This window comes from Gasterosteus aculeatus, chromosome 12, assembly GCF_964276395.1.
Source record: "Gasterosteus aculeatus chromosome 12, fGasAcu3.hap1.1, whole genome shotgun sequence".
NCBI classification, from domain to species: Eukaryota; Metazoa; Chordata; class Actinopteri; order Perciformes; family Gasterosteidae; genus Gasterosteus; species Gasterosteus aculeatus.
The window spans coordinates 16,462,683-16,751,040 of NC_135700.1; the positions used below are offsets into that span (position 1 = coordinate 16,462,683).

Genomic DNA, 288,358 nt, shown 5'->3' on the forward strand with positions numbered 1-288,358 from the left:
GTCGAAACCAGACGAAACAGTAGACTGTGATAATTTGTCCAAAATTGATGGGAGCGGACGTAAACAAGTGACGGCTAAAGACATTTAAATCTAAGGCCACATTCACACTGACAATCATCGTAAAACAAAACAACCTCCGTCCACACGGGCGTTTCCACGTCGTTTGAAACAATATGCGTCCACGTTTGCCAGTATGAAAACACATATCACGTCGAGTGAGGAACTGGTATAAGACTTTCAAGAGTCTAAATCATCTCTTAAGCAGAGGAGAACATGGTGGAAAGACAAAAGAGGTGGGATTTGTAATGCTGAATGACTTAATGAATGGCTACAGATCGGATCGTGCAGGGATAATGCTTGAGGCCGATCCTAACAGAGATGCACTCACATCTCCCACCCAACAACACCAAAGTGAAAGTGATCACAACTCTGGGAAATTTGGTAACAGCTGTAAAACAGCAGAACAGAACAGAAGCAGCGTGTTATAGTTCATAAATGAACACGCCAACCGTCGCTGACAACCAGAGAAAGCTGATTCAGTTTTACAGTTATTATGAAAAAATAGACTTTTGTAATAAATCTACCCACATTTTAAAGAGCATGTGAATAAGCTACTGCTCAAGTATTAGTAATCACAATATGTACGTAATAGAAACTCAAGAAACATTCAATGATTCAGCCCATTTATTTCCCTGTGCATTCTCATGATACACATATCACCCCATATCCTCCCGGTGAACGTTTGTCTCCCATTCCAGCTGAGAACGTTACTAAATCACTCCTAAGCAAGGACTGCGTGGTATACGTTTCTTGGCAAAATTAGGAACCCTCCTGAGAGTATTATTATAACGGGGCCCCTACCCTCTTTACACTGACTACTTAGTAAATGTGTGACTGATGAGAAGGACATCAACAGAGGAGCAACAACGATGATGTGGCTGAGATCACAGAATGTGCACAGTGTCCAGATGTGTCTTGGTCTCACTGTGGACCATTGAGCCCTTAAATGAGGTGAGAGGCCTCCCCCTGTATATATTCCATGTGGGATTTCTAGCTTTCTCTCGCCGTGGGAACACATAAGACGAGCAGCTTTCACCGTACTGTGGTTCTGGAATTTACTTATAAGCTCAACATTTACTGCCACTTATCTCTTAATGTATTCTCTTATCCACATGAACTCTCATCTGACATTTTAGCATTTTTTCCTACATGGGTGGTTTTGATGATAAATGATAAATGAAACAGCATGCGGTTATATTTATGTAGTCGACTCCTGACGAGGCAGCAGTAGGTGGTGTAAAACGATTTGATGATGAACAAACATACTGAGTGCAGTCCAAGAGCAGGAAGGCAACCGGAACGAATCCAAAACTGGGAGCCATTTGAGGACAAGCCGGACCACTTCATACAAAATACGATGACGAACTTGGGAAGCACAGAGAGTAAATACACAAAGAGGGCAGGTAGAACAAATCAGGGAGAAGCAGACAATAAAAATGTCAGGAAACATGTAAAGGTAAGGGAGTAAAATCAGACGTGAGAGTAAACTTCCAAAATGAAAAGGAAAAAGACTAAACCATCACAGGTGACACAACTAATACAACGCAGTACAACAGTATAAAATTAAGTGCTTTTTTTTTACTCATGCACTAGAAAAGAGATTGCAAAAATGAAAAACATTTAACATTTATTTAACATAATATTTCAGCTGAATTAAAAAACAAGCACCATCCATTTTTCAGTCCCAGGGCAGCTTTTAAAGAAGAAGAAAAATAATGGGGTCAGGCCACCTGAAGACCTTCCTTTAAAGTGAACAGTAATTGGACTTGTTTCATGCACGTATAAAACCCAAACCTACGGGGACCGAAAAGAGCAGAAGAGGAAGAAGACAGCCAACTGTAGTTTCTAATGCAGGCAGTCTCTTGTCATAATACGTCCCCCAGATGGACTGGAAAGACACTTGACTGAGACTGAAAGAAAATAACTGATTCCCAGAGAGAGGCAAAGGACAGTCTTAGCATGAAGCACTTGTAAGACACTTGAGCAATGATGTAAGACAAGCTAGCCTGATAAGGCGTTGTTTCATGCATGTTTTTGTGCACACATTCAATGGATATGTTTGTGCATTTGCATGCGTAGGAATGAGCACATTTAAGTGTAAGCGTGTGCATCTGTGTCAGTGTGTTGGAATGTGTGAATATGCAGTATTTACAAGTGTGGATGCGATAACTGTTTGAAACCCAGGCGCACTTTAAAGGCAGAAACCGCACTATTCCCTTGTCCAATCTGCAGAGAGACCAGAATCGGGCCAAACCCAGGATGAGCTGATGGCTTATTAAATGTATTATGTACCCGCCACATTCAGATTGTGCATTTAGCTTTTTGCCCCATTACAGGCAATATTAAGCCGAAGGGTGCAGGGCCCATTTACAAAGAGCCGGCCTGTAATGAGAGATCAGAGGCGAGGTTTTATCATAGGCAATAAAACATGAGAAACTGTGTGTCTGTTAATAAGACCCCGAGAGGATTGGAGAGGGGGGTAAAAGGTATGGGCTCATAGGATCAAAGACATGTGTGCCTGGAGAGGAGAGGAGAGGAAATGTAAAGGAGGAGAGGAGAGGAAAGGAAATGTAAAGGAGAGGAGAGAAGGGTGGAATGAAAAAGGCAGTGGAGTGATGCGTTTGAAAAATGATGGGTTTTATTCTTTCTATCAGCTTCTCGCCTCTGTTATGGCAGCACAGTGGTATTTCTTAAGCTTAATAAATGTGGTGCCTCTATTTCCCTTATTTTCTGATCTTCTTGTGCATACTACATTCATGTTTCTTTCTCATATTGAAGGGCCCAAGAATATGAATTTTTCTGTGTCATACTAAGGCTACACCTCTACACCTTGATTTTGAGTGTGGCTTATGCCTGGACTGTTTCTATCACTGTATGTAAATTGGATTACATTCACATATTCCATTAAAATAGATGTATCTGCATTGAAAAGTAGATCTCTCCTACGAAACGAATCCTGCATGTGTCTTTCAACATGATTATGTACCCTCATTTGTAGCAAAAGATACAAAACAATTTTATAATGCAATTCAGTACAACACTCCAGCTACATGAATGGACAAAGATCCCAAATTAAATGAATTTTAATGAATATTAAAAGACAAAATGTAGATGTTATGCACAAAAAAGGTATCTTGTCAGTGTTATTATTTACGTATTATATTCATGTAACACATTGCAGTTGGTCTAGCCGAAGCTCAATATATGTGATGTATTGTTTAGAAATTAGCAATGCATATTTTATTAAATCATCATATATTTTGTAAATCAAAAAAGAAAGAACTATGGCTGCTACTTGAATAATAATGAGTAAAAAGTTCCCTTCCTGAAATGTAGTATCATAATATGTCGTCAAGTGCAAATATTTAAGTACATAAAAGTTACTTACCGGAAGGTACAGTTGAGTAGTAAATTAGAATATATCAAATACTAATTATGTCATGCTGAATATTGTTTGATTTCCACTGAGACCAGCGTCTATTTTTATCAAACAGACTCAGGGCTCAGGGCCATATTTTTCCATATCAAATATTACATGGACACATAGATCCCCAAAAAGTGGAAGTCCTTTTTCATCTCTCTACAGGGAGGTCAGAAATGAAATCACGACTTTGGAGCAGCTGCACGTGATGTGACAGCAGCCCTACCAATTTATTTTGATTGGCCTTGCTTTGTGCAAGCTTAGGGAAGATTTCCCATGGGCAACTAGGCCTTCTCGCTGTGTGAAAATGCAAAATGTGCAATGCCCACAAGCGGAAACTATAAATGAATGCAGAAGTATCAGCAGAGAAGATGCGTCTATTTGTTGTTGTTTTTAGGCCCAACTTGGATCTCTATTTGCTGATGTGATTATAATCGTCACATTGGAACAACAATAATGCCTCTGAGTGCAGTTTGGAATAACTTTTACAAATCATAACTACTGTTTAACTATGAATACTGTGCATATATGCTGAACAGGGTGTTGTGAGGGAATCTCCATGGCAACTAGATAAATCAAGTGCAGTCTAACCAGAGTGTCAATTAATACTTTTCTCAACTGCTGACAAATTCTGCCGTGCTTGCTGACTGCTGTGCCCAGGTGGAGCTGGAAGGCAAACTCTATGCTCTGCTCACTCCCCATCTCGTTTGTCCTTAATGAAGCAGGATTGATGGCCCAGCAGCGGAAACACAGCTCACCTCATCAGCGACCAGCCGGGGGAGGGACGCTCTCCAATAAATAGTGCAGTAAACACACAATTAAGGGCCTGCATGTCAGCGCTCCGTTATTACATTCTACCAATTAAGCATCACGGGCAACCTCCTCATTTGTACCGCTTTGCACATGTAATCAGTAATCTAGTAATAATGTGCTGAGTCTCAGCTGCAGGCTCAATAACCGGTGAGAGGGTGAAAGTGGGTGGTGATGATGGTGCTCCGTCTGTCTGCTCCTTGTGCGTTTTGGACGTTTTTTGGATGAGCAACTCCTCTGGCCTTCAGGGAAGACAAAAAGCTGGAAGAATGTGGAAATTAATTTTGCAGGATAAAATGTATAAGTTTTATCCAAAGCCTCTCTGTTTATTTGAAACGACCGTGAGCTAACAATGCTTTCAACTGATGTTCTGCTGTGTAGGCCAACAGAAGTAAGGAGAGCCAGCGTGCTAATCTGCTGTAATATTGATGATGTTTAGCGCCCTAGGCCTTTTATCATCAAGCCAAACTCAACAACCCTTGGGCTGAAAAATAAATGTGAGGACGGGCCGGAGCGAGTGAGCGTGCTTCTGTGATCGGTCTTAAACATCATTTCTCGAACAAAGTGCATATTCACCAAAAATAAGCCTCTCCAGTTTCCTGAAGTTCCCATCAATAGAGTGAGTGTGCGAGAGCGGGTTCATATGTACGCTTAATGAATATTTATGTTTGAGTGCCATCTAGTGTGAAATATTTGAAAGTGCATGACTGAAGCTTAGACTTGTATCAAATCATGCAACATATATTAAAAGGACTTGATGCACTTGTTTGGCATTGAATATGTTTTATTAGCACATTGGCATTATGATACTTTTGAAAGATCTCGTTTTTAGTTTTGTTAAAAACGTGTTACTAAAGCATGAAAAAGATCAGCTTCATCCACAAAGCTCTAAAGTACGACGATGTTATTTGGAGATATTACTGTTATGACTGTTTGTTTGAGAAACGCAAATACGTATGAGGAACCTGTGGAGAAACTAGAGTGAAACAGAGTCTATCCTCTGTTTTTCCGGAATATCACATCAGACAAAGTTAATACCATTGTGCTATAATCACCCAGGAAGGACTTGAATAACATTTATTCGGGGATTTCGATGTTTCTATATGAACATACAATGTGACTTATGGAAAATAATGTCGCTCTCAGGCCCCTTTGGGCCCAGTGTGCAATGCCGTCGTCGAGCTCAGTCTTACTAAACGCTTCCACTGCCTCTGCTGGCCCCATTCATCAAGTTCAGTAGCACTGTCAACGTTTTATTGATTGTATAAGATTCAGTAGATTTACCTTTGTAGGTATGGGCCAATAAGATAGCTGTGCTATTGCTCTACTGATTGTGTTAAAGTATTAAACACAGCTGTTTTTCATCACAAAGCTCTTTAAAAAAAACTTTTTAAGTGCGTTTTAAACATTGAGAGAATTTGAAAAAGTGGATGCCTTAATACCACAAATAAATCAGGAATAACTATTTTCATCTACATTAGTGACCATCTGTTTCTCAATGTGTTGGGATCTCCCTCCTGCGACAGACCCTGGGGTATGTTCACAATATGCCTCCTGAAAAGTGTTTTGCCACAATAAAAGCATAATTGAGTAGTTTAATTTAATCTACATCCCTCCAATTTCTAGCAAACAGGGCTCACAGAATACAACTCAATATAGAATATAACTCAACAGGCACATGGCTGTATAATCAGACAAGCACAGAAGAAAATCTGAATAACAAATATGTTAAAATATATATATAAGTTAAGTACTAAAATAAGAACCCAATTTAACAATTAGCTAGGTAGATAAAAAACACTTGGATGTCTATGAATTCGAGAATAATAATAATTCAGGGCCATTGCTGGCAAATAACACGTCTTGAATCTTGCTTATTACAAGTCCGTAATGGAAGAAAAGCTACCTTGTGATATATTTCATTATTTTAAATTCACTAAAAATAGTACCTATTGATATACAAATAAGAATGTGAAAAATCTCACCAGTTTCTATTTTACTTCAGACTTCAGATAATGATGATGGCTCATATTTATACATATGACTGCAGTCCAAAGCAAAATAGTTCTGTTTTAACAGTTTTGACTCTCACAAGGGTGTCAGTTCCTTTGGCGGTTTGACAAGTAGAGAGAAAAACATAACGGTGCATAATGACACTGAGTTTGGTTTCACACACAACACGTTTCTGCTGCATTCAGATTTTATGATTCAGAGATTGGGGGGTTTCTTAATCTAAGAATTATTATAAATAATCTTAACAAACATCAAACTCAGCAGCACATTGAATAGTGGTACTCTTACAGGGCACTACGTTTCTTATTCAGTGTCCAAAGGAATCTTGATTGATTGTGTTTGTAAATGAATCCCCCAAAATCTCATGTTGTATGGTTAACTAGTTGTTCATTGTACACTACTTTTCTGTAACACTGTATTCATTCTTCACTTATGTACATGGAGTGTTTTGAATCACGCAGTCACCATTGGCAGATTTTGTTTGGGTGCTAACGTAGCTTTTTTAATGCACTTAATCCACAACACGATGGCTTCTTTGGTATAATTAGTTGGGACACATTCACTTTAGCGACGATGTACATATAAATATACAATTCTATTATCAAGTAAGAAGAAATTATAATATATGTCATTGTGACTGTTTGGACCTGAGTGCGCTCTTTCCCTTTCCAAGTGGGAGTTACCGCATTGTCTCCAACACTTGTTTTAGCTTCACTTTGACTTAGATACAACTGGACCAAATGTATGAAGGACTTTAAAGTGGATTTTAAAGTTTGTCTTAGTTGGTCAATGTATTGTGGCACTAATGGGTTTTATAATGTATTAAGTGGTTTAGAGTGTTATTTATAGATTATTAATGTGTCAATTTTACCCCAAGTCTATTAAACGACCCAACTGATTACCTTAGATTACTCACTTTACACATTAAAGGCAAATTAATGTAATTAAATGTAATCAATTCCATTTTTTTTTCTCAAGTTATGATCAAGCAAAGACCATAAGCCATTAAACAATTCGGTTGTTCCTGTTGCTAATCAACATCAAGAGTAGACAAAGCTCAACAATGAATAGTCCTACTAGCAAGTGTTTACCGGGTAGACAAAGCCGGGTACATCGTATTCACCGGGCGTTTCAGGGCTGCTCTGTTGTCCAGACGCTATCAAAAAGACTGCGGGACATTTCCTTCACAGGAGTAACTGTTATGGAATACAGTTCAGCCTAACTGAGAGTATCTTCCCTTCTGTTTTTTAAACAAGTTACAAAAAAATATTTTGCCTAATATAGAAACAAGAAAATTACAATGAAAAAAACATAAAGCAGAATACTATGAAATTCTTTTTTTTTGCTTAGCTTCTGCCTCCAACAGTTTTGTTTACTCTCTCTGTGATCCCCTCACAACATTTCTGCCAAAGGATCTGCCATGGCTGCTCATTTGTAATTCGGCCGGGAACAACCAGAAATCAAAGAGCTATCTCGTATCTCCCCCTTTTGCGATACTTCCTTTCAACGTCAAGATAAAGATTCGAGGAGTAAAAAAGTTGAGGGAAGATAGATGTGAGTAGATATATAGATATAGATGTGAGTAGATATATAGATATATCTATAGATATATATATTTATATATATATATATATATTTATATTTATATATATATATAGATATCTATCTATCTACAGAAGAACCTCGGTCTGGGTAGCGAGTGGATCACTTTGAGGAGGTGGATTCAAGACCTGTGATCTGTCTTGCTGTTGTGCTTGTCCCAGTCCAGAGGAACTGAGCAAAGCAACTGTACAGGGCGTGATGCTCCGACACACACTCACGGAAGAACCCGCCTCATGCAGTGAAACAAGTCCAGCTTGATATTAATGTTTGCATTAAAATGTGATCTTGAAGCACATGTGTTTCGGAGGTTACCAGAAGTGACATTGGCAACATTTGCATCTGTTGTTCTCCAAGAATCCCATTTCAGATGCTCTCCTGCAAACAACTCTGCCACCTTGAATGCAACAAAGCAATCCCTGAAAGAAAAAATAAAAGGAAAGCCATCAATGTGACCGCAGTCATATAGACCACCATGTGTGCTCCACTGTATATGGCCATCACAATGAAATTGAATGCAAGGGCTTTTCTTTAATTAAACTGAATAAAAAGTAATGACTATGAGCGGTTTGTGTCACCAATGATATAGATATAATTTACCTGTCTACTCACTGGTATTGTGCCTTTTCTATGCCTGCAGCGCTGTAGCACTGTGCCAGTCCCTCGTACATGGGCTTCAGGGACCTAGCATCAAAATGAACTTTAATGAAAGATTAAAACTAGTCATGATGCCAACTATATCATATATTACCCTAATCATTGAGGCCTTCATGTGTTTACATTTGACTGACTTTAAACAATTCTGGTGGTTTAATCTATTACAAGATTATCATTTATTAGTTGAGTAACATCTGTAATATGCAACTAGTAATTAATGCAGTCAAACACACATGAACACAACTATAAACTAACATGTGGCGTAATATGCAACTAGTAATTAATGCAGTCAAACACACATGAACACAACTATAAACTAACATGTGGCGTGACACCAACATAAATGCATTTATAGACATGACACTTGTACTAAAGTACAGTATTTATGGCTAACGAGGTTTATAGTTTACTATTCTATCAGTATGTGCATAATATGTATACAGAATATAATGTAATATACAATATATTATTAGCATAATACATATACAGGGTATAGTGTAACATATACTATATTGTTAGTATTTACAGCTAAAGACATTTATAGCTGGCTGTTCTCTAAGTATGTTACAGTATATAATGTTTTAACAGTATAAGATGAACAGTTAGTGAGAATCTGTGTTAAATGACGTACAGCAGCAAACGCTGCATATTTCTCTAAATAATTATTACACATTACTGTTTAGTGACTTCCTCACAGCGCGAGGTCCGACGAAGATGCACCGTCGCTTCGGTGCTCTTTCCCGGGTAGACTGACTGGAGAAACAGCGCCACCGGTGGTCAAATATATGTTACATCCGTAGTGGTTTAGCACTACCATAGAGAATGAATGGATTTTTGGTTCAGGGATTTTAGCTAAAGATTTCACGGGTGCCGCGCGCACACATTTCTCCCGTATTTTCCTCCACAACTTTGTGCACCTCTCGACCGGAAAACCGATTTTTGTTGAGATCTCCCTCAATGAATCCGGAGGCTATCCGCGCGTCTTTATAGTCCGCCAATAACGGCTTGTTGAAGCGGTCATATTTACGCATTTCTTCCGACAAATGCTCTTCAATCTGATCCGTACTATGAAAACGGAAATGTGAGACGCCGTAAAGGATGTAGTTAGCGGACCAATCGCAGCCAGGTGCGCTGCGGGAGGCTTGCGTCTCTTGAAAAATGGGTCGACACACGCAAGGACGCAAGGCACGCAGGGGGGTCTTGCGTCTGCGTCGCTCTGAAAACGCAGAAGCATAAACTAGGCTTTAGACACAAAATCGCAAAATGCCACACTGTCACACAACAACAAACAGATGACCCAAGAGACCAAATAAACATCTAGTAATTAGTCATGCACTCGGGCTTAGATCGGGGATGTGTTTTATCTGAATATTAATCGAGAATGGATGCTGGAGCAGAAGAATAAGAGATTTGAGGAAGGAGAAAGAGAGGCTGAATCATATTTATGCCTGTGTGCTCAATTAAATTCCAAAGAAAATGATATCACGTAAACAACAGATTGAGTTTAAACACACATTTCAACCTTAATCAAAAAATAAATGTCAGCATTTCTATTTCCATAGAAAATAAGTAGGACACAATAACTCAAACATCTGTAAATGCGGAAGAGGATGTGCATTCCTCTCTCTGGTAACACCTGTTGTGTCCACCTTTTCATTGCGTTTCTACAATCAGTTCATTAAGTCATGCCAATGTAACGTGAGTTTAACCACAAAATACTAATTAGTTTTGGGGGGGGTTTCGACCTGTGCATCATAACCTTCCACACAGCGTCGCCGTTTTTTGACCCAAATCCCGAAACCCGAGTGAGGCCGCGCGTGCGCTTCGCTCATCGGCCGCGAGACGTCGCCGTCTCCTCCTCGCTTCCCACCAGAGCGCTTTGCCGTCCGCGGTCACGTGACTCGTCATCTGTCAGGGGACAGCATGGCGGACATGCGTGCGGAGCCTCAAAACAAGTTGCGCCGAGTGTCCAGCTAACCCCTGCCGCGAGAAGCAATCGATACCGCCGCGAGAAGCCGGGTCCCCTCCTCCTCTTCCTCCCACCACCTCGGCGCGGTGCCCGAACAGACCGCAGAATGGAGGAGGAGAACAAACTTCAGTTCCCGTCTCTGCCCGCCATCTCGGAGGATCTTCTGGTGAGTGCACGCGCGAGCCGCAGCTAGCACCGAGAGGCCGGCGGGCTAACCCGAGCTAGCCTCCGCTCCGGGGCTATCGGCTACTAGCTAAAACCACACCACACACACGCGGCGGGAAGTATCGCTCACGTCCCGTGCTATGGTCGTCTTGTCCTTCCTCGGACACGCCCGCGTTGGAGCGTCTTTTCTTCGGCCACGTTAGCGGGTCGCTGCTAGTCGCCGAACAGCAGCACAAAGTGAGCTGGTGGTCATTTCTCATCGCGTCTCTCCCCCTCTTCGCAGGACTGGGCTTATCCGATGAGACGAGACATGCAGGTACGTGGCATGACTTTTATTAATAGTGTAATCGAATGAACCCCGTCGTTCTGTCATGTCCCCCATCTCAACCAATGAGTACAAGTCGATTCCATGAAAATGTTTAACAAAGTGTGTTGGTGTAAACAAACACGATGGTGTGGCCATTTCTTTGAACACAAGCATGATTATTTCTCACAAAGATCATCACACAGCAGAAGGTCTGACCCTTATTTAGAGGCTCACATCACATATGGGTGACCTTTGATCCGGGTCCACTTTGGCTGGTCAATGTAATTGTGAGACATCCACATGTAGTGGTACCACATGTTGGTCAGTGTCCCACGCAGCTGTAATAGGTTTGTCTGTTTGTTTGATGTCCCGCTCTGTCTTTATTTTCAGGAGATATTACCGGGAGTGTTTTTGGGTCCCTACTCTGCTGCAATGAAAAGCAAGGTACGTTTTGCACGAGACAACCACAAGTACCCAGAGACAGACAGAGAGACACTAAGACATTCGAGGCTCATATTGCATCTCTTCTTTGTCTAGCTGCCAATCCTTGAGGCACAGGGCATAACACATGTTGTGTGTGTCCGCCAAGACATCGAAGCCAATTTTATCAAACCTAATTTTGCTCATACATTTAGGTAAGTAAGAAGTCACATGACTATTCTACCAGATGTGAGGTGTTGCTAACCAATAAACTAATGTTGCATCTTTGCAGATATCTTGTGTTAGATATTGCTGACAATCCAGTGGAAAATATAATACGATTTTTCCCTTCAGTGAGTTACAACGTGTTCTTTTTACTTTCTTTCTTTGCAAGTGATTGAAAGGCAGGGCCTTTTTGTTTTGCCTGACCTGTTCGTTATCCTCCTAACAGACTAAAGAATTTATTGACGGTTGCTTAGCAACAGGAGGTAAGGATGCACGCACGTTTGTGAAGTGTCGAGTCGGAGAACAAAATGTATGTTTTTTAATCAACATCATCTTTTGTCTTGTTCCTGCAGGAAAGGTCCTGGTTCATGGTAATGCAGGAATATCAAGAAGGTGAGGTTTGATTTCACATCTAATTTCACAGTTATTGTATGATCATTCACAAAATTTCCATTACATGTAACTGCCTTTTTAATATGTCCTTGGTCATCTTTATTTATCTGTTCCAGTGCTGCCTTAGTGATTGCATACCTTATGGAAACATTTGGGATGAAATACAGGTTAGTGTTTCTTTTGTTTGTTTCTTCACATAAAGTCATATACATGGTAGGTGACTTCTTTAAGCATAAATAAAGAGAATTGTATCAAGTTATCTTTGCTTACAGTGTGCACGTATAATATTGGAACGTTGAAGGCAGCACAGCGACTACAAGTAGCGCCTGTCAAATAAACCCCCAGAATCCGAATAACTTTTATAATAAAAAATAGTAATAGAAGCAGACCTTTTTCACATACAACTGGATGCTTTTTGCTGTTACTGCTTGCAGTGGAAGATGTCATAAACTTCTGCTTCATTTCCTCCACAGGGATGCATTCAGCCACGTCCAGGAGAGGAGGTTCTGCATCAACCCCAATGTGGGCTTTGTGCATCAGCTACAGGTTAGTCTACCTGCAAGAGAAAATGATTCAAATTCCGAGGAATCAACTCGACACGCTCAACAATTGAATGTTTCCAAGCCACTCCTCACTAACTGGTTTGTCGGCTGAATGTGCCGTTTCCGGCTCCTGTACTTGAAAGGTTGGCATCTGTTACACGGTTATTTGCGGTACTCAGTGTTAATCTGAGTGGTCTGCCCCTGGTGTGTCTCAGCAGAGAAGTATCCATGTACCATCTAGTCATGTTTATCATGTTGTACGTCTGGCTCGCAAGCCACGTTGGAATCCGTTGTCTCTGCTTTAGTGTAAATGATGACAGACACTCGTTTGTGCAAACGGGAAGACAAGTTACCCGTCTTGGATGTTCTATGAATGTGTCCTTTTTAAAGCACGAATGCTGTATTGTGTTCACACAGGTTATTCTTTCATTCTCTTGACTGGACATACTGTACCAAAGCGTCTTATTACAACAATAAGAGTACTGTAATTTGTTTGTTTCCCAGGAATATGAAGCGATCTATCTGGCCAAACTGACCATTAAGATGATGTCACCGATGCAGTTGGGCAGGTCGTTCTCTTTACAAGCTGGAATGCAAGGTTTGTACATGGGTCAGCACCTGTCTGCTCAATGTCTGTCTCTGTGTCAGCCAGACTTGTTCCAGATAAGCAGTCAATATAGTGTGGGCATAATGTTATTCACGGGCTAGCATTTGTTGTATTATTGGCACAACGTCATGGCTGATCGACCAGGGTTCAGGGACGATGCTCTAGAGGAGGTTACACAGCAGCGCTTATTGGTAGTGGTCTTTTTTTGAATCCCCCAAAGAGCTGATTCATCGTGTGGGGATTTCAAACAGTTTGCAGTCTGAAGTTAGATTCCATTCATTCTTTTTCATCTTCCCATTTCTGGAACAGGAAGCCGTAAACGCAGCCTGGAGGAAGACGATGACTTTGGAGCAATGCAGGTCACAGCATCACAGAATGGATGAGCTTTGCGGATATTTAGCTGTGATGCAGTGCACTCGATTAATTTTTCCACATTTTTAATGGGATTAAAAATGTAAATATTTGAACTTTTTCTAAGGGAAAGGGGTGGGGGGGGGGGCGGATGATTGCTCGTGTCTGAGACATTGAGTGATGGAGGAGATCGGGCCAATTTGATAACTTTTTTTTCTCGAGCTGTATGCACTGATTTTTTGCAGTTTTATAGTATTTAAAGCATTTTGCATTTGCAGCGGGACAGTATTGCAATAATGCACTTTCGATACTTGAATTTGTGTAATAACCAGAATGGGGCACTTGGCAAAAAAGGGAAAGTAGCCAAGACGGCGCCCGATGGAGGACATGAGAGGAATAGCTAATGCCTTTATTTTGGGAGTAATGGGGCTATGGACTAGTATCATGCTTAACGTTGGAGAGTAAGGAATGGGAAAAATAACAACTCACTGCTTAATTAAACAAGTCTGAGTTCTGTTTGGTTGTTTTTTCTCCACTTATTTCAAGTGTATACCGTCTTTATTATTTCAGACATTGCGTTGAATTTCAGTAAGTGTTTTTCTTTAAGCCACTGACGTGTTTGTGCAGAGTGCGTCCCTCCAAAAAGCTGAAATCTGAGAATTTACTTTAAGTTACATTTTAATTAACGTTTGATTGTCGGATCTTCAAACATCCTTTACAGAGCAGAGGCTCACTCACGTTCTAGTGATTCTACATACAACTATTTCCTGTTATGATTAGTAGACATGTCCGGTCCAGAGCTTGTTTTTTGTATAATAAAACTTCCACAAAAGTTGTGTGTATGCTAGTAGTGTATGATCAATGCAATGGATTTGTTATACAACTGGGAATTGAGGAGTGAAACACGGTAGATTGTAGAACATTTTATGTTGCTTACATAGTTAAGTAAATAAATTACAATAAATATGAACCATTTTGCCAGAGTATTATAACTTAATTTACAAAATAATTTCTATCCATTTCCCCATAAAAATGTTTCCCTCGCTCTCACAGCAGATCACATTTTGAATACAGGCCCAATAAAAAAAGAAAAAACTTGGCTAATGGCCCACCTCTCCCTCAAAGAAAAAGAATTGTTTGCTAAAAATATACATAACAGTCTTGATGGTAATTCTTCATATTGTAGTATTTAAACCGTTAAAGTTATCCGGCAACGCTGGTGTCAAACAGAACAGCTTTCCCAGATGTAGAGCACAATATACCAAATAGGACATGTTAGAAAAATGAAACCCCAGTAAAACCCAAAGGAATAATAAACTAATCACCCCTAAAGAAACAAAATTTCTTTGGTGGTTGCCCATGATGATCAATGAAACAGCTGAGACAGTGTGAGAAGAACTATGAATCACGATCAAAACGTATTCCCTACAGGATTCTAGGATTTGTAGTGAACTTGAGATGCTGTAGTCAGTTATTTAGCTATATCATAAATATGTATATTATTAAGCAATTGTTTTTACTGACAGATGTTTGTAGGTAATATCATTTAGTACACAGATATTTACTTAGAAATAATGTCACATAATTAAGATCTTGCAGTTACACTTAATCATTTCTTTCCTCGCACGGATGGGGAAACATGTTTGTTGCGGTAGCCATGGTAACCAAATGGGCAGAGGAGGTTCAGTTTCTACTGAGCTAAAGGCTTCAACATACATTGAGGTTTACTCAAGTGTGTTGAAATTCAGGAACGACTCACAACCACAACCTTGTCCATGGGCAGCTCGTCAGTGAGTGTATAACGGTCGGGTCCATGCCCCCCAAAAAAGGTTTAAGGCCGCTATTGTCCTCAGTCGGAAAATCGACACTGCATGTACGTCTCCTGTGAGGGGGTGTATCCAAACTTTTGGTAGAAAGCCACATTGTTGGGTGCACATTCCAGTGTGATTTTGTAGCAATTGAGTTTTTTGCTGAGAAGAGTGAGCGCTGAAACCAACCTTAAAGGGACAGAGAAAGAGAAACAGAATGAGGAAAATAAATCAACAACATCTCTCATGCAAATCATTTTCACTGCATCTCATTCAAAGACAGACATACAAGGACAAAAGTATCAAACCAATACACAATGCATTTGTGCTCACGCAGGTCTACTCACAGTTTGCCCAGCTGCTTTCCTCTGCACACGTCACTAACTACTACCTCCTCCACTCGACCTCTCTGCAGGATCAAATAGAGAGGAGGTTTGTACGGAATTATTCATTTAACTTCATTTGGCTTATCACAGGGAACCATGTTGATAATTACCACCGTTCTAATATTCACTGCATTAATAAGTAACTTTTTTTCAGGAGATTTGTCTTCAGGAAACTGTAGTTGTATCCTGAAGCAAATCCTATTTCAACACTGTTTAAGAACAGCTGAAAAATAGTCAAGTGTTGGTGATTTGAAGCGTGTTGTTGTTTCCTGGTGATAACCTTTGACAGCTTATTCGCAGACCAATTAATTAAAAAAGGGTATCTAGTGTACATTGAAATGAAAATTTGATCAACCAGTTAATGCAAACATCACAATGTGATAAATATAGCGTAACACAAATGTGATGTTGAATAGTTTGTTTATCAAGACTATGAAATACTCGATTTCAAACAACAGAGAACCAACTGATACCACAGGTGACAGCTAATGGGGACCCTTATTATAAACACACATCCATTGTTAAATACATGCAAATAACTTGCCAGGATGTTATTTACCTTAGCACAGGAGTGGATGAATTTGTGTTCCGTGATCAACGTGGCCGTGGCAACAATCTGTCCCAGGTTTGTGTCCTCCACTACAACTACATAGTAGTCGCCGGTCTTCTTCATATGTTCAAACTTCTCTGGAAGCCAACAGACAACATTTAATAACATACCTACATATTATATAAATACATATAGTATCATCTTCCTTGAGGTTTCATTAGACAGTTTTGTATTTATAGTTATTTTTTCCTCAAATGGGACGGCTGTTTAACACATTATGTTCTGAACTAAATAACTCCATAGTAACTGGTGTTTTTTTAGAAAAGTGGCGTTAACCATGACTTACTTGTGAACTGCTCTGGTGTGACATCGCCCGTCTGCGTAAGTTGAGATAAAACCTTGAAGAATCCTGGAACAAAAAAAAAAAAAAGCTGGTGAAAATATCAAAAGGTAATTATTTATCTGTCCGATAGATCTACACCGAAATTCCAAAGACATGCTTTTCATGTTCTTCGAGTTCTCTTGAAAATACCAGTACAGGACTAGTTTCATTCCTCTCACCCCTGTTGAAGTCAGCCAAACAAAGCGGCCTGAGCACCAGGTCTTGCCCCGGACTGGAGGGGGAGATGGGGGGGGAGAAGGAGAGAGGGTTGCTGCTCCAGTCCAGCTCCTGAAGAAGTGAGGGCTCGAACAGCGGAGTCTCGTTTAGCAGCATTTCACAACCTGATGAGAAAACACGCAAAAGGCACATTCGCACACCCAATAAACGTGTGTACACAGAGTAAAGAAAAGAATGCCACACTGAATAGAAAGGCTTTTCTAATCCCTCAAGAGATTCTGCATCAGCTCAGTGAGTTGTGCGGTCAGCCTGGATTGGAGGCATGTTTGCTCACACGGAACTTTGACCTGACGCACACCGCGCAAGTGTCATTACTTTACTGCCATGATTCACTTGTGAGCCAGTTAACAAATATTAATTACAACACACATCCGGCTACGGATTCCAGCGCATCCCCATTCAATCCTCCTGAGTTGGTGGTCGTGGGAAGTAAACACACGTCACAATTGTCGTTTCCATGGCAGCAAAACACAATTATTCCTTAGCGGCGTTACCGCTCCCTGATCACCAAGCGACACAAATAATACGTCTAATAGTTGCCGAGACGGCAGAAGCTTGACACGTATCACATTTCACCAAACTGTCCATGTTGCCAAAGTTCATCAAAGTTAAAATAATCCGTGTTACTACCGTCATGTCTAAGCTACGCGTAACCAAAGAAGGTTAAGTTAGCAACAGTTAGCTGTAAAGCGTCATGTAACGTTATAAGTTATAGGACTTATCGTGTGTCCTGTCAGATGAGTGACGTAACTGAGGCCACCTTCATTCAAGCTAACGATCGAGTTTATGACGAGGCCAGCTATCGTCATCGTAGGAGCTGTAACTTAAAAAATATCACATTAACTTAACGTTAGCGAGCAGCTAACAGCTAGCCGTCGTTAGCAAGCGTAACCACTTACCGGTAAAAAGAAAACCGACGGAGGAGATTCCTGGACTCGGGGCACGAACAGTGACAACTGGGCAGTTGTACAAGTTTTGTAGGTTGGGCTACATCACCGAGCCGACCAGCGTGGGTGTTTTCAGCTGCCGTTTCCGCATGCGAAGCCCTGGGTGTGACGTGGCAAAGATGGTGGAGGAGTGGTGCGCCGGCCGATGACGTAACGTCAGGTGGATCCGGGTTTGACGTCTAAACACGTCTACATCATGGACACACTTATTGGACCAATACAGTCAATGGTCCGCTTCGCAAGGCTTTACTTTGCATTAGCATGTTAAACCATATCATAAGCAAACCTGCAGAAGTCTTTAAATAAAATGCGTTTTACAATGACAAAAGAATAACTATTCCCGTTATATCTTGTTAAAAAGCCGTAGCAGCTCCTTTTATTGAGTCTTTTGTATTAACAATTTACAAAAACTAGATTTACAGAACGTTTTCCATAACTGAACCATTTTTGATTTAGGCACAAAAATACAGCAAAGCCCAGGCCAAAAAAAGATTTCAGTTTTGATTTAATAAAGAATTGGCTTTAAAGGAATATATCTAATGGAAATTAAAAGTTGTTAAGTAACTGAATGAAATTTTCATGACATTTTTTCCATTTCAACATAAAAATTAGAAATTAAAATCCTATATTGTCTCTTCTTATGACAACACCAAAACAGAGCTTGAGCAATACAACACAATATAAATATCACAACACTTCAGCGTTGAGTGGTTTGTGGGCTGCTCTTTGGGATAAAGTGGAAAGAAATGAAAGCACTCGTCTAGATTCATGCATACGTCGCCTCAAACTGCCTTTGCACAGAAATAACAAGAAATCAAACACTTATGATACAGTTTCCATCTTTGCGTCCACTAATATGTCTCAACCAGATAGACTTAAAATTTGAAAATACTGAAAGTGTTTCCAGGGACGAGTTGGAACATAACTGAAATAAGACCTTTGAGCTGCGGATGATTATGTTCCTTGATAATATGAATTTTTAATAAGTCTGTCCAAACAAGATCCCCAGATCATGTATTCATAACTATCTTCAATCATTCAAGTATGGTGTTATTTGGCAACTGGATTGGTTACAAAGTCTCAAGAAGGTTTTGCTGCTGCTGCTCATTTTTACTGTCAAAGCCTTTTGAATGAGTGACAAAAACGTTTTCAAAAGACAGTCCAGCGGTTACAGACTTAATGTGCATAACAAATTCTATATGATGGACACATGGCCAAGTACCCCATCAATATATATTTAGTAGAAAATAAAATGTTCTTACTCAGAGAGAACTGCGTATCATCAGAGGGTGATTTTAGAAAGACAGAGGATGACAACGATTGTACAAAATGTAATACATCCTCTATGCATCTGTAAGGAACATCATTAGATAAACTAAGCTGTACATGTCCACCTTCCCCTGCTAAATTAACTAAACCAATGGGTCATATTACACACTAAATACAGATCAACCCATGTGGGTCCAACACTTGGTATGCAGCATAGGTTGATAGAAACATTCATATTTTGAAAGGCTGAAAAATACTAAAGTGACATTCTCATACTCCAAAGGTAAGAAGAAAAAACATGTTATTTTGCCAACACTTAATTCACAGTTGACTCATAAATTAAACAAATACATCAGATGAGTTTTCTGAAGTTTGAGGACACGTAGCTTTCTGCGATTACCTAAATAAGTGAAACCAACGTTTGATAAAAGAAAATAAAAAAAAACATTTTTATCTAGTAATGACACCTTCACACCGCTCTCATAAAAGACTCTTCTGAATGCAAAGCACGCTGATTTTTGACAGCCAGTCGCAGTCACGGTAGTAACTGTCTGCCTACTGAAGCTGGTGGTTGCAATGTGTGGCACGTGAATAAAGGGCAATGCACCCTTGCATTTCTCGACTTGCAACCATCAATATTTATAATATTCCAAATACTTTGGAATCAATGACAGAGGCCATTCCAAATGGTCCTACCTTACTAAGGCAGGCCAAACCAGTCCAAAGGCGATGCTCTCAATACTTTTGAACTATGGTTTTGAATAAGCGATAACCACTGACTGTAAACCAAATAGGGCATGGTGGGAATAGCTTTGTCTGTGCCTCTTCAGCTGAAGCCAATCGGTGTTTTCAAGGTGCCGGGTCTTGTTGAGTTTGTATGCGTCTCTCTGCCGCTGCCGCCATGGTTCTACGCCGCAGCGCAGTCAAGATCAATTCTGGAACAATGTCCTCCTCTAGTCCAGGCAAATCCTCATCCGGGTCCTCTGGACTATGGTTCAGAAATCTCCTACAGTGACAAAATAAAAAAATAAATATTACTTTTGTCTTTTGAATGGAGCTTATTTTTGGAAACACAGCATAGTTGGCAGTACTTTTTGTGAGGTAGAAAACCAGCAGTGTCCAAACCTGCGCGCCTGCAGAAGCATCTCTTCTTTCCTCTGCTTCAACATATTCTGCCTCTCCTCAGCAGACTTAGAGAAGCGACCTCCTCGCACCTCCACGTTTTCCGTCTCACTGAGGCCCTGCTCGGCTGCTCCGCTCGCCCCCCCCTGCTCACCTGTTGCAGCGCTCCCCTGTGTAGGGGCACGCTCTATGGCCTGAGTAAGCAGTACAAGCAAAACATGTGACGGCATAATAGTGTTTATTTTCGGAGGCATCGGTGTGAAAGTGACCCTGCTTTTAACATTAAACCCAAAGTTGACCGACCTGTGTTGGGAAAGGCACCTGGATGCGTCCCTCCAGGATATTGTCAGTGGTGACCTCTACAGAGCGCGTCAATTGCAGATCTTGCATGACCAGGTACGAGGGCACCTGAGGGAACATCTCCTGGATCTGATGGGCCTGATAACCACATGGTACATCCAAAACAAAGAGCATAATAGAGGAATGATTAAGAAAAAGTTTAAGTTGGCCGTAAAACGCACAATATCACGCATTTAAAATGTAGAAAATCTTTCAAAATGGATGAACTCACCATGGCCATGAGCTGGGAGTTGTTGGCCTGAGCAATGCCCAAGATGTTGGTGGTGTGCATTACTTCCACTGAGAAACTGGGCAGCCAGCTGGCAATGCGAGATCCTGCAAAGGAACGTATGGATTGTATAGTTGGTTACCATGCACGGCATCTCAAGTAAAGTAAATCCAGGTTCAGCTCAGATATGTGTCCGACAGATTTACCATCAAAGTGGAAGAAGTGATTGTGTTGGTTGACGTGTGGTACAGCATCTGGAGCAGCCCCAACTGGGCCAATGTTGTCTTCTAAGCCAGCGCCCTGCTGCTGGCCTCTCGCCGGGGCCCCGTCTCCACTAATGTTAAGGGATGTGCGACACGTTGGACAAGAAGTGTCCTGCTCAAGCCAGGAGCGCAAACACGAGCTGGAAACACACACACACACACACACACACACACACACACGTTATTATGGCATTTTATGAGCAGAAAACTTGACATTAAACATTTCCAGTCTCCGGGTAACATCAGGATCAGAGAGAAACATCTTACTGAAACTGTAAACCTTCAAATTTCTACAACTCAAGGGTAAATGATATTCAAACGTTATTTTGTGTAGGCCATATATAAAGTAACGGGTCAGTGGTGCCGGCAAAGTTGTGTAGAGCAACCTTTTCTACCTCACGGACCGGTTTCATGTCAGACAATATTTCGCAGACCGGCCCGGTGGTTGGGGACCACTGGTGTAGAGTATTGGTATCTGCTCGCCAGTGCACTTTATTTTTAACTTTTCATTTTTATCTTCTATTTTGAAGATTAAAAAAACAAACAAAAAAACAAAACACTTTACTTGTGGAAGAGATGGCCACAGGGTAGTCTGCGTGCGGTCAACATGGCATCCCAGCAGATGGCGCAATCATCATCATTAGCTGCCAGCTCCTCAGCGGTAGCAATTGCAAATCTATTCAGAGCATATACAAATAATGCCGAAACAAGAAATGATCAACCAACACAGATCAAGAAAACCCATCAGGTAAAAAAGGGGAAAACAATTCAATCAAAATGTATTTTCACCTGGCCTCCATGTTGTTGATGACACGAAGGTAGTTCTTGTGTCGGCGGACGCGGCGCTGAACCTCGTGGAAGAGATACCGCAGCTGCATGAAGATAACCAAGCTGGCCATGGACAGCCAGATGTTCCCGAAAAGCTAAAGCAGGAATTTTGTACAAAAAGATTAAAGATCTTGTTCTTTCCCTCCCAGTTAAAATGTTCTCTCTGGGGGAGTTTTTGCCTCCTTCGATTCAAGGAGCCGAGCAAGAGGCAGCCATATGTTGTACGAGGCAAATTCCTGATGTGTAATACTGCACTATACTAATAGAATGTAATGGAACAATTCCATATGCGTCTTACCAGCATATGGATGTGGTGCATGAGGTCCAGGAAGAGCATAGCCAGCTCCATGACGAAGTCTGTGTAATAGACATATGTTCCCTTACTCTCCCAGGTCCCCGGATGGTTTAGATCCCAAAGATGAATGGAATAACTGAGGGGACATGCAGAACTATCAGGCCATGAAACTTGATATTAAGACAGCATGGTGAGGCACTTCACTCATATGGTGAATAAAAGTTACCAATGCATGAAACAAAGATGGTGTAGAAGTATTGTGGTAGAATTTAACAAGTAGCATTGGAATCAGAAGCAACAATTCCAGATAACAAGGTGAGAGTACCAGTGTAATGACAGAATCAAAGTACACAATTTGCACATAATATCCCAATGTCTAAAGGCTCTAAGTTTAGGTCAATGTGCTGGGTTAAAAAACTAGAAATCAACTCATTTTTGGAGTTAAAGTAATACGCAGCCACAGAATCTAACAGTTTTATTGTTGGACTAATATTTAAAAAGTATCTCTGAGCGCCTTGACTGATCAGAGTTGTTCATACTGCTTGTATAATCCGAGCCACTCTCTTTGGGACAGAGAAACCTTTCACAGTGGTGTTACAGAACCAGAGAAAATAATTCTAAATCTGCAGTTACACGGTTAGTGTTTTAATGTGGACACACATGCAAAGAGAAACGTACCGCATGATGACGTGCCCAGTGCGCACAGTAACCAGCAGACACTGAGGAGAAAAAAATAAACAGGCTGAAGCAAAGTAACTCTCATGCACCACTTTCATAGAAACACTACACATTATACAGACGTTACCGTTACGATGTATTTATGGTCCATTATATTTATAAATGGTGTAAAGACAATCTGTGTTTTCATCAGACCAAACCCCAATTTAGAATATCCGCTTATGCAAATATAGTTTCTGTATCAAACAATCAAGCCTTTCTTTCCCCGAGTTCCCATTTAGACTTTGTAGCAGAATCAGCACAGCTGTAACTGAAACATCAGAGAGGATTACAGAGCCCCACAAGGCCGTACTCATGAGCCAGTTTCTACAATACCGGTGACCTGGAACACATAAATGGAATGCGATCACTATTTATTACAACTTTAAATTTTCTTACTTCATTGTCCAATTGTCTGCCATTAAAGACGTTGGCCATGTTTATAATACGACACATGAGACACATTTATACATAAGCATGCCAAACAGACGGGGAAAGAAAACAAAATATATGCGCTAGATCAAAAGCTTTAGTGATATTAAAAGTCCACAATCACCCCGACCACCCATTGTGGCTCCGGGTTCCTACCTCGGCTGCCATGAAGGAGAAGGTGTGCATGCCATGGGAAGCTCCCAGCAGACCACCACAGCCCACAGCCAGACCGCAGCAGTCCAACAGCAACGAGACCAGTAGGCAAAGCACTCGTACATGACTGTTCATGGGAGTGGAGGGTGAGAAGGACAGCTGTCGGGAAGAAAACGGGAATAATAAACAGATTGCTCCTCTCTAAAAGTATTACCTATCTGTTTTGGGGAGGTTAAAAAAAAATAAGTTGAATTTTAGAACTATTAGAACTATTTGGGAAAACTGACACATGTCTAGTGAATAGAACCAAATTTAGGACATCATTATACAACTTAAATTGGTTCTATAAAGCTTTGGAAGCATCAAGTGTCCCTAGTACATTGACCACACCGCATACAATGGATCTTATTTAGCAGTTTGACAATCATGCGTCTTGTTGCTCCAAAAGACAGCACCAAGACAACCGACAGACTCAATCCAAAGAAAGAACATAAATAAATGATTATCTATAGCCAAAGATGGGAGTAAGGAACAAAGACTTGCAGTCAGCAAACAAACAGGTCCATTTCCACAGCTAATTTACACTCTGGTACAGTGTGACGGTCAGCATTACATCACACACAACATACCAAATCAATACCCGCTTTAAATGTCAGCGCTTTTGAGAGCTATTGGGGTTGAATACATTTGATATTTTGTTTTCCACAACATGCAGACCCCAATCTAATACGGGGATGTGTCGATCAGCAGACCAACACGCCAGCTCAGGGAACTATTAATAGATCCCGAGAGTACAGTTACTCTCAGGCTTTATTTTGGACACCGCAACTAATAAGAACATATTGCTATATAGTTAAGCGCAAGCTATCTGAAGAAATAAGAGCTCAGTAGGTGCAGATGACAAAAGTACCCTTTACCATGATACATCTAATTAAGAGATGGTGGTTTTCAAAGGAAAAACACAAGACTTTTTTTTTTTAGACAATTTGACTTTGTATTGCAGACTGGCTGGTCGTCTGAACGTTTAGCACAATATATTCAGTTGTTGTATTTTCAGTAGAACTTGATTGGAAAATTGTTAACTATCGATAAAGAACACAAGGTATTCATAAACTACGATTAGGGTTAAACAAAAAAAAATGGTGTAGCTTATAATCAGGCATGAAAACGGGTCAAGGGTGAAAAAGGTAAGAAGGATATTACCCCTCTAGGGGTTTTCAACTGGTTTTGTCCCAGGGATCATTTTTTACGTACTGACGAGGGGGGGGGGGGGATTGACAACAAATAATAGGGGACAAGTCATTAAATACTCGTCATGCATTATATTGCATTGCATATAATGTGTGCTGGTCAACTAGTCTAAAATTAATTTTAGACACATTTTTGCATAGTGACAAATTGTACCAGCGTACTTAGAAGTCAAAATGCGTATCAAGTTGGCAGGTCTGCTTATTGATAGAACGGTGGACCACTTTCCCTCCTGCCTCGTCAGTCCCCTCACCTCAAAATCTACCTCCTCAAAAACCGTCGCGTTAGCTAATCATTTCCCACCGGAGCTTTAGCTAGCTGGCCAACGTCGCTGTGTTAAATGACTCAATTCATCAAGCTGTAGCTAACGTTAGCTAAGTCGATGTTAACAAAGCTCCTGGGTAACTTAACTTAGATTAACCAGAAAATATTAAAATTATTGAAACCATCACTCAACCGGCTCGCAATTCACTGAATCTTGCGCTCCCTTCTGACACGCGCACCTCACTGTATATGAATACCCCCCCCCCCCCCCCCCAAAAAAACTCATTGAATCTACACGATTCACGTAGGTCACCTATTTTGGTTTCAAAACGGCGAATTTCGCCGAAAGGTGAGGGATTTTCATGCCTGTATAATACTTACATATTCAAATCGGTCTTTGCAGAGCTGCACCATGAGGTGGAGAAAGACCAGGGCAGAGAACCACAAACACCACATGACCACCTCCTCCACTGTCTGCACGTTCAACACCCCAAAGATGAAAATGAACTTGTAGAAGATGAAATTCCAGAATTTATCTTTCAGGTGCTGAGGAACACACAGAGCAAACCGGATGCATTTGTTTCCAAAAGATTGACCCTTACAAAGAGCAGCGATATACAGTCTTGAGAAGGGTTGAATTCATTGTTCAAGACGCACACTCACCTGCTTCTCACTAACTCTGAGCGGGCCAAACACTACATACTGAATCATTTTCGCAATTAACATCAACAAGCAGCAGAATGTGTTGACCAATACCTAAAGGAAAACAGGGAATAAAGAGACGATGAGCTCTCAGCAGAACATACAATCATCAGGCAATGCAAATTTCAAACCGGCTGACACTCACCCATACGAAGAGACTGTCAGTGGCAATATACCACAGGATAGTGGTAGTCAATTCCGTGTTAATAATATCATTGTTTAGTTCGAGATCCCCTTCAGTTGGCGCTGGCGTTTCATCAGATTCCAAGACCCCAAAGCCAGGATCAGTCACAGTGTTGTAGGCACTAAAAAGGGTGCCTGCGAGCAAAGCCACGCTAAGTGCGGTGTAGGTCTGCAAGCTGGGCCAAGGAAACCTCTCCAAAAAAAGCAGAGGCATTGCAGTGGCGATGGTCCGATTCTCAACGTGTGATTATGGGGTCTGTCCCGAGCCAAAGACACGACCTGTGAGGGCGGAAGTGGGTTAGCTAACGCTGGGCCTTGGTAGTGGAAACATATTCAAGTGTTAGCCTATGCTAGCTAGCTTACAGCAATACGGTTAGATGATTGAAATAATCGCCTGGTTGTTTGAAAGGTGGCAATTGTGACAGCAATGTTTTTTTTATTATAAAGTATTAGCTGAACGTAATACATATGACGTCATCATCCATCAGATGGCGTGGCAGTAGGTACAAACGGTGGACATTGATTTATTGGTAACGTTGCGCGAGTTAAGTTAATCTGACAGGGCTGTGGAGGAAGCATAGCGCCTTCAAACCGAAGAGGTTTGGAACCACCGTGCTGGTTAACGTACTCTCACTTCTAAAGCAAGGCTAGCACGTTAGCTCGCTACAGTTAGCTAGAAAGGGGGCAAATTACTCCTCATTTGGACCATTATGAAAATGTAAGTGGTCAAAAAAGCTAACCTGAAACACGCGACCAGGGGTCCAACCGGTTGTGCAACATTACTTGAAGATATATAACGTTACGTTACCCGACAGAATAATACGCGTTCACGCCCCTAATGTTAGCTAACGTTATTTACACGGCAAACGTTAGCTCATACTAGCTTATTCGCTAGCTCATCCTAACAACGCTGCTAGCCACAAAATAGCTATAAACAATAAGCTTGTATTACGTTAAATCGTCACTCACAGTTTGTCACAAATGTAGATTTACACAATATCCAACGACCCTCGTTGTAGGTAAGTGGTTTACGTTTAGTGCCAATGCACCAAAGACACCGTCGCTGTCAACATCGTCATGTTTATTTAATCTAGTTGGCTGAGGAGCGTTGTTCTTCTTCTGCTGCTCCTTCTTTTTCTTCTTCTTCTTCGTACTTTATGGCAACTGGCTAAACCCGTCATGGCGCATTATCGCCACTAACTGGTTCGGGGTGTGTATTGGGATTTGAATTATTCATTCATTCATACTAATGGAATTCCTTCTTCCATCTCTAATGCTGGTGTTGTGCTTGTTCTGCTAATCTTTTAATGGCAGCTGCTTGAGAGGAAACATCTTCTCCTATGAAGTTTATCAGTTTCAACAGTTTTACTGCCGTCTTCAAGACTTTCATGAATTCCAGTTTGTCAGATTAGACGCTCTTGGGTAAAGTTCCTGTTACACCTAATCTTTCACCATCTTCCATAATTTCTGTTTCCTTCTGACGCACATAAAACACAGACGTTTTACACTTTGTGGTATCTTAAAGTGATAGCGAAAGTAGTTGGATGATTACCTAAAATTTGAAGTGTCCCATTATTTATCTAGTTCCTGTTTTTTTTCAAAGTCTTTTAAGTAAATGACTTCCCCTTATTCCCTGATTTTATGGATATTGCCACAACTCCACAGTATGGCATTTTAGATCAGTTTGTATATCTCAACTCTTTGGCTAGAAACGCTAGAAACGTATAGGAACCTGTTCATTCAATCCATTTGTAAAATCATAATAATGCATAATGCAATTCATTATATTAATGATATACTGATACTGAAACTGATTGGCTGGCCCTACCAAAAAAAATAATCCACCAGCCACCACTGCTCAAGCATCAAATAAATGTCCTGTTCAATGATTTCACACCGGTGCCGACGGAACTACTGCGGTGATCTTCAAATTAGAAATACGTTAATTGAAAGAACCTTTTACCAAATTAGACCTACTTGAGCATCATATACAATACAAGGTATAAGTGAAAGTTAAAAACAATAGAGCAGGCCGTTGTGTTTAGATGCTTTATTCCACACAGAATTAAATCTGACTATCTGTGAAAATGCACGGTAATGATACAAATGGTTGCCATTCGTGCAATATGGAGTTCAAAGTTAATGTGTGGAAATTATATTAGCCGTAAAGGAAGGTTTAGTCAGTGATTGGACAAAAGAAATATACAAAAGAGTTGGGTTTTGACTGCAAGACAGCAATTAAAGTTAATGATTCTGTGGCAATTAAAACTTTCTGATAACAGAAACCAAAGGTCCTGGAGCACAGATCATCTGTGTACTCAGGGGCGGAAAAGGTGCACTAAATACACGGCGCGTTGCCCACTTAACGCATTGCACCTATCGACCGGTCAGTGGCCTACTTGGAGAAATACCCATGGACTTAATTTTGCATGATTACAAATAAATGATATTGTATATGTTTTCATAACATTTGGATCCAGCAATCTGCCCGAGTGGACACATGGAATATAATTATACTGGCTATTGTAACACTCCAAGGTTGGTAAATTTTATTATATTATATGAATATGCTTCACTCTGGTTATATTTATAACCACAGAGGCTTGAGGAATGAATGCCAGCAGAGAAAGACCACACAATAAAGAGCAGAGTAGAATTAGTGTGAGCTATGTTGTAGAAATGAACAGAACATACGATGGGACGAGAACATTAGTGGTATCCGCAGTGTTGCATGCTGGGTTTGTGTGTGTGTGTCTGGGGTTGTTGAAGGTGCGTAACAAAACAAAAAGTTGTGTCACTAGTCGGTGGTTTCGCAAATAAATCAGAGATGTTTAAATCATTTTACAAAATATGACTGATACAATACCTGCAATAAATTTCAAGATACTATTTCTGCGCTGCCTCGCCCCTGTGAGCCCGCCCATGTGTGCACTGTGAAACAATAGCTGGTAAACTGACTTTACTTCCAGATCACTCAAAGCAAAACTGACACCTCTGGGTGCTTATCTGTCCCGTGACTCTCAAATGGCCCTGTTCAAATAATCCAGTAAGGAAAGTGAACACTTGCTTGTACAGCACTTTGTTATTTTCTTTTTTATGCAGACGCCACCTTCAGCACGTCCAACTAGCGGCATGAACGACTCCACTGAGCTGTCTTCTGCGGAGGAAATGTCCTCTGAGGAGTTTGACGGCGGGACAGCAGTGGCTTGTGTGATCCTGGCCCTGTCCTTCCTGGTGGGAGCTCCGGGGAACCTCCTGGTGATCTGGACTATCCTGAAGCACGTCAAGCAGCGTTCCCACACGGTGGTGCTCATCCTGCACCTGGCCGTGGCCGACCTGCTGGTCCTCATCACCCTGCCTCTGTGGATCTACTCCCTGGTACACACCTGGGCGCTTGGGAAATACCTTTGCATGGCTTTGGTGTACACGGTCAGTGTGTGCATGTTCAGCAGCATTTTCTTCATCACCCTCATGAGCGTGGAGCGCTATGTAGGCATCTGCCGTCCGTTTGTGATGAGGCGGTGGAAGACGACGTTCATGAACAGATGCCTGGCGCTGTTGTGGCTGCTTGCGTCGCTGCTGGCAGTGCTGTGTGTCCTGCTGCAGCCTGGAAGCGATGGAACTGAGCAGTGTTTTGCGTATGAATTGACCTCTGTGACTCAAGCAATCCTTTTGCTATGTCTGCAGACCGTGTGGGGCTTTTTAATCCCCTTCATCATTCTCAGCATCTGTTACTTTCTAGTCGCCGCTGAGCTCAGGAAAAGGAGTTTCGACTCCAAACAGAAATCGGTGGGTCTTGTTTACGCCGTGGTCGTGGCTTTCGCACTCTGCTGGCTGCCTTATCACATCATTAACATCATTGATCTGGTTTGCAGTCTAAGATCAGGCACAGAACGCGAATGTGTGTCTCAGAGTTTGGTCTTCAGCGCCGGTGCCCTGGTTTTCATCAGCAGTTCAGTGAACCCTGTGCTGTACGCCCTCTTTGCCAGAAACTTCCAGGGGAGTCTGGAGCAGTCCCGACTGGTCCGGTTGTTCCAGGAAATGGTCTCGCACACCAACAAACTCAGGGATCTGGTAGCGCAACAGGAACTGGACAGAGGGCAGCAAACAGTAGAGCTGATGTCTGATATGAAATGTGAAATTAGTCTTCTGTAGTTAAGGGGGGGACTTTATTACGAGGATCTGTATTGAACCAAAGGCTTTGACAGCCGGTATGTCACGTGCACGATTCATGCCGTTAACACTCAATGCTATCAATGCAAACCAACACACGGTTGGAATTTTCTTGTTTCTGAGTTTTACTGATAGCTCAATGCTGTATAGTTTTTAAAAATGAGAACTTAAAATATGTGCATGCTCACATACGTGCTGTGTTATGTGTTTGGTTGTTTATAATTCATTGCCTGACCTTTTCTGACTTTTTAAAATCTAATTAATCTAAATGAACCTGAAAACTGCTATGACATTTACTTTTTGTTCATTATTAAATTTAAATTAGTTTATCATACAATCATGTTGGAATTTAACCTCGAATAACTTGACTATCTCTCTTTGGGGAAAACAGGCCCCAGTAAGCACTCAAGGTAAATAAAAACTCTATATGCTAATCAAAAAAATCATGCAGTTTACTCATTAATCATACCCTGGTTATCAGGCAGTGGTCACCAACCTCTTTAAGCCCTATTGAACTATTAGAATCCATCACTGTCTTTTCTCTGGGGGGGCCGGGCCGGACCCCCCAGAGGGCAATCATTTGATACTCTTTTATCCAACCTCCCTTTAATCCATGACATAAGGTGACAAATGGACTTATGACGCGTCCATGAATCATCTCTCTGGGTATCAAAAAGCACCAGTCAGGAAACCCTTTCCTGTCTATTTTTAAAGGGAAGTGAACACTTGCTTGTACAGCACTTTGTTATTTTCTTTTTCATGCAGACGCCACCGTCAGCACATACACTCGCGGCATGAACGACTCCACTGAGCTGTCTTCTGCGGGGGAAATGGCCCCTGAGGAGTTTGACGGCGGGACAGCAGTGGCTTGTGTGATCCTGGCCCTGTCCTTCCTGGTGGGAGCTCCGGGGAACCTCCTGGTGATCTGGACTATCCTGAAGCACGTCAAGCAGCGTTCCCACACGGTGGTGCTCATCCTGCACCTGGCCGTGGCCGACCTGCTGGTCCTCATCACCCTGCCTCTGTGGATCTACTCCCTGGCCCACTTCTGGGTGTTCGGAGAGGCCGCCTGCAAAGCCATGGTCTTCATGATCAACACCTGCATGTACAGCAGCGTCTTCCTCATTACCCTCATGAGCGTGGAGCGCTTCGTTGCCGTGCGGTACCCCTTCGTATCGGCCGGCTGGAAGAGGAAAAGAGCTCTGAATAAGGTTCTGCTGGCTCTGTGGACGGCAGCCTTCTTGTTCAGCATACCCGTCATCCCAACGCAGGTGGTAGGGGCGGATTCCGGCGAGGAGCACTGCCTGTACCGCCAGTACAGTTCTCCGACCCAGGAGCTGGTGTGCGTGCTGCTGGAGACCCTGGTGGGCTACGTATTACCCTTCTTCATCCTGGTGGTCTGCTACAGTTGCCTGTGCAGCCGGATCACGAAGATGACCTTCAAGTCGAAGCGCAAGTCCACAGTCCTCATCGCCAGCGTGGTGGTCGTGTTCGCCGTCTGTTGGACGCCTCATCACATAGTAAACGTCCTCTCGCTCATCATCCTGGCCTGTGAAGACCACCTCCCTGCCGCAGCGGAGAACCTGGAGAGCGCCAGGGACACCGTGACCTTCATCGCCGGGGCCATGGTCTTCATCAGCAGCACCATCAACCCCATCCTGTACATGTTCGCGGCTCGCTCCTTCAGGAGCTCCCTGCAGGACACCGGCATCCAAAAGCTCTTCCGCCACATCTCCAGCACCTCCCCAGGTGAGGGCAATAAAGAGTTGTCCTTCGTGTCCAAGAGACAGAGCAATCAGACCAACAGTTCTCAGTGTGTGTCGGAGTCAAAGGTTCAAATGGACATATTAATAAAAATGTGCGAAAATAATCCATCCTGATATTGAAATGCTACGACATGCCTGTGCTGTGTGTAGATATTCATGTGTACAGTGTTAAGGTTTTTTAAAAGAATTTTGTCTGAAATTACAACACAGAAAAACAAGAATTAAGAGATAATCTGTGTAATACATGCCAACTCTGTAAATTACCCAATTGAAATGTTCTTTTTAAAAAGAGATGTTTGTTTTTTAATGGTTACCATATATTTATAAATGTGACATATATTATGTACTTCTATGTGATATAAGTGCCATATGGAAAAATAAATGTTTGATATGCCAACATACTAAATGGGTATTTCTCAATCACAAAATGCGTGCCCACATCGACAAAAAACCTTTTCACTCATGACGAAATTGTCCCCATTACGCTAAAAACAAAGTTCATGCTTTCGACTTCCTCTGGGTGTAAAGATTGCAAAATAAAAAGCTGCATGTTGCCGTTGTTAGGAAGTAAAAAGCGGAATCATGTCTCAAGTTGGTCACAAGCTTATAGAACTGAGAAACCTTTGCTGTTAAAAAAGGACACTCTTATCATTGTATATTAAGTTTATTTGTTGATCTGTGCTGTCATTAAGTGCAGTGACGCACAGTGCTTTTAATTATAGTTTATGACACCATTTCAGCGTGGTGTCAAAAGTATAGCTTACTTTAATTCCCACTGTGTCTGTTAATATGTTAAATAGTAAAGACCAGATAGTGATTTTCAGTGCTGCCGGGCCTCATACGCCTCAAGCAGGATGTCTAACCTGTTTGCCGACTACCAGCCGCAGCAGTTACACTGGAAGGAACAACATTTATTTTACACAATAGTACAATTGACTTTGTACCCGACGTCCAACATTTATTTTACCCAGGCTCACCAGGATGTACATGTTGAAATAAACGACAAATGCCACGTGTTGGTAGAAACAGTTCTAAGAATTAAGATGCTTTACTAAAGATTCTCCCACTGGGTGTGAATTGTGTGTCACATTCTGTGAGATGATTCATTAAGATACATGAACTGAGGGTTGAAAAAACCTGCTGTGACAGTGGAGCTTTTGGGTATTAGTGAATCTTTTGAATACCAGTGAGTCAACTGAGGCAGTGGAAAAATGCTGAAGGCAATGGGTGGGACAAAAAAAAAAACCTTTAAGACAGAAACACGAGAAAACATCGCTGACTGTTGAGACATGCTAGACGTTTTCAAGCAGAATGAGGAAGCAGCAAGTTGATGGGCACATAACGCACCACATTTGCGGTGTGATGTGTGCCCAATGTTGCCTTTCATTATGAGGATATACACAAATTGCACGAAAGCTTTCTCATAAAATCACACTTTTTTTTATAACCCAAATGTCTTTTGATTTTGTTAAAATATTGACACGTAATTAATATAACATGGTCACGGATGTCCCCTTGGTATTTAATAGATTTCCTGGGATATCCTACTAAAGGGACAGTATCTTTTCAATGTGTTAACACTGCTTGAAGCTCGGCGCTTTGTACCAGTTTTTACAGGACAGCCAAAGCAATCATGATCAAACTTGAATCAACTGCGGTTTCCTTGCAATGAACACAATAGGTGTGGTACATGCATCAACATAAAAACAATACATAAAAGTAATGAGAAGATTGTGTCTAAATGAAAGAATCTAAATATCTACTTGAGTAACATTCCTAAAGTATGTGCATTAAAATGAAAAGTACAAAATCAGTATAGATGTGTTTTCAGTTCCTTTTCTATTTTCTCTAATAGCATTGTCTAGCAACCAGTTTGCTATTAAATTAATGTTCTAAAATTTTAATTGAGCACATATCATTCAATTTAATGTTTTGTACATTTGTTTACTTCCACGGTCATATTCTGCATTCATTTTTCTAAATGGGCAACGTTTACGATCTTATATTTTTTAAATGAGAACAAATGAAACATGGACCATAGTCAACATTATTTATTGTTTGGTCTTAACACACACATCTAAATTCATACAAGTGTCAAACTTGCAACAAAAGAAACAAATATCTCCTCTGCCACCAGAGGTTGACCGAGCCGTGTCTGGGCCAGTATTGCACTCTGGGTAATGTAGGCACAGCAAAGGATGGAACAAACTAAGACAGCTGTCAGCAGCCCTGTCACAAGAAAAACTCATGCAGCTTTTACACAGTATTCTGGTCATAAGCGGGAATTAAAGCAGCTATAGACTGATCGTAGCCTGGACACCAAAACAGAAAAGATCTAATGGCTGCAGCAATCATTAGAAAAGGCTTGAAGATATGACTTTGTCCTTAAGTTTCATAACATCATCTCCGAAAACATTGTACAGAAATGGGATTAATAAAAATAGAATCTTGTCCTACTACTCTGTTTAAGACACTCGGTCGCGCTTTTGAACAAATAAATTTGTAGTGCTTGGAAAATATCTAAATAGGATCACATGCAGTATGTCACACATAAATGCTTTTTACACACCAAAAATAGTTTGTACACATCTGAGGGTTGCTGTAGTTTTAAATAAACACTGAGGCTCAAAGTTAGTTCAAATGAATGCATGACAGTTGAGTACGGTCGGTCTTTATATGGCTTCTTTCTCTCTTTAACTGAACCTTTGGTGACCCTCAACTTAAATCATTGCGCATGCACATACACGCATCTGTGTTTGCATAGAGGTAACACAAAAAGATCATGAACTCAGAAAAGTCAAAATCTAGTGGTTAAGAGTGAAGATTCAGGAAAAAAAAAAAAAAAAGATTGTGTGCAGAAGTAGTTTGTACAGCCTCAAGCATTTCAGGATAAACATCTGTACAGGGGGATAGGGGGACACATAAAGCATTTAAATATACATGTCCAGGCCCTACACCGTCTAACCAACTATTACAGCAGGCACAAACACACAGAAGTGCTGCGCGTCACATCCACAGGGTCATGAACCCAATGTTAAGCTTAAAAGCTTAAACAACTTCAGCTGCTTCACCAGTGGATGTCCAAACTCAAAGAGCAGCTTCAGGAACGTTGCAGCCAGCAGTGTCAGTTTTCTGTTAATAATCGCACAGGTTCAACAGATGTTTTAAGTGGTACAGGAATCAAGTGGAAAAGCAGTTGGAGGCACTTTCGAGGAGAGCGCACCTCAAAGTGAGCTTAAATTACGTGGAGGAGGAAAGAGAGGAAGAGCTTTCGGTCAGTTACATAGGACCATGTGGACCTGCTGGCCGTAGAAGGGTTGGGTGGAGCGCTCGGCTACGGCCCGCCTGGCGATTTCCTCACTATGGAAGGTGATCAAGGCCTCGCCGCTGCACTGGCCGCTGAAGTTGTACAAGATGAGGACAGCGTCTGGCTGGAGCTGCAGAAATAAATAAATAAATAAATAAGTGTAACTTGCGTTGATGCAGCTGCGTTGTGAAAACACCAGGGGGAGCCCACAAAGCAGAGGAGGAACAATGCCCTTTAAAAAGATCATTTCAACAAACCGGTTCAGTTAGAGAAGAAAGGAAAAAAAAAAAAACTGATTAATGGGTAGAGTTTAAAGAGCAAAAGCAGAGTACATGCCGTTCCCAGAGGACCTAAAACCCACACGGCAGTAATCATCGGTTAGTCAGCATGCGGCCTTGCACCCAAATCAAGTTTGTTGTTTGCAAAATAAAAAACAAAAGTTTGATGCCCCCCCCAAAAAAGGTAAATCAAGTTTCCTTTTGACATGCAGATATGACCAGTTCACTGATCACATTAGCAATGACGGCAGTGAGACCCATTTAGTCCAAAAGGACATAAAAGCAGGAGCGAGGGAGACGATGTCAGCGGGACGACGCAGTCACTGAAAAAGAGTCGAGGTAGTGAGGTGGGACCTGCTCCAGAATCCACTTTGATGGGGTGCAGGACGAGTGCCGAGTCAAGACTGACTAACAATTTATACATTACCAGTGACCTTAAATAAATCCTTTTGTTAAACGATTCAGAGCAAGACAGAATCTCAACCGTCTCTGTCCAGTTGGGTGAGCTTGCTCTATATATTAGTTAAAAGTGAGGAGTAGTTATATTTCATCTTAACACAAAGAGACGTAAAATAACAGATTATCAGTATTGAGAAGCCTAATAGGGAGAATTAATACACTTACAAACTGGGAAAGAAGAATTCTAGTTTCACATTCCTGCAGGACTTTGATCCAAAACGTGAAACCAGAGTGATTTAATGGTTTAATTCCTCCTTTCGGGTCATGTGAAATCACATATGGTAAAGTTCCCGATTACATTTCCCTAATATTTCATACATTCTCAGGACTCGGCACTCCAACGGAGCGACAGGAGAGACCTCCGTCACGAGGCAGATTGGTTTGGGAAGCAGCGGGTCGACATGCCGGGTCAGGAGCTCAGAACCTGGTGGATAGATTGGGCATTCCTGTTCACACTGGTACAAATGTATAACCTGGCTCACGTATAGCGATTGGTTTTCAAGGTAAAAACTCACATCAGAGTTCATGTCGCACAAAGCATATAGCATATTTTAACCAATTAATCATAAAACGCCACCTCTGAGTTTTCTGATGTTTTCAAACTCACAGAAAGTACTGGTTTGGTAATATGCAGAGTATACCCTGTATATTTTAACCAAGCCTAGATAGTTAAAATATATTATACCGTAACCCTTATTGGGTAGTTTGGTGCTCGTCCATTGCTGCATAAGTGTAAACAAATGGATGTTCTTGAACAGGAAATGCCCCCTCTTTCCACGCTGGTTCTCTGGTCTGGAGGCTCCTCTTACCTTGGGGTGAGTCCCTACAGACAGAGCCATTCTTTGGGCTGAATCAGACTCCTGGCCTGTTCGCTCATCTGAACCATGCCGCTGTACTCGTCAGGGGCGTACTACAGATAGCATAATAATGAACGGACAGTCAGGGTGGGAGGCCTCCATTGTGTCACACAGTACACAGCTTAATAGACACATGAGATGAAAAGGGTATTACACTATACACACACTTAAAATACTTTAAAAGGAAACACCGATCAAATTCTGGCTCGACGGGTTACATTTGAACCAAACTGTGATTAAGCACATGTGTGGGAACCGTTTTCTCACCCAGGGCCAGTTTGAGAGACGCTACTGCAGCCAGAAAGCAACACATTCTCTCGGTTAAGGGTACAACAGTTCAGCCAACAGTCAGGAGTCAGCTTCACACGTTACACGCACATCCAGGGGGAGGACATTTTTTATCAGCTAATAAACTCTGGTGTTACCCATTACACGTTTTTTTTTTTTCATACAGAAAGCTCAATGTCAGTACAGCACCTACTCTACTCTTTTTTAAACCACCTGTTGCCTCCCAGCTGTACAGAGTTGATGCTTATAATTGGAGCATTGCTTGTTTGACGAAGAACTCCTTCCAGCCAAATGCAACACACCCACAAGTCTTTACCATGGAGAGAAGTTCTAATTTGGTGTGGATTAAATGCTTGTTACTCTTAAAAGTAAGGTTTTTAGACACACAACCCCCCCTTCCTCCCTTCCTCCCCAACGTACCAAACAATCTGAAGCCACACCCGTCAGGGTTCATACCTGCTTCAGAGGACTCCACCTTATTTTTTTGGCCGCCAGAGAGAAATATGGGCGGCACAGTGAAGGGAGGAAAGCACAAGTGCACTCATGTCTCATTGACATGTGTTGAGTAAAAAGCAATTAAAAGCACCAATGGCAGCGGGTTCATCTTTCTAACAGCTCGAGGCTTTAACATTTGGGGTTGCAGGCTGAGGGAAGAGTTCCCAAAATCGACAAGATAAAGCTAAAACAAACACTTATTGTGTAGGAACACTTCAACACCACACTACATTGGGCCTTACAGCCAAACAAAGACCTAATTCAGTGCAAGGTGTGCTGACCTGGTATCCCTGGAAGAAGCTTAGAATGTCCTTGACTCCGGTGTTGTAGGGCAGGCCCTGCATCCTGACCAGCGCGCCATGTTGAGGCAGCCCAGAGGACGCGGCGCCCGCAGCGGGATGGGATTGGGCTGCTACCGCTGCTGCCACCGACCCCGGCGGGGCGGCAAAGTACCCAACGGTGGAAGGAGAGACTGGAGGGCTGGAAGGAGAGAGAGAGAAAGTTTAAGGAGATTTAAAAGAAGAGCAGAAGGTAAAAATCACTTAGTAGTCGACGTACTAACCTGGGATAGTAGGCGGTGTAGTTCATGTTCATATTCATGTACATGTGTGGCTGAGGGGGGTAGTAGGCCAGAGCGTGAGCTGGGCTGTGTGCGACGGTCTGATGGGGTCTGGGGGCAGCCAGCAGGGGGGGCTGGTAGAGGGCAGCCTCAGAGAGCATGGAAGGCGGGGTGGGGAAGGCGGCGTAGGCTGTGGGGGGAGATAGACCTACAGAAACAAAGAAACACAGTGCGGTCATTTACATGCTGCGACCGCTGCACGCACACAGCCGGCCGGTCACAAGGTGCAACACGAGGAAGTAAACGCTCGGTTACGACCCGCCGCATGGGGATTTCAACAGGCTTCAAACAAACCGCGTTCTCTTCCTCGACAGTCAACTGTGTCCTTCAGGCTGTCAAACCTACAAAGTAAACACACTGAAATGCCGGTACGGGCGTGTTTACATACCAACAGTCACTATCAAGTGCGAGGCTGTGGGCAGCTGTGGTCAACCTCAACACAGTGACAAAACACAACGCCATGGGGGCTCAGGGGCCTCCAGGTTAGTCCGGTTGAAACGATATTCAAAAACTGTGAAACGCAAAATCCAGTATTCATCTGAGGTAAAGAACCGAGGAACGAAACACACGGAAAATACTCACTTGTGACTGACAATGCCAATCTAATCTCAAACACCAGGGACCGTTTCATGCAGTCCAGCCTCAAATGGAATCATTGTTTCAAAAGGAAGACGTAGTATGACTACAGATATCGAGGATTTGAAAGGAGAATTAAGTTTGCTTGAACTGTGTTGATTGGAGGTCAGTGGCGGTATGAAGGTATAAAATAGGTCCGCTGCCAGGTTATGGAGCATTTCTAAATTCATGTGTCCAAAGAAATATGTATTACATGAAAACAATATTCCTAACATTGTCACAAATACTTCAAAAATTGATGGCTCGATGAACCATTTGCTGTGCACTCACAGGGCAGCTTGCAGGGTGGAGGAGAGAGGCCGCTGCGGTTCAGGGTTCCTCCCATCAGCACAATGCTCATCTCTTCTGTGGAGCACTGGAACACCTCGACGTAGCGGTCCTTCATGGTCTTTTTATGGCACTTCTGGGCCACCATAAACGACTTGTCAGGGGACTTCATCTGGATGAAAGCGTCGCCAGAGGGCCGACCCTGGTGCAGAATAAATTAAACATTTACACACCTGCCAATGGTTTTGAGACATGCGGCTTCACAGCCTACGAGTCCCCACCAGTCTGACCTGTTGGTTGAGGACCATGTGGACCCCGTGGGGTTTGATGTCCACGGTGTGCTCTCCCATGAACTCGAGGATGTCCTCGATGCCGGCCGTGTAGGGCAGGCCGCGCAGGCGGACGCAGTCTCGGCTGCTGCTGGCCGCTGGAAGGTAGGGGGGCGATGCGAGGACCGGCACAGGCATGATGGGCGAAGGGGGCAGGGTGGAGATGAGCGGTGCGGACATATAGCGGTTCAGCACCTGGCAAATCGTGGAAGAAAAGGTTGGTGAATCGAAAGTCATTGTGGCTTGTTTTCTGCAAATTATGAAAATATGTCAATAGGAAGCTTTAATCTGCACATTATATATAATATATGACTAAATTATCATTTAGAAAGTACCTAATTTACTGTGAAAGGAACATGTTCATGACTGAAACCGAAAGCCAAAGCCACGTTTTAAGAAATATTATTTTGAAACAGAAATTTCCAGAATTACACAACAAACCTACATGCAAAGCTTCTTACAAAGGGGATAAACTAAACCATTCCCTGACAGGTTCACAGGTTACATAAACACCACCGATGGTACTTCTTAATTAACATCTAGTTTAGTTTTCCCTAGCAGAAAACTTAAATCTCAAAGATTTCTCCCACCCAAACAAGAGAATTTACCTGTTGCACCTCAGCTGCGGTGCTGCGAAACAGCTCGATGTACCGTTTGCCCAGGATCTGCTTGTGCCTCTTCAGGGCGTTCTGTGCGTACTCCTCACAGGAGAAGAGCACGAAGGCGTCGCCGGTGGGCCGTCCGTCAGGGTACTTGACAAAGAGCAGACCCTCGGCATCATCTGTAACTGGGCTCTCGGGTCCGAGGAAGGACAGCACATCCTGGGGCGTGGCGGTGAACGGCAGCCCCCTCATACGGATGATAACCTGGTTCTCTTTGGATAAGAACTGGGCCACCTCGTTAGATGTACCTAGAGTCAAGAGGACAATGATTAACCTCCTGGCCATCTTGGGACCATCCCAGAGAAACTTTGAAGATAATACATCCCTCGCCAGAAGTGGACGACATGGCTAAGATCAACAATCAGGATCTTATTTTATAGTGCGAAACAAAGCTCAATCTGCTGCTTGGCGAGACTTCAACATCAACAGGCTAGCATAGACGGTCCAAATGGTCAATGCATCCAGTAGTTGTTGAGAAATCCCAGTTAGAATCAAAGAGGAAAGAATCAAAGACATTGTTCTATATCGCAGACAACCCGTCGATATTTCAACTATTTCCATCTGGCGTAGTGTCGTTAAACCAGCTGACCTCAGGTCACAAGTATACACAAACATTATGTTTGCCAACAGTTCCAGGATCAGTTCAGTGTTGTTTCGGCTAAATGGCTTTGTTTGCATTGTAACTATTGTAAAAAAACAAAAAACAATTTTAAACTAAATGTCAGGACAAATTAACAGCATTGCGGTGATGAAAACATATCAGTGATCAGGGGAGATAATGTCCAGTGGCTACTGGACATTATCTCCCTGGAAACAAAGTTTTAATGACTAGCCAGAATTATTTTTACATTTTACGTGGATTGGGTTGTTCTTTCTATTATAGGCGAGGAGACTACAGCCCATATTTAATGTTGGCATTATGTTGTAAAAAAGGTCAAATGAAAAAACAGCCAACATTAACTTAATTTTCCACAACAGCGTTGATGTTGCCTGACACACTTAATGTTTTGAATTACACGTTCATCCACAAATGTACCGTGAACCGCTTTCATTTCTTTTGATAAACGCAGACGTCTTGTCTGCTTGAACTATTTACCTAAAGTCCAACCTGCTATCAATCTTTTGTGATCTTCACTCGACTGAATAAAGTCCACTGCGAGTTATCAGCTCTGTGTGACGGTGTGTTTTGTCTGCTATCTCTGTTACTGGAGGTACAGAGACCTCGGGCCCAGCTTTTGTGTCTTCACACCCCTTTTGTATAAACACTGAACAAGTCCTTTCACCGAGCGGCAGCCGTATCTCCCTCGGGGTCTGGAGAGGGGGGCAGTTTGAGGGCTGAACTGAACAGGTGAGCTGCTGTTAGCCAAGAGTGAAGTTCCTCTCCCACGGGCCACTGAGAAGTTGGCCAGGGGATGAGGAGGTTAGGAAGCGAGGGGAGCTGCTTACAAAGACGCTTTCATTATTCTAAGATAAGCTGTTGGAGAGTCACTGGGATGAGTTAAAAGACACAGGTAGAGCTGCTCTTTTACAGATGTGGTCTTGTTTTTCTCCAAAGATGCGGGAAAGCCATGAAATAGAAGTCCGCCGCACACTAACAGAAAGCCTTTCAGCACGAGTCATCGTACAAACACTGGGAAGAGAGAAAAAGAAGAAAAAAGGTTGGGAAATCTGACCTCCAGCAATCTTGAGGAATTCCTCTCCTGTGGCCTTGTACACCTGGAAAGGAAATAAAAATGAGTTTAGCCACCAAGGGCGTTATTTAAATCAGCATTTAGTTTAGAAGACATTTTACTGACTCGCATCAACCAATTAAAAGATCTGAGAGATTGCAGACTAAAAAAAAAAAAGTAAATGCTGAATCTGACCTCGATGTAGCGGCTGCCCATGTGGTGCTTGTGGCGCTCTAAGGCCAAGTCCCGGTGCTCTGAGTTGATGAAACGAACTAAGGCCTCGCCGTTCCTCCTGCCTTGAGCGTTAAGACACAAGGCCACGCCACCCCTGACACAGGTGCAGATACACAGGTGTGTTACAACAGCTTTCAATATGCAATCTCCAAAGCACAGGTACACAATTCATTTATTTCCTATTCAAGTAAAATAATGTTTTACTATTGTACATTTAATGTAGTATCACATTCGAGCCAATTATCCTTAAAGCAGCTCTCATACTAAAGTGTCAGTTTTGTGGATGTTTTCTAGTAAGAAAAGTATTAGCGCCCTTAAGTGAAATACATGGCATTTTATACTAATCTTGCAGGATTCAATTTGACATTTAAAATGGTTCTTTATAAAAGGCCACTGACAAACATGTTGAAAGCTCAGAAGAAGTTTGAATGAAATGATATAAATAATTGGGCTATTTGTCGATTAAGCGTGACATACTTTGCAATACTGAGGCCTTTAAAGAAGCGAGCAATGTCTTGATCTGAAGACTGCCATGGGAGGCCTCGCGCTCGGATCACTGTCTCACTATCAACCGGCTCCATCTTGTTGCTGGGAAAAGATACAAGGAAAACATTAATGACATCCTTGTCGTGTTTTGAAAGGGAAGCATGACAAAGATCGTTTGTAAAGATCCCTGCAGGTGACTACAGCTTTTAGGGAAAGTCCTATCGCTTTGGTTTCATTTGAACAGCGTGTCCACTGACTCCAGACACAGAGGCCACTCACAGTAAGTGCTTAGCACAGAAACACACTCCTATGATTAAATGTCAGGGGGGGGTTGTCAAGGTGACCGGCTTTTGACTGCCTGAGAGCAGAAGGATTTTGTGTTCTGCTACCAGATATCCAGGTAAGCACTTGATGGCAAAGTTGGACAGCTTTTAAGACACACTTGTGGTTTCTTAGTTGCTGTAATCAATGTGAAGGGCCCGAGGTCTGAGAGCTGGAGGAGGGTTTGCAGTCAGTAAGCAACAGGCAGGTGTGGTGGGAACAAAAGCGGAGTGAGACACGTCGTACGTACCAGGTGCCAGAATCAAACTTGTACTTCACTGTTTCAACACAGGTGAACTTGTGGTCTGGGGAAGAAAAGAAAGAAATCGATGATGTCAAAAACAACATTCTCTCTTGAGTACAGTGAACAGCTTCACCCTGAAAAGCTGCGCGTGTTTTAAGCCGTGTGCATTCCGGATCACACCCAAAGACAAGCGGTTATTAAAGGGCTCGCGCCGGAGGCCGCTGCAACACCCAAGATAGAGGAATCCTCACGGCACACAAATGTCTTTTGGATTTCTCCAGCTCACGTCATTTCAGTTTGAGTGCAGCAGTTCGCTTACTGTGGGGCTCAGCCAGGAGGTGGAGCGTCAGCTGCACCATGCTGCTCACCTCCATCTCCCCCATGGACTCCTCCGACACAGCAGGGAGACCCACATCTACACACACACAGTTAAGGTCACGGCGCTACATAAGTGGCCTGTCATTTTGACATCGGTAGATCTAAATGTGCAACAAACGGCCTATTAGCTCTGAATACAATTCTGCTTCATAAACATGAACACTGTTATTTAATTTCCCCTGACATATACAATTTAAAGAGTATTTACAACATTGAGTATCGATCAAATGTGACTAATAGTTAAGGATACGTTCCAACATGGAGGCGAGTGTGCGCTTCGGCACAGAGCTGGCATCGGGGCAGCATTTGTGAAACTCCTTCTTCACGTCCACAAAGGAGAAGAAACATTCAGGAAGGACAAGATTCTACAAAAGAGGAAACAAAAAGTATTCAGTTTGACACATTAGACAAAGAGATTAGAGAGATATCATTTTACAAGAAAAAAAAAAAAAAAACTGGTGTTAGAGTTACAACCAGGAACACAAACTAAATTCTTTTAGTTTCTAATGCAACTTGGTGCCCAAACTCATGATGGAAAGAAATCCCATCTTTGAAGCTTATTGCATTTAACTAATTTCTGGAAATTAACTCATATACATGTTTAATGTTTCCACTTGGGACACTCTAATCTAACTTGAACTGATTCATTTTTTATGGGTTTATTTGGAGTAATTACTGATATTCTAGCTAGTGGCCTGTATTTGTTTGGCAGTTACCTTTTTGGAAGCTTCTGGGTGGAGGGCCTGTCGGATGACGTGGGGACTGTCGACACAAAGAGTGAAAGAGCTCCTGCCGAGGCATTTCACTTCTGATGACACTGACTGCTGGAACTGCACAAACAAACACAAAGGGAGGAGAAAACAAATAATTTAACATATCTAATAATTGTACCCAACGCAGTGAGGCAGGACAATCAATATTAACTTCCAAAACCTAATACATCTAAAAGTTAATTTATTTTGGTTATTCTTTTTCCAAACACTGAGACCTCCCAACAAAACGGGTAAAATATGCCCCCCTCTGTTGTGCAACCTCCGCCCACCGTGTAAAAGTGAGAATTACACTTCAATCCAAAAGTCAAACAAGTGGAGGTGATGTTGTGTTTGTTTCACATTAGGAACGGGGCTCGTCTAACAGGTTCCAGTGTTTGCCTAGCGAGGGAGGAGGCCACACAAAAAGGACTGATCACGCCACTGATCACCAGGATCAGGTCGTCTCCAGAAATAACCTGCAGTCACAGCCAGACGAGAGGCACGAACAACCCAGACAGGTTCAACCATTCTGCCTCCATTTTTATCCAACGCAAATGTCAATAGCTACCACGTTCAATGCGGGCCGATCCTTGTGTTGTGTAAACCTGTTGCTCGCTCTCAACAGAACACCTCATTATCAACACCCACCGGTGAGGTCAGAGGCCGCCCACTTTGCTTTTGTTTTCCTTTCAAATGACTCATCTTCAAGGAAAGTTGAGTAAAAAACAAACAAGAATCGTTATAGGTTATTTGGTGAGGATACGCTGACACTGAAAGGGGAATATGGAAACGTTCCCAAGACTCTTGGGCCGCCAGAAGGTCGTCTTAGTTTTGCCATTGTTCATCCCGGAATCCTCAAATTTACCTGTCAGACAAAATCAGACGACTGTCTGGCTTTGAGGCCAGCGAGAACCCAATGACTGCCTCACATGGCCACTGGCTATGTGGGACGGATCTCAAGACAGTGAAGAAGCATTAGAGGTGCGTGTTGAAGCATGCGCCCACCAGTCAGTCCACTGGGTGTTTATGGGCTGATGGCGATGATTCTTGAGTATCTGTAATGTCACCCAGATAAAATAGATTTCTAGAAAAAAAAAAAAAAAAAAAATCTATAGTGACCAGTGCTGAACATCAATGATCGAATGGAGGGTTTTAAACCATTCATTTCCTGACCTGAACTTTAAAGAGCTTGAAGATGAAGTTTCTTGACCGAGTGTGGAACCTATTTTGTCCTCACATCAGGTATAAAAAGTTATTCTTAACACTATGCATTTTGATTACTTCTGTTCACACTTGTGCAATAGTGAGTAAACGAAAGTGATGGACAGTCATTACACTTTCAACTATGCGCCTCATCTTAATTCTCCTCACGCTGTAAAAGTTTTCCAGGTCAAGGTCATGTGAAAGCAAGAGAAAAGAAAAAAAAAGAAACTCTCAATGCACTGGATAACTTTCCTGCAGCAACACATCCAGATAAAGTACCTGAAGGTTCCTTACTACGATGGGGTTTTACGTCCAGCAGGTGAAAAGCTGCCAGAGACATTAGATCGCTGCACTATGTTTGAAAATGACAAATGTCCTTTGTAGAAGGAATGAAACTACCAGCAGCAACACACATTTCAGTTTTTTTATGCAGATCTAAGATTTTTGACATGGCACGGGTTTGTCTAATTATCATAATCACGATAATCATAGAATTAAACGTTCAGAAGTCTTTGCACCATGAAACAAAGCAACAATAGCCACTGATGGACCTTCAAGAGTCACAACAAGTAGCAAACAAGAAGGGGGATGAGGCTATAATTGAGGAAGTTTGTAGTTAATAAAAAAAAAAAACGATATGGGATTGTCTTTAATCCAAATGTGCACAGAGCTCCACCTTAGCCAATTACTAAACCCAGATTACGGAGTGAGGCAAATGCTGTAGAAGACATAGCGTCACACCCATTCCTTCCCTCCACTGTGTCAAAGAGTGTTTAAATTGAGCAAACAAACTGAACAGAGGAAAAAGCTCAGTGAAAACAAAAAAGGTGAAGACAACTGGCCCTTAAGACAAACTCAACAGACCAGACAATCGGATTTCCGATTAGCATGATTTACTGGTTAGTAGCAGATAGTAGTCATTTGCATAAAAGGGTTAATACTATGCCACTAAACACTACACAAAGAAGCAATCATCATCATCATCCTCCTGACTGACTGGCACGCTTAAGTTCTAAACCCTTCACACAGTCTCTATGATAAAGTAATCTTAGCAAAAGAAAAGTAATGTATTAGTCATATCCAAAATTAGCAGGTTTCATTATTCTAGGACCCATAAATACTTTACTACTGTCGGACTCTTTGCAGCCTCTGAAAAGCTTTTCCACACATGAGGGGGAGGAAATGGCCTTTGAACATGGTCCCATCACAGTTTGCTCTCCAGTGGAGCCGGACTGTTTGCATGCAGAGGGAAGGTGGAGGTGGCTGAAGAAAAGTCCGATAAGAGCAGGGAGTGTCAGGTCCGTCCCTGTGGAAACGCTTTGAGGCACCGAAAGTCAAAACACACACACACCGAGCCGGTAGAGCAAACTGACACGTCGCCTGACACTGAATGCCTCCACTAAAGCGTTGTACGTTGCTTGTGTTCAGAACAAGTTGGTCAATCTCAAATCAAGAAGAAAAAACTGAAAACAATTAGTCTAAAACAGAGTGATATGTTGCAGTTTTTTAAACCAGCTCGGTGGGAACGCATAACTCGCATTTCGGCTCTATGCACATAATGGGGCCCACTATTTGCAATAAACGCATACTAATTATATAAACATATTTTAAAGGCTCTTCGTATTACGTTTTTAATATTTTGAGAGAACTCAAACTATTTTTCAGGAAGTAAAGTCTTTATTCTGGTGGCTAGGTGAGAAAATGTGAAGAGCGGTTCTTTGGAACAGACGTAATCATAGCAAGCTGACGTTTTCAAGGAAGTTCTCCATAAATATATAGCGCAACACTATCCACTGTTGAGAGAGACATCATCATAGCTTCCGCTTCATTCAAGTCAGTCAATGGTGCGGTTTGTGTCGTCTTTAAGCAGCTTTTTGCCGTAGTGTTGGAATCCAGCTCATGTGAATGTCTCCGATGCGATTAATCCGGCTTCCAGTGTCACGACACAGTTCCCTTTGGCAAGCACCGAATACGTAACTCAACTCGAGGCCAAACCCAGCAGTCAGTATTTCTGACGGTGGTCGAGAACGAATGAAAACCGGTTGCAAAACAACAACATGATCATCATCTCACGCAGCTCCCGACAGGCTGTGACATGGCGTCAGTGTCTACGACTGAAGCAAAGGCCGCCCAGTCAGCAGCAGCACGACGAGATAAACCATCAGTCGCCGACACTGGCACACCATAATGTGATAGTAGTGGCATATATGGTCAGTAGGCCAATTGACAAAAGCAGTTAAAGATGCAGTAATAGAACTCACTAAACAAATATTTTACTTTCACATTTGCAACGTTTAGCTAAAGATTTGTACTAAAGCAATCTGCAAAACGCATTTTTTTATAGGCTACTCTCTCCAACCTTATTTCACCAAAACTAATCTTAGAATGACCAACAGCAAGAGAAGTAACTGATGACACAATAGCAGGACCAGTACAAACTGATTGCTCGGGTTAATATTTGAAGCTTCAGCACACAAACTAACCTACAGCAGCGCTGAAGAGTTAGCCACCAGCCACAAACGGCCTCCGCGTTTGAATCAAACTGCAATGTCATTTAAAGTGCATCGGGCAACGAATTGAGTGCCTCTACGGCAGCTGCATCATTAGTGCAAAATAGCCCCCGAAATGAGAAAACAATTGATTACGCTAACCAACCCCACCAGGACACACGTGGTACTTAGACCCAGGCGCGCCAGTCTAACTCGACAATGACATATTAGAGGGAATGGGAAAGGTGTAACCAAAGCAAACAAACACTCATGACAGGAGGGTGGGGGGGGGGGGGGGGGTTGAAAAACATGTTTGGCAACACTTGTGTTGAAACACACCTCTTAACAGGGAGGAAGCAAAAAGCAGATTATCGTCTTGGTCATAAGGAAGTTTAAGGAGGACATGGCCTCCCCTCCAGTCTGTCCTGCAGCCTAAAACAGAGGTGCGGTACCAGGTAAACATTCCGCCTTCCAGATGTGTGCACCAGGCCCGAGACAAGACCGGGCCTGCGACTCCTTAGCTGCGGGTGCCCCAGGCTCTGCCCGTCCCCCCACTTTAGCTTCTACTAACTGTCAGCAGAGTTTACCTGTCAGGCCCGAGCCAGTGGCATGTCTCGACCAGGAGGAAGACAGTCATTTTAAAAAGGGCATCAGGGAGATTTAACACACCACACATTTACTTACAGCGAGAAAAAAAACAACAAAAAAAACACAGCAAGTCAGACTTGCCACGTCTCATCTCGCTTTGGGCATAAACAGTCAAGAGGAAAGTTGCCAGGGTTCAATTAACTTATGAATTTCTCACCCTGTTGCTGAGGGAGAAGACATTTATTAGCTTTTTTTTTTATTCGATAGAAATACAACAGGCGATTTGATTGATTGATTGATTTACAGCCTGTCCTATAAGATTCATGGGCCGGCAGCAGCTCTGTCTTTGAGCACCAGGCTGGGGGGGGAGCTGGTTTAACGGCAGGTATGAAGGGAGGCCTGGTGGGTGGAGAAATGGCAGCTCACCTCCTCGGTAGGTCTCCTTGAACCCGAAGTACGTAATTTCATTTCCCGATAAGTATACACATCATAGTACGGCAAATATTTTGAAAAATGGTCTAATAATTAAATAAAATTCTAATAAAATTACATTAATTAAATAACAACATGGTTGTTTTTGGTATGAATAAATGAACATACATATTTTTCAATTTAATCCAGAACTTTAGTGCAAAAAAACAACATTTCATTTGAAAAAATGAGTTGTGCGTGTGAGAGAGATAATTGTTATCAAACTGACTTTTTAATATACTATTCGAATTGACTCAACATGACAAACCATCGAAACCAAATCACTTCCCGGTCTTACACCTGGGAGCCATCTGAGGGCCCCCCCTTAATTCAGCAAGGTGCCCGACCACCGTTCATTCCGCTCTTCATCTCTTTTCCACAACAGTAACACAGGTCCATCCGTCCTGTGTCCGTTTATGAATGTCCCCCAGAGAGGTGAGATGAAGCAAAAGTCCTTCTCCCCATAAAAGAAGAAACACACCTGACCCCCCCCAGCAAGACTCACCTGCTGCAGCACTTTGTCCAGCGGCTCTGCTTCGGCGAGGTCGTCCACAGTCAGGCCGGTGTCCTCCGAGCACTGATCCGTCAGCTCCAAGGCGTCCGGCTTGACAACACATCTGTGAAGCTTACCGACCTGTGAGAAAGGGATTCGAGCGGTTCACGGCGGAGGATACGTCAAAAAGTGGTTTTTAATTTAATTATGGCACTAAAATGTTTTTTTTAAAGATTTTAAAAAACTCCATACACCCACATTCAGAAAATAAATACCGCTTACAAAAAAACAAAAACAAAAAGCACTTAATTTGTCAATAAATATATCAAGAAACTGACATGCCAAACCAAAACGGTGTGTTTTTCTCCATGAAAGGGGAGAATTTGGGGTCGCACACCTGTAAAAAGGTGCGCTAACGAGGCGCAGAGAAGGCAGCGCGAGCCAGCGTCGCAGGAAAAGGGGGCTTGGGGGAGCACGCCGTGTTGGTTTGAAATGTCAAACAAACGGTTTCCACTACAGGTTCACGCTACGCCACAAACACTCTGGGTACACAAAGAAACCGTACAACGAACGAACGGGTCACAGAAGGTCCGTACCTTTTTTTCATGTAGATCCACAATTTGCCACACCAAGAGAATTATTTCCCTCTCATCCGAACCCAGTTTACCCCCATTTGCACCAGCTGTTGCCCCAAAGAACACCACCAGAGTATCACTGTGCGAAGCCATCAGGGACCACAAGGGTAAAAACTACAATTAAAGCAAAGATTAAAATAAAAATAACACGAGGGTTCACCTTTTTCCAAGTGATAAGAAGAGCGAACAAAAGGGCTGGAAACTCAATTGAGGTTAAACGGAGAGAACCAAACAAAACAAAAAAAGGTGGGAGATTATTTTCAGAGGAGCACCGAAAGAGTTTGCGGTCAGAGACTCTACCTGTTGAAGTACTTGAGTGTGCTCTATCCAGAGATACTGGTTTAACTGGTAAAGAAGGGTGGAAATCCGTGTTTCTTTCACACGAACTCCATAACAAGCCCTAGAGTTTTTTTTTTTCTTCCTCGCCTTTCTATTTTTTTCCCCCTTGAGTTACCTGTGTGGCTCGTCCTCTGCGCGAGAGCAGCACAGCGGGCCTCTTCTATTGGCTGGCGAGGAAAGGTGAGGGTGGGAGGCTGCGGCCAGTGCTTCAATGTCATTGGTCGGATCTGATGAATCCGGAAATGGTCAAACAGGACTCAGCTGAATTGCAGTACCTCCATGAGGCGTGTAGTGCTTATGACTCACGCTGATAGTGGAAGGCAAATGAAAGGACATCCTCAATCGAAACACCTGCGATCATAGTGCTACACTTCTATTGCTGGGTGTTCAAATAATGAGCTCCACCTTTTTTTTTTTGCTAAAGCAAATATTTTTCAAAGAAGTGGTTTGATATTGTAGTTTAAATTTTGGGTGGACAAAATCATGTATATTATATATATAAAATATACAAGTAATGGATAGTCATTAAAGACAAGGCCTTACTTACCTTTTGGGAGAGCCGGTAGCAATGTTTTATTGGAACTGAGTTAAAATAGCAAACTCTGATTCTATAAGCTCTGGCTTATTCAATGTAAGGTTCAGCAACACGCCAAAGTCTAAAGCAATTGTAAACAATCCATTTCTTTTGTTTTCCACTGATGTTGTGTGGATCCAACGCTGTGCAACTTGCATCACATCAGGCCTATATTCTGACATGTGCTTGAAGTTGAGGTTCCCGGAGTGGCATCATTGAGAAGATTTTCCCCGATCAACATTTCCTTGGTGGGTTAGTTTTAAGCGAAGGTAAATAAGAACGCAGGAAGGACAGAAGGAAAGTAAAAAAAATGAAAAAAGGAGAAACAAACACATAAATAATCCCCCTGTACATGATGGTAAGTAGCATCTAATTTATTGTTTCTTAAATGTTTTTAACCATCTTCAACCCCCCCCCAAAAATGCATGGATTACTGTCACTGTGCCTTACTTCTGTGATCCTTATGCAGGGGTATATTTACATCTATGAACAGCTTCGATATTGAGGTTGAATCCGGCCCTGGAAACACTATACAATCCAGAGTTTTGATTAACTTAACAAGTTCTTACTGGCCTGGTCTTTGGCCTGGTTCCCAGAATGCAATGTTTTGTCTCTCCTGACACTCCCATCTCTGCTCGCTATGGGCCAGTAGACTGCAGTGAGGGCAAGTCATCTTGTCTCATTGCCTCCTTTCACTCGTTTAAATCCCCCAAATCTGAAGAGTAAATTGTCTCCATTCTCAAGTGAAACCGTTCTTTCCAGCTGAAACCATCTAAATTAATAAAGAGATTAACCGGGAGATATTTCAGCTGCCAAAGTAACAGGAAAGAACATTTACCTAAGCAAGGCCAAAGCAAGCATGCTAATGCACGTATGTATGCACGTATTTCAGCAGGTGTAACTGCTAAAGAGGTTCTACGATAAGAGAAGGACATCTGTGAAAGCACCAGCTGTAGCTGGACCCGGTTTGTGTCAACTTTAGGATCATGAAGTGTTTTCAGCAGGCCAGTGAGGGACAACTTAACAGATATTCCCCCAGGTCCTGCCCTGTGCTGCAACTTTTTACCAAGTTTTGGTAATTTGTTTGCAAAAAAAAGACAACACAGGTTTTGAAGAAATAATCATGCAATTTTCTGTTTGTCGAGAGAGGCAAAACAGAATAGAATTTAAAGAAATTGATTTTGCCGTTTGTGTTGAAAGGCACCACTGGAGGGCGCCAAATAAGACTGGTCATAATCTATGCAAATGTGCGTTATATCTATTTCATGCAAACCCACTGTCGAAGTTAATCCAAATTAGAAATGGCCTTATGCTTTGCATCAAGCCGGTGGCCTCTACACACGGTGTAGTGAAGCAACACTTCATGTTTTCACCACAGAAAATACTCACTTCGTATGAAAGAAATGGACACGAGGCCATAGCTGAGTTTCCTGTTTTATTGATATACACTACTTTAGAGCCTACAATATGATGCAAGGTATTCCCTTTGAATAATTTCAAAAAGCACTGCAGTCTTAAAAATTACAAAAATTTTAACATACAAAATATACAAGAAATGACAATACAAGGCTCGGTAAACATCAGCTAAACCTGTATTTCCCTTTTATTTTACAAAACATATATTTATATATGTGTGTATATTTATATATACACAAACACATATATATACGTATACGTAATATATATATATATATATATTTCTCAACACTCATACGTGTCCCCAACCTTTTAGGAATGACATCTATTTCAATGTATCAAAAATAGAGTTGTACAGTCTCTGTTTGCTTTACCATAATGTAAGATGGGAACATGCGGTTCGCTCTTTGGTTGTGACCCCCGAGGACGGCAGCCAGTTTACTGTCAATGCTGGTTTTGTTTTAGTTTTTTGTTGACTGTGGTCTTTCAAGCTGCAGCACCAGCTTTATATGAAAAAATGTAATTTCCACTTGTGCCCCCCCCAATACAAATGGGACAATAAGAATAATAGTTACCGACTCATGTCTTTAGTCAATGAAAAGAAGAAAATCAACCCAGAACAGCATATGGACACACTGACAAACTGGTTTTCAAACAAGAGTTAAGGCATCCTAATAGTTTACATAGTGACATGATACTCCCTTCCGAATGTTGTTTTTTTCATTCCCGCCACGTGAAGTTCATACAGTTTATAATCTCCTCTTTTATTTTCAAACGTCGTCTCACATTTGCTGCGGTTATCGTTTGCATAGCCTCAACGTGTGTGTGTGCTTCTGTTGTTGAAAACAGGACTCCCTGTCTTCTGTACAGCATATTTGGTACAAACACTAACCACACACTCGAACACACACACCCACACAAGCACACACACCATAGCCTATTAAGATGCTCGCACTGCGCCCTCAACAAGGCAGATTGGCTGATGGGAAAACTCTGGGATGCAAACAGAACTAATCAAGAAGCTACAAGTCTACATTCTACTTCTATAGGCATCAAGGGTTGTTTTTTTTGTCTTTTTTTTCTCCTCATTTTTAAAAGGCATTCGGCAGAATTATAATGCATAGCAGAATCATTTTCACCTGGAAACTGACTTCAAAGTCGGCTCTGACATGCAGGAGCATCATAGTCTTCAGCTGAAGGCAAACAAAATGAAAAAAAGCCAACGGAAATCTGTCCACTCGCATCCACGTCTGAAACCGGCCTCCTTCCTCGGGACGGAGTTGTTGCTGCCGTGCAGGCGCAGCACATCTGGATACATCACGGGAGGGATACATCACTGGGAATAGTCACCACTCGACACAGTGAAGGAGTAGTCTTTGATTGTGGACCGCAAACATTGATTGTTGAGGACAGGAAAATGCATCCAGCTTTTTTTTTTTTTTTTAAGAATCTTGTTGATGAAAGCAGGGGGAACAATACATATATGCTCTATATAAACATCTTTTGGATATAAAATACTTTAAAACTTTCTTTTTCCATTAACTGAATACCACGCTGCTATGGCGGCTGTCAGGAATTCGAAAGGCACACTAGGGCCCCTGGGAGGATTAGGGAGTTATTGCGTGAAAATACATTTCAGAGGCAGGGACGTGGATTATTAAAAACACTTCTTTGTAACTCGGTATTAACAGGCATCTTCAAATATCTTTGAATACAAATTAGAGGGCTGTCTCAGTCCTGAAACCCACCTATCCCTCATAAAGATTCATAAAACCTCATCACACTCAAAGCCAGCTGTGCAAAAAACAACAGAGAAAAGTTTTAGCTACCAAAAGCTGCTAAGTGTTAATAAGGCATTTGTTCAACTTGAAGATGCAGAGATACAGGAGGAGGAGACAACTGATGAGACAAAATAGACAGAAGAAAGAAAATAGATACAGGAGTGGATTTGTGTGCTAATATCTACACAGCTGCAAGGTTACTATAAGTTGTGGAATGTTGCGAGTTGCAGATCCCAGACCAGCGCGGCGACCAGGAGCACGCGCCCTCCCTGCCGGGTCGTTGCACTCCGGACCCGAATGATTTAATCATCTAAAAAGCGAGAGGATCAACGAGTGGGCAATGCCGTCATCAATGAGCCACATGTTCCAATTCAAATGTGTTACAAAAGGTTTTTGAGAAATTCTGATCATTCAATGTTTTTTGATCTTAATGTGATGCTACAATTGTACAAATTACTCATTTTCTATCACCAAGTGATCCAATTTCTATTTGCCTGACCACCGTTTTGTTGATGTTTTGTAGAGTTTTAGTATCCTGATGTTCAGTAAGCTCTGGCTTACTGTGCGCTCCCGCCTTTTTTCTCATTCCTACGTCTCTTACGACGTCTTCATTCAGAGACAGGGACGACATGGACCCCGTTGCATTGCCTCCACCACAGAGGGAGCCATTTGAAAAGCGAGGGCTCCATTGTCACGGAGAGCCGATTGGTCAGGAAGACAGGGCAGGCACAAGCCTGATGACAAGGGACGGGTCACTTCGTATTCTCCAAACATTTCAACATCATTCTCCTGCACACCTTCCTATTTAATCTGCGTGCCTTTTTTCTATAACTCTAAATGAGAGAAATCGTTTAAAACAAACTCAGAGGAGACAAATGGGATTGTCTTCTGGCCGGGCTGCTGGTGTAGGACGTCCATGAGGCTTTAACAGATTCTGCAACCGTATTCTGTCTTTGCCTTTTGTCCCATCACAAACTGGACCGGAGCGTGAGGAGGTGGTTCTGGATCCTAAATGCTGCGTCCGGACCGGAGCGAGAGCTGGGCTATGACTGGCTGTGTGCTGGTGGAGGACCATGCGTGCCGGGGGACTGGGACATGTCTCTGCCGATGATTTCATTCACTGCGAAGAGAAGAAAGACAGTGTGATCCAAGACGTACTTGGGAAACCTCTTCAGCTTGACAGTTACGAAGGTGAATTAACAAGTGACACACACATTGGTGGGAGAATGATAGATGAGGATTTGTTTTCAATGATCAGATATTTATATTTATGTTTTGATTACGGAGATTGTGAAGGTGTTGACTTGAAGGCCTGCAATGTATTTTAAGAACCAGCAGGTGTCCCGGTGCATCTGCAGTTTGAAGCCTCGAAGCTTCTCATCTTCTCTCGGCCCTGGAACCCCGGGTGGAAATAAAGTCCAGGTGAAGTATACAGTCCTGGCCAGCAGAGGGCAGTGTTGTGCCACGCGAGATTGAAACGTTTTTACTAAACGCAGCAAAGCGCTCAAAGTGGAAAGAAACTCACAGAGATACGATCACTCAACACGTATCAAAAGAACTATTCAATTCACTAAATGGGCCTTTTTTGCGTCGCCACAGTCCCGCATGGGACAGGGGCGGTTATTTCATTAGAGCTCAAAAGGTTCTGTACATTTCCCCAAGCCAGTTCATGGGGTTAGTGGCCATGTGGCGGCACTGGGGAGGCCCACACTGGCTGTAAAAGAGTTACAAATCACCCCTCCTCTTGCGCTGCTGCTCTGTTTTTCGGGCGGCAGCGTGAGATTGTTTTACATCTGCTGCCTCCATCCAGTGTTCACACAGCGGGGAGCCAGTAAAAAAAAAGTGCGGCCGTGAAATAAAATCAACTTCAAATGCTCGGTGGTGAGGAAGACACAAGGACAGACCGAGAAGTTGTCTGGTGAAATCCATGGAAAATGTGAAGCCAGCGTTCTTTCCACTGTAATAAAACGGTTCGCCTTTGTCTCTGGGTGTTTTACAAGGGGACGTTGTCGGGTCAGAAACAGGCAGGGTAAACTGGTTTTGGGAGGGTGCAGCAGAGACCTTTGGCCCAGTCTGATGCTGGCAAGAGTTACAGGTCGACCTGTCTGCACACGACAGCTCTTCCCTCCTCCGCCTACCTCTGGAGGCTACAAAAATGTACTTTAAAAACACATACAATGCCCAGACCATAATAAAATAAATTAAAAAAAAACAGGGCGCACGAGGACGACACGTTACCTTGGCAACTGTTTCACAATTTCATAATCTCCTTAAACTACAGAGAGCGTTCTAAATCAGTTGAAACTTCAACTTGTATTTGTATTGTAAAGAAACGCCTGGTTTATTTTAAGGACCAACAGGTTTAACTTGTGCTGTGGCGTACATTCTGTTATATTTGTGTTTTCTGCTGCTTGCTTTTGTGTCTGGCCACCATCACTCACATCATCCTGTTAGCGTGGGAGGCTCTTCCTTTCCCATGTCAACCATGTACACACACAAACGCACGCACGCACAAAATCACACTCACAACACCACCACGCACTTATGTCACTAGACTGTGTATATCAAAACAAACATTTCATCTTGTATATATATAACACCAAAGGTACAATATTCAACACAGTGGGACAGTTTTAACAATCCAACTGTGATGCTTAAGGAGAGACTACAGATTTCCTTTAAAGGCCGTGACCTTTTAACAGACAAGTGGTGAAACTGAGCTCGAAATAAAGAGCGTCTCACTGCTGTCAAAGGACCCTCAGAGCAGCTGTATACATTAAGACGCCAGCACAGCAACTGTTCCTCTGTCAAATGCCCACACCAATTTAGGGAAATGTATTTCTATATTTTACCACGGGACAAATGTGCAGAATATCATGAAGACATCTACACTTCAGTCTGCATCATAACTGACCATATATATATATATATATATATGTATATATATATCAGTATACAGTTCTAATTTCAACCCTAATTAGCGAGCCAATCACATCGCGATGTTTGGGGCCTTTGTTAGACTGTAATGTGGTAAACTGTGCAGCTCAGTTGATTGACGGGAGTCAATCTGCTCAAGCACCACAGGAATATGAACAGCATCGTGCGAAGTGCGACAAACCGACATCAAGTGGGCGTCTGCAGAGCACATATCACTTTCCGCTCAGCTGGTAAGATTGTTGCAGAGGCGAACATTAATCTACGGTCTGATAAATCAGGAGACAGACAGCGCGAAGAAAAGCCGCGGGAACCCACGGCTTCATTATTTATCAAGGGCATCGTAACCCTCATTTCCTCTTTGTGAGATTTGCTCTGTTTCTCTTTTTTTTTAAAAGGTGCTGGAAGAGGTTCTCCCACACAATCTGTCAAAACCGTTTTTGCTAGGCTTCACTCTCGATATTACAGCTGCGCTCGACTTTGGACGACTTGATTGAGGGCGGTTTGAGGAAAATATTGGACATACGGTACCAGTCCAAAATTTGGACACATTTTTTATTTATTTAATTCAACGTGAAAGTGCTTCCAAACTGGTACTGTATGTCGTCTCACAACAGTCACTGGAAAGTAGGAAGAGCTTATTTTCACTGCATAGAGTTAAATAATCTACAACCGATATACAAGTATTTTACATAAAACAGGCCTTAATTTTCACACATATCAATAAGCAGTCATCTCTGTTCCACACATTGATAAAACAGAAGTGAAGTAAAGAGAGTTTTGAGTCGAGTCTGGCCTGCGACAGGTTTCATTTCCAGATTGAGTTTTTCTCAGATTTACTGGTATTGGTCGTGATTCAGCGCTGCCTGCCGTCGACAGCGTGACTGATGGCTCAGCCGGGAGGGAGATCCTCTCCGTATGACTGGGAGGGGGGGGCTCCCTAATTAAAGTACACATCAGCAAGTCAGCCAACCTTCACCACCACAACTACTACTTCTACTACAGTCCCTTCGCTCTGTGCTGATGGCTTCTGCTGATGCTCCATGTGTTTAGTCTCAGCCCGCAGCCGGGTGTCGTCGCTGCTCGTTTTACGCTGCATGGAATGGTTCATCATTAATGTCCATACTGATATTCAGGACCGGGCTTCTTCAGGTTTTATAGGAAATGAAAGGAAAATGAGGGACGGCTTACTGGAGGTATACACATCTGTAAAAGTCAACAACACACAAACTGTCTCCAAGAAAAATGTGGCTTGAATACGTCCCACAGTTTAAAAAAGAGAAAGCATTGCTGCAGAAACTAATGTACTTTCAAATCTACATAGGCTGAATGAATTGTTGTCCGGATTTCCTTTAATCTTCCCGAGATAAAGTTCACCGTCTCCCAGGAGACGACTATGATTGGGTGATCTCACGCTTTCATTCAAAGGAGGTAGATTGAAACAATTTGCATAATGCAAAACAGAAGTGAAATGAGCAGATGGGCCTTCGGTATGATAATCATGACTACAAGTCGAAATGGAAAAACGATGATTATCATCACCCTCGATGACACATTGAAAAAAGTTCCCTGACATGGCTTTAGAAAACATTACTCTGGCAGAGCAGATTAAGCAAACAACTCATAGATTGACTAAGTCCGGCGAGATGAAGACAACATGCCACAATGGAAAACATTTGTTCAAAAAAAAGAATAAGAAGCAAGAGAGAATATCGAAGCGCAGAGTTTCCACTCGCAGGTCGCCTGTAATGACATGCACAGTGCACGTGTGCACAGAGCCCCAGGTAGGAGAAGTGAAAACCCACTGAGCGATCACGCGCTCACACACATGGTGGAAAGAAACGCTCATTTGGTGGAACTTTGTGTTGAAGTCTCCGGGCTCGGCTCAGTAAAGCTCACTCTGGTTAACTCGTTTAACTGCTGCTCCGAGATCGGTTCCTTTGGCAATTCAGCAAATTCGGTGATGGCACATAGATCTTTTTTTTTTTTTTAAGTCAAGTTCTTTGAATCTGTGAATTGATTCAAAAGACTCCACTCGGCAGACGACCACAGGACTGGGCTTCGGGACAGAGGAACCGCTGGGGCCCAAAGGGGGCCGCCCGGGGACTCCGGCAAAGCTCGTTACGGCGGTTAATAACGGGCCGACATCGTGGGTGATATCGGCCGAGGGCGAGAAGCCGAGGAGTCTCTGGTACCTAAAACCATTGGATGTGTTTCGCTAACCCATTAGAACTACAACCAACAATTACATTCATTATCTAAATAGTGTCTGGAAATAGTGAAAGATACCGAAGCAACAGATCCTCACATCTGAAGAGACCACATTTCATCATGTTTTTCATTTTTGTTGATGAATTATCTGTTGATTGGGTTCCACACACGCATTTGAGGCCCTGTGCATTCAGCCAGAGCCAAATCTACCTCACTGCTGTTACACTCAGCAGGAACTGAAGACGGTTCATTTTCAGCAAGCGCATTTTCGGAACCTAAAAGTGGAGGCGTTGCTCTCGTCCTTGCTGAGGGATTTCCGGGCCTCCGCTCCTTCTGCCCACAAACAAAGGCAGCGTCTCTCTGGCCTCTGCCAAGACCTCGCCGCTTCACTCGCTGAGGCCTCAATTGTATGGAAAGATGACACGGAAAGTCTGTTTCCATCTGTTTCAGGGGCAAAGTCAAGCAAATGTTTGCCATTGCCTTTAACGAGCGGCGGCAGCATTTGATTGAAACATATTTTCCTCCTGCTGTTGTTTTTTTTCGTTGTTGAAGCCAATCGAATCCAGAGCTGTGTGTTATTACTGTGGCTGGTTAATGGCAGCATGAAACCTCAGAATGAGGTGCTCCCATGTACATAAACAACAACAGTATGATTTATATTTGGTTGTTTCATCAAAAGAATGAGTTAAATGAACTACAGACATGTTTACAATCTGTCCTGTCCAAAGACAAGTACGTTATCATAATGGAAAAAGCAGTTTGTCGACATTTGTCAATATCTTTGGTTTTTACTTTAAACGATTTTGCTTCAAACTGTTGATGGTTCCATAATGGCAGCTGTTATGAGGCAGTTACAACCTGACAGTAAAAGAAAATTGTGAAAGTTCAAATAAACTTTTCAGGCCTTTTCCAAAGAAAAATGTAGAGCCAGGATCATTTACAAAGGTTGTCAAAAACGAAAGGTCAATCCCAAGTTTCATGTCATGTATAATTTAATTTGGGATACAACTGGAGTCGTATTTCCTAACACCTGTCAGAGGGGAATCCAACGTTCCGAGGCCTTTTCTCCCGGTCTCACCAGCCAACTCCTGAGGAATATATCATCTCTTTGTCCTTCGTCTTTTTTGTCTGGATTGTTAGATGTTGGCTTCTTTAGCACTCAGTTTTCCTCATTTACGCTTTCTGCCATTTGGCTTCATTCGGGGAGCGTGCAGTCGGCCTGTGGGCGGAAAGCAGCTGCTCGTGAGACGACTGTTGATTCTCAGTGGGGATCAACCAGCCTTTGTCTTTACAGGACAGCTACCTGTTTGTCATAATATTATACTTTATAGTCAGACATAATGGCGTTATGGTGGAGAATGACATGGGCATCACCACTCTCTGCCTTTCTGATAAATATCAGGTGGCAGCGAAGAGCCTGACCAACGGCGAGCGTCTCTGTCCCCCGAGGGGACAAAATCCACTGGCACCTCCAACCCTCACTGCTTAACATTCAGTGAACGCATTCACCCATTCTTGTAGCTACAACCACAATATTTTAACATGTTTTTACGAATAATTTAAACAAACAAGATGCACCATATTGATGGGTGAGCTTTCCACATGCTAGTAGGTCTACTTTGTTACCTTTAGTTGGAGGCAGACTGGCGTTTTTTTTAAATGTCTTCTAAACCCTTTTACACATGACCCTGAGAAGAGAAGTCTTGATTTTCTCATCAAAATCTGGGCAATAAAGCAGATAACCAAAAAATAACAAAAAATGGATAGAAAAATGTTGCTTGATTGATGTTGGGTTTAAGAAACAACAAGAGAGTAAGAGTAAAAACCTGGATTGGGACAGTTCACTGCGCGTGAACTAACCGCGCCTGATATATTCAATTACATCTTCAATATAGGATGGTGTCGCTCCCCGTGTGTGTCTGTGTGTATTCGTTTGTGTCATTGCCGTGTGTGTGTCTCTCACAAGGAATACAGGCGGACTATTATTAACCGCTCCATGCCGTGCTCGCTGTTTGAGGCAGCTGTGGATTTGGGGAGGGCGGAGCCAACAAAGGACCAGCTTTTTGTTGTGAACACACGTACACAACAACCACACACGTGCTATCCCTTCCCATCAACGATCTGCAAACATTGAGATGGTTAATTGCTTGAATGCACACTTCGGGAGCACAGGGGGCTTCGTATTCTGTCGCCATGACGGCGGCAATTATCGTGACGGGTGTAACGTTTGATACAAATGAATACAAAAAAATTATAATATCCTATAATAAGTCCATCAATCATCTCTACATGTTGAGCCGTGTAAAAAAATAAATAAAGAGAAAATAATGTTTTTAATTTGATTAAGGTGATGACACGCCATCTCTTTGCTGAATGTGTCAAACAGTCACCGTGAAGAAATGGCCTTTATAATGTCAAATAAAGCCGCACCCGACGCTTACACTTCCGTTTTGATTCACACATCATAGCAGTAGAAATACACAGAGCTCAACAACATTTGGTTACAGTACCAAAAGTCAAGTCAAAAGTTTGGACAGATTTTCTCATTCAATTGTCCAAACCTTTACATGTCAGATGCACGTTTCAGATTGAATGTCTCGGCTGAGTGACCCAACAGTGGGGTTGGATTTAGACCTCGTCTGTCCATCTGTCTGTCGGTCTGTCTTCTCACCTCCTGTGTCTTGCTTTGCTCCCGCACATACACATAAAACACACACACACACGCCATACTCACACCGTCACAACATCAAACAAACAGATACACACAATACCCCATCTAACACACACACACACACACACACACACATCTCAAGCATGCTCTGGTGTGCGTCACACGGGCCATCTGCTTGCTAACCGGGGCAGTTTTCTACTCGCTAGCATTTGTTTTCCCTCTCGTGCCACTGACAGACGTCTGCGGTTCTACTGCAGTAGCTCACTTCATGGATAATGACGACATGATGGAATAACGATCAATCTCAGCTTTCTACAGGTCACAAAACAGTTCAACGTCACATCTTCCTAAACTCATCCAATGTTTTAATAAGAGGAGTGGGGGGGGGGGGGGGGGGGTAGTAGAAATAATAGTGAGTGAGTGAACATCATGGGTTCAAGGAAGTTGATGCAACGTCATTCTCAAATGTCCACATTTTAAAGGGCAACATGTCGATGGCAGTTAATTATGCATAATGGCTCTGGATTGAATTTGAGTTGGATTTATGTTGTATGAATCTATTGCTATTTATGCTTTATTGCCCCTGCTGATCTGTCTGTCCGTCCAACTGGGGCTAGCATGGTCTACTTAAAAGAGTGTGACCTGCTAAAACTGAGCTGAGCTGTGTATAAGCTTGACATTTCTACGTAGAAACGTGGCCTACAGAGCTGGTCCGGCACAGAAAGCTATTTTTAGCCACAGGCCCAAGGGAGAGCTTATGTTCCCAGTTGAACCTTGTCATTTACAAACTTTTCTCACACTTTTTCTACGTTGGTGAGAGCACAGCCAGCTACTTTACAGAGAGTGCCGGCCTCTGCATGTGAGATGGGGAGAGGGTGACTAAATCTGAGCTTTAGTTTCCAGTAAATAATGTCTAAGTAACCCCCCTTTTTATGAGTTCACATGCAAGCTTTTAATAAGGGAAGACAGAAAAGGGACAGAGGCGGTTTTCTCTTCTTTTACATAAGTCTAAATGTGTGTCTGCACAAGTACTACGTACTGATAAACTTCAGTGGTGGTTGCCTTTTCCCACATGACTTATTGACAATGTCCCCGTGGTAATTAGGCCGACCCTTGCTAGCACACAATATCGCACCTCCCTCACGGCCGCGCCGGGCTATTCATTAACCCTAAACCTTTAAGACCCCCATCTGAATATGGCACTGGGGTTAACACAACCAAGCGAGGCAGATAAGTAAGTAGACTATTGGGAACAACTTGGACACACATCTTTTAAGAAAATAGGTGGAGTTAATTTAAGAGAGCCGAGAGCTGTTAAATGCATGTGCTGACTTCACTGCCAATTGTTAAAAGTCAACAAGTTCTCCTGAGCGTGCTAATTAGAGTTGTTAATGTACACACACGCTCACATTCACACAAGTAGGATGCAGCAGCACACAAATGTAGTCTCTGTGCTACAAGTCTTTGCAGGTAGCACATAATGATGCAGACCACTCCCCTTCCTGTGTAGCCCCAGAGATTAATATGAAAAAAACATCTTACCATCGTCCAGCGTGATGTCCTGTAGGCCGATGGAGCGGAAGGTGGGCTCCCTCTCCTCGGGCTCCTGTTTGATGTTCGGCCTCTCTCCGTCCGGTGAGAACGGCCCGAGAGGGCTCGGAGGGTGAACCAGAGGCCCTGCTGCCACCGGGGACAGGCTGGCCTGGGGCGAGGGCTGTCCTGAACGCTGCTGTTGCATGGGCCCCAAGGGACTGCCACCTGAGGTGGGGGAGGACGAGGTGGAAGACTGGTAGGGCAGCGAGTGGAGCTGAGGGGAGGACGGCCCGGAGTGGGGGGAGGGGATCATCCTTGGAGCAGGGGCACTGGACGGCGTGGGGCACGAGGCAGACCTTTGACTTACAGGGTGGTAGCCCAAAGCTCTCTGCAGCTGGGAGGGGTGCTGCCCCACGAGGGGGTGGCCCCCGGGGGACGGCACCCGGGTGGGACTTGGGGAGCAGTGATAGGTGTGCAGGTGCGGGGATGAGTGCAGGAGCGGAGATGAGGGGGCGAGCAGGGGCTGCTGGCTCTGGGGGGACCCGGCAACGGGGTTGGTGGTTGAAGAGGACGGAGCGGATGGTGAGGAGCAAGGGGGGGACGGGTACACCATTCCCATGCTTATTGGGTGTGAGACTGCACTGGGGCTGTGCTGAAAGGGCATCCTCTCGTAGCCCTGAGGAGGAAAGCTGCCCTGGCCGTTGAAGGGGAGGCCGTGGCTGTGACTGTGCTGCATAGACGGGTAGGAGGGCCGGGGAGGAGCAGGGAGAGGATCAGGGGCCGGGCTCGGGTGGAACGTCATGTGGCAGTCTGCAGGGGGGTGGTGCAAGCTGTGACCCTGGAGGTGAGGCAGGTGCTGGAAAGATGGAGAGCCCAGGGAGGAGCAGGGGGCCTGCAAGGGTAGCAGGCCAGGTCCGGTGGCGGTGGCCAGGCCGCGAGGGGAGCTGGACAGAAGGTTGTCCGATGGGTGGCACTGCTCGGGAGAAGGCAGCTGGGGACGCACCAGGCTGGCAGTGTGTGCCAGGGGCATGGACATAGGGGGCACTGCAGAAAGGTCCAGCTCTTCTCTATGTTCCTGCTTCACCATGACTACAAAGAGAGAGGTTTGCACATAGAGAAGGGGGAAGAGAGACGGCACGGAAGAGGAAAGACAGGAAGGATGAAAGAGAAGAAAAAAAAAACATCAATAATCAATAAAATACTGAGGAGAGAAGGAAAAAAACAAAACATAAAGTGACACGGCTGTATATGATTCAGGTACAGAAGTTCAGTGATTTCAATCAGCTTTCAAAAAAAGGTTGTTTTTTCAAGCTTTTCATCATTCCCTCAACTCCCCAGTACATCCCTGAATCTGTGGTTTTGAAGTTTAAATATGTTTCTGTAAAACCTGAAGATCACAAGAATCTAGAAGCCCTGACCGTAGTGTCTGAAATGTGTGATTTGTGAGATGGCTCTCCTTCCAGATGACAAACAAAACAAAAAAATAGAGACATCTCGATGGTAAATGAGGCCATTCCCTTTCACTTTGAAAGCTCGGAGCACTGCTACGCCAATCGGTAACCCATTTCCCAATCTGGTGCCTTGTGACGGAGAGTTTTATTTTTATCCAGCTCTGAATTAGAGGGACAGCATATGTTGTCAGTCCGGGTGCCATCATGTGAAAATGTTGTGTGGGAAGAGAAGCCGAATGCCCCGAGGCCCAGATCAGACTGACAGCAAAACGAGTTCAGTGCCCCTGCCCTCCACTCACCCCACCATGCCTCTGGGACTCAGAGGGAAGGGGGCACCCAAAGGCCAAACAGTATTTAAGTAAAGTCAATTCTGTTGAAAGAAATGGAGCCAGAGGTATATCAAGGATACGAGAAGGGTATCATAACGAATATTAAAACATGTCCGGGTTGTTTTCATGTTTACCCAATGTTAATTCCATAGCTGAATTGAGCACACATACCATGTGTGAAGTTCAACAAAGAACTACTTATTCTAAGACATTTTGTTCTCCAATTTTCTCAGAAGGCATCCACAAAAGGGGCCAGGGGTTCTGCAGCCCAGCCCACGGCGACGCTTTTTTCTGTTTGCCACAATAAAGCAGGTGGTGTCCGTGGTGACTCTAGTGGTTTCAGCATCCCAGCTTGACTGACGGAGCAGAGTTACTCTGCCGCGCTCCGATTGGCTGTCAACGCCGAAAACAGGAACTGCCAGTGCCGAGTGGGCGTGCTTGCAAACAGAAAGGCTGGGTGTGTGGAGGGGCAAGGTCGCTTATATACGTGCACACACACGCACACGTAAGCTACACACTGTTGTGGTAAGACTCGGGTTCGGATATGTTGTACAAAATGCTCACATTTCATTATATTCCGCCAACGCTGTTTTCGGTTTGACTGGCGTCAAGAGGAAAATAACACAATAACAAACAAATATCAAATAGCCGGAATGTGACTTTAATTAAAAACACTAAGGAAACTTTCCAGATACCATGAGTGCCGAGTTTCCTAATTGATAAAATACTTATATCAAAATAACAACAAAAAATCTATATCTAGTAAACGTTTCTTGGAGAGCAAAATACTTGCATCATAAAACCCTATAAAAGTACAGAAAGTACGAAAAAAAAAGGTTGGCTCGGGAGTCGGAGTAGGCTGCACAAAATAAGCAAGTTTGCAGGTGTTAATGTTATAGTTAGTGGAAGAGCCCCCTGCAAACCACGGCGAGGCTTTCTTTGGAGAGAGAAAGAGAGAAAAGGGGTTGGTGAAACCCCCGTGTAGAAGTGTGCAACATGAGGAAGACGCTACAACTGTCGCTGCTGTCAGTCAAAATCTTTTTGTTACCATGGAGATTAACTACAGCAGGAAGCATCGCACCCAAAGGAATGCAAAGTAAAGCTAGAGAGTATCTCTTTGTGTAAATGTCTGTAAAATGAGTTGCAAGTTATTATTGATCTCGAATACTTAAAATAACACTAACACCTAAAAACAGCATGTTATTGATGGCCAAAGATTCTTTCGAAAAGTCATGACAACCTCTCATCTCACCTGAAAGGTAAGTGAAGCGTTGGGATTGGCTCCTTTTCCGCTTGCCATTGCAGACATAGAACTGCACCTGCACCGCCGAGCCCACGGACTTACTGTGGTAGGGAGGGACCTCCACCACGATGCACGACTACAAAAACACATTTAACATTATTAACACCCAGTCATTGGCAACAAAATACAAATACCATTTGCAGAATAATGTCTGAGATGTCCAACAGACATGTCTTTTGTACTGAATACTAATCAGTGACAACTTACTCCTTGAGTTTTCTCGTGCATTATTTTTGCTTCAACTTCCCATTGTGGTCGTCCATCTAGGAGGAATAGTAAAGAATAAAAATGTAAATGCATAAGCCAATGATAATCCCCCTGCCATAAAGAGGGCAGAAACATATATAGCAGAAAATAGTACTACGTTGAAACGTTTACTCTAAGTGCTTCAGGAAATACTTTTATCCTTCCTGTCACTCTCAACTCTGTTCCTTTAGATTGAACATTAAACATCAAAATCACAAGAAAAGCACCACAATTGACGCAGGAATGACGTCACAGTTCTTGAGTGCAGGTCTGGTTAAAAACAGGCAGCTGATTTCGGGCTTTTCAACGTAGAAAGAGTTTGAGGACTGAGTGGGCGGAATACAAACGCAGCATACATCACCATTGTATCCTCAACAGCTTTTGGACAAACACAAGACCTTCTGTCATCCTAAAAGCCACTTCAAATGACACTGTTAATAGGCACAAACACAACAAATTGAGTGAAAATGAAAGGGAATGACTGAGACAAAGGCAGTTTTAAACAGAGGCCACACAGGGTCCCAGATGGCCACAGTTTTATAATTTACACTACGTGTCATTCATAGTGTGCTATTTTTCAAATTCCCTTATTCAGAGTAGCTCCCTTTCTCTATTTTCTTGTCAAACAAACGGGGCTTAAGAACCAAGCGAGGCTTCGGTAAAGCACACAATTCCAATTAGTTCTTTTGGTTGTCTCTCCAACCGAGAGACAACCAAATGATGTTGTTTTTAAACAACTAGAAGCCGAACGGAGAAAATCCTTGCAGCTATTAAATAGTAATTAAATGTCCAAATATCCAGCGGTTTGTCTTGTCTGGTAAAATTATGGAGAGAGCAGTGGAATAATGGCATCTATTTAAAAAGGCCTCCACACACTTCCAGGTTTCTGGCTAGAAAACATCCTTTCCATTTTTTCCCCAGTTTTTTCCTATGAGGGATCTAATTATTTGGCCAGTCATCTTAGGGGCAGCCGCTTGGATGGAAGCAGTTGGGGTTAAAAACACTGAGAGGATTGCCGTGTGGTTGGAAGAAATCACAGTCCTCTCAGCGTTGAGTAGAATAAAACCCGACTCAGTACTCTCCACAGTATCCTCTGCCGAGGAAGTGCAGAGGATACTTGCAGCTCAAAAGACAAAGGATTCAGGCATCTTTACATGTCTGTAGAGGGGCCTGGTCGATGTGAGTAGATTATAAAAAGCACTCAACTGTAAGCCTGGTAACATTTAAGCTATTAGGCGTCCTACCCAAACCCACACTCTGCTGTAGTTAAAGCCGGTGACACACCCGTGCTAATCTCACCCCAACAGCAACCTGTAGTCGCAGAAATCCACTCGCACACCAGCCATTCATCACCGCTAAGACGCACTCTCTATTGTGATGATGACAGGTTTCTTTCTCTTTTTCGTTTGGCAACGAGCAGAGGACCTTGAATTTCTTTGTGACTGACAGCAGTGCATTATTGCAGTGCGGCTTGTTGACATTCAAAAGGCAGGGAAAAAAGGGCCCCACATGCTCCGTCAGACAGCAGGCACCAACAGGAGCCTCATACCTCAGTGAGACAATGACTCGGATCAGCGAGACAACTCTTCGCGCCCCATTCAGAGGGTAAAAGAACGGTGATTACTGTTTAAGTAGTGGCCAACAGCGGTACACATGCACATACTGGTGACTGTACTAGTCACTATTCATGAGAGGCGGTCCATTGCCTTTAAAGTCTTCATCCTTGTGAATTTTAAATACTTGAAATTAAGCACATGCTATGCACATCAGATAAAGTATTGCATTACGGTTTGAAATTGATTTGCTCATAAAGAGGAACTCGTACAAACAAATGCGAGTAACTCTGTTTCAGTGAATAGTAAAGTCGCTTTTTGTACCATTCAATAATCTCTTTGTAGCCGCCACAATAGGTCAGTGGCTCCAGGTCCTCGTGAATCCGCTGTAGTCTTTCAATTATGATGATGGTGGAAAAATGTCTGTCACTGCCTCTCTTTCTTTCTTTTCTTTCATCCCTGTACTTCCAATCAGTGCCTTGTTACACTGAATCAGTTGGATTAGTCATGATGAGGGGGATCATTTACACAAACCAATCCCCTCCTTTAATATTCTTTCCCAGTCTGCAGCACGGGGCCCAGCTTTCCTCACTACCCAAGATGCACCTCTCTAAGATTTCCACTTGCTGCTGTGCTGTAAAGACTCACTACGGCTACTTTTCTATGCCATGCTTCACATGAAAGAGCTACAGACATTCCTCCGCGCGGTTTTATCCCCTTACAAAATCCCAGAGAATGGCTCCCACTGACAAAAAACAACTCCACTCCACTTTCTGCCATGTGTGAACTTGATTCTGTTTCTCTGCATCACAAAGGTACCTCAGACAGGCAGGGACTGGCTCGACAAATGTTACCCATTTAAAATTTCCATCCCTCGGAATCTCTGTGTTTCCATTACTGGGTGATGCACAGAAGTGAAACGGAGAGAAGGCAGAGAAATACAAATGACTTAAATGAAACAGAAGGACTAGGAAATTTAGCTGAGGAATCAGTCACAAATGCTCAATTTAGTACAAACCATCTGTTGCATGCATTATTATGTTCTTTGTCTCATAAGCCAATTGAGGAGCTTGTCTGAGTACGTAAACTAGGTGTGGAAGGCGATCCAACCAGTGGCCCTTTTTCCTTTTTGACTCACTACACACAATACGTGCCGATGACTGCCTCATGCCTGCTTGATTGGCAGTATTACAAGCAGACAAAAATCTGTTCTGCATTCAAATTAATACCCTGTGGTAAAAAGGAGACTCGTCGGGGCGAAGATAATGATACACATGTTTTTCATTATATCCCTGCAGACGTGTATCAGTCATGACTACTATAAAACCTTGATAACATCTGCACATTTCTGCAACATTTGTAAGATCTAAGAATTTCTGATTCCAACCACAAGTGTATGTAAATCCCAAACAACCCAATGTTTGTTTGTTTTTTTTGCCACTAAAGAACAGGACTGTGCAATGAACCACACGTCCCTCACGTGTAATATTACACCAAAAAATCTGTCAAACAAACATGACAGATGATATATATATATATATTTTTTTTTTTTACACACTTAAAAGAGGACACATTGTTTCTGCAGAGGTGTTTCAGGGGTAAGCTGCAGCGCAGATGCAACACTTACCAGGGCCTTTCTCCAGGAAGATCACCTTGGACTCTGGGAAGAAGTTGGAGCCGGTGATGACCATCTCTTCCCCCCCGCTGACCAGACAGCTGGTCAGGCTGGTTTTGTCAACCTGGGGCAGCTCCTGAGCCGAGCGCTGGGCTGGGAGGGACGCAGCAAGGGTCGAGGAGAAAAGGAGGATGATCATTTGCTGAGCGGTGTTCATTCACGCAGCAGGTTAGTTTTTGTGGCGGTACTATCAAAGTACTAAAATATAAGCAGACATTAACAGGAGCACTTTATGACTCATATGACAAACATATGGCCTGAAAAATGACAGTAGTATCACACAGCATCAACAAAAAAGGAAGTATTAACAGGAAAAACCAAGCATGTTTTTAACATTTATCAGACATTCTTATCTGAAAACACTTTCACTGAGAGCAAACAGTAGATTAAAACAACATATCATATCGCCAGACTAAAAACATGCTAATAAAGAAGTGAGTGGAAAGGTGTGTGTGTGTGTGTGTGTGTGTGTTTGCGAGTGGCTAGTTTTCTGAATGAACACGTTTCGGACACTTACAGCACTCCACAGGAATAGAGGCCGCCTGCAGCGACAGCACCTTCCCGTTGGGTTGGGGGATGTGCACTCTGAACACCACGCGGACCCGCGTGTTCTTCCTCCCAATATCCGTCTCCCCTTTGCGCAGCTCGATGTCTGAGTTTCGCAGCTTAAGGATGCCAGCACAGTCGATACTGCAAGGTACAGGGAAAGATAGTTGGCCCCATACGGCACCACTCGGATGGCAATCTCTACGACATACTTAAGTGGTGAAGGCATAGGAATAAAACCCCCCCGCCCTCCTCCCGAGCCCAGCAGGGTAACGGCAATGAGAGCTAACAAAGTGTCTGAATATGATTTATTACAGCTACCGGATGCCTTCCTAAATTAAATGAAAACAGAACTTATTATAATCATTCTCATGATTTATAATCTTAAATATTTGAATAAAGATTGCGTCTCTGCTCCATGGCAAAGATTGTTTAAATTTGGAAAATCTATTAAAATCTCTCTTTGGAAGACGTAACACCCCTATTGATCATAAACATGCTCCTTTTTTCCCCATGACGGGGCTTCCTTCACGGTGGTAAGCTCATAACAGCAATATAACCGTGAAGCGCTTCAGACTTACCCGGCGGACATGTTGTTTTCAGGCAGGAGAGGAATTTCGAGAACTTTAGTGCTGGAGACAACGATTTCTTGGCTGGCTGTGGCGACGGTTTTCCCGGTAATCCGGTGCACCTGGTAGAAGGCGTGAGGCCTCAAGTAGCGGTCGTCTGCTGTTCCGATGAACATCTGCAGGTTGATGGGCTTCTCACTGTAGCCATCGAGCTGAGACACAACAGAGGGAGGAGGGGAAAAAAAAAAAACACAAACAAAAGCAGATGTGAGTTCTTGGGGTCCAGAGGAGAGGTGTGAACAAAGGGATACTCGCTTCATTTCCGGCCTCTCTGGAGGGGATCTAAATGTCTGGTTGCATATTTCTGGCAGGACGACTGGAGATTCATCTGGCGCTTTGGCCTCCAACCAGTTCGCCGCTGATGCTTTTAACTAATAGACTTATGGTTTTTTTTCCTTTACACGCCCACCCAAATAAACCTTACCAGGGGCTTGAACTAGTTCTGCTCATTTGATTTGAAGGCCAAAAAAAAGTTGTGCTGCATCTGCATTGGCTACCACAAAGGAAAAGAAAAGCCATGAGTTGGCTTTAAGAGATTATTAGAAGAACAAAAAGCTTGTGTACAAAATTCATCATGTCAGTTAATAACAAATGGATGTTGAATTATACAAAAAGCGTAATTCACACAATCTTTATGTAATTCTGGGAGGTCTTGAGCATTAAAAACGATGCCGTAGCTACCTGCAGCGGCCCCCTCCGTTGGTCCCTGAGTGCTGCCCCCCCCGCCCCACAGTTTACCGTCGGATGCAGGAAAAGGGCTGTGTGTCAGTCAGAGACAAGAGCAAGACGGAAGGGAGAGCGCAACCTTTCCTCCTCAGAGGAAAAGACAAACACAGGCCACACAATCCCACCACTGTTATAATGTTGTACTTGGCAGGCCAGACCCCCCCCCACCCCCACCTCTTTCCTCCCTCCAACACGCACATATTCCCATCACAACCCACACCTTCAGCTGGGATGGAGGGCAGCCCGTTGAGTTGAACAGAAAAGAACCAGGCCATTCATTGCCGTTTTCAACCCAGAAACTGCCAAGCCTCAACCCCACCACATCTGGCCACGGACCCTTTCCTCCCAGCAGGTTTGCGTCACACACCGCTGTGTCAATGTTTGGGAGCTCGGGATTTGTCATGTGCTGTTCCAAAAGCAGCTAAAATTTAAAAAAAGGATTAAATTGGTCAAAATCAGGCCTTGGAAAAACAAAAGTACAAGCGACTAAATGTGTGCTTGGTTTCACAATATTGACTTTCTCTGAACCTGGTTATTGAACTCTACGGGTTTGCGGCGGGATTATTAAATGCAACATATTTCCAGGAAGGTGTACTGGAATCAATGGTGGAATTGGTGTTCATAGGAACTGTGTTTATGATCGTATCTTCCGGTCTTTCTTAACCATCCCCCCTGGTATAAGAAGTTCAGGTACGGAGCCCCTATGTTCAACTGAGCTGTGGAAAAACTAGAAATGTCATGTGTTTACAGCTGGTTGTGAGAGGACGAGCCTTCAGAGGCAGATACTTAAATCTCAATAATGCTTCTCTGTTGAGCTGAATAAAAACCTTGTATCTTAAGAGAGTTGAGCTACCGAGCTCATTAAAGGGAGTTTGTTGTTTATACTTAACATCAAGTTAGTTAAAGCACAATGGTTAAGTGTATCCTATGAAAAAAAAGGAACATTAATCAACCTTTTATCAAGTGTTTCAAATTATCTTTCAAACTTCTGGTTCAACAAAATTCTGTACAGAGCATCGTTATAGCTGGTTAGGGTAGTGAAGATGGTGCTGCAAGGGGGCAGAATGAAATCCCTGACAAGATGATGACCAGATCAGGACGTCCCCCCTCGTCCCACAAAGAACACACAAACGTACGCAAACAGCACATGTTTCAGAAATGTAAATTCTAAACTCCAGCCGAGCGCAGCAGCACAGGGAGGGGATTTCACACTTGGCAAACTGGAATCTGAACTCACGTGAAATGTATTCCGAAGTTGCACCAACAGCATGAGCCCCGTATAACAACCTGTAATGGGTCCATCTTTGGAAACCACATTAGATCTTAAGAGCCACATGAAAGGACAAATCCTGCATGTAACAATCTGTCTGAATGGATGCATGGCTGAATGGATGCATGGCTCTAAATGACACCTTCATTCTGGATTCAAAGAGACACCGACTCACAGGAATCAACCGTCTTGCCGGTTGGGTTGTTTGTTTTATGATCTTTGTCTGCACACTGTGGAAGTTATCACGTAGAGTGTGTGTGTGTGTGTGTGCGTTGGGCTGTGTGCATGTGTGTGCGTATGTCAATAAATCAGGGGCATGTTTATTCACAGCACCATGTGTGTTCCAGACGGCATAAAATAAGTTAACAGTGTCTGGAGGAATGTATCCGTTAGAGAGGAAAGAAGGGCACAAAAGAGACAGAAAGCGTTGACGGGTTTATGCTACAACACTTTCAAAAGCAAGACAAAACTGGGAATGAAAATACTTTTTTAAAAGTACTTAAATATACTGTGAAAAAGCAGTAGCGAGTGTTACCAGTCTTCCTTGACTGCCAAAGCCCCACTCATACTTATACAAGCCCTGCAAAGAAAGCAGTCCGAGTATTAAATGCATGATGAGGAAACAAAAGGTGGAAAGTCCTGTAAAGAGAAATACTCAAATATTCAAATGTAGAATTATTTTGTTCACCTAAAGCATTTGTCTTTGTGAAACCCTTAAACGTGTTTACAGTGTTTCAGGGAATATGAATGATAATCCAAACAATCCTATGAAATTTCACAACAACCAAGAGCAACCACTTGATGGTGAGGACTTTTCGGGAGTACAAGCCAAGCGTTTCCCCCTCCATCTTTGACTCTCTCTCTCCCTGTGTGTGTGTGTGTGTGTCTCTGTGTGTGTGTGTGTGTGTGTGTCCTCTTTTACTCTCCCTGCTCGTGCGGGAGCTGGTGTGGAGCAAGCGTGTTGACAAAAATACATGCAACCATGCACACTTTAAACATTATCCAAATAGAGTAATAAGAGCGGATCTTGGCTCTTTAAGACTTTTGGGAGCAGAGCTAAGCGGGAGCACAGCACCTGCAGCGGAGCACAGTGTTTAAGCTACAGCTACCTGATAGCATCCCTCCTACCAGACCATTTTCTATTCTCCGCTTTTCCTCATTTAAGCCCCCCCTCTTGTATTTATTTCTCATCTTGCTTTCCTCTTTCCTCTTCCCTACCTTTACCCTACCTAGTCTGACCTTGCTTTTTCCATCTCTTCCTATTGCTTTTCCCTTTGTCACTCTCCTCTCCGTCCCTGTCCTCTTCTCTCACCCACCTCGGCCCTCTGCTGTAACTCGACACTTTCTCACAGCGAGCGCCTGACTCTGCCAAGTTGTTTCCCTGTGTTGCTCCACTGTTGCCATGGTGAGACCCTCTCTGCGTATGCAGGAGTGTGTGTGTGCGCGTGTGTGTGCGCGTGTGTGCGCGCGTGTGTAATGACCCAGCAGCTACGTACAATCACACTGGTGTAAACTACAGCCCCGAAGTCTGTGTTGGATGGTGAGTGTGAGAGGATGTGTGAGTGTAAGGGCACTAACTTTTAGCTTTGGATGTGTGAGAGACAAGCTAGCACGTGTGCGCGACAGATGAAAAAACAAGCGCAGTGGTGGTCAAGGTCACCAGTGGTTTCCGTCCAGTCGCACTGTGGCACCTCGACCTGGGATCTATGGACACAAACGCGCGGCCCACGCCGTTTGCCCAGCACACTGGGGAGGGCAGAGAGAGCCGGAGGGGGGGGGGCAGTTGACTGTTTATTTAAACAAGGTCAATACATGCACACGCATATGCGCGCGCACACGCACACGCGCGCGCACACGCACGCACACGCACACGCACACGCGCGCGCACGCACACGCACACACACACAGAGAAGCATTTACTGTATACTGCATGAGGGCTGTATATGGCATTGCTAGTCTCTCTCTCCCTCTCTTGCCCTCTCTCGCCCTCCCTCTCTCCCTCTCTCCATTCTAAGCCTGACTACAACAAATGAGAGCCAAGCTTTCAACATGTTTATATGAAATACACTTCCAGTGCAAAGCAGCAATAGACACATCAAAAAAGCCAGTTCATACAGTGCAAACCCCATTGGATAGTTGTGTGTGTGTGTGTGTGTGCTTGTGTGTCTCCTCATTATGGCTGTCACTCTACTGACAGAGTTGTTTGTGTGCTGCACGTATGTGACATCCCTTTTCTGTTGTGTCTGCCTGCCTCCATGTGTAGCAGCAGGTAATACCAGAGGGGCTCCTTATATTTGTGTGGGGGCAGTCAGCACTCAATTAAGCTGTTTAAATACGCACAAGGATACCTCAGCAAGCCAGAGAGGCTTTGGACTTAGATGTCTCCTAGCAACAGCTGTACCGATTATGGTCTGCAGCTAGTCCCAGAGGAATGGCTAAAAACAAGTAGTCAGCCAGCCACAGGCAACAGACAATTACTTACTAAAAAATCAGGAGGTTAATCATATTATAATATTATTATAAATACAAAAATGTAAAATCTTTTACAAATAACTTTCTATATGTTGGTAACAATTGAGCGTCATTATCACGTGATGTTGTTAAAGTATCATCAGCCCTGAGCTTCGGTCTTTGAATACGCAGGATTTCTCACAGAACCCCCAGCTACCAATCACGTCCGTCAAAACAATTCAATGTAAACACGGCCGTGATTTGTGGGCTTTGTTTGTCTGGCTAGTGTACATACAGACAGAACAGCAGCAGGCTGCTATGCTAGTCAAGGCTTTATGACAGCCATATGTCTCTAGTCCCCTGATCAGCTGCTGCTTGACACCCTAGAATCGGTCTTATTGGTATTAGCCGACACACTGTCAACACTCAGCAGACTCATCTTAGTGCAAGTTAATGTGACGTAGGATTTAAAAGGCATACTGCATAACAATAAATCCTTTAAACTAAATCTATATAAATCTGAGGTCTTCAAAGCGGTCTCCTCAGTGGTTCGTTAGCTGCTTATTTTATGTGTGTACACTTATTAACAGCTCCTATATCCTGTGTCTGGGGCCCAAAACCACAAGTTAGAAGTCACTGACCCCGAAACGGCTTCTCAACTGAGCCATTAAATTTGACACAGACACGCTAAAGTATTCACAGGTTTTCCATGAGGATTCAAGCCACTGGGTGAGAAGTAACTGACTGCCTTGATACGGAGGTTGGAAGATAAGCAACCTTTATGATCCTATATGACTTTTTTTTAAGACAATTGAACAATGTCATAATGCGTGTGTTCAAAAATTTAAAAAAAGTCATTTTAATTTGAACAGGAATCCAATTTCAAAACTCAAAGCCAAAAACAGAGCTTCAAGTCACAAAGTCAGTAGTCCTTTGCCCACAATCTGATCGCTGAGACACCTGTTGGGACTCCCACCTACAGAGAGTTGAGCGATAAAAGGCAATAGGAAACCAGGCAGTGGTGCCAACATGGCAGGAAAGAAACATCCTTGAGTTTGTACACAAAGCCGGGCCTTGTATAAGTTTTCCAATGCCTTTTCAGGTACAGATAATGCCTCGGTGCATCAGTATTTAAAGCAGTCAAACTGGTCTCCGCTGTGTGATCGTATTGGAGATTAGTGTGAATGTCAATGTAGAGTATACAGACCTCTCAAGACCGCATCCAAAGGCCATCTGAAAGAGGTCTACTTAGATCAATCAAATGCAGGAACTGTCTGCAGGCAGAAACAAGGGGCCCACGTAGCTGCTTTCTTTGACCAGCAGCTCATGGATGCAATGCAACAGTAACAGCAAAGGGTTGATTTTGGCAGCGATGGTCTAAACTTTGACAAAAGCTAGCAGAGCACCTTCAGTAAGGGCAGGAGGGAAACCCGGATCCGTGTCATCGAAGTGCCCTCAATCTCTCTAAACAGCTGTGAAATGTGAAGGTGCACAGACAACTGAATGCAAACTGTTACTGAGGGCTCCACCTGCCATACATGTCTACTTGTAGGCTATTGCACCACAACACAAATGCCTGTGCCAAGAAATCCAACTTTGCATATTTTAAAAAGGCCAAATGATGAATTCAAATATATCCAAAGTCAAACAAAAGACACAGATTCTGCCTTGATAACAAATACAGATCAAAAGGCCAAAATAAAATAGGATCAACACCACATGGAGAAGAAATTCTAACTCAAAAGTCTTCTTCAAACAGCTTCAGATATGTTAACAAGTTTTTATCCGTTTCTGTGTTGCAATAGCTCCGACCTTCGACCCAGCATGTCTAATAGTGTTGTTCTAATGACGCCAACCAATACATAGCAGTGTGTGTGTGTGTGGGGGGGGGGGGCAACAACCATAATGACATCATAGGGGTAGGAAATGACCTTTCAATAGGGTAGTTGTGATGCATAATGCATCACAAGGCTAAAGAGACCAACAATAGAGGACGGGGTGTTTAGTAAATACTTACTGCCTGTGAGACCGGTTGGACCAGCGCTGATACTATCACGCAGCGGAGACCTGTTCACTTCATGCTGATCGTCAGCGTGTCTGGAGAGAACTTAGTGGCTCAAATGAGTAGTCATCTTCTAACTGTGGTTACGGGCCCCAGACACAGGATGTAGGAGCTGTTAAGAAGTGCAGCCGCAGAAAATAAGCGGCAAACAAGCCACTGAGGAGACCCCTTTGTAGAGCTCACGTCAGGATTATATATATATATATATATATATATATATATACATATACATATACATGTATATGTATATATATATATATATATATATATACATATACATATACATGTATATGTATATATATATATGTATATGTATATGTATATATATATATATATGTATATATATATATATATATATATGTATATATATATATGTATATGTATATATGTATATGTATATATACATATATATATATACATATACATATATATATATATACATATATATATACATATATATATATATATACATATACATATACATATATATATATATACATATATATATATATATACATATATATATATATATATATACATATACATATATACATATACATATACATATATACATATACATATATATATATACATATATATATATATACATATATATATATATATATATATACATATACATATATACATATACATATATATATATACATATATATATATATATATATATACATATACATATATACATATATATATATATATATACATATACATATACATATATATATATATATACATATATATATATATATATACATATACATATACATATACATATACATATACATATACATATATATATATATATATATATATATATATATACATACATACATAGTTTAAATTTGAAGCATGAATAAGCTGAAGCATGAATAAGCTGATGAAGTGAGCTGGTACTTTGTGTGTGTGTGTGTGGGGCTTATATATGGCTTGTCATCAAGCCATATATTTCCTCTCGCAGGGCTCCACAGCCGTGTGCTTCTCCCGCTCTGTCCAGTTTGTTCATGTGGTCATGAGACGTGCCTTTCAGTAGAAAAACATTTCATTTTCACTTTCAGCCCTTGTAGTGGCAGTTCTTGCAGCAGAGAAGGAACAGAGGGAACTCTTTCACTTTTTGCAACTCCACTGTGCAAGTATTGTATTGTATGGCAATTCAACAAAAGAAAAACGTGATTTGTAAAGTATGAGTAGAAGTACACTTATCTCGCCTTGTGGCTGATCACCTCTTTTTCATTCTTGACCTAAAGAACGATTAGCTATTATTGGAGTTGCGATAGATTCTAATCTTTGGCAAGATTTATGGCGACAAAAACGACTAAGTCGCTAAAATGAATCATACAATGTCATATACATTTAACAAACCAGGGTGTGCTTTCCTCACACTACAATAAAACCAAATCCTCCACTAAAACAACAAACCATTTCCCCTGGGGATGATGAATGAGGGCAGGCGAGGCAAACGCTCAGTTGAAAACATTTGACAGCTAAATTATGCATCGTCACATATGGCAGGATAGAATCTTGGTCTCACTGAGGTTGAAATGGTTAATGATTGCCTGGAGGGAGCCTGCATGACTGAATGCATGAGGACGTGGGCTGTTTCTAAAGCAACAAATGGCAGTAATTTGGGAAACGTGGTTCTTTTGGGAAATATTGCATCCACCGCTGTGTGATTGTTGCCGTTTAAAAGAAAAAGTTGTATAACCTGGTTTATATGGGGCATAATGAGTGGTGACTAAGTTAGCCGAAGGACAAACCTTCCCATCTGTAGTCCCAAACAATGACAACGCACAAAACTAATAACAACAAAACAATTATAAATCATAATGATCATCCACAAACTAAGCTGTGTTTCCAGAGCACTTTGCATGTCTTACCGTGGGACCGATGACAAAGCCATGGACATTACTTAATAACAGTAAATAGCAGCGGGACATGACAGTTAAAGCAAGGTTCTTTTTTTTAGACAAAACTTTGTATGAAATGTATGTAGAGGCCTCTTTTAGCGAGTAGAGTAGATGCAGCGGGGACAGGTGTGCAGAGGATATTTGACGGCATGCGGCACTCCTATTGGCCCGATCGATCAGCTGACCAAACGCGCAGTCTCAAGTCAGCCATGGTTGGCCTCCACAATACGGTCATGCTTTGTCTCTGAGGCCTTTTTCTACACACAAAAGAAGCTTGTCACGGTCTTCTTGAAATATTAATGGGAACGGGGTCTCTCTCTATCTCTCTATGTATTCCCCCCCCTCCAGGCCGACTGCACCTCGTCTCCCTGCCACAAACAGGCTGACAGGCTGACCAGTAACCTATCATCCCGCAGCGCCAGTTCTCCATAGGGTGCAGCATTGGTCTTAGTAACAGCCATCGATGGGTGACAGGTGGGTGGCCAAGTTCTGCAACGGTTGAGGAGGGCAATTCCCCAAACTGGAAAACCATTTCAATCTCTCGGGAAGCTGTTGGCTTTAAATCAATCCTGACCTCAGAAAGAAATGTAATCCTCCGTATTGCGGAGACGGCGCTGCTCACATAGTGTTTTTATGTGGCAGAAACCCAAAGTTAATATTGTGCAAAAGAGATTTTAGTCATATTTACGTGTGAGTGGCCAAAGGGTTTGTTACCTTGACGATGGGGTGTCCTCCCGACGACGCTTTGACAGCTCCTCGGCTGCCCTCGGTCTCGTAGTGCGCTCGGTGGTGGGCTTTGGGTTGTACCTCTATCTTCAGGTCGTACTGGCCAAACTGGCTTGGAAGAGGCCAATCCAGTGGAGGCAGTGAAGATGTCCTGATAGGAGAATACCCCCCCCCACACACACACACACACACACACACACACACACACACACACACACACACACACACACACACACACACGGAGGGAGAGTAAGTTAGGGCATGATATGATTAAAACATACACTTTATGAAAGAATACCACTAAGTAGAAAGGTGCGTGGTTGTATTAACTGGTATAAACTGACCTGGCCTTTAAGAATAAATGACAAAGAAAGAAAATTTGAATACCGCTAAGAGTAAAAATTCCCCTAAATCAAAGCTCTCACGCCTTCACAGAAAGCATATTTAAAATTGTTCTGTATGCGTGTTCATCTACGTGACGTAGATGCCGCTCTTTCTACGTTAAGGCTGTCTGAAAACATCCAACAGCCAAAACAATATGTTCCCTTTCATGGTCTGAGGCAGGTGTGCAGGCAGTTAGTTATCTTTGCCCCTTCAGATGATTACTCACTGGAATGCCCACATGCATTAATCCTGTTCTTAAACATAACACTAGTTATAAGTCAGGTTAAGACGTTACGGGTGAATCATCCTCAAAGGGGGTTTTCTTTGTGACTGTGTGGGTCAGTGAACGGGTGGTAGGATGAGAGTGTGTGTCACACACTGAGTAGATGTCTGTCTTGTCTATGTGTGTGTGTGTGTGTGTGTGTGTGTTATACAAGTGTATATTTTTATGTGTAATGCATGGTATTGCATGTTTTTTCGGCCTGCCTCTTTTTTTCATCCGTGTAGGTCGTATTTGAACAGCTGCTCAAAGTAAAACACTCAATGGCGTTCTCCACAGAGAAAGCAGGTCTCTCCATTTGAGAGTTTATCTCCAAAACATTTAGCAAACACTGCTATCAACCATAACTAACCACCAGGCAGTAGCCTGTTCCAAATGTTTTTGTATCTCTTGTTGTTCGGTTGTATTTGGCGACATTTAAAAACACCCAAAACTGGAGGTAATCTGTTCTCAATGTGTATTTAAAAATGTCCATAAAATGGTTCATCCACAGTTTGGGTTATGATTGTGATTTTTTTTCTTTCAGATTAATGGTTTACTCTGCTTTTGTTATTCATTCAAATTAAGCATTTACTTCTCTTTACACAAGTGTTATATTCTCATCTACAATATCTGTACTGAAATCTACAGTTTAACTTGAAGAGGTATTTAAATTCTAGTCAAAGCCACATTGTCGGCCTTTGTTGCGTCCCGACTGTGTACACATTAGTCATTCATGTTCACAGAGGCAGCACCAGTTAGACTGTATGTGTGTCATCCAGGTGTTTGTCTGGCAGCAGTTACAAAGTGACATTGTTTTCTATGAGCACAGCAACATACACAGCCATAAATCAAACTGCGTCTGTGCGCGTCGGTCTCTATTTTGATGTATGTTAGGCCCGAGTCAGTGAGTCGACTGCAGCTGCGAGTAAATGCTTCCTCGTGGGCTAAAAAAGAAGAAGAGGACCTGCACTGCTCTCCACTGTGGGCTCTTTGTGCAGCCCGTCACACGGTGGCATACGCTTTCATTACAGACTCCGAGCATGCACACACGTCCAAAATCGCATGATGGATCTTCGACAGTACGGAGAATTCTTTGGGGAAAGATTGTAAGGTTTTAGCCATGGCTGATCACTTTAATTCTTCCCTTTCCAAACACCCGTCAAGAGCTGGCTTCAAGCGGACCGATCTAATCAAGACCGGACTGGAGACGTGCGAGTCAGGCTTTCAGCGGCGCCATTTCTCCCCATGAACCACCCTACGGACTGGAAGCCAATCCAAAGGAAAGACTGCATTTTGGAATGAAAGGCCATTTTTCTTTCACGTTCCGAGCAGCCAAATGCGGCCTTGTGGTTAAAAAAAAGAATCAAACGGAGCTACATTTTATAGATGTGACACGAATGACATGGAAAAAGTTGATTAAAAAACAACGTAGGTAAATGTCTTTACATAAAGAATATGAGCAAATCACACAGTATGTATACAAATGCCACCAACATATCCCACTTTATAAACACTGTACGGTTAACTACTGGTTAACTACTGACTGAAGATGAATGAATGATCCGCTAAATCCTTTTAGGTTAGATTTTCAAACTAAGGTTCCCTACTGCCAACAGCTCCAGCTCGAGTGCAATGGAGGCATCCTAATCCTTGTGTTTTCTCTCCCAACGGCCGTGACATAACCACCCAGGAAGTGTGGGTTTGCATGGCTGCTGCGGTAACAGGAGCAGAGGAGGACACGGGAAATATGAGCTTTGTGGCGGCGTAGAGGCGAAGCGGTGTGCTCGGTCCCGACACGGAGCGTAACCTTTCTCAAATGTCTCAGGCTCCCAGCCTCATCTTCTGTATAGTCTGCATTGGCCCACATTGGCCTACTAGCATCCTCTCCATCCGATCAATTAGTATACGGTCACATATGAAGTGATGAAACCTTCGAAATAATTATTTTGCAATAGATATTCAATCTAAATATGTACATATGCATCAGACAAACCCAACAAGCCTCCATCTGTACAGCAACGCGAACATTGTACGCAGGCATGGCCTCAGGACATTTCACAAGGGCAAGGGGACAAATACCGAATAGTGACTCATCGTGAGGCTGACCCCGCTACCCTGGCCTGTTATTGTCTGGAGAATGTTTTAGGTCGATGTGAGAAAGCATTTGTGTTATGTCTATGCATGTGCTTGTGTATGTATCTGTGTGTGTGTGTGTGTGTGTGTGTGTGTGCGCGCCGTGGCCCCCTTGCCATATGTGCCCTGTGCTGATTTACAGCGCTAGGAGCCAGTGCACACAAACAAAGCCATGTCTTCATCTGCTGCACACATTGGAGAACAGACAGCCGACTCCTCTCCAGAGAAACCCAGAGATAGCGTTTGGAAAGCGCCCATCGCTCTATAAATGTGGAGATTGTGTTCCCCTCTGGACTCCAATAAACATGTATTGCTATACAATGTTTTGGAGACAGATTTATACTGCTGATACAAAGCTCAAAGTTACTGAACATTGATCAACAGATCTTTTATACCTGACATGCTGTTTGATATCAATTTATTGCCCAGCAATGATTTCAATTCTCGCCAACATCTCAAAGGGTTGCCGATGTTTATTACACCTGACAACACTGTAAGAACATTTACGACTGAGGTGTATTGTTTAGCCTTGACGGAGTAATTACTTTTTACACTTTTACAGGATCTAATGGATCAAGAATCTACTCTAAACTAGGACTGCTGACACTACTGTCGCTAAGTCTTTCTCGAATACAAACAGGAAGTAGAAAAGAACAAATGGATTGCAACAGAAAACCAGTTGAGAAAGCCCTCACTGACATTTAAACAAAATTTAAATTTTCATATCACTTCCTCTCCATTGTATCACTCCCCATCTGCATGAGCACTTTGATTGAACCTGATATGGTGACTGCATCTATCAGATGGAGCTGGGTTTAGAAACAAATGGTTAAAACTTTCAACTGTTATTTTCTCCAGACAATTACCTGAATATTGGTGTATGACCAGGTTTGGGTTTATTCCACGAAAAGTGAGAGGGCACTGAAAGAAACTGTTCCCCGGGCCCATCTTTTTTCAGGCTGTGCAAGCCGTCGTCTGAAGGAGAGTCCAGATTAGGAGACATATTTCCTTGGTCGTGTGGCCCCAGCTCCCCTTTCCCAGTCTGCATGGACGTTCTGTCTTGTGAGGTCTTCCTTGTCTTGGACGGGATGTCCGCCTCGGATGGGCAACACTGGAAGGGTGACACCGAAGGACTGCCCGCCCAGGTGTCCTCTGTCACGCTGCCCCGCGGTGAAGGTCCCGGTGTGGCCGTGGGCGAGTGGTGAGGCGACAACGAGCCGGGGAAGCAGATGTCGGCGCTGGAGTGCCGCCTCTTGCCGCAGGGTGAGGTGGGACGCGAGGACGGCCTGGAAGGGGGCCGCGGGCTCAGCCAGTTTTCGTCAGTGACGCTGGTGCGCGGCGAGTGACAGGGGGACTGGCGAGGCGACAGGCTAATGGAGTGCACGAAGGCGGGGTGCTGGTGCTGCCAGTGGGGCTGCTCCTCCAGAACCCCGCCGCCGGTTTGCGGGGAGACACAGCCGGGGGAGGTGAGAGGGGAGCCCAGGGTGAAGCGGGCCGCGGCTTCGTTGAGCTCCGAGTCCACGTCGTCGTAGACGTGTGAGAACGACTCGCAGGAGGAGGCGTCAGAGAACCAGCTCCTGGACGAGAGGCTGCTGCACGGACTCGGGCTGAGCGAAGAGTCCCGGTACGAGTGGTCCAGGGGCAAGTAAAGGTGATCTCTGGACAGGGGCCTATCGCTGTGGTAGTCCCCGTCGGGACCATTGGGTCTCAGATCGTCGTCGTTGCCGCCCATCTCCTGCTGGCAGCTGGGGGAGATGGAGGTGATCTGGATACTTGGGCACTCAAAGGCCTTTGGCGCTTCCAAGGGAGCAGAGGGCAGCAGAGGGGAGCCGCCGTACTTGGGGTCATGGGCCCCGTAGCTGGGAAGCTCGGAGCCTGGTTTGTGGGAGTGATGGCGCTGGGAGGTGTTGATGATCTGGGAGTGGGACTGCATGCCATGACGAGGCAGGCCGATAGACTGGTGGTTGGTGACCATAGACTGGGGCTGGCCCACATTTAAGATGTAAAACGACGTGTTGTCATCAGGCTCCAAATCTAGGAGAAGAAAACAAAGGGAAGATTAAGAAAGAGAATTCTGGACGTTATTTTTTCCCCCCTTAATGTTTAGTTTGACTTCATCGAGTTAATGACAAAGCAAAATGCAAATTACTCTGAGCCGCAACATCCAGATCAAGTCGATTAAAAGCTTATGTTGGTTTTACATACTTTGAATTCAATAAAAATAGTTTTCAGAGTTTAATCACGGTTAATCACTGTTATGTCACAGCTACTGAAGCCAAATTCCCAGGAAAGCTACCTTGCGTTGCAGTGGCACAGCTAAGGTTGTGTTTTCATCACACAAAAGCACTAAAATCGCTTTAATCCCCACTCCAGTTTAAATCACTCCAAAGTATGGCAGCCAGGAACCAACTGTAGAAACATAATAACGAGGCAAGTTTCATCCGAGACTGTAGCTTTGGTTTTCTCTTCAATCCAAAGCCAACTCAAAAGCAGCAAAGAAGACGAAAGCCTATTTAAGCATATTTGTGTATTACTGTGTAGGTTGCTGTATATTTGTAGGGCTAAAGCTCAACTCTGTGGTGTGAAATCTCTGTTTTAAAAGCGATAAGCAGAGAAGCTGTAATAGGTCATTATAATGATGCTACATTCCACCCACGAGTAATGTGTCCGTTCTCACTAGGACTACCTGTGAGCCCAAAATTCCATCAAAATATTTGAATACAGACCTAGTGTATATGCTATTGAGCCATTGGGTTTGCGCTTGCAATTGAGCCCAGTTTCAGGAAATTAGAGGCCAGAGTGTTGCTGGGTAGCGGTCAGTTATACAGGCATTGTTCCAAGAGGGATAACCAATGAACGGCACCACTCAGGAAACAAATTCACACAGCGGTGCGTGCTGTCCGCTGTCATCACAGCCAGCGCGGACAGGCTATTTATACCAAAGGTCAACACACACACACAAACAAATAGACAAGAGGCCACTGTACGCATTGGCACTAGTCTGTTAGAGGTTATTGATAAATCTAAACTGGATACGCTCTACTGCTCCCAGTGGGAGTAACCCAATGTTTGACATGTGGAACTTCATTGCACTTGCAGAGACATTTTCACATTAGAATTGCATTAGGAAATTAAAATGTGTATGTGTGATTACACACACACACACACGTTTTTACAACAACATATAACCCATTTAGAAATTTAAAAGAATTATTTAACATCAAGCTTCCCGTCATGTCCTGCGTTCAGTGTTTAAGCTATGATAAATTCAACTTCTGCTTTCTAAAGAAAAAAAGAGAGCGATGATTAATCTCTTCTAAATATCTAGAAATTGCAAAAAGACAGAGGGACAAATACAGGCCAAAGAGATTGAGCATTCATTGAATGATTAGCTAAGCTGAAACCACAGTGAGGCCTGCGCAAGAGAGTATTGTGAAATCAAGATCCTCTGCATATTCCCTAAATGTATCTACCAGCCTCAAAATAGGAGCCATTTGTTTACATTCAAAATATTTCATCTCTCAAGCGCAGTAAGATAAATAGGCCACAGCTCGGTAGTGCGTTCATTCGAGCTCCTGTACGTGTCTCCTCCTCACTCTCCAACAGCAGCGGCAGCAGCAGCAGGCTTTATTTAGAGCGGCTCGACCCGCCTGTCACAAGACCAGCACCGGATACTCTGACAGGCTGACCAAGAGCAGCGGAGGGACGACGTTGAGAGCAAAAACTGTGGTCGCCTGATTTGGAAAATAACATGAATAGAGTTCCGGCCTCTTTGTAAAGAATATGTATATAGTTTCAATAAAAATTTAATTGAGCATTATAATCAGTTTGAAACAAATTGTCATGGAAGGAAAACACAAACACATTGCATTCATTCGCTCTATTAAAAGCATCTGTCATCATATAGTACCGGGTCATAACTACTTTTGGGTCAAATACACAGTTTGAAACACATGTCGGTGTGGGGAAGTCTTTGACTTTGTATTTGGTATCTGTGTTGGCCCAGTGATTGTAACGAGTGCAGTAAATTCTTATTTGGTGAGTGCAAAGACAAAACATCTGCTTTTCTATTTTATCCTTTTTCTTCTTCAAGTCGGTGGGCGTGTTGCACATGTACCGATCAGACAGGGGGGCGCCCACATTACCTGCCCCTCTCTTCTCCCGGAGGTAAGATGTGCCTGCTCCTTAAATCCCACCACTGTGAGGAAAGGGGTGGGTCGTCAGTGCCAAACACCAGTCACCTTAGGACAAGAGGTCAGAGAGGAGTAGTAGTTGTTTGTTTCCTCACTGGCCCTGGTTGCAAGGCCTCTGCACTGTTCCTGAAAGCCTCCTCAAGTATCCATACATCAGACAGACAATCTGGTTAAATAAAGATCTGTAAGAGGCTTTGCTGGACTTAAGATAATAATAGCTCCGCCTCGCTGAGAGATGCTTCACTGAAGCGCATCTCTGTGGGTGACACTCCAGAAAGACCGCTGTGTTGTCGTGGCCGGACCCACGGGTGACGGCACAACGCCTTGGGGGAGTCTTTGTCCCTCCCCTCCTCCCCATACTCTCTCACTGCACTCAAAGTGTGTCCTGTGACCAGGCCGTGACACAAAGCCCCACGTTGTAGCCCAGCGTAGTACTGAGGGAGAACAGGAATCATAGCTCCCAGAGAGCTGACAGGCTCACCCGTTAGTTGTGATGCGAATATCTCTCAGTCGACCGCTCTCCATGTGAATGTGTGTACGTGCACGGGTCGGAGTGTGTGTGGGTGGTGTATGAATGTGTGTTTGTTCCTCTGTGCCTGTGGTGGCTGCCTCTGTGCCTTCCTGTGTTGTTTTGCATTTACCGTATGTGCGAGTGTACCCTCGTGCACATGTATGTGCGCATACCCCAACATCTATTAGCGTTTTAGGTTACTAGCTGCAGCACCACGTGTTGCTGCAGCTAGTGGGTAACCGTAGTTAGGGTTCCCTTTGTGGTGGGCATGCAGGTTGATTAGAGTCGGCTCTGCTTACATCCTCCGTGCCGAAGGCTTTGTGTTCGGCCCAGGTCTCCTCTTTCAACCCTCCTCAAGAGCTGCCGGCCCACCGACCGGAGCAGCAGAGATGCCGGCACGTCACCGACAGAGTGGGATCAGATGTATACGCCTCAGATAAACAATCAATTAAAAGACAATGAAAAGTGTGAAATCCAGATGTTTATTGCTCATAAAAATAAATTATTTTAAATGGTTCTTGAGCACCGTTCCTACGGACGACAAGCTTCTGTTTCTACAAATGCATCAGCTGCTACAGACCGGTGACTTTCAGACTTGACTCAGTGTCTCTGTCTCTTTCACTGTCTGCGAGTCTGGGACACACCCTGCTCCGTCCGATCTTTGCAGATCAATCAGCTTCATCATCTCATACTTCTGTGAGCCGCAAGCTCATGTCATCTGTTCATAATAAACAACTACCTTTTCTTCACCTTACTTTTCTCTCCTGATGCCAGCTATTTGGGATAAGCTTTGCATAACTTAAAACCCCGGCATGGATTTCTGTGAAACTCAAAACGGAGGCAGTGGCCCACTGTGAATATGAATAAAAAGCAATATCGGGAAATTGATGAGGAGAGTGAACCTTGATCAATACATTGAATAATTAATGACAATTAAACAATGCCCTCCTTTCAGGGTCTTAAAAACCTTCAGTGAAAATTGTATTTCCGTTGATATAGATATTGGCAGTGATTCCCAACACAGCTCACGAAAGCAAATTTAATTCCTTCCTTGGGTTTTCCAAGAACTGGGGCTGGCTGGTCGCCTACGTTTCTAAACACAGAGTTTGTGACGCACATGCACACGCGTATTGTGCAGGGTTGGCCTACACCTGTGGCTGTAAAAAGGCAATGCAGACAGCGGCAGGCTCCACTTCTCCCAAGTAATATAAGGAACACAGCACGTCGGTGTATTCCGAGCCGTGTTACTGCCTTGTCTTAATGTTATGTTAGGGTTGCATCAAAAAGCCTTCCTGTGCCGTCACATGAGACTTAGCAGCCAGCAGAGGCTTAACAATGGCAGCCTAAGCCAATGTTAACATATGCCAGCAGCTAAATTAAGCTCCTAATTAACAAACTCATGCAGAGATAACATTATGGGATAAACATAGAGTGCCAAGTAACCACCTGAACTAAATAGCCACCGACGCACGAAGATCCCTTGCAAACACATTGCTAATTGCCGCTGGGGTACATTAGGGGTGAATGTGGTACACTGAAAAGATCAGAAAAAATCGGTACCTATATTTTGTCCATGAAAATTGTCTGTTTTTAAAATGGCAAGTCTGCTTTACAAACATTTAATTGTGACATTAACGGGTAAAACACCAGTGTTAAAATAAACAAAACTGGGACAAGTGGTTATAGCGGGGTCGCTAAATTGGAAACACCAGATAATGCAGGACATGTCAGTCACTCAAGTTCCTCTCAAGCAGTGAGCTAAACGTCCACATAAATGAAACTTCTTTAGCTCATGAGAATCAAGTAACACGTAGTTGACGGATACGTCCAAACTAGCGGTACAAAGCTACGGCTGATAGATATTAGGGCTGCACCCTTTACATTTTGATCATAGTCAACTTATTTAATTGTTTTTATGGAGAAACAGTTATTTCCAAGAAACTTATGAGCACGTCTCTAGAAAACACAACTGGTTGTTTTGTGTAATACGTTGCGGAGAAAATCAGTTGTGCGGATCTGTCGATTAAATTAACTGATCTTACATTAATCACTCATTGAGCGTTAGCGTCGACAAAAGATAATTTCATTGGTCGGGAACAGCCCCAATTGTAATGTTGTGGTCTCCCAGCCGCCCATTAAGAGCTAATCCCACCAATAGAAATAAAACCAGATCCCCCAAATATATATCTGGCATAAGTGATAATAGTTGCTAGTGCATCTGCAAATTAAATTCACTGATGCATCTGGCACTTACAGGCCCGGTAAAAAGACTCATCTTTACGTCCATCTAACAAACTGGGCAACGCCTCGTTTCTTAAACATCAACAAAACTGATTTGAGATAAAACAATATGGGAAAGCCAGTGAACACAGACACAGATTACGCTGAGGTTTTCACCGTGTATGCTTGGGGGAACATCGGGGTAAATGGTTAATAGATGGTCTTGTACTAGTTTAGCGCTCGTCTAGTCCTACGACCAGTCAAAGTGGTTTAACAGTTCCTGTCATTCACACACAAGCCTACAGGAGCAATGTGGGGTTAAATGTCTTGGACTGACATGGACTAACAGAGCCAGGGATTAAACCCCACCGGAAAGACGACCCGCTCCTCCACTAAGCCACAGTTGCCATGTAAACACAGATTTTTGAGCAACTAGATCAAAATGCATGCTGCAGCCGCACCCGGCCTCTCTTTACCATTTAAGCGACAATGACTCAGATGGTTTTACGTATGCATTGTCGGTGGCGCGGGATAGAGCTGCAGCGCGTTACAACATTGGCTTGAAGGCCGAACACGAGCTGCTTGATGGCCCGCAATAACCCAGAGCAGATAACATCAGAGGCTACTGCTAGCACGGGTGACATTTAAACAATCTGTCAGTGGCTGACAGTGCATGAAAAAAAAAAAAAAAAGTCACACTGGGGGAGGGAGCCGCAGAGCAAGGGGGAGAGGGACGCACAGGGAAACAGCTTTTTTTCCCCTTCATGTGTGAGAGAAAACGAGAGAGACGGAAGGTGTTTGAGAGAGAAATGCAGAGTGGGGAGAGACAAGAGAAAGGAGTTGACATTTATAACGGCGGGTCTTCGCCGTGAGACTGCAGTATGCACGCACCAGGCAACACTCTCAAAGAAAGTTTGTAACGAATCCCACCGATTACGACGCGGTCTATACCATTTTCCTGCATTGACAAAAGTCTGCCCAGAATACTGACACGTGTGCACGCTCGCTCGCACCAGCGGACAGCGAGCGTGCGTCTATCCACAACAACTACTTCCCCCCCACCTTTTCGGCCGGTCCGTTCACCCGAATAACCCCCACCGTTTGCTGGTCCATTCTCCCCCCCGCAAGGTTTGCTGGAGCAGCAGGTGAATAGATAAGGAGGATCGGTTAATAAAAGTAACGGGACCATCTGCTCCGGTCGGGGAAGCGCCTCAGAACAGTTCTGCTCCTCTTTATCTTGCTTGTCATCAGGCAACCACAACAGAAGACAAACCGACAGGAAATAATGAAGGAAAGAAACAAGAGCATTAGGCGATTTCCCCTCCCAAAGAATGAATGAAAGTGAAAACAGTAGAAACCGCCTTTGCTTTATTTTTTTTGTTCATACATGTTGAGTAGAACGAGATGACTAGAATATGTTTACTATAGTGATCAGCAGCTTCATATTTATACAACCTCTATCCACAATTAGTGCGCCCTTTGCGCCCAGCTGTCAAAGTCCACATGGCCCTCATTCCGGTTTTGACCCACGTAGTAGGTTCCAGTCAAACGCCTCGACTGCAATCTGTCCCATCACCTCCTTCAAAATCAAACGAGCGCATCACAAGTTGAAAAGTGAGTTACTAAAGCTACTTAATTTAGATAACTTGTGGAGTATCCCATCTGCGGCGCACCAATCATTGTTTATCTCTAGGACCACTGGTCACATAACGAGGGGGGGGGGGGGGGGGCGGTGCCAATCCCGAGCCAGAGCTCGACTGAAACAAGGCATTGAGATGTAGCCTAAATTAAAACATGATTCAAAACCAAACTAACCCCGGCGTAGCGAGCAATTCCTCATAGTAAAAGGTGGAGTGAAGAGAGAAAAAATGAAAGCAGATGCGGGAGTTCAACAGCTTTCTCTCTGGTGTAATGCAGCCTTCGACATGTTGATACAGCGCAGCCAGCGGTAGCTTCAGTTACACTAAATTTAAACTAGACAGATGCCACACATAGTTACTCATGCCTCGCCCCGGCAAACAAACGACTCATTCATCACGCTGGGCGCTGGGACCTCTTCAGGTCAGTGGGATTAGGAGGCACCCACATGGTGATCCGCCCCACATGGGGACGTCAATATCAGAACCAGTAGGTCCACAAACTCGTTCTCGTTCCAGATACATGAAGGCCTCATTTTGCAACGTCTACATTGGCTTGTGTAACGGTGAGACCCCACTCGCCCTTTTCCGCTCTTCTTTTATTAACCTTTTGGATTACATCGTGGGGGTCAATGTTATTAGATCTATACAGTAAATGTCTATGTCTAATATCAACAAGCTTCAGAATCAAGATGATAAAAAAGGGACCCGAGCTTACTGCACGTTAGCAAAGTGGGAAGTGCAGTGAATACAATCAAATAATTTTATGAATATATAACATAATCACTTTCAGCAGATGGAAGAAAATAAAATATACCAAATTTGTCAAGTTATTTTATGGAAAATGTATTATAGTTTAGAACAGACTTCAGGAAAACCGGTACTGTTACGACAGCTGCTTGTATGAGTAGTGACTCCAGCCCGTTAACATAAAAGTCCAAACATACACACACACACACACACACACACCTGGCCAGAGTCCGGGAGTGCCAACACACTCACCTGTCGATGTAGCGCACAGCATTCTTCTGCTCGTCTCCTCGAGGAGAGATCTCAAAGTGCCGAGCAGTGGAAAGCAGACGTGCTGGGACGTGAGGGGTTCTCCTGATCGAAGTACAAACGAGTCACTAGAACCTGCCGCCTGCCCTCTGCCACTCTCTCTGGGAGCTCAAAATAGTCCACCATGAGAGCGATGTAATTTCAGTCTTTCCCACGACAAGGACTGAGAGGACCGCGCTCTTGTCCAGAGAAGCGGAGCAGTGACAACAACACCGACAAGGGCATAATGTCTTCTCCGCTAGCTGCTCTCAGTTTGATCCTTTCGTTAAAAATATCCCATGTCACGTCTTTATTTCCAAACACGACAAAGACCAATGCGATCGCACAGGTACAAAAAATGTCCCGGCACGTTAAAAGAAAAAAGTCAAACTCGACTAGTCACTAAGTGGCTGTGGTGACATCTGGAGATTTCATTAGGCTAGATCAGTCTCTCTGATGTCACTGGTGGTCTCTTTCACATCCTGAGAAGGCATTGAGACAAGAAAGAAGCCCTGGTCCTCCTGATGGTGAGTTTACTATGTTCTGTGCCGGTATGGCGGGCAACCAAAAAAAACGCACAAACAACAACAAACGTGACGAAAAAAAGGAAAAAGTAAATATGTGGATTACGTAGAAAAAGCCAACAGAAAGGTCCCCTCTGCTTTGGTTCCACCACATGGCTTGTCTGGGCTCAAAGCCAGAGACCTACACTTCTACTACTACTCTGCCCCCCATGAAGGGCACATCTACCCTGTGCGCCCCGAGCCGAGTTGCAAATGCACAGTAACTTTCGGGCACTTGCATGAAAACCATTACAGCCTCAAAAAGTTCCCCTGGGCATTTTCATGTTAAACTTCAGTCTTTGTTATTTCATAAGGAAATAAAACAATTTGTACAGGAGCAAGTAAGAATAAAGTTGGGTGAGTTGATAGTTTTAAAAACTATTAACATTAAATGCGGCGGCATTACTTCAGATGAACAGAAGCAGGTGGACTCAAAGGACCTTAAACTGAAAGAACCGTGCCTTGCGTTCAATTTAAACCTGAAACATTCGTGAGTTGTTAAGTTGGGGGAAATTGTCCTTTGGCTGTTTGTGGCCAAAAGACGAGGGCTAAAAAAAGCACAGCACAGTGATTCAAACGGATGACAATCAGTTCACTTCTTGGCTACTTCACATAATCAGGGGGAAACCCTGACAGTAAGCTTTCCCAATGGCTCTGAATAGAACAGTGGAATAATTCACCCCTAAGAGATGTCAGTTTCACAGAGAGAGAGAGAAAAGGAAGACACAGACACTCAAAAGGACAGACAAAGAAGAGAAGAACAGGGCATTACGCAGTTTTAATCCCATTCACATCAGCATGTAGAGACACTCAAAGACTGGGCAGAGAGTAAGAGTGTCCACTACTCCGCTCAGGTCCATTAAATAATAAGATACCTAAAACAAAGACGTAGAGGACATTAGGGCTGCAACTAACGATTATTTTGATAATCGATTAATCGATGAATCAGATTTTTTTTTAAACAGCATTAAAAAGCTTTAATTTCCAACCCTTTATTCTAAAACAGAACCTCAAAATTGTCAGAACTAGTTCTCTATACTACACTCACAAACAAACCATCATGTTCACTTGAAGCATATTCATTAAATTATTACCATCATTGTAGTGCAAGTTAAGTAAATGCATACAGCTAAAAAACAACCAAGTGCTAGGAGATGAATTTAAAATGGCATTTGTAAATAAATGCATTAGAGGCTTCTTAGTTGATTTAATGGATCACCATGTGTCTCGCTTTACAGGCATAACATCAACTACCGTATAACCCACAGTATATGCACAAGCGCACTGGACTACCATATATGACAGCATTAAAAAGTACAACACACACAAATATATTTGTCAACAATAACCGATATGGGACAAAGCACAAAATATCAGACAACACATTGAAAAATTAATGGTCCAAAATTGGCGAGTAAATAAAAACGTGTCTTAGTCTTGCTAACTGCTTTACTGCTGTTATTAGCGAGCTAAGGCTAGCTTGATCAGCTGGATGACGAGTAAACAGGAGGCTTGTTACGTCCCTCACGTCAAAACGGGACAATGTGGACCGGGACCCCCCACGCTCGCACACCTTAGACAACTAGTCGAACAGACGTCTCTCCCTGCGTCATGTGACTCACAGCAACTGCCGGCTGCTCTTTCCTCTACGTCGGCTCGGCGCCTTTATTTTTATTTTTGCTCCGCGCGCATCTCCGCAACTCATTGAGGGACGTAATAATCGCGTGACACAACGCATCGATAATGAAATTCGTTGCCAACGCTTTTAATAATCGATTTTATCGATAATCGATAAAATCGATTCGTTATAAACATAAGCAACCGGTAGCATAAACAGACACATTTTGTAATATTCTGCTAAAAGGACATTAAGAACTGTTGCACTGAGCTCGTGTTCCTGTTAGGTTCCTGTTGGTGAATGCTGCTTGAACTGAGTGGACGTTCGCAGCAGAAATTATGCAGGTTATTACAAAAACAAGCCCCGACTTGATCCTTGCCTCGACTTGATCCTTGCCTCCAGAGAAGGAGAGTGAACCTTCCTTTTACTCTGGCTGTGTGATCCTGTGTTTTGCTAACGTAATTCATTTGGACGAACGGCCTCCTCTTGGGCCGATTTACAGTCCGGACCAGATTAAAACCACCTGCGCAGTGAAGTTTATATTCCGACAATTATTCCAACAGCACATTTTCCCCCCTTGTCCCATCTCCAAGTCAAACTTCTCTTTAGAAAGAAGGAAAAATGTATTTAAGATTGCACATGTCGAACCATCACGGAGTCATTACCCGGAGTTTCATTAAAAAAAACAACAACACTGAGCTTAAGAATTCTCTTGTTCCGATGGTCATGAGCCAAAGACAGAAATCAAGAAAGAAGCTACATTTAGAATATATGCAAATATCTGTAATCAATGAATTAGTGGGCTGTAGTTAGCTCATGAGCTTTGTTTATCCTTCAGCCTTTGTACAACGTACTGTCTAAGTATGTAGGTATTACTATAAAGGTGATGGGACAACCCACACGTGAAAAAGGAGCAACAACCACATGGTTACCTCAGCTACTTCCAAAATGTTTTATTTGCCTGCTGCACCCCAGTGTGGTGCCACTGAGGACGGTTTGTTTTGCCATTGTGATGCTACGTGCAGACATCAGAAAAAAACTCTATTGGTGAACACTCTTTTTCAAGTGCATGTCATGGTTAAAGAAACAAGCATAAATTATCGTTCAGTAGTCATTCTGACGCCTCGAGGGACCAAGGGGGAAACCTGCCCCATGTCAACTATGATTCACATCAACTCGACCATTTCGTTACGGACGTTGGGCTTCAACAAGAACCGCAAGTATGGCCTGAATGAACACTCATACTTTTGAAGCTGTTCAAAATAGTAATTTCATTCACATCAAATACAATAAATGCCCCCATCATATGATTTTAAGCAATTTTTGGTTGAATTGCCAATACATAATGGATCCCAAGAAGTAACTAATTTTAATGGAATTTAACCATTTGTATGTCCAACAATAACATTATTGCTCTACAGTGTCACATACTTAAAGCAACCACTTAAGGCAGTTTTTTTTTCTTTAAAACAAAAACGTTTTTTTTGTGTTTGCTAACTGTAAGAAATAGCAGTTTGACAAGTTGTCATATTTATATTTGCTTGTTCCATCACTGCTACATCTATAATACACTTTGAGTAAGTGAAATATTAAAATACTGTGTCACTCGGCTTTGTCATCAACTTAACTAGAAGTTGGCTGTTTGCATGCAGACGTCCATCTCTTATGCAAAGGAATACTCATCTCTGGTGCAGAGAGCACCAGCAGACAGGCAGCAACGCCCCCGGCTCCCCACAAACTTGTATATATGTATTCTCAGATATATCACACCTATTAGGGAATCAAGTATTGGCCGTAGAGGGAACTCGCCAACGTAGAAGCCAGATCCATTTCACCACCATCCTCTGGAAACGTACAGTAGCCGTCAAATGTTTGGACACACTTTCTCATTAAAATTGGATGACAAAATGTGTCCACACGTTTGACGGGTTCTGTACCTTAAAGTATTGTGTTGGTGTTGGGATTTGTTTTAATATGCCACCCACAAGAATACATTTACAGAAATGCACAAAATATATTAATTCTCTCTCTCTCTCTATATATATATATATATATATATATATATATATATATATATATATATATATATATATATCTCTGAATTCTATTTACAAGATTATTCTTGGGATATTTATATATTTTTTCCCTTTTCCTTACCCCGTAGAAGTAAAACTCAATGGAATAAAGCTCATAAAACTGTAATTTAAAATACTAAAACACAGCATAGGAAAATCAGTTGTTATTGTTGTGGATAACATAATTAGCAACATAAACAACATTTACTTTTGGCAAAAATCCAAAGTTACTATAAAGTAACGTTCCACCTACAAATATCTACTGGAAAAACTATGCTCACAGTAAATGAACACAGCAGGTTTATTAAAACATTGCTTATCTTGTGAACTAAGTTAGTTAGTACAGCTGTTGAAGGCATTAGCATAGCTGATTGTAACGGTCGCAGTCCCGCCACGCGTCTCCTCGGCGTCCACGTTTACAGACGACACTTTTACAACTTTTAACTGACTTCACAGTCATCTGGCATTAGCCGCACTGGTGCTAACCTGCTAGCATGTCGAGCTAGTGACAGCTGGCGTCGCGGACAGTAGCTGGGCGACCACGATACAAAGCTGGATAGTTTAACTTCTCCGTTTCTCCAAAACCAGAAGACCAAAACCTGCTTATTAACCTCGGTTCCTCTTTTACAGGAAGATGACACACACACACACACACACACACACACACACACACGCAGTTCACGGTTTCGAAGACAAAAGCAGTAATATTAGCACGGTTTTGGTGAGGTGAGTAACGTGAACTTCGGGGTTTACCTGCGGCGCGCGGGGAAAGCCACTGACCTGCGGGGCCTAACGGCTGCTGCTGTCCGTCCTCTCCGAAGATCAGTCGGAAGTCCAGCTCCTCGTTCCCGGGGCAGTTGGCGGTCGTCATCGGGTTTGACAGCTCGGGTCTAAAACCCGCCGACTCGACCGTCGACCGCTGGGGCAACTTACGCTCTCCGGTAATGTCACAGCATTTACCGACTGCAGCGACGTCGGACTTCAAACTTTTATCTATTCGGACCCGAACGCGCGGTCAAACACGCGGTTTGACGGTGTCCGAAGCACCCGAGTCGTTCGCCCCTCGTCCTGTGGCAGTCAACTTGAGAGAAAGTCGCCTGCCGCCTCTCCTCCTCCTTCCCCCCCTGCGTCCCTCCGTCTCTCGCCGAGCCTCTCTGTCAGCCGGACGTGTAAACAGCACAGAAGCGCTTTCGCTGCCGGAGTTTAATGTCCAGTGTGAAGCCGATGAATTGTCCGTTTAGTTGTCCCACTTTGGTCTCCGTCTCTCTCCGCCTGTCTTTTCCGCTCTCTCTGGAGCTCCTATCCCAACTTTTACTAACCCCGCGTGACAAGGCTGTTCCAGCGATGACGTCAGCAGACACAACACAACACGGGCGGGCACACGCGCACACGCGTGCACACACGCACACACACACACACACACACACACACACACACACACGGTTACTAAGCTATTGAGTTAACGAACGGTTTATGAAAGACAAGTTCGACAAGACATCAGCGTGAAGCAAACAAATACAGATGCAATAGGCTATGGATTTTTTGTAACCTAAAATTCATTTTTTTTAAAAGATGTAAATAATATTACATATATACATTTCATATATTAAAGACTGTATAATGTATTATCACTTTGTAAATAAGGGTTTTTGGTAACGTTGTGTACTAGTGTGTACTAACATTTAAAATGCATAGCAAACCTTTTGACCTTGCAACCAGTAGGTTTTAAAGCCACTTTTCTCTATTTAATTGGCCCTCTATTTTCATCCAACCACCCATCAGACTGCATGCGATTGCACCAGGCTCTCCAAGCTACCAGGATTGGTAAATCTAATGACATGATGCACTTTCCACCTTCCAGCCTGACAGCTCATTCGTTGATATTTAGCACAGTTTGGTTTTGTGAGTTGGGCTGTTCTGTAGGAGGGGAAGAATAGACCTTTTGAATGTAGCTTATTGTATTTTTTGTATGTTTGATGTATTGCAGCCAAGAGTTTTGCTTGCACTTTCTTTGTATATTTTTGCTCTGAGGGATTTCTCCATGACGTCTTACCAGAGAAAGGTGGCCGGAGTAAATCTCTGTCCAAAATAAAGTGGTACATCCATCCCTTTAACCTCGGTGGCCCTATCAAAAGCATCAACCCACGCAGGTTAATCTTTATTGGGGAAGCGACACAGAGGTTGTTTTGCTCTAAAGCTTTAAAGTGACGCTTGTATTGGTCTATAGCCTGGTCAATTATTATCTGCTTTCACCCTGTTGGAGATATCAGTCCAGAGTATAACATACACACACTTCTTTTAATGCGTTGACAAATAACTATACTTTTCTCAGCATGTACAGTATGTGTCTTTCCTATTCTTATTGCCGTACCCCCTCCATGCAATATGCATGCACACACACAAACACACACACACACACACACCAACACATACACACACACACACACATTTGCAGTTGATCAAGACTATCCACGTCTTTGAAGAAAGTTTTTATTGTTTCACCAAAGGTTATAGCAACACTGATAAGCAAAGTCATAACATTGTAAGTTCTTATATGTGTTTTACTGCTACTATTAATTTTATCACATATTGATAAAATGATAATAATATGTTAGGGCTTTTACGAAAACTTACAGTACATATAGTACATATAGATTTATTGTGTGAATAACAAATTAACGTTGTAACATGGACATGCAATGCAGAAAGCACCAAAGTTACATTTTGAAAAAGTTCTGCACGATCACATTTTGCAAGCAGTTAATCCTCGGCACACATTGCATGCACCGCAGACAACGGCTTCTTATTTTTCTGACACAGCCATATTGCATATACGTATGCTAAATGCATGTGGGCGTACGGAAAGGCGTTACGCTCACAAAGGCATTTGAAAGCGTCAATATCACATTTCCTGTGGTCTTTACTTTCAAGCAAAAGCAGAACGTTTGGCCCATTGTCATCTGCTTTGCCACCTGCTGATGTAATTCTCTCCCAAAAGATATATGCTATTATTCTAGTACTGTAAAGGCGGGTAATATTAGAGTTATTAGAGAGTCTTGAGCTCAAAATACACACAGCAAAGCTGTTGTTTTTTGTTTCCTCTTTAAACTGCATATAATCTAACAGCACTTCCACGGATAGGAAAGTGATTTAAAAAAGGATGTAAAGTTATTTCTGTTAAATAAGTAACGAATCGACGAGTAACTTGCCAGGAAACCTAAAGGAAGAACTGTAACTGTTGCTCAAAGTAGTCCGTTAAGACCGTTACTCAGCAACAGTTACTCATCATGTCATTTTGTCACACATGATTATTGCATAAGTCCCTAATGTCCCACAATAACTTCCAGTCTGTTTTCAGTTGTATTTTGAAGGAGGGGGCTGTTTGTCATAACCACGGCTGCTATGAGGTTGGAACATTTTGAATAAAACAAAACTTTCAGTGGGAATATCTTAAACATAGTGCCATCATGTTAAAGATGCAGCTTTTGCAATTAAATGGACCCACATGACTCTAAAAAATTCTTAATTCACTGTATGCGTTAGGATTTGTCACACAATTACCCTTAACAAATGTTATCATAAATGGACGATTACAAAATTGTGTCTCAGTCACATGGTCTGACTGCACTTTCTCCTCTGCAGTAACCATGCTAATTCAGGGCACCGCGTGTTTTATCTTCGCGGATGACCTTTGAAGGGAGAAGATAAAGAAAACAAATTGTGTGGGAGGCTGAAGATGTGGTTTGTGATATTGTGTTCTCGTAGAGAAAGTTATGAAGGGGAAAAAAAGCAGCATCTGCCCCCACACTGGTCCCGTTCGAGAGGTGTCAATCTTTCAAGGATTGGGCTTTGCCGATGCTGCAGAAATGCAACAACTCTCACGGTGTTCACAAAATGTCAACAAATTGCACGCAGTTCTGTACCAGAATGACAACTGAAAATAAATTGAAGGCTCACTTAGGCTATTACACTGATTGGAACACAAGATATTATATTCTAATTTTAAAATGATGTCTGTTATTTGTTATGCAAAGTCTTTGCATTTCCAATTGATCTGGGATTGACATATATTCATATAGAGTATATTCTGATGATGCAGGAGTGGATTAGTGGAAGATATGATGAATATATTTCTTAGATTAATTCTTAGAAAAATAATGTGTTTTATTTATGATGATACCATGCAAAAAATATTTTAAAGCCAGTTTAGTTCTGTTCAGGATTTCAGGTGACGTGAAATCTTCCGAGTTGATTAATGTCGCCCTCTTTTGTTCAGTATGTAAAACTGAGTTCTTTATTTAATATGATGCGACGGACCTACCATCAGCCAGTTGCAATTCCCGTGTCCTGACGTTAAAAACAGTTACACGTTGTACTCTGTATTCTCTATGGATACGAACAATACCCAGTTTAGCTCTATCTTTCGTTCATAAGAAGACCTCCTCCAGTTCACGACGGTTCCACAGTACTGGTTTGTCCAACATGTGACAAAGATTCAATTACTGATAGTGTGTGTGATGTTCTAAAGCTAATGCAAATCAATCAGTGAGCCAATTCATTCAGGACATGGGAAGGGTAGCTGATGTACGATCAATGCCACATGTGACAGCAGCGTTGATGTGGACAGCTGTTTCTATAGTTATTAATGCATGTTTGGAGGTTAAAATGTGTGAGCCAACAGAGAATACTTAAAACATTCAGACAACTAAAGGCAAGTCCTTTTTTTTAACCACTCGACTAATAAATAAAGGAGAGGAAAATATGTGTATTGATTTGACTTTGATGTCAAAGCATTTTTAACAGGAAAAGTGCATCGGTTCATTGAACACATTGTCATCAGTATATTCAGTTCAAGCAACTACTGAGGAGGTCAACTTGCACAAATATTTTCATCAAGGAAGATATAGGCCATAAAATCATTTTGTAACATAAGGCAGACATTCTTCCACATCCCAATCGAACCATGCTTTATCTTTCATATATTTCTATTCAATAATGTCTAATGTCACAATATAAATTCTACTTTTTTACTTATTTTTAGGGTCAAGTTGACCCCATTCCCAGTTTTAACATCTCTGAATAAATCGTTTTTGTGTCATATTTAATTACTTTCCCTCATTTAATGAGGAGCCATCTCCATGACATAAAATCAGCATTATGTATTAATTGAAAAGAATATACTTAAGATGACAAATCTAGAGGGCAGAAGGACTTGGATGTGACCCACCTGCAAGCCATTGGATTGCTCATTTTGGCAGGAGGCTACAAGTCCAAAGGCAAAGCAACAGCAAGCCTTTGGGCTGCTGACACGAGAAGGGAAACATTTCCTGCCACCATGTCTCTAGACTTTTAATCAAATTTCAATCAGGGAGATTTTATGCTGATCTGTCTAGTGGCTCAATAGATATCCCGGATGTTTAAGGAGGTGGGTGTTTTTTTAAATTAATTTGCTATTTAGGTAGTCAACAAACCAGCACAAAGTTCCAATAATACACTTGGGGAACAATTTGAATTATGTTAATTTTCCGGAGTTTTAAATTGCTTGGGTAAAATTGACCCCAAGGGTAAATACATTAGCATATTTAAAGGTTACAGGAGGGGTACTTAATTTACCTAGAGAACTCAATGTAAAATACTATCTCTATCATTAACCATGTGAATATAGTTAAACAAAAAGGCCATTGAAATGTAACATTTTTGTTGTACTAGGTGTGTTTAATTGTTTATATAATAATAATAATTAATTAAATATTCAGCTTTTTACTTTTATCGATTTTTGTTTGTATTTTTTCATTCACCTTTTTTTAAAATGTTGTGCCAATTTTGAGTAAAAAAAGAAAACATATGCTTTTATATAAACGTCATCACTCTCCGCCTGCCTGACGTCATCAACATTCGCCAAGAAAGCATGGCGATAACGATGTCAACTTGTACGGGATGCTAACAGATTTACAGGGTTTTTTCTATGAACGTGTAAAGTGACTTACGATTCCTATTCCTACTCCCCCGACGCGCTATTGTTCACCCTTTACTCGTTTATTCTCTTGTTTATTCTTGTCAGCTGACTGTTGACAAGCGGATTAAACCACAACATGCACTCTGTGAAGGTCGGCTATTTTGCTTCGGCTGCATCACGAGCTCTCTGCTCAGGTGGAATTCACTGTCGGGATTTTATAAAAGTGTCCGCTTGCTGTCCTGTGCATCGTTCTGTTAGTCAGAAAGCCGCCTCGCCGGAGGAGACGGTCATTCGTGTCCCTCGCTACATGCAGAGGCGCGTTGAACACGTCAAACAGGCTCGGGGCCAAATCAAAATCAACACCATCAAAGCTGGCAAGCTCTTGATCCAGAGCAAAAACTCTGATCTGAACCAATCTGCGGGATTCACACTCGGTAAGTTCGAGCCTCTTATTCTCTGCTCTAAAGGATGGAAGCACAACAAATCTTTCGGTGACCACTTTACCATCAACAACATCAAGGCGGTCGCGCCCTTTGTTGCTGAAAATCAGAATGAAGACGTCCAGCAGAAAGCCCCCGTGACTTTTAATAACCTCCGCATCAGCAATGCGCTGGTGGAAGCTTTGGACCATGTGAACATTACCCACCCCACCACTGTACAGCTGCAGACCATCCCAAAGGTCATGAAAGGTCACAACGTCCTCTGTGCCGCGGAGACGGGCAGTGGAAAAACCCTGAGTTACCTCCTGCCCATCGTCCACAGACTGCAGGCTGAATCCGAGGTGGATGCTGAGAGCGCCCACGGGATTCGCGCTGTGGTTCTCGTGCCTTCCAGGGAGCTGTCCGAGCAAGTGGCCGCCGTGTCCAGGAGGTTGTGCGCCCCGCTGGGCTTGACGACGAGCATTGTGGGCGGAGGGCGGGGTGTCGGTCACATCAAGAGCGTCTTTAAGAGGGATCATCCGGATATTCTGGTGGCCACGCCGGGGGCCCTGATCAAGGCCCTGCGGAGACGCTGCGTGGACTTGAGCGAGCTCAGCTTCTTTGTGGTAGATGAGGCTGACACCTTGTTCGACCCCAGCTTTTCTGACATGCTGGAGAATATCCTCCTCAGCACGAACATTGCTAGGGATCCCAAAGAGACACGAGGTCCTGGCCACAAAGCCCAGCTGCTGGTGGTGGGCGCCACCTTCCCCGGGGGTGTCGGGGAAGTGCTCAGCAAGGTGACGGACCTCGGCAGCGTGGTGGTTATCAAGAGCAAGATGCTGCACTTCCTCATGCCACATGTCAAACAGACGTTCATGAAGGTAAAGGGCACAGACAAGATCCTGGAGCTCCACCAAGCCCTGAAGATGCTCCAACAGAAAGAAGGCGGTGGTGCCGCTCTGGTTTTCTGCAACAAGTCCGCCACCGTCAACTGGCTGGGGTACTCGCTGGAAGAGATGGGAATGCGCCACGCACGACTGCAGGGGGAGATGCCGGCCGCTCTGCGCGCAGGAATCTTCCGAACGTTTCAGAAGGCCGGACAGATGGATGTGTTGATATGCACGGACATTGCCTCCCGCGGCCTGGACACGTCCAGAGTGCGCTTGGTCGTCAACTACGACTCCCCAGAATCCCACACAGACTACATCCACAGAGCAGGGAGAGTGGGGAGGGCGGGAGGGCGAGAGGATGGGGAGGTTCTCACCTTCGTCACTCACCCGTGGGATGTGGAGTTAGTGCAGAAGATTGAGATGGCTGCGCGTAGGAGAACCAGTTTGCCAGGCATGGAATCTGATATACGCGAGCCCAAACCTAAACCCACAGAAGGGGAAGGAGAGGTAGAGGAGTAGGAGGTCCATGTGTTTTCTTTTTGGTATTTTTGCAAATGGTTTTCTTCTGATGACGATGTTTGTGCTGATTAATCTCCTCAGCAGATGCTTCGACTGAATGTACTGATGACAATATGTTCAAGAAATAATGCAGTATTATTGGACTTCAAATTAAAATGTATTCAGATATATTTTTCCTTTTTATTTCACTGAGCAATTTGGAAGTCGGTTTGATCTTGAACACTCTACTAGCCATGGTCTTTTTAGCAAGAGCATCTTCTTTAGCTTAAATCAGTTGTCAAAAGGGGCTCAAAACAGCCCCCCCATTCCCCCAAGTTCTAAAAAATGAAATTCACCTTGTTGGTGAGTGTAAAGTAATTTTCATTGAAACTGTTACACATTAATGTGATGACTGAGAGACTGATAATTAAAGAAGCCATTCCTGTGAACTGTCCCAAATACAACCACTTTGCTATTTCATCACATCAGTATCACACACAGAGTGATGTTGAAATTTGTCTCCAACATTGTAACACAACATGAAAAAATACTTTATACTTTGTCCAAATCGATATAATATTTTAATTTTGTAATGTGTGAATATCCTAAATTTTGTGAACATCCACTTTTTACCAAACCTCTGTGTGGTTATTTTTTCTTTAAGCTGTACTGCCTGCGTTCAGTCACCAGGTGGCAGCATTTGTCTGATTTCAGCTTGTGTCAATTGGCTGCACTGTTTATTGGTGAAAACATGCAACACATGCTTGCTGACACACTGTAAGGAGTCAAAAGCCCACCTGGTAGTTTCTGTTGAGTGTTTGTGGCTGCAGTTCCTTTCATGGCTTTAGTGCGGAAACACCTCATTAAGTTGTAGCACTGATGATTAATCGCCAAGTTAGACACGCCCCAAAATCTGTCTTCTTCTCTCGTTCTGGAAGGTTTGCTTTACTTGAAAAGGATTTTGCATACCTACGTGTGCTTGTTCAAAGGAAACCACAAAAGTCTTTCAGATCTTATTTCAAAGGTAATAACTTCTCCTCTGACCATGACTTCCTGATTTCAGTAGGTGGTGATAAGCAGGACTTTGGTTTTTCACAAGAACAATCGACAAAGTACAAAGAAGATTTCCAAGTAGGCATTAATGCCTGAAAACTGCTCTTTAGCTGTTTGTCACTCTGACGTGTTACATACCTGATGATGGAGTGCTTCTGGAAGTAAAGATTATAGAAGCAGACAGAAGGACAGACGTGTCAATGGCTGTGACAGTAACAAGGGGCTTCCCCCAGAATGTCTGGAACCTTGCTAAGATTGTCCAGCTCCGGCTCAGGTCAACCTCTCAAGCCTTGTCCTACCTTAGGTTCACATGTCAGCAAACTGTACCCCGACAACAAGGACCCGGCATCCATTTATAGTACGTGGAGCAAATGCCTCCAATCCCTCAGTTTATATTTTTGTCCTGCTTCACCTCATGTGAATCCTGCAAAAATAATAATCGATATCAAATGTCCTTCTTCCAGGGAATCGCTGGGCCCAGCATTATGTTTTATGGCTGAAATAATTTTGGTCCTTGCACTTAAAGGGCCACTACGACTATTTCCCTCACAATTGGTTTAGTCAAAAGAAAGAATTATTTGCAGTCTGTGAAAACAGTTGTGAGGTGTAACATAAAAGTGCTTGCTTGTTGAATTGGATATTTAATCATTAAATCATTGTGCATAATGATATGTAGTATGAGCAGACTTTTCCATTAAAGTTATTTTCTTCACGTTTGTTTGATCTGTATGTATGTGCCCAACTTTGATACTAGTTATACTAGTTAAGCAGACAATCATGGCCAACATAACTACGGACAAATCATTTGATGTTTTAACTAATGAAACTAGTTACAGTAGCTTATACTGTATATAAGAAGCCTTGAGACATTTTCTCATTCAATTCAATGAGAAAGTCGGTCCACACTTTTGACTAGTACTGTATGTAAATAGAGATGTATCTATATATGTTCTGAGCCTGATTGATGTAGTGGATCCCGGTGGGTTTGAGGTGGGTGCTTCTCACCACCCTCAACCTACAGTAAAATAAACAATGGGCTGTATTTGTATTTGAGCAGGTGTTGAGGCTTGGATGCCTTTCACAGGGAAATCTCTTTTCATTGTCCCTTTTGGCTTGGGACCAGTACATATAAATAAAGAAACCCCTCCTCCAATTTGTAGTTTCCGTGTACAACGTGGGTGTACTGATGGACTACAAAACGTTCGGTCCATTAATGATGACGTATTTCCTCTTCACCCCCCCACCACCGTAGGATTATCTCCCCCCTCCCCAATTTACACACATAGTGCCGCTGCTCACACACTGTCCAGCCACTTGGAAATTCCTCCCAGCGCGGAGGGAATTGCACTCGTGAGAAGCGGGACTGTTTGTCGGCCCATGTGCATCTTCTGCGGGCTCCGCCGCTTTGAGATGCCCGTGTAGTGGACCGGAAGGTAGGTGCACCACCGCGGCACGTTAATCCGCTCATCCCGCTGCCCAGCGCTCCCGCGCCGGGGGGGAGCGGTCCCCCCGGCCGCCTCTGCGACCGGGGCTTTTTAATAAAACCCGACCGCTGTGTGTGTGTGTTTGTATGTATGTGTGTGTGTGTGTGTGTGTGTGTGTGTGTGTGTGTGTGTGTGTGTGTGTGTGTGTGTGTGTGTGTTTGTATGTGTGCATGAGCCCAGCGTGAGTCTCCCCCCCCCGCATGGGAGCGTTGACCACTTCACGTTACATTTCGGTTTTCTGCGGCTTTTGAATGCATCGCTGCAAGTTGTGCTCATTTGAATCAACATAACTTCAATTTCGCACTTCTCTATTGGCATTGTTTTTATTTTTTTCACGACTTTACAGGCCACGGGGCTTGGGGGGGGTCAACCGGTGAGGTTTTATTTGATGGCAACGCCGCCCTTGTTTTTTTTTTTTTTTTTTGGAAGGGGGGGGGGTTGTGTGTGCAGTCGAAGCGGCGCGGGGAGTTCACTGAGGGGCTCGGTTACATTGCACTGTCCGGGGGGGGGGGGGCAGGAGCCCACCGCCATGTTCGTGCCGCCACTATAATTCTACAGTTTTCAACTTTTTTAAAATTGTCGTGCATAACGCCAGCGAGAGGACTCGCTCGTTTAACGGGCGGCCACCGGCGTGACGCCCCGTGGCTTCAGCACACCGTTAACAATCCTGCACCGCGCGGGGACACCAGACGCCCCCCCCCCCCCCCCTCACCACCGGTGATAAATAAAGTAGAGCAGCAGTAGAATAATGTATAGTTTATATTGCATGGATTGAGGGATACGGGGGGGGGGGGGGGGGGGGGGTTCCTGCCACTCCCCTTCATAGACGACACGGTCTGCCAATCACATGCGTCATCTGATGTTGTTACTGAGGCCAATGTCATGGTATTTTAAGACGTGCCCTCTGCCTATTTGGCAGGGATATTGAGTAGTGTGCTCCGTTGTTTATGTGCCGAGTTTGTGCTCAAGGATCAATAAAGTCCAATCCCCAGGAGGCGTTGGGTTTCGGCCCGGCCCGGGGGGGGCGGGGTGGGGATGCCCCTTGTGGGCCCGGGACGGGTCATGTGAGACTGGGGCCACTGGGGGATGAAGCCGCAGATGTTGTTGCGATGTTTGATGTGTGAGGGAGTTTTCTTTGGCAGTTTAATGGGCAAAGGTATATCGTCGCCCAAACCCTCCCATCGGCTGGTCACACACACACACACACACACACACACACACACCCCCTCTGGCTGCGTAGACCTTGGCTTGTCAGAAGAAGACACATGACCTTATAGGCTGCTGGCGGCTCCAATGTATGGGCAATGCCTCTGGAAGGAGAGCTCTCTTCTGGCTGGTTTGCTGCCCATCCTGCAGGTGTGTCCAACACCGCGCTGGGGTCCGTTTGGGTGTTTGGACAGAATTTCTCATGGGAATGGTTTGGGGCTTATGAAATTGATTTTTCTCCTTGGGTCTATAGTTTAATAAAGGTGCAGAGTAGATTGCGGCAGCAGTAGAATGTCATCCCATCCCCTTAAAACTGCCCCATGGTAAAATATGTCCTTTAAAAGTGGCAGCTCTTGCCTAATGAGCCAATGTTCTTCTCTACCGATCAGTTGTGCTTCTGTTTCATCTCCTGTGAAAATGTCATTTTCTTCAACCTCACCGTTAACCGTCACCATCAGCTGCTGCTCAGAATTCGGCTCTACCACCGGCAACGGTCTAAATAATTTATTAGATTGACCAAACTCCATCTGGCTTACCTGACGTAAAAGCAGCAACCAAGGTTTTTTTTTTGGTCATACGAGCTACCGCGCTGACCTTTTTGTAGAATGTGTCCATAATGCTTATGGTGGTTTGAAATCTTCTTGAAGCAGACCGATCAACAATTCTAATCTTTCCTGAGTAGCTGTTCAGTTATTTGGTGCTGAAATGAGGGGGAGGGAAGTAGATGCCGTGTGAATCTTCATCCAATGACGCCGAAGTTTGCAAGAAGCAGCACTGCTTTTGTATAGGTGGAATATGTTAAGACCAGTGTGTGATTTACTGTCACAGCTCCTTGCCGCTGAGAAGTTTAAACATGAAGATACTAACGCAAGCAATTGACTAATTCCCAAAGTCCGAGCGAGTTTCGACGGCGGTGTGCAGCTGGCTCGTAAAGGCCCTTCCAGCCCCATCTTGTCCGACAGAAAGGGGCTACTTATCAGCAGCACATGGCTGATTTCGGCCCCTGTGTTCTGCGTGGAAACCGGCCTTTGCTGTCAACAGTGACCACAGAGAGGGGGTAATAATAAGTGACCAAGCCTAAGAGGGAGCCCACCGTTTGCTGCCTGTGCTCAGCCAGGCCGCTCTGTGGCGGTACGACCAACAAGTGCCGAGCGTGTGATCTGTAAGAGGCTGGTTGAAAGGAAACGTTAAGTCTGTGATCAGTGTTCCTATCTTGGGCAAAAATTGTGACGACGAGGCTTTTTTCCCTTCTTTTTAATCATGTGGATGCAAGCTGGTGTGTAGGAGACAGAATTTAAGCTGCACAGAGAAAAATCAGCATCCCTTGACGCTTGTTCCAGAGTTGTTCTGAAATGAACATGATATGCTGCAATAAACTGGTGTGGAATTGATGTCTGCTCTGCTTGTTTATCTGTGCATCTCGTAGTCGGTCACCTGGAACTCATTCCTTGTTCTTCTGCATCTCGGAGCATGTTTTAGAGGTGGTTGCCAGGTTTGTAACTAGGCATCAGCTCCCAAATTGGCAGCTGAATGTAATGGCCATAGGTTTGTTTATTGGGCTGATAATGTTTGCGTGTAAGTCAATCCGCAGAACATTTGGTATCATCCTTTTCCTGGAACCAAACCGTTGCACAGTTAAAAAAAACTACTAAACTAAACTAGTTGCTCTTCTGTTTTTTTTCTTGTGACAGAGTAGCTTCTATGGTATTAAACACCCCTTGCGGTTACTAAGTTAACCGTCAGCGCTGTTATCAACGTTGGCTTTGAGCAGCTGGCTCGCGCACAGCCCCCAGGTAAAATTTTAAAATCTCATGCAAAAAATACAGCTCATAAGCACTGAAGCATGAAACCATTATCTTTGAATGTTTCTGTTGTGAAGTGTATCTTTTGGAGGCTGGTCATTGTTGGCTGCATGCATGATCTTTTTGGAACATCTTCTTTCCGTTTTTTTTTTTTCTCCATCGCCCACTAAGTTCCGGTAAGCATGCATCACCCAACGTGTATTGCATCACATAATATATGTAAGCCAGTGGTTTGTCTGCCAGAACCACCAAGGACTATTCCTGCTTTTGCTAATTGATTGGTTTTAAATACTCTGCGTGACTCAAGGGTAGGCAATAGGTTTGTTCTTTGGTCTAAAATTAAACTTCGTGTAGGAGGAGGAAAAAGTCTGTCTGAGCAACCGGGGCCCTGAAGCCATCTCCATATGTGGTCCTGTCCGTGCCCCCCCCCCCCCTCTATCTAGGCTAAGAACACAAAACGTTGATCCTGCTGGGAAGTCTGGAGCATGAAGGTACCTGTTAAGTTGTCATAGCAATGATGGAGGAAAACTTATGCTGCCGCTGTTTTTAAGACGACTCAAGAGTTGCGTCTGTAATCCCATCGTATGTATCGCCTAGACCCTGAAGCTCCAGCAGATAACACCAGGTTAGATGTGATAAAAAAGATCCCTGTGGTGAAAGATGGGTCCTGTGGGTTATGTTTGGACCTTTTGGAAATGAATAACTGCTATTTCTGCACCAAGTGTCTTTTTTAAACTGTCCAATGTTGTATCTCTCACAACTGGACCAGTTTTAACTTTGTCGACATGCCCTCCCTTACTGTTCTTCTACTATTAGCGATTTTTGGTTCTCCTCGTTAAATGATTTAAACATTCTTGTTTTTTTTTTTTGTTTTTTTGTTTTGTTTTGGGACCAATGTGACAATGGGTAGTTGTGATCGGAGCTTATTGTTTACATAATTTCATAGCCGGGCCGTCAATTGGTCCCCCCCACTCCTCCCCCCCGGGGCCTGGAATTTGATCTGTGCTTCAGGCTGCAGTTGCATGAGCTCTTCAGCTATTACTGGCGTGCATCTCTGGCAGAAATCCCTGCTGCCATGGTTGCCAGCTCGAGGCTCATGTCTCTTAGTCACCAGGGCAGAAATGTAACCTAATCAGGTGTCTGCTGCTGCCGGGACATCAGCACAGCGCAGGCTGGTTTTTTTTTACGCTTTTTATCTTGCCAAAGAAACCAGGAGATGAACGATTTCTCTCAAGACAACACAATCGCGCCGAGATTGGGAAGTCGGGGAGCTTAGAAATGACCGTTGTAACATTCTCCCGACACAACAAACTGTAATTTGGGATTCACTCAGTGGACATCCGTGATGACAAATGCTGCTTGTTGTGGTTATTCTTTGTGTCATATCGGAAGCGTGTTTGCATGCGTCACTCCAAGCACCGCGGATGAGTCAGAAAACATTTAACATACAAGTTGTCTTTTTGCAGGCAAAACGTGTGCAGTCTGGTATCTACACTGTAGATCTTATGAGAGGAGAAACATATGGGTTGGCATTTGAACAAGACAGGATATCAATTGGATCCGCCACCAAAATGATTAGTTCTTCTCTTCCCTGCCGCTTTGAAGATCGCTCGGCAGTTGGGCGGAACTGCATCTATTACGTCAATTACAAATGTTTTTCTCGTTACTCAACGTGTTTGTGTTTGGCTGACACGATTTCCCCATGTGGGTCACTCCTCAAACTATTTTTTGGCCTTGTGACGCCGCGGTTTGGGGAAAACAATCCTGTGCTGGAATTCCCCAGGAAGTGACTGTGGGGCTTCTTTGAGCAGGGTTCATTGAACATTTAGGGAGTGCTGGAATCTTATCCCACCCCTCCTGCAGCCTGGGGCATCTATTCTTGGTTTTGTGTTAAGGATAAATTCTTGCCACGAATGTTTGGTAGCCATTGCATGGAGGGTGACCCCCGCTGTATAAGGCCGAGCGGCTTGCAGAGGGGCTGAAATGGTTCTGGTGCTGCAGAATAGAAACGTGGGGGAAAAAAGTGTTCTGCATGCGGGTTCTTGTAATCGGGGGTATTTGAATTGTAAGCTGTATGAAATTCATCACTTAAAAAAAACAAAAAAAATAATGTATGTTACACAAAGCAAGACATTTTAAACAACTGTGCACCAGACCCCTAAAATGATTAAAATAGTAGTAAAAGTCCTCTTGCAATATCTACAGTACAAATACTCCAGGTCCATGTTTTGATTTTACTTTATTGTCCTACGATTTGTCTCTCGACGTGAAGTTTTTCCTTAACGATAGCATCATCCTGGTGATGATGCTATTGTTAGTCTTTTGAATCTTCTGAATTTTTTGTTTTTTTTATTTTGTTCACTCCCACGTGTAGAAGACAAAAAAACATATTAATTTCTTTGTATTAAGCATGTTGGCTCATCACTGTGTGTGTGAAGTCCTCATCGCACACAGTGACACTTGACCACAAGCCGTTGAAAAAGGTTTAACACACACTTTGAACTGTCAGGATGAGCCTCGTTTATCGCGTCTCCTGTGATACAATTAGTAAACGATCATAGTCCCTAGTTATCATTTTAGACCCTCTACAACAAAATGTGATCCTGTTTCCTGATGCGTGACATGTTTTGATACGTCTCACTTTTGCAGCCCTCTGGAACCCATCCGACCCGAACGGCACCAGAAAGGGCACTTAAAGTGGCCCGTCAACACAGGCCCATTACGCAACCATGCCTTGGATGCTCCTTGCCCTTGGCCGAAAAATCTCTCCGGCTGGAAGAGAATTGCTTGCACTTCCCACCTCCCTGCAAGCCTCCGATGTTGCCTGTGGAGGTTGTGGAGTTTGAATAGCGCTATATAAGGGCAACCGCTCTTTGTTTATTAGCTAAGCGAGCGCACACGGGAGTGCTGCCAGGCCTCTCGCAGTACAAAATGGGGACAGGAGGAAGAAGACGAAACACCACTCAAACGCGGGCTACTCTCGATATGCGGAGCTGTAAACAGTGCTCCTTGTGACAGCTGGCTTACATTACATGGGGGGGGTGGGGGGCTCAGTGCTAATCAAGGGGCCGAAAATAGACTTTTATCTGTGCGCCGTGCTATGGGCAGTGTGTGCTAACCCTCAAGGAAACCGTGGTTCCATCAGCTGCTTCCCACTGTCTCTGTCCGCTGGGGTCATGAGCATGTATGTGAGGGAGACGGCCTCCACCTGCTGATGTTGAATATTGTCCGTGTGCTTGAGGTAATCAGACCTGTGAACCAGGCCTGCTAACGTTATCTTTCTTTTTACGATTCAGATCCTTTTAGATTGTTTTTTTCTTATACTTTACTTGATGAGACGTTGGAGGCTCTTGGAGGATAAGATGCTTGATGAAGTCTACTGTCGCCCGCTGCTTTGTTGGTCAAGGGGCTACTTGTGTGTCGGTCATTTATAAACCGCGTTATATGTCAAACGTGCTCCTGTGTCTCAAGAGACCAAGCTCGAGTGGATTTGACGTGAAGGTGGTGAGATGTTTTATTTTTTTAGCTTCTTTAATGGAGCTCGATCTGACCAATGTCTCTCGACATTTAAAAACGTAAATGATACCATCTCTCTTAATGAACACATGTAAATGAACGCCTTAACAAGTCTATTACAGCTATAGTTGCGGTGGTGTTCAGTGTCCTATGTATGTAATTAGCATGACTGCACAGTTTGCTACGGCGTTGCATTGATTGCACGCCGATTGTAGAGGGAGGCCTTACCTTCAACTTGTTGTTTGTTTGTTTTTTTCCTTGTTGAGGATTAATGAAAAGCATGGGACTCGATGCTTAATAGGTGCTTCTCCCTTTCTTTTTTCCAAGGCTGCTGTCTGCCCGGGCTTTGCATAATCAGTTTGAATTTAATTGAGATAATCCAATATCTGTTTTTCTGCTGTGTCAATTTAAAATAAGACTGTTTATAGTAATCTTCTGAGCCTAAAGTTGGTGCGCACAGGGTTTCACATCCACGTGTCTATGGGGAGCTTGTTCTCCGTCTGGCCGCGAGACAAATGATGCATTGTGAGATTCCGTTCTTCAGAAAGATTCCAATGCTTTTGCCTTTTTGGACTCTTGGGTAGAATGCCAGCATTGTGTTGAGCTGGGTTACTTGTGGCCTCTGGCTGCAGTGAACACCCTCGGGTAAATGACTTGGGAGGGCGTCCCAACCCACCCCTTCACCTCCTCCACTACACGATTGAATGATTTCTCCCTCTTTAGAAGACTTGCCCAAACTGTTAGTCAGGCATCCCTTTGACGCGACACAGGATTATCGGTGTTCGTGAAGCTGGTGGGCAAACGGCAGGTGGGACGTTTGCTGCTGGCTGCCGTTCAGGGAACGTTCGCGCAGACGACTTGGTGCTGGTTTGGAGTTGGCGACGTGCGTCGGTAGGGTGGTGGATTTAAATGCCGCTTACAAGTGGCAGATGGGAAATGGGATTTTTGTTTCTGATCCATTTTTCCTGATGTCAAGTGCAGCCTGTTCCCTCGTCGGAGTTCTGTCAACTGCGCTGCCAAGCCTTTTACTTTCATGCAGCTGTGGGAGCGGACCTGAGCGAGCCTGGCGTCCCCCCCCACCCACCTCCCCGTGTGTCGGCCTGCAACACATTCCACAATGTCCCGTGACCCCACGGAGCGGTTTTAAAATATGCTGAGCTTTTGAAGAAGCAGACAAACACACATACACTTACTCGCTATTTATGTGGCGATGGATCACAAAGTTGGTACTTGTCACGTTTTAGGCCTAAAGAGGCAGGTTTACCGAGTTGGATAACAAGGGTGATGTCTTTCCGTATGTCTGTGTTCATTCTGGGTACCAGCACTACTTCTTTACTCGGCTGAAACCCACAGTTGTTTTGGGTCCTTCGGCTCATTGTGGGATGTGCGCTCAAAGCTGAAACATAAAGCGAAGCTTTCTAAACCTAGTAATTGTCACTCTGTGGGTGGCATCTGAGGCATTTCTTTGTGTTAACACCCCCCAATATGGATATAATTCTGTAGCTTTTAGGCTCATCATCTTCACCGTAGTGATTCCAGCATGCCATGAGTTAGTGCTGGGCTCCTCCTTTCCCTCCCATCTTGGCCTTTTGGTGCAATCGAGGTATTCCTGCTGAAAGCTGCGTCGTCCTGGAATCTGTCCCCATCTGCTGACTTAGCAAGAAACCGTGGCAGCAGCCCCCCCCCCCACCTCCCATACCGCCCAACCCGTGGCTCAATCCACCACGTGTTCAATCTGTATCACACTCACTTTTTTCTGCCGCCTGAATCTATCGCTGTCTTAGTTTCGCTCCCATCGATCTCCCTTTCACCCCCCCTCACCCCTCCAGTTCGCCCCTCGACCCCCTCGTCGAAACGAGCTTGTCGGCCCCTCAGCTGCAACCCAGTCGCAGGAATAAAATGGCATTTAGAATTTTTCTCATCGCGTTGGTTTGTTTATGTCTTATCTCATTCATATGCATTTATGTTTTACGTTATAAAATGAAAAGGAGCGGTTGAGCATTTTCACAATGGGGAATTTTTCTGTAGACTTCTTTGACCGACGATAATGCATAACCTGTTAATGGCCACACAAATTTGTCATTATGATTTTTGAATAGACCCAAAAATGGTGCCACCATTGTGTGGCCCATTGCTCCCTATTTAAAGTAGTTTACCGTTTAAAGTTAGCTGCAACCATGCACATTCCAGGGAATATCCGAGCTCTCAGTCTTTTATAAAATGCGACCTAGAAAGAAGTTGTATGTGTGTGTGTGTTCAGATTCTCAAGCCATGTGTGCCTGCCATTGCCATTTGGCTCCCCCAAACAATGCAGAGTATTTAATGTGTGTGAGGTGAATGGGGAGCGGCTCCTGCCTGCTCCTAACAATAGAATTGACAAGCAAGGGGCCCGGCCTTCACTTCACTGCAAAAAACAGGCTTCAAGTCACTGGTTTGTTGGATCACAACAGGCAGCCGTAGCACTGTCAGGCAGGTTCCCTCCCGGGTCATGTTTTTCTTCTTCTCTGGTGTCCCAGCGCCTCTGTCCCGGCGGCTTTTAATTGGTTCTCCCGCGTGCCCCTCTGCTTACCTGCGTGGAATCGTTATCTCTTCAACTTTCCCTGGAACTACAGTTGGATTTTCCAAAAGGTCTCGGAAGGTGCCGCACTTTCAAAAAAGGCAATTGCTCGTTTCAAGGTACCTCGACTTCAAAAGCTGCTAATGGAAAAGATAAGGAACGGCAGAGCAGTGCTTATCCTAATTAAAATGTGTGTCAATCCATATATAGCTGTTGACTAAATTGGGTTTCGGAGGCCAAAGCGGCTGGAGCTACAGTGGCAGACAGTTAAATGTCTGCTGGCAGCTGTCTACCCCAACGAGCGGATTAGAGGACCCCCAGATCTCCGCAGATGGGATGCGAGAGGAGATTAGGTTGGTCATGAAGAAGGCCGGCCCGTCCTATTCGAGTGGGACCGGGCTTTCGATGATTTATTGCATCTTGTAAATGACTCTCCACTGTGACTATATGCCTAATATGCGTTTTTTTTTTATGGCTTGGTTATTAGGGTGACTCGAAGAGTGAAGACTCAGCAGCCATTATATGACGCCCAGTATAAGAGGAAATCCATTCTATTGTAAGACATGGTTGAAAATGTGCGGATTAGTTCCCGTTAATTAAGTCTGTTACAAGAGCGTAATTCTCTAAAGTAACTTGTGCAGCATTCTCATTAGTGCAGGCGTGGCGTAAAGACGTCCTTAACTGTGTTCCACTGTGGCATTTATTGCCACTTACAGACCGAACTGACAATAGGAACATTGAAACAAACTCCTAGAGACCTTGAGATTTGACCACATCCATATTGAGATCTAGATTGTAGATTTGTTTTGGTCAGACAATGACAATGAAGAGGGATTTAGAGGTGTATGGTTGCACTTAACCCGGTCCGTGCATGCGTTGCATCCTCGTACATTATGACAGCGATATTTTTACACTCGAAAGTGGTGGCCTTAATAATGAGTAGAATTATACATTTTCATCAAAATCTAGATGTTTTCATCTATCAAACATTGTACTCTTTAATAGATAATTAATTTCTATCTCTGCTGTAAATGAAGCCTCTTTGTTTCAATTTAATTGTTCCCTAAGAAAACGTTTTCACCTTCCTTCGTTGTGACAGTGGCTGCTGGAAGGTACGCTGGGCATCATTTCATTTACTGTTAGAGGGACATTGTGAATGCAATTACCTTTTACTGTTCCTGCAGAACATGGTCTTCAGAAACCCATCACTTGAAAATTGCAATTGTATCTCCTGTTGCTTCCCACTGCACTAGAGGTGTGTGCCTCTGCCTCTTTCTTTAGCCATGTGTTATGAAAACTAATGTCCAGGAATCTGCAGAATCCCAATCCCACCCTCTGAGAAACCAGAATCCTTTCATTTAGCCAAATTAGTTTACGGTGTTCAGCCAAATGGCAATAAGACACACAGTCCCATGCACATGTTACTCTTACTGGGACCCTCTCTCAAGCTAAAACAACCAGTGTAAACTCATTGTTTGCCGCTCTCCTCCCATCCCCAACTCTGCTGGATGGGTTTGATTCGATTCATGGGACTGTGAGTCGGCTTGAAGAGCGTACAAATTTCATTTGTAGCTGTGTCCACCCCCCCTCTGTGGGAGGGCAGGGCTAATCATTGGGAATCTCTGCACCTCCCAAGAGAGGGTCGAATAGTTGCCTTGTATAGAAGAGAGACCAGAGAGTGGGTTTGTGTGTGTGTGTGTGTGTGTGTGTGTGTCTATTTTTGTGTGTAAATGTGGCTGCGGGGTGTTTGATTTCCATAGATTGTCTGTCTGTCTATACCTAGACCAGATGAAATGGTGCGTCTGGACACAGGGCTCCTGACCTCTTAACCTCTAATGGGGAGTGTGTGTGTGTGTGTGTGTGTGTGCCTCAATGTGTGCGTGATACCATCGTGTTAAACCGTACTGCAAAGTTGTTTTGATATTCGATTGGGGACGGACGATTAGGCGGATAAGTGCGTTGCGGTCATTTAGTAGCCACCAACCGTTACGTGCAGTTCACGTGGCATCATTTCTTCTGTGAAAATATTCAAATGAAATGTGGTGGTGTTGGAGACAAAAATAAATGACAAAGTGTCCAGGACATTGCTTCTGAAAAGGCAAGTTGCTATTGCGCTTTGCAAATCTTCATGCTTCCGGCAGCTCAAACTACCAACTTTTATCTTGAGTGGCAGCTGAAATCCCACAGATCCCAAAACGTCAATGCATAAAAAAAAATTGATTGATTGATTGAATATTGATTAAATGTATTCATTTTTTTGACAAGCTTGAATACCCTCTTTTTTTTTTTAAACAAGTAGTTATTGGGGAGGAGATGGCATATTGCAGGACTCCCTTTGCATTGCTGTTAGTGATATTACTTTACCGATATGCAAGCAAACACAGCCAGAGCAGGTGGTTTGTGTTTATAAAGACGGAGTTTATAAAGCTTGTTATTGAGCGCAGCTCTGCTGAAAATGGGTGTCATTAACTTTCTCTCTCTTTGACCTCAGTGAAATTCAAGCAGACATTTGGACCGAAGGGTTATCTGCTTCACCCACATGGTAGAAAAAAGGAAGGCTTGCTAACGTACAACGGAAGTGTTTTTAATTAGCATTTTGTCCGGGTGGGTTGCACATTAATTAGTCGTGTTGCATCGGTGCCTTTTTTCTCTCTCTACTAAATGAGTCCCCTACCACACAAGAGCCCCCCTCCCCTCACCCATATGTATTAACCTCAGATCCCATGGATCCATTTAGCTAATTGCATAGCTGCTGCGTAGCCGGGAGAATGTCGCGAAACGCCAGACTATAAGTATGTGGGCTTCGGTCGGAATGCATTGCAGGGCTGAGCTGTGATAGTTGCCTTGATTTAAGGGCTCTTCATCCCTCGTATTAAAAACAATTTGAAAGCAGCATCAGCAGCATCCTCGCTTTGTTGTCCTTGTTTTGTCATTGCTCCTCAAATTTAACTCTGTATTCCTTTCAGAGGGGAATTTTTCAATCCCTGCTGCGGTTCAGACGAGTCGTTTATGGCATTCTGTTAAGGCTTCATTAACGCGGTGAGGGGGGGGGTGCGGAGATGATCATTGTAGTGTTGATGCTAATTTTTATGGTTCTAAGATTCCATGTACTTAGTTATTTAGCCACGGTGCAGAAGCAAATCAGGGGGTCGTACTTTATTCACAAGGGTGGTGGCTCCATCCCCGGCTCCTCTTGTCTGCATGTCGAATTGCCCTCGAGCAAACCCCCCCCCCCCCCTGCTCCCCAGCGCCTTGAATAGCAGCTCTGCCCCCATCCCTGTATGAATGTGTACGGAATGGGTGGAAAGAAGGGCGCTCTGCAGCTCCTTGTCCAGTAAGCGGCCCTTTTAAGCCTGAGCGGCACTTCGATCCATCGTAAAAAACAATGTCGCAATTTTTACGCCATTTATCTTTTCGGCTAAGCTTTGTTTTATTCTGCGCACGACTCACTTCCTCCAGAAATCTATACACTCTCTCCTCTTCCCCCGCCCCCCATAACCCATGCCACCACTTTGACCTGTGTGAAATCCAGCTGTGCTGATGTGCTGAGGAGTCACGGTGTGCAGCTTTATTAAAGCCTTATTTTCTGGGGCTGGCGCGAGTTGTTTCTCAGGCAGGCACCACATTGTCTGACCTGTCCCCAACCCTGTCCTCCTCTGCAGGTTGTGATTAATGAAACCACAGGACGGACGGAACAACGAAGCCTCCAGCGGCATATTGTTCTCCTTAAGATTGCCAGTGGCGAAGTGCCCCTGTGTTCCACCTCTGGAAACCCCTCAGGAGTTCTCCCTTCGTTCAATTTTTCACCAAGATTGCTTCCTGGCAGTTTTTATTTTTATTTTTGGTGATTACAGATTTCACAATTTAATCTAGTAAGAGAAAGTGAAGGTATAATATTTTTTCTTCTTAAATGTTGGATTTCTCCTCAAAGCAACGTCCCTCAGGCTCGCAGACGATAATTATAGGAATGCAAAGCTCTCTTAAGTAATGGGAGATAAGGTTGCTTTCTCCTCAGGCCTGTTTTCTTTAATGTGCCTGCTCACGTGTATTTTCTTTGAGGCAAAAGGCTTTGCATATCTCCTCTGTCACATTATTTTCAGTTTTTTCGCAGCAGAAATTCCTTTCCTATTTGTTGTTTGATTCGTTTAGAATTGGTCACGTCACTCCAGTAGGAGTCGCTGCAACCAGGGCATCATACGGCCTGGACCGTAACAATAACCCAAGCTACATTTTGTGAAATATTCTAGGAGTATTTCAATGGATCATTTTAGTTTTAACAGTAAAATACCACATATACCTGTCTGCAATGACTGTGGCATCGTCAACTTGCTGTCGTCATATTGCGTACGCGGCGGAGTGGACTGTCCTCATGCAGGTAGAAGATGGTGAGCTAGATGTAGAGAACTGAATGATTTAAACCAAATTACTATTTAAAAGATTGCAAGTGCCATGTTTTTAAATGGCTGTTTGACTTTAGAACTTTTTCAAGAGAACCATTTGGGCTCGTTAAATTGGGAGAAGCGCAGGTGGAATTGCTGAGTGAGTGATGGCTGCATTCCATTAAGTTGAGTTGCTTCCTGTTCCCTGGCATTGCGTATGCGTCCTCGCTGATGTATAACATTGTTTATTTCTCAACAGCCAAATGTGGGATTGTTAAGACCGAATATGCCACTCGTGTTATGCGATATACCATGTTTTCCAAATAAAACCATGGGGGCGGCAGTGGTATCTTTCTCTGTGAAAGCGGGCTGATTACAGACCTGTAGCTAGCGCGCGGCTCCTTAGTATAACGAGCCACAGCTGTCCGTTATTGGTGAGTCCAGCTCTTGCTGTTAAGGTTGTCAGAGCGCCGCGTCGCTGCTAAACATTCTTAAATGCTGTCATAACTCAGGTGTTTTTACATTTTTTTATTTTTTTGACTATTGGCCATAACGAGGACCACTGTCACCGGTAATCTGATGTATTTATTTGTTCGTGCCGCTGTGTGGTTGTTGCATCAGTGTCGTGGGCTCTTTTTGAAAACTGCTACACTTGCAGTGAAAACGACCTTTTTCATCGACAATAAAAAGCAGCCTTGATGACAATGGCGTATATTTGCTTTTGCATCCAACGACGAGTTAGAAATGCTCCGTGTAGTGTGTGTGGAATTATTCACCCAACAACATATTCTTATTAAATCGTATAGCCTTGCAATCATGTGTTTTCTTACTAAGCTTTATTTCCGAGAGGCTTTGGCTCAGGAGATGAGCGGGTTGTTCTTATTCATACGGCATTGGTTTGATGCCTGGCACGTAGTGTCAGCGTGTCCTTCGGTGAGACACTGAAGTTGCTTTCTAGACACGTTACTGCAGCCCGCTGCTCTTAAATGCATTACAATGGCTTACATGCAAGGGTAAAATGTAACTTATGACTAAGTTGTCCTTTCTGTCTAAACATTCTTTTTTGAATTCAGTCATACACTTAATCTGCTGTAATTGTCACCTTATTCCTTCATCCTGTACACTCGTCTCATACAAGTCCACCGTTTTGTCTTTTCAGCTGTGAAGATCAGCGGACATCCAAGGCTGCACTTTCCTCTGCAATAAGGTAAGAAGCTGATAAGGTGTGTGTGTGTGTGTGTGTGTGTGTGTTGGTTGTCCGCATACAGATGGCGTGCAGCACGACTAGACAAGACGTAGCTCAAAAGGGGAAACTTTGCTATTTACCGAAATAAATTAAACTGAAAGCGTGCGTTTGATTAATTGTAATGGCAACAATGCACTTTAAATATTACATTAGACAGTTGGAGCTAATTCATTCTTCCTGTTCTTATAGTGCTGCTCCGTTACTGTGGCTCATCTCATTAAGAGCTCCTCATACACACATCCTGGTAGTTGCGTCACGTTGATTACGGCCTGTAACATGCTGCTGTACTGGAGATGTTGATCATTGTCCGTGTGGGAGGACGGTTCCATGTGACTGCTCCGTCCTCTGCTGTTTGTTCGTCATGGCAAGACTCCCAAGTGTCCAGCTGATACCAATGAGAAAAGGCCTGCAGTGTTTCTTCATGGTGTTTATTTTTTCTTGCTTTTTGCTACTACAGTTGAGAGCAGCAGAGAACAACAACAGTAGTTTCTTGTACTTATATTTTTTCCATTAGTTTCCTTTCTTTTGCGTAGTCGCACATTATGTCAACATTATATTGTTAGGATCTTAAAAAAAAATCAACTTAGACTTTTCTGTAATATTGATGTATTTTCATGGTTTTAAAGGCTTGATTACAGCTTTTTTCTGGACTTGCAGACTGTTTTTTTTTAAAAGCAGGTGCATTGGATTTCAAAGGACTTTGCCAAACTCCATAACACTACTCGAATGTACATTTTCAAGTTGGCTCAGTGAGCTGCTTCCAGAGGGCAATTAGAGTAACTGGCAGCATCTGGTGGCCAGCCTCTCCCTGTAAACGTGCTCCGCTCCCGAGCCAGGTTAACCGTTTCTGTGCCTTTTTAGTGACCCAAAGAGTCATTTGTCTCCTGCCGTGCCGCGACAACATTGGCAGATCACAACTTTGTGATTATCTGCTTTATTTGTTGATGTGTGAAAAGGGCTCCTTTTATTTTATTGATATGCTGCAACAGGTCTGGTAAAATCTTTGGTTGATTTTATACCTTTTAGTCATACACGCTATATGCTTCACTTGATTTTTTACATTTTTTTTACATTTTTCCCTTCGAAATGACTAAGCGCTCTGCTGTGTATTGGCCAGCTGCAAACCTACTTTTGTTACTAATACACCAATGTACATCTCTTTTGTAATTGTTGCAGGCATCATGATTGGTTTATTTCCTTGGCCAAGCTGAATGGAACATTTAATTGGAGCTGGCACATGTTTGTTTATCTAGTTATGGCAAGTATAATTACAATGTCAGTAGGTTTATTACATTTTAAACAACCCAGCATGGTACTGTTGTAATTGGATATTTTTTCTCGGTTGTCATGTGGCGTCAGGCCGCTTTCTTGCCAACTTGATCAATTAATTGTACAGACTGTTTTTAAGTGCAGCTAAATATTAAGGCCGTGTTCTCTTCTAAGGAGAGAAATGTCGCCGCTGAAGAGGTCCAATCTCCTGTTTAGACGTTCCTCACAGTGTATTCCTCTGGACTCCGGCCAGTGGCCCCCGGGAAGGATTGACTCTGCGGTAATTCTCTGCCGACTGGGACTGCGCCCAGATTCTAACTCGAAGGAGGCTGCAAGAGGAGAGCTATCGGAAACAGATTGCACATTTTACTCATCTAATAGTCATCTAATATCATGTAGGCTCAACTGTTGTCACAGGCAATATTTAAAATGCTTCATACAAGCGGAACCGTAACTATGTTTAGCGGAAGGGTGCCGAGTGGCAACTTGAACCTTTTCTATTCATAAGAAATGACCTGCGTAGATATTTTAAAAGCGTGATAGTGTGACCAGATGTTGTCGAGGCAACACGGCAGCATCATTTGTCAGCGTTGGTACGTGGGGCGGGCTGAGGCCATCGCCCACAGCAGTTGGCTGCGGCATTCTCGGTGAATCTTGTTCTTCAGAAACCTATTTGTGTCCCCGGCATTCCAATATTGACTCCTTATGTGATTGTTCAATAAATGTGACTAGACGTATTAGTTGCTATCGCTGCAATCCAAAGTAAAGTATTGATCTAGTTAGTGGGGGTATTTTGCTGGGGGTTAGTCATTATAAGTCAGCCATTAATACCTAGTTTAATAGTATTAAACATATTTGGTATAATGAATGATCATAATTGTACGAGTGTGAGGAAGATGGGATGGACGTTTGTTGAGCTTGGCTACACCGACTGACGGACAGACTGCTTGCTTCATAGTAAGATGGGCCACTATGTACCAGGTATTGAACCACAGTGATTTCCTCATTCCTTCATGACCTATAGTCATACGGCCGTGTTTTGTATTTCTGCAACAATACATTAATGTATTAACGGCGACTCCAACTAATGGCCATCTGATTCCTGCCCCTGGTTTTTATTGCACGTATAGTTTCCTCAATCCTTTTTTTTTTAACCACAGGTTGAGTTATAATTAAGGGAAGTCTAAATCTCGGCCTGACGGCCAGAATTAATCATGGCCTTTTAACCAACCCACAAAAGTCCCGTAATAACCGTTAAATACACACCAAAGCAGGTAGTTTATGTGGCCCTTTAGCACATGACACGTTTTATGGATTTCCCATCTCCTAATGGCTTGCCCATGAAACTTCAAAGTTTACCGAGGGACTAAAATGCCACGAGTCATGGCCGTTAAGTTAACCTCACAAACGGCAACAATATAAGCTGCAAAAACACCGAAAGGCATGCTAGTGATGCTGAAGGACATCTGTCTGATTAACACGTGAACTGGAGCGTAAAAGCATCTTTTTAAAATAAGTAAAAAACATAAGTTCAGATGCTTCGGCAAAATGTACAAGAGTGAGAATGTTGAATAGTGGCTACGGGTTACAGTTATGGGACCATGAGCTAATTTATTTATTTTAGCTTTTACCTAAATTCAAAGCTGTTATAATAGCAATGCAATGAGGAATATTCTACTCCATCAAACTGTAATGTCCTTTTTGCGATGTAGGTACTGTGCTGTAAACACAAGAAAGGGTGTTGTGTGGATGACTAACCTCCTGAGCAATTTCAGGTTTGCTCTTGCAAAGAATGTGCTACTTAAAAGATGCCTGTTTGTTATTTGTGCTCATTGGGATGTGACCGTGTCGTTACAAGTGCGTTTTGAAACAAATAAAATGAATTATACGGATAGTTCAGTTAATGCTGGCTCACTCTTATTTTAAGCGCTACATATCCAAACAAAAGCATTGCATCATATGTGATGTCTTGGAACTCATAATGCACCAATATGGTCTGAATACAGCCTCAGCTACTTTGTTACCACACAAGAACAACGGCCCCTTTTTAAAGATGCTGGATTTAAGCTTTCCATTAACTGCAAGCAAACGCTTTCAACCCCAAATGTATCAATAAAAAAACTATACTCTGGTTCTCTAATTGATATGCTCTGTTGTAAACGATCAGTTATAAGTCAGGACACAACCAGCCTCTGTATCCATGGCAACCGATTTCTGAGCACAACCTCAAGTGGCAAGAGAGTAGTCGGAGCCCTGCGAAGGGCTGCATCTATACTCTAAATGAAAAACAATCGCTGTAGCCTTTTTTTAAAGGAGGACTGAAACGTGGGAGTGAGTTGTAATACAAGATTACCCCTTGAGTGTTGGCTCATAAATGCGAAGTCTCCTAACGGTTTTCAAGTACCAATCCATGGTTGATGTACGGTTTGTGCCAAAAGATGTGGGCGGCTGGGGTTTGGCTTCAGATTCCAGATTGATTCCCTCCTCTGGTGAAACAGACACTGAATTGATCTTCGTTCCATCCCTCGAATGGTTTAACTTCACTAGGAAAACAAGAACTCTTCCACCCTTTGAACAGCCTGGTAATAACAATACATCCTCCCATTTTAATAGACTATAGTTTTGGGGCTTGAGAGTGACGCTATTGTCATTTAGCACCAATCTTCGCAGCTTCAACCACTTTTTTGCAGCCAGATTAAACAAACTATACATGTGTTTGGTTAGGTAATTCTTATATACCACACTTTCATTGGTAAGCCGACTTGTGACTGTCTCTTAATTACTCAAAATAATGGCAACCTGGCAATCATTTTTTGCACCCAAAAGCTGATGCTTTGCCAGCAAATGATTTCTTTTTAAGCATTTCACCAACGAGCTCTGTTAGATTTGTGGTGGGCGACTGTGTTCCTCTCCTCTGCATGAAACGTGACACCTGCGCTGGACCTGCTGCCGACAGAGCGGCATCACCTGCCTGCATGGAACATTAGCCAGGCTCTCTCTCACACACTAGTACACGTATTTAAACCACAAGGCAGCCATGTAGTGTCTGTCACTCAGGAGGTATGCTGCGAGTCACCTGACACTGGCAGGCTTATTCCTCACATGCGGCTCATGTAGAAGTTGTCTGTGCACTGACTATAAATGTGGAGTTTTTAGCCGCACATATATTTTTTTATTCCGTCTGCCATCGAAGTGAAACCTGTTCTGTTCCGGATTCTTTCTTTCTTTCTTTTTTTTATTGTACTTCCGCATTTTAGGAAATGGATACAAATTTGACCTATGGAATTATTTCTGCGGCCACGCCCCTTCCTCCCTCCCTCTCGCTCCCACCAAGCGGTTAATAAAACCATGTTGCTGGCTGAGTGCGGCTGAACCGCTAGAATTTCTCCTTAATGATCAGCAGGTTTCTCCTCTCGACACATTAAATCAACGTATCATAAACATGTGATTAATTAGTTTGATATACTCTTAGACAGACCTTAAAGACTTTCAACATTCAGTCGGCCTTAAAGGCTCGGGCGATATTTACCCGGTGTGCTCTCCTGGCCCCCGCCGCTCCGCTCAGCCGGCTTTCTGCTCAGGAATCTCATTCTGAGGTGTGTGTGTGTGTGTGTGTGTTTGCAGATCATTTGCACTTCTGCCTGTTGAGTATTCAGGGAGAATCTGTGTTGTTCACACCGTGTGCTGCGTTTTGGATGGAAATCAAGACAGCGGTGCTAAAAATGTGGTTTATTTGCAGTTCAGAGGTTATGATGAAGAATGTTGCTGAAGAATAAGTTGCCGCTCTGGAAAACCGTTGATTCATCGTGAAATAAAAAGTCAAGAAATGCAGCCCTCTTTTTATGGGAGGGTGTCTTTGAAGCGTATACGACACCGACACTTGAAGGACCAAAAGAGTAGAACATCTAGTGACTTATTACAGATTGTGTAAGTAAACGTTGGAACACGTGTGCAAGTAACTCAACTTTTTCTTGTCTGTAGTAAACCTCCGCATGTCCTTTTTTTTGAGTAGGAAGTAACCTGGTTTTACTTCAGAAGCCATAGACCCTCACTAGCTAAATTATGTTACATTACTCCTAAAAGCGAAACATACTTCCTGAAAATACTAACATTAATAAAAGAAACCTGTCTGACACTATAACTGTAATACAGCGTTGGTCGTTAATGTCCGTACTTCTTACAGGGCTTCTCATCCCCCATTAGCGTTTTTCTAGACACAATATGGCTGAGAATATCTGCTCCACTGTTGTCGTTTCCTGCGTTAGTCTTCAGTCGTTTGCAGTGATGACAATTCTGCTTTGGCTCACTTGTGTGAAAACGTGCATATTAGCCCCACACTCGTTAGCCAGGAATCGTTTTAGTTCAGCTCGGGTTACAGTGTTTTGTCTGTGTGTCGGCTCCGTGAGACGGGGTTTATCTGCAGTCGGATGACGGTCCTTCAGCCGTTGACCCCTCTGCCTCTCCTGAGGACACGAGTGGCGTGCCGATGCTGTCGTGTCGTATTGTGGCACTGCTTTACGTCAGGAACCATATGCTATTAACCATGAATTAGAAAAGGCCTCTCAATGCAACGAGTTGCTAAATAGTGTATAAGTGATCGTTTATTACTATTAAAAGGATGGAAAAGGGGATTTGGTGCACATTGGTTAAATGTATCTATGTTGATACTGCATTATTACAGGATTGCTGATTTCCAGAGCAGATCCTTCACGTAGGCTGCTGCATGAAAAGCTAATCACTGCTAAACCAAAGTAAAGCAGATGGACTTATTACGCTGCTTGTGTCCGCCTTGTTTGACCCCCGGTGTCGGAACTAGTCAACCGATATGCTCCGGATGAATATTTGATAGATTCTCGGGTCCAGAACTCCTCTTGGATTGGCCCGTTTCACTAGTGGGCTGTTCTATTATTGGATTAGAGGCCGTGTTACTGTAATAGGGTCTGAGCATTCCCAGCAGGCGCCGCTCTGCGTCATTGATCTCTTGAACAATAGCTACATGTTCCACTGCTCTGTCTCCTTTTTTTTTTTTTTTAACTCATGAGCAGTAGTCTGTTTGGAAAATGAACTTGAATTCTGTGATTGCACAGCAGCAAAATTAACCGGCTGCTCAATCGTTGCTGCTCTGCGTGTGCAGCCTCCGTCCTCCTCTGGTGTGACGTCTGCGTTTACTGCATCGCCGTCACATGGCATGAAATCTGTCGACGCTTCAGGAGATTGCTGCTACGGCCACACGCTGAACCAAAGGAACGCGTCTATTTAGGCCTTTGGAATGTTGACAGACAAAACCAGTGTAATGTCTCAATCCATCAATGAATCTGCTTGTTGGACCTTTTCCAAAATTACACATGCACGGTTTATTTTTTTTTCTTTATTCCCCTCTGTGTTTGGCAGGTAGATGTAAAACTCCCAATCTGAGCCCTTTTTTTTTGTTGTGGGATCAATATGAGACAAGGCGGCATGAAAGCTGCTGACTCTCCATCATCGCTTTCCGTGTGGCGGTAACGATTTGTGCGTTTGTGCCTGACAGTCGAGGTGCAGAGTTGCGCCGGGGGACACGCTGCCTGCCGCGGCACCGAATGCACCGCGCGGGGATGGAACTTTACAAGTGAGAGAAACGCCTCTTTCCGCTGCACATTGTTGGCAAGCACGTAGATGTTTGCCAGGTGTTGTGCCCGTTGTTTTGAGGGAATCTGTTGGGTACCACATGACACAAAGTATATCGGAGGCTGATGGGGCGATTCGTTTTGGCCAAATCGTATGTTCCTTTAGAACCCCTATGAATGATTTAACAAAAGGCCAGTCCATTAAGACTGAATTGGCCCTGGATTAAGTGTCGACCACGGGAGAAATGTTGCCTCCTGCTGAGTGCTGCTGGTGCGTATTGTTTGTAATGTGAGCGTGCAGTGGATCAAAGGCGTGTAGGTGTAGCTGGTTTAGTTTGCAGTCAAGAGAGTTTCTGTGCTTATGTATTAGTGTGGGAGGGAAAAGCTTTAATGATTATAGACTTGTGGGTTCTCCGTGCGTGTTAATTTTCCATGCATTTGTGGTTCAGCATGTAAGGTCGGCAGGTCCTTTTCTTCTACTTCACAGGGTTTACCTTTCTTGAACTCTGCTATAAATGACCTTGAATTATCATCTGACGTAACGGCAACTTTATTCGTAAGCCGCATTTCATTACACGTTGACTGAAAGTGCTTCTGGTTAAAAGACAAAACGTAAGAATATATAAAAGAATAAAATCCTATAATCCATAATCAACATCTATAAGAGAACAGATGGCGAGGAGCAAAGCTGACAGGTATGCGAGTAAAGTGCTGTTGAAGCCGCAGACTGACGGCGCCCTGGTGGATGATTCGTGCCGTCAGATATGTACAGCAGGCGGGTAAATAAAGCATATAGACAACCAGATGGGCCTGGATCCAGATGGATTCACCAGCCTGGAGAGGGACGTGGAGGCCGACGGAGGTGAAACTACAACGCTGCCGCTCGGCTTGTTCTCGCGTAGACACACCGAATGTGTAGTATTTGTGTTTGCTTTGGTGTGCGTGGCAGTGTTCCATCGGGACGTCTACTGCCAAACCGTCATGTGCTCCTGCCACTGTAATTTAACATTTTAACTAAATTGATCCGAATAGGCTGTCTAGTCCATAAAACGCACTAAGCTAAATCGACTGGTTCAGATTGATTCTTGACAATTATCTGATGGATTGCCATAGTTTTCTATGATCTAACAATCCTGCTTACGTTCTTTTTGATTGAGGTAAAAACGGCTAAAAAGATACTGTGTGAAACACTGTGTCCTGCTCTTTCAAAGTAGTGTATACATTTTTTAATGGAAGTTCTCTGTTTAGTTGTGTTGGGTCCGGTTACATGATAACCGGTGAGTTTGTTGCTGCTGTTGTTGCGCTGGAGCCAAATTAGCACACAGGCTTTGTAGCGATGGTGACTTGGTTTGGCTCAAGTGTTTTGGGGGCTTCACGTTACCATTTGATCTCTGCAAATCCTTTCTTTCTTTCGCACGGAAGGGAAAGTGCATGATGGGATGATTTGGTGGTGATCTGGGTTTGATGAAGAGACTGTGCTGTATGTGCCTTGTTCGGCATCCTTAGCGTTTGTTTTTTGAGGCTTAATTTCAGTTAAAAAATGTATGTTAAACAAGTTGAATGTCTTCAGTTTTTGTATTACTACAAGGACTAAAAAAAGATTCTGTGTGAGCTGATGAAGGAAGAACTAGTGATTCTGAATAGGGGACAAAATGGCTTTCAATGTGAACAACAATAGGACCGGTACATTTCATTTTCAGTGCAACCGCATGCAGACGTTAGAGCGACATTTTAAGCTGCAACACTCTTGAGCGCGCTTCTAATCCATTGATAACAAGGAAGACTTTAAAATGGATGTGATGGAAGGATGCAAAACGCGTCAACAAAATGAATAAACTTGTATGTCTGCTGGTTTCATATTACAAATGCATAAACAGTGACATGGAAAGGGACCTGTGGATTGTGACAAAGTTAAGACAATTTGACAGTATCTTATTTTTATTTATTTCTCTGCATTTTTTTTTTTTTTTTTTTGCAACGGGCACAAATATGTTTGTAATTGAATTCCTGCCGAGCCGTTGGTCGGTTCCACTGATAACCATTTCATTGTATTTCTTTATCGTTGCTTCCTCTTTCCTCGTGCCTGGTTGCTCATTCTCGAGACTCGTCGAGGCTCAGGCTACAGAAATTAGTCTCAAAGACAAATAACGCATCATGTCTGTGGTTGGTCTATTTTCAGAGGCAAACAAATACAGGCCCAAAGGTCCAACCCAGACCACGAGGCTCCAGTCTGTGATCGCATCACATCAACACAAAGGGGATGGGAAAAACATAAATGTGACCCTAAACCAGATAGTGTCACTTTGGGGATTTTTATGATCTGCATTTGCAGATCAACCCTGTAGCTTTCGTTCACCAAATTATCTCCTGTCAATCACACATTTTCATGGTAGAAATGATTGCTTAACTCTTTGAGAATTTATTTAGCATCGAACCCTAATGCGTAGCTCCTGGATGCTGTGGAGGAGTGTGGACCTTGTGTTCCAGACAAACACCTTCCCGTCTGCGTGTGAACACATCTCACATAGGAACCACATTCTGAACGCATGAGTCAGGGTCAGAAGCTGGCGGAGCAGATGAGGGGCCGCCTGTGTACTTGAGCCATGGCCCTGACCGACCCTTCATCTTTGACCCCCTTGGCACAGAGAGGCCTTGTGTTTTCCAGACAGGAGGTGCTCTGTTAGAGACGTCCATCTCTCTTCTTCTCCTTCCTGAATGTAATCTCTCTGAACCACAACTGGTGTTGAATCATATTTTCACTTCTTTTTAAACTTGCAAAAAAATGGATTCAGTGAACTTGTTGGCAAACTTGGTTCATTATTTATGAACCAAGGTGTGTTCAGCATACTTTTGTGGTTAACTTTATACGTGGTGTAACGGTGTGAGATCAAAACTGACTTTAGCTTAAGATGAAAATCTGGGAATTGCTTTGCTGTCTTCTTCACATATACGGAGGATTGTTTGACAATGTTGTTCCTTTCGCTGCTCATTTGCAAAAGATTGGAGTTCCCTGTTCAGTTTCAGTTGTAGTGGGTTGATTTGACATTTTTGTTTTCTGTTAAAAGTATTTTGTTCAGTATATTTGGCGTCTTTTCTTTGTCTCCGGCAAGGAGCAGATGGGCCGTTTTCTAAAAGTGATGAATTTGTTCTCAACTGGTGTTTTATGAAGCATAACAATGGCTTGGCTGTGCACACATTTGCACTTTCTTTGCATTTATAAAGTTAGATTGTTCATGTAAGAGTGGAAAGAACTTTTCTTTGTGTGTCATCAACTACAAAAAACGCCCAGATGTGTGTCTAATGAGGAAAATGTAAAAAAGACATTTCCTGTTTTATTGAGCATAGCAGTAATGCGCTAATGTACATTAAGTATTTATTACATTGAGTATATTCAAATTAGAAAATCCCAGTTCTACCATGAGTTTAAACGTCCTCTCTTTAACAACGGGAAAGTCTCTGCCAACATCTGGCTCTTTCATCACGGTCCATGAGTTTCATCATGGGGCTTAAGTTTTGGATCTCGTGGACTTAAATAAATAATAATAAACTTCCCTTCCCCTTTTCCACAGTTGTAGGTGCCGTCCCCGCCCCCCCACCGCCTGCCAAGATGGTGGTGCTGTCGCTGAAAATCTGCATTCGCCAGTGCAATGTGGTGAAGACGATGCAGTTTGAGCCCTCCACGGCCGTCTATGATGCCTGTAGGATAATCAGGGAGCGGGTCCCCGAGGCTCAGACGGGACAGGGTGAGAGCCCTGAAATCACACCACATGACGGCTAGTCATCCGAAATCTGAATATGTGCAGTGTTATTCATATGATTATGTAAATAAACTGCTGGCACTGTCTTTAGTAACCAGGTTGTGATGTTTTTCACATTTCTTGTGTCATATATTATAGTTATAATTGATATTCTGAATTATACTAGAGATGAACTACCCCTGTGATCACAGTACGTGTCACTTAAGCGGCCGTACAGTCGTAATGAGACTTTGACGAGACCCCTCAGGTTGGACCCCAGTCAGTCATACAGTCACACCGCTGATCAGAAGGTGTCAGGGTCCAACTTTGTTTCACCCGTCGGCATCATCGTTCCCATTCATCACAAGTCTCTAAAATGCAAATGTTTCTCCTCAATGTTGTAGCTTCAGACTATGGTCTGTTTCTGTCTGATGAAGACCCCAGAAAAGGCATCTGGCTGGAGTCTGGAAGGACGCTGGACTACTACATGCTGCGCAACGGGGTAAAGGCCTCCCGCCGTTTAAGCCAACACACTCCCTGTTTGTTTCTCAGTATATATTTTGGGGGCTTGAAAGCTCTAGTGAGAAAACATGATGATATCTAAAGCTTTGACAGGGGGGTTCCACTCTACTTAGCAGAACAGAAATAGTGAAGCAGAATAAAATCACAGGTCAAAGGGTGCCAAACGCTCGAGCGATTCTGGTCTGTCGTGTAGCGCTTCCTCTCGGTGCATCTGTGAGTTTGGTTTCGCAGCGTTCAATGGTTTCTCTTCAAATCCACCAAAGGCAGCCCAGGTAGGAGGCATGACTGTGACCAATTATTCTAAACCAAATCTCTCCTCATTGTTCGATTGGAAGGGAGCAGCGAGCTTTGATAGGCAGGCGTTAAATAAGGTTTTCCGGCCTATATTCGCCACGCAACTTGGATGCATTTGATTATTTTCTCAGCGGGTACTCTCGCTTTCTCGCTCTCATTCAATTCCTGCATCCCGCTCCATTTTTTTTTTTTTTTAAATCTTTAAAAAAAGAAATTGTATTCTCTCCGTTTTTTGTGTTTGAGCAGGACATCCTTGAATACAAGAAGAAGCAGAGGCCTCAGAAAATCAAAATGTTGGACGGGGCCGTCAAAACAATCATGGTGGACGACTCTAAAACTGTGGGAGAGCTGCTTGTGACCATATGCAGTAGAATAGGTACCCAGTTAATTTAACTAGCCCTTTTCTCCACGCTCTTTGGAGTGTGCTGTATAGCTGCTGTTTAATATACCTTGTATATTTAAATCCAGTGTGTTCTTAACCACGTCTGTATAGCTCCACTATTAGAATGTGTTGTACAAGAGCTTTTGTTTTACATACTTTTTTTAATTGGCCATATTTACATATTATATCCAGCTGGATTCTGGGGGATATTGTGGATGACTCGTTTTTTCCCCTTTCGATTCCAGGCATCACAAACTACGAGGAATACTCTCTGATCCAGGAGACGGTGGAGGAGAAGAAGGAGGACGGAATGGGAACGCTGAAGAAAGACCGGACGCTACTGAGGGACGAGCGGAAGATGGAGAAACTGAAAGCCAAACTGCACACTGACGATGACTGTGAGTTTAGTGGAATCCCATTTGACCCGGTGGTGAAGTTGATGGCGGCCATTGTTTTGCCTAAGTGCTTATGTGCAACACTCGATGGATTGATCTACAAGATCAGCCCAGATGCTTTGTCTTTTACAACTGTAAGCTTTCACATCCGCACATGACGTTACACAGTTTACAGTGTAAGGCTGTGAAATGTCTAAGTCTTCATGGAGCTGGCCGTCAAGGAGCAGTTTAGTAGGCAAATGTATGAGAGTAAAATAAGTTGATGAGATCTCTTTCCCAGTCATATAACGCAGACATCTCGAATAATAATCTGATGTACTTTGTGTTGTCAGTGAACTGGCTGGACCACAGCAGGACGTTCAGAGAGCAGGGGGTGGACGAGAACGAGACCCTCCTGCTCAGACGCAAGTTCTTCTACTCTGACCAGAACGTGGACTCCCGAGACCCCGTCCAACTCAACCTTCTTTATGTGCAGGTCTGACCCCTCGCGCTAGCATGTTGACCACCAGAGGAGAATGTAACTGAAAACCAGGAGCAATGCCGTATCTTCCGTTTCTCCATCACCCCCTGATGGCGACACGTAGCTAGCAGAATGTGCTCTGATTTGGTTACTGAAAATATTAACGCTATGCAGACATCTGACTCAAAGCTATAATATAAGATGTAATTTAATCCTAATTGAGAAGTTTCTTCTGCTTCTTTCAGGCTCGAGATGACATCCTAAACGGTTCTCACCCCGTTTCATTTGACAAGGCCTGCGAATTCGGAGGCATTCAGGCCCAGATCCAGTTTGGACCTCACATAGAACATAAGCACAAACAAGGATTCTTAGAGTAAGCATCCATCCCCCTAGAAGAACCTTTATCCACGCCAAATCATTCGGCATTTTAAAGAAAATCAAAATGTGTTACTCCATATTATTCACAAAATATTAAGTGTAGATTAGACAAATCAAGTACCAATAGAAATATTTATTAAGCATTAAGTCAGCTGCAAGAGTTTATTACATTATTTCTTTAGAGTTTTAGTGCTGATGCTTCTGTATGAATTTCTACTATTATTTTCTAGCTTGAAGGAGTTTCTACCTAAAGAATACATCAAGCAAAGAGGTGCTGAGAAGAAAATATTCCAGGTGTGGTCTTCTTGTCCATTAAAGGAAATGATCGTATTTATTTTACGTTTGTCAATCCTGCACCGGATTTCACCAACTCGTGCAGTCGCTGAATACATATATTACGTATATTTCAATCTGCAGGAACACAAAAACTGTGGAGAAATGACAGAGATCGAAGCCAAAGTGAAATATGTCAAACTGGCACGGTCTCTGAGGACATATGGCGTCTCCTTCTTCCTGGTCAAGGTAAGTTGTAACACAAATGTTTAATTCTCGGACTTCACAAGTTCCACTGCGCTATTCGGGGGAAAATAATCCCCTAGCAAGATCTTTGATCCTGTTGAGGGGGAAAAAAAAAAAATATGATTATCTAAAAAAAGGGAAGTGGTTTTGAATTGGTTGAAATGTAGTCGGAGCCTTTTATGTCCTGATTGTGAGATCTGTTCTTCGGGCTTGCTGTTAACTGGATAAAAAGGTTGAAGGCACCACGCGGCATGTGGGGAAATTATCCGTGTCCGCCTGAACTTTCAAAGCTTTTAATGTCTACTCAAACCAGAAGGAAAAATTTCAAATACATTTATATATATATATAAATTTAAATTTAGTCACAGGAAACTTTCCTGTGTAAACGATATGCCTTCAAAACTCTTCTGACTTCATTTCTGCGCTTTCAAAAATTCGATAATTTCTGGTATTTCATTGAGAAACCTCCCTCGTACTGCTGTTCGTACAGACTCTCTGCCATACAGTTCCTGGCTTTTTTTGAGTAGCTTTTAACACCAGCGGATAAGATTACAGATGACGTATCAAGAGTCAACACTCTGCCTTTTATTCCGGTTACGCGCAAAACACACAACTCTTAAACCGTGTCCCAGCTCCTGGCCTTGCATCTATCTGTTGATCTTATCTGCTCCCCATGTGTTGCTTGCGTCAGTTTTTAGTCCAATCCAGTGGAGCAGAAATAACCCGCGGGAAAAAAATGCAGCTCACAGTCCGTAACCTGGCGAGGCCCCACAGGGTTCACAGGCCCTCCGGGGCTTTTACACTACTCGCCTATTTGCCCTCACGTCACAGCCCATCGCGGACCGTCCATCTGCTCGGCGAATGCAGCTCCTGGAGAAACGCTTTCTCTCTCCGTGCCAGCCAACGGAAAAAGAAGTCAGCTGTTCTGCCATCTCAGAGAGCGCCTGAAGTGTGACATTAGAGGCTTAGTGAATGCGGGGAGGTTGAGGGTTTTTGACAAGCAGATAAAGACATGTTTATGGCGTAATGCTTGAATTACTAAGTGCTTATTTTTCTGGGTAACCGGTTAGTCAGACCCATCTTGGCAGATCGGTCTGACAGCAGAATTAAGAGTTTCAAGCTGCAAGCTTATGAATTTAAATTCTGTCGCTTGAACTGTTAATCTTTCCTTTTTGCTTAATGCCTTTTTATTCAAGTAATACCCTCAGCAGGCCTGGGAATATGGAAATGAGTTGTTTTGTCAAGGGGATAGAATTGACATCTAAAATGGTTTGGTTGGTTGGTGTCTTGTTGACTTTATTAATTTTTCTTTTATTCAGTGAACGTCATGAGAGATTTACAATGTCAGTCACACTTTACTACTGCAGGAAGTGTTACAGTACCAGTGCAATTTAAAAAAATCCAGCTGTGGGATCTTATCAAAGAATTTTAAGTGCAGAAGTTATGGAAGTAAAAGGTTTTCTTAAAATAGCTTAATTTATTAACATACAGCAAAAAGAACTTCTGACATAGCTTCTGACATCACGAATAGAAAAATCACATTTCCAACCAAAACTTAAGAGAGTAGAATGAGTTTTTTCTTTTCTTTTGCAGGAAAAGATGAAGAGCAAGAACAAGCTGGTGCCGCGGCTGCTGGGCATCACCAAGGAGTCTGTGTTGAGAGTGGAGGAGAAGACCAAAGATGTGGTGCAGGAGTGGCCGCTGACCACCGTGAAGAGGTGGGCGGCGTCACCAAAGAGCTTCACCCTGGTAAGACACGGATGCAGACAAACTGGCAGTATCTTACTCGTTGACGCGGAGCATAAATCCTTTGTCGTAAATAAGAAGGACGGGCTCTCTGTGAAGCAGACTGTCGGCCGCACTGGCGATAAAACGATCACCGTAGGGCTCCGTCCGTCTGTCCTTTCACTCCCTCGCACACAAGACTCCTTTGTCTTCCCTGTCGATATCTTTCCTTTGTGTCAGCAGCTCCCAGAGTCAGTGAGCAGTCAATGAACTTGGATTTAATCCTGCAGATGTGGCAGATGAACTGTCTCTATTGTTGAAATGAACACGCACTCTGCGGTTGCTGTTAATTCTGCAGTGCTTTTCGAGCTCTTAGGCGGTGTTTTTGTCACACTGATTCAAAAATAAATTTGATTTGTCGTTCACACGTCAAAGCAGTCATGGATTTTCAAGTCGCGTATAAGATGGGGTCTCTGCATTGATTCATAGCTCAAGTGTGCCCATAAGAGGGCTACAGATTTGTTTATTTTCTGCTTGCTGAATCCTCAGCCTGTGCACAAGCACTACAGTGATTACTTTCCTGCAGCCCATTATAAGATGCATTTTTAAGATTTGACTCTGTGCGTGTAGGACTTTGGGGAATACCAGGAGAGCTACTACTCGGTACAGACCACTGAAGGGGAACAGATCTCTCAGCTCATTGCCGGTTACATTGACATCATCCTCAAAAAGGTGAGCGATTCATCTCTAGAGACAGAGATGCGTCAAAATGAATTGATGATGTCTCAGATCTGTTGGTGCTTGATGTGTTCAGGCTTCTGTGTCAGACGTTTGCAGTTAAATAAACAGAAATGCAGGACAGCTGGTCTCATGTGGCTAAGGGACACTTTAAATAGCTAAAATCCCTGCATGCACATTTGTGTCTCCATTAACTTTCCTCGGATAAGAAGGTGGACAAATATAGTTTGCCTAATGCCTACGAAAAAATGTAAATGTATCTCTGCGCACCTGTCAACAGCTTAGCACAACATGAATATCAAGTGAAAATGTCCTACCTAAAGCCTAGAAACAGAATTAAATCCAGGCATACATTTTTTTTAAATGTTACACAAAATCTGGCATTCAAGATGGCCGTGGTAACCTTTTTTACAAAATCGCTGTGAGCTCCTTTTGACCCACATTTGTTTACATTTCTCTCTGCTGCAGAAGCAAAGCAAGGACCGCTTTGGATTAGAAGGCGATGAGGAGTCAACCATGCTTGAGGAATCTGTGTCCCCAAAAAAGTAGGTCATTTTTAGTAATAACTCTGAAAAGTGTTTTTTGTGTAATAATCCAGTCTGTGGAATAAACACCTCTTTAGTATGGCATAAACATTGTAATATTAACTCATTTGTCCAATTTTTGGATTCAACACATTGTTTTCAACACTTTTACTTTTTTAAGGCCAGACTAGCAAACATTAGCATGCTAACACACCAAACAGAGATAGTAAACATAACTGCTGAAAAATCTGTCAATGTAAGCATATTAGCACGCAAAAGCTAGCAGTTAGCTCAAAGAAAGAAAATGTGCGTAACTACAGCCTCACACATAGAAAGCTTTACAGAAGCAAGAACAGGGAGATAAAGTTGCGCGACAACCACCCTTTGGTTGTATAGGGTAACAGTAGTTCCCATGTAATCTCATCCAGTATCTTTATGGTCCAGTGTAAACTGAGGTATGATAATGGTTGGGCCATTAGCTCAATTTATCATTGCAAATTCTATCAAAAGGCAATAATAGACCTGGTGCTTTTTTAATTTCCTTTCTCACGACGGCTCTTGACCACAGACCACACATCCATCTTCCAGGACCTCATTTCACCACATGAGCGCCTCCTCAGCTGCACTGTATCCTGAGCGATAATCACGATGTAAAGGAAATGTTGCCCCACTGGATGATCAATGGCCCAGTCTGAACATTTCCTGATTAGATGCGTCCTAGCTCATTTATCCACAGTCAACTACTCTCCATGAGTACATGAAGCCCTTTTTCCTGCCTATCCTCAACTGATATTGCTTTCCTGCTATTAACTGAGAGCGTTTACTGCAACTGTTTATGATATTTATTTTCTATTTATCTGGGTTTGTGCACAGGGCCGAAGGCAAATGTCTTTTAGTTCTGCACACTTGGCGATTAAAACTCCAGAGCGACTGACGTGAGGGAAAACAAAACTAAGCTTTGTCCTGCAGATGTTCAGAGTGGGAAGAATCTACAGCCTCTTTTGTATTAGTGACCCACTATGACAAACCAACACAGCCGTGTTCAACTCTCCAATGGACACGTAGCAAAAAACAAACGTGTGCTTGTTTTGTCTTTCTGGTAACACGTTTTCCAGTTAGTGTTGTTTGCGTTCTTGTTGGATAAACACACACACTCCGGAAATGGGCGTTATTTACAATGCAATACCATGGTATTTTTCCTACTTTGTACTGTGCTTGCCTATCAGTGGTGGGCAGATTATCAGTGCCTTAGCGTAGCATGCATGCATGATGCAAAGGTGAGCGGTGCAAACGGATAAGCGTGTCATTGGAATGAGGCAGCGCATCGTGGAAATAAGGTCTGTGATGTTCAGCGGAGAATGAACATCAAGGGACGGATGAAGGACCATGTCTCTTTTTCACTAAAACTAACAATGAAGGATTCTGTCAATACTTCTCCACAAAACCAACCTTGTTTGAATAGTGACTGATGCATAGGACATGTTAAGCATTTAACAATTTGCTTTGGAAAAGCTTAAGAATATAAGAGAAAATACAAAAAGCTTTTGGTGTCAGATGGGGGGGGGACAAAACATGGTGTTGGCTTTCAGGGAGCCCTTAGCACTAACTTCCTATTGATGTGCCTGCAGGTCGACCATCCTTCAGCAGCAGTTTAATCGCGTGGGCAGGGTGGAGCATGGCTCTGTGGCACTGCCGGGGGTGATCCGCTCCGGCTCCATTGGCACGGAGTCGCTCAGCATGGGCACCATGCCGTCTGCCCAGCAGCAGATCACAATGGGTCAGATGCACCGTGGACACATGCCACCTCTGGTAAGAACAGCACAATGGCTCCCAGTGTGATGTTTGTGTAGTTTTCATTCACAGATGAAGGCCCTTTTTAAACGCGTGTGCCACTCAAGTTTGTCCTAAACAACCAAACGGGTGTATCAACCTTTTTTTCCTCCTCTCTCGCAGCTGGTACCTTTTTACATACAATTCGATTTTCCAAAGGTGCAATCATCGTCCCTCAGCACGGCGTCTTGAAAAATCCCTCTAGGAGGAGTTTTGTGAACCTGTTTTGTCTGTGTCGATGTGCAGAGTTCAGCTCAGCAGGCTCTGATGGGGACCATCAACACCAGTATGCAAGCTGTGCAGAAAGCCCAGATTGACCTCGGAGAGGTCGACAACCTGCCGCCGCTGGGACAAGACATGGTACCGTAACGGTCACATACATGTACCAAGAGATAAATACTAAATACTCATACACGTCTCTTCCAATGCATGGTTTAGATAGAACAGCCATGAAACTAAATTATAATTCTACAGACGGACCGCCATGTTTGGGTGCATTTCGCCTCAGTAAATTGTTGACTTTTGGTGTGGTCTCTTCCTGTGTACCCCAGGCATCCAAGGTGTGGATCCAGAACAAGATGGATGAGTCAAAACATGAGATCCACTCGCAGGTCGACGCGATCACTGCAGGAACCGCCTCTGTTGTCAACCTCACTGCTGGTCAGTTGCACTGCTGCTACTCCGCAGACTGTGTCCGGGTTCGTCTGCTACCAAGGCTTTACTGCAATTCACTGGGCATTAAGTTCCAATGTCAGTTTCAATGGCACTGGGTCACATTATGTATGTATATATGTGCACAGCCGTTGTGTGATTCATTGGAGGCCTGTAAGGAATGCTTAATAAAAGCAGCAAAAGTGTTGAGACGCGCTCTCGGTTTTACAAGTACATTTTAGAGTTTCTCTTTTCTGCAGAGCTCAAATGATCTGGCCAATTAGTGAGTTCAAAGCATATCCTTTGCATCTGTCTGGTGTTCATTAACATTAGTGTAGATCCTGTATAAAGTCTAACAGATCTCTCATATCCTGCTGTGGGCTGGTTTAACAGGGCTCGGTAAAGGTCTATAATCTATTGACTAAACCATTCCAGGTTGAAATTGGGGGATTATTATTTTCCTTTATTCCTTTATTATTATCTTTGTTTTTGTGATAACAATTTGTCCCAAATATGTCAGTTTTGCTAGCCTTTAATCTCCATTAAACTCTTTGTTTGGCAATAATCTTTTAAATCTTTAACAAGACCCTGTGAAGAGCAGTTCCCTTTCCCTCTGTTTGGGTTTGGACAAGCTTTGTTTTATTCACGCTACGACTATTCATCTAATGGCCCCTGTTTCATTTTACCCCTTTCCCTCTCTCCCGATCTCAGGTGACCCGACCGACACAGACTACACCGCCGTGGGCTGCGCCATCACCACCATCTCCTCCAACCTGACAGAAATGTCAAAGGGTGTGAAGTTACTGGCTGCACTGATGGAGGACGACGTGGGCGGAGGGAATGACCTGATGAGGGCGGCCCGGACGCTGGCAGGGGCCGTGTCTGACCTGCTGAAGGCCGTGGAGCCGGCTTCTGGAGAGGTGAGCAAAGGAACTAGCAACCATGAAAACAACAATATCATTCTTTCTGAAACATTCGGCGTATTTCTTTGCAATACTTTTTAGTATTGTATAGATATTACCATATGAACCTTTTCTCTTGCCTTCTGAAATCACCTATTCAGGTTTTCTCCCTTTCCAATACGACAAATACAGGGTGGAATGGGCGATTATACTATAGGCATTGAAGTGGAAAATATAGAGGAAAATCGATGCGAGAGGAAGAGACGAGAGTAATTTGTGAAAATGAAGTCTGACTCCGGGTCTTAGCCGAGCAAACTTTTCCCTGTGTGTTTTTAAATTACAAAAAAATGTGAATCAAATTTGTCATCCAGTAGCTGTACGCAGCTGATGTGTCTCCAATGATGAAGTGTCTGTCCTCCTCCAAACTACTACTAATCATATTTCCATCCTCTCCTGCTGGCCGGCTTCGGCTAATTGCATTGTCCAAGTCTTCCTTAACGAGGGATGAACGGCAGACATTTGGTGCCTGTATGGAAACAGAACGTTCTCAATGTCGTCTTCTTCTACTTGCTTTGCAGCGCTGTCCTTTTCTTACTTAAGATCTATTAAGTTTGTTGTTGTTTTGTTCTGGGAGAACATTCAGAAGTCAATGTACTGTACAGCTTCTTGCTGGTGTGCATTGCTCACAGCTCCGTCTGGCTTTTGGACATCACTAAGCCGTATACACTTATCCTACCAACCGTTGCACAACTTGAGACCTGTGGGGTAGTTGGACAAGAGTGTTTGTTCGTTAACTAACCGTCTAAAAACAGCAACATGATGTATTAGTTTGTGTTTAAATTGTTCACTACTTGCTATGCAATGCTCAACTGGCAGCATGTAGCACAGCAAAACCCATCACGTGATGTATTTTCCAACCATGCGTCCTAATGCAGTCTCTCGACCTGATGGTTTTCTTTGTGCGTGCAGCCCAGGCAGACCGTGTTGACGGCAGCAGGCAGCATCGGCCAGGCCAGCGGAGACCTCCTGCGCCGAATTGGAGAGAGCGAGGCGGACGAGAGGTTCCAGGTAATGCCGATTTACCATCGTCATCATCCTTGCACTCTGTGTAATAATAATAAAACGAGAACCTCGGGCGTCCGTTAATCAAAAACACATTGTAACCAGGGGGATATTGAGGTAATACATTTATATTTTTAATTTGGAATTGAATGCTCATCCAGCTGTTCTTCTTTCATGTATTTCATACTTGGATGCGTCACAACTGTTCGCCAAAGGATACACATTAATCAAATCTTATATTTGACCTGACAGGCCAAACTGTATTTTAACCTAATTTATTGTGCATATTTGAGCTAATCTTATTATGACAACATGGGTATAAGGAATTATTATTTCCCCTTATCTCCACAGATCAGATGACAATGCCACAATATTTATAACCGTTAGAGAGAATTATGTAAGCATGTTTTTGGAAAGACTGAGCAGTGTGCTGCTAGGATTCCTATTTATCTTTGCCTCCCCGCGTTTGTAGGACATCCTGATGAATCTGGCCAAAGCAGTGGCCAACGCTGCAGCCATGTTGGTGCTGAAGGCCAAGAACGTGGCCCAAGTGGCTGAGGACACCGGGCTTCAGAACCGGGTCATTGCTGCTGCAACCCAGTGTGCCCTGTCCACCTCCCAGTTGGTGGCATGTGCCAAGGTACCACAACATGTTTGATTTATTGTACTAAAGGACAGGTGTCGTATCTTGTTTGTGTGATATGTGCTCAATTTCCAGAAATGCATTCTGTGGATATTATGCAAATGATTGGATGGTCTGATGTTTTCCCATTCATTATGCGTGATCTGTCACTGATTTAAATATTACCCTTGCAGTTGGACAACAATAACTAATTTTCTATGATCCGTTCTTATAAGAAGATATTTGGGAGAAAAATAAATCCTCAAACATTAAAAATAAAGTCTTAATTTATCTGCCGTAAAGGAGCGTGAATATATCAGGATACACCAAGGCACCATTATATACCCTGTGCACGCATTTTATCTGAATGCCTTTAATTGAACAACCCACATGTGTCTAATTAGCCTAAATGCCCTCATGGATCCCAATCGGAATGGTTTCATTCACTTAACAAATCCTCACCTCTCAGTAATGCGGCAATGAGGACCATCAGCGGAATCCTTTTCCAATGTTTTTTCCCTCCCGTTGCTCTTTCTGCTGTTCTGTGTAAACCGTAATTTAATGAAGACTGTAGCAGTGGGTTCCCTCACATTAAAAAATATATATATATATATATATATATATATATAATGTATTCGTGCGTTACTGTCACAACAAATAACTTCTTTCTCGTGGTCGCAGGTGGTGAGTCCGACCATCAGCTCACCCGTTTGCCAGGAGCAGTTAATCGAAGCTGGAAAGCTTGTGGATCGCTCGGTGGAAAGCTGTGTGCAGGCCTGTCTCTCGGCTACAGAAGACGGCGACCTCCTCAAACAGGTCAGCTGGATCGATGTTAAGACCAAGTGTGCGTTGAACTCTTTTCCCGGTTTGTCCCGGACGTTTCATCATAAGCTGCACCCATGAATGGCAATTTTGCAACAAATAGCGTCTTCTCTTTTAAAAAAAAAAAATGTATTTGTTGAAGGCATTTGGTTTTTGGTACTAACACCCAGCTTAAGAAGCAATAAAGATAATGAGTTAGGTGAGCTTAGCTTCAACCCGTTGGAATAAGACGCACAGGCTAGTGCTGCTTAAGAGACTGGGCACTAACGGTAATGACGTCCATCTGAAGGTGAGCGCAGCGGCGAGCGTGGTGAGTCAGGCTCTGGGAGATCTCCTGCAGCACGTCCGGCAGTACACCTCCAGGGGGGAGCCCATCGGGCGCTATGACCAGGCCACAGACACCATCATGACGGTCACCGAGAGCATCTTCACCTCCATGGGAGACGCAGGTGAGTCCAAAAGGCTGAAAAAACGCCAGGTATTTTCAGTGAGGTTTTATATTTGTGAGCTATTATTATTATTATTATTACCTCTGAAACCCCTTCTTAGCATGTCCTGTTTTTAAATAGGTGACGAAAAAGCCTATAAACTGGCTCTCCAAACCTCTCAAATTTCCGCTTTGTGCGTAGATTGCTCACTGACTCGTTCATTCCATCTCCTCCTCAGAGGGATGGTGGGTTTGAACGGACTGCTGTCAGCAATGATGAAGCCCCAGTGGAAAGCTGACAGGGATCTTAGCAAGTCTGACAGCAGAGAAAGACAGACAGATGGATGGAGAGGGATTCATAGAGAACGTCCCGGCCCAGCTTAGCCTGTTCCATTAGCTTGATGGACAACTAGAATTGTTGTTTGCTCTGCGGAGGCCTGAATACGTGCTGTTAGCTGGCAAATGTCGCCTTTTGAACCGGTGTTCAATATGTAATGTAACAATGTAAAACAGTGAATCCTTATGCTGGAATATCAGCTGATGCTCCCTCATGAATTATTGCCAAATCGCTTGTGCCAGGTTAACAACACTTTCCTTTCCACCCTTTGAAAATATTATAATCTGCGTAATGAGAAAAGACAGAGGAACTCATTAACACCAGAAGTGGTGGAATAATTGTGTCTTCACACTGTCGCATACAGGTGTTAGAACGTGATGCACATCTGATCAGGGAGAAGTGTACGACCGTTTTGGAGATTCAACGCCGTCGAGCTCAGTGAAAGATCTTCGTTTTTTGGGATGTTAATGTGGAACTTTTTCAAAAGCTCTATTGTTTACGTTATCAAACAACATGAGTGGACTAATCAGTCATTTTACCAATAACCTTTGAATTTCTCTTACCTAGAAATATGTATCTACTCCACTAAGATGTTCCAGCATTGCATCATTAGCCCAAACTCCTTCTACACAAAGCAGTAATCATGCTCAGTTGTTATTGATTTTTTCTTTTCTTTTTTTCCCCCACAAAAAGCCAGAGCTAAGCAGTTGAATTTAAATATTACTTTATCAACACGCTTGCATTTCCTCCATTAATCCACTCCTCTCACCTTTTTGCCCCTCACCCTCGACACCTCCTCTGTCCTCTCGTCCCAGGAGAGATGGTCCGTCAGGCTCGGGTGTTGGCTCAGGCCACCTCGGACCTGGTGAATGCTATGCGGTCCGACGCCGAGGCCGAGGTGGACGTCGACAATTCCAAGAAGTTGCTGGCAGCTGCTAAATTGCTGGCTGACGCAACAGCGAGGATGGTGGAGGCGGCGAAGGTAACATGCAAAGCACGTAATATTTATTGGGTTCATTACCTGCAGAGACGGCTTGTTGTTTTCACCCTGTGACTCGATGGTTTTGCATTTATATCTCAACAGAAAGCAGTAAGCTTCCTGAAGAGATACTGTGAAAACGCGCTTTAGTCAAAGCTTAATTCCGTGATAAACGTACAGGAACGTGTATTAAATTAGACTTCTGCCCTTCCTCAGCTTTGGACCAGTGGGCTCCAGTAAAGAGGGAGTCACTTGAGGTTCAGTGTCACGAATCAGCCCGGAGAAATGCATCTTTCTGACGCGTGTTTTGAGGTTCAATCGCAATTGTTTCAGATCCTAAATCCAGATGAAAATCTTATTCCAGTGTGCACTTATCACAATGAAACGCAGAGGGGACTAAGAATGACAGTTTGTGAGGTGTTTTATAAAAGAAAGATCATAAGAAAAAGGCGTGTTTTGTGGAGGAAAAAAAAATGCAATGCATTTGGATGGTGAACTTCCTGAGAGCTTCTCACATCTGAAGTTTCCATCACTGCGTTAAGACCTCAAACTCCCTATCCTGATGAAGGACCCAGGCAGTCTTCTTCCATCCATCGCTTTACATCAGTCTCACTAGCTGTCTGCATAATCGCTCTGATAAAACTCTCCACTTCCACCATGAAAATGAAATTATGCCCTCCAGCCGGTTTGATGCCAGACTTGTCACTGTTGCAGCTGTAGATTTATCTGCGTCAATGGAGGGTCCTACTTCAGGCACCCGTTGCCTTGGTAACTGATTGATTGAGCTTGTGCAATTTTTTTTTTTTTTTACAGCTCACTATAATCATGCTTGTTTTTTTTGTTTTTTTTAAAGCTCTCGTCAAGTTATTGTTAGGCACTTATTTCTATTGTGGCTTTTAGAAGCAAGCTCCCTATTATGAAATCTTCAACCTCTTCTGGAAACGACACTTTAAATGAATTATGCAAATTGTGGGGTCGAACAGGTTTTCAGCAGAGCAAACTCTCGGTACTCGACGGTGGCCGCAGGTGAAGCCGCAGAGCTCTAATTAATCAACCAAATGGCAGCAGAACCTAATCACAGCTCCGCGGGAGGCAGGGACTTGCCGAGTGATAATGGTCTCCGCTGAACACCGTTCACTTGGGTTGCTGGTTTCATGAACTGGGAAAAGGAAAAGAGCGGCTAGTCTCTTCACATTTTAACCTTCGACAAAGAAGTGATGAGGACATTCTGCATCATGTTTAAGGCTCTGGCTACACTGGTTGTATATTCTAAGATGACTCGTGTGGAGGTGATTAGCGCAAACATGTTCATTCGGAAATGATGATGCTTTTAAGAAGAATCGGAAATAACGTTTTTGTGTTGTCAGGGCGCAGCGGCGTACCCCGAGAATGAGGACCAGCAGCAAAGACTGCGGGAGGCTGCGGAGGGACTGCGTGTGGCCACAAATGCTGCTGCGCAGAATGCCATTAAAAAGAAACTAATTAACAGACTAGAGGTCAGTGATGCCACCGATCAATCCTTAATGTCGTTATTTCTAAATCACCAAATACTAAGAGATCGCATCACCATTTATCAGTGCAGCTGGAGACCTTTTGTGTCTGGGAATATTCAATATAATATCAGCCGCACGTCTTTGCCATAAAATGTGATTTGTTTTTACAGTTTTAGATTTGTTGCTGCTAAATGTTCCTCAAATAGGAAAAAGTTCAGTCATTAAAATGGAAGTTTTGCAGAATTAGATGCTGAAGTTTTGTCCTTTTTTATAATTGTCTATAATATGCAGCTGTATGCATATTTCATTAATATTGATTAATTAATGTAATATTAAGATTCATTAATGTATTAGTTTTGTATTAACAAGGTTTATACAACCTTTATTTATGCTGTGTATTTATGCGTTGTACTATGCTATTGAGTAAATTATCAGCATCTTACATTGACGGATCAGATGCTTTTAGAAATGGACTGATTTACTGTTGAACCATGTGGTACCTGTGGATGTTTTATTTGTCTTTGTATGTCTCAGAATGCCGCTAAGCAAGCTGCGGCTGCAGCGACACAGACAATCGCTGCTGCTCAAAACGCTGCTGCCTCCAACAAGAACACTGCTGCTCACCAGCAGCTGGTGCAGAGCTGTAAGGTGAGAATCAATGCTGACCGTACGGTGCCGCTTTCATTTTGATGCATTTTGTGAAATAAATTAAAGTTTGAATGGTGATTATATGACAGATTTCTTACCGTCATTCAAACTGCATTTAAACCTGCTCATATGCATTTGTGTGTAGGCAGTGGCCGACCACATCCCACAACTGGTCCAGGGGGTGCGTGGCAGTCAGGCAAAACCAGAGGACCTTAGTGCACAACTAGCACTTATCATTGCCAGCCAGAACTTCTTACAGGTGCAGTACACAAAAACACGCACACACACACAATGTCATTCACATTCCGGATTTGTTTAAGGGGAGATTTACTTACACAATATGTTTGAGACCCCGGCTGATGGAAGTATAAATAATGTTTGTGACATATACAGAACCATTTAAAATAGGCCAGCCTCAACCTCTATTTGGTGTAAGCATGCAATTAAAGAAGCACTGAGCTGGTGGGATTATGCATTTATGCCTCAGTTGCACTTTTAAAGCTGATGGACAAGCGTGAAGTGTCCACCTATACCAACACATAATTAAACCTTTGCCCCTTTCTTTGGCCCGGTGCAACGTTTAGTGTTTTATGCGATTCCTTAACGCTCTCAGGAATAATATAATTCTATCCAATGGTTTTAATTGAGTAAAAACATTTCATTTTGCAGCCTGGTAGTAAGATGGTGACCTCGGCAAAGTCGTCTGTCCCAACCGTCACGGATCAGGCTGCAGCCATGCAACTGGGTCAGTGTGCCAAGAACCTGGCCACCTGCCTGGCTGAGCTGAGGACGTCTGTTCAGAAGGTAAAGCACCGAAGGATTCACATGCAGGCAGTCACTGTATTTTCTGTGCAAAAACAAACTACTTCAGATTTCTCGTGGAAAAAATAAAGTCATAGTCGTCAAGTGAATAAAGATAAAGAAATGTTCTGCTTATTCCACATCAGATGAGTTGAGGAGTTTACCTTTCACATTGTTTCATCACTTTTCACAACAGTTCATCACTTTCATCACGCTGAAACTGAAAATAAATAAAATATGTATTTTTCAATACAAGTGCAAAACATAATACTGGAAATCCAACGTAGCTATGTGAATAACGAGTGACTGGTATATCATGTCCTAGGCTCATGAAGCCTGCGGCCCCATGGAGATCGACTCTGCGCTCACTGCCATCCAGACCCTGAGAAGTGAGCTGCAAGATGCCATGCTGACTGCCATGAACTCCAAGCTGAAACCACTACCAGGGGAATCGGTAAGACACTATATTTTACACTTTGCAGCCTAATATTTAGTGAGCTGCATATGAAGCCGGAGTCCTATTTTCCTCCATTTCCTCTGCTGCAGTTGGAGAAGTGTGCTCAGGATCTGGGCAGCACCTCTAAGTCAGTGGGATCATCCATGGCGCAACTACTCACCTGCGCAGCACAAGGAAATGAACACTACACAGGTTGGTAATACTGACACACTGACTTCTTCACAAATATATCTTACCTTAAACAAGGAGCATAACTCACGTAATCACCTCCATCCACCTGCTTTTTTTAGTTTTCAAATATACATATGAAAATAAACCTAGAGGTTTTGCTGTAAACGTAGATGGTGTCAAAGCATTTAATGTTGGAGATCCTTGATGTTACTCTTTCGTCTAAATATGTAGTTACTGCCGCATACATTTGTCTGTCTAAGTTCATTATTCTTAGTTACCAAAATTGTTTGCTTTGCAGAATACACTGTACTAACTCTAAGGCTACTTTGTGTGAAGCTGTAGGTCATTGTATCATATTCAGAACATTTAGACAGGAGAAATTCTCATATTTGACATTTGTTTCTACTTCCTGTGACCAAATGTTATCAATGCCAACAGGATGTCAGTCGTTTAGATCAGTGGTCCCCAACCAGGCCGCACCACAGAAAGCTTATATATATATATATTTTTTTCTTCAGAAAAATGTTTTATTTTGAAAATTGACCGGATTTTCTCCTAATTATGTGCGCTTGTCCCTCTGACATATTCCCCATGCGTCACCAGGCGGTTCTTTTCACGTTTACAATTGTCCTTACCGTGCACGGCAGTTTCGCCCACCAGCGAACACTACACCCCCCCCTCCCAGCGAACACAGAGCGCGCGACTACTACACCCCCCCCCCCCCCCCCCACCCCCGTCGGACCTTCTCGACCGGTCCGCGAAATATTGTCTGTCATGAAAACGGTCCGTGAGGTAAAGAAAGTTTAGGGACCACTGGTTTAGATTACAAAAAATGGCAGTGACTTTGTTTTTGTAACAATCCTCACTAGTCGTTGTACTTTCTTTTACCTGTGATTCTGTGTGTAGGAATAGCAGCCAGGGAGACGTATCAGGCCCTCAGAACGCTGGCCCAGGCGGCCCGCGGCGTCGCCGCCTCCACCACGGACCCCAAGGCTGCTGCCGCCATGCTGGACTCCGCTCGGGATGTCATGGAGGGCTCGGCGCTTCTCGTCCACGAGGCCAAGCAGGCCCTGGTTTCCCCCGGCGACGCTGAGAGTCAGCAGAGGCTGGCGCAGGTGAGACACTGTTTTGGACCTCTCGGACAAAAGGAGACTACTCTTGATGTCACTCTTTTAAACATCTTTTCATCTTGAAACAATACATACTGAAATTTAATCTAAGATTAAGAATCCTGCGCTGTTCTTTTCATTGCTTCGCTGAGGCCCATTTCACGTCGTCATACGCTTCGGTTTTGGCCTTTGTGATGTAACAATACAGTTTGTGAATTAGTAGAGCAGTTAATCTGCTGTGTAAAGATGATTCCCTCTAACTCATTCTACCATGAACATGCTGTGCGTTCCAGGTGGCCAAGGCTGTATCTCATTCCTTGAATAGCTGCGTCAACTGTCTGCCTGGACAGAAGGATGTCGACATGGCTCTCAAGAGCATCGGGGAGACCAGCAAGAAGCTGCTGATTGAAACTGTGAGTGGCCTCTGCCGGCAAAATCACCATTCCTGTCTTTAAGTGCCGCACAGCAGGAAGAGCCTTGAGGAAATGAATCAAGATAAATGACATTAACAGTGAAATGGACTCGTTTATCTCCCAATGAACGGGCGATCTGGCTGCGTTTACCTCGATGCGCGACAGTCATTTAACTGCTTTTTGTCATTCTTTCATCGAACGTGTCCTTCGTTCAGATCCCTCCGGCTTCCAAGTCCTTTCAGGAGGCCCAGAGCGAACTGAACCAAACTGCAGCAGACCTGAACCAGTCGGCGGGCGAGGTGGTCCATGCCTCCAGAGGCTCCAGCAGCCAGCTGGCGGTGGCCTCCGGGAAGTTCAGCGAAGACTTTGATGAGTTCCTCGATGCCGGCATCGAGATGGCCGGGCACACTCAGGTCTGTCTTATTGTTTGTCTTTTACAAAGGTCTCTGCCGGCCTTTTTTCATTAAAGCTGCAAGATGACTTTCCAAATGCAATTGCAATTTGCAATTTGATGATGTTATGTGTTGTATTTTAGAAAAAGGACGACCAGGTGCAGGTTATTGGTAACTTGAAGAACATCTCCATGGCTTCCAGCAAGCTGCTGCTGGCAGCGAAAAGTCTGTCTGTCGACCCCGCAGCAGCAAATGCTAAAAACCTTCTTGCTGCTGCTGCAAGGTACCACAGCTAGGTGTGTGTGTGTGTGTGTGTGTGTGTGTGTGTGTGTGTGTGTGTGTGTGTGTGTGTGTGTGTGTGTGTGTGTGTGTGTGTGTGTGTGTGTGTGTGTGTGTGTGTGTGTGTGTGTGTGGCAGGCAAGTATTCACTGCTTAAATCTCACAGTGCATATTTCATATTGATCTCTTAAAAAAAAATTCTGCTCGTCCTTCGTTTCAGAGCAGTGACTGACAGCATTAACCAGCTGATCACACTGTGTACACAGCAAGCTCCCGGACAGAACGAGTGTGACAACGCCCTGAGAGAACTGGAGGTAATACTCGTGATCAAACCAGTTTAATCCGCAAGGCATGACGGGGGAATTTGGGACATTTCTCATGTGGAATTCATCCTCGCAGGCTGTCCGAGGAATGCTGGACAATCCCAACGAGCCGGTCAGTGACCTGTCTTACTTCGAATGCATCGAGAGCGTGATGGAGAACTCAAAGGTGGGCATTCAATCCCTGAAGCACTCTGCGCGCACACACACACAGCTTCGCGTCCTAAGCATTCCTGCCTTCTTTCTTTGCTCCGCTGTCCTGGTCCTTTGTTCGGTATAGGTCCTGGGAGAGTCCCTGGCGGGAATTTCTCAGAACTGCAAGACTGGAGATGTGCCGTCGTTTGGGGACTGTGTAGGTTCAGCCTCAAAAGCCCTGTGTGGTCTCACTGAAGCTGCAGGACAGGTACAGAACGAAGCAGCCTTTCTTTCTTGGTAGTGGCGATGGTGGTACAGTTTCATGACGGGAGTTTTGTTCTTTTTCTTCCACAGGCCTCCTACCTGGTGGGGGTGTCTGATCCCAACAGTCAGGCGGGGCACCAGGGCTTGGTTGACCCCATCCAGTTCGCCAAAGCCAACCAGGCCATTCAGATGGCCTGTCAGAATCTCGTAGACCCAGGCAGTAGTCCCTCTCAGGTACATGTTCTCATTATAACATTCATCAAACAGTCATTGTGACAGCGTTAGGTATCGGCAGTATGATTTAGATGGGTGCTTTTGATTTTTTACCAATATGGTTTTTATAGCACTTTATTGCAAATACTTTCAGAAGTGTCAAACTGCGTTGCCTGACGCACTGCATTCTTTTTTTTCTTTTTTTTACCCAATTAAAAGCCCTCTGAGGCATTCTTGCATACGTTACTTTCCACCTCGCTATACCAGAATTTAAGCAGAGATCTTTGCAAGTTCAGCTTATTTAACATTTTGTTGTTCACAATGGGACAGGTTCTCTCTGCAGCCACCATTGTCGCCAAGCACACCTCTGCTTTGTGCAACGCCTGCCGTCTAGCCTCCTCAAAGACCACCAACCCGGTTGCCAAGAGGCATTTTGTTCAGTCTGCCAAGGAAGTGGCTAACAGCACCGCCAACTTAGTCAAAACCATCAAGGTAAGGTTTTGGATTGTTTCTCACTCGCTCTCTCTTATTTGGCTCTCCAGTTTAAATGGATTTAGTGAATCCTGATTCGTATTCTGAAACATTTGGGATACATTTTTGATCTGACAAATAATTCCTCTCAAACCTTCTACCAATAGCTTGTTTAATTTATGTCTCTTATGTTTGAACACTTGTTCATATTTGCTTCATGCGCCTTCATAACCCGTCTCTCCCTCCCTAGGCTTTAGATGGAGATTTCTCAGATGAGAACAGGAAAAAGTGCCGAGTCGCCACAGCTCCGTTGATCGAGGCTGTTGAAAACCTGACAGCATTTGCTTCCAACCCAGAGTTTGCCAGTGTTGCAGCTAAAATCAGCAATGAGGTACTCCCACATGAACAGTACTGTTCTATTCATGCATAGCTATCACATGTATTATTAGAGCAGTAGTTTTACGGCACAAAGAGGCATCTATTGAACAAAAGGGAATATTGTAATAAATGCATACATTTGGCACTTTGTTTTTCTGTAGGGTTTTGCAGCACAGGAGCCCATCCTCCAATCAGCGCGCTCGATGCTGGACAGCTCCACCTACCTGCTCAAGACTGCACGCTCATTGGTTATAAACCCCAAAGACCCGCCCACCTGGTCCGTTCTGGCTGGTCACTCTCGCACCGTGTCCGACTCCATCAAGAGTCTCATCACAGCCATCCGGTTAGTGAACTGAAATGTGTTCCTATCCAACAAACGAGACGCCAAATATATGGATGGGTAACAAAATCTGTTACCACTCATTGTGATATGCAGTTGCTTCAAAAGCCCAATAGCTTAGCACAAAAATCCGCTATATCTTGTTTGCTTGCTTGGTTCGTACCAAAATTTGAAAAGCATTGTGTTATTCATGCACATTTATTGATATATTTAACTTGCCTCTAAGCCTAAGGCAAAGTATTTCCAAAAACTGTAAAATGGCGTAACAAATAATTGTAATGACACCTCCACAGCTTACATGTTTTATCTCTACTTTCCTGACATTTACCTGACCTTGACAAAAAAAAGGGATTAATTCCCACAGAACTTTTAGGTTCTCTGCTTGGCGTTTACACTTTCACACGCAGCCAGATAAGCCTCTTGAATTGTGATGTTCTCATCGCAGTCTTTATTTTTAGACTGCAGGTGCTGGGAGTTCAGCCCGGATCTTTTATTAGCATTTATTCATCCCCTGCACTGCCAAAGTACACAAACAGGAATTCAGGACTTCATCCTGCTGAACCAACTTCATGTCTTTTTTGGTGTCATTAGGTTACGTTTTACCTGGTGTTTTACTGTCAGTGTGTCGCCATGCCTGTAAGATGGATTGTCTGGTTAAAAAAAAGATACTCATTCTGGCAATGTGTTCGGTGTCCTGGACGCTCAGAGCCTACAAAGTTAATTTGGCTTCCCAGCTTGATCTCCCTGTAAAGTGAAAAGACCCTGCAGGCCACATTCCTGCTGTGTGACCTGAGCAGCAATGAAATGAAGGAGCCAGTAGAGAATATATGAGGAGACATCTTGTCTGTTTTAATAAGTGTTCGTTATGTTACTATTTGCACTTCCTTTCTGTCTTCCTCTCTTCCAATATGTACTTTCTCCTCTCTTTGGCACTGTCCTTGTCCTATTATTCAACTTTTTTCCCTTTTCTGTTTCCATTTTTTTCATAGGGACAAGGCTCCGGGTCAGCGGGAGTGTGACTCGTCGATTGATAACATTAACAAATGTATCCGGGACATTGAGCAGGCCTCTCTGGCAGCCGTCAGCCAGAACTTAGCCAGCAGGGACGACATCTCACTGGAGGTAAGCAGCCATCAGGAAATAACTTGACTACCATTTTCCTTCTGTTAGCCATTGATTTATTTGGCCGGTCGATTTTCTCTATTGCTGCTACTTTGTCATTGTTTATTTTTCTTAATCCTGGTCTTGCTTTGTGTCTCATATCAGTAAACACAAATATATTCTAGAAGAGCTGCAATAGAGTTTGGATCCTACTTAATGGGTTTACCCCTCTACCTGTGATTGATTTATTTAAAAACTAGTCCCGGACCATTTCTGTTGCATCATAAAGAGTTCAGGCTCAAGGAAAAGATTTCTGTTTTAGTCCTAGGCCATGTGCCTTTTAGCAGCCGAATAATTATTTTAATTATTTAAATTGTACTTAAATTGTACTGTTAAAAAAAACAAAAAAAAAACGCAAAAACTAATTTCTTTTTATTTCCTCTCTTCAGGCGCTACAAGAACAACTGACGTCCACTGTGCAGGAAATTGGCCACTTAATTGACCCCGTTTCCACCGCTGCTAGAGGCGAAGCTTCCCAACTAGGACATAAGGTATATAGGGCAGGGGGTTAATTACTCTGCTTAAATAGTGGAACTGTGGAGCAACTTTTATTTTTTTGGATAGCGTTATTAAACATTTCCACATGGTAAAATTGGGTTGTCTGGATAAAATTAGCATTGATGATTATTACAGCAGTAGCTCTATTAAAATCTCAAACTAGAAGTATCTACCTATTTTATATCCTTTTATAAAACGGACAAATGCTCTTCTTAACTTCTCATTGGTGCTGTCTGTTTGCTTGTATGCGCCTCTTGTCCATTATAACATGAAACAAGTTTTCACCGACCTCCTCAAAAAAACGTTCCCCCTATGCCTCAGGTGACCCAGTTGGCCCGTTACTTTGAACCGCTCATCATGGCCTCTGTGGGTGTGACGTCCAAGCTGAGGGACCACCAGCAACAGATGACTTTCCTGGACCAAACGAAGACCCTGGCTGAGTCGGCCCTGCAGATGCTCTATGCTGCCAAGGAGGGTGGAGGAAACCCAAAGGTAGTCCTGTCTTTGAATATATTGCTGCTTCAAGGATTATTGAGGACATTCTTATTCTGATATTCATTAGCAGGTTTATTGCCTGTAGGTTTTCATATACAAGAAAGAGACTGGTGTTTTGGTTCATAACAAATAATCCTACTACTAATATTTCATAAGCAAACAGCCTTGTGTCGCACTTTCACAGGCCTCGCATACCCATGATGCCATAGCAGAGGCAGCCCAGCTCATGAAGGAGGCGGTTGATGATATCATGGTGACACTGAATGAAGCTGCCAGTGAAGTGGGCATGGTGGGAGGAATGGTGGAGTCCATCGCAGAGGCCATGGCCAGGGTGAGCGCCGCAGGGCACCATGTGTCTCACTGGGTGTTTGAGAATGGTTGTTGGCAATAGCAGCAATTCGAAAATGTCCCTGAACAGCAAATGAATACTTATGATATGTATTATAAACTAGCGAATTGGAGGGAAATTGACTGTCAACACGGTGTTCGGTCTTTCTAATCAACAGTCAAACTGTTGGCAAACACTTTTTTTTTTGTCACAGGTGTGAAGCAAAAAAAACACCTCCATCTCAAGTGCAGACAGAATAGCATCAACTAATTGCATCTCACCTCTCTTGAGAGACAGTTATCAGAGGGGGTGTAAAAGTGACTCAGGTGTGGCTCCCCACAGGGTGCACCATCTCTGCATCACCTTTAATATATGTAATGATGAAAGTGGTTTTGGATCCGCATTGGTGCGTGTGTTTGTCTCTGGTCACTCAGCGTGTGCACGTCTGTAGTAGATTAAAAGCAGATACTCCTCTTTGTATCTTATTCATCCTCATAATGGCGATTTTTGAAGGCTTTTCTGATAAACTTTTAGTCACTCGGTCGAGACTGTCGAATCAAAGGGGTTATCTCACTCTGTGGGTAAAGTGAACATCACGTACTTACTTGCTATACAGTGGATTCATTTCAGCACCAGCCCTCCCCCAACAAATGGCGGCATTTCTCTCGTTGCACTGCAAGCTGCTGATCAAATGTTTTTCTGGTTGATGATATTTTAGAATTGTGATTACAGAGCAGCTCTGGTGGATAATGTATCATCCATTTCAATGGTTTATTTGAATATATATATAATGGCATTAATGTTTGTTTGCAGATTAATTGATGCCTGCGCTCCAAAGTAATTATTATAATTGAAGGGTAGATTAGATTGAACATGTCGCTGCAAATTTAAGAGCTGAATAATTTAATGTTTAAATATATTGGTAGGTTTTTGTGAAGGACAAACAAATCATGCATAAAATGACTGTTTTTTTAAACTGTGTGTTTGTGCCTCTCCTCAGCTGGATGAGGGGACACCGCCTGAACCTGAGGGCTCATTTGTAGATTACCAGACCAGTATGGTAAAACACTCGAAGGCTATTGCTGTCAGCGCTCAGGAAATGGTAAGCTTTCAATATTGTTCATATTATTAGACTGATGGAAATGTGACCGTGACCTTGGGGTGAAGAGTTAATGATTCGACATATCAAAAGAAAACCAACATGTGTGGTAATAACGGTGCACATTACTAATGCAGTTTGTCACTTATATCCTTTGGTGAAATGTCTACTGGGTTAAATAAAATTCTGGTTAATCCGATTCATGACCACCAGCTTTCTTTCATATACATTGGCTTTATATGGAAAACATTAAACAATTACCATTGTACAGACGTGGCCACTTTGTGCAGGAAATGTGAGTGTTGTGTTCATCCCTCAGATGACCAAATCAGTGACGTGTCCAGACGAGCTGGGAGGCCTGGCCTCTCAGGTGACCGTGGACTACAGCCAGCTGGCCGTTCAGGGACGACTGGCTGCCCATACAGCTGAGCCAGAGGAGGTAAGCGTGTCCTCGGTGTGACCCAAAGACTCCTAGTCCTCCTCCTGCTACATCAGTGAGGCATATTTGTCTTTTGGACTCTTAAAGCTGCATGTGTGTAATAAAAAAATGGTGTTTGTGTGACCAATTACATTGAAGAAATATATCATAGTTGAGCTGAGACGCATCATTTGTGTAAACATGCACAGTAAATTTCTAAAAAGCTTCCTAAATAGTTGCTAAGTGGAATTGTGTGCTCTGTTACCAGATTGGTTTCCAGATCAAGAACCGAGTGCAGGAGCTCGGACACGGCTGCATCTTCCTCGTCCAGAAGGCTGGAGCTGTGCAGATCACTCCGTCGGACGGCTTCACCAAACGAGAGCTCATCGAATGTGCCCGTGCAGTTACTGAAAAGGTATTACCTCACCATTAAAAGATCTGGCACCAATTTTTAGTTTTAAGAAATCCATATCATTGTGTCAGTAAATGATGACTTTAGTTTTCTCCTATTATCCAAGTTGCCCCTTTTAAGTGTATATATTACTTTTCCCTCGTAAATCTGTTCTCAATTATGTTGGTTCAAAATCATTCGGGACTGGAGGCGTTCCCGCTCGGCCTCGTATGAGCCACAACAAACTAACTCGCTACTGATTTGTTTACTGGAAGAGTGAAACATTATTTTCGCCCCAAGTGATTCTGTTCCCATGGAATCAACAATGTACGAGGCTTAGTGCTATAATTCTTTTTATCACATGCCTCCTGAATTAATGCATTTAGGAAGTGACAATTTGCTTACGGCATGCTTACTGTCTAATTCATAGTCCTTGGCCAAGCGCATTACTCTGCAGACTGGTTCAATACTTCAGCATGAATAATTAAAAACAATCGTATCCAAGCAGTCCAGCAACATCGTACAGACGTGTCACATGAATGCAAAATTATAGCGAGAGGTGTTCGTACAGGAATCCCCCCATAATTATGCTTTTTATATATATATATATATATAAAATAAATAAATAATTACTACTCTTAATAATGCAAAGGTTTATTACTTTGCTTAACATGTCAATGATTAGTGTTTTTAATCTTACATCCTTTCCTTTACCCGTAATTTATGTAAGAATTCCAGCAAAGTCATTCCTTTTCTTTAAGTAGGTTTCCAGAAACATCGATTAATCAATTTCTAGTGCCACTCAGGAATCTGCAGGGCAAACAAATGGATTTGAACCAGCTTGACAAGTACTCATTTCAGGGAGTGAGTGATGTTGCGCATCGCTCCGTGCCGACTGAATGTTGTCACAGCCAATCTTTAGAAAACATTTGTCAGAATCTAAAGCTGCTATTTTCTAGCCTGCATTTAGCAGCATTTATGTGTTGAACTCCTCTGCAACTGCCCAAAAATGGTATAACTTAACAGTATTAATATAGTTGTTGTTTTTTCCTGTACACAAAATAGATAAACTACACTAATCCGGCCACATTTATACCAGTAAAGGTGTTTAAAACGTCTTCTCTGCCTCAGGTCCAGGTCTCTCCACACCTGCTTGATTACAGGGTGCGATGTATGTGTGTGTGTGTGTGTGTGTGTGTGTCCCCAGGTGTCCTTGGTGCTCTCGGCCCTGCAGACAGGCAACAAGGGCACTCAGGCCTGCATCACGGCAGCCAGCGCGGTGTCTGGCATCATCGCCGACCTGGACACCACCATCATGTTCGCCACTGCCGGCACGCTCAATGCAGAGAATGACGAGTCCTTCGCCGATCACAGGTCGGAGCTGGAAACGTCCCACATTCTGTCTGTGTTCAAATTGCCATTGTGTGAAACATCAGTTAACTCTCCAAGTGCGAGACGTGACTGGAGACTAAGATTTGTCCTTTGGTGTGTCTTTGATTTGAAACGCACCCGGAGGGCTTTAAAGATGGAGGAAGTGTCTCATCTCTTCGTCTTGCTCTTAGACTAAAGACTCCACCTGGAGGCAGGATTCCCATTGTGCTGAAATCATTTTTGCTATATTCAATGAATCCCTTTATTGTTGTGTCAATGTTTAGTTAAAGTTAAAGTATCTGCAATTTAGTGTATAATGGTTGATTAACCAGCCCAGTTATATGCCAATTAATTTTTAGTTCAAAGAAGATTTATATCGAATGATCCAAGACAGGACGTGGCACATTACATGCCGCTATTACCACAGGTTACTGAGCTCGCTCCTTGCAGATCATCGTTATTGAGATTGTACTGTACCTCTTTGAAGAATCATCAAAGAGAAAAAGTGGGGATGAAAGGGGATGGAATTGCTTTTTATCTCAAACTGTCTCCTGAAGCTTTAAAGAAAAATTAAGAACAAACTTTGATGCAGTTTCCCACAATACCTTTTTGCACTTGGTTTGATATTCAAATGCCTTTTGACGTGGAAAGAATTATTTCGATGACTGCGTCACATTTAAACATTTTCAGTTCTCTGAATTACATTATATCCCTTTTTTTCTGTCCCCTCACCTTCTCTCTCTCTCTCTCTCTCTCAGGGAAAACATTTTGAAGACCGCCAAAGCTCTGGTGGAGGACACAAAGATGCTGGTGTCCGGCGCGGCGTCCGGGCAGGACCGGTTGGCTCAGGCCGCCCAGTCTTCTGCCAAAACCATTACCCAGCTCACAGATGTGGTCAAACTAGGAGCCGCCAGTATTGGCGCTGATGACCCCGAGACGCAGGTTCCATTTGTACTCTAGTCACTCTTCCTGTTATCAGTCATCGGAGAATGAGCCGCTCCGGTTCTTCTCTTTCCCAGGCTGTGTTACGATGAATTGTGTCCTTTCTCCAGGTGGTTCTCATAAATGCCATCAAAGATGTGGCGAAGGCGCTGTCCGAGCTCATTAGTGCCACCAAGTGTGCCGCTGGCAAGGCAGCAGACGATCCATCCATGTACCAGCTTAAGAGCGCTGCCAAGGTGAGGGGATCGGGGAGTAAAAGATAGAACAAATCTTTGTTGAAATGTTTTTTGGTAGCTCAACGTTACAGAAATCATCTAATTGTGTGATTGGTCATCAGGTGATGGTGACCAATGTGACGTCCCTGCTGAAGACGGTCAAGGCTGTCGAGGACGAGGCCACTCGGGGCACCAGGGCACTGGAGGCCACAATCGAGTGCATCCGACAGGAGCTGGTGGTGAGGATATGTTGGCGCCGTGTGCACGGATTAACGGATGTTGCACAGCAGCAACTCGCCATCAGGGATTGATGCCGAATTGTGATGATTCAGGAATTATTTTTTCCTCATCGCCCTGTATTGTTTTTTTGGGTTCGTAATCATATCTCCATTCCACCGGCCAAATGACGTTCGCCCACAGGTGTTTCAATCCAGGGATGCTCCCAACAAGACGACCACTCCCGAGGAGTTCATTCGCATGACTAAGGGCATCACCATGGCAACCGCTAAAGCAGTGGCTGCGGGGAACTCTGCCCGGCAGGAGGACGTCATCCACACTGCCAACCTCAGCCGCAAGGCTATTTCAGACATGCTCACAACCTGCAAGGTTTCTTTTTTTTTTATTCTCACTTGTGGAAGAATTTAATTATAACTTGATGCATTGCTGTGTAGGAAAAATCATCCAGTCCTGTTGAACCTGTAGCGTGTGTGTGTGTGTGTGTGTGTGTGTGTGTGTGTGTGTGTGTGTGTGTGTGTGTGTGTGTGTGTGTGTTTTCAGCAAGCGTCTTACCACCCAGAGGTCAGCGAGGAGGTGAAGAGCAGGGCACTGATGTTCGGATCAGAGTGTACGACTGGATACATCGACCTACTGGAACAAGTGCTGTTTGTAAGTTGAAGATACTGTTTGCCAGGAAGAGTGAGAGAAATGTTGTCGTTTGCATACCCAAGTAATACAATAAAGGCTTATGGCAGTTCTAGAAGTAGAAAGCATGCTTTCGTAATGGCTTGTGCCAAAATATATTACCGAATACCATAAACCATTACTTTCTTTAATCCAGTGGATTCCTTTCAAGCAGAATAGTGTTTGTTAAATGTGCGTGTGTGCGTGCGTGTGTGTGTGTGTGTGTGTAGGTTCTGCAGAGGCCTACTGGAGATCAGAAGCAGCAGTTGGCCGTTTGCTCTAAGCGAGTTGCAGGAGCCGTCACAGAGCTCATCCAGACCGCGGAGGCCATGAAAGGTCAGAGTAGACTCCTTCTGCAGTGCTGATATGAGAAGACGTTTATTTCTTTACTAATAACGCCTCCAACGCAATCGGCCATGTTTATAATCCCCAGTAGGATGCTTTTACATCTACAAGAAAATACGCTTTTAATTTCCCAAATAACCGCAGAACATTCCTGTTAATCTTTTGGTAATGTCCCTGTCCTTTCTCCTGCCACAGATGGAGGTAAGTTAGGACTGTTTTCTGTACTGTGACTTATTTCACTAGTCGTGAGCTGTTCGACGTCTGCTCGGCGCTGACATTGATTCTTTTAATCTCCTTTTGAAAATCAGCTGCTCTTAGGCTTCTCCAGTACATTGAGTCAGTTCCAACCATTGCGCTTCATGTGCCATCTCATTTTGAATCAATCGCTCCATCTTCATTGCAGCGAATGACAGTCTGTGGCCTCCATCCGCCGTGCATGGGATGCAGTTATGTGTGGCTCTCTGTGTGTAATCATAGTGTTCATGTTGTGGGGCATGATCGTTCGACACAAGGCCTCCGGAAGCATCGTAATCCCTAATCTCGAGGCCGTGTGCGTGCTTCAGGTTCAGAGTGGGTGGACCCAGAGGATCCAACAGTGATCGCAGAGACGGAGCTGCTCGGAGCGGCGGCGTCCATCGAAGCAGCAGCCAAGAAGCTGGAGCAGCTCAAACCCCGAGCCAAGCCCAAGGTGGGTCACCACACGACGTTGTTACTCCTGAAAGAGTGGCAGAGCGGTGAAAGAATACGCTGCAACTGCTCCGAATGCTTTTCTAACCCCAGAAAGAAATTTTAATTGTACAACTGTCCAGACTATTCACTTTCATTACAATGGTTGATATTAATGTATCGATCGGAGGCAGTAGTGGAAGAAGTTATCAGATCTTTTAGTAAAAGTTTAAAGCATAATCTCTTACACTTATATTAATGTTCTGTTTTTAGTAAACCGCTGTTTTGTATGTATTCAAGTCTAAATGTTGTCAGTTTGAGATTTCATTGGAACAAAATGACACATTTTGTTTGACATTTACAGAATGTTGCTCTGTGTCTTGTGCCGTCTCCTCCCTGTTAAATAATCTTCTCAAACTTATTATACCTGGATTCCTCAGAATCTCTTAATTTCTATAACAAACCTTATTAACATTACTGTATATTTGTGCTCATTGATGTTTTACATTACATCTCTTCATCTGAAACGTCCCTTGTATGATCTTAAGAATCATGCAATAGTATCTTCAACCGTATTCCCTTCTGCAATGGTTCCCCGTCCTCCTCCCATCGTCTGTCCTGTGATATTTGTAGCTAAAGCTTTTCCCAGTATGTCCTCTGGCTCCCAGTTAACCCCCCCACCCTACCCCGCCCCCTCCTTCCCTGCCTGCCCCCACCACCGGAGGCCTTCTCTGCAGGGCTCTGTCTGATATGTTTGATATATTAGGTTGTTATTTAGTTCCAACTATATATCAAACATATTCCTACAGTGTCCCGCCCTGTCTACAGACTTGTGGTGTGAATGTGTGTGTTTTAAACGGGCAGATTAACGTATGATTGAATGTGCAACTCTGACAGATAATCTTCGTCTCGTTTCTTTCTTGGTTGCATCTCGCCCCTTATCCGCTGTTTAAAAAGATGCCTTGCATTTGGCTGCGTGAAGCTTTTGGAAGACATCTTTTGGTTTTTCGCAGTGTCAGAATTGATGGAAAATTCCACAATCAGTCTTCATCTCAAAGTGAAGTGTGTTCACTTGGCCGGTTCTGCTAGATTTATTTGAAAAGTGATAGGCGACGTTGGTATTTCGCTCAATGTCCTTCTGGTACTGAAGGTAGCTGCTGTCTGACTGATCGGTCTCCTTGCTCCCCCCCTCAGCAAGCCGACGAGACTCTGAACTTCGAGGAGCAGATCCTAGAGGCAGCAAAGTCCATCGCCGCAGCCACCAGCGCTCTGGTCAAGTCGGCCTCGGCCGCCCAGCGAGAGCTGGTGGCTCAGGGCAAAGTGGGCCTCATCCCTGCCAACGCTGTGGATGACGGCCAGTGGTCCCAGGGGCTCATCTCTGCAGTAAGTATCCAGCAAGGGGCCATTTGAGGCGCTTTACAACCCGACTCACAACCACCCTTTTTCCGCCTCTGCTTTTCCTCCTGCAGGCGCGAATGGTCGCCGCAGCGACCAGCAACCTGTGTGAGGCAGCCAACGCCTCCGTGCAAGGCCAGGCGAGCGAGGAGAAGCTCATTTCCTCCGCCAAGCAGGTGGCGGCCTCCACCGCCCAGCTGCTGGTGGCCTGTAAGGTGAAGGCCGACCAGGACTCCGAGGCCATGAGGAGACTGCAGGTGCAGCTCGACGCACTCTCTTGTTCTCACAACGTGGGAGCAGGTTCAGTGTTCTCGTTAACCGTCTTTTCAATTTCTGCCGTTGGCTCCTCTCAATTTGAACATCTTTCTGTAACAGATTGCCGGGAATGCGGTGAAGAAGGCCTCCGACAATTTGGTGCGGGCCGCTCAGAAGGCAGCGTTTGACAAAGCGGACGAAGCCAACGTGGTGGTCAAGACGAAGTTTGTGGGCGGAATAGCACAGGTGAGAACGAGAGGGGGGGGGGGGTCACTTGTAAACCTGAGTGGGAAACATGTGATTCACACACGTGATTTAAAATTGTTACACTTCAATCATTCTTGACAAACTAATTGACATATTGCCGCTAGATTCAATATGTTGACAAAGTGTTGGGGATATTTACGCATGTGTGTCTTAAGGTAATTAAGGCTGCTGTTGCAATATTTTGTAGAGATTTCAATAGTTGTTAAAAATGTTTTTTGTCTGTCTAGATTATTGCAGCCCAGGAGGAGATGCTGAGAAAGGAGAGAGAGCTGGAAGAAGCTCGGAAGAAACTGGCTCAAATTAGGCAGCAGCAGTACAAGTTCCTGCCCAGCGAACTACGAGAGGACGACAACTAAACCTTCAAACTTTCATCTCGATGTGCTCGAAGCCGCCCGAGGGGCACATCTGTTTGCGTTGCCAGTTGTGTACCTTTTTACCAAGGCACTTCAGCAGGAACGTGGCCCACAGCGACCTCAGATGTGACCGATTTAACAAACCAGTGGTGCCCACGTCTGTAGTGAGTAAAAGATGACACGGAAAGATCTCAACGACAACAATGTTTGAATTACTACTGTATGGAACTGATTACTTCCTGAAAACTGACTGTAAAAAAAAAAAAAAAAAAAAACTTAAAAAAAAAACTACTGAGGAACTGCTTGTCGCCATGCAGAGCGTAACGGCTTTGACTGATCCAACCTGAACCAGAATGTGACATGCTGTGGACGTGCGCTCACGTTTGCCCTTAAGCAACAGTTGTTTTCACAAACTGCAGCTCTGAATCCTAAACTTGTGATTGAAAAGATTGTATCGCCATTCATGTGATGTAGCCGTTAGACTGCAGCCTCGCTCGGAGAGCCAACGATGTCAGCTCGGTACTCTGATGTTGTTTGAATGTTGGCCTTTATTCTTCCAATTTTGGCATCTTAACATCTGTATCACTCATGTGACGTGTCTCGACTTAAACATAGTGATCATTAATCCTATATGGAAGCTAGGATGGATATTGGTGTTTCTTGGACTATAGTGTAAATTTCAACGGCAGTTGCTTTTGGAAATCTGCCTTTTTAAAGTAGACCGTGAAGTTGAGCGTATTTGCTTTCATTTCTTAATGCAAATATTGATGGAATCTACGCGTAAAATGTCTTTCTATGGTGCAACAAATTCTACATGTTTGTCTAAGCTCTTGAATTTCGGTGTCGTCATGCGCTGCCGCTCAGACTCGAGTAGAACGTTTTACATTACAATGTGAATGCTTTTCTACACAGGACCACATTGGCATTGAAGGAATATGTATTGCTCCTCAGTTGTTTTAGCAAAGAGGGGTCAAGGGTTAATTACCACCACAAGCAGAGCCGGTGGTCTGATATCTTTCCACAATCCTTCTTATATCTTCTGGGCATTGATATGTCCAAGAGGTATAAACTGAATTGGATTATCATGCAATAACATGGATGGTGCTCTAGAGGGCAGTGTTGGTCCCCCCCTACGCCATGCAATCTGAATCTTAAGTAATAATATAGGAGATGATATTGTATAATTGAGTGCTTGTTTGAAGTATAGAATATGTGGTTAGGTTAACCAGACCGGTTGATTGGCTGCAACATATAGATTATAGTATGCACATACAAACTGAGACTGCCTGTAAATACCTCAGACATGTTGAATCAAAGGAATGCGGTGCCACTTCTGTGCTTTAAGGTCACTATTCCCTGCAGATTTACTCTGGCCCTTCACCTCCAAATCGGTCGATTCGGAAAGTAGCAAATTTCTATATCTGAAAAATAACTTGACAAGCTATCAAAGGGTTTGAAATAAAACTGGTTAGAATTAAAGTAGGTTGATTTTAAAGAGAAGTGACTGCAGCACTAATCACTGCAGTTCATCTTCTTTATTTGGTCCATCAGCCTCTGAACTGCAGGATGCTTTCTGTGACTATACTGAATATACCACTTGCTGCAATAGAATGAACCTTTTTGTTTACCAAGTTAGATTGTGGTGTGTTTTGTTCCCTCGTCTTACTTGGGTTTCTTTCTATATCACGCTACAGTAAATGGTAAGATTGGGTGCTGCTGTGAAAATGCATGGCTTTGTCCTTCAGATGCATCTTTGTTTCTACAGTGACCGAGCTTTAACCTTTTTAAGGATGCACTGAGTATTCTGACCTCCACGTTCAAGACCTTATACATCGCTAATGGCGTAAGACAGACCCTCAAACTACAGATTGGGGGTTTTAACAATCTGGTATGAATTTGGAGCCGTTTTATACCATGGAATTTTTGTGTGTGTGTGGGGGGGGGTCCGCTACTCATCAGTCAAGTCTGTAGTGTTATTATTAGTGCCTTAGTGCGTAGCCCATACAGTGTTTGGTCTGTTTGAGTGACAGCTTCACCTCGTGGGTCAGTAGAAAGTGATGCACGAGCAATTGTTTGGGAATGTGGGTTTGCGTCTCATTACTTAACGTTCCGTTCCTCCAACAACCAACTGCAACAACCCCTGTTTTTTCCTTTTACACTCTGTCACGGTCTTTTAAGCCTTTTGGGAATGACAGAGAAACTGTCCACGTTAACAAAATGTGTTGCTGTGGATGAACCATCAGCATATAGACACTTTTTTGTACTGCATTCAATGGGCATGTACCACAGTGCTTCTGAACTACGACAGACTGTAGAGCTTAGTCTGTCAACTGCTTCATTGTATGTAAGAAAGTCACTCAAATTGGCTTTTCTCCTTGTGCTTTGAAGCCTCTATGAAAGATTAATGTGATAGAACAAGTCGTTATATATCTGTCACCATTAGTGTCGTGGTGCATTTCAATGATGTGGAGTAAATGAAGTGTCCTGTACCCTTTTTTTTTTTTTTTTTTTTTCCTCTTCCCTCCGAACAGAATCAAATTAAGATGTTACTACAATAAAGATGAGTGATAATATACACTATAATAGATATATTTATCCGCCCTCAATAAAGCTATTTTTTGTATTCACTGAAAATAAAGCATTTCAATGTAACTGTGTGAAGTTTTTTTTTTTTGTATAGTAAAGACATCTAGATGCGTTTGTACTACAGGTATATTACAGGTATATTTCTCTGTTCTATCAGAACGTAATTGTTTTCAAATAAAACATGCCTGTTGACTTTGCTCCAAATAACTAACATACACTCACCTCGTATCATCAATATTTGTACTAAAATATACCTTAATGAATGCAATATAAACCTTTTTTGACCTGTTTACGATATTTCCTACTAATGAAAATAAATATTTTCTATAGACCTATAAATGTTCTCCTTCCTCAGAGCTGGTAAGTGAACGAGGTGCGTTCACGTTGGTCAGTCCAGTGTCCGAGCGAGATGGTATTTCTCTGTAGCGCTAAACCTGCAGCTATATTCAGTAGATGAAGTGAGAGCCAAGCTAAAATGATCTGCCATTAAACTTTGAGGCGCTAATCAATTAAAGTTCAACGGCTTTGAACGCTGCTTTAAAATCTGGAATCCTTTTAGAAGTCCATCACCTGTGCTGCTGATGCATACAACACCGGTCAAAAGTGCTGACACACTTTCTCATTGACCTGAATGATAAACGAATGAGTGTTACTCTCCATGTTTCCGAGTGACAAATCAAAGTCTAAAGCTTTTAATATGTTCCATTACCTACTTAATCTGGCTTTTAACAAGAGGCCCTTTTACGATGACTTTGCTGAGGGGGTGAAGCCAAAGACTTTGGCTAAAAGGACGAGCGCATTGAATTGAGTGTAGACAAACAGCTGATAGAAAGTATCCCATCCATTATTTTTATGCCATAAATCTAATTATAATAAGCCAGAAAGCGGATGCGGTTTCCAATGCCTGCTGCCAGCTGCATAGCAGGGTTATAGGCTTTTATCACCACTGTTGTATTCCATATAAGATTACTTGCCCTGACTTGTAGGAGCCACAAAGCGCACTGTCTCCGCTACACTGACCTAAAGTCCTCGTTTCATGTTTTAACAGTTTCAGTTCAATGAAAAGATGATTCTCGAGTCAGGCGGTTGGCTGATGTGCTCCGATGATGTAAAATGACACCAAGGACACGCTGCAACAAGCGTTCACGGTGGCTCAACACTCATATAATTACATATCTCATAATGAACTTTTTCCTTTATACTTTTAAATCATTGAGAAGGAAGAAAGAAGGAAATGATCAATACAAATGATCACAGCTCTACCAGCTGTCTCAACACATCTGCGTTGAAAACAGCGCTGGCTTTAATTTGTGGTTTGACACGTCAGCATTAAGGTTTTACGTCACTTTACTTCGCTTTGATTTTAAAACTGTTGAAGCACTTTTTTAAGGAAAAAAGAAAACTGAGAATGAGGACTTTGCCTTTGCTGAAGGGCAAAATACAGAAAAGATGTTCATGTATTATGGCCACAAAGTGAGCTACATTGAAAATAATGCTGTCTGCGCTGTGTGTGTAACTCCAAGCTCAAGTTCTTTCAGATTATTTAGTGAGAATCAAAGCTGTAACCCTTAATCAGAGTAAATTCTTAACTGTTACGATATGCGGATGTTCGTCTCTCTATCCGAGGTGCTTGGGGAACTTTGATCGCCTGAGGAGCCTCTGTGATCTCTTAATATGACTGGCATGCCTGGATGGCTGCTTAACGGTCCACAAACACATGTCAACACAGGGACAGCTGACTGCCTATAAAAAAACATGCCTGGACCACCAAAGAGATCAAATAGAGGAGGGAATTTAAGGGAAATCTGACCAATGGAATCTTCATAAGAAAAACTTAAAATAGGTTTAAAATTCCCCTTTTTCCAAAGGGACACTGATGTGGATTTGGGGGCCACGCGTCAAAAAGGTGCTTCCCATGGAGGAGGGACCCCCAAATACGCATTCACCAAAACAAAAGCAGAGAAGTGAACACAAGCAACAAACAACAAAACACTGTCAGATTGTAAATACACTGCTGTTCATTCAAGTATCACAATATTACGCTAACATGTGCGTAAAACATGCAATCTAACCCGTTACCTTGTAGTTTATCACATTTGGAGCTTGATTTTTTTTAAATCTCCGGCCTAATTTCTCCGACATGTACAAAAACGGAGTGGGCGGTAAACTATTATTACTCAACCATTTACCCGTGCAGACCGCAGGTTGCGTGCGACAGCTGCGGCTGTGCCAGGGGCCCCGTGAACTATCACAGAGGCCCGGTGAAGGAGGCCTGTGGGAATGCCAATGCTTTTGTTTTTTCAATGGAGCATGCCACTCTATCCACTGCTGTCCGTGTGAGATATATATCTTTTACCCGTTGGCTGATGGAACAAGCTCAACGATGTACTATTCAATAGAGCCAAGCCCGTCCGATTGATGTTTGGTGTGTTGGAACTATGCTGTGAGCGAGGTGCCGGGAGACAAACGAGCCACACCGGCTTACATGACACCCCACCGAGGGCGAAGGACTTCCACAGGAGATTATCCAAATGGTTTTGCATGAATACCTCTAATGCAATTCCTCTGTTGAAATATGGAAATTCATCTAATGAATTTGGAAAATTCATATCAGAAACCCTTTATTTTGGAATTAAAAAGCACAATTTGATAGCTGGTTAAATGTTTCTTTTCATATGCAGTTGGTGGGTTGTTTTCTAATGACATCAAATCTCCCCAAAATACACCCACTAAGAGGAACTACTACTTCATCGATTCGACGCACCATAATACCTACCTGTCACTTGGGGGGGTGTTAGAAAAAGGAGTGGGCTGAGGAGTCTGGGTATCCCTTGGTGCCCTCCCCTGGCTCCTGACGCGTACAGACCACAGCGGCGGACCAACGTCGGAGAGCGAATCACTGAGGAGATACAGTAAAAAAAAAAAAAGGCAGGTCCCGCGTTGACAGCTGGCGTTGTTTAAAAAAAGCATCGGGTATCCATCAACTGCCTGGATCAAACCACACATTTGACTCACTACATTCCAGCTGGGCGTCCCGTGTGGTTTGGATCCTTTCATTGAGTTTCATCTTAGTTGTGCGCGGCACACACCCCTGAAGATAAGCAGCCATGGATGCCATCAAGAAAAAGATGCAGATGCTGAAGCTCGACAAGGAGAGCGCATTGGACAGAGCTGAGCAGGCCGAGTCAGACAAGAAAGCGGCGGAGGACAGAAGCAAACAGGTCGGGACCCGGTGTGGAGCCTTTATGCACAGAAGCCAATGGCATAGCCAGTGGCGTGTGATTAAACCCTAATATGTATATTTTGTGTTGTTTTTGTTTTGTTATTTTTAATACTAATAAGTTTATTGGTTGAAATTCTATATGGTTGTTTTTTGAGGTGTCATCTGTAAATAGGTAGAGGTGTCTGTCTACAAGTCAGTAAACCTTTTCGGGCCTTTCTGTATTCAAGCTTGAGGATGACCTGGCAGCACTGCAGAAGAAGCTCAAGTCAACTGAGGATGAGTTGGACAAGTACTCCGAAGCCCTGAAGGATGCCCAGGAGAAACTGGAGCTCGCTGAGACGAAAGCCACAGATGTAAGTATATGGCAGTACCACTGACTGGTAGAGAAGCCCCCATACAGGTGTAGTCCCATAAATCATATAAATATATATGCGTCTTATATGGATATACATAGTTAGATGCAGCTATTAAGGTAACGACTAACCGGCCAGTTAATTCCACACCCACCAGGAGAAATTAGAGGTCCAGTGTAAGGTTTCAAAGGGGCCTTTTACAAGCATATCTTGTTCATGTAAAATTCTTGACAGATTTGCCGTTCATCTGTAACTTTACAGTTAAATCCAAAGCTGATTAAATTTTTATTAGAAAAATAATTATAAACATTAGGCTCAATTGTAAGCCTTTTGAGTTATACCCATGACTGACTTTGACGTTTTGTTTGGTGCTTTGATTTTGATAGGGTTGGCTCAATTCACAAGCCTCACGAATGAACGTTAATTTAGACAGTTGTTTACCATCATTTTGCAAAAACTAGAAAAACTACACGAATCCAATTACAAAGCCAATAAAGTTTTTTGATAATATAAATATATTCCTTATTCCTCGCGCGTAAAAAACGGGTACTTCCGGGGTAAGCGGCGCGTCCCAATCGCGAGCCTCATCAGCGGCTGATTAAAGGCGGTGGGGGCAGGGATCAAAGGCGCCGCATCTACCAGCGCGTGTGTCTGTGTGTGCACGCGCGCGTCCGCCCGCCTGCAGCGAGACAGAGCTGAAAGAAAACACTAGCTTAGCTCAGACCAATCAACCACCACCCCCCCACCACCACCAAAAAAAGCAGCAGAAATGGCCGGTGGGAGCTCTCTGGAAGCTGTGAAGAAGAAAATCAAGTCGTTGCAGGACCAGGCCGACGTGGCCGAGGACCGCGCGGCGTCGTTGCAGCGGGACTTGAACCAGGAGAGGAGCGCGAGGGAATCAGTAAGCCGCTCCTGATTATTTAAGGCAATTAGTCTGCAGGCTGCAGATGGCATTAAGCGTTAAATGTGGTCAAAAAGCGTGGCTGCTTGGGGCCCAGACATGACGGTTTAGGACTACTCGAAATTAGCCCGGGGTGAGTTAAACGCCGGGTGGATGAAGGGACGCCACCCCGGTAACAATGGGAGTAAACGCCGGGTGGATGGAGGGACACCACCCCGGTAACAAGCAGGCCGACGTCGCAGCAGCACAGGTGGAACTCCCGCAAGCTAATTAAGCTAGTTGGAGGTGGAAAAAAAGAAGCGCAGCATTCTTTCCCCTTTTCAAATTATTGATATTGTAACCATGTATGCAAAAGGATCGCAATGACTCAGAAATGAAGCGGTTTTCATTTATTCTGGAACGATCTGTAAAGGTGCTGCTAACTTGTGGAAGGTTTGAAATGTGCATTGAAAATACTTTCAACTGACTACTGACCCAGCCCAAGCTTTCAGTGGAGAGTTTGGGATGGGCTGCATGTTGCATCTCTGCAAAGGCCACTGCAACATGCATGTCAAAGCCATTACTTAAAAAAAAGCACCTGATCTGACTGTTTTTGGTGTTTCGCCCTGCCAGGCTGAGGGTGATGTAGCTTCCCTGAACAGACGTATCCAGCTGGTCGAGGAGGAGTTGGACCGCGCTCAGGAGCGTCTGGCCACAGCACTGACCAAGCTGGAGGAGGCAGAGAAGGCTGCAGATGAGAGCGAGAGGTGGGTACCTTGCACCTGCAAAGCACACACTCATTGTTCACCATGACCCGCTGTTAGTTCTTGGTTACTATACAGAAAAGTTTTGAAGCTGTACACTACTCGAGCACTGAGATGTTGCAGTGAACCCTCCATAGATTGCACCTGACTCGTTTTGCTCAGTGCTGCCACTGCTGGCTGAATGATAGTATTACATTGAAACACAGGGACAGAAAAGTCGTTGGTTTAGATGCTTTGCATACTAGAAAATGTAATTGTGTTCTTACAAATGTCTCTATATTGATGCAAAGTGGGCCCGGACCAATAGCGGAAATGGTCTTTACCACATGGATTTGAACTTTAATGATGTCCTCTGCAGCTATTGACACTACGGCTAATAGTGGGAACACTACTCACTCCTCACTTGGGTCTGTGTTATGATCTCAATCGATCCAACTTTATTTAAATAGCATTTTTAATGCATTTAGGTTTGAAGTGCATTACCGAGGAGTAACTGGTTACGATGACATGACTTCCCTGTTTTCTTTCGTTCAGAGGCATGAAGGTCATTGAGAACAGGGCAATGAAGGACGAGGAGAAGATGGAGCTGCAGGAGATCCAGCTGAAGGAGGCCAAACACATTGCAGAGGAGGCTGACCGCAAATACGAGGAGGCATGTTTCTCAGCTGTTCACTGCAGTCTGAACGATGCATTTGTCACATTCTTTTGATTTAATGGGACAGCTGACGTTGGCGGGTACATTGTGACTGATGCATATTGTTGCCGCCGCATGCTAAACAATAAGTTAGGTTTGTAAAATAAATGTAATTCTGTGGGAGTGAAGTGTGTACGTTGTGACTTCAGGTGGCCCGTAAGCTGGTGATCATTGAGAGCGACTTGGAGCGCACGGAGGAGCGTGCTGAGATGTCTGAGAGGTTAACACTTCCGTCACTTTCCCCTCCACCTGTTCAGTCAAGTTGCAACTTAAAATAAGCTTTCAAACTAATTCCATTTCTGAATATTTCTTTGTTTGTTTGGGGAATCTTCCTTTCTTGTTCATGAACTAACAGCAAATGCTCCGAGCTCGACGAGGAGCTTAAAACTGTGCAGAACAACCTGAAGTCTCTGGAGGCCCAGGCAGAGAAGGTGGGGTTGCCGATGAAGGCCCTAAACATTGCCAATAAAACAATTGTCAATTGTGTTTGTGACTTGTGACTCTGACCTCTGTGTACGACCTCAGTACTCTCAGAAGGAGGACAAGTACGAGGAGGAGATCAAGGTTCTTACAGACAAGTTGAAGGAGGTGAGTTGACTTCAATCAATCCTGGATACCTGTTTCACAGTAGTTTTGGAAAGCTTTTTCTTCTTTTTTTTGACCTGCTAATGATTAACTGTATTCCTCCACTCAGGCTGAGACCCGCGCTGAGTTTGCTGAGAGATCAGTCGCCAAGCTTGAGAAGACCATCGACGATCTGGAAGGTATGAGTCTTTTCCTCCATTTGTGGCCATTCAGCTAAAATGTAGGGATTCCAGTGCAATGCCGTTACTACGCCAACTCGAAATGGAAACCTTGTTACGTCTTATTTAGGTTCTCTAGTGAAGTGAGATCTCTTCTGATAAAGTAAACTGGTTTTTGGTCATTTCTCAAAGGGTTACTCCATAAAGAAGGGCCTCTCTTGTAAACTGGTGCAGTGTGAGGTTATTTATCTGGGCAGCAGGGAGTTTAATGGACCTCTGTACAAATATCGGTCGGTGGGTTAGAGGGAGAACACAAATCACAGAGGCCTGCCCGATGTTGTTCATGTGGGCAATAACTTTTCTCACCACAATGCCATATAGCATTCTCGTGTAGTGACCGATGAAGGCCGGCGAGTCCCAAGCCTTCATCACAGGGTCACGGAACATGTGATGCAGTTTCTCAGTGACTCTTCAGGAATGTGACACATCGGCAGCTGTTGCATGTACACTTCCTATTTCTGTCCACGCATTTCTTCTTAAATTCCCTCTTTGTGTTTACTTTTCTTTTTACTTCCGTCCTGACTCTTATTATTTTGTCTTCTGTTTTTATTTTTTGCAAATCCTTCACTGCCGCTTCAACATAATTACCACAAAATAGATGAGCTGTATGCCCAGAAACTGAAGTACAAGGCCATCAGCGAGGAGCTGGACCACGCCCTCAACGACATGACTTCCATGTAATTCACCTTGCTTGTTCATGCTTTGTGCCTTGGATCGCAGCAACACTAACCACAGCAATCAAGATACAATGGCTCCCTCTAGTGGCATGTTTGAGTGCAGTGATATTATACATGAGTAGATTTTTAGAAATCCTCTTTCACTGCTTGTCTAACCTTGATGTGCGTGTGATGTAAAGGTGCTTTTGGCTTGTTTCTGACTAGATTCGTAGGCCTAGATGCTCCAAACCTATTGGTAAACTTCTAACTACACTTGGTAGTCTCTAATATCTTTTCTTCTTTCCAAATTCCCTCATGCTTGGTTCTCATTTGCTTCAGCACGTCTTTTATTTCCCTCTTTAGTTTTGCATGCAATTGCTTCCATACCTCCTTTTTTCCCCCCCCATTCCTCCAACACTGGTCTTTGTTCCTTTTTTTATGTTTTCCACAGCTAAATTTTCCCCCCCATTACTGAAGAAGCTGTTTGAGCATCATCGTCTCCCTCCTGTGCAGCACAGCCCAACTGTCTCTGTATTTCTCTACTGCACATTGGACTGTCGCTGCTGCCATCCACCTCTTCGTCTTTCACACAGACCGTAATGCATTCTGTGAAATAAACATTCTTCCATCTATGCCAGCCCTTTCCCCTTCCACTGGTTCTGTTTCTTCATTTCTTCATTTCTTTTTGTCCAGTCCTTCATTTTTTATTTTATGTGTATTCTTTGTCTTAATTTGTTCTGTTGAGCAGCTTTTGAATAAACTCTGAAGCTCATCCAACTGTTCCCTTTTCTGTTCGAGAGGACTGCTATATGTTATAATGCATTAGGATGTTAAATGTAATTTATGCCAGGTTACCTGCTTTTATAGACCGTATATATATATGGACGAGTAACAACCGTTCCCAAAACCTGGTATCTCAACCGCACTTTAGTGGCCAAAAGAAAAAACTGCACCTCAAGCGATTTTCAGCACTGACTTTAACCTCTTAATGATCTCCAGTGACTGGATCCTCTATTTATTTATTTAAAAAAAAAATCTTTTTTTAAGGACGGGGTTTGTACCATGAGAGGTCTACCCTTCAGAAATTGTTTATAAGTTTGACTCTTGCACCAAAAATCCTCGACTCATGTAGATTACATATTGGTCTTATGTACATCTTCATATCACATGGTTAAAAACAAATCTTAAACTACAGAGACTACAAAAGGAATAATGAGTAGGGAGTGTTGCCAGGACATATGGAGACCTCGTGAAATGTGAAAGACAAATGTAGCGAGCAGTTTTAGTTCAATCACTCAGTACTTTCAGTAGTCTGGAGCTTTGCTTTACGAGGTCTGCAGTTCAACCGCTGGAATACAAACTGATACTTGTTCTGTATTTATCTTCAACGCACTAACTCTTTGTCTCTTGTACTAACCTGCCTTTTCTCTTTCCCTTCTTTCTTACCTGCTGTCTGATTGTCAAGACCATCTATACAAGCAGCTTGAGAAAAACCGCATCCTGACCAATGAACTGAGAGTAGCCTTAAACGAGGCGTAGGCTGGGATGCGCTCTGGCATTCTTTCGTGCTGAATCTCAAACGTCCTGTTATATGAAAAGGGCTACGACGCAAGGCTTAAACCCATAAATACTTTAAACAAATGGGGAAGTTTCTTGTTATGCATGCTAAAACTGAGGCATTGGGTGGCGGGGGGGTCAGACAACCTCTGGTCATGAGAAGTTGCAGCGGGTTTCACAATTTCTACTCTTATGTAGCACTTCGGTCTGCACGGTGCTGTCGCTCATGAGCTGAAGGCCGGGCAGGATGCTAGTGGGCAACGTCTGTAAGGGGCTCATGAAATGACGCAGGGGGTCCACAATGCCTTGTACACCACTGCTAAATTGAAAGGACAAGTTTAAAAAAAAAAAAAAAAAAAAAAAATGCATTGATATTCCAAGATTTAGAATGTTAAGCTTTCCCAAGAACTACACTGCTGTTTTGGCCTCGATACAGATTTGACTTGTTGATTTATTCAAATTCCCTTCAGTTTGAATGGTAACACAAGAAGGCGTGTGCTTTGGTTTGAAGCAGAATGGACGCAGTGCTGACCGCTGTACATGTGGAGAGAAGCCCCTTCCAGTCAATTAAAGAAGCATACCAGTTTTAGAGCTCTATTCTGTCATGTATGTATGGTTAGAGGGTTTATGTTGAGTGTTTATCAAATGGAAGGATCATTCAATGGAATGGTAAGACTTTTAAGCTTTAGAATAAAATTGAAAAGACAGACCAAATATGTGTGATCATGACCGTAAAGTGCTTGGAGTAGATACTGTAGGTCATGATCATAATTTAAATCTTAACATTAATAATGACTAAGGAGCATTATTTTGTAGCTACAGCATTGTAGTTGATGAGTGATCACTATGCTGTTTGTTATCCTGGACTAGAGCTTTGTTTAAATCCTGTCCATCTTTGTGTGGTATTATGACTTTTAACCAATGCAATGCTGTATTAACAGATAAACTCACACGCGTAAAAGAAGAAAGCCTCAACGCACAGCGGATGCTGGATCAGTTTTTAGTGGAGATGCTTAACATTTGACCCCGCTGTGTTCATCTCCCCACGTTGCTTCATCGACTCTGAATATGGATGTTTGGCCTGGTGGTTAAAAGTGTCCTCTGAACTTCTTATCCTGAAGAAACCAGTTCAACACAAAGGTAGCACACACTGCTTTATTTACATACTGTTTGCTTTACACACTGTAATCAAAGGTCAGTTATCATTCAAGTTTACATGTATATGTTGGGAGGATTTGCACTTTTTTTGTGGAAATGCACTGCACATAAATGTCATCAAGGCCATAAATGAAGCCCCGGATATATAAAGGGACTTTTATTACGTGTACTTTTGTAAAGTTGTTTTCTTTGTTTCTGCTGTATTGTAAAACTCTTCAATGTGATGTACACTTCATCTAAGCAAGGATGGACTGAATTGGCACGGTTGCTTGAATGTACTGTTTAATTAGATAATGTTTCCACAATGTACTTTTCTGCCCACGTTGATAAATTCTTTTTTTTTGTTGCTCCCATTTTATCTTGGAAAAGTAAAGCTTGTGTAATAAATGGTTGGATCTATACGTTCAGTTTTTTTATTACTTTCAGAGGGGTGAATGTAGGTGATCAGCCTTGGTTATTACTTTGGCTAGTTATTAAATGATATTCTGTCATGTCACTCAATAATGCAATATATGGTAATACTGTTTTTAAACATCTATGTTTAAAACTCCTTTTTTAGGAATATATTTGGTATTTTAGTGCTTGAAACAAAAGTCTACAGATGAAACCTTATGGTCTTTTTAAATATTTTCAATAATGTAGATTGAATAATGCTAAACAGGTGAGACCAGCGATATACAAGGGTAAAAAAAAGACAATATTAATACTTTGCAACAAATATGTTCGGTCCAAAACGATCACATCTAAACTACAGCAAATGGAGCTCGCTGCCTTAACTCCTCCTCGCCACAGGGGGAAGCATCACACCGGGGGCGGCTGGGCAGCAGGTCAAAGGTCGTAGCTGGGCAGCCAACAAAAAAAAAAAAAAAACGACCACGACTTCACAACAAAACATGGGTGAAAATGAAGAATTTACCGACTATTTAGAAGACAGCAAGGCCGCGTACGTGCTCAGCAATGTCGCCGAAGTGGTCGAGCGGATCCTGACGTTCGTGCCAACCAAATCGCTGATGCGGGTCGCGAGGTAAGCAACCGGGGGAATGTTTGTACGCTCCACTGTTAACTGAAGAAAGGAAACGAAACTGTGTTTTTTTCCCCCCCACATACATGGTTTATATTTATGATGTGAATGGGAGTCGTTTCACTTCACCTAGCTAACGTTTTCGTAACTGCATGCGCCCCCCTGAAAGAAGCAGGAGAACTTGGGGCGGCTAACCCGGGTTCCCTCCAGCTAGCCGCGGGTAAAGCGCCGTGTGTTTGTGCTCCGCAGGGTGTGCAGACTGTGGAGGAACTGTGCCCGCAGGGTGCTGAGGACCCAGCAGCAGCTGACCTGGGTGTCGGCCTGCGGGCCGTCCGCCTCGGGGGCCCACGTCCTCTGCAGCATCCTGGCCGAGGAGGTGGAGGTTAGTGAGGGAGAGGATGGGAGAAGCGGCTCGGGGACGTTCAGAGACCTGTGAGCTGCACGCGCTGCTAACGGTTGTTAGTGTATTCTGATTTAAACAAAGCACGGCGCACACGTTAAAGAAAAGGTGTGAGATATTGTTTGGTCGTGTCTCGTGTTTTTTAACATATGCCCCTTACCTGTGATTCTTTCCAGAAAGTGTTTCTCCTTCCCAAAACGGTTCTGACACTAGTAGACTTAGAAAGCTTCAACGGACGACTTGATAGCAGACAAAATAAAGGTTGGTATTAGATATTGTTTTTCACTGCTGTTGGGCTTTTTCGTGTTATCGGTTATTTGACTCAATGTGTTGGAAAGGTGGATACGTTCTGTTGTGCACAATGATTTGAGTTGTGTGTCTGGAAAGCGTGAGAAGTAAGAATATCACACAGGGAAAAAACTTCTAGATGCAAAAGACTTGTATTCAAAGGATCATGAACGTTGTGAATCTCATTGAATAGCCTCAAAAACCTAAATGTTATGCATTATACATTCAAACAAATTTAGTGCAGGGTTTTCCCAGAAAGCTTGTAGTCTTGCCCCTCATCTTTTGCAACTACGGCCAATGGAAGTTATTATAAATGTCACCAATTTCACTATTTGCAATAAACTGCATGGTGCATTTTAGCAGTATGGCTAATGCACGCGCGTGTGTTTATGGGTACCACAATAATAACTGAAAGTCACTAATCGGGACTATTTACATTTATAGGTGGCCTCATAGACTAATTTTTGAACAATAAAAATTGCTTTATTTTTGCAGTAGCCATAATAAATTGGTTTTGATGCAAAGTTTGGTCATGATATAATGCTGGCCAGTTTGTCTACTGTTCCTCTTTATCACTGCAGTTTCAGTAACACATGTTGTGACATTACACATTCTTTGGATTTTTGTTATAGTATTATGGTACTTTTATCATGAATATTTACTTTAAAATAAATAACGATGTGCTTACCTCTTTTTAATGTCCAAATAATTCAAGTTCATTTTATAGTTGCTATGGTTATTTGTGGTTTAGAGTAGAACTAGCTTGCCCAGTGATTCAAGACAGTGGTGAAACTATTGACGAGAACTAATTGACACCTTCGGGACCATCAGTGAAAGGAAGTTGAGGCGTGCACACAAATCCTTTAGATTTTGTTTCTTACAGATCTCAAAAGGTATTTTAGGTATTTAGCAGTGCTGTGCAACACTCAACAGTGTTTTGCTGGTGTAAATCCGTCTTAGTCTAGCATTGTTGTATATGCGTATGTTTCATATTAGAATAATTATATTAAATAGTCATCTTTCTTAATTGTTTTCTTATTATGTTCCTCTCAACCACTGAAGCAAAAAAGGATCGCCACAGTCAAGACACTGTTGAACAGCTGAATCAGCTCTTCCCCAAAAGCTGTGACATCATGGGTATCACCACGCCGGGAATAGTCTGTAAGTGTTTGTGTCTCGGTCATATTTTCTCGTTGATATGGAAAAAAATAACAAATCCACCCACCCCTCCCCCACAATTAAAAACGAGTAGTCATGTGAAGGAATCACGTAACTATGTTTGCATGAAAAGGGTTTTTTAATCTTTCAAATCCATGCTGGTACAAAGATGTGGCCCATCACATTCATCTTGCTAGGGTATGTAAAAAAGCAGAAAAATAACCAGGTGTCTTGGGTGTATCGAGGAGGAATAGTTCACCTTTCAGCATAGAGTGCTACGATTAATCTCCTCTGCTGCTGCCTGGTTGTAAAGCACCACTGGTGGCTCTCGCTTCGCCGCCTCTCCCTCTGACAGATTGCCTCGTCGGCGTGGTGCTGTGCTCCCCATTTTTCCATTTAATCACAACCCTGCGGAGAAGTGACTCCATCAGCCGTGTTCTCTTTCCTCAGGATGATGGCTTATCGGGCTCCTGTACTAGATCAGGTTTAATGGCAGCTGCAGCTGTTTGCAATAACACTGATTTTGGGATATTGCAGTTAAGGGGTCACCACAAGGTCTCCACACACATCGGATTCAATTGAATTAAATCTTTGATTGGATTAGTTTAAAAGCAATAAATTACTTGTAATTGGTTTGCCATAAAGCCTAATACATCTGGTTATTCATGCGTATTGGTAATGGGTTTGCACAGTATTAAAAAGATGACTTGTGATACACTTAGAGCAAGTACTTTTGCATTACTGCTTATGAATTCTATAAACCGGAACACATTGGAGGATGGGAGTGAGTGGGATACTAAAGTGCTGGATTTGCTGTTTTCTATTCCAGTGCAATGTTTTCTGTAGTGAACAAAAATGTAAACCCTTTAAGTCTAAAAGGTTTCCGAGTGGTGAATGTCTTTTAATTCTGGTATGTTTTCTCATTTCTCACCTCTTTCGTCTGCTAAACGGACCTGAGCGTGTTTAGAAGTGCCTTTATTGCCATTGATTAACAGTACAAAAATCCTCTTGTGTAGCTGTTCCTTATGTACAGTATATGTTTAGTCTTTTTGAGGCTGCTTATGGTGAGTAAATATCCGGTTATGTGTATTCAGTCTGCAATGCAGAGGGTCCACTAGTGACCACTGTTCCTCTAGCTTTATGTGCTTGGCATTCTACTTCATACCTGCCTCTCTGTGCAGTGACTCCCAGTGGCTCCGGCCTTCCTCGGGAGTACCAGGAGGGGGAGGCTGGCTTTGCAATCATGTTTCCCAGCATAGACGGTGTCAACATCAAGCCCTTTCATTTTTGCAAGAAGTCCATTTGTACGGCGGCTCTGAAAGAAGCAGGTGAGTTTTGGCTCAAAGCAATTATTCAATAATCTAAATGGGGAACTTATACCCATGTAAATCTTCCAGAACTTGTTTTTTCTATCAGTGTTTTGTTTTTTACTTTCTTTCCAGGACTTGTTGACAACCCGGAGCTGCGTGTGGTACTGCTCTTTGTCTATGAGGCGTTTAAACCTGGAGGACTACACCTGCTCAGCCAGATACTGGAGCCTCTGGCCAAGAGCAAAGCCCTCATTGCAGGAGGGCTGGTAGAAAGTGTTTTCTCTCCTCCTAGACACTGGTGAGTTTATATCCTTCATTAAAACATGTATATTTTTCTTCTTTTTTTCCAAAGATTAATGATGCTTTAAGATAGAAATAACAATTGACCGATCTTAAGACCCGCCCCCCCTTAGTTACTGTTGCTAGGTCAGAATAGCTTGACAAAAAGAAACAAGGCGACGCTGGTTTTCCTTTTTCGCTGTGCCGCAGTGTGCGTTGGAGAGTGTGTATTAATACACCTTCAAGAGGCTGAAAGCAAAGATAACCACATGGGATGGAGGGTTATATCCACTATGATGAACCTTAGTCCGTAGACATGTATATGAAAACAAATATGACTCAAAGTCGCTTTGCGGCAGCGGCATGTAGGCTTAGTGAGCCAATGGAGCCAAATGAAGGAAATGGGACACAATCATTTGGGAAAGATCAGTTGTAAGTGATGCCTGTTCTTTAAACATTGTTCTACTGAAAGGCTTTACATAGGTGAGGGGTCAATTGAATCCCGCTATTTCTGTGTCACAATTCATGGAAATGTCGATCAAAGGCTCAAAGTTGAATTCATGAATAAACGCTGGGAATTATCATTTTAACCGTTGTGGCGTTGAACTAGCTGTGGCTTTATTTCATTTACTGTATCACGATCTCACTCTCCCACCATTTGCCGCCCCGTAGCTGTAGCCAGGGGGCGTTCGGCGTGGTGGGTCTGGCCCTGAGCGGCCCCAAGGTGCAGGGGGCATCTGTGCTCTTGGACCAAGAAATCAGCAACCCAAAAGCGGCCGAAGCCACCATCCGGCGGCTGAAAGCAGCCAAAATTCCCGAGAGGAACACCCTGGGGTTCATGTTCGCCTGCGTGGGGAGAGGCCAGAACTACTACCAGAACCAGGCCAACGTAGAGGCCGACGCCTTTCACAAGGTGTTCCCCAACACGCCACTCTTCGGCCTGTTCGGCAACGGCGAGATTGGCTGCGACCGCATCGTCAAAGACGACTACACGCTTTGCGACACTGACACGGACAGTCTGCAGCACGAATACACCACTGTCATGACCCTGATCCATTTGGGCTGACTGACCACTGCAGCGGTAGTGAAAGAAACATGCAAGAAGGGGGCGAGAAACATTTTCCCCACGTAATGACTTCACAGGGGAAGTTGTGTCTCTCTGAGACTGAGTTTCACAAAGTTTTAATATTAGTATTAAAATGTGAGTTTCTTGTAAAATATATGTATATATTTTTCCTAAATCTTGCTCATATTCAAGGCCTTTCTTACCCACTGACATTAACCTCATGGTCCGTTTTGTTTTCAAGGTCAGTGAGAATATACAATGCGTGTCCCACAAAGTTGTAGTTGGTGATTCGACGAAGGCACTTTGTATTCATGTAAGAGGAGCGTGCTCCCTCTTCTACACAATCGTGGCAGTTTTGATTTACAAATTAAAACTCTTTTGCAAGAGATCTATCGGTCATGGTTGGATTGGCCACAGGTGCAGTCAGAATGTTGCAGTGCCTCTTTTTTTCCCTCCTAAGAAAGGGTACACATGCTGCCCTGTATACTCTTTAGTTCGTTGTCTAAGTGGCACGGACAAGCAGAAACTCTCAATCTCATCTGAATTGAGTCTCCGCTCTAAAATTTCTAACTTGAGGAAATATTGTAAAGTTATACTTTCCAAAGTTAAAAGTCATTTGCATTGATTATGATGTAATTGCTATCATTTGTTAAGTAAATAGTGTTTATTTTTGAATGACTAAATGGGGTCCAGATTTCACACATGCCTTTATAGAAAATAAAAACCATTAATGCTTTCTAAATGTTATTTTCAAGATGGCTGTTATTAATTGATGCCATTTGCCTCACTATTTCCATTATATGTAACCAGTAGCTGTTCAGATTTCCAATCAAATCTCTTTCAGTGGTTGTTGCATGAAGAGCTCTATTTGAGGAAATTTCAAAATATTGATTAAAAAAAGTTCCTCTAACAAATCCTCTTGTTTCCATAATACACAAATATCCCTATTAGTCGTTGAGGAGGAAAGTAAAATTTTTCTTTTTTTCCTGACGATGCACTTTTCTACACGTGCCAATTAAAATACACACTGCTCTGCTCACGTGCTCAATAAATGATCTCCAACACGTGGATTTGTGGTTTTCCGTCTGTCTTTTAAACTCCGCAGCAGCCTTCGACCCGGTCCCTGAACACGCGGGGCGTCACGCATCGCTCCCCGGGCGTAACCGCAGGCCCGCCGCTGTTAATTCACGTCCCCGCGCCTCCTCATTGGCGCGCACCGCCCGACGTGAGCCTACGGCCCGTGACGTCACCAGCAGCCCACGTGCAGGCGCGCTTGAAGGAAGCGAGAGGCGCTGGAGATTGATTGATGTGTGGTTTAACCATCGACTGGCTAATCCCGATGAACGACAAACCTTTAAACCAATTGCTGCAAAGGAATATTCCCGTAGTATCTTTATTCTAGGGAACCATAAAACAACCCATTCGTGCCACGGAGAGGGACGTACAGCTAATACAATAATCTGTGGCGAGAATCCGCTCTCAAATTGGCCTAGATCGGGAACTGAGACAATACTCAGCATTTTTATTTCTTTCACACACACACGCGTCCAATCAATATTTTTAGTTTGCTATGTCGTGACCGGAGTGTCACACGATCCGTCGGCTACTGTCAGTCTCCGGCACCGAAACCTCAATTCTCTCATGGCGTTTGGATAATATCGCGTTCCCCGACCGCTGCTGTGTGGAATATAAAAATAAATTTAAAAAAAAAGGGGGGGGGGGAGACTAGAGAGAGAGAGCGAGAGAGCGGAGGCTTCGTCGGGCTCGCTTCAGCACCTGGACAGCTCCCTCTCGCAGGGTTCCCCGCTGCGCTCGCCGGGGGAAACCCTCGGCTGATAGGAGCAGAACCCGGATCCAACAACCACCACCCCCACCCCTCTTTCCTCCCCCTTTCCTCCCCCCTCAAGACACCTTCCAAAAAACCGGGAGAGAGGAGACCACAACGTGAAGGGGGGGAGGTCGCGATTTTGGCGCAATCTTGAACGACCCTAATAGATGCTAATATGATCCCGACGAGCGGCGATGCTTCTCGCGTTTGAGCCCCTTTGGCTTTGCGCTGAAATCCGAGCGGCGCAAGTGGGAGCAGCGCGAGCAGCGGCCGTGCTCTTCCGATGCAAAACAAAAAAAAGAAAAGAAGTGCTAAGGATAGCTGCAGCCTACACACAGTGCGAGCCTGCTGCTGCTGCTGCTTCACTTTACTCTGATCATCGCCGAGGGAGACATTACTATCAGCGAGGGGGCAGCGGGAGGCACGAATGCACCGCGAACGATGTGAATCTCACACAGGTAGGTCCTTTGCTGCAAGTGAATAATGCATTCGTGGACAGCGAGCAGCCCTCGGTGTTTGCGAGCACAACTCTCCTTTAGTTGGAATCTGATACCAAGTAAATCAGTTTTTCATGATCTTTAAAAAAAATAATACATTTTTTTTTTATCACAGATGCCTCTGCATGATTACAGGATTTGAAATGTGTAACATGTTTGCGTCTGATTCTGAATGTCTTAAGCAGATCAATGCTTGTGTGTCGTTGAAACTTCACATTTGCAAAAGGTTCCCTTGCCTTTGGGGTTTCAACAGCCATTTGGTAACTGGGGGGTATATCCTCGGCTCCACGTTCAATCTAGTCTGTTTTGTTCATTGTTATTCCATTCAACTTCAAAAAACACATTTTTGACTTGTCCTGGGGTTTATGTTAGTCTGAAACTTAAACCTGGACCTTAAAGCCCTCAAACAGCCTTCTCATGGCTTGACAAGCATGTGATGTAAGGAATGAACATTTTCAAATGTTTCATCATGTACAAGAAACAACTCCTATAGGATAAATTCCATGTTCCAGTACATCACCAGACAGCCACCCAGATTATTGTTGGACCCTTTTGTCAAATTGGTGAAATATGCTGCGTTGGCATCACTGCGCAGTAAAACTTAAAAAAAAAAAAGTTCTTCACTTACATTAAAGGCCTTGTTCTTCACAGGTTTGACATGAAAGCGGCCTCTGTCAGGTGAACAGGTGTACTGCATTCCTAAAACCACCAGAAGTGGAAACCTTGTGACAACCATCTCCACATCTCTCCTCTCCATCAGCCAGCATCATGGCCAATGCAGAGTGAGTACAGTCAATATGCTCTTGTCTTCCTCACTCTGTTCTATGCCAAAGCAGCACTTTTCTTTTTCTTCTCAAACATATATATTCAAAGAAAATGTGTCAAAGTGTAACCTAAAAACATGTGTGGTCAAATGTCAGAGATGCAGAATTGTTGATAGGGCGCGTACATGCATCCCGTTCTTAAGTATTCCTTCCTTATTCTTGTGCTTAATTCTCTCGGCGGGCCTCTGTTTTTATTCTCTTCAGACAGTCCCCTCTCTGTGATTGTTTCCCAGGTTTCTGCGCCTCCCTTTTCTACAATAATGACCTTTATTAACAGAGACACTGCTACCGTTGAGGTGCCTCTGACCCTCGTCACTCTCAATGCTAAACACAGACGCACACTGAGATGCAGAAACACACCTGCACAACGCCGATTACACAGCGTCCATTCTGCAGCCGTAGGTCACTGTACGTTGATCCTCCCCACGGAACAACGTACAGTTAAAATCATTACTATTATCCATTTTTTTCAGTCACTCCTTTTCTCCCGGCACTCCATTTCTAAACTGTGCTCTGTGAGTGCGTAGTGAGAACAGCCGCTGCATCACAGAGGCGACCCGCTGTAGCTTGTGCACGTGATTGTGTGGGGACAAGTAAGGAGGTAAGGGACAACGCTGAAAAACGTTATTCTTTGCTGCCGTATGATTCTGCTGACATAGCATGACTCCCTAATTTGTCTCATCTCAGCTAGCTGCATGTGTTCTCCTGACCCAGATGAATAGCCCTAAATCATTGCTCCGTTTGTGCTTTCATAAAAGAAGCCGTTCAGCTCGCGGTCCCACACCGAGCACAGCGAGTCTCAGCAGCAAACGTCATGTCATGCTGCTTCTGAGGTGAAATAAATGCTAAAAACATTTGTATTTACAGTAATTGTGTTTAAAAGGTTCATGAAGATCAAGAGTTATGATTCTCACAAATCAGTCTCTTGTTTGTGGAATAAATACTGTTTGGTAGAGCACATTTTGAGTCATGTATTATTGAAAATGTATTGACCCTAACTTCTCTATCTCTATTGCTTTTATTGAGCTATGTTACTGTAAACAAAGATAAGATAAGATTTCTTTTCCAGAAAGTAAAAATGCAAAGACAACAAAAAAATGAAACTACTGCAAAAAACGTGCAAAAAATTGTCACTTGTTATCTTCAATTGAACTGCTCGTTGTTTTTTGTTTTTACTGAACTAAATATTCACAATTTAAAAAGATAGCAGCTGTGACTATGACGGCTGCATATGTTCAAGATGAAACAGACGACACCTCTAGTATAAAAGTGTAGAACAAACTTTGTCTCTTTTATGTTTTCCGTTCATGCAAAAAAAACTGAAATCTCTCAGTAACTCTCTCAAGACGTTTATTTCTTTAAGTGTCTGTAGAAATTAAAATAATCTATCATTGGAAACTGACACAGTGTAAAAAAGTTGCACAGACCTCTCTTTGTTGATCAAGGTTTACGCTCATCTTCTGTCTTACTTCTGTCTCACCGGGGTCTCTGTGTCTCCTGTGTCTTATACAGCTTGTATCTGCAAAGGTCAGATAAGAGACTGGTCACACCAGGGCCGGAAGCGTCCATTGTGCAGTCCACCAATCCAATTCATCATAGTTTAATCTGTAATGTCATTAATAAGATAATGTGCTTGGCAGACGTCGTTAATATTCACTGGCATGAAATTACAAAAGTTCCGCTGGAAATTGAATGGTGTTGTAAGATGTGACAGATGTTTTGTAATACAATGTGAACACCACTTAACATCAAGTAATGATTTCAACGCTTTCACCTTGAAAACCGCTGCGGATGAATTGACCGAGCTGTAAATACTGACCGGGCGAAAATGGTGAGATTGTATGAGAAGTATTGTTTTTTTTCTGCAGTCTTCACTGTTGTAGCAGTGTTCAATCTGGATCCGCTGAAGTCCCTCAGGTGAAAGTTGACAGTTTCTCTTTTTCCTCATCTTCATATATTGATGTGACGTTTAATACGAGCCAGCAGGGAGGACGAAAATGACTTAAACTCTCTCAGCGGCGAGAAAAATACCTTTATTTTGTTAATGGCGCCGCAACAAACATGCAGGTTTTATACTGTTGCCACCATGACGCAACTTTTAGGCGTTGAGTTTTTAGGAATTGTTTTCAGTGATTATTGCTCCACAGCCGGTGTTCTTACTTATACAAGATGAGTCCGTAACACTAATAGACAATGATGTCCAGCTTCTCCAAAGTTCCCCGCAGCAGCTGGTGGGAGCAGAGAACATCTGCTTCCTGTCTCCACGTTCTGGCCAAGTTTAGGTTGTGTTTGAGATCCTCAGGCTTTGTGGTCTGACAGCCTAATCTCACGTGTGTGTGTTGAGCTTTTGGTCCACCGGGGGCTTTGTAGAGTTTGGTTCAGGATGAAATATGTCTGGATGGAAGTACATGTTCTTTATTCCAACAGAAAGTTCATTTTCAAAGCTGGCGTTGGAAGGTAATAAGCAGAGAAACACTGTTTGATATAATGGCCCAGAGTTTTTATAGCTTTCATTTTTTTTTGATAGATGCAAATATTCATAACTGACGTGGAAACGTGAAAGCAAACAATGTCATTCCATATTTCTGCATATTTTATGGAACCGTTTTCAACTGTGCTAAATGCCACCTGACATATCCAGTACCAAAGGTACCCAAACACTTCATCACTGCTAATAGGACTGCTGTCTAGTGCATCTCATTCAGCGAAAAAGTAAATCACATTTTCATTATGCAGAGTGTAGGTGGAATTTAGGATTTATAAAAATTGCCCCATGAGAGTTTAAACGGGATATTAACGTTCTGAGTTCATTTCGCAGCACTTTGAAGCAAATTAATTCAAAAGCAATCATAATTTTCATGCAGTTTTTGTCAGAATTTTCTGTCTCTATGTTTAGGCACCCAGAGATTCTTTCTTTTCACTTAGGTGGTGATTATGGTTTGTTGTCCAGTAGTCGAGAGATGGCGCCTAAACGAGGCAAACGTTAAGTTAAGTTGTGCGGCCGCATAGCGGCGATGCTTTGATCTTACTGCTACCGCTGGAATACTCACAGCGACCATGCTGACGTTCTTAAGGACCTTATGCTAATTTTGCTATTCAACAAACAAAGTATTATTTTCCTTTCACCCATTGCTGCTTGTAGATCTCTCGTATCGCGTAGAGGGTCATGAGGGTCATTGCGAGACACCTCCAGCTGTTGGAGGAAGAACATCCTTCAGCGCCGCTGGCTTCCACTTACTTTCCTGACCTTCTGTTTGGTCAGCAAAGTCCCTCGAGCAACCGTCGTCACGTAGTGACCTTTCCTACCTGGCCCGCAACTCCACAGTGCACAATGTACTTTTATCTGGCAACCCCGGGGGCACCGTGCTCCCCTGAATATCACTTCTGTCCTCTGGGTGCTCATCTGCAGTCGCCGTCTTTTTAGTGTTTCCATAAAATAATGTTTTTTGAGAATTTTGAAATTGCCACTTTCTGTAAGATAAGAACAGGCGGGATAACCGGAAAAGTTATTATTTGCGTCAAAGTGGATATTGTCTGATTTCAAGTAATGTGTCTTTGCGGAGCCAGAGCACCAACCAGTTGAATCAGAAATTGAGAATATGAAAATAAAAGCAACAAAAAATACATTTGATTGATCAATCTAGGAATCCTTCAGTCTGACAACCGATAAGCCTCCGAGTGCAAGTGGCTGCATTTTAGTCTTCCGATTTGGCCAGCAGATATCTGGACCGATGTTTCCTTTCTTGAGGGCGCTGCCATTTGTTTACAGCTAAATCATGAGAAAAAAAAACAGTCAGTCAGAGATTGCAGCCAATACATTCTGCCTTTTATAATTTTTCAATATAAGGAGCTATAATGTACCTTGAAAATCAGTCGGCATTTTCCACAACACTGGTGTAACGTTGACATTCCCTAAAATGATCCAGAACACCTAAATACGCATGTTTTATTACTCTTACGCGCTGGGTCAGCAGCTGATACCCGATAACTGGCAGCCAGTCGGCACGCCAGGTACGCCACCGTGAGCTGTGACCTGGCAGCTCCCGTCACGAGGGGTCACGTGTCCGTTCCTGATTGTTTGGAAAGAGGGACAAACCTGTTGCTGCGCTGTAGATCAGGAGGTTTGCTCACGGATGAGATGTTGTTTGTACGAGAAGTGTGGTGAGGACAGCATGGCGTCATGCTGCAGAGTGGTAATTGAGTCTCCGACAAAAACAACAAAAACAAATAGGTGTGACGGTATTTGTTATGGAGGAACGACGACAACTTCCCCAGCACAACCATGTACTCGTTGGTCCCGACGTGCATTTACTGTAGTTGGGAATGTGCTGATGCATTGCATTCCCTTTGTTGGTTGCTATTTTCTTTTGGTGCAGCAGTGATTGCAGAAGTAAGTCATTGATGGTGATGGACTAGACACTTACTACTACAGTTTTCTATGCTTCTTCTATAGTTTTCATTGAAGACCAAATAACTACCTTCGGGGCAATTTTACCTGATAACATATACTCAATATTTATAATTAAATATGCATTAATCGTAAATAAATCGCTCAGTCTCTGAAGTTAGTTGGTTTTCTAAAAAGAAAGTTTCGACTTTTTTTGACATTTACAGACTTTTTTAAAACTAATGCCACGCAATCATTCTGTTTACTCTTTTGTTTTATAAGTATGTACGGTGAGTTTCTATTGTACCTTCAGGACTGACATTATTACATTTTCTGAGCAGGCGGGACGAGCTCTGCCACCTACCGAAATATAACGTTTTTTTTTCACTTAAATATCCATTTTCTTCACTTATATAATACATATTGCACCGTACGTGAGCCAACAGCATCACAGCCTCTGGTTAATATCTTTTTGACTATATAGATAGAGTATGTATCCTCATGCGGCTCTCTTGGCGAGGGAAATAATCCCATCAAATTGCGATGAGGGCAGCAACTCTTGAGACAAGACTGCAATAAAAACAGGGTTTTTATTAATGAAAAACAAACAGAGCTGCTGTTGAATGCGATACATGCAGAGATGACTGCTCTTGGTAACTGCCACCTCTACTTTAAAATGTGTCTTCACCCTTAACTTTAAACGTTATGTCAGTATGAAGAATCCCTATTGTGTATTCCTGCAGCTATTTGTCTCGTCAACGTGCTTCAGTGACGTATTCCTGTATTTTACGTGGCCTTGGAGAACAAGTTGTTAACTCTCTTATTCAGCTGTAGTTTACTGGTGGTGAAGCCGACCACTACTTTTCTCTTCACCGATAGACGAGACGGCCCTTAGTTTGTCCGTGGGACGGAGACTGCAGCCAAAGGTTTTTGGCAGCGCATGCTTACTCACCTGGAACATGCACCTGCTTACGATCGCCGTGACTCATTCATTTGGTTGACGTGTTCAGTTTGAACACAACTACAGCTGGTGCCTTTTTTTCTTCTTTTTTCTTGCAGTCATGCTGCGCTGGTTTTCACATCACAAGCTGTCTACTTGTTCACAAGGCAGTGGGATTGTTTTTATACCTTTTTTTGCCTACATTACCCACAATGCTACCACCTAGAGTCAAATGTGGGTGTGTATCGCTAGTAGCAGCAGATTTAGCCTCAAGCAGCGATGATGAGTCTGAAAGGACAATGACTTTAGTGACATCATTTAAACTCTCTTGCAGTTCCTGCTGTAGACACAAATCTTGAATCTTGCTGTTGCTCAAAAACACCATCTTTTTAAATCGTTACTGATGTTTTTTACGTTTTGTATTTTTGACTCCTGGTGCCTTTGGAGAATGTTGAGGAAAGGCATTTAGTATGTTGTATGCACTTCCATTGAAAATGTGTGTTTGGCTGGTTACATCTGAGTGTCGAGGCCACAGAGTTTGGATCAGATTAGCCTCGGCTTTGTTGATGTCATTACGATTCCCATAACAGGTAGTCCTGCCCCCCCCACACACACACACACACACACACACACACACTCGCAGATATTAGGATGCCCTTTGACAGCTCAGGTCACTCCAGATTGTATCAAAGGTCCTCAAGAGTTAATATTATCACTGTATATTTTGATGGTTCTGTTCTGTGCGTGTGTGTGTGTGTGTGTGTACGTGTGTGTGTGTGTGTGTGTGTTTAACATACAATTAGTATTTGTGAATATATGGAGCAACCATTTCCTCTCCTTTACTACCTTGTTTGTTCTTTTCTAATCTTCTTATCACTCCTACAATTCCACTTCCTGTTTCACTTACATTTGTTTTTGTTCATCCTTTTATGTATGGCCTCCTCTTCCCCTCACCAGAGCTCCTCCTGAACCTCCTCTTTGCCTCTTGTGTCTTTCCCTTTCGCCTCCTTCTGGTCTCCGGTCCCCTATCTTCTCTGCTTCCTTTTACTTTATTGCACTCCTTCTTGTGTAACCCTTGATATCCATCCCTTCTCTCATTCACTCCTGCGCTGGCTTCCCCTCCCCATTTTCCCTGTTCTTGACTTATTTTGACGTTTAGAGCAGAGTGGGGATCCACTCAGCTGACAAAGAGAGAGGCCATGACGTCACGGCAGACATGATACACCAGCATCTGCTCCGGTCTAAAAATACACACCACAGGGCACACACACACACACACACACACACACACACACACACACACACACACACACACACACAGTCAGTCTGCAGCTGCACTCAGCATTTGTTTCCACCTCCACACTCTAGATGGCCCAGCTTTTACACAACCGGGGATTGTGGGCACACGCACGCCGCTGGCCCACAAGCAGTGGGTAAGTGTGTAAGGTGTGTGTTTGCTGCCACGAACAAAAGGAATGTTGGCATACTTATTAGATCTCATCCAACCCGGCACTTACTGCGCCGAGGAAGTGCAAGTTTCTCGTAGAAAATTCTCCTCTCAAAGTTTTCAAGGACCTCAATGTGTGTTACATTCACTAAGATCTAATCAATTGAAAATATTGACAAACAGGGAATTTGCATTGAGAGAAACTGCTCAGATACAAACTAAATTAGAATGTCATATGCCTAAAATATCATGCTGGTTTGTTTCTGTGTCTATATTTCAGTATCTATTCCACGTATTCCCCCAAATCCCACAGGTGTAGTATATTATAATTTCAGTTGGGTCAAACATGTGATGCATTTCTGTATCAACTGTGATTTACATGAACATTAGAACTATATAACCTTTGATGAATGTAAATGTTGTGTATTTGTTGATGTCATTTTTTTCATTTTACAGAAAATCTCATTTAATTTCAATAATGTGGAATTTGTTTTTGCTGTTGTAATGAAATGACTCTACTTAATTGCATGCTAATACTAGCGTGCTTGCTAACATTACTGTAGCTGAGGAAGAGCTGCCAAAACTAAGAAACTTAATTAACTTACTTGATAAGCAGCATATCTTAAAGAAAAACACTGTACAATTTATAATTGTTGATTTCACATTACAAACATTGGATCATACTGGTGCCAAATTTATTATTATTATTTTTGAGAAATAAGACTGTATTAAATCTGGCAGCGGCATCAGTCTACAGTGTAAAAAAGATAAACCTTTGGCGCTTTCTGCTACACTGACCTTTAATTATTACGACAAGGTCTTCATTGTATACTATTAATCCATCTCATATCAGGTCCTATCTGTCTCTCATTAGTTGACCTTTGAATTTGTCTCCTGTCCCTCCTCCTCTTGCATCAGTGCAGCTGTTTGTTAACTCGGCTGGTTCGCTGTTGGATAACGATGGTGAAAATGTCCAGAATACTACTGCAAAACACGCGTCCTCCAGTCCTCTCTGTCTTTGAGCAACTCCTCTGGTCCTCAGCAGAGGGGGAGTGTGCGGATTCTTAGTAGCGCCCTGATGCCGAGCGGGTGTTTGTGTGTGACCCTTCTCGACTGTGCATTTGCTCCCCGAGGCCGTCCGTGTGAACAACAGTGGGTTCTTAGTGAAGTTGTTGGGCTGAATAATTAGTCTTTTTTCTTATCTGCAGTGCTTTTGGGGTCATATATGCGTCTTCAACAAGACCCTTTCGCTCTGTTATCTTGGATACATCTGCTACTTCTATGACAATTGATGAAAGTCATCCTGGTGTGGTTTTGATATTTAAAACTATTCACATAAAAATACTTTTTCACCAGGGAATGACCCCAATCAAACATTTTAAATGTATTTTGCTGGCGAGGTGTAGTAGTTCCACCCTCATTTTAGCAATGCTTTTTATTTGTAATTCATCATTTTTAATAATTCCGTTCTCTGTTTTGTCTCCTCTTTGTTCTTGCGTGTTTGCGTGTGTTTTTCTGTGTGTTGTGTCCGTCTGTTGCCTGTGTTGGCGTGCATCTAGTGACGTGGCCGGTCTGTCGGACTTAGAGATCATCTCCCAGCCAGTGGAGGATGAGAACCAGTACTTGGCTCCTCCGGTCCAGCTGGTGAGTTTTGGCTACAGAGATCTGCCCCTCGCAGCTCTTGACCTCTCGCTGGCCGGCTCGCAGCTCCTCTCCAACGCAGATGAAGATGAAAACAGGGAAGGGTGAGTGATGAAACAGCCAAATGTTGCATGGTGAGCATTTGTTCTATGGAATGGATGCATTTGATATCTTTTAATATCTCAGCCAGTAGGATTATGCAAGCATGCACGTGTGCCCCTTTGTGTCTGTCCCTGACTGAACCCATTTTCTGCTGCAGCCAACTACATTATGTTTTTGGGGTTAAGACGACATGCACAAGGACCTCTCACATTTCAGTGGAATGTGTTTTACAATTGTGTTAATTCAATAACATAATACGTTGGTGGTTGTTGCAAAGACCCTACTTAGTGTGACTTTCTTTTTTTTGTTTTTGTTTTAATTGGCCTCTGTGGCAAGTGTGAGTGACAGACGTGTGATCATTTATTGGTTTCAAACAGCTTTGTCTGTGAATTCACAGTGACAATGATTTGGCAACAGGGAGGCGTCAGCGGAGGTATTTTTCCCTTCTGTGGGTGACTGTTGGTTGGACGTCGCACAAACTCGCACACAGCCAGTGTTGAGCCAACAGATTCCTCCCTTGTTTGAAAAGACTCAACCAAACATATTACTCTTCATCTATGTTTTGGACGTTCTAAAATATATTCTACTACAATAATGTGTAAATTATATTGAGCTATAACATTATTTGATTTCCTGTGACAAAGTTAGTTGAATCCTGGAACAAATCAAGAAATGGGAATGGGAATCAGACCAAATCTCATTTCTCCTGCGATCTGTGGGTTTCTTTTACTAGAAGTTTCTTTTACGTAGATATTGTGGTAACTTGCCAAGAGTCTGGTAAATTTAATTTAAGCAGTCATTTTTCATAGACAGGAAGATGGATGGGCCCAACTCTATTAATAACTGCAATGACGCCAAAACTGCTAACACTGCAAGTGTATAGGATTTATATTATCACCTTTTATTTTTAGTGTCCATACTTTTATTTTTCCCGTTGCGAATTATGTTTGTCCGCTTTCATCTTTCACTGCACTAGGCATTTGGGACTCAATTAGGTCCTTTCAACTTCAAGATTTTAAGAAGGAAAGCAATATACAGTTGATAAATCATACAGATGTAAAATGTAAAATGATGTAAAAAAGTATAATGGTTTTTAAGGTTATGACACCATTACAAAGGCACTTTAAACGTCCGACATGCTGATCGTGGTTCTGCTTTTTCCGCTTTAACAGGATTGTGTGAAACGCTGTTATGGCATATGGGTATGAGGTCACATCACAGCTGTCCTTTTGATTAGTCACCATATTAACAGGTTTCTTTTCGTCACCGTGCAAAACCTGCTTGCTGTCCAGTCCGTCCATTCTGTCCAGCGACTCAAACCTGGCGCTCAGCACCAGCTCTCACCGGGATGCACATAAACACCATAAGCTGTAGCCCGGGATCCAACGCGCTCCCGCCAAATACGTACACAGGCCCCCCCATCCAAGTGCTCCGTTTGACACCAAATCAGGTCTCACTCCATTGGTTCCCTTCGGTTAGCCAGTCATGGCCCACAAACAGATGGATTTCACAGACGCATCATCAACAGTGGGACACTCCCGCTGCACTAGCAACCCTAGTGGGTGTCTGTTTCATGTTAGGGTCAGTGATGGCGAATAATTCCATCCCTGTGCGTAATGGATCGATGTGTGTATGTCTTGTGTTGTTGTGGATAACATTTAGTTCAAGCTTAGACATGCTGTGTTTCCTATTGGGGTCGACCTGTGAAATACCTGTAAGGTTGTTTAGACTCTAACTGGGTCACGGGCCTGCTGTTGTTGAGTAATCACAAAAAAGGAACTGCCAATATGTTGAAATGAGCTTGGGTTCGGAGGGGAAAGAGACCTAAGTTCTGGTCTAGGGGCTGAAACACCGTTGCTGTAAGAAGCTCTATCAATACCGCGGTGAAGGTTATTTTACCAGTGAGCCCAATTTACTCAAACTGTGCTTAGTGCGTTGAGATCACTATTTCATATTCAAGCCATTAGTGCAAAATGTCTGCCTGTAAAAAGTCTGCCAGAGGGAGTTGTAAAAGTCATCATTCTTTCATTTAGCTTTAATGAAATTCCATTTAAATCCACCATGCATGCGCTCTAGTAATGTGTCTGTCTCCACTATTCCATAAATGCTATACTAATATCTTACATTAATCACCATCAGCTATACCTCTTGCTTTGTGATAATAAAGGTGAAATATCACAAACCTTTGCTATTTTGGGGCCTTGTGTCCCATCAGGTGTTTCGGTCAACATTGAAATAGTGTGAATCAGCCCTGAAAGAGAATAATGTGTGAATAAAAGTTGCGTCCTCTGACTTGAAGGCCACGTCATTAGAATCAGTAAGATGCAGCGAAGGAGCGTCTCCCCGAATGCCTCAGTCAGCCTGCCCCCCCCCCCCCCCCCTCCCAGGACAGGGGATTTCATTTTGTGGATTTCAGCACCGCTGGGCTTTCGGTGATTACACCTGTGCCTCCGTCTCCTCATTACCATATCGATCCACCTCTCAAACAGACAGCGGCCATTAGCCTCATTAGATGACATTCACCCCCCCCCCCCCTTCGTGCACCCTCATCGTGTTTAAGAGACGGCCTCCTGCAGTAGTAGTCAGCTTCCTCACGTCAGCGCTTTGACATCAGCGACCTGTGAGTGGACTATGTTGCCGCGTAATAAAGTACTTAAGATAGGAAAATCTGGAGTTAAATAGCCGAAAACAATTGCTGATCTTACGTTTAGGCAAAAGGGGGCAGAGCAAATGAACCATCTTTGTGGATGTGTAGAATGATGTAGAAGTGAAGTTGAGAGAATGCAGGACAGCTTCCACAGACAGCAAAATGAAAAAGTATGTGGGAGAGGAACAGTTAGCTGCTCCACTGATTCTACCTGGGAAGGTGTATTGCCCCACCACCCATCCACCACCACCACACCCCAACCCCTCCACTCCCCGGCCTGCATTAGCAGGCTCATTGGCTTCCCGAGATGGTGAAGGAGCACCACGACGAAAGCTGTGCACGGGAAATGTTCTCGGAGGGATGTTTTGCAAGAAGAGAGCGTCCACTCTCGAAAGTGAAATTGTCACAACCTCAGTAGAGGTGTTTCATCAACATGGTGACGGCTCATCGGGGTATGGGGTGGGAGTTATTCCTACTGGCGGTTTGGGAATGCCAAACGTTTCTCATCTACTCATTCCAGAAAGAAATGAAGGAAAAAAAGTGCACTTGCAGGCCGTATTCTTCCTCACAAGTTCACCGATTAGATGCTGATGGAACACAGCTTTGTGTTACCGTGGCTTACCTATACTGTATGGCTGCAGAGTGTTTAATACCAGCAAGCAAGCGGAGGGGATTAATCAAGAGGAAAGGCTCCTGTGTCAAGCTGCCACTGTGTGATGAAGCACCTACTGTCAGCCATGTTTGCATATCATAGCCTGTAGCATTGGGAAGGTGGAGCTGACCTTACCGCTATCTCTCGTATACTGCGCTGCCCTCACATCAAATTGCCGGCGAAGCAGTCACTCGCACACAGACACACACACACACACACACACACACACACACAAACACAAAGACGCGCATGCATAATTGTGCATGCGTGAACAGAAATACATTGAGTATTTATACAGTGTGGGAGAACGTTTCACACTGTACTATATAGTGGTTGTTAATATAATCCTCTGTAATCATGGTTGACTTCATATTCCAGTTTATGCTGCGCTGTCACATCTCATTATGAACAGTAGTGTACCTTCAGTGATGCTTCTGCACATTTTGATAGGCTTTTCTTTTTCTCTATTTCACCATCTTTCTACATAGTTCTTTAGTCCCTGTGATTTTTTCTCTTGCTTCTCCTCCTCTTTCTTCAGTTCACTCTCTTCTTTTCGCGCTTACCGTCTCGACCTTTTTTCATCGCTCTCTGCCCTCGTTTTTCACACAAAGTAGGCCTTCCCATGCTGAAAACCAATCTGCGCTGTAACTCAACCGAACGCCAAGAAAATCGGTGCATATCCTCTATAAATCATACTGTGCACACCTGTCAGCACGTCACACTGACCTACCGGGGGCCCCTTTCAGGAGCCGCTGGGTTCACAGTTCTGTGGCGAGGGGGGGGGGGGGGGGGGGACAGGTGGACGGGCTGGAGATTTCCTGCACCCGTTTACTGTGTTGTTACCTAACAACAGTGTTCTCAGCCGGAGAGATGTGGGCGGCATTGTTGGAGGTGGTTTTTCTAGCTAGCATCAGGGGGCAGTTGCAGTGTTAGCAGTTTTGGCGTCATGGTAAGTGGAGTGTGGTTATTAATAGAGTTGGGCCCATCCATCTTCCTGTCTAGGAAAAATGCTGGGAGGACCAAGGTGGCGTGGGCTTGTGTTCAGCACTTTCATGGCTGCCCACTCTCCTCCTAGTCATCAAGCTGCTTTTGTTTGTTTGCTGACTTTTTTTTTTCTTTTTCGGGTGAAGGTTTTTTTTTTTTGTTGGTGCGTTTCAGCTCGTCTCTGTGTAGGTTGCTGGAGCTCTGTGACGGACAGAGAAAGTCAGCGAGGGAGATTTGAAGGACCGTGACCTCATCTGCGACTTGCGTTGATGGATTGAACTGGTGATTAAATAGTCACACACAAACAATGATTCAGTCAAAAATAGCTAGTTTATAGTATCCGACATCTATATCTGGCATATACATGCTGACATGAAAGTGATGGTCTAAATTAACCCTTAAGGCAATAACGTCCTCAGCCATGTAGGTACTTTACAGAACTTTTCTAAACTGCAAGTCTGTTTAAAGGGACATATAATCAAATGTAGCCCTGAAACCAACTCCAATCTAAAGCCCGCAGTATGTAAAATACTACTTTTCAGCATAGCATCTGACACTCCAAAAGCTGCTGCAACACCTGCTCAGTGGCTGAATATGCTGCCGCTGTCGCCTGTGGTAAAAGCTATAGAAAAGGTCAGTGACGAGTATGATGCAATGTGATAATGAGAAGTGCCCGGGCACGTTATTGTCCGATAACGCCTGGATGAAAGCCTGCAGTGTAGGAATATGTTAAGATTCAGGAATGCCTAACCGGCTCATTACACCACCCGACCCTTCCCCAATGCTACTGCTACTGCTACTACTGCAGACCTGAGCAGTGGAATGATGTCACCTCTCATCCCAGTGATGGCTGTGTGGCTGCCAGACACAGAGACAGAAGCATATGTTGCTCATTCGGCTGCTCCAAATGTGCAAGGAGTCCGGGGTCAGGTACCAACACCAGATGGTTCATCTAAATCGGTAGTGTGCAACGGGGGGAAAGAGGAAAAAACAAGTGCGCGTGCCCTCTGCCTCCCACAAGCTTTAGGCCAGGAGTCAAAATGTTCCATTTTGGAAATAATTACCGGCCCATTTGCGAAGTTTAAGAAAAATAGTCAAGGAAGGAAAATAAACTTCATTCTTTCCATATATAATCACAGCTATCTTTTGGGAATTCTGAGGCGGTGGTAGCTCTGTGACCTCCTGTATTCTGCCACATTATTAAAGGGATGTTTAGTTTTAACATTTTACCAGTGTGTCTATTTGCTGCATCTTTACTTTACATACTGCAACTTTGTTAGAAGAGGGCAAAAAAGTCAAGTGGAGAAGTCTTGCCTTTTGAAATTATGCATTCTCCGACGGCTCTCACCTAGTGGAGCCAATTTGGCCTGATTTAATTAGAGAGCAGAGGAAGTCGTCTGAGACTGCGACCTGGGAATGACCGGCCTCCCTGTTATCTCCCAGCCTTCTTAATTCCGCTGCCACAGGGATGGCTTTTGGCCAACGAAGCGTACAAGTCCATCCTTTGTCAGATGTTTTTCATGTCTGTCTTGAGGATAAACCTTTTACGTCAGAGAATCTCAAATGATGAAATACTTTCATCAAAGTATTTTAAAGCCACATGTGTTCAGATTAGGAAATTACAATTCTTGCTATTCCTGTTTTTTTCATTTTGTCTTAAACTGTGCCACTGTAGAGTGTTTCACGTCTCACTATCTTGGTGTAACGTTCCACTCTTAATCCCTGATCCTACGCAGATTAATTAAACAATTTAAGGTTAACTATCACAGTATGACGTAAAGGTTTACTGCCGATCATTATACACTCATAAATTATGTAAATAAGGATGATGGCATCTATGTGTTGTACTAGCTATAAATAGCTTGCTTAAAATACACTTGACAAGATTGGTCTTCATTAATTGAAATATAAACTTTCCTTATTATTTGAATTGTGATTCTTAATGGGGAATATGTGGTCAGGGATCCTTAAAAGTTATATTTGCTCCCTTTTTTCATTTTTGCGGATTCAATTCGAGACTCCGATCCGTCCTTTGCTGTCCACAGGCTGTGCTATCTGCCATATTCATAATATGGTAGTGGTCCTAAAGGAACGCATGCAAGGATCAAGTCAGTTAACCCCCACCTTCAAATCACACGTGCAGACTGGTGGCTGCTATTCGCAGTGTGACATTACTTCTCCTGCTCATAACAGAGAAGGATCAAAAATCCATTAGTGGAGCCGGATCGCCTCAGCGCAGGTAGAATTGTTGTTCTTCACCTCTTTACTAAAAAAATAATTTACATAGGTAAGAACACCATTAATTGTAAAACCCATGATCACCCTGAACAATAGGATGGTTTGATGGGGATCTAATGGAGCATGCAGATACGACTTCACTGCACTAATGTATTGGGACAATAATAGTAATGCACTATCTATAGTAATAATGATACCATATACTAATCCACAGACACTGTGTACACCTTATTATCACATGGCCTAATTAAATCTATGGAGTCCAAATACAGTGCTATTTTGTGAGCTGCATCTTCAATGACCTCCACAATACCTTCTCCTTCAGATCAACTGCCACCTCAGCAGAGATCTTGTGTACCGATGAAGGTCCACTCCGGCTGGCCGGACACATGTAAACTCACACGTATGGCATACAAGCACGGAGTACAGAATACACCTTCTTGTCCTTTTGCAACGTACTAATGCGTCTTTCCCAAGCATTCCCATTGGACTGTGAGGAAAAGCTGGAAACCAGTTGCCCTTGTTCAGTGTGTTCCTCGTGTGCACTCAGTCGTTTTGGTGGTCTTTCCGGTCATTGCGCACCGACTTAATATCAAAAAACTAAGAAGCTGGTATGTTACTGTCACACATAAACACAAATATTCCTGCCTGACAATACCGATGTAAAAGTGTTAATGCTATGAAACAATAATTCACGCGTCGTATTCCTTGTTAGTTATTGCCAGAGGGGAATAAAAAACCAAAAAAAGGATCCTGCCTCTTCGAGCAGAAGTCAGAGATTTACTGTGTATTTTAACTCCACAATCAGTCATTTATCCCTTTGGTTGTGTTTCCACTGAAAGTGCTGCAGGAGAGTTGGGGCTGCCTCCCCAATGCTGATTGTGCTGTGATCAATGATGCACAGGGATTGGTAATAGGGAATCTCTCAAATGTAAAATTAATTACCTGCAATCTGACAGCATCAGGGAAACTCAGCATGTTTTTTATGCTTACTTGGTAGTCCCCTTTTTCCGTGCTTGCTTTAGCATAATGCATATATGAGTTTGTGTTTGTGTGTGTGTGTGTGTGTGTGTTTGCGTTGGTTGTTGAAGTTGGGAGTCTGCAGGGGAGATAGGATGCTACGTGTCTGGAGTCTGTCAGGTGGGGCTGAATTAACACATTGTGATTTTGCTTGATAGGACACTTTCCAGCAGGAAGAGGAAAGTCTTCTTTCCTTTATCACTCGACTGGTTTCCTTTTTAACACACATGCCATGAATACGGAAGTGCTTCTTGAAAGCATGTAGTTTGGTTTTAAAGAAAAATTACATTTATATCGACAAACTGGTCCTGGTGCATTGAAACCCACTGTGGGAGATGTGGTGGTTGGAGGTTCTGGTTTGTATTTTGTGATTGGAGTGTGTGAAGTGGAGTAAGCTTTTGCCTTTGAGTCACTGTCTCAGTTTAGTGGTGAAAAAAAACCTGCCAATGCAGCTTTCAAGCAGCAGTTTGACTATTAGTAAATGTTAAAAATACATGATCCTGACAGTTGATGAGACAAATAATATGGAGAAAAATCAGGTTCCTCTGCCTTCTCTTAACGCTACCAATAAATAAGTAAATAAATGAATATATATAAATTTGGCATTTCTTCAATTTTCCTCTAGTTAGTCTGAAAAAAAAGAGAAATAGTGTGAGCACTAGAAATAGTAACATTTATAAGTTTAACTTACACTACTTGAATGAAAGGCCCCGTTATTTATTACTGTCTATCGGACTGAGCCATATAACCCCCTCTATCAAACTTCATCCAATGAGACCATCAGGTGCCGTGAGACTGATTGTCCCAGTGTTTTGGTATCTCAATCAACACGCTGGGATTGATTACTTTTTCCTGATTTAATCCCCCCCCCCCCCCCCCACCCACTCATTTTCTCTCTCCAGCGCCACTCAATCTCACTGGCATTGGGAAACAGGGACGGCTATATCAGCCAGCTCCACATGTAGAGAAGGAGAGAAACCAAAGGAGACATCGACAGAAACGCCGAGTGAGAGAGAGACCAATAATGTAAATTTACAAAAAGGTCTTGCAAATGCGTGAAATAACAATAGGAAGATTTCCTTTTTGGTAAAGCAGTCAATCAGGGTAGTTAAACACGTCAATGTGAGAATCCTTGAAGCCAGAGTGTGACCTTGTCCACCGCGCTGGTCCATGGTGACTCCAGCCAGGTGCTTCTGTCAGGGCGTCAGGGCTGAGCGGGTCAGAGAAACGACATTTTCTTCTGTTCTGTTGCTTTAAACAGACTCATTAATATACCGCATGTGTCCCCAGCAGCGTCTGACTGCGTCCCCTCTGGGCTGGGCTAGTTTTGGCATGACATGAAGTAAGGACACAAACATTTACTGAATTTAGCCTCTTTGTATTACGTATCAAAGCGGAGTCTTTGCACTTCCCGTGAACCCGCATCACTTATTCGTCTCTCTCCCCGTGCGTGTCGGTGTATGTGATTTTGTGAGTGAGAGCGGAAGCCTATAAGAAGATCTGTTATCAACGCAGGACAGATGTAACACACAGCTTTTGCCTTCGGTGATAGATTTGGTCCCAGACAAGAGGCTGCCTTCCGATTCGTTGAGAACAAGCGAGGCCCCCTTTAACGCTGTTGAGATGCATTGACTTTCAAACTACAAGCTCGCTACAACATGCAGAACAAAATGCTATTGTTTTAATCTCTTTATGCTGAATACGTTGCTACAGACAGCGGCCTGTAAGCTTGGCTTACTGTGACATGATTACCAGAGCCTCAGAGGGACAGAGTTAAAGCCTGAGGAGAATGTCCGCTTACAAAGTTTGTGAGAAGCGTAATTCACTTTTAACACTCCTCTCTACTACTCCCACTTCATTAATTGTTCAGGTCATTTTTTATTATTTTTTGCTTCCACGCAGCAGTTAAATTAAGCGTGAAATCATATGATATAAGATTCACTTTGATGGACTATCTAATCTGAGACCTGGCACTGGGTAGTTCCTTTTTACTTAAATTGATTGTAATTGTTTGATCATTTGGTCCTTGCTCATATGTCATTGCAAGATACAATGAAAGACCCTCTGACCTTCATCTCCGACCTTATCCAGAGTTTAGATGTTGTTGTTTTTCTCTGCTCAGTTATTAATAAACCATAGAAACGTGCATAGTAATACATGTCCATATATATATATATATATATATATATATATATATATATATATGCTAGCATGTATGCTGGCATGATACCTGGCATCCGTAGAGTCTCGCCAAGATTCTTGTGGAGCAGATTCGGCACCATCTGGAAGTGGCACATTAGTGCTACTCCACCCAAAGCCAAGAAGATGATTGCTATCAGCATGATTACGCCTTCATTAGATTAGCTGTGCATTGTTTACGAGCTTGTGGCTCCGCTCACAATGTCCGCCAGACAAATAAATACTTTCCTCTGAAAAACGGATGCAATGATCAACTCAACAGAAGCTTCATACATTTTTACGAATTAGTGCATCAATTTGCTTCTCTAGGAGACGATCATTATGTTTGATATCCTGCAGTTTATTCCTTCATGTTTGTCATTATGGTCAGATGAACAAATAAAGGTTAGAGCTTAAAGTTTGACCGTTGATCTGTTGTGGAGCTGGAACCTTGATCAAATGACCAAAGATCCACACACATGTTGTCTAAAGAAATACGTGTGTGTCGTCTCCCACTGAAAAAAGAGGAGACACTTAATCAACAAATCAATGTTCTTGCTATGAAGCAAATGTTAAGGTAAATCAGAACTTGTATTTTGAATACATCTGTTGAATTATAGAGTTAATGACATACGCGTATAAAGAAATATTTCAAAAGTAGAACACGTCGTCATCCAAGAGTTAAAGTAAGAATGTGGTTTAATGGACTATAACTGGCATTTTTACAGATACGTCACCCAGATTCTTCCGTAAGTGCAGCGTGGTCCGTTTTGTCACAGTGGAAAAAAATAAAAAATGAAGACATTTTCCACTATAACAGCTCATATTAGCACCACGCCAAGAAATGAAGACGTGTTCAGAGGAGAGAAACGCTGTGCCAACGTCTGTCTCCTCAATGCCAGTGCAAGGGGAGAAGGGAAAGTTTCCCGGCAGAGCCAACTTTCCACACCAGCTGGGGAGCCGGGGAGAGGCACAGTTTCTCTCATCTCCTGCTGGTCTGTATGACTAGCCACTATCTCCAAACAGCGCTTCAGTCATCTTGCCAGACACCTTATCGGCCTAAATGTTGGATTCTTACAATACCTGGAAAACTGCACTATTGTGTTTTTTTCACGTCTTAAAAATGTAAACCTGCTCTTTTTCTATTCAGCACGTTAAAGGCAGTCAGGGGATTTTGGTAGCTAATGTGGTTGTTAGATACAATTCAATTAAAATTCTCACATTGATATGTAGATGCGCGTTGAGGTTAAAATTCAAATCAACGGGCCACTGATTTTGCTGAGCGTGAAATCCTTTCCTCTCAGCGGCTCTACACTGACTCCCTTCATTGCCATGTGAAAAGGAGAACATCAATATTCCAGTCGCTCCTTCGGCTGCCGGTTCAGTCACCAGTTCACAGAGCTCCACTGTCCCTCTCCCTGTCAATGCCGTCTCTGACCACGCTTCCTTTCCCTTTTGCCCTGGCCATCAGCGCCAGACTCTACTTGGATTAAACAGACATTGCGTTTTGCAAGCGTAAGCTACCACCCTCTGTTGGCCATGCCGGGGAGTTCACATATCAAGAAGAAACCTTTGAGATACTGTTCAGCATTGCACTCAGACATTGGAATCGATGCAAGCACAGATCCATCCGATGTCATTCTAAACGAGGTGGAATTAATTATCATGGGGTCACTCACTTTATTCTCTTTGGTCACACTGGTACTGGTCTAAAGGCAACATGAAAGATGATGTATTAATCAGCGGTTTGAGCCTGGCTTACATTTATGACTGAGTGCATATTTATTAATTTGACTATTATGAGGTATAGAAATGCAATGGGTGAGCCATACTGATTTCATGTCTAAAAACCTGCCCTATTTCTTTTCTGTTGACTTTCTTCAGGTCCAACTGGCTGAAGCCGTGCTGCGGTCGCCGGGTGGCCCTGTGGCAAGTGTGTCTGCTCAGTGCTGGCTTCAACTGCATCCTGGTGGCCTGTGTCATCCTGGTGGTGCTTTTTCTGTCTTTGGAGCTGCTGATAGACACCAAACTCCTACAATGTAAAGAGTGATCCCGGCTACTTATTTGTACCTCCTATTTGATCAATATTTGCTGAGTATGCATCTTCTCCTCCAGCGACATAGATAAAAAAAAAATATATATATATATATATAAAACACCTGGGAGGCAATACAACATGCACGGCGTGCATAGAGATGCTTTAGTTTCATTGTTTAACTAAAACTTGATCAACTCTACTGGTGCTTTTCCTTTATTGTAAACTACCCGCCAACGGGGTCATTAGATTAGTATTTATTTGAAGAAATCTTTGTGTAATGGTTCATTCTTATTTGTTGTAGCAGTACACCAGCACAGTCTATAACTTCTTGTCACACTTTTGATGTCAATGATTTGTTAGTAGGATTTGTATTATGCATAAGGGACCCTAAACACTGTGAAAGTAACACAATGTGGAGTTTAACACAGAGTACTTAAATAACTTACACAAGGTAGACTTCAGATTTTGTTTCTCATACTGTTTTTCACCACAGTACATTTACGGAACAATTTAAAACGATTCAAGTACGGAGACTTACTTGTAAGTGTTGTAGAAATCATCGACACAACTACGTAACTAATTCATAAAAAGTACTCGTTACGCATTCATGGCCTCTTTTCCATCACGTCCGTGTGAGCAGTCCTGCTGGTCACAGTGGAGCCTGATCTGTTGGTGCTGGATGGTAAATGGTTGTGACGCAGAGTGATGGAGAAAGGTGATAATGAACCGAGTCCCTCGTCGACAGCCGTAGGCACTCGTCCCCAGCGATCGCTGGCCAGCATCCAGCTCCGGGTATACCTGAGGCTCGCTGCGGGAGCTGCAGGAGCTGCAGGAGCTGCAGGACTGCATCACTTCAGAGCTGCTGTAATCTGGTGCTTTGTCTGCTGCCAGTACCTGCAAGACAAACATGGGACTGGGCAATAGGGCGGGTGGGGGGGGCACGAAGAGATTAGAGGCGTGGGACGTTTGTAGATACCGGTCGGCATTGTGGTTTTATAGATGAGCTCTGGAAAATTAAAAAAGAAATGCTGATGAATGGAAAGAGAAGAGAAGCATTTCTAGTTTTCAAAAAGAGCTCCTTGACTTTTTAAAAGGGGAAAAAAGCAGAAGAGATCATCCTTTTTTTTCTTTGTGGAAAATAAATATTACAAAATGATATTTCCATTCAATGGCAAGTCACGTCTTTCTAAGATATGAGCAAAGAGATCCAAAATAATTTTAATAACGATTATATTAAAATGATTTTGTAGAAACACATTGCTTCCTCGTACTGTCACTTTAGAAACTCCGCCGCTTAACGTCTTTTCATGTTTCTTCTTTCAACAGTTTCCAATGCTTTCCAATTTGCCAGCATAATCCACTGGATCAGCCTTATCATCTTGTCACTCTTCTTTTCAGAGGTAACTCAATCCATTGTCCAGAAAAGCGCTGATACAAATCGTACAGTTACCCATTATTATCACGTTAGCCTGTGAGTTTGCAACCTCCATCTCTTGGATAATGGCATGTGTCACCAAATTAATGTTTTACACGTCGCATTTCTTTTTAAATTATTATTATAACCAGGGTACTAGAATACGTGGCTGCCCTTCGTCCAGTACGTCGTCTTCTTCGGATTCAGCTTTAGCTTCAGAAATGCTGCCTTGAGGCTGGATGGCTGGTTTGTTTTTTAAACCATAATTGGAATTAGTCTTTCTACAATTTTACCATTGTTTGATAAGACAGTGTTTTAAAATTACTCTAGAATTGTGAAAAAACAAAATGGAGAGGGAATCATTTGGCCCACAAGCCTCCACTCCAGTGCAAACTAATTACCCTGACAGCTTCAGCCCCGACGCCCTAAACCAAACATTAATTACCATTGAGCCATTTGGAGCAATAATTAAAGCTGAGCTTTAATTATTGCGGTAGGGACGGGGTTGCAGAGATACGATCCGTCCCAACCACCTTGCCCACTGACATAAGAGAAGTCATTTAGGAACGGTGTTAGATAGCTTATCACCGGCCTCTGCACCAATCAGAAAACAGGATTCACACATGTGGGTGGAGTCCCTGGACTTCTCGTTTGACACCACCGCTGTTGTGCAACATACGCTGCGGATGATGGATTAGCAGGACCGGTCGTAAATGACACCAAATACTAATTGGAATATAAATCAATAACATGCTCAACAAAGCACAATGGGAAATTTGACAGGTGATAGATGTGCTTTGCATAATAGCTTTATTAAATACTTGGATACAAGCGGTTTAAAAAGGACTGTTTTCTTTGTTATTTGAGATGTCTGTGTGATTCAGTCAGTTACATTGCTCTGCACATGTGAACGTATACACATGCTGGGCCACTTTAAGGTTGTTTCATTTCACATACAGGGTTGTAGCATAGTTACTATTGTATTTGAACAAAAAGTACATTTGGATGTGATGACAACTCTGAAGACTAATAATATCTCGAGAGCTTTTTTTATGTATCCCCTATCCCTCACCTCTCTATTTTAATGCTTTTATTTATCTCTCTCTGTCTTAGACTGTCTTCAGAATTGTCGTGCTCGGGATCTGGGACTACATAGAGAACAAAGTCGAGGTCAGTGCTGTCGTTGTGTGTTTGCTAACAAGCCTTGATGACCAGGTTTCCATTTCTGTCAGTGTTCAATACTATTTGTATTTTTTCCACTTGTTCCTACATAGATATTGTTCAGCATTTTGGGGAAATGCACTTTACGCTGACATTTGCGCGTTGTTTAAGTGTCGACATGCTTTTGTGTGTGTGACCTCTCAGGTGTTTGATGGAGCTGTCATTGTGCTGTCCCTGGCCCCCATGGTGGCCTCCACGGTGGCCAACGGGCCCAGCAGCCCCTGGGATGCCATCAGCCTCATCATCACTCTGCGCATCTGGAGAGTCAAGAGGATCATTGACGGTGAGGCAGACAGAGACCTTGTGTGCATTCAAATGTGTTGTTAATTGGCCTGAATGTCAGAATCGTTTTGTGCAGCAACTCAGTAGTTGTGCATAAATATCCAAATACCACAAAAGACCTAAATGACCCCATTCTTTCCATGATTATACACATTATTTACTATTTAAAGCAATACAGCTATTGATCATCCCCCCATAGTGAATATCTGCCACCCTGCTACTCTCACTCATATTGATTGTAAGGGGGTTGTTAAGTAGATTCAGAGAGGCTATAATGAATATAGTGGTGGTTCTTCCTTCTTCTAATGCATATCGATTCGATATCTGTCCAAGGGTCACACTGACCATGGGCCTGTGACTGCATACAGGATCCACTGCACACACAGTGTGCGATTTGTTCAGGTCCAGTGAAACAATAGACGTGTTTTCCTCAATACACCCTCTGAGAGCAACAGTCTGCCGGTTTAAGAAATATGCTCATTTTCTCTCTGGAGGACAGTTGCTGCTGCAGCCAGCAGCTGGTTGGCTTAGAACAATCAATCAGAAACAGTATCAACGTACTAATGTGGCTTGTTTTATTTATTTGTATATATGATACGGTCTCAAGTAGCCATTTCTGTCTTGGTTGAGTTCAGAATATCATTAGTCTGGAATATGACTCACACATTAAGTACGTTGTTTTAATGGATCAATTATATTGAACTAACACATCTCAATGAGACAATTAATCATTTCGGTTATCAATACAATACAGCTTTCAACGTCATTGATTTACTGTGGTGAAGCACATTCAGCCTGCTTCTTAACATGCAGCTGTGGTGTTGGTTTCCAGGGAACACACCGCTGATTTTCCCGCCTCACACCTCGACCTGTTGGGTTTGATATTTGTGAGTGATTGAGTTTTCTTGTTAGGCAGCCGCAACTCTCCTCGGAGCATAAAAGTCACACTCGAACCAATAAATGTACAGCTGAAGGGCCGGCTCGGTTATTACGGGAGAGGGATTGAGTCTCTTGCAAGATTAGCTTGACATATGAAGTGGCAATGTTTGTGTCACTCCGATCGCAGTGGGAATACAGAGGAGTGAAATGCAGCAGACTTTGTAAGGTCTACAAAGCAGACACGTACAAAAATAAACATTGACATTTTTTAATGTCTCCCTTTTTATCTTACAATACATTCAAATACAACAGAAATAACAATTTTGCTACTAACAATGATGTCTTTAAACGGTTAACTCACCAAAGCCTCCAAGTGAGGATAAATATTTCCAAGACAAAGCTCTTTTATAATGCCGATAATCAGTCAGTAGAACACTTGACTCCAGGTAAGAGGGGCGAGTGGAGGAGGGCCATATATTTGCCTCAGTAAAGTCTTACGTACGAGATTAAGGTTGGAACGAGCTGGAAATATACTGACGCCATGTTACACCATCTAGTCAACCTGGAACCACATGTGTGAGGAACATTTTTAGAAACTTACAAAATTCCTTCAGTACAGGTTTCGAGTTACTGGACTGGTAATTATGAGGTTTGCATATGTGACGACAGACATATATGGAGCAAAGGACGCGTGGTTGGCTAATGCTGACCGTGGACCATGATGTGCTTGATGTATTTTACCATAAACACCTCTAGCAGTCTTAGCTAAGCTCAGATCCCACCTGTCACTCTGTTTCAGACCATTTAATCATGTTGTGATCTAAAAAGTATATATTGTTTTTCTTTTAAAAGTCTCTCTCTCTCTCTCTCTCTCTCTCTCTCTCTCTCTCTCTCTCTCTCTCTCTCTCCCTCTTCCATGGTAGCTTATGTGCTCCAAGTCAAAGTTGAGATGGAATTGGAGATCCAGCAATGTGAGAAGACCAAGGCTGTGAGAGAAGAGCAGCTGGAGCGTCTCACTCAGATCTGCCAGGAACAGGCGGTGAGTACCAAAACAAGTCTTTTCCTTACAGCTAGAAATCACTGATCACATCCACTCAAAGGAGTATATATGGAGTCCTTATTGACAACACACACCCATACCTTGAAATGGTTCCCTGTGAGAAAGATGCAATACATTCAGCAATATCTTTGAAAATAGCTGTGTTTGCATCGTGAAGCTAAAAGCATCTCATGGCCTACTAAGCTAAGACAGATTCTATTCTTTTTTGACAAACCACATTTTAGTTTTTTTAATGACATTTTTTGCACCGGGCATCTTTGCTGTAAACGGTCTGCGCGCCGGGGCCACGCGCTCTGTCCTGCAGTCCGTCCGTCATGCTCGGCGGCTTGATATGCGATGCCACAATGGAGTCAGGTCTGAAGATATGGGCAGAACAATGACCGACAGCCCGTTGCTGTATGAGCCTGAAGTCCTCCTCCACCCGTTTTATCGTCCCCCAACCGGACACGAGACAGGAGAAGACTGCGCTAGCTCAGGTTCCATCTCGGCTCTGCTCCCGGGGTGCCAGACCTCCCTTTCGGTGGCATTTGGTATATGGTTGGTCTGAAGACGCCGTGATCGTCATAATCCTGCCGGACTAAATCCAATCCACTGTCTTCTCTGATGTTGATCAGTGTATCTCTATGAAAGACCACACATGCTTCAACATCGAACACAAAAAAGTACAAATCCAAATGTATGGGCACTACCGGCTAAAGCACTACATGCAACATCAGGACATTTCTTTATGACATACTATGATATTTTTATTTTTGGAGACTTTTTAAAGTTATATAATTATTATTATTGTTGGTTTATTTGATACAGGACAGTGCACATTGATGCTAAAAGGCATAAAATAAACCTATTAAGATAGAAAAAAGTTATACAATATTGAGGCTTTACAATGCACGCACAAAATTAATGAAATAAGTGAGCTTAAGTGAACTTTTATACATTGTCTACTTATAAGACGTGCATCACAGAGGCTAAACAAAGCAAATAAGATTAGGAATGACTGTTAAATTAGAAACAAGGTGTGAAATACATAAATCAGTCAGAACTTAACAACCATAAAAGACATAGGTGAGGGTCGACCAGAAGTTTATCAGATACTATTTAATTTTCATGACATACTAGATTTTGATGACCTATCTTACGATCTCGTGGCACACTATTCTTTAACATTTTGCACGGCATGTTGATGACTTATATAACCTTTTATAAGTTAGTTAGAATGTATATGCAAATAGCAAAAGTGTTTAACTTAATTCAATTGCACATCAGTCAATCAATTTCTGCTCTATAGTACATTTATATTAAATGTTTAAGGCCTCATGAGCTCTTTCTACACTGTTAGCTCAGACACCACCAGAGGAGGGCAGCAGTACCTTACAAACAGGTCCACTCTTTCCAGCCATCGTATTTGGATTCCTCAGAGCACGCACACCGATGATCCTAGGCTCAACTTGCAATTCACCATCTATGTATAATGCATTAATTAAACATTCAAAAGGTCATCATCAGATCCTTTAAAAGCTAATTTTTAGAAAATTGCTCCTCGCGTACATAGACAGTAGTTTTCTATTCTATGTTTTTGATATACATTGTAGGGGATACCTTATCCAATGTGTTAATCAATGAATATATATGATTTATCGTATGGTACAGTGATTTGTTTAACTAATAAACACCCTCTGCATGTATGATTGGAAAATGTTGTTGCCTTAATGTGTTATTTTGTATCGCCTTCTTTTTCACAAAATCTGCTGCTGAAATGCTTTCTTGATACTCATTATCAAGAAAACATTTCACTTCACTGCATAACGAATACACATGATTAGACAACGCATTGGATTAATGAAGAGAATCGCTAACCATTAACAACCTTTAAACCTTTCAGAACAGACAAGCTTTGTCTATGCGTGTCACAGGTCCAATCCTACTGGTACTTTGTCACTCTATTGTCCCCTGTTCTCTCTCTTTTGTGTTTTGTGTATTCCCCTCCACATAATCTGTTCCATTTATGTCCTCATCCCTCATCTTTTCTACATTCCATTTGTTTATTCTCTAATCGGCGGCGTTCCCTCTCTTCCTACATGCACACACCAACCGTCTCCAGTTTGAGATCAGACAGCTGAGGGCCCATCTGGCCCAGCAGGACCTGGACCTTGCGGCAGAACGCGAAGCAGCCATGCAGATTCATCATGTATGGGGCAAACAGGGCAGGAGCTTTCAGGTTGTGGAAGGCTTGACTCCCGGAGAATCTGACGATGAGGGCGGCCAGAGGAACCCCAGGGAGCCTCATGTCACTGCAGGTACAGTGTGGTTTTTAAGGACAGGGTTGCTATAAATGCCAAATGTAAAGTGATAATGGTTTTGTAAATCATAAAAAATGCAGAAAAGAAAGATGAAAAAGAACATATTATCCAGTTGAATTATAAATATTGTAATCTATAATCCCTTCCGGTGCATTGAGGGTAATGGTTGGTTTAGAAACACAATAATTCACAAACTGTAATGAGTATGTATGTAATGAGTCTAAGACAAAAGCCCAGTGGCATTAAAATATTGCTTATTTGAATACAAACCATGCCAGTTGTACTGTGTGCTTGAAAAAGCAACATGACAAAACCAGAAGAGAAATGCAGCATAAAGTATGTACATAATTATGTGGAACAAAAAGTCTCTAACAGTGTAACATCAGGTGAACTGGATGCCAAAGCAGTGTAGAGTTAATCTGGAGCAGTCGCCCTGGAGCATCTTCCAGGCCGGGCTCTTAGCCCTCCGTGCTCGCCCACAACACCCTTCTGCCCGCAGGCGCTGCGGGATCAATATGAGGGCAAAAAAGCTTTTAGGATCTGGTGAATCCTGGAGAAAACAAGCATGTTCTCCGACACTACGTCAGCTTGCACGGGGCTTCTGTCGTGCCCCAACTGTCTCTCTCACCACCCACTTTGTGGCGAGGCCGACCCGGCCATCCCAGACCACTATTTCAGGTACAGAGTGCTCTGTGCATTGTGACTTGTTCGGGAGAGTGGGCTCCTGTCAACATCTGTTCCCCTTCACCTGCAAACCACAATAGGGCACCAGGAGAGGCTCCACGGCGGCCACAATATTACCCCAAGGGCATTGTGGGAAATCTGGCTCTCAGAAACAAGTGGTTTTTTTTACGGAAACATGGTCCCTGGGATGGGCACTTTGGCCACAGGGCTCAGGTCATGTCAGGTCAGCGTTTATACGTATTGCTCAATATTGTGCGCTCGTGGTCGTCTTAAGAATGAAAGTTACAGGGGATTGAGGGTTTCCCCATGAAGTACCAATTTTCAAAAACATGACAATCAGTGTTAATCAACCAGCTGCGTTTTTTCTCCAACACCTAGATAGATTGTATCCAAGGTATTGACTACTGCTTTGATCTGAATGGCAACATTCTCATGATAATGCTGACGTGCAGATCTCGAGCGCGTCTAGTGTTGACCATGTTAATTATCTTTGTTCGATGATGAACATAAATGGTGAACGTCACTGGATGAAGAGTCAGAAGATCGGCCAAAGTTATTGGAACTCCCCCTAAGAGGGACATGGAAGTCTTTACCAAATTTGATGACAATCCACCCAATAAACATAAAAATGTCAGCCTGACAACGGCAGACAAGGGTAAAATGTCCTGGATAACGAAAGTATTCATCCCAACATTGCCATATAGTTCCTTCTCACAGCAGCCATCGTCCTAGCAGGATAAACAGGTGTAATTGGTGAAATTGAATATGGTGGTATTCTATTTAGTGTGTGGCTACCAGGGCCTTGGCCCACCTTAATGGACCACTGGCAAGTCAAAATGGCTGCTGTAAAAAGGGCCTCTTGTATTGGGAATAGCTTTCTCTACCAACCCCCATCCCAGCACCGCTGGACCCTGTCCTACCGCAGTGCCCATTTACACCCCTGATGCCTTTTCACTTCATCTGCATCATCAGTTACAATGGTAACAATTCTTCATCCGCGATGTAGAACTGATACCTCACCCGTCCAATTTATAGTTCAGATTTGAACTAAAAGGACCTTGGCATGTCACCTCTCTTTTCTCCACAAAAAGGTGACAGCCCAGTATCTTGACAGTCACAGAAAGAAGGGCAAAGCCTTTTTACGTGTGCTGGACAGCCCATTTTTTAATCTTAAGACTCATGTGTTATTAATTGTGAAGTGATTGTCTCAGTCTTGTTTTAGTGAGTGCAATGCCTTCTCTCCAGGGGTGGCTCAAGGATTAATATTTTAGACTGAAAAATAAATGAAATTACCCATCAGAGTCTGCAGCGTGTCCCGGGGGACAGGGGCTAGCACTCAGGGTACTCTGGGTTCGCACTCAGCCAGCGGACAGTGAGCTCAAGACCAATCAAGCGCACGGAGGAAGCATAGCGGATCACAGCCATTCACTGCGCACGCAGAGGTCTGCTAGACTGGAGGGGTCTGCGCCTGAACAAAGAGCTCCCACTCTCTCTCTCTCTCTCACACTCTCTCTCTCTCTCTCTCCCGCTCTCTTTTATTTTCACTCACTCCTCTTATCCCTGAAAAAACCAAGCCCACCCTGTCCCAGTTTATTTCTGGTGCACTAGGGTGCAGCTAATGCACTGCGTAGCAGTGCTTGATCCTGACCGCTTGACAATGAAGTACCTGTGGCCCGGGGCATAAGACATCTCTGTCAATATTATGTTGTAAACACAGGAGATATTTTCCATTTGCACTACTTTGTGCGGTTAACACAGAAACAGACCTGACAAAAAGGCGTGCAATCCAATTGCATGTTCTACCACAGAGAGAAGTAGCAGTCAGTCACGCTATGTTTCAACATAATTCAACAGTATTGGTCCTTTTCACTCGGATCCATTTCTGTACTATTGTTGAATATAATATTTGAGTAGTATTTAATTTCTTTCTTTCTTTTTGTATTTATCTACGATCCAAAATGTTAAAAACCAGGCATTTTTATTTAAACTGAGATGACAGTGAAAAAAAAGAGTTACAGTGATAACATGCATATGTTATAAAACATGTAGTAGAATGAAAGAGTAAATGCTCCCCTCATATGGATTACGTTTAACAAAATTTGGTCACTATAGCAACATGTCTGGGTGTTGTTATTCACTTGAATGGTTAATATGTGTATTCATTATTATCTCAGATCCAGTTGTGCGTGATGACATGAACAACTACATCAGCCAATACTACAGTGAAGCGAGCAGCGGTAAGTGTCTATGAGCATAGATTTTTATACATACCTCTCCATGTTCATGTAAATAAAATTACAGTAAGCGAAACAGTTCATCAAAAACTACTTTTGGGGCGGTTAAAAGGATGTTAAGTAAAAGGTGATAGGACTAAACTTCTTAGGTCTGGTCATAGAATTAGCTGATGCAGGTTATTGCCTTACAGGTTGACACACTGAATATCTGTCGAGATAGAAATATTCTAATATAAACTCAGAACTTAACTTATTCAGCCTGGCTTTACCTAGGCACATATATTAATTATTAAGGTGACTTTCTCATACTGTAATCAAGCTTTGGTGATATAACTGACAAACAGTAGACTGTTAGAGCAGGTGTCCACATAGCGTCTTTCCTATTGATGCAACTCATCCTCCTCAAAAGTCTTTACTTGGAAAAAGAGCCTATGCAATTTTTGTGTTTGAAGAAATTAGCTTATTTGTTTTATGTGGTTTGACCCTTTTCTAAAAATAAATGCATTGTTTTTAAAGACGCTGGAGCTTCTGGCTTGGGTGCCCAGGCTATCACCAGGGCATCCATCGACGTCCACCTCCCCATCAACCTAAATCCCAATCAGCCAAACCCGATGCTTGCGATGGAGCGAGTGGGCAGCGTGGTAAGTGACGCCTCAACCAGCATGTCGCGGTCCAGCGGCAGCCTTACAGCTCGCCCGCTCAGCCTGAGTAGCCACACCCCGGGTTCATCCATGACAGACTGCAGCAGCAGCACAGCTCAGGACCTCGGTCTGAGCTACAGCACCCACCGCTGCTGTCCTCCGTCCTACTCAGGCCAGGACGCCTGCAGAGACCCCGGCATGGTGGTTCAGGAGCTACTCTTCTCCATCTCTGAGGACTCCTGCCTTGCTCGAAAGGGCCTGGCAGTGGACCCTGTCAACCTCAAGCTTCCCAGCCCCACTGGCTCAGAAAGGGCCAGCCCCGAGCTGGACAATAGAATAAACCTCTTCAACTGCAGGAACCAAGAGGAGAGACGAGGCAGGGCAAGGGGTTGTGTGCTGTTGCAGACCAAGCCGCTGATCCACCTGCAGAGCAGCACCACCGAGCCGTCCCTGGAGGAGAAGTACCGGCTCCTGGGACCAGCTGACACACCTCTGGGGAACTTACCTGATACATAGGCTGCATATACACAGAAACAGAAGTATTATCCTTTACTTTACTGCCTCCTTGTGTGGCATCTACCTGAAGTTTGTGGCAGGTTAAAGCTTATGAGAAGCACATTATATTATTAATATTTTTCTTTGAGCCAAAACTGATGCTCCTTAACTTCACGTGTTCAAAAGTCGAATAGTAGAAATGATAATAGGAACTCATAGGCCCTTTGCCATAATGTCCAATCTCCCATGTTCCTCATTGATGTTTTCTTTTTTTACATCAGAAATTCCCTGATATAGCACAACAACGACTGTAACATCCCAGCTGGGGCCCCTGATCAGGAATTCTCACTTTGAAAAGGTCTGAAAATGCTGTGCACTTTGAAAATGCACTGAACTTTAAATGAATCAAAACCAGCAAGGGGCCACTCAAAAACTTTAAGTCTGAACCGTGTCCTCTGTTCTTTGAAATGTAATAGTTGAATGGATTTTTTTCTATTGCATTTGTGTTGTTATTTTGTTTCTCTCAATTTGTATGGATCAACTTTCGGATCAGGCATGCTGTTCTTTGTCAAACAGCTACAGGGTACATAAGACTGGCTTAACTATACAAACAGCCAATTTGTATTTAACCTATGCCTTTTTATCACCCATTTGTTTGATTTGTAACAATGGACCACCATCAGTAGTTATTAAATAGCATTTTTATTTACTTGTTCAAAAAACGTTAGTAGGGTATATTTGTGTGGTTGAAATGAAAAGTTAAGTAACTGGATTCTTTACATGAAACTGAGTGCTTGTAGCATGAAAGACATGTGCCCAAAATGGCAAGCAAATTCTTTGCACTTTAACGTTTACAGACACGTTTGTAAACTTGATATGGAGGAAGTTATTGCCAAACGCAGGTGATGTCATTTGAATGAAAATAGCAAAAATAAAAATGAGTATTTCCTTAACGTTTCTCAGTTTACTGAAATTGAAGCAATAATAAGCACGATAAAACTGATAACTACTGAGTGGCCTCTAATCAAATATGTTCTTCTCACAGGCTCCTTGTTACACACTGCACTGTACAACATTATTTCATTAGTATCTTCTCATTATGTGCATAATATTTTGAGATACCTAAATTATTTAAGGTTATTAACATTGAAAGACCTGTCAAAACAATTGCTAATTGGTCAAGTCATTGTACGCGTGTCGTGAGAATCAACCCCCCTAATTACTCTCTCATATGATTAATTCAAAAGATAAACTGCTGTACCATTTTGTTGCTTGTCAAATGTTTACAAGTATCCAGAGAATGTTTTAATTGTTAATAACTATTATAGCTACAACTAAGCTACCAACACAAGGATTTTAGAAGTAACAATACATAGAGATATAAAGATATGATGGGATACGGTCTAACTGAGCAGAGAATCACTCTGTGTGTGTGTGATGTGTTCCATGCTTCTCTTTGCTCTGTTATCCTTTGGTGCATGTTAGTTCACGTGACGCCCTCCTGGCTAAGTCTCGCTCAAACAGGAACAGGAACAAATACTGTTGTGGGTCTCAGAATAATATTATCAGTACTGCAGTTCTTTTTCAAGACAAATGAAAGAATCTGTGAGGGGTCAGGACTTCGACTCAGGTGCAGAGCAATAAGGCAACAGAAAATTCTTTCAAGGTTTGGAATCTTTTACTAGGAGAGTAAACTAATGCAAAACAAAGGGGGCACAGGCAAAGGCGGAATCCTCACGCTCTTGTAGAAAACAAAAAGGAAGAGAGCCTGGCAACAAAGTAGAAACAAGATTACAAAAACAGCACTGGGAATTTAACAACAAACATGTACCTCTAGGAACGACAAAAGATAACCTGACACAGACAAGTGGGGAACTGAGGCTTAAATACAGGTGGGGGTGATTACAAACTAAACTCAGCTGTGGGGGGAAACTAGATACAGGAAGTGCCGTGGTTACAAAAATAAAACAGGAAGTTAATCTTCAGTCTCTTCGAGTCGTCACAGTACCCCCCCCTCTAGGGGCGTCTCCAGACGACCCAGCGTGCTCGGGAAAGCGTCGATTGAAATCCCTGATGAGGGATGGGTCCATGATGTTGCCCGCCGGTTCCCACGACCTCTCCTCTGGGCCGTACCCCTCCCAGTCCACTAAGTACTGACAGCCCCTACCCCGCCGTCGGACTGCCAACAGTCGCTTCACGGTATACACGGGGCCCCCGTCGACGAGTCGGGGGGGCGGAGGGGGTCTGGAGGATGGGACCAGGGGGCTCTCCTTGACTGGCTTGACACGGGAAACATGGAACGTGGGGTGAATTCTCATGGTTCTGGGGAGGCGAAGACGGACGGCTGCCGGGTTGATCACCTTGATTATTGGATAAGGGCCAATGAACTTCTGGGCCAACTTGCGGGACTCCACCCGAAGAGGTAAGTCCTTTGTAGACAGCCAGACCCTTTGTCCAGTTCGGTAACGGGGAGCAGGACTCCGATGCTGGTTTGCCCGCCTCTGGTACTGCGCCGATGCGCGAAGTAGGGCGCACCTCGCTCTTTTCCAGGTGAGGTGGCATCTGCGGACAAGGGCATGGGCCGAGGGAACCGAAACCTCCCCCTCCAGGTTGGGGAAGAGTGGGGGCTGATAGCCATACACGCACTGGAAGGGCGAAAAACCTGTGGCAGAAACGGGTAAAGAGTTATGGGCATATTCTATCCAGATGAGATGCTTACTCCATGCCTTGGGGTTCTGCGAGACTATGCAGCGCAACCCAGTCTCCATCTCCTGGTTGTATCGCTCTGTCTGGCCATTGGACTGGGGGTGATACCCAGATGATAGGCTGGCCGTGGCCCCAACCAGAGAGCAAAACTCCTTTCAAAAGTGCGACGTGAATTGCGGGCCCCGGTCAGAAACGACGTCCTGCGGGAGACCATGTAGCCGAAAAACGTTAGACAGGAGAGCCTCTGCCGTCTCCTTGGCGGAGGGTAATTTTCTCAGGGGGATGAAGTGAGCCATCTTAGAAAACCGGTCAATGACTGAGAGGATGACTGTATTACCTTCAGAGACTGGGAGACCAGAGACGAAATCAATGGAGATGTGGGACCATGGCCGCCGGGGGGTGGGGAGAGGCCGGAGTAAGCCAGCTGGTGGACGACGTGAGGGTTTGCTCTGGGAGCAGACAGGGCATGCAGCAACATACTCCCTCACCTCCTTCATCATGGCAGGCCACCAGAACCGTTGTTGAAGAAAGCTCAGGGTTCGGCCGCTGCCCGGGTGGCAGGTAAGTTGAGAGGTATGTCCCCAGTGAATGACCCGGGACCGCAGGGACTTGGGAACAAATAGGCGGTTAGGTGGGCAACCCTTGGGGACTCTTACCCTCTTGAGAGCTCCCTTAACCTCTTCCTCGACTCCCCATGTCACTGCCCCAACTGTGCAAAAAGGGGGCAAGATGGTGGACGGTGCAGCCAATGGAGCGTCCGGGTCGAATAGTCTTGAAAGGGCATCCGGCTTTGTGTTCTTAGATCCTGGACGGTAAGAAAGAGAGAAGTTGAAACGGGTGAAGAATAAGGCCCACCTGGCTTGTCGGGAGTTGAGTCGCTTAGCTGATCTGATGTACTCCAGGTTCCTGTGGTCGGTCCAGACCAAAAACGGATGTTCTGTCCCCTCGAGCCAGTGCCTCCACTCCTCTAGGGCCAGCTTGATTGCTAGTAGTTCTCGGTTGCCCACATCATAGTTTCTCTCTGCGGGCGACAATTTCCTGGAAAAGAACGCACATGGATGAACCTTATTGTCGACCGCAGAGCGTTGGGACAGTACTGCTCCCACCCCAAGATCAGAGGCATCGACTTCGACAATGAATTGAAGCTTGGGGTCAGCATGAGTCAGGATTGGGGCGGAACAGAATAGCTTCTTCAGGCCCTGGAAGGCCTGTTCTGTGGCCGGGGTCCACTGAAAGCTAGTAGCCGTGGACGTGAGAGCATGGAGAGGGGCGGCTATGGAGCTATAATTCCGGATGAAACGTCTATAAAAGTTAGCAAACCCCAGGAATCTCTGCAGTTGCTTGCGGGTTCCGGGCTGGGGCCACTCTGCTACAGCACTAACCTTTGCAGGGTCCATCCGCACACTTCCTGACGACACAATAAAACCCAGGAATGACACCTCTGGGGCATGAAATACACACTTTTCTGCCTTGACAAAGAGCTGATTCTCGAGCAGTCTTTGGAGAACCTGGCGGACATGTTGAGTATGCTCCTGCTCTGACCTGGAAAAGATCAGAATATCATCCAGGTAGACAAACACAAATCTGTTTAGCAAGTCCCACCTGCATCGGCTCCACAGAGAGAGCATGCGCTGGCGCACCGCCTCGGGATGCTGTAACCTCGGGGTGGTGTTCTCCTTGGGCAGGGGGACGGACAACGTTAGAGGAGCGTTCCTTGCTTCTCTCCATGAGTCTATTATCCAACCGTACCGCCAGGTCCACAAGGGAGTCCAGGTCCTCTGGGAGGTCCAGAGGGGCTAGCTGATCCTTGATGTTGTCCGCTAGGCCATGGTGGAAGACGTCGGCAAGCGCGTGGTTGTTCCATCTGCTCTCTGCTGCTAAAGTGCGAAACTCAATAGCATAGTCCAGTACTCTTGTCTTGCCCTGTCGAAGACTAAGAAGAGCCCTTGAGCTCTTGCGACCGGGGGTTCCATGGTCAAAAACCCTTGTAAGGGCTGAAGAAAAATCTGCATAGGACTGGCAGACCGGTGACTGTTTAGTCCATTCGGCCGTGGCCCATTCCCGAGCTCGGCCGGTCAGGTGGGTAATGACCGACGCCACCCTTGCCCTCTCCGTGACGTAGCATGAAGGATTAAGTTCAAACAGTAGCAAGCAATTTGTCAGAAAAGAGCGGCAGGTGCCTGGGTTTCCATCGTACCTCTCGATCTGGATCCCTCTGGGCTCGTGGATGGGAAAGCGCGTCTCAGCGGTCGGCCCCTCCCGTGAAGGTGGGCCCGAGGCGTCGGTTCGCTCTGGGTCAGCAGCCCCTACCACTCCTTGTGCCTGGTGTGAGAGTGAGCTGATCATGTCCTCCAGGGATGACTGGAAACGCCCCTGATTGGCATGAAGCTCCTGCATGGAGGCGGCGAGGGAGTTTAGTAGGTGCTCGTGGTGGTGGAGCCGTTGGCCCTGGTTCTGGATCACGGCTTGAAGTGGCTCTGCTGAGTCTGTCATGGTCAGGTTATGCTGTGAGGGGTCAGGACTTCGACTCAGGTGCAGAGCAATAAGGCAACAGAAAATTCTTTCAAGGTTTGGAATCTTTTACTAGGAGAGTAAACTAATGCAAAACAAAGGGGGCACAGGCAAAGGCGGAATCCTCACGCTCTTGTAGAAAACAAAAAGGAAGAGAGCCTGGCAACAAAGTAGAAACAAGATTACAAAAACAGCACTGGGAATTTAACAACAAACATGTACCTCTAGGAACGACAAAAGATAACCTGACACAGACAAGTGGGGAACTGAGGCTTAAATACAGGTGGGGGTGATTACAAACTAAACTCAGCTGTGGGGGGAAACTAGATACAGGAAGTGCCGTGGTTACAAAAATAAAACAGGAAGTTAATCTTCAGTCTCTTCGAGTCGTCACAGTACCCCCCCCTCTAGGGGCGTCTCCAGACGACCCAGCGTGCTCGGGAAAGCGTCGATTGAAATCCCTGATGAGGGATGGGTCCATGATGTTGCCCGCCGGTTCCCACGACCTCTCCTCTGGGCCGTACCCCTCCCAGTCCACTAAGTACTGACAGCCCCTACCCCGCCGTCGGACTGCCAACAGTCGCTTCACGGTATACACGGGGCCCCCGTCGACGAGTCGGGGGGGCGGAGGGGGTCTGGAGGATGGGACCAGGGGGCTCTCCTTGACTGGCTTGACACGGGAAACATGGAACGTGGGGTGAATTCTCATGGTTCTGGGGAGGCGAAGACGGACGGCTGCCGGGTTGATCACCTTGATTATTGGATAAGGGCCAATGAACTTCTGGGCCAACTTGCGGGACTCCACCCGAAGAGGTAAGTCCTTTGTAGACAGCCAGACCCTTTGTCCAGTTCGGTAACGGGGAGCAGGACTCCGATGCTGGTTTGCCCGCCTCTGGTACTGCGCCGATGCGCGAAGTAGGGCGCACCTCGCTCTTTTCCAGGTGAGGTGGCATCTGCGGACAAGGGCATGGGCCGAGGGAACCGAAACCTCCCCCTCCAGGTTGGGGAAGAGTGGGGGCTGATAGCCATACACGCACTGGAAGGGCGAAAAACCTGTGGCAGAAACGGGTAAAGAGTTATGGGCATATTCTATCCAGATGAGATGCTTACTCCATGCCTTGGGGTTCTGCGAGACTATGCAGCGCAACCCAGTCTCCATCTCCTGGTTGTATCGCTCTGTCTGGCCATTGGACTGGGGGTGATACCCAGATGATAGGCTGGCCGTGGCCCCAACCAGAGAGCAAAACTCCTTTCAAAAGTGCGACGTGAATTGCGGGCCCCGGTCAGAAACGACGTCCTGCGGGAGACCATGTAGCCGAAAAACGTTAGACAGGAGAGCCTCTGCCGTCTCCTTGGCGGAGGGTAATTTTCTCAGGGGGATGAAGTGAGCCATCTTAGAAAACCGGTCAATGACTGAGAGGATGACTGTATTACCTTCAGAGACTGGGAGACCAGAGACGAAATCAATGGAGATGTGGGACCATGGCCGCCGGGGGGTGGGGAGAGGCCGGAGTAAGCCAGCTGGTGGACGACGTGAGGGTTTGCTCTGGGAGCAGACAGGGCATGCAGCAACATACTCCCTCACCTCCTTCATCATGGCAGGCCACCAGAACCGTTGAAGAAAGCTCAGGGTTCGGCCGCTGCCCGGGTGGCAGGTAAGTTGAGAGGTATGTCCCCAGTGAATGACCCGGGACCGCAGGGACTTGGGAACAAATAGGCGGTTAGGTGGGCAACCCTTGGGGACTCTTACCCTCTTGAGAGCTCCCTTAACCTCTTCCTCGACTCCCCATGTCACTGCCCCAACTGTGCAAAAAGGGGGCAAGATGGTGGACGGTGCAGCCAATGGAGCGTCCGGGTCGAATAGTCTTGAAAGGGCATCCGGCTTTGTGTTCTTAGATCCTGGACGGTAAGAAAGAGAGAAGTTGAAACGGGTGAAGAATAAGGCCCACCTGGCTTGTCGGGAGTTGAGTCGCTTAGCTGATCTGATGTACTCCAGGTTCCTGTGGTCGGTCCAGACCAAAAACGGATGTTCTGTCCCCTCGAGCCAGTGCCTCCACTCCTCTAGGGCCAGCTTGATTGCTAGTAGTTCTCGGTTGCCCACATCATAGTTTCTCTCTGCGGGCGACAATTTCCTGGAAAAGAACGCACATGGATGAACCTTATTGTCGACCGCAGAGCGTTGGGACAGTACTGCTCCCACCCCAAGATCAGAGGCATCGACTTCGACAATGAATTGAAGCTTGGGGTCAGCATGAGTCAGGATTGGGGCGGAACAGAATAGCTTCTTCAGGCCCTGGAAGGCCTGTTCTGTGGCCGGGGTCCACTGAAAGCTAGTAGCCGTGGACGTGAGAGCATGGAGAGGGGCGGCTATGGAGCTATAATTCCGGATGAAACGTCTATAAAAGTTAGCAAACCCCAGGAATCTCTGCAGTTGCTTGCGGGTTCCGGGCTGGGGCCACTCTGCTACAGCACTAACCTTTGCAGGGTCCATCCGCACACTTCCTGACGACACAATAAAACCCAGGAATGACACCTCTGGGGCATGAAATACACACTTTTCTGCCTTGACAAAGAGCTGATTCTCGAGCAGTCTTTGGAGAACCTGGCGGACATGTTGAGTATGCTCCTGCTCTGACCTGGAAAAGATCAGAATATCATCCAGGTAGACAAACACAAATCTGTTTAGCAAGTCCCACCTGCATCGGCTCCACAGAGAGAGCATGCGCTGGCGCACCGCCTCGGGATGCTGTAACCTCGGGGTGGTGTTCTCCTTGGGCAGGGGGACGGACAACGTTAGAGGAGCGTTCCTTGCTTCTCTCCATGAGTCTATTATCCAACCGTACCGCCAGGTCCACAAGGGAGTCCAGGTCCTCTGGGAGGTCCAGAGGGGCTAGCTGATCCTTGATGTTGTCCGCTAGGCCATGGTGGAAGACGTCGGCAAGCGCGTGGTTGTTCCATCTGCTCTCTGCTGCTAAAGTGCGAAACTCAATAGCATAGTCCAGTACTCTTGTCTTGCCCTGTCGAAGACTAAGAAGAGCCCTTGAGCTCTTGCGACCGGGGGTTCCATGGTCAAAAACCCTTGTAAGGGCTGAAGAAAAATCTGCATAGGACTGGCAGACCGGTGACTGTTTAGTCCATTCGGCCGTGGCCCATTCCCGAGCTCGGCCGGTCAGGTGGGTAATGACCGACGCCACCCTTGCCCTCTCCGTGACGTAGCATGAAGGATTAAGTTCAAACAGTAGCAAGCAATTTGTCAGAAAAGAGCGGCAGGTGCCTGGGTTTCCATCGTACCTCTCGATCTGGATCCCTCTGGGCTCGTGGATGGGAAAGCGCGTCTCAGCGGTCGGCCCCTCCCGTGAAGGTGGGCCCGAGGCGTCGGTTCGCTCTGGGTCAGCAGCCCCTACCACTCCTTGTGCCTGGTGTGAGAGTGAGCTGATCATGTCCTCCAGGGATGACTGGAAACGCCCCTGATTGGCATGAAGCTCCTGCATGGAGGCGGCGAGGGAGTTTAGTAGGTGCTCGTGGTGGTGGAGCCGTTGGCCCTGGTTCTGGATCACGGCTTGAAGTGGCTCTGCTGAGTCTGTCATGGTCAGGTTATGCTGTGAGGGGTCAGGACTTCGACTCAGGTGCAGAGCAATAAGGCAACAGAAAATTCTTTCAAGGTTTGGAATCTTTTACTAGGAGAGTAAACTAATGCAAAACAAAGGGGGCACAGGCAAAGGCGGAATCCTCACGCTCTTGTAGAAAACAAAAAGGAAGAGAGCCTGGCAACAAAGTAGAAACAAGATTACAAAAACAGCACTGGGAATTTAACAACAAACATGTACCTCTAGGAACGACAAAAGATAACCTGACACAGACAAGTGGGGAACTGAGGCTTAAATACAGGTGGGGGTGATTACAAACTAAACTCAGCTGTGGGGGGAAACTAGATACAGGAAGTGCCGTGGTTACAAAAATAAAACAGGAAGTTAATCTTCAGTCTCTTCGAGTCGTCACAGAATCCTCGCCCTGAGAAAGTGAGTTGAAGCCTTGAGTCTGAATTCAATTTATACTGAGACTTCTTATGGTCTACATAAACTTAATTGGTCAAGAAATCAAAGTAAGCTGTCCCAAAACTGCATTTTAATTCCCAAAATAATTATTGTGCAAATTGGCAATGCCCTCTTTTCTGTAAACTGACCCAAACTGCTGCCCCCTAAAGCAGCGTCCTGCTGTTCTATCAACATCATCAAACACTTCTTCAAAAATATGGAATTGCAATTTATTAAATTATAGATGTATTACACTCTGAACAGTGGATTCTATTTAAGTTATTTAAAAATATTTAACTAAACTCATTTTGGCTTTCAGGGTGCGCTGTGTAACACCTGGCGCCATATAGCGGCGAGGTAACAGATTGCAACCAACTAAAACTTCCACCGTACGTGGAGTGTGGAGGAAAGCTGGTGCAAATGTGCAAATGGCCCCATTCAGAGCTAGTTTTTTAGTTTCTCCGTTCTAGAGTAGGAACATGGTGGCCGGCCCAATGCAGACGACCCACTCCGCATGTAGACATAGACAACTCATAACAACATTGCTTTTTAAAATATACTTAATACATAAGGTTTTACTTAATTTCTGCCAATAGATCTCCATAAATTCTACAAAATCTTCCTTTAAGTAATAAGCCATTTGTTGAGGCTTATTGACTGATCTTTAGGGCAACCTGAAGAAGTAATATATATTAATTGCTTGGCTCTTGACACATACAAAGGGGTCCTTTGAATATGGGTGCAAAACCTTCACCGCCTCCATAACAAGGCCTCAACTCAAGGTGCTGTGTCTCTATCTTAACACCTTCCAGCTGCAGTCCTGATGAAGCTAAATTATTTGTACTAATAACTGAAGATTACTGTAAAAAATGCCTTATGCTAAAAGCCTTTCCTTTAATACAAAGGGCCAAATGAAAGGTGTGCCTAAATGATTCATATGAACCCATTTTGTCCATACGTATCATTACAGGTCAGTCTGAGGTAAGTGTTCAATTTTGACAGGCAGACATTGAGCAGACCTTTAAAAGACTTCCTAAGAAGTAAATTGCTTTTGGGACCTCTTTGACGAATCAAAAGGTACAGTACCTGTCACACTCACAGGTTGCTAAGTGAATTAACAGTTACCATTAGACACTTAATAATTCAAATGTTTTAATAATTGCACAGAAGGAGTCACTTTAACTGCATTAACATTACATGATCATTGTTGATTCACATATACCGAATCTTAGACACAGTAAAATAATGACCCCTCTCCTTACAAGACAGAAATATGAATTTTCTTCATACTATAAAACACTTACAGCAGTGTCGCAGGAGTTAACAGCTGACCTAATCGCACAAAATTAGAAATGATTTACTTATGTATGCACTCACTGAGTGCATGCATTTTTCTGAAGTCAAACAGTAATCTTCAAACAATGACCGTTTAAATTAGGTTTTAATTCACCTCGACGCTGACACTGAAATTGAAACAGCTTTATCAATATTAATATGCAGGATTTTAAGGAAATATGTTAACCACAATAGCATGTAACATATGAACGGGGAAAAAAGCAGTCACAGAACTTTACAGGTGTGCAGAGATGAAGGTGCTGTTTGAATCTGGACTCTGGATATCTGGATATATTGGGACTTATGACATAGGATATTACGAGCACTTGTATGACACTTTTGACATGCTATACTGTGACCTGCTACCTATGACTTTGACCTTTCGAGGATGCACACTGCCTTTGCCTTGTCGATTTGGATCAGCTCCCGCTGGGACCCTGAATTCAATAAGCTCTAACAGAAAATTGATGGATATGTTATGACTTTTTTTTTATGACACACTGTACAAAACGTTTTTCGACTCCTTGGTTGTTGCTATCCCTGGAGTTGCTCCATTTTTTCCCTGTTTAAATGTTTTTTTGAGGAGGAAGCTCTTCCTTCTCCAAAACAAGGGTCCAACTACAGATGATGATTTGTGACATTGGGTTTTGAACAATACATTTTCTTTTATAAATGTTCTCACTTTTTTGACTAACTTTGCTGTGACTTTTGTGGACTTTTTTCCACATACACCATACTATTTTCTAAACGATACTATGTCAGTTTTTTCAAAATTGTTTTGGGATTTCTGAAACACTCTTTCCAACACTATACAATACAATGACTCATTTATGACTTTGGGTCATCAGGAACCAAGTAAGCACAAAATTAAGTAATATAACATTATACGGCATGTTACTGCACAATAAATTAACAGTTAACGTTAAATTAAATCATTATCATTTTCATAAAGGTCATTCCCCTATGAGCACATTATGTGTTGATTTTACTGTGTTACTAGTTGACAATGACTTGTTGATGATTAGTTCAACATATACACTATTACTTTAAAGGATATTTTGATATTCATATATTTTCCAACTTCTTTGACCCTTTTTTTTGTTCACCATTTCCATTCAGTTAGATAAATGGAACAATAGGTCCATATATATGTACAAAAACAAATGAATACATACTTTGAATGGTTAGAACTGACTAATCATTCAAATTTGCTGGTATTAATATACAGCATATGATGTTTTTAATTGCTTTTAACACTCAAGGGGTTTTGTTTATGAATGTGATTTATTTTCACGTGCGTGGGAAAGGTTTTGAATGCCCACTTATGGCGCAGAACAGCTGGGCGTATGTCTCAGAAAGAACAAACCGATGTGGGAAGTGTGGCCGCATTACTGTCGCGGTCTGACAGATTCAGAACACGTCTCACACAGGACATTCTGTGAAGAGGCTCTGAAGCAGGAGAAAAATACAAATAAATTATACATCATTCTTTAAAAAGCTTCTCAGGTTCTTTTTTTGCAACATACTTCTTAAGTGCACAGGATCCAGTGGTTTGCTTGGTGGAATAAATCCACTCGGGGGACTGTTGTCATGGCTACAGAAGTTTTTTTTCCAGCATTAACATAAAAGAGCTTGTTTTTTATGCTTCTTTGAATAAAATTGGGTCAAGATGAAACTCGAAAGACCTGCTGAACGACCATTGCTCAATCATTTCAGTCCTCTTGAGATATGTTCATTTTTACATCGGTCTTGGTGAACGTGTATTATATTTGTAATTTGCTAATAAAAGGAACACAAGCAAACTATGAATGTAAATACATCCATGAACTAATTTGTGGGTGTTCATAACCGCATGTTAAAGATTCTTGCTTTGTTTGTGCTTTTCCAAAGAAAAGAAAAAAGCCTGAATAATTTGTCTTGTTGCTCCTGCACATCTTATAAGCATCAGAAGAAGATGAAGACGTGAGGCTGGTCATGTGATAAACATGAAGACACAACTGAGCCAATCCTCTGGGAGATGGAACACCACATCACTGTGCTCCAAAGAACTGGATAAAATAATCTACATAACATAAAAATTAATTCAGCAATCCAATGTGATAGTAGGTTATGCATGAGTTGCTACACGGTGGGTAAATTAGCAAACATTTTTCTGTAAAAAGCCCAACTCTTCAGGGAAATTGCTGCACAGATTAAAAAAAGTCTAAATGTTATCAAAGTCACATACATGCACATTCAACGTCCCGCTTCTGCAACAGATGCGTAAACATCTTGACCACACATTTACAGCAACGAGATGTGAGTGCATACTGCACCCCAAACAAAAATGAATTATCATTAAAACCTACACAGCAATCTTTATTCCAAGTGTGAACAAATCATTCTTGACTTGAATGAAATAGTTGAAATGAAATGTTTCTTATTCCTGTCATGAGTTTTGATTGGTCTTGAAAATACTAATGCAGCATTCAAATTACAACATATACAACATAAGAACGTATGAAAAAAACTGGGCTAAAGAACTGAGTTTACTGTCAGTTTTGTGTGATCTGATTTAAATCACTGGTTCCTAATGAAGCTGGATGTTGCTCCTGAGATTCTAAATAAGTTGTAATAAAAAAATAATGTATCAAGAGCAAAATGTACTGTTTTAAAAATGTAAATGTAGCATTTACTATATCTTAATATTATTGTCACCTAAAGCTATACAAAAAAGAAAATACAACCTTGAGTTACATAAAACAACTTTTGTACATTTTTGTACGAGTATTCTTCCTCAAATCCTTAATAGCCTTCATGTTGCTTATCGGTTTACAACAAAACCACCTTATATTTAGTCTCTGGCAGCATGGCAGACACTTACATCAGCTCCCCTGAATCCGGTCGCCTTCGGCTCGGTCTGACTCAGTAGGCTCGGCTAAATCACAATCAAGGTCCCGGGCCAGAACTCGGGGTGTCTGCCAGGGCTTGCTGGGGCCTTGCAACATTTCCATTTGATCCCCAGGGAGTCGCACATCAATTGCTCTCAGCTAAATGCACTCACATATGAATATTTCAGCACAATTTAATGTTTCAGCTACAGCCCCAAAGGAGCAGAGCATCAATTTGTGAACACAGTTCTCTTGGAGTTAAAAGCCGGGCCGGATAATACAGTATGAAAGGCGCTGTCAATCTAGAGGGCCTTCTTTCTTTTTTGCACTTGAGAGAAAAAAACGCACGCCCCCTTTGCCTCTGCACACGGGCAGCTCTTCAAAGTTTCCTCGGCAAAGTGGCCGAGCGACGAGGTGGCGGGCAGCTTTTGGTTCACCAGAGTCACCGCTCGATTTGCCGAGCTCAGACGCTTTTCCCAGAGCTCTGGTTGTCTGCCATTTGGTCTCCACATGCTCACGCACATTCATGCACACACAGCTGGTGGAGGGAGTGGGTCAGGGAGTCGTGCACCTGCTGTTCTGTTAATAAAATACCCCAAAGTTATGCTGAGACCTCTCCCTTCACACAGCAAAGCTTCCCTCAGGTGTGAGAACACGAGTGCTTTACAAAAGAGGCAGATTGTGACACTGGTGAATTAATCCGCTGGTCAATAAGCAGAACAGTGAGACGCACATGGCACAAGAATAAATAAAGAATCCTCTAAGTTGGAACCAGACAATGATTAACAAATGACTAATCAGTCCAAAGGTTTCAGATTTTGGTAAGGTGACCTGTAATTCTGATAATAAAAATGAAATAAGGATTCACTTTTGAATAACTTAATTAAATATAATACACTGCTCATGAACAGAAATTAAATAACATTTATGTTTCACCAACTGTTAAATTATATAAAATGATGGGTAGAGATTTGTGATCTGTGATTTAGGGTTGTACAGAATAAATGAAATGAAATAAAGCTGAACATCAGGAAGAAGCAGCATCAAATCATAACAACTAGATTAGATTGCATCACAATATAAAATGTTAACTTTGACACAAAAATGCAGTTATTTTTGCTTCATACAGTTTGAAAGAGTCACAGCTAAGTCTGTAATAATGCAACTGACTAATATGGATCTATTGATAGCAAAAAATTATACTTTTTTTGTGTCTATTTGCTTTGGATGGATTGAAGCATTAAAAGACCAACAGTTAGTGGGATTGCGTTGTTTTGACTGATGCACACAGAGATGCTTCGTCCCTCATTAAAGTGACGCAGCCTCTTGTTAAAGCCGCTCATCAGCAATAACATTGCAGCTCTGCGCTGATGAGAGCAGACGATAATAAAATACAAGACGTGTATTTGTAAAATAAAACAGGCGGCTGACAGTTACACTGACGAGATAATAACAATGCAGAACTGACCTGAGGCACCAATAAAAAATTAATACTAATTATCATGTGAATACTGCATTAACTCTGAAGAATTATGAATTATAAATCTGCAACATGGTTCCCCTCCCAGACCGGCCTCGCTTGCATGATGTGATTTTTCTTTTTCTTTCTCTCAGGAATTTTTTAGGTCTCTGTTACACAATAAATAACTATGCATGCAAACATACCATCACTGATAAATAAAAACAATTGATTGTAAAATATGCAATGTACTAAAACTAATACATAACATTTTATACAAAATAATACAGGGAGATATGTGTTTGTCATATGGTATAACTTGACTGAGGGCTTATATTATTTTCCCTTTTGGCTGACTGTCTCAAAGCACTTAAAGCGAACTCACTATTGGTTCTGGTAAATCATTTAGAGCTTTAGAACAGCCATTAATTAAAATGTAAGGAGTTTTGAGTTTCAAAAACGTTACGTTAATAAAGTGAATAATCAAATCGACAAATCGATTGAAATCTGTTCAAAATAAAGTATTTAAACACTATTATATTGCAGGGTAATACAGTCATGTGCACTGTGGTTTTAACATTGTTTTAAATGACGCTAATGTGAGCAGGTCCGAAGACCCCTGATGTAAAGTCGGATGATTGCAGTTGATGAAAGAGTAAACTGTGAGTAAGTGCGCAAAATCCTGACTGATATCATCTCCATGAATAATAACATTTATGAAGCTATGTCCCCATTTCTTATTGACTGTAAGTGCCAAAATTCATGTGTTTTTTCTTTGTGATTTTGTCAGTTTGATTCAGTTGTTAGAAAATTGTTTATGATTTATAGTCCTATTGCACGTAATTATTGTAATTTATCTGCATTTAGACAGAATCATGTTATGTAAGAAAATAAATGGTCTACATTACAATACGTTAATATACTGTAAAATGAATTATAAAAAAATGATAAAATATACAATTGTTAGACAGAGTCCATTGAATGACTTACAGGAAGCTACATAAGCTATTGGATCTCATGGCACAACTATCTCTCTCACTCACACCCAGTCTCACACACACACACACACACACACACACACGCTGATCAGTATCTCCTAATTACTTTCAAACCATTAAGTTAATTAATTTTTTTCATGCGTGTACATTTCCATATATTATACAAATTTACAAAAAAACAATTTCAATCAGGTACATAAATCAGCTGCAACCAGAAATTATTTGTAAAAAATAGCAACAGCAAAAATCTATGGCACACATTGTAAAGCCATACAAGGTTCAGAATAGAATTGGATTTCACCAAATAATTATGTGAAGGAACCACTTTCCTGTCCAATAGCAGAAAAGTCACAGACAAACATAAAGCAATTGGCAATACTTCAACTGAATGCAGGCCGGGGAGGTCGCAGTGATCGGCATGTAGAACTACCTATTGGTATGACAATAAAGGCAAAGTGCCAAAGAACCAAAGAAAGAGACAACAAGTCACTCCTAAAAGTTCAATAATGCAGCCCAGGAGAGCCCCCCTGAATTCCAAAGAAGAACATTTTGCTCTTGCCAAAGTTTAAGTGGATAATTTCAGTCGCACATATATATTTCATGAGGTCAATGGGCCTCATCAAAATGTGATTAGAGATTCTTTGGGGAGGCCTTTATGCCTGAGTGACAGCTAGGAAGGCTGGATGGGTTTGATCTACCATTCATTAACAGGTCTCAAACAATAAGGCTGCATGTGACATTTCCTGTCACTGTGTGATGATACGATAAGAAACCCTCGTAAACCTAAACCCTCGACCTGCGGCGTTATCGAAACCTTGAGTGGACATAATCATTTACTCTGTATTCAGTATTTGATCCGTCTGTGTGGGCGATGCATTGTGGGAAGTTATGTATACAATACAGCGCGCATAAATTAGCCAAAGCATCGGGATAGAATCTTTGCCAAATGGTCTGAATGATTAACTGCACCAATGAATGCTTCTCCAACATTAATCAGGCTGAGTTTATTATACATTGATATGAGTTATCATAAAATCGTAAAAGTTGCAAAGAAAGAGAAGAAGAGCAAATAGCTGGATTGTGTCCAATGGGTATCAGTTTGATTGCTGTGCCTTTCCTTCGTCCTCTTTACATTTTCAGAGTTTACTTACTATACTTACTACACTGACGATACTTACTGCATGTCTGAAATAGCAGCCTCATATGCAGCTTGGCAGACACACAGGGGATACTCTGAGGAACACTATACTTGCAGTACAAATAAAAGTGATGCAAGCAAGTCGGTCCCATTGAATTAACAACATACTGAACCTTGTATAACAAAACAAAGTAAAGCCTACCAATAAAGATCAATTTGAGCTGTATTAAAATACCTAATATTTAATCGAATGCACCCTAATTGAATTTAAATACCATTAGATGTTCAAGCGGACAGTTCTATTGAACAATCAGAGGATGAAGTCACTTGTTCAATTTTTTTTTTGGAAAATGCATTAGGACATGCAAACACAAAAGTTAAAGCTTCAAAACCGAATATGCATAATACATGAGATTTATGCTTGCTCAATCCCTTTGTGAGTTACAGAGATTTACTAAATTACATATTAAGCAGATTAATTGGCCAACAACATTCCAAACTTTCTTTTGTAAACTCATGATATACAGCAACCATTTTCAACCATATTTTCTCATCAAGCACAGTTTTTGGAGAAGTTAAGCTTATCTAAAATCTGTTTAAGTCCTGTGTGTTGTGCCGTTTTGGAAAGAATCATGTTGCGCTACTTCTGGACTGGAAATCAAAGCACTTCATACCATGTTATAGTTGACCTCTGAGAACATGTCGGCCCATTTATCACAAGTGAACTCACCACCTTCATGTGAGTGTGTTGAAGCTCAGGTAGCGGCTCTTGTTTGTGCGCTCTGGTCAGCTGAGTCGCTTTCATTTGGAAATGATGGATTATTCTCCACATCAAACTGTGACCCTGTAAGCAACGCGCAGACAGAAGATACAGGACTTGTAAATATCCAGGACCCTACAATAAGCATCTCTGTATTCCTGCTGTTAGTTTTAGGTCCTGTTCAAATACCGCAGGACTACAATTGCTACCAGCTATCAAGCATGACGCATTGCTTCACACAGTTAGGTGGCAGCAGCGGGGGTCAATGGGGGTCACTTTGTTATCGCTGTGCTCTGCGGACCGGTAGCTCTGGAGGACACCGGCCTTAAGAATGTTTTAGATATTCGTAAGTGTTTAGAAAATAGGGTCTTTTATGAGAATTTTGAAGGTTGTCTTTCATCGTTTGGGCAGTTTGACAGTTTAGCTTAATTCAAACAAGTTGATTGTTTTGAAATAGTTGTATCGCCTGTTTTTTATTTAAACATGTTATTTGACACCTGCAGTAGACTTTTTGTGTTTTTGATTAGCAGTCATTTAATACATCATTGGCTTTAGTGTTAGTTGGTTCTCAAAAGTTTAAAAATCAAAAATGTCACTATTATATAAAAAATAACCCGATAAGAAGACACAATCATGCTGGCAGCCCCTTTTTTTGCAATACAATTTACACATTTAAAGATAGATTTGTAACATAATTGCTTTAGGGTAATTGTACTCACCTTGTCCCCAAAACTCCTCCTAATTCATGCGATATTATCATGACCTGTGAGGCACAAAAGCAATCTTGTAGTAGTTTTAAGCACGTGAAGCATAGCTGGTATGTTGCTTTCAAAATAAGAGTCCTCATTATGACAGGAACAGTTCCCTATCAGGCATAGATTGGTGTAACTTATTTGCAACAAAAGAGGGGAGGCTGTTCACTTGGTGTATTTTATACAGATCGACATTTTATTTTTTAGTAAATATGAATTTATGTATTTTATTTGTGTATGTTAAAATCCAATTGGATATGGCAATTTAGTTCAGATCTTTCATTTTCAAGCTCAAAGATGAAATCTGATTTTAGATGTAGTTCTGCTTTTCCTCCAGTAGATGGCCTTGTTCTCGAGTAGATGAGAAACCTAGAAGAACGGAACAGAGCAGTTTATTGTAAGCAACCAGCCCTTGACTTTCATGATTTCATAAAAACAAAGTCATTTTTTTCACTTTCATTAATATCCAGGTGGTAATCTTTTTCCTCCGAATCAAGGAACATTAATGCATATCTTGGGGGCCAAATGAATATCAGTTTCCCACCATGACATTTTGGAAATTATTTAGATGTTGGAGCAAGATATGCAGTACCTCTAAAATCTCAACTTTATATGAAGTCAAAAGGTGTCCTCTGTGTATCTGGGCATGACAGCTCAACAATCAATTCATGCAATAATTCCTGTTATGGTCTAAATAACAATATTACGCTGATATTATGATTATTGTTACCGCATGTTTAACTGTGCCTATGAGATGAGGGTATACTGAGGATCGTCATGGTCACCATTTTCCAGTTGGCGCTTACGATCAAACGGGCTGCATGGTATGCATTCCCTGTCTTTGTCAGACGCAACCGTAACATTAAACTCTTCCTTCTCAGTATCTGTCAACCGTAAATACACACCGACCCTTTAGATTGACGGGGGAGATGCAGCTGGTACGATTGGCGAGTCCACTGTTGACGTCATGACGTCAGAAGAGCGGCGTGTGGGACCCTATTGCAACACCCCCCCACACACACACACCCTTCCTCCTCCCCCACCCGCCCCGTTCACCCTCCCAGTCCGAAGAGACACACGTTATCTGGGAGGCAGCCGAGGGGCCAGTCATCTCCTCACATCTTTTCTGCATCTAGCACAATCCCCTTCATCCGTCCTGTATGGTGGATATTATTTTCAGCTCTTCTTTCTTGGGTGATATGGGGGATCATTCCAAAAGTAAGTAGGCTGAAGTGCACGGTGGAGTTGTGAGTCGTAGACTGTGTTTTCGTGCCGGTGGCGTTAAGGGCTATATATATGTGTATATTATATATACATATATATAGACATATTTATAGACTCAGCAGGTCACCGACCACTTAGGTTATTTTCTTTATGCTGCAACGGGGGTAAGAAGCCTTTTTCTCTGACTCCGCTCTTTGGAGGCACTTTAAAAAACAAAGAAGTGAAACAACCTTTGTTTGAAGAATACTGAAAAAAAGTCCCCATCTGTTACATAACAGTAAGACTTGTCCGTTCTGCAAAATAGAGAAATTCTCTGCAAAACGTACTAACTTACTCACTTTTTTTTTAAACTATCAACTTCTGCAATTGTCCACGTGTTTATTTGGCCGTGTTTCAGCTTGTGCTTTCAACGGTGTTTGTCTCTTTGCAGAGAAGTCAGGATTCGCAATGTGCGTAGGATGTGGAAGTCAGATTCATGACCAGTACATACTGAGAGTCTCCCCCGACCTGGAATGGCACGCAGCCTGCCTGAAGTGTGCAGAGTGCAGCCAGTACCTGGATGAGACCTGCACTTGTTTTGTCCGGGACGGCAAAACTTATTGCAAAAGAGATTATGTAAGGTAGGAGTTTGGAAATGTTCTCTTCATGTAGGCTGGACTCAGTTTAATAGCATCCGATGTAAATGAAAGAGATTTAAATACGTTGGCGAACTAATGGTCAAAGTTCATTTAAAAAAAAAAGAAGACTAATTTGGACATAAAAAATAGAAAGCATTATAGAAAAGTATTGTTTACAATATTATATAAAAAGAAGAATACGCTATCCATAGTATTTTGTTATCCACTCAAATAAAAAATAAGTTATCGCAGTATTTCGATACTAACTCCCGAGTTGTTATCCGAATGATTTCTTCGTTGTTACTCCCTTCGCATTTCTTCGTAGATTTTTAATTCTCTGACCCCCCCCTCCCGCCCTAAATGTCCAGGCTGTTTGGAATAAAATGCGCAAAATGCAACCTGGGATTCAGCAGCAGCGATTTGGTGATGAGAGCCCGGGATAACGTGTACCACATCGAGTGTTTTCGGTGCTCGGTGTGCAGCAGGCAGCTGCTGCCGGGGGACGAGTTCTCCCTGCGGGAAGACGAGCTGCTGTGCCGGGCGGACCACAGCCTGCTGCTGGACCGGAGCGCCGCAGGAAGCCCGATCAGCCCCGGACACATCCACTCCAACAGATCGCTGCACCTGGCAGGTCGGATTATTATTATTACTATTATTATATAAATAGTATTATTTATTAATGTCATTTTAGAAGGTGTCACAATTCCTAATAACAACAGAAAATCATAAAATAAAATCCATTTAAATAAATTAAATAATAAAATGAAATAAACTGGCGCAGTTGACGACTAATTAAACACATAAAAACTGAGAAACATAAAAACTGAAAAAAAATTGATTGCTTAAGTCTAGAAAAATGGAAATGGAAATAAATCAATATCCGGTTCGTATTTTTTGTCCTTTAACGTCCACATCATTTGCTTTGTGGCTGTTCGGCTCGCTGTGTCTGTGTGCAAAGTGTCGGATAAGATGTTTCTTTAGGCTAATTTCATAATTGATCCCATTAGCTTTTACCTGCTCTGTTGCCATTATCTGAATAATCTGCTTGGCCTATTTGAGTTGCGACTGTTCCAGGGTGCTTGTGCTTGTGCGCCTGCGTGTGCTTGTGTGTGTGTGTGTGTGTGTGTGTGTGTTTGCAGAGCTGTCATCCTAAGGGCGCCTGCCAACAGAAAGAGAACAAAGCAAATGAGTGAATAATGTTCACCAACTTCCTGCTGTAAAGCGCTGCAGACCAGTCCAGAGTTTTTTCTCACTTTTATTTCTACAAATCCAACAGTTGTGTGACGTGGCCTTTAGATGTCGCAGATTAAGGCTGAGAATAGACAGCGATGCAAGACTTGAGTTTTTAATTTACAAATGTAAGGTTTAAAACAAATGTAATTACGTCCAATTTATGTTTAGGCTTTCGAAACAAACACAAATCCCATTCACGTCTAAATGGAAACATTTCGTTGTCATATCAATGCAAAATAGATTTTGATAGATTTAATTCAAATTACATTTGTTGTCCGCTCTTGAAAAACTACTAAATATTTGACTAAACATGAATCTAATATATAACACAATATAATATAAATAATTCATTCTTTCAAAGTTTGAAAGGCTTTTTTTTTACCCCCCGTTTCTGACGTCTTCCCCTCCGGGCTCAGCAGATCCGGTCTCGGTGCGGCAGGCCCCGCATCGGAACCACGTCCACAAGCAGTCGGAGAAGACGACTCGGGTCCGGACGGTGCTGAACGAGAAGCAGCTGCACACGTTGCGGACCTGCTACAACGCGAACCCGAGGCCGGACGCGCTGATGAAGGAGCAGCTGGTGGAGATGACCGGCCTCAGCCCGCGGGTGATCCGGGTGTGGTTCCAGAACAAGCGCTGCAAAGACAAGAAGAGGTCCATCTTGATGAAGCAGCTCCAGCAGCAGCACCACAGTGACAAGACTGTAAGCATCTTCGTAAGTTCGACGATTCGATTACTACCGTCATTCATTCGTCTGTTCACGTGTTTTGCTTGTTATTTTAAACCATGTGAACTCAGTTCTACAAGACGTTTTTTCTTCTTTTCGGCCAGCATTCCTCATTAGTGAATGCCAAGTGTGGTGACAGATTGATACCAGCCAATAAACACAAGTTTGTGTTTTTGTGGATGTTTGCAGCACATTTTCCTTAATGTGAATCACTGACTTCCAAACCTCAGTTCTTAGTTTACATACATAAAATGACTGCTCCACTTGGCTCCAGTGCTATTCTTTATTCAAAGTTTAGGCCAATGAATAATTAATCAATTGCTTTGGCTTCAGTTGCTTGACCTGAAAGTTAAAAATATCCTCTGCAAACAGCAAGGTTCCACATGCTGGACGCACCTCTTGCATTATGGTTCTATCTTTGATTCATCCAAAGGGGAAAGTTTTTGGTGGGGGAAGTTGTTTTTTTTTCTCCAAAGTTAGCATGTATCATAAATTGTACATGAAAACCTCACTTTTCATTTAGAGAAAAGGTATTTTTTTAAGAACATGTATATGCTACCCAGTCTCACAGCAAAATGTGTAGCTACGTTGGACCAACGTGGTATTGTCACGATTTCTTCCCAAAACCGTGACAATACTACGTTTTATTTGGCCTATTCATTTACATTGCCTTGCAACCAGGTCACTAGAAACTATAGTTTGTAGTTTACTATAGTAAACGGAAGGTCTTCTACATTCTCTGATAGAAGATTATGGGTTGGTATATCTGTCATGAGGCCTAAGTAATTTCAAAATTGACACTTTTCTCAGGACGCAGACAAATGATGCTGTGATTTTACCATCATTTTACCAGAACCTGCAGGGCCTCACGGGGACGCCTCTTGTGGCGGGGAGTCCTATTCGTCATGAAAGCTCTGTGCAAGGAAACCCAGTGGAGGTCCAGACCTACCAGCCTCCATGGAAAGCCCTCAGTGAGTTTGCCCTGCAGAGCGACCTGGACCAGCCGGCCTTCCAACAACTGGTGAGTTGAGTTGGATCTATCCATATATCTATCTATCTATCTATCTATCTATCTATCTATCTATCTATCTATCTATCTATCTATCTATCTATCTATCTATCTATCTATCTATCTATCTATCTATCTATCTATCTATCTATCTATCTATCTATCTATGTTAAGCCAATGGTGTGTCTCCATGTCAGCAAAGATAGCACAGCTGAATTATAATGATTTTAATAACGTGATTTTCAAAATAAAAGTAAAATATTTAGCATATTTTGACACGTGTGCTTCTGTCTTTTCAGGTGTCTTTTTCTGAATCGGGCTCTCTCGGAAACTCCTCGGGCAGCGACGTGACTTCTTTGTCCTCTCAGTTACCGGACACTCCCAACAGTATGGTACCCAGCCCGGTGGAGACGTGAAACTGGGCCCCTCAGACCGGACGGTCTCCCCCCCCTGTCTTGCAAGGACAAGTGCAGCATGATCCCGGTCCCCTGCATGTGACCAGTTCACCACATCGCCCCAAACTGCAAAGGAGAGTTTTCTTTTTAAATATCATTACACGGAAGGGATGGAACCAGGATAGACCCCATTGACTCCAAGATTTTTTTTTATGGAGCTTTCATTGACAAAAACTAAGCAGAACAATTCGTGCATGACTTGATATGGAGAGAGATGTACAGAAGACCTCCGGATGGATTAAACAAACCTCCCCTCAAAACAAATTTGGAACCTTTTACGTGTCGAAAAAGATGGACATTCTGCGACTTCCTTGTGATATTGTGTCTTGTTTCGTCAACATGAGCCTTTTTTTGATACATTTTATTGCGTTGTCGAGTCCCGTTGACTCCGTGTCTAAAGGTCAGAGCATGATAATCTGCTAATTATTTGTGTTGTAAAATACTTTATCTTAAGGGCAGGTTGTTTGAGCTTCTTGACCAAAAAGTAAATTATTGTTATATTATTTATTGTTAGGTAAGCAATTCGTAAAGGGATCATTAACTGATAAAAAAAACAATAAAAAAAACAAGCTGAATACATAACATGTCTTGATGATCAATATTTGTGCAAGTGCTGTTTTGTAAAAAACTTGATTACTTTTGCATTTGCAAGCCAATATTGTAGGCCAGTAATTTAATTTATTTGAAAATTCAATGAATTTAGCAAGAACTCTCCATTTTTCATTGGAAACGTAAGACATAATTACATTTTGTTGCTCTTATAGGGACAATTTTAAGCGGTAACAGACCGTTACTCCTCATAACATCAAGTCATTTCAAATTTAAGAAAAACGTGCAACCAATACAAATCTTATTCAGTCGTGGTGGCCGATTTGAGGATTCAATTCGAGGCATTTAAAAACAAACAAACAAACAAGTGAAACACACAATCATTCCAGTTGCACTGAAAATGTTGCTTGACCGGTTCGTTGAAGCGGTCCGGCCACAATTGAAGCCCGCGGGCCGCGTTGTCCTATCTGTCCTATCCACCTTCATCTGTGCCGGTTTCTCCTCCGGTTGCGTAGCAGGACGCGGACAGTGTACATTAACCATCTCGGGGGCAAAAAGAAAGAAAAAACTACCCTGCAGTAAATTGCTCACAGTCCGGTTTGTCTGGTTGAGTCACAAGCTGGTCTAGACAGCGCGGAGGGATCTCCGACCCCTTATCTAGTCCTGGCATCACCTGCAAGCGATACACTGACTGAAGCCACAACAAACTAACTAAACACCCCCTCCACACACACACACACACACACACACACACACACACACACACACACACACACACACACACACACACACACACACACACACACACACACACACACACACACACACACACACTCGCCCAAAGGGGAGCAGAGAGACGCCTGTAAAGGGTCACTTCTCCCCCTTGGTTTATTTTCTTTCAGTGGATCGCGTTGTGCCGAGATGACAGCTCGCGCTGAATGAGCCGAGACGTGGACGCTTTTGTTTTAATTGAGCGGGAGACGCACGTTGTTTGATTCATTTCGTTGGACTTGAGAGGTGATCAGAGGTGACTTTCGTTGTCTTCGATGCAGTTTTGCGGGTTTTCTTTTTTTTGGATAAAAAGTAAGAATACGGAAAAGATGTGTTTGATGTCAAGAAAATAATTATTTTTTATTTAAATCTTAAATCTTTACAATCTTTTCAATGACATGATTCTGGTGCATGCTTCCCCCCCTGTATTTAAAAAAACTGAACTAAGATTCACTAAATTAATGCTGGGCGTATTTTGATATTTGCACGTTTTTCATTGTGAAAACAATTCCTTTGTTTCTAGTACACTGATAGTGTCTTAATCGGAAGTTTGTATGACAAAAGACAGATAATAGATTTGTAATTGAGCTATTTCAAATAAGATAACCAAACAATGCGATCTGATTAAGATAACAGAGATAAGGGAAGAATAACAATAGCGTTTACAGACAAGAATGCCGAGCTGAAGCCGTCTTCTTGCAGAGAGATCATCGTGCGGGCCTCACCCTCACACTCACCCTCACACTCACCCTCACCCGTAACGATTCACACACGGATCACATACAATTAACTAAAACATATCACACATTTTTATGAAAATAAAATCTTCTCATGCCTTCTTCTCAATTGTTTTCAGTATATCTAAAATGTGAGGACATTACAACGTGAAAAATAAAAATTCAGGAAACACTGAAAAATAAATTAAAGGGCAAGAAAATGCAGACAATATTAAAAAGCACATTTAGTAATTACCCCAACAACAACAAAACCCCCCAGCACGCCTCATTAACGAACTGGCTCAGTTGAGGTGATGTTAGCCTGTGTTGCTCATGCAGACCAGATATGGAGTCCATAAAATGACGCTTACTACCTGTGGGCCGCACATCCCTTATCAAGTCGATGGGCGTCTCCCCTCAGTGCGTTAAACAAGAACCAAAACAAACACCAGTAATCCCCATCCACGGCAAACACACACACATGCACGCGCGCACAGATCTGCCTGCAGGAACGACATGACTCATTTTTTAAAAGTCGCACTCTTCTCAATCAATATTGACCTGGTGTCACTTGCAAACAGAGACCTCGATTTTGTGCTTCTAATGTAGTTTGTTTTAGGTTTTTTGGACCGAAGTAACAATTCCGTCTCCCCACACGAGCCCATTATTAAGGATTAGCTCTGAACTGTCTGCGTGTGTCAAGTTGCCTCGATGCAACCAGACGCTGTCGGAGGCAAAGACACCGTATCATTAATGATTAAGCGGACGAGTCCATTTAAAGGTGCGATGTGATTCTCTAATTGGCGGAGGGGTGGACGTAATTAGATCATCCCGCGTCCTCGGGAGGAGTGCACGAGTCGCGAGCACGAGTCACTAAACGGTCACTGACTGACAGACACGCGGATCATTTATGTGCCACATATCGCCCCCTCACAGAGATACTACAATGTGTATTTCCTACAATTTCATGATCATTTAAAATGTGACAGATTATAGGCGTTCATGGATGCATTAGTTTGTCTTTTAACCAACCAGGCCAAATTATATTTAGAGATTAATTCATCTTTAGCAGAACAATTTAATACTATCATTTTATTTAAAGACTGAACATTTTCATGCCTCCCTCAGGCTTTCAATTTAAAATAAAAACATATTACTAAAGGTGTAGTTAAGTCAGGGTCATAATCTCTCAGTTTATCAAGTCCTGCAGGGTAATAGATCTCATAAAGAGGACACTGTTTGTTTTGTTGAAAATGTTTAAGAGATGATAATCGTCACAATCTGTCACAGATTTATACTGGCGACTGTATCTTACATTTTACATTACCGAATTCTTATTGAAGATGGTTAAATATTATAACCACCTCTCAGTGAAATTTAGTAGATTGTTCATTGTACATTAACGTTGAGTTTAATATTTTCAGAATTTTAAAAAATTGTCATTAATCAACTGAGCTGCATGTAGTAATATTCTCTCTTTATATCACCTTCAAACAAAGTCATGAAATGTAACAAAATAATAAGCATACATGGATCTGTGAGATCTCACAATTTCTTTATGAAAAAGTAAACAAACCACAATACAATTCACGTAATATTTGTGAATATTGTATCTTAACGTGCAAAAAATATCACTGGAGGAAAAGAGCCTGCTAAAAGCATCTATTTTTTCCATATCTAATTTATTTTAAAGTATACTTAATACATTTGTCTCTAACCCACAAAATCACACACATCATCCATCTACCACATGATGGATGGCTATCGTACAAATTCATATGAGAACCCCATCAATTGGAGCTTTTATTGTCATCATCAGGATATTTATTATGGTATTGCAGATCAAGTGCATCTTATTTCATTGGGAATTAGAATTGTACAAACAGATAAACAAAAACGATTTGCTTTCAAACGGTTATTTGTCTTCCTCGCAAATTTGTCTGCAACACCTTCTGAACCCTCCTGTAACAATTGTAGAAATTGTCCTTGGACTGTTGAATTAGCATCACCGTCAAACAGCGTGTTAAAATGTGCCTATGTGTGTGTATGGATTTGCGTGGAGGCTCTGTGAAAGTTTCAGCACACGGTGACCTTGCTCCTCCAGTGGGGGCCACCAGCAGAGGAACTGCCGAGACGAACTTCAAGCCCAAAAACTCTCCAGGGAAGCTTTCTGACAGGCTGACTTAATGCAGAGATTGAACTGGGAGCTTTTACTTCTGCAGGAAAAAAAGGGCGCAGGGGACGGGGGGGAGTGAGGGGGGACGGGGTAGTTGCACTTGGGCAGAGGCACAACAATGACTGGGATGAAGGTCTCCATAGAGAAATGCTAACAGGCAATAGGAACAATAACGTTTCCTCCAAAGGAATTAAAGCGATTCAAAATTGCAAATGGTGTGACTGTTAAAATCAGCATCAGGAACCAGGAAACATTTATTGCCATAATATGTCAGACATACAAGGAATTTGACGTGGCGGCATGAATTTAGCATAAACCTAAATAACACATATTACTTACTTTAACCTCTATGTCAACGTCATTAAATGGTGTAAATTGATTTGTCCACCTCCTGTCAGGTTTTTTTGATGGGAAATTTAAGGACAATTTATCTCAGATGGGTAATGGCCCATTTACCACATGACAATAATTTAATCTTCTCTACTCTTAGGTCACGCTGATAATGAAAGGGCAGCGTCAACATCTACGTGCAGTGCGGCGCTATACTTGTGTACTATCGATCCTGGGAAATGAATACTGCTTTTATGGGAAACTGACACAATGAGTAAATATCCACAAATTATCCTCTAAACTGTTAAAAGCACCCGGGCCATCAGGGGTGGAGGTATTTCAGAAAGCTGCATTAAAAAAAACAACAAATATCGATTGAAAAATAAAAATCCACCCTTTTTTGAGATGTCGAAAGATGAAGAAGAAGAAGGTGAAGTTTGCTGTGCAGCCAAAAAGCTTTTTTTCTTTCTTTTAGAATGATACATAATGACAGATAAAGATGCCATCTACTGTATTCATTTGAACCAGAGGAAGTTGCAACAGCAGCGGCTCCCTTGCTATATAATTAGTGTGTATCAAAGTATCTGTGTGTCCACATACGAGCACTAAATAGTTTCTGGGCCTGTTGCTCACGCTGTGTGTGTGTGTGTGTGTGTGTGTGTGTGTGGAGGGATGGTGAGCAGACCTCAGGCTCACCTGGAACACACAGAGAGCCACAATCAGCCTCCCTGGTCCCGCTGCTGAGACAGTGTCAGAGCTCCGTAAATCACAGCGCCCCACCCACGCATAAATCTGCTGCGAAAACAACACACCAACGGCCATTAGGGGAAGAAAAGGAAGGCTGGAGCCGCCCCACTCGACAATGACTCGCTATAAAACACGACGAAGGTCCACCTGTACTTTGACAAGACCAAAACTGTGATTTTCCCCAAAGAGGAAGACAAACGCATGTCACGGGAAGCAAACAACGAGGCGGCGAGTGTGAGTCACTTGAGATGTGAAACGGCATCAAAAGGTTTCAGTGAGACACTCTGGCGTTCATCAGGTTCATATAAGTGTCAGTTCAGGAGTTCAAGAATGTTTTAAGGAAGTCTTTGTGTTTTAGATTTAGTGCTAAAGTTCAATTAACCTTGTGACTCATGAGTTAGGATGGAACGGAGGCCGACTTTAATTACAGCACGCGGGGCACAAACTGAAACGTGAATGCACTTGATATAGTGTTCTTGTCAGGAGTAAGTCAAAAGAGTGGAATCCTCACACGATCAGAGAAATTGGCTTTGAGTTTGTATTGAGTGCTTTCATTCCTAATTCTCAGAAGCAAATTGTTGAGTAGTATCTGTTGAAAAATAGAGTTAAATCGAATTATCCATGAGTGGATTATACATCATTTCTGTCTTTTTATGTGTAGAGAAAGTTTCATGTAGACATCGTAAATGTCCAGGTTAACTTTCAATTGTGGGTTCAAAAACGAAGCAAACCCTCCTCAACGAGACACTAATCCCATTGTGTCCAGTCTGGAACCGCACACATACAGTGACCAGCTCCCAAAATGCACCACAACACAGAGACACACAAAGAGCAACACAAATGGCCCAGAGTCAGTCAGAGATAAAGAGAGTCAAACAGAAAAAGGGGAAAGGGAGGGCCGAGCCCGCCGACCGCTCCGATCCCCCTCGTCCCACGGCGCTTCTGCCACTTTAAGAGATGAAGCAATATCATTAATGGAGGCCTCCGAGGGGCTGACATCTTGCTCCAATTCACCAGTCCCCGTCCGTCACACCATTACGGTGGGCCCAGCAGAATTAAAATCCAATCACTCCTCTGGCTAGTTTGATTAAGGAGGGCAACCGCACAAAGAAGAGGGCTCTGACCCATTGTTGAGTCCCTCGAGGCTGCAGCAGGTCTCCGGTCCCAGGCAGCGGCCCAGACGAGCCCTGGTCACTGTTGAGGCTTCATAATAATCGACTGTGACGCCTCACTGTTGAACGTGTTGAAGTTCTTTTTTAAAATTTTTTTTTAAGGCTTTCTGCGGCTCGCGTGCGTTAAAGACAGCAATGTTGAGGTATGATTTTGTGGAATGTGACTACAAAAGCACATTTTTATATTGATACAGCTCAGTACAGGAGTTTGTAGACGGGGAAAATTCAAAGTTAAAGATGTAAATGACAGGCGCTATAGAGATTTCATGACTAAATAAGACATTCACATTAAGCTCAAAACAGAACTGGTATCGTAGCCGTGGGCTCTCGGGGAAAATGGGTCTTTGTCTTCTATCATGTCATCTCATAATTGTAGTCAGAGCCGTCTCTTTGAGTCCGCGTCCATCCTGCTTCTTATTTTCAACGATGTTTGCTTGGTAGAAACCGCTCAAAACTTTGCATCAATGACATTTGATTAAAAAAAATTGTCTGTTTGCAGACCGTTCCTTTGAATGTTTGTCATTCTTTTTCAAGAGAAAACGTAAAAAATAAATCTACTTCAGCCGTGCTGAAAGGTAAATAACACCAGCTACTGCAGGAATACGGACCAGTTCTTTCCTACCTCCTTGATGCAAATATTTGCATTTGGCTTTTTGACTGGAGTCTCTAACTTTGAGGCTGCCGCGGTGTTGCCCCATCGAGGGGGTCACGTCGGTCAGATCATGTCTGCGAGGAAGAAGGCAGCATCGCAGGTAGTCAAATTAAAACCAGAAGGCTCGGGTGAGCCGCTTCGACCACAGTGACATAAATTACGGGGATTTACAAGATTTTTAAAACACTTTTAACAATACTGCCCTTTTAATGTGCTCTCTGTTTAATAATGCACTTTAGGTTTTAAGAGCATGACAAACAAACCAATAATTCACTTTATTTTATCATCTGAGGGTGAAGCCCTTCAGGACCTCGTTCTACAGCAGCGTTCAAAGGGGCCTCGAATGGATCAAATGAAGGGCTTGTCGCAAGATGTTTTGGGCAACGGTTGAGATCTCACTGTTGATCTCTTTGCTCTCTCGAGGATGAAAGTACACTGAGGTTCATCTTCCCAAGCACTGGGCAACATTTAAAAGGAACACTGATACTGAAAGAGGATAAACACTAAATATTTCAGTAGAATTTATCGGCCGATGTCAAAGGATGAGGCAGAGAGACTCTCGGGTCATGTGGATGACACAGCTGTTAGCGGAACATAAAAGAAAAAAAATGTTCAGCCTCTGTTTGAATCTGAGATATGAATAAATAAATGGTAGCAGGGCAATGGAAAAAAAACTACATCAACATCCAGATTTCAGTAGGAGATAAAAATCGGTCAAAACGCCTCCATTGCTCTCCATGCGGCCTCTTGCTTGTGTCAGTTAAATCTGTCAATGTGAGATCTGGGGAAGCTCACAGTAGCAGGTTTCAGTGTGTGAAGCCTCACAGGTTAAGTCAATGATTCTCCTGGCTGCCAAAACGTATAAAGAAGACTCGCCAAGTGAAGGTTTCATAAATCCTGAAACAATGGAATTCAGAGATGACCCCTCTTTCAGCAAGCAACGAATGGTATGATTTGAAAAATAAGGACAAACATTTCAGAAATGTCTTGCCGCAGCAGCACAGGGACACTTGTCATAAAGTATTGAGGAAGCAAGTTGGAAGACAACTGACGTCTGTATTAGAGCGAGGACCTGGAACCGAACACACACACACACGCACAAAAAACACTCACTGGACGCACACACACACACTCTTCCTCACAAGCGCTACCACACATACTTACTCCAACCCACTACCGGCCGCCACAAATCATTGGACCATCTCGTGTAATCCTCCACCAGCCTGTGCCGCAGCATTAAACATCCAAACAAATTGTCCTTCGTCAAGTGCTCGCTGCAGGAAAAGACATAAAGCAAGAGCGGATCGCTGGGCAGGGCCAGGAGGGTTGGATCTGGAGCGGTGCTGTGTTGCTCCAGGAGACAGGATGGTTCTGTCCCGGCTGCTGTCGGACTCTCAGCCTGCTGGCTCTTTGCAAATTTTATTGAAAGAGGTTTCATGCATAGACGCACTGAAGAGCCACAATGTGCCTGGTTTACTGGGGGCGGCTGAAGTAAACCCCATGCAACACACATATAGGGAATTATAAAAAACTCCCCTTTGACGTTGATGAATATTAATGACGTGGTGTAGCAAGCTAACAGCACGGCCACTTTTATGTAGAATTGTAAGATACTCAAAATATGTCAAATAAACCGCTGGATGGAATACTATGAACAGATCAATCCGAATGCAGTTCATATGTCTCAACAACATGTGGAATTATTGCTATGACATTTGATGCACGTTGGACCCAAATGATCGTCTGGAGGGTAAACAACAAACATGGTCACTCACAGCTGTTGAGCGAGCATCTTGTGGAAGACTCTGTTGACGATTCACAGGCAGAAAGAGAGCTGGCAGCCAGGCAGCTATGGAGCGTTTGATTTGTTGATCAAATAAATCAGATGGGTCTAAAGGGAATTTCAATTAATATAACCAAAAAACGTTTCTAAAATGCATCGCCCACAATCATCAGATTGATCCAAAACAGTTGCAAAACATAACCAAGCAAACCCAATAAGAGTTTTGATAGAATGCCAAATATAAATGCTGGTGAATATTCAGATTGCTGCGTCTTTTATAAACTTTTCACTAGAATTGTTTACTGTCATCTGATTTGATAAGGCTGTTTTCAAGAGGTTTTTACTTCTTTAGTGAAGATACATAATCTCCTTTCAAGCATTCCTTCCACTAAATAACATTTGAAGGTTTCTAAAAAAAACAATGGATGTGCTCTCAACTCGGAAGAGCAAAACCAAGGGAATTAGTCATTACAAAAAGTAAATTCTGTATAAGTGAGTGCAAGGAAACAAGGCACAACTTGAAGCATTTAAAACCATATTCTCAGAATCAAAGCTTTCTTTCAGTTATCCAGTGGAAGTATAAAACAGTTTACGAAGAAGAATAAAACTCTCTTACAGCGATTGACTTTCTTCCATAACGTTTCAAAGGAAGGAAAGACGTGATTGAATGGCTTCAGTTCCTTGTCTCTACACCATGAACATCATTTACACTGACACCTGAGATCTATTAAACAATGGACAACTTGACACACGTCAGCCCTTTGCAAGATTTTCCCCACACTCACATCTTTCTCTTCACACTGTAAGCGGCTGTGGTCGGGTTTCTGATAAGAGCGAGGGCAGAATCTGGGAGATCTGAAAGATACCGAAGGCTCTTGGTAAAAGGAAGCTAGACTTAAGCTGCTGCAGGGACTTATCTTTACCGTTTCCTATACCACCTACTGACAGATCCACAGACTGTGTAAATTCCTCTGCCCCCTGAAGTGACTCTGGGCAGACAATGTGACGACGCTTTGTGTACTGATGTGTCATATAACAAAGAGAACAGAGTACATTTTACAAGGTATGTGGGAGACAAAGACAAACACAAGCTTGACGTGTGTAAAGCATTGAAGCGTGCCTCCTCCGTATAAGCTGGTTTTATGCCCACAGGAGACCTCGTGATGTCATTCGGGGCAAAAAAATTTGCTGCCTTTTATTTTTTTTAAAATTCTAAGTCACAAGTATCACATTTTCCTTTGAAATATCCCAATGAAAAAGTGATGCAGTTTGTTTCCATATCAGAAAAGACCTCCTCGAGGATGATCCCCTATGTGAGGAACACCAGTGTTTCAAACGCAGCCCAATGTTATTGTGGAAAGGACGATGTATAAGTCACTCCCCAAATGGCTCTTGTACTATTGTGAAGAGTTATTTATTTCCGAAGAGCAGGGGGCATTTATCATCCAGCGTAGAGGTTCCCCTTCAAAGTTCTCCTTTTTATGACGTGCATTATTTCTCGGGCACACACATAAACAAAGCCGGGCTGCCGGCACTGAATCAGCAGACTGTGTCACTGTGTGGCCCCTGGGTCAGCCCAGCTTTCTTGTGCCGCCAGTGCTTACATTAGCATGTGAAAGGCTAAAGCTGTTCCAAATATTCCCTCCAAACATTCGTGCTGACCGAACCTCGCATGGATAAATTCCAGGGAACGGGGTAAATCTAGAGGTTTTTAACTGTTGGTAAAGTTTGGTCTTTAAAAAACATTAACAATATTATGGAATAAATGTTTAACTATGGGTTTTCAAAATTTTCAAAAAAGGAATTCAAAAAACAAAAAAACCTTGTATATGCTTGTGTATTATTTCCAGATTGGCAATCTTCAAGTGGATTGATAGTGGATAAAGATTAGCTACAAAGTATATTTCAAATCTAACGAAAGTAAAAAGTAATGTATTTGAATAATTTTTATGAAAAACTATTTAAAGTAAATTGTTGCCTATAGCTTTCTTTCACAGATGAACTTTTTGTTCCACGCGTCTTCAGCAAAAACACAGCTTTCCTGGGCCGAGTCCAGGCTGTCCATAACGTGGCAGGCAGGCACCAGCAGTCTGTGTTTACCTTACAAGTGCCTGGAAATTAATTTGCCCACACTAGTCTCATTTGTCTTATCAATCTTTTAAACGTGTAAGACATTTAGAACATTTGGAAAAGTGTTTCCCACGTGCTCAACATCACACCATTGCTTTTTAACCCCAGTAGTGACCACCGAGGAGCAGCCAGGGAGAGGCTAGAAAGAAACAGCGTCCTGCGAGATGCAAGCAGCCCAGTTTAGCCGCCGCACATTTTTTTAAATTAGCAGAGTGCGTCTGCTGGGGGTGACCACGGTGGAAGGTATAAATATTCAAAAGGCACATGTCGTATTCCCAGTCTGCTCATTCTGTTAACTCTTCCACGCGGCGAGCTGAATCATCTGTCATTCACCCTAATTTAATCATCAACCACTCTCATTCAATTATCCAATATAATATGCAAATGAGGCGAACAATGGCCAGCTCATGCTAATTATGTACATCAGAATAATTAAATTGGATAGGCGTGGTGGGAGGGGACTGAACTATGAAAATGGGGAGCAGATTCTTTAATTAAGACGGCACAATTTTTTATTAGAAACTGTAATCTGCCCGTAAATTGTTGAATGGTGGCCGTGCACACAGGGGGGACATTACTCTTATTGGAAAGCGCTCCCTGAAGACCGGCCCAGGGAAGCACCGAGGGACGTGGCTCATATCAAGGGCAAATCCAGTTTCCCATTTATTATGGCAATCATCCTGCACTGCGAACAACTCTGCTCAACAGACTGAAAAACCATAAAGCCGCTAGCGTACAAAGAAACAGACTGAGAGAAACAAGTGGTTAACTGTGTTTGGCATAACGGCAACTGTGACCAAACTAAGTTAATTAAATGTAGCCTCTTGAACAAACACAGCTTTTCTTTGTTCGCCATGGAGCAGTTAGTGGTCAAAAACAAAGCGTTTTCCCTAACCTAATGAATAATCTCGACTCTGTTTAGAACCCTCTAGATTGGCCCTCCGCAGTGAGCAGAACTAAATGATGTAAATTGTGTTTGCCGTGCCAAGGCGGCGGAGCATGCCCGGCTGCCAGTTGGAAACAGAGAAACATCAACTCTAATCCTCTGTTCTGCTGCAGCATGCATGCAGGCACCGCTGCCTCCCCACAACAGGCCAGCCACGTCCAGCAGCACGACTCAAAACAGTCTGCTGTGGGACACACAATGCCCCGCTCAGACGACTCGGCAGACAGCGAGCAGCAGGACCCTGGACGGGTTGCTGAAGCCACTGAAATATTTACAGAGGCGTGTTTTGTTGCTTTTGTGGTGATTGATTGAAGGGGGAGACCTCTGAGGCGGGCTCCCTCCCCGCTGACAGCCTGATCTGCTCCACGGTTAAATGGGAAGTAACTGGAAGGGAAAAACACAATGATAACTCCAATTAAAAATGATGTCTGTACTAATTATGCTTTTCTGTCCTTGTATTTATGGGTTTTCTAAGAGGGGGGGGGGGGGGGGGGGGGAAGGGCAGGGGTGGTTGAGGCTGGAAGGTATTGATAAGAAAGCTTGAATCCCATATAATTCATCACCTTCTGTGCAGACAGACAACAACACCTCTGGTGTCTCCTGCTGCGGCCTGACAGTATTTGTTAAACATGTCAGGGTGACAGAACAGCAGTAGGTCAGGAGCATGGTAGATTAAAGCGGGAGTAAGTTTGAGTAAGGATGTAGGGACATGTAAACTGACACATGACACAGTGCACAGCACAGATAGCCTTCTTCTATCTCTTCCTCTCCTGAGACGTCCACTGTGAACGTGCATACAGGAGAAAGGCCAGTGTTTACATTGTGAATCCTCTTTGTAGTATGGGAGGTTCTTTATAGCCTGAGTGTGTACAACTTCAATGCAGCATTAAAACAAAGTCAAGTTCTGTTCAATTTCCCCAGTGCTTGAATCATTTCAAGTTTCATGTCAAGTGTGAGACTTTGACCAAAACTAAGATTGTTTTTTTTGAGATTTTTAACTAAATTGCTCAAATAATAAAATAAACAATTCTGGTGTACACATGACATAAATGGTGGCCTCAACCTTTATTTCATCAATAACCCTTTTAGAATACATAAAGATGATGCAAAAAGACTTAAAAAGAAATCATTTTTTGAAGTGCAGGAGGCCCTGGAACTGGAATAATTCATCAAACAAAGTATTAAGAAATCCTCCATGACTCACTCCGTTATTTCTTTTACCTAATTTAGTGTTCAACAAACTCTAATGTGTTTAGCTTTGTCAACATAACAATTTCAGTATGCAGCATTAGTCAGAGGAGTTGTATATGTTCTAGTCAGTTGTTCTGTGAACTTCTTAACCAGACCATTTGCTCTGACGGCGCAGCATACTTTAGTCCCTTCATGCTTTTTACTGGGGAGTCTGAATTACGCAGGCGGGGGGGAATCACAGTGGATTACCTCAGATATAATCACGCTAAAACACGGATATATGAGCCACCTCCCGGCTCTGGTTCCTCCTGTTTGTTTGTTCCTGGTTGGGTGCCTATCTCTTGTAACATCATCTACAAAAATGGAACTATTCACGATGGAGCTCGTTTAGCTTTTTCTTAAGAGCATCACCTAAAGTTCTTGGAGCACATGAAAAACTACACATATTCACGTTACTTGAAAAAAAAGAAGTAAAAGAACATCTCAAGTCAATACATGAAAGCAAGCAGTTTGACTTAGTTGGGCTGCTGGGCTGACAGCGCTGTCTCCCGGCATGCCTTGTCTGTCCTCACGATGGATTAGCGCGGGTCACACCCGTTCATTAGCGAAGAGGAAAAATCCTTTCCTGGTGACAGTTCAGCACTACAATAAGAATTATTTTCCCAATTTCTAGCACATGCAGCACAGGCTAATGAGCACCCTGAATCACTAAAAAGCACGTTGATGAGGATACGCTGTGCTATGTGTTATCGCCTCCTGTAATGTGTGTGTTAGCACAGCGGCTGCATTAGCACTGATGTTCTGTTAATGAGGATTTCACAAAAGGTGATTGATGTGAGAAAGTAACTTCTGCAAATTGTAATGAGAAAAAAATCACTGGCAGCCTGTCAGCCAAGCCAGAAAAGGAAATGTTTAAAAGTGCGAGGTCTAGCCAGTCAGGGTTTGAGTCCTGACAAGAAATCCTTGTTCACGGATGAAAGTAAGGAATTCAAGGTGGGAAAATCATGACACAATTATCTCTAATAAAGTAATTATGTGATTAGGTTCCAATGGCCAGCTCTAAATGTTAAAGTTGTTCACAGCAGGTACACAAACAAACACAAATCTGCAACCTTAACCCCCTTTCAGGATTCATAATGAGTCAGCAAACACCTTCGCTACACATTCGCGCCACTTTCCGCCCCCAATGAGACATTCCTCTGATAAATACCACGCGCAGGTATCTCTTACTCAGTGGCGGGGCGCAGGTTGGCACAGGATGAAGGCCTGTATAAGGGTGTAAGGGAGTGATTGAGCGTGGGGGTCGCCCGGTCACACTTAATTCTGCCCCGAGACACCTGAGCGTGGATGACCTGCTATTGTGCGTCAGCCAATGCTGCTGTGCGACTCTCCCCTCCGCTGGAAAACCAGGGAGGAAGCAGGAAGGAGTGAGGGAGGCTCATTCCTATCTCCCACTTCTAAAATCAATGCCTGTCTTGGACACCGGAGGGTCATGGCTGTCAGACGGGACGGGAGAGCCACCATTAGGTGTCCTCGAGGGCCACGGGTCACTTCTTGATGTACTCTTCTGAGACAGCACTAAAGACGAGTGTGCCTCTGTGTAAAAGGTAACGTTTTAAGGACAGATGCACACCAGGGGGCAAGGGTTCTAAATCTTATGTAAATGCACAACAGAGTATTTCCAGACATTAAACGCTCTCATATCATCCACAACTATAGGTTACATTTGCTGGCTGCGGCTTCGGTGAGACTGCGAAATGAGCGAGGGAACAAACGGCAGGTTTCTCACACATATTCAGTGACACGACCGCAGCCGATCAAACAGCTGGCTGTCATTAGAGCACAACAGCTGGGGTTGTCATGGGCACTGGCTGAAGCACACAGTCAGGGCGGGCCCTGTTACAGACAGGAATCAGTCACATGCATGTGAGTCACGTCAAGGTGCTGGTACAGTTTCTATTGTATTGATTTATCATTGAATTTCCTAAGTGGAACGTGCTATTGACCAGACAAACTAACTGATCTGTGTTTCTTACCAGAATTCATTATGAATCTGTATTATTATTATTTATTCTGTTTTGCTAAAATCTCATGTCTTTGTATTTCTAGAGAGCTACTCCTCACTGCAATTTACAAAGCTCTATTTTTTTAAAGGGTACTGTAAAGTTGAATACAGTCCACTGCAATTAAAACAAAATATCATTACGGTTTATATATATATATATTATATATTATTAAGCAAAATGAATAAACACAACAGCCCAGAAGAAAGGAGAAGGAAAGATTCTGAAAGGTGTATGAAAAAATGTCTGCCCACAATAGCTTGGCTGAAATGCAATACATTGAGCTTTAAGGGAAAAGCCCACCATGACAATGCATTATTGTGATATCACAAATTTGTCTGGCACAATGACAGGTCCAGAGAACATTCCCTCCCCACCCACTGCAGTACAAATCACCGGTAATTGGCCCATTACTCTGTCACCGGGTCTGCTTCTGTGGAGCTCGCTGAGCCCCGGGAGGAACTGGTGCAGGGATCCGTCTCACCTTGTCTGAGTGGCTCAGGTATGTCCACCCCAGAGGGTCTGCGGCCCACTTCTCTCAAAGGATGTCCTGCAGAGAAAGCTGTCCATCACTAGACCCCCAAGTGTGACCAATCTTTTGCCGGTCATTTTGGGAAGCCGAAGCGGCATTCGATTTCTGCCGCTGAGAGCATTTAAAACAGCCTTCTCGGTCGTTCCCACTTCCAAAAATAGCGCACTCCTCTTTCACGTCTTTGTTGGAGCTGTCAGTCAGTGCAGACTTTTCATATATCAGTAATTACAATTTTAAACCGCCCACTACCTCCCTAGTGTGTCACATGTCACTTGGACTTAAGCTCGTTGTTATGACATTCTTCTCCTAAATGGCTCCACTAAGGCATCTATTGTCAGTTTGTCAGTGTTTGACTGGGCTGAACAGAACACGGCGCATTTACCTGCAGTCATACTAGACCTTAAGCACTCCAGGTCAGAGCACTTTGCTTTGCACAAATCCAGACATCAGTTTCAGAGAGCTATCTTATTTCGAAATGCACAACTCCTCAAATCTTTAAGGCATTTTTACATACTACATGGTGGTTACTTAATATTCTGATCTGAAATAAGTAAATATGACACATTTCCTTGGTTTTTCAGTGCTGTAGCAACAGATACTATCATTTTAATCTAAGCAGCTGCATGCACCTGCTCAGTGCTGTAACGCGTCAGTAACTGCAATACTGCAATTATAACTTAAAGTTAAAATATAAACTTTACAAGTTACATTTTGAATACAGTTAGAGTCTTTTTGAGTAAGATCTTAACAAATAGTGACATTGTTTGAATGAAATAAGCAGAAATCTTTGCAGCCATTGAGCGGGGAAGAAGACTCAAGCGGTCTCTGTTCCGACTGCACTGACTGAGCGATGAGTCACATCGCCGCTGAAAGCAGCCGATCCGCTGCATTTTGTTTATTGTGCATTAGAGCGGAACATAAAATCCTCTATTTTACCCTCTCAAATAATGGATGCTTGACCTTTGCACAGTCCATTAAATAGAGAACAATTTGATCTCTGAACAAATTTTAATGAACAAAGAGTAGACAATTACTTAATTGTAGCATTTTAAGAGAGACAATGGCTATATCATTGAGTTACCTAATAGCGTCTTATGATCATTTCCCCCACAGGGCACGACCAACAGTCTCTGCTCCTGCCAGCGCCCAGTGACAAGTGGGCTCAATTAAAAGCCTTATAAATATTAAACGCTATCTATCAGCAAGTTATTCATACAAATGATGTATCTGCTTGCAGACCATCAACATGTCTTCTGTAAATACAGCTCAGTCATGGAACCCTTTGCCTGTTGTAAGTCCAGAGCCGTCCAGCTCCAAACGGGCCGGGGGCCAACACAGCACTCTGCCACATAGCGAACAGAAAAGAGGGCCAACTAAAGTGAAGCTCCTGCTGCCACAGCAAGTGATCGGTCTCGTCAGAGCAGGGAGGACCCGGCACAGGGCGGATTCATCCGTCACTACAGGGGGAAGGAAGCCTGTTGAGAGACGCAGAGCGCTTGGAAGGAATGATGAGACGCGGAGGTGTTTGGTGTTACACAACAAAAAACAAAGAACACTTTTAAACGGTTAGTTTTACAGTACAAGAAAATCAATCAATTTTCTTCTTCGGTTTTCGATATGTGCTTTCGGTGGTCGAAACTTGAATGAAATAAATGTCAAAATAATGTTACTTTCTTGAAGAGGATTGGTCTCAAAAGAGATTGTGGCAGCCTTGCTCCATGAATAATAGCCTATGTCTCTATATTATTCATCAGCTCTGGGCTAAAGTTGGTCAATGGAACTTACGATGACAGATGCTTTTTGGTCGGGTGCCAAACGCAGGCAAGTGAGAAGTGTCGGAAGCGTTTGCAGCGTTTGCAGCGAGGTGTAGAGGAGCCCTGCAGGTCGTGTCAGCCCTGTTGCGATAACCACGGCCAAACGCTGTGCTAACTAGCAGAGCTTTACAATGAGAAACCACCAGGTCCCAGAATTAAACCTCAAATGTTTCAACAGGACAAGGCAGAAGATCACGTGGTTGAAGAATTTCAGTCAGACGTGAAAGTCTGTGAAGGAAAGACAGGAAGTGAAGCAATTTTCGTGGATTTGAGACAAAGAAAATGCACCATATAGACAAGGAGAGTAGATCGAAGAAAGTTTATTTAGCAAAATAATTGTGAAGGGTTGTTCACAGGTTGACGCAACTTAGGTCTTGTTGTGTATTTACTCTAAAAAAATCCAACAATACGAAACTCGCTGATGTTTTGATGAATGAGTTTGTGTCCCAGGACAGTGGAAGAACTGCAAAATAGGTTAAAAATTTAAATTAGAATCGTACTGTATCAGCTTTGGTTATAAGTTGGTAAAAAAAACAACACTGAAATGCGTTGTTTACTCATTTCATTTTATAAAGTTGAAATATTGCTTGTAGAGTTAAAAAGTTTACCTTCATCATATTTCTGTTAATGCAAATGGTGCAGTACAAGTTATTCCGTTGGCGTATGCAGTCAGTACACCCGTTATATTCGACCTACTGGGAAGTTAAAGTCAGTGGTCGCACGGACCAGAAGTGAAACGGTCAAAGCCGTCTGAGTGTTCTCAACTCAAACCACATGTGTCGTGTGCTTGAGAATGATTTTGACAAGTCTACAATGTTTAGTCTGCATGGTTCCGTTTTCATGAAAATGTGACAAATTCAACATCACTGCTGTCTTTCGATCGAGAGATAGGCTTTAAAAATAACACATTATTGCAGTATGTAACAAATTATCATAGAAAACAGAGCATTTCTGCAGTCATCACTACCATCTGTAGAGGGGTTAAAGCTCAATGCTCTTTTCAGGAAATAATGTCTGCCTTGTTTTAGACAGAGAAGCTTCAGACACACACAGCTTTCATATATCTTTATGCGGCTCAAAAATCAATTCATGAAATCAAAAAATCACCTAAAAAGCGTGTCTTCAGCCACACATTGTGCCTATTTCATGTTCTCTCCATATTACTGAGGAGACTCCTTTTATGCCTCTGAATGTTTTACTATTTCCAGAGTTTTTAATTATTCATTCCAAGTACATAACTTTTCAATTAACTAATTGCCAGGCTCTGGAGATTTCACCCAAACACTTTGCCTCCGGCAGGTCACCAGCAGCCATGGAGGCTATTTCTTCACCTGTATTCTTAACACACAGTGACTTAAAGGGAAAATAATTTAGTAAATATTTAAGAGAACAAAATGAGCTATTAGAATAATACATCTATTGGCTTAAGTACCACAGCGCTTTTATCATTCATGGGCTTTCAGTAATTGTGAGACAATAAAGAGCATGTTAACAGGATAATCTTATTCCTGCTGTTTGGTGGCTGCAAAGAAAAAACCTTCTCAAAGCAATTTAAGTGAAAAAAGAAAGGGGACAAGCTCAGCATCCTTAATATGGAATGAAGGAACAGTTAAAACAATCTGCGACCTGTTTCATTTCCACGGGCCAAGTCAGCATTGTCAAGAAACAACTTATTTTTCTTAACCTAAAAAAAAAAAGAGAAAAGCATCTACGTACACTTGCAGTCTGAGAATGGACTCAGGAAGACAGCTGTAAGAAACTTGCGGAGATTCCGCCATGTTTCCGACAATCTTATCCGTCTGACCCGATGACCTGTCCACAGAGATAAGAAGCAGTAAGACATTGTTGCTGCACAAAGAAGAAAGCTCAGCATTGTTACTTCTGCTGTGTTGTTGCAATGCAGCGATGTTTGCGTCTGTAATTCAGATTGAGTAGAGAGCAATGTAAAGTATATATTCTTCAGGAATATTATTTCAGAAACCCCAAATGTTATTTAGTCTGTTAGTACAGTATGTATTTGATTTTCCGAGAAAAAAATCACCCAAAAGGAAGGTGTGAAATTAAGAAAGAGGTGGTTTTGTCAGAATATCGTTTTTTTTTGTAACTGTGCCTCCAGTTGCCATACAAACAGAATGTGTTCAACAAAAAATTTAACGTAAAATCCACCAGAAACTCGAGCGACTCAGATTTGTGATATTTTAAAGTAGCCCCTGTTTATTCCTTGTCATAAACATCTCAACATCCACGCTAACTGTCTCCATGTGGTCCTCGTTCTCAAACCAATCCCCACTGGAATAACAGTCGACATTATAAACCACGTGTGCCCGCCTGAAGAAGCCCGTCCATGCAGACTTCTGGTCTCTCCAGATCAAGCGGATTTGAATGTGGTTAAAGGACTACGGCCTCTTGCCCTCAGGCGGGTAAACAATGTAATAGAAAACTGTCACAACCGATTTGAGGGGCGCACGGCCGATAGCAGGAGACAATATGACATTTCTCTCAGATCACAGCCTCCTGATGGCAATCTGTTGATTTGGAGACTGTGTACGGAGCACAGCAGAACAGAAGAGGAAGAGGAGGACCAGAGAAGAATATAGCCGAGAGGGGTAAAGATTAACATTTGTGGTAGAAGTGGAGGACGGAGATGACAGGAGGCGAAAGAGCAGCTGGAAGAGGCAGAGAAAAAGAAAGCGGAGGTGACAGGGTGAGTGCTGTACAGTGATAATACTGGCTCCTTTCAGCCGGTGCACAAGGGTAAGGTGAAACTCCCTCCAAACTGTGCTTTCTGGGCAGTGGCCCAGACCCGGGGCTGCCTGATTGACTCTCCCAGTAAATGGCTCGTTTGTGCAACTGCGCCGAAGCTGATTTCTCCCCGACCAGCCTACTCCAGCTCCCGCTGCAGGGAAACCACATTAACCAACAGGCAGAGACCCCTTCTGAGAGCACATGAGGGTGACAGCACTTTCCTACACTGGCAACGAGTGCAGTAATGTTCCACTGTCTGAAATATAGTGGGCGACACATAATAATTTGTAATCTCTTTTATCATTTAACATGTAATAGACATAAATTTACCACATTAAGGAATCAAGATCTAGTCAATGCACTTTACATGCAGGAGTATCAGTCTAAATGTGACCCATGCTGCCGATGGCTGATTTCTTACTTGGTTTTTAACGTAACAGAGGTTGCAAATATCTAATGCGACAGTTCTCAAAATATTTTTTCAAGTGAGTAAATATGGTTCAAATGTGAATTGAAATGAGCACGTTAACGCCATCAGGAGAATCCAAATCCACCAGTTTCTACCCATCAAAACAAAACTTCCACAGCAAGAAATAGGACATCTATTGTCACATGTGATGAGCATTGAAACCTTCTACGTTGTAGAACCTCTGTGTGTGGTTACGGTAACTCGGGAGCTTATGTGAGGACATTCTACAACATTTTTAAGCCAACATTGTCTGATAAAATGACCTGCAAATGACCACTGAAGCTCCTAAAATACGACAACAACCATGTTTTCTGTTGACTTGGGAACGATCCATTTATTGTCTTGTAGAGATGCAAGTGCAGAGAAGTGCTGCGGGATGAGGGATGAGCCCTGTGTGAATCAAACCATCTCCGATTAGCCATTCAGAGCGGATGGGATAAGGCAGGCCCCAGGTGGCCCCCTCTGTTAAATGGCAGATTAAAGAGTGCACAACTAATTTCTTTAGCCTAATCTTATTAAAGGAAAAAACAGCTGTCAACTGTCACCATGTGAATACAGACGGTCTGCGACTGCCTTGTTGGTGGGATTCACAGTGACGCTGCCTCTTCATCACCTGGAAATTTAAATATCACATATATCTGTTCATCTATCATGTTAAAACTAAAGAGAGCGTGGAAAATATTCATCTTTGTCTATTCAGCCCATAGTTATAACACAGATAACTAAAAAGGTATCCAGGAAAAGCAAAACTACACAAAGTTAACTTTTGATAAGAAACTCCAAATAAAAAACTGATGCAACTTTAATTATTAATTTAAAAAAAGTAAATAAATAAGTGGAACGTGTAAAGCAATACCATTATTTCCAGCCATTTTTGAATATCTAATCTAATCTACAACCCTAAAAACTGAAAATGAACATTATGGCTGTGTATCTCCATCTGTAACTTTTCCCCATCATCACTCGCCTACGTTCACAGCTCACACTTTGCATTTTTGACCCCCTGACCTCTGACATGGTCTGACACCAGGTGCTCAGGACCCCAGGGTCTGTTCCCACCCGCGTAATCCTCCTACTCCCGTACACCACTCCCTCAACGTTTCATTCCACTTTCAAGCAGACGCATAAAAAACTGGTCGTCCTGCATTGAAACCTAAACGCGAGCTTTTCCAGCATTTCCAAAAAATGGTTGGTTTGAGTGTCAGCGTCTTATGACACCCGTGTCCCACAGGCCGCACACACTCCAGTGCCGCGCCACCGCTGGCTTTTGATTGCTCCTCCTCTCTGTAATTGCTAGTGATTAACCCTGGCATGAGAGCAGGCCAGAAAGCGTCCCTCTCCCCACTCCGCTGACAATCCTTGTCAGTGGGTTTGAGGGGCAATTTGGCCGCTGACATGCCTTCCCCAGTCTCCTGTTACTGGGGAAGTATGCTGCTCTTGACCCAGCAGTGCCAGACAATCTGAGGTGGCTGAATTCCTTTCTCTCCCTCTTCCTCTCCTTCTCTCTATTCCCAATGTCCTTCCTGTTTGGCTGTCCCTCATCTTTTAATGCCTCTCCCCCTCTTTCACATAGCTTCCACCTTTTGCTTCTGCACTGCATCCTTCTAAATATATATATACATTTTTCTTCTGGTAGAGTTCACACTGCACATGTAGACTCCCAAGTTTTAATGCGTGGGCTGTCTGTGTCTGCCTGCTTGAAAGACTGCACGGGGGCAACGCACAATGGGCATATTGTTAATCTGTCCATATGAAAGCCTTATCTTGTTGTAGACATGGTATTAAATTTCGGAGTGGCCCCATGCGGCCGGCCTGGGGGAGGGTGTGTGTGGGGGCGATGTAGGGCGAGAGAGGGAGAGAGAGAGAGAGAGAGAGAGAGAGAGAGATGTGGATAATAAACTGTGTAATCTCCTCACCTACTCTAAACAGCTTAACCTTGTCAGTGGCTGCTGGTCCAGTGGCACCCTGGCAAGGGGTAACATAGGGTTAATATCTACTGTATGCAACGCAGGCTCATGCATTCTATGTTATTTGGGACAAAGTTGGTGACAGTTAACTCATATATTCAGAACTCGAGTAAAATACAATAGATATTATTATATTACCAAGAACCATTTCAGCCTGTGATCTCAAACATGCAAATATATTGGTACGTTGTGCTCTAAAGTCTTTCCTGCTATAAAGGTTTTTAGGGTAAGATCCTGGGAATCTGTGTACTTAGTTGAGCTTTCTTAACTCTGTATGAAGTCCTATCTGAATTCCAGAACAGATGGTTTATCTGGGAGAGAGAAAAGAGGATTAGGTCAGCTACGAATTACAATTTTTTTCCTTAGACAATGCCCTCACTTCCCTGACGATGATCATTTGGTATTTGTTCATTCACAGGATTTGCTACAGCATCGTCACACAAGACAAATGTGACAACTGATATCGAACTGTAACAGTTACAGTCAGTTCAAGCTGTGAAAGGTCTGTTTTTCAGTATTTTAAAGATTCTCAGGAGTTTGGATCCCACAGTTTGAACAAGACCCTCCTACTTAAACAGAACATGAAAAACTATTTAAAACTATTATAAGGTGACAGAGGCACAGCATGACATTTGTTCTTTCCTCTGTGAGGACACAGACTGTCGCCTGTGGCTTAATGCAGTCACACATTTTGAAAGTTCATTTGCAATGCTAACTTAACCTGCCTCGGTGACTAGTCTGGCCAGTTTGTTGGACTGGTTTAACTGTCGTGTCACCTCCTTCTTCACAACGATACAAACCGTACTATTTAGAACAGTCCTTCGAGCTATTCTCTTGCACTTGTTGCAACATGCGAGCTGCATCTCAATGCAGATATACGAAAGGAGTATTCAATGGATATTTGGACAAATGCACAGAAGTAATTATGTTCTCTGTAATCCCTGTCAGCCTGATGCAGCACAAACCCCACATGTATCAAGTAATAAAGTAACAGCAAATACTGTACTGTCTCAGGTGTGAATTGGCACTTAGTGTTGCTGTGGCTTTTTCCATCAGCGTCTCCCTGGAGATGTGGTGAGCCGTGGTCTTGTATGCTGACAGGAGGTTGGTGGCGCGCCCAGATTGTGGGGACAGACTCTGAAACACCAACATCCACTCTGCTGCTCTCCAGCAGCACCTACTGGGGTCTGCATGAACCTACACAGTCGGGACATTTCTATAGCACACATTGTATTATGAAGGTTTGACTCGGGATAACCCAAATATATAGGAGTCACGTTGGAGGGGGGGCGGACCAAGACAGAGGCTGCTGTTGCACGTTGAAAGAGTGAGGATTATTGGGAAGATCGGATACTTGAGCTGTATAAACTGTGCTCCAGCGTTCACGTCAACCACTCAACTCATGATGATCAACCAAAACACAACATAGAACCAAGTAACCAAGTATTTCAATCACATGCATTTATAAATGGTACTTTAAAACGTACATACATATCCTTAATATGCGAGGTCCTGTGTTAATCATACAAGTCATATACATGTAAATACATATAGTGTTTACAAATGACAGGTACCTCGTTCAATCATTACGTGAATTACAGCTAAAGTCAAACCTGCTGCGTCAGCTCAAAAGAAAGCCCCATTACTGAAACATTACTGAAACAAAATCAATCATCATCCATTTAAGGGTTCTGACAGTGAGGAAGAGACAATATATTTAGTGTTTGAGTGTGTGTGTGTGTGTGTGTGTGTGTGTGTGTGTGTGTGTGTGTGTGTGTGCTGCTAATCTGTTGTGAGTTTTGTCTTACTTTTTTGGGATGTTTGGGGTTTATGTGTTGGAGTCATGCACATCTCATGCATATTTCTGTAGCATGCTCAGGAGATGGTTATTAATCTCCTTTTTCCTCTCAGGACCAAAAGGCCTCACGCTCTTCTTATAGAGAAAGAGGTGAGCTTAGTTATTCCGAGTTGTTCATTAAAACTGAGGATATAAGAAACCGCAAAAACATAATATGTAATATTTTACATTTTAAAGATGAAACTCTAACATTCTGCAGAATGAACAAAAATAAATACACAGGGTGCAGCACTTTGGTAATGTTTGATCATTATCTGTTTTATTCCATCAAACATCCATCTAACATTAATAAAAAATCCTCCAGGTTGCATCTTTCCAGAAAATAACTAAATTAAAAACCCTTTAGAGATCTCCTGAAAGGTGCCTCTCTCGGCCACCGCAGCCCTTTCTGTTGATGCCTTGACTTACTTAAGGGTGACTGATCAATATGCTCCGGAGATAAACTTGCTGAAGTCTGCCCTCGGATCAGCACGGCCTTATGCTAGCATCAAGTAAGGAAAGAAGACTGACTGGGCAGAATCAGTTGATCCACGTGTTTCATACATGATACATATGAGTCTGACCTTGGGGATGGAGAATGGTGCATTATGAAGAAAATAAAGAGGAAAGAGACTGAAACCAAAACAAACATAAGAAAAAAAGGCAAAAAAACACACTTTAAAAAAGGGATTCAGTGAAGGTAACTTAAATGAAACAGAAAGGTTACACAAAATGGGCATGCAAAAAAAACAAGGAAATTAAGATTTAGTTTTCTTAAATGATGTGTGTGACGAGTTGTGAGAAGGATGTGGCTTTTGTGTCCTTCCCGCGGTCCATTACTGTAAAGCCAGGCCCTGTAGGAGACGGATCCCAGCGGACCACCAAGGCGGTTGTGGGTTTTTACAGCTTCCTGGAGTTTCTGACTGTGTACGTGTTGTTCCCCATTGAAGTTCTACCCATGGAAATCACTTAAAAAAATACATGATAGTTGCGTCGTCTTTATTAGTCATATGTCATCTGTATTAAATGAGACTTTATAGGTGTGTGTTTGTCACGGTTGGACTATCGCAGCTGCAGCTCTACCTTATCTGTATAAGTTGTGGTAATGGGATTCGTCACTGATGGCACAATCCTTCCTGGTTCACACTTCTCAACACCAGCGATAACACAAGAGGAGAAATCTCTCACACTCACACACCATACCAGTACACAAAACTCAAACACGCACACACACATACAGGGGGCAGAGGAGATGAGGAAGCCCCCTTCACACCAAGAGCAGTGCCCCTTGCTTATCTTGCTCACACACACCCACATACACACACACACACAGACACACACACACACACACACACACACACACACACACACACACACACACACACACAGGGTTCACATTGCTCGTAGAAATGTGCAGATTTGCAGGATCACCAAAGCCAAACAAATTCCCAACCTAATGTACTTTCTTTTGTGTCACTGCAAAAACTATACAATATTTTTGGGCTTGTGCATCAATCGGCCGTGTGTTTATTTGATTCTGATTTTAAGTGGTCTGCAGTAATTTTAAGTAATATGAGAAAAACAATGGTGTGTAAAAGTAAAAAGGGCTAAAAAGATACAAAGCTCAATACGTGTAATTCATTAATACCCAATTAGTAACATGAACATAGACTCTTTACTGCCCTACCTATTGCACAAGGAGCAATATATCCGCTCTGGACAGCGGCCGCACCCATATCAGAGTGTTTTCTTGTTTCAAACCAATACTTTCTCCCTAATGCTCACAAAAAAAACCTTACTTCATATTCCACAATCATGCAGATTATGATATTGATCGTCGGCCGCTGTAAAAGCCTTATAAATATAAAGAGCATTTCTCCATTAACGAAGAGTAGGAAGCTAGCTAATGCTAATGAGCCTCAGAGTGCCCATTCCAGTCCATTAAGGGCTCTTAGCGCTGGGAAATTATTGTGTTTTCGCAGAGAGAAAAGCTAACACGGCCACGCGGACCCACAACTTGCACACAGGGAAGTTAATGATAAATGGTACTAATGGACTTTCTGTACATGTGAGGGGAGAAAAAAATAGTAGATTGGAAAAATGTATTTTTTATTTGTTGTTGTAAACTTGAAAGAGTCAATTCATTTGAGGGATATAATTTGATTTTTTAATGCATGACATGGAAGCTAAGTCATGCTCACGTTACGTCATTTATTTTAGAAAGTTATGATGAGATTTTCTTTATTTGAGAAGTAATCGTGATGGGCACTGACATATGAGGAATCAAGGGCAAGGACACCTTGAATAAAGAGCAATGTGACAATGCAGCCATGTGGTGTCCTATTCAAGTCAATCAAACCCGGCATATTGAGCCATGAACAATTTGTGATTAAACTGCCATCATTTAGTGTATCCAGTTATTTTCATCTAAAGGGCCAGAGTACTTCTGTCGCTGCAATGATACAATCAAATAATATCCCAGCGTTGTTTCCCATCAGTAGAGTATCAACGTGGTTTTGAATTCACAGGTTTATGTCTGAAGGCTTGTAGCGAAATGATTATGGTAAAAACACAAACTTCATGGCCTTTTGGGACTCAGTTAAATCAACCTTGTATTGTTGGATAAAGATCCTTCCTGTGAAAAGGTCCGACAAAGGTCAGAGCATTAAACAAAGGAACAGAGCGACCAGTGTGTAATGAATGGCGTGTTTAAGGGGGGGTCAGGCTGCTCGTGCTTAATACGGAGTCAAAGGAATGCTCATGGGGCTGTGTAAAGCCAGGGGACGGGTGGTGGAGCAGGAGGTGGAGGTGGTCGGGTCAGAGTGAACTACCTGTCCACTGAATCAACAGGGGATGGAGAGGGTGAGAGAGAGAGAGAGAGAGAGAGAGAGAGAGAGAGAGTATGAGCGATACAACGAGAAGGAACCAGGGGGAGAGAACGGGGGACGAGGGACCAGCCAGGCAGGGCTGAGAGCAAGCTTGTGAGAAAAGAAGCCGGCGTGTCGGCCTGTGCGTGTGAATCTGTGTGAGTGAGGGAGAAATAAATGGGGTATTGCGGGGGGGTCGAGGGGGGCGGGACTGCAGTGACTACCTGTCAGTGTTCCCCACCGACCTGTAACATTACTCCATCTGCATTGTTCAGTGACGGACAGAACAAGACACAGTCAAGAACAGCCAGCTAAGCCGGGGGATCAAATTATTCTCTGAGAAGAAAAAAGATTTGCCCTGAACACCCCCCCCTCCCTTCCCTCCCTCCTCCCCCACCCACATTCTCCTCCTTTTCTTTCTCTCCGCTCTGCCCCCCCCCACGTCCCTCCTACCCCCGCTTTGCTACCTCTAAAACTGAGGTGAAATCTGAAACAGAGCGATCCCCCCCAAAAAACATTCCTGCTAAATCTCAAAAGCCGAGGCATGTGCCCGGCCCCCACCCACACCGGCACATGTGTACGCACAAACACAAAAACACATTCCAACACACGCTCGCGTACGAGCTTAAACATACCCGCTCAAAACACATCATCGACGAGGCCGTGCGCACACACACACACACACACATGCACACATGCACACAGGGGTTAGAAGTGAGATTGAGAAGTTGAGAAAAAGCAGGTCTGTGTGTGAGCGGCAGCAGGGAGGTCTGCTTTAATCCAGAGCATCCAGGAGGAGGAGGAGGAGGAGGAGGAGGAGGAGGAGGAGGAGGAGGAGGTGGAGGAGGAGGAGAAGGAGGAGAAGGAAGAAGAGGAGGAGGAGAGCATCTGACGAAGGACATCTGTCACGCCTATAAGAACACAAATCCACGTCATTTAAAAAATAAATATCTAGTAGTAACAGGAGAAAAGAAATATGTAAAACTAGTTAAATGGGGAAACAGATGTGCATTGTGTTCCTGTATAATATAATATCTGAAGCCCAGTTCATCCAGTTAAGCTGGATAAAGTATGTAATAAAGTTAGTTAATTAAGTCTGATAAAAGCCAGATACACAGAAAAACAAAGAAACCTTTTCATTGAGTGTTTTCCATTCCCTTTTTTTCTCACAGGTTTTATAAACCTTTTTATCAAACAGTGATCTCAATTCTAAATGTTCTTTATGCATCAGAAGTAGAAGGAGGTAACATTCCCAGCGGGTCTACAGCCCTCGGCCTCCATCGCCCTGTTCAATTAGCTGCAATTCAATTTGTAATGGCTTTTGCCCAGCAAAATGTTGAATATTTTCCTGAAAAGTTCGTACAACATTCACCACCACATCCCCCAGCATGGTCCTGTGCCTATTTGCTAATTTTATAAATAAATATTTACGATGGAATCAAACAATAAATCAATTGTAAAAAACAATTGTAAAAAAGAAAAACGTCCCTGCAGGCTGTTTTTTCTGGCTCCAGCCTTGCGAGATGACATACTTCACTCATGGATTTAACTGACCGATATGCCGAAACTGTAGTGTCCGAGTTAAACACCACCTACTTTTAAAGGATTAGAGGTACTTGCAAGACCTTTAACTCAAGGTCTTTATGGCCTGTTTTGCTGAGCTGACATGCTTACCTGCTCTCAGGACATCCACCTGAAGGCTCTCTGTTAGAACTCACAGATGGTTCTGCAGTGATGTAATGAGGCTCAGGCTGGTTTCATTAAACGGATGATTATATTTAATGGTTACATTTATATTTCCTGTTCATTAAATTACGAAATAAACTGATAAGTGACAACATAAACTAAAGTGATACGGGTGAAATCCAGTATTATGAATACATAAATGGTATATGAGAAGACACATAGAAGCACTTACTGCTCACATAAGATATCCAAGTCCAAAAGTCTCATGTTTCTCCTTGAGAGTCTGTGCCAGTGATGCTTCAAAACACCTGGACTCCTGGTGATGATGAACGAACTAAACCGATGTGAAAGTTCAAAGATACTTTATAATTCTGTCGTGCCGTGCCAACTCCAAGCTGACAGCATGACGGCCTCGTAGTGTGGGCGCTTTGTTCCGACCTCCTGCGAGTCTTGACATATTTCACATGGAAAAATGGGAAACTTTCCCCTCAATTGCATCCAAGCTGCTTTTCTGGCCATCACAGGGTTTCATCATGCTGCAGTAGTCAGAATGATGACATTTTGGCATCCGGCAACACGCTTAGGTTTCAATTGGCTGAAGTCCCCCCCATGCAATCGACTACCGATAGAACTGTGTGCCCGTGATGAGACATGTTTCTTTGTGCGTGAGAACAGTTGTGGAAGTGTTTAGTTGAATGAAGTGTGTGTGTGTGTCTGTGTGTGTGTGTGCACGTGTGAGATCAAACACAATGGCAGACTCATACAGGTCCAGGTCCCTGTAGTAGAATACAGTCATTCTAACTGACCAGTCAATAGTCATCAAGGAAGCAACACACACACACACACACACACATATACATATATATATATATATATATATATAGATTTATATATAAAATCCTATTACAAAACACAGAGGTGAACCGTATGAGGACCTATGAGCATATAAGTGGTCAGAAAGACAACATCTCTTTAATGACAGGCTAAGGATGGACAGACTGAGACATGCTGCTTGTCTCGCTGACCAGCAACTAGATTAGAGGCTCAGTTCTTGAGCAACAGACCAAAGACAAACAAGAGAGGCAGGCTGGGTGGGACGGGAAGGGGACCATCCCGAATGAGTGACATGGCCCAGCAAGTCGTATCCCATGATTAGCCCTTTGTGTCCAGGCGTTCTTGGCTCTAATCAAACGACTAAAGGAGGGCAAATGGCTCGAAATGATGGCTCAGAAAGGGGTGGAGCAGGGTCAGTGGGTGGGCCAGACAAGGTCTTTGTGCTGACCTCCCCCCTAATTAGTTGACATTGAAGGATGAGGAAGGAAGAGGATGCAGAGGATAGACAAATACAGGGGAAGAAGGGAATAAGAGGAGGAGGACAACAACAACAACAACAGAGGATAGCGTAGAATCTTGAAGAGAAGATAGAGGAGGAGGCAGAGAAGATGATTGATGATCTCAGACAACAGATGGAGACCAACAGGGGATCAGAGCGGTGGGAGCAGTGCAGGGCGGTCAGGTCTGCTACTGTTACAGCACATCCGACAAGATACACACAGTTTGATGGAAACTGACACGCCGTCACACGCATTTCAACACAACCAAACAAATGCCTAGTGGAGCTGCTGAACGCCCTCAGGTGTTCCTTTGAGCTGCACCAGTGCCACTGTTTAATTCACAATTACTTGAATTATAAATGTACCAGCAGGCATCATGACAACATCAAAATGTTTACACAAACAGCTCAGTGCAGTGGAACGAGTTAATGAGTTAATGGGTTAATGAGCGGTGAATCCTGTTGGATGCAACATTATGCAGATGCGGGCCGAGCTATAATGACACAAAATAACCATTAAAACCAACAATTAAACCAATTAATCATTTTTACAATCGGTGTGTTTTTTCTCCTTTTCCCATTGTCTGTTAAACGATAAAGTGATGTTTGATCATCTTTAACTATACAACCCAGACAGGCACCATGAGGCGGCAGGGAAGGGCTCAGCAACCATCAAATTAGCCGACCAACACCATCCCAGTGGACGGAGCTGCCACCCGCAAGCCCCCGACAGCTCCCAGCATCCCGTAAACACTGTCCATCTTGGCTACCTTTTATTTGAAAGGTGTGACAAACAACGGCAACCCTCCATTGTAAACATGTGAGCTCATGACTGGTTCGAGTTGCACAACCGCTGAATTTGTCCTGAAAACTTCAGCAGAGTGGGACCAAAATGCACTCTGACACCAAATAAACCATTACTGGTCACCGAGGGAGCTGCACGGGGAGGTCATGGGCTTTGCCAAACCGGCAGAAGAAAGGGAGGGTCAGGGAGTGGAGGGGCAACAGCGGGGTGGGCTTGGAAAAGGAGGGCTGTTGACTGCAGCCTCCTGCCGCATTGCTTTTGAGAAGAAATAGGGCAAAAGATCAGATAATCCAGGGAAAACAAACTTTAAGTAAGGGTGGCTCCAGGACATGCGAGACTGTGATTAGGTCAAAGGGGAAAAAAAGGGAATGCCTTTTAGCTGATTGGACAGAAGGTCGCTTTGCACAGCAGGAGGTTGTATTTATTTACATGATGAGGAGCTCTCGAGCCAGCTTCGACAGGGAATCGACTTTACTCCGTCTCCACTAAACTATTCTCAGAAGAATTGCTCCAAAACCAGATTGTCATTTATAAACACACTGGTTTGTCGTGTCAAAGTCATAAGACACAGAAGTAAACAGATCCGATCAACCAAGATGAACACGAGTGTAAAGATCTCTCCTAACACAAGGAAATAGCCTTCTATGTCCATCTTCTCCGCTGGATATTTGCAGAGTGTGATTTTATTTTATTGAACTCTACATTTTCACGGTTCATCACAGGACATCCAGATATAAAAAATCTGCAAGACACACAGTACCAGGCAAATGGTTCGCATTCAGAAAAATTAATTTAGAACAATGACCATATCAGCACAGACTTTTATCAATGTAATCTTTCAACTGTAGGGATCCAGTGGTGAAGGAGGACAAAGGAGAACCACATATACTGTAAATCAATGTTATGTAATTCCACAGTTGAGTCTATAGAAAGAGGAACATCATTGCCAGTGTCTGTAACAGTGACAGCAGCCAGTTTATTGACTGGAGTGGATACATGATCTGAGCGCTCTGCAGGGGGACGTCTTGCCCTTTGACCCCGCAGCCCCCGGGCATGGCCCTTGTGCATGTTGGCAGATGTGACTTACTGGAGCAGACTTTCCTGCAGTGTGACAGCTTGTTACCCCCCCCCCCTCCCCCCCTTTGTCCCCCTCGCCCTCCTGCTCCCCTCCCTCCCCTGCACGCACTCACATAGACACAAACACACAGGCTCCGCCTCTGGTGCCTCCTCTCCTGTTGCAGCACCTCCTCCTCCTCCTCACTCCACCCCCCACCATCTCTCTTGTCTCTGGGGGGATTCATTAACGGGCCCCTAGATCCTCCCTCTCTACGATGACTGGCACCATCAACCACCTATCCACTCCGCCCCGCTGCCTGTGTGATGCGTCAACTGCTTTCTTGCAGGATGGATGGTAACAGCTGGAGAGAGGGAGGAGAAAGAAGGTCAGTGTCCGTCTGTGGTTATGAACACAAAAGCAACTTGTGTAATCCATCTTGTCTGACCTTAGTGATTGAATACAAAGAGAGGGAACAGGAGTAACAAATTGACAGTAGTGACAAGGTGTAGGTGTCGCTGATGAAGGCACGTCAATGTCCACTTGTTCCAAAAATCAGTTTCCTCTCCAGCTGGTAAGATCCCTTCTCTCGGATGTCATGAATAACAGTGTTTCACTATAGTTTTTTTTTAAATACACAAGAAAACCCATCAAGCCGCTTAGTGTATGTGTAGTTTTATAGTCGTTTAATAGTGTTTAATGGTATATTCAACACGCAATATGTTTAGAGAGGGGCTTATATGCCAGCACAGCTCTACCCATGCAAGCAAAAATATATCATCTTCTTCGTCTTCACCATATGCGTATCTTGCTCCACTGTGGCTAAGTGGAAGGAAAACAGTGAGCGCTTGCTAGAGAGAGGTGTCACTTGTTCTTAGTATTAGCAGTGGAGTAGATAAGAAAACAGATGGGACAGGGAAGGTCAGAGGGCCATGCTACGGCTGACAGGTTTGTTTATTTGGGCTGTCTCTGATATCCTGCTTCCCCCCCCTACACTCCCCTGGCTGACTTTGCCTACAGCCTGACCTGGAAGTGACCATGCAGAGATGGATCAAGGCCACTTTTCACCAGAGAGTCAACACTACCCACCCCGCTCACCACTCAGGCCAACTCAAAACACATGGGGCAAGTGTGGGCTTATTACCCTTCTCCGACAAGAATAACAACCGACTAATTTGTACTCACATTTAGGCAGAGTTTATATACTGCAGGGGGGATTTAAAAAACAAACATGGCTGACACTAATAGCAAATATACATATCTGATAAAAGAGGAACACATACAAAAAAAAACTGCTGACATTTTACCATGTAAATATTAAATATATGGATAGTATTAAATGTGTGTGTGATTATTGCAATAAAAGGAGAATTGTATGGTGAATACAACTTTAATTTTTAAAAAAAGACTCTAGCCGTCCGTCTTTCTTCAGGTCCGTGTGTGGTCTGAGGTCCTTGTGCCTGAGGTAGGCCAGAGCTGATAACCCTTCCCTGGCATAAACGGATAAGAGCATTCAGTGAAATCCCACAAACGCCGCCCTAAAGAGCCTCTGCAGGCCAAAGGAAGATAAACGGGATGTAACAGATTCCAGGGGATTCTCTCAGTTGGCATTTCCTTTAATGACAGATGCCAAAAAACATTGGGGACCTTAATGTAACCAAAAGGTTTTCCACCTAATAGTTATAAATAAAATAATATCTCCTCAGATTAACTGCTTTAGTTACCTAAATCATTTATGCCAGACCAGTTTCCAATTTAGACATATCCTAAATGGTTGTGCTTTTGTACAATACAATAATACAACATCTTAAAACCTTTTGGAATGAAAAGTGGTCAATGGTGAGAATCCCACCATGATCCCTAAATTTAACAACCTGCATTCTCGCCACTGCTTGTCATGGTACTTTGATGCAGAAGGTTTGCACAGTGTTTAGCTGTAAAACAAGTTACGGTTAGATTTTGGCAACACACATACTAAAAATAATATATCACGACAAAGTTTGTCCTTGAGTATTTTCTCCAATTTTTATTCGATTTAAAAGCTCATATTTTTCACATTTATACATGAGAATGTTGTAAAATCATTCAATTGTGAAAACAATGAAATTGAATCAGTTAAAACAAATCAACAGTATACGGTTTGCGTTTACCGGGAAAGATTAATGAGATTTATTTGAATTTACATTTCCGGAAATGTAAATTCTTCAATCAATTCTTCAATTCTCTCACTTATCTGAGAGCAACGAGCAGTGTGTATGTAACGTGATGATAAAGTACATCTGCAGTCTTCTTCAATAATCTGCCTGTCATCAGTGTGTGTTTTATTTTATGAGTGCAGTTGATATTGCGTCACACCATTATTTATTGTATATTATGAATACCAAATACGCTTTTTGAATACTAAATACACACACCTGGTTATGAATTTAAAACAAATTATAATTATTTGTTGTAAAGGAAGTTTGTCTGACTCACTTCCTTCTGCTAGCAAGCTTTACACCCCCTAAAGGTCTGTATTGTTATGTTAATAACTAGGGATAGGTTTACTTTGGAGTTATTTGAAAGCCTGGTGGGTCTCAAACAGATGTTAACGGGTGCCTGGTGCGTCGGTATCAAATGACAGAACGCTCCATGCCCAGTGCTGCTGGACCTTGAATACGAGTCAGAATGGCCGTAGCAGAGTACACTGAATGCAGTAGAAGCGTGTATACATTCTTTTCACATGATATATGCCTCTGCAGACACCACGCTTCACAATGTGCATAACGGAAATATATATTTCAGACAGATGAAGGGTGAGAGGAGACTTATTTTCAGAGCAGGGATTTACAGTAAAAGCCAAAGTAAATCTGCACCCTGCTTATGTGTCCTTCTGCAGGGCACCGTGGCCCTTTGCTGACCCCTCGAGCAAACAGAAATCTCTCCCAGAGGCATCAATGTAGTATCAAACGTGAACTCTACAACTGCTGCATAAACACACGGACAAACATTTTTTGTCGTTTGCATAATTTTACAAGAAAAACAGCCAACATAACTCCAACCGAGCCAGGAAAGTAAACTGTATAGGCAGCTGCAAACAAATCCTGAAATGTAAGTAAGTCAATTTTAGCAAGCATTACACTGTGCTATGCTCTTAATTTCAGCCTGTGCTCCAACAAATAAGAAATAAAACAAAGACAAACAGGCGTCTTCATATTATAAATCTGTGTTTGAATGTTTCCAAGATAAGAGGAGTGGCACCAGACAGATTTGGAGAAGTGGCACAGCGTGTTAAGTTCTTCAATTGTTCTTCAGACGTGCCCTAGTAGATGAGATGTAATCCCTTCAGCTCCAAACAGACGAGGGGAAATCAAAAACAAAGCAGCGCTAAAAACAAGCAAAACATCTGCAGGGCAGCCAGGCCAAGGCAGAGGGGATGTCAAGCACACCCAGATTCAGCCAAACAGATGGTTTGTCTCCGCCGTCACCCTCATTCACATAGCTGCTCAGACACACACTCGCACTCGCTCCAACATACGAGATGCCTAAACTGGGAGCTGTCATGCTGCACACCCGGAGGGTGTGTCTTACAGTGTGCGTCTGAAAATACGAGATGAAAGCTGACAAAAATGTGCCCGCGCTAAGTCTACATGTTGTGCAATTTGAAATAAATAATTGTGATCACAGAAGCATACAACTAATAAGGCGTCTTCCATGAAACTGCCTTAAAGTCACTGTACTCCCCATGGAAGGTGGGGACGGAGGCTCGGCGAGTTAATTAACTGCTGACAAACAAATGGACTGAATGAGTGTGTTGCGGCAGGAGAAATTAGTACAGTCGACGGAGTGGATTTCTTCTTCCCAGTTCTCTTTTTTGCCTTCCTCCTCCCTGCAACAGGCTTGAGTGTGAAGCAGACCTGTTCAGACAGTGAGGGCCGACTGCTGTTTAGACTGAGTAGGCGCCAGTCGTCCCCTCACTTCGCCTCAGCAGTGACAGGTGAGAGCCTTCAGCTGACTATCATCATGCTCACCACTGACAACCCAGCGACACGGTGCAGTCAATACATCACTGCCCTCACACAGAAAACCGCCATTTCCAACGCAGTGTGAAGGAATCAGGAGGATAGGTGTTTCCTCACTTGGTTGCTAACTTTTATTTATTTTTTTGTCTTGAATTAGAAGGTGATTATAAATACGTCCAGGCCACGACACACACACACACACACACACACACACGCACGTTTAAACAAGAGAACAGTATTAGGAAACAAAGAAAGAACATATTTTGTAAAAAAAGTAAATACAATTTTCAGTAAATTAACAGTTGAAATCTAGTGTTATGTGGATACTTCCATTAGGAAGAGGATGATTAAAGAAGGTTTCAGCTTATGTCTCGAGAGTCCTCCAAGACTTAATAGTAAGACAGGATCTATTTTAGAGCTGCAACTAACGATTATTTTGATAATCGATTAATTGGTTGATTATTTCTTTGATTAATCGATGAATCTGATTTTTTTTTTTTATACGGCATTAAAAAGCTTTAATTTCCAACCTTTTATTCTAAAACAGAACCTCAAATTCGTCAGAACTAGTTCTCTATACTACACTCACAAACACACCCCCATGTTCACTTGAAGCATATTCATTAAATTATTACCATCATTGTAGTGCAAGTTAAGTAAATGCATACAGCTAAAAAACAACCAAGTGCTATGAGATGAATTTAAAATGGCATTTGTAAATAAATGCATTAGAGGCTTCTTAGTTGATTTAATGGATCACCATGTGTCTCCCTTTACAGGCATAACATCAACTACCGTATAACCCACAGTATATGCACAAGCGCACTGGACTACCATATGTGACAGCATTAAAAAGTACAACACACACAAATATATTTGTCAACAATAACCGATATGGGTCAAAGCACAAAATATCAGACAACACATTGAAAAATGAATGGTCCAAAATTGGCGAGTAAATAAAAACGTGTCTTAGTCTTGCTAACTGCTTTACTGCTGTTATTAGCGAGCTAAGGCTAGCTTGATCAGCTGGATGACGAGTAAACAGGAGGCGTGTTACGTCCCTCACGTCAAAACGGGACAATGTGGACCGGGACCCCCCACGCTCGCACACCTTAGACAACTAGTCGAACAGACGTCTCTCCCTGCGTCATGTGACTCACAGCAACTGCCGGCTGCTCTTTCCTCTACGTCGGCTCGGCGCCTTTATTTTTATTTTTGCTCCGCGCGCATCTCCGCAACTCATTGAGGGACGTAATAATCGCGCGACACAACGAATCGATAATGAAATTCGTTGCCAACGCGTTTAATAATCGATTTTAATCGATTATATCGATTCGTTGTTGCAGCCCTAATCTATTTAGACTAATTCATCATTCAAGTATTGTAAGAGCATCGCAGTAAACTTTAATTTGTTGATGCAACACACACAAAAGTGCTTTTAAATCAGATCCCAAAGAGCAATGACAATGGAAAGTTTTATTTTTGTACTTTTTATTCATTAAGTATTACTGTGTGTTCATCAGATGATGAACTGCAAGTAAATCAGCAGTTCTTTCTTTTCACCTACCCTTTCTCTCTCCTCATTATTACAGCATGTTTGAGAATGATCTCACGTAAACACTGACTGCATCCAGACAAACACAAGGATTAATATGCACCATCCTCTGAGAGTGGATCCAATTCTTTTCCAATTTGTTCTCTTTCTTACTTTTAGAAAATGAGGAACCTACATCGTGTGGATTTGCGGGTGAAACCATATTTTACATTCAAATATGTTTCATCATTATTAATGAAACTATTCCAGCTTCTCAAACCTCTCAGATACTGTGAAACAGAGTTTTAGGATTGCCCAGTTTGACCCCTCGTGAAGGTGAATATTACACTGTTCTGCCACGACAGCTTTACAATCCTCAAGGTTAAATGAGGACCAATTGCAAAGCAATATATTACATCGAGACTGGTCCCAGTTAAATGGGCTGACGGTTATAAATATTAGTAATCAGCCGGGGCAAAGAGGGGGAAAACACATGGCTTCAAAGTTGAAGTAATAATCAATTAATCACAACTGTCCCTACATTCACCCCTTTGTGGGATTGATGCAGACAGCCCCTGTCATAAAAAGAGATCACTGAGGAATTTGGTTTTAGCGCTGCTTACCAGGCAACGACAGAGCACACATATCTGTTCTAGACCCATTATGGGTGGATGCGTTCAATGCATTACTCATTGTGCAGTCACGCTGCAACAAAGGTTTAGTTTGAATTGCATGGTTTGTTGTCATGTACGAATGAATATGTGTAGTCTTTGGGGCCTTCATGTAAAATACAAGTCAGCACTGTCATGACTCCAAATGACAGACCAGACCATTTATTGAAAACACCATTTCAAATGTGATTTCATTTTGTTATAACAAAAATAGCTGAGAAAGAATAGCGATGAGTACTGTTAGTGGAGAAAACAAAGCATGAGACAAAAGGTCTCACTGAGGGACACTAAGTGTCAACCGTAGACATCTATAGGCATGTCAACACATTTGCTGCTTCACAGGCCATTTAAAAGGCTCATGCAGCCTCCCCTACTGTATGTAGCAGCCCAGTATACACAACCCCCTGCTGTGCGTGCTCTTTAGGTGGGCTGGACACACACACACACACACACACACACACACACGCACACTGAATCATCCACTGTGACCCACCTCCCTCTTTCCCTCCGTTCCCCTTTTTACAGCCTCTAAAAGCCCTTTCTATTTAACAGTGGGCCTGGGGCTGTGAGTGACAGGGAACAGAATGGACCTCATGTTGTCACTTTCTCGGCAGCGTGGCCTGGAGGGAGGCCTGGCACAGTCTGCTCCTGGTGCCGGAGTGGGTGGTGTGACGGGAGGTCGATGGGAGGAGTGGGAGTGGGCGGTCCACCGTTGACCTGCAGGGGCACAAACATAAACTTGACTACTGCTTCAAATTGAATCACAAAGTATAGCCTGAAGGGAGGCCTGGCGCGGCTTCCTGCCCTTTTCTATTAAGAATTAATGGAAGTGAACAGAGATTTGGGGTGGGATGATTTGGGGGAGTAATAAAGATAGGTTAATGGGAAACCAATGGTAACAGGCTGAGTCGTTTGCAAGAGGTTGTTGTACACAGAGATGTACACAGAGTATTGTCGCCAAGTGGCAGTCAAGAATCGACAGGAAATATGACCAAATAGAGAAGACAATAATCAATATTCACCAAAAGTGGGGGAATCAAAGTACAACAAAAGTCATGGGACTCCTCAACCATACCTCAGTGATGCATGTACAGCATGTATGAAAATAAGTCAGGCATATTTAATTTATGAAAAAAAAAAAAAACACCCTTCAAGATCATTGAGAACACGTTTCAAACAGATAGCGGCCCATTGTTTGGCCCCCATCAACGACCGCCTTCGCCCACTGAGAAATATAAATTGCTCCATCGGGGATTTAGTTACCAACTTCTTTCACCGTGGGTTTGTGCAACCGACCAACATGCGTCCAACATGGGCTCAACATTCAGGTATGCAGCCCGAGAGGAGACATGTGACGTTGACGGATGGAGGTGTTGACAATGAGTGGCAGGCAGACTGCCCGTTTCACAGTTCACTTGGAGATTCATTAAGCATTTTGGACAGGCTCCTTTGGAGAGGCCTCGCTGTTGTGTAACCCGATCAGCGGCCTGAGGGATACTGTAATGTTTTTACATGAATCGCCCCAAAGTATGGCTGAGCGCTCTGTCGCAGGCCCGGGGGCGAGAGCCAGCCGGAGAGGACGGGGAAAGGCGGGTGACTATGGCTTGTGTAAGATAAGCTCAACATCCCTCTTTTTCTTATCTCCTCTAATGACAAATGGCTCATCCCTCAGTACGCTCTCCATTCAAACCAGGTTCTCAACTTTTTTTGCGTCCCCGTGTTGTGACAGGCATCTAAATTGATTTAGCGGGGCCCCAGGATGTGACACTACAGCGTGTTGCCTTCTATTTGTTGATTACTATTGATTTTCTTTGATACTTCATTTAAAAATCAATAGCCACGGCAGAAGAAAAATAGGCGCAGTTTACACATACTTTAACATACTATTGTGCAACAGAGGGCCGCAGTTTTGGCAGTAGCAGCCAATTACAAGGAAAGCTCTTAACAGGTGAAAGAGAGAGGCCCCAGATCGATTCAAAGCTTTCTTGTCCAATCACAGAAAGTGGCCATAAATTAAAGCGCATCTGTTTTGTTTTGAAGACAGCCATGAAGCATGGTTGCAACTTTTTTATTTATTTATTTCATTCTTGGTATTCTTTAGTTCTTATGTATAGGCGCCACTTATAAAATCCATGCTTCATTCTCCATCACCACGTGACAGACAGAAAGGACACATGTCAAGTCAACAGGCAAACAGCGGGCCCACGGCATGATGTATCTTTGAAATTTGACCCGTCCAACTACATTTGAATTTACAATGGGAGTGTGAAGTAATTCCCAGTAAGTTATGCTATTCTACTGCTGGGATCAGCCACTCTAGCTGTATTGCGCCTGAGTTATTATGTATGAGGCTTCTGTGTTTTTTCCATAAAACAAGAGCAGCAACTTGCCAATAAGTCCTGACTGAAAGTCACGGACATATTTTAGGATTGTTATTTTTATTGGTGGCAACATTACTACGTGTTACACTATGTGCCATTTCAATTTTATTAAACAACAAAGAGGGCCAATAAAGATGAAAAGGAGTGACGGATGGCAAATTACACAACTGAAATCAATGCAGTCGTTGGACGCCGAGCTCTCTTTTTCTCCCCGTCTATAGCCATGAATATCCATCTTTTATTCTCATTGGCAATAATCCTTTTCTCTTATTTCTCTCTCATTCTCACATACAAACCCCCACCCGCTCTCCCCTCCCCCCCTGTGTCACCCCTTTGCCCAAACTCAAGCACGCAGAACAGAGCAGGCCGGTCTTCTCCAGCAGACCAGAACGCTCTGTTCTCAGAGTTCTCACCTTTCACCCGGGGTGAACGTGATGCGGCAGCACCAAGGCCGCTGCGAGCCCCGCGGAGACCCGAACACAACACCGGGCTTTGCTCCTCCGGAGAGCCAGTGGCACGCTGAGAGACACGAGCTGGGAGGAGGAAATACAGGTAGATAAAACAGGTAGCTGACATCGCAGACACGGAGGCGTAAGGGAGACTTAAAGAGCTGGTTGGAGAGTAAGTTTGTGAGTTTAGGCGTTCAGGTGTCAGTGATATTGTGCCGTACAGAGATTCCTCTGAGATCTGTTAAATCAGGACTTATATGTTGTAGGTGCATGCGTGTGTAAGTGTGTATATACTATATGAAATACAACAACATGTATTTGGCTTACTGCTGTACATCCATGCAATGTACCCAAACTAAAGTCTGTCTTCCATTTGCAGATCTGACATGAAAAATAAGATAATAAGATTTGAAAGTCTTTCCCAAAATATGCGGTACAACACAAGTCTACTCTACGTTTAATCATTGGTATGCTGTTTATTTTTTTCATTTATTCATCGTTTATTTTTTTTCAATTGTCTTAAGATGATCCCCGATGGATCTGAGCCCACTTTTCCAAACTTTATTTTTCTGACAAGCTCATAAGAGTAACTTCTATACTTGGTGTAATCTTCATAACATTTTCAGATCACCATAATGCATTTGTAAAATATGCTCGGGCCGGCCTGTATACTGGCGTGAAGCACACGCGTGTGCCAGCAATAAAGCTGCGACCTTGTCCCCGCCCCCCTCCAGCAGTAGTGACAGATGCTCAGTAATCTGTGTGAAAGGCGATCCACCACTTAATGGGATTGTTTCTGTTACACCTTAAAGAAGAGGCAGCCATAAGACCAGAGCTGAGCAGTCATCTACCATAACTGCTGTCCTGGGACCTCAGGTGGACATGGCGGATAAAAAAAACACCACAAGTGTGTCAGAGGACTTCACACCTCTGAATCATGAAAGAGCTCCCCTCCCTGCAGAGTGCATTGTCTTAAAAACAGATGGCTGACATATTGACAAAGAGCAGAGAGATGATATGGTTGAAAAGTCTGAAACCGCATGAACATACGGAAACCTGATTGCCGCAGTTAGTGGATATGCTTTTGAGGTGCTGTCAAACAGGTGTCTGATAAGCCGAGATCCAAAATAGGAAAAGTTTGTATGTTGAGTTTTCAGAAAATAGGTTACTATTTGGCATCGACGCGATGACCAACAGCACACTTTTGGGTCTTTGCCGCAGTCTTCAAATCTCAATCAAGTATTCAGTATTCAAATACATTCATTAAAAGCATGTACTTGTAAATTCTCAAAATGGTCTTTGAACTTACAGTATGCAACCTAATTAGATCAATTGTTGAGAATTTGGCAAATAAAACTTGCATTATACAGCATTCAGAGCATTTAGCGACTAAAACTTGGTTTGTTAAGATGTAGCGTCATAAGTACTGGGAAGACTTTAGAGTTGTATCGATCTCGCCTCTCTGGGCAAGTAAACAAATAGGCTTTTTTCCCAAAACCTTGAGCTATTTCTTCAAAAACTTGTCTTCTCCTCACCGAGAAGCTCAACTCAAGAGAGAGAGAGAGAGAGAGAGGGAGGCATGAGACACACAAACCCACACACAAAGTCGAACAACGACAAAGGGGAAACAGAAGAGAAAGACGTGAAGGACAACAGCGCCTTCTTCCCGCCCCCAGAGTAACATGATGAGTTTGCTTCCGTCCTTCCACCTGTAGCAGTAAAACTGTCCGTGTCAGGCGTCGGCCCAGCGTGCCAGAATGATGTGTTTGACCATCTCTTCTTCCTTTTATCAAGGACAATAGCAGCCCTGGATGGATTTCCACCCTGTGAGAAATGACAGATTCTCCTCCTTTCCTATCGGACGCCCACTCGGCTCGCCCCTCCTCCTCAAAACGCCACAACTATGTGTCACCTGTGTAGAATGTGAGGACACGTTAGATAGAGTTTCGCCGCAGACTTCTATTCATGCTTATGATTGCTTTGTTTGGAGGACAGATTTTAGTGTCCAGAGGGGACGGGAAGGTGGGACCCGTGCTTTTATAAATGAGCCGTTGCTTTGTCAACACGGGAGCGGGGTTATCTCAAGCAGCAGCTGAAAGATTGATGGACTCAGATGATTATCACTGACACCACAGTGTGGCGATCGGGGCCACGGAGACACTGTACCTCCAGATGAGTGAATGAATTGGCGAAGCAACAGATCAGGGTCGACACTTTTTTAAGAAATCAAGTTACAAGGAATCTCATGCTGGGGATGAATGTTGTTCTGCTGCCTCCCTGAGAGGCAATGAAACAGATGTCTAGATTTGTAGTTGTGTTTTTTCAATCCAATTGGCGGCACGTACCACAAACCGATGAAAAACCCGCCAACTAAGCTAACTAGTTGGACACAATGTGAAGTTTAAATGTCATTGCAGATTGAAGATGTAGAAAGAAGCCATATTTGAGACGGACAGGGAGACAGCTGCACAGTTGAATGACTGAAGACCTGAGGGTCACTACGGAGGGGTGTGGGGCCACAGATCAGGGGTCCCGTTCCTTCTCCAGCCTTTTCAATTAAGCCCCAGCATACTGGCTACAATTTATGAACGTGACCTTCCAACTCTCAAGCTCCCGCACTCAGCCCTGGGAGCCAACCCCCCCAACTACATCAAACCAACCACGAGTACCCCCCCTGACCCTCTGACCCCACAACGCATACCCCATCTCGACAAGACAAACGTAATGTCACACATGCAAAAGCACATGTGTATTATGTATGTGCTCATGCAGGCCCAATTTCGCGTGCACACACACACACACACACACACACACGCAAGATCGGGTCCCCTGTGTTCTCATTGAGGGGTCAGTGGTTATTCTTCAGCAAAGGCTCAAAGGTGAGTAATAAAAAAATCTAATACAGTAAATGCACGGGGTCACCAGCATATCAATATATAATACAGAAAGGGGACAGATGACAAGCCATAAGCCGATGGAAAGCGATTGAATCCTCTGTTTCTCCCTATCTCGCTATCTCTGAATGCATCAATCTGCAGCTGTTGATAATTGAATTAAGAAGGAGACGTGATTAACAAGTTCTTCAAAAAAGCTGGAATTGCCTGCAATCTGACGCCCGGAGACCTTGATGGGCTTCCTCGGAGGCAAAAACTATTTGTGACATCTCCGCAGTTCAGCCAGCCGTCTTCATTTTAATTAAAAATCTTTCAAGGTTGCAAGAGTTATGGAAGGTGCAGCGAGGGCTTCTGGCAGCGGTCTGAATGAAATACCACGGAACAAATTGTGTGTGCGAACACAGTAAGCAACAGCTACATCAATCGGATGTGACGGAGGATGCGATTTCCCCAAATGGGGGCATATCAAGCCGGCCAATGCACAGTAATGCCGGACAACTTTATTGAAACTGTGAAACTTTATATGATGTTATGGTACCCGCTGTAATTAACCCGAGTTCACCGCATTACCAATAACTTTACTGCAGCGCCGTTCGACTTTGGCAGAACTATTATAGCTTTGTGTTTCATAGCTTGACTTTTAATCAACCGAAACATGATGTCAAACATCTATTTAAAATATTACATTGAAAAGAAAAATAACTGGTGCTGCTTCCAATAGGTTGTAAACGGTTTTTATTTTACCATATTCCCTGAAGGCTTTGAGCTCGCTATGGGTTTGTAAACAAGGAGATGGTATGCCGTGAAGTCTACTTATTTAGGAAGCTAAATCCTTATTCACATATACCTGTAGAGAACCATCAAGATTTCTGGGATTAAGTTTATCATCAAGTTCTTGTTGCAGTCAGCTTCACAAAGTGTTAATCCCTTTAACGTAACGCATGGCGAGCCCACACTACATAATGACAAATCACAAATCTGTATTCACTTATTGTACAACTGCACAGTGCATTAACAAAAATTATTATTATGCTCAACTTTTATTCTCTGCAGATCCTTCAATTGTAAATAGAAAGACAAAAATGAGCAAACATCTGTTTTATCCAGTGGGAGATCTGAAGAATGTCCTTTTGTTTAATGTAAACAATATAACTGAGTGCTCCTTTCTATGTATTATACAATAACAGAGCAGACAGCAGAACAAGACAAATGAGCTCCCATTACTTGCGTAATTTCCTGCATAACATTAACACTGTGGAAAAGCGAGCGTTAGACATGAGGTTTTTTCCGACACAAAATTAATTGTCAATTTAGTTCTGATCTCATTGCTTATTATGTCATGTCTCTGCGAGCCAATGAATATAAAAAAGACAATATGCTACATCCGCAATAAACGGGCGGCGGCGATAATTCGACTCACCTGTTTAATGACTATGTATGTGGGGCCACATTAGCAAATCATTTTAAATACCAATGAATGAGACATAACTGACTGACCGAGCTATAAGTCTGCTAACTATTCCACCTTATCTTACCTCGGATAACATCATCTCATTCAACCAGAGAGAGGTACTGTAATAATCATATTTCATAATATGTGTGTTGTGCATAGAATATATAAATAACATTTGGTTCCTTTTATAGATGGTTGGAGCCACGTTTTTATTATACAAAACTAATTTTACCTTCCACACCCCAACCGGCACGGCCTGCCATCTTTATTCAAGTTCACTCTCCCAAGATCCCTAAATCAAACTCGCTGCTGCTCCTTCGCAGAGCGAGGTCCTCTCGGTGACAGCATAACTCACTGGCACGTCTGCTCTGAGGCAATTGTTCTCTTCCCTTTATCACCACACACAAGACTTTTCACCTTCTGCAGCAGCGACGAGGAGTCAAACAATCTGCCGTGCACTTGTTTTAGTTTTTAACGGCGAGTCGCCGGCTTTGATTCTGTATCAGCTCAGGCCTCTAACACTAACACACTTTCTCATTATTGCCTTCACACAAACAACCAGACACCAGAGGAATGCACCACAGACCAAACACAGGCCCTGGTCATAACAGGGTCCGGTGCAGAGCGTGGCATTTATGTGACCCTGGCTTCAGCAGTGGAAGGGGAAGTAATGAATTAGAGTGGAGCTTGGAAGGCATTAGAGATTAGGCAGAAGAGAGGGCTCCTCTGAGGAACGACTGCAAGGCCAAAGGTCAGGCATATACCACCAACAGTTGGCAGACAACCTCAGCATGTTTATCAAGCAGATATCTGGTTATAGAGGAATGGGAAA

The 288,358-nt window shown here is 43.2% G+C and overlaps 13 protein-coding genes across 31 annotated transcripts; 9 read left to right on the plus strand and 4 right to left on the minus strand.

The window, feature by feature from the left end:
* Positions 1–9,259: 9,259 nt before the first annotated feature.
* On the plus strand, positions 9,260–14,371 carry styx (serine/threonine/tyrosine interacting protein). Its single transcript, XM_040198693.2, has 11 exons — positions 9,260–10,695; positions 10,978–11,010; positions 11,392–11,445; positions 11,539–11,636; positions 11,714–11,774; positions 11,873–11,909; positions 12,000–12,039; positions 12,156–12,206; positions 12,513–12,585; positions 13,086–13,179; positions 13,498–14,371. Exons 1-11 carry the CDS (start codon positions 10,636–10,638, stop codon positions 13,569–13,571), a joined length of 675 nt encoding a protein of 224 aa, XP_040054627.2. The 5' UTR covers positions 9,260–10,635; the 3' UTR covers positions 13,572–14,371.
* A 76-nt stretch (positions 14,372–14,447) lies between these two features.
* On the minus strand, positions 14,448–18,056 carry gnpnat1 (glucosamine-phosphate N-acetyltransferase 1). The gene is made up of 6 exons (XM_040198705.2): positions 17,802–18,056; positions 16,845–17,006; positions 16,630–16,692; positions 16,293–16,420; positions 15,695–15,756; positions 14,448–15,536 (listed from the first exon to the last, which is right to left on the minus strand). The coding sequence occupies exons 2-6, from the start codon at positions 16,996–16,998 to the stop codon at positions 15,389–15,391; spliced, it is 555 nt and encodes a 184-aa protein (XP_040054639.2). The 5' UTR covers positions 16,999–17,006; positions 17,802–18,056; the 3' UTR covers positions 14,448–15,388.
* Positions 18,057–18,197: 141 nt separating this feature from the next.
* Positions 18,198–27,213, minus strand: LOC120832411 (E3 ubiquitin-protein ligase AMFR). The gene is made up of 14 exons (XM_040198651.2): positions 26,863–27,213; positions 25,856–26,172; positions 25,672–25,764; positions 25,390–25,554; positions 23,500–23,655; positions 22,873–22,913; positions 22,198–22,330; positions 21,861–21,994; positions 21,637–21,747; positions 21,015–21,211; positions 20,812–20,915; positions 20,544–20,678; positions 20,244–20,434; positions 18,198–20,124 (listed from the first exon to the last, which is right to left on the minus strand). The coding sequence occupies exons 2-14, from the start codon at positions 26,105–26,107 to the stop codon at positions 19,968–19,970; spliced, it is 1,869 nt and encodes a 622-aa protein (XP_040054585.2). The 5' UTR covers positions 26,108–26,172; positions 26,863–27,213; the 3' UTR covers positions 18,198–19,967.
* Positions 27,214–28,424: 1,211 nt separating this feature from the next.
* LOC144385341 (leukotriene B4 receptor 1-like) lies at positions 28,425–30,184 on the plus strand. Its single transcript, XM_078085499.1, has one exon. It carries the CDS (start codon positions 28,990–28,992, stop codon positions 30,046–30,048), a length of 1,059 nt encoding a protein of 352 aa, XP_077941625.1. The 5' UTR covers positions 28,425–28,989; the 3' UTR covers positions 30,049–30,184.
* A 586-nt stretch (positions 30,185–30,770) lies between these two features.
* Positions 30,771–32,233, plus strand: LOC120832419 (leukotriene B4 receptor 1-like). The gene has a single exon (XM_040198679.2). It carries the CDS (start codon positions 30,861–30,863, stop codon positions 31,944–31,946), a length of 1,086 nt encoding a protein of 361 aa, XP_040054613.2. The 5' UTR covers positions 30,771–30,860; the 3' UTR covers positions 31,947–32,233.
* Positions 32,234–33,868: 1,635 nt separating this feature from the next.
* Positions 33,869–50,435, minus strand: esrp2 (epithelial splicing regulatory protein 2). 5 transcript variants are annotated; one of them, XM_078085498.1, is made up of 17 exons: positions 50,294–50,432; positions 49,955–50,107; positions 49,371–49,499; positions 44,079–44,192; positions 43,613–43,727; positions 43,304–43,399; positions 42,991–43,045; positions 42,411–42,521; positions 41,895–42,027; positions 41,703–41,745; positions 39,976–40,277; positions 39,329–39,562; positions 39,042–39,240; positions 38,079–38,283; positions 37,798–37,996; positions 36,686–36,786; positions 33,869–35,269 (listed from the first exon to the last, which is right to left on the minus strand). In XM_078085498.1, the coding sequence occupies exons 2-16, from the start codon at positions 50,084–50,086 to the stop codon at positions 36,700–36,702; spliced, it is 2,154 nt and encodes a 717-aa protein (XP_077941624.1). In that variant the 5' UTR covers positions 50,087–50,107; positions 50,294–50,432; the 3' UTR covers positions 33,869–35,269; positions 36,686–36,699. The 5 variants fall into 5 exon arrangements, with proteins under 5 accessions (XP_077941624.1, XP_040021787.2, XP_040021795.2 ...); XM_040165853.2 differs by lacking the exon at positions 36,686–36,786 and having other exon boundaries at positions 50,294–50,435; XM_040165861.2 differs by lacking the exon at positions 50,294–50,432 and having other exon boundaries at positions 49,955–50,258.
* A 1,893-nt stretch (positions 50,436–52,328) lies between these two features.
* Positions 52,329–100,937, minus strand: nfatc3a (nuclear factor of activated T cells 3a). 2 transcript variants are annotated; one of them, XM_040203798.2, is made up of 10 exons: positions 97,759–100,937; positions 83,990–85,157; positions 80,333–80,495; positions 71,137–71,336; positions 70,527–70,699; positions 69,962–70,102; positions 66,743–66,798; positions 66,485–66,611; positions 63,462–64,541; positions 52,329–55,223 (listed from the first exon to the last, which is right to left on the minus strand). In XM_040203798.2, the coding sequence occupies exons 1-10, from the start codon at positions 97,847–97,849 to the stop codon at positions 55,147–55,149; spliced, it is 3,276 nt and encodes a 1,091-aa protein (XP_040059732.2). In that variant the 5' UTR covers positions 97,850–100,937; the 3' UTR covers positions 52,329–55,146. The 2 variants fall into 2 exon arrangements, with proteins under 2 accessions (XP_040059732.2, XP_040059722.2); XM_040203788.2 differs by having other exon boundaries at positions 97,732–100,937.
* A 1,912-nt stretch (positions 100,938–102,849) lies between these two features.
* On the plus strand, positions 102,850–106,509 carry ddx28 (DEAD (Asp-Glu-Ala-Asp) box polypeptide 28). The gene has a single exon (XM_040167641.2). The coding sequence runs from the start codon at positions 103,071–103,073 to the stop codon at positions 104,763–104,765; it is 1,695 nt and encodes a 564-aa protein (XP_040023575.1). The 5' UTR covers positions 102,850–103,070; the 3' UTR covers positions 104,766–106,509.
* Positions 106,510–107,033: 524 nt separating this feature from the next.
* LOC120834834 (talin-2) lies at positions 107,034–167,800 on the plus strand. 3 transcript variants are annotated; one of them, XM_040203148.2, is made up of 58 exons: positions 107,034–107,230; positions 121,901–121,948; positions 132,429–132,602; positions 133,001–133,098; positions 133,659–133,788; positions 134,040–134,192; positions 134,522–134,664; positions 134,895–135,022; positions 135,258–135,321; positions 135,445–135,549; positions 137,140–137,295; positions 137,902–138,003; positions 138,478–138,554; positions 140,162–140,342; positions 140,610–140,723; positions 140,915–141,023; positions 141,726–141,934; positions 142,886–142,984; positions 143,451–143,618; positions 144,282–144,416; positions 144,712–144,871; positions 146,002–146,168; positions 147,533–147,661; positions 148,193–148,306; positions 148,452–148,565; positions 148,976–149,110; positions 149,433–149,561; positions 149,654–149,756; positions 150,642–150,850; positions 151,138–151,257; positions 151,473–151,670; positions 151,793–151,932; positions 152,149–152,242; positions 152,328–152,417; positions 152,529–152,651; positions 152,738–152,881; positions 153,191–153,352; positions 153,582–153,722; positions 153,871–154,052; positions 155,039–155,171; positions 155,600–155,701; positions 156,030–156,200; positions 156,388–156,534; positions 157,532–157,633; positions 157,950–158,069; positions 158,317–158,463; positions 159,647–159,813; positions 160,569–160,752; positions 160,863–160,988; positions 161,090–161,206; positions 161,388–161,573; positions 161,745–161,852; positions 162,098–162,203; positions 162,776–162,900; positions 164,073–164,261; positions 164,348–164,530; positions 164,649–164,774; positions 165,023–167,800. In XM_040203148.2, the coding sequence occupies exons 3-58, from the start codon at positions 132,467–132,469 to the stop codon at positions 165,149–165,151; spliced, it is 7,629 nt and encodes a 2,542-aa protein (XP_040059082.2). In that variant the 5' UTR covers positions 107,034–107,230; positions 121,901–121,948; positions 132,429–132,466; the 3' UTR covers positions 165,152–167,800. The 3 variants fall into 3 exon arrangements, with proteins under 3 accessions (XP_040059082.2, XP_077941628.1, XP_077941627.1); XM_078085502.1 differs by lacking the exon at positions 107,034–107,230 and adding an exon at positions 113,512–113,530; XM_078085501.1 differs by lacking the exon at positions 107,034–107,230 and adding an exon at positions 116,171–116,481.
* Positions 167,801–170,587: 2,787 nt separating this feature from the next.
* tpma (alpha-tropomyosin) lies at positions 170,588–178,221 on the plus strand. Of its 9 annotated transcripts, none has more exons than XM_040203927.2 (10): positions 170,588–170,955; positions 171,185–171,310; positions 172,824–172,957; positions 173,489–173,606; positions 173,798–173,868; positions 174,004–174,079; positions 174,174–174,236; positions 174,343–174,412; positions 175,050–175,128; positions 175,559–175,879. In XM_040203927.2, the coding sequence occupies exons 1-10, from the start codon at positions 170,842–170,844 to the stop codon at positions 175,560–175,562; spliced, it is 855 nt and encodes a 284-aa protein (XP_040059861.1). In that variant the 5' UTR covers positions 170,588–170,841; the 3' UTR covers positions 175,563–175,879. The 9 variants fall into 9 exon arrangements, with proteins under 9 accessions (XP_040059861.1, XP_040059853.1, XP_040059880.1 ...); XM_040203919.2 differs by lacking the exon at positions 175,559–175,879 and adding an exon at positions 176,573–177,632 and having other exon boundaries at positions 170,703–170,955; XM_040203946.2 differs by lacking the exons at positions 175,050–175,128; positions 175,559–175,879 and adding an exon at positions 176,573–178,221 and having other exon boundaries at positions 170,703–170,955.
* Positions 178,222–178,616: 395 nt separating this feature from the next.
* Positions 178,617–184,414, plus strand: fbxo22 (F-box protein 22). Its single transcript, XM_040203905.2, has 7 exons — positions 178,617–178,846; positions 179,093–179,225; positions 179,420–179,504; positions 180,594–180,692; positions 181,871–182,017; positions 182,132–182,297; positions 182,951–184,414. The coding sequence occupies exons 1-7, from the start codon at positions 178,716–178,718 to the stop codon at positions 183,342–183,344; spliced, it is 1,155 nt and encodes a 384-aa protein (XP_040059839.1). The 5' UTR covers positions 178,617–178,715; the 3' UTR covers positions 183,345–184,414.
* A 354-nt stretch (positions 184,415–184,768) lies between these two features.
* LOC120809945 (transmembrane protein 266) lies at positions 184,769–218,930 on the plus strand. Its single transcript, XM_040164099.2, has 11 exons — positions 184,769–185,630; positions 186,321–186,451; positions 194,827–195,012; positions 206,614–206,768; positions 208,094–208,167; positions 209,295–209,351; positions 209,547–209,685; positions 211,487–211,602; positions 213,725–213,920; positions 216,782–216,844; positions 217,358–218,930. The coding sequence occupies exons 2-11, from the start codon at positions 186,438–186,440 to the stop codon at positions 217,996–217,998; spliced, it is 1,641 nt and encodes a 546-aa protein (XP_040020033.1). The 5' UTR covers positions 184,769–185,630; positions 186,321–186,437; the 3' UTR covers positions 217,999–218,930.
* Positions 218,931–237,578: 18,648 nt separating this feature from the next.
* On the plus strand, positions 237,579–242,387 carry isl2b (ISL LIM homeobox 2b). 4 transcript variants are annotated; one of them, XM_040169055.2, is made up of 6 exons: positions 237,579–237,758; positions 238,195–238,384; positions 238,750–239,012; positions 240,034–240,329; positions 241,195–241,362; positions 241,650–242,387. In XM_040169055.2, exons 1-6 carry the CDS (start codon positions 237,701–237,703, stop codon positions 241,764–241,766), a joined length of 1,092 nt encoding a protein of 363 aa, XP_040024989.1. In that variant the 5' UTR covers positions 237,579–237,700; the 3' UTR covers positions 241,767–242,387. The 4 variants fall into 4 exon arrangements, with proteins under 4 accessions (XP_040024989.1, XP_040024992.1, XP_040024997.1 ...); XM_040169058.2 differs by having other exon boundaries at positions 240,034–240,317; XM_040169063.2 differs by having other exon boundaries at positions 237,591–237,758; positions 238,195–238,379.
* The last annotated feature ends 45,971 nt before the right edge of the window (positions 242,388–288,358 follow it).

Coding starts and splice junctions, on each gene's coding strand:
- nfatc3a (XM_040203788.2), bottom strand. CDS start 97,849: ATGACGACCGCCAACTGCCCCGGGAACGAGGAGCTGGACTTCCGACTG. Junction 66,799..69,961: donor CTTCCTGGAGAAAGGCCCTG/GTAAGTGTTGCA, acceptor TATTCCTCCTAG/ATGGACGACCACAATGGGAA. Junction 66,612..66,742: donor TGCACGAGAAAACTCAAGGA/GTAAGTTGTCAC, acceptor GTGTTTTTGTAG/TCGTGCATCGTGGTGGAGGT.
- LOC144385341 (XM_078085499.1), top strand. CDS start 28,990: ATGCAGACGCCACCTTCAGCACGTCCAACTAGCGGCATGAACGACTCC.
- isl2b (XM_040169055.2), top strand. CDS start 237,701: ATGGTGGATATTATTTTCAGCTCTTCTTTCTTGGGTGATATGGGGGAT. Junction 237,759..238,194: donor TATGGGGGATCATTCCAAAA/GTAAGTAGGCTG, acceptor GTCTCTTTGCAG/AGAAGTCAGGATTCGCAATG. Junction 238,385..238,749: donor TGCAAAAGAGATTATGTAAG/GTAGGAGTTTGG, acceptor CTAAATGTCCAG/GCTGTTTGGAATAAAATGCG.
- LOC120832411 (XM_040198651.2), bottom strand. CDS start 26,107: ATGCCTCTGCTTTTTTTGGAGAGGTTTCCTTGGCCCAGCTTGCAGACC. Junction 23,656..25,389: donor GCAAAGACCGATTTGAATAT/GTAAGTATTATA, acceptor TCTTCCCGACAG/CTGTCCTTCTCACCCTCCAC. Junction 21,748..21,860: donor ATCAACAACATGGAGGCCAG/GTGAAAATACAT, acceptor TGCTCTGAATAG/ATTTGCAATTGCTACCGCTG.
- esrp2 (XM_040165853.2), bottom strand. CDS start 50,086: ATGGCTTCGCACAGTGATACTCTGGTGGTGTTCTTTGGGGCAACAGCT. Junction 49,500..49,954: donor TGGATCTACATGAAAAAAAG/GTACGGACCTTC, acceptor CCTTTCTCACAG/GTCGGTAAGCTTCACAGATG. Junction 35,270..37,797: donor GCTTCTTCCAGGGATACCAG/GTCAGCACACCT, acceptor TTATTTCTGCAG/CTCCAGCCAGACGCTGTCCT.
- styx (XM_040198693.2), top strand. CDS start 10,636: ATGGAGGAGGAGAACAAACTTCAGTTCCCGTCTCTGCCCGCCATCTCG. Junction 11,637..11,713: donor AATTTTGCTCATACATTTAG/GTAAGTAAGAAG, acceptor GCATCTTTGCAG/ATATCTTGTGTTAGATATTG. Junction 11,775..11,872: donor TAATACGATTTTTCCCTTCA/GTGAGTTACAAC, acceptor TCCTCCTAACAG/ACTAAAGAATTTATTGACGG.
- LOC120832419 (XM_040198679.2), top strand. CDS start 30,861: ATGAACGACTCCACTGAGCTGTCTTCTGCGGGGGAAATGGCCCCTGAG.
- gnpnat1 (XM_040198705.2), bottom strand. CDS start 16,998: ATGCTGCTAAACGAGACTCCGCTGTTCGAGCCCTCACTTCTTCAGGAG. Junction 16,693..16,844: donor TTTGGCTGACTTCAACAGGG/GTGAGAGGAATG, acceptor TTTTTGTTCCAG/GATTCTTCAAGGTTTTATCT. Junction 16,421..16,629: donor CACACCAGAGCAGTTCACAA/GTAAGTCATGGT, acceptor GTTGGCTTCCAG/AGAAGTTTGAACATATGAAG.
- ddx28 (XM_040167641.2), top strand. CDS start 103,071: ATGCACTCTGTGAAGGTCGGCTATTTTGCTTCGGCTGCATCACGAGCT.
- LOC120834834 (XM_040203148.2), top strand. CDS start 132,467: ATGGTGGTGCTGTCGCTGAAAATCTGCATTCGCCAGTGCAATGTGGTG. Junction 156,201..156,387: donor AGGGTGGAGGAAACCCAAAG/GTAGTCCTGTCT, acceptor GCACTTTCACAG/GCCTCGCATACCCATGATGC. Junction 160,989..161,089: donor AGCTTAAGAGCGCTGCCAAG/GTGAGGGGATCG, acceptor ATTGGTCATCAG/GTGATGGTGACCAATGTGAC.
- LOC120809945 (XM_040164099.2), top strand. Junction 208,168..209,294: donor TGTCACTCTTCTTTTCAGAG/GTAACTCAATCC, acceptor TCTCTGTCTTAG/ACTGTCTTCAGAATTGTCGT. Junction 213,921..216,781: donor GGAGCCTCATGTCACTGCAG/GTACAGTGTGGT, acceptor TTATTATCTCAG/ATCCAGTTGTGCGTGATGAC.
- fbxo22 (XM_040203905.2), top strand. CDS start 178,716: ATGGGTGAAAATGAAGAATTTACCGACTATTTAGAAGACAGCAAGGCC. Junction 179,505..180,593: donor TGATAGCAGACAAAATAAAG/GTTGGTATTAGA, acceptor CAACCACTGAAG/CAAAAAAGGATCGCCACAGT. Junction 182,018..182,131: donor GGCGGCTCTGAAAGAAGCAG/GTGAGTTTTGGC, acceptor CTTTCTTTCCAG/GACTTGTTGACAACCCGGAG.
- tpma (XM_040203919.2), top strand. CDS start 170,842: ATGGATGCCATCAAGAAAAAGATGCAGATGCTGAAGCTCGACAAGGAG. Junction 171,311..172,823: donor CTGAGACGAAAGCCACAGAT/GTAAGTATATGG, acceptor TCGCCCTGCCAG/GCTGAGGGTGATGTAGCTTC. Junction 174,413..175,049: donor GACCATCGACGATCTGGAAG/GTATGAGTCTTT, acceptor ACCACAAAATAG/ATGAGCTGTATGCCCAGAAA.